This window comes from Chelonia mydas, chromosome 7 (assembly GCF_015237465.2).
Source record: "Chelonia mydas isolate rCheMyd1 chromosome 7, rCheMyd1.pri.v2, whole genome shotgun sequence".
Classification (NCBI taxonomy): Eukaryota; Metazoa; Chordata; order Testudines; family Cheloniidae; genus Chelonia; species Chelonia mydas.
The window spans coordinates 22,649,516-22,937,873 of NC_057853.1; the positions used below are offsets into that span (position 1 = coordinate 22,649,516).

The window sequence follows — 288,358 nt, forward strand, 5'->3', positions numbered from 1 at the left end:
ATGAATTTGCCCCTGAGTTTTAGTTTTGCAGAGGATAGTCTCGTGGCCCTGATTGCATGCTAAATTCCAGCGCTGCAAGGGTGATTGTGTCACAGACGCACCCTGGAGTTGGAGGTGGCCAAGTGTGAGGCTCAGCGGGTTCTGAGCTCAGCACTGACACCACAAGTTTATAGTGAAATGCTTCCCTTCTCTACCTGGATGTAGGAGCTCTGGCTGCACACACCCAAGAGAGTTAAAAACCTTCAAGTGAGTATTTCAGGCTGAATCTGGGAAAATGTGAATCATGTTCTGGATCCAAGCAACCCTGAGCTTCAGAGAGGATGTGAAATTTGGATCCATGTCTAGCTTCTAGTGCATGGGACTGGAGAAAGGAAGAAGGGATTGGGGAACTTTTCCCTGTGGGATCTCGGCAGGCTGGTGGTCCCAAGCTGCTCTTCTCCACCCCCTTATGTGTGGAATTCATTAATTTTCCCCCCGATGAAAAATTGTCTTGTGCTCCTGCTCTGGAAGGGGCTGACTCTGATTATTTCCTCTGCATGGAGAACACATGCAGTGGTGGCTTTGCCCTGCTCCCTTTTGTTGGCCCTCTGGCTCCTTCCTCTCATCTCTGTTCTCCCTTGCTCCACTGGACTCCTCTGTCATTTCTCATTTAAGCTCCTTTACATCTGTGCAGGCTTCAGGGTACAGCACGGTCCCAGTTGGACAGCTGTTGCTGAGACTCTCTCATCGTTGGTATGTGAATCAGGAAGATCAAGGCGTTCTCTGACAATGGGGACATTATGTCAAGGTTTCTGTATGTACTGTCCAGTCTACAGAGTAGAGAGACCACCCCTCCCCCGCATTGCCAACTAGTGAGAGAGTCCCTGTATCCCAGCAGGCTGGATTATGTGACTGATGTCACAGCCATGAATATAAAATGTAAAAGGCATTCAGAGTAACTGTCACAGTGTTTTCACCAGTTGGGATTATTGCAGGATACAAAGCAGCTGAAGCCAACTGTAAAATGATAGCAGAGAGTGCAGGGATTGGGGCCCTATATGCACGTTTCCGAAATGGGTTGGTAAGCGTGTGTGTGTGTGCAGATCTGTAAAATGAATGTAGATCTAATGCATAGCTCCACGAGCAGCCTCCATCTGCTCTCTCTCTTGATTGTCTCCTATTCAAACACTTCACTGTGTTTTACGGGCCTCGAACTTTCTAGGAAAGAATATCAGCTGTGTCTTCCTTAGCAATGTTGTTCCTTCTCTTGCCCTCTTCTCCATCCCATCCTTCCTCTCCTTTACCTCCTGTGTCTCTTCCCCTCTTGGATTTCCTGTAATATTCAATCATGTTTGAAATATTCCTGTTCTGTTTTCTCTCCACACTAGTTGCTTGCTCCTTTGTGGTATCATGTCCAATACACTGTCATTACTTCCCTTTGGTTCCCCCCCACCTTCCCTTTTGTTAACCTAGTTCCCTCCTCTCCCTCTTTCTTCTGTGTTCTCTAGATTTTCTTTCCCCTTTCCTGTATTCTCTCCTTCCATCTGAATGTCCTTCAACCCCTCCTTCTCCACCCCATCTCTCCCTTTTCTCATTAGCTACCTGCATTCTCGTAACTCTAACCCCTACAACTTAAATTCACTGTTCTCTCACTCTCTCCTTCCATTTACCTTCTTCCCAAGTGTCAAGGAATCCCCGGGTGATGCTCTGGAACTGCTTCCTACGAAGCCAGTCAGGACGCTGCGGAAGTCTCCTTTCAGTGAGCAGACTGTCTTCAGGACACACAGCTCACACAACTTCCACCTTCCTGGGTCTGACCTCGGAGCATTCAGCATCCTCTGCCCCTCTGTGTGCTTCCCACAGCGAGTGCACCCAGGCGGGCTCCTGGGGAAGCCATAGGGTCCTGCACCCCAACTTCGCAGTCAGACGTGACTCTCAGCCAGCCAGTAAAACAGAAGGTTTCTTAGACGACAGGAACATGGTCTAACACAGAGCTTGTAGGTGCAGAGAACAGGACCCCTCAGCTGGGTCCATTTTGGGGGGCAGTGAGCCAGACAACCACGTCTGCACTTCACTCCATATCCCCAGCCCTCCCCAAATTGACTCTCTTCAGCCCCTCCTCCTCTGGGCTTTGTCCCTTTCCTGGGCCAGGAGGGCACCTGATTCCTTTATTCTCCAACCCTTTAGCTCTCACCTTGCAGCGGGGAAGGGCCAGGCCATCAGTTGCCAGGAAACAGGGTGTTGGCCATTCTCTGTGTCCAGACCCCTGCACACACCTGCCCTCTAAGACTCTGCAACGATCATACACCCTTATCCTACCACCTAGATACTTAAGAACTGCATAGGGGAAACTGAGGCACCCCCACAATATTCAGAGGAAACGTTAAGAACAGTCCCGCTTCGTCACACCAAGCCCTCCATTCTCTCCCATATCTTCAGCACCATCGCAATGAAGTGAGGATAACTGAGGAAGACTATGGGTGAGCAAGCCCAGAATAACTTCCTTTTGTTTCTTCATTGTAGCTCTTCAATATGGGTGTGAAGGAGATAAAGCAGAGAAGACCAAGACCAACATGCTACTCACACAGTGCACAACAGCCTGAGAGAGGTATGATGACTGTCAGGATCTCAACAAGGGCAGTCGGGACCAAGGGTCAGAGCAGGGGCAAACCTGAGGCTTGGGAGTAGCAGAGGAGTTTGTAGTCAGGGTCCAGGCCAGAGGGTCAGAATCAGAAGGTGAAGTCCAAATCAAGCCAGGAATGGTCATGGCAGCTACAGGAGATCCATACTGTTGCCTGGACAGTTCCTGGAATGCCCCTTAGTTTTATAGAGGGTGGGGAGCCAATCAGGAGCCATGAGGCTGCTGCCTGTCAGACCCCTTGAGGTGTGACTTCTCATGGTCTGGTGGCCACAGCAAGGCATGGGCAGTGGAGTGCAGGCTGGTTACAGCTGCTGCTGGGTGGCAGCTCAGCAGGCCTGGGTTCTAGACACATGGAGCCTCACAATGACCTTCCCATTTTGAGAACCTCCGCACTCCTGCCAGACTGCCAAGTCCACTCTCTCGGATGGTGCTCTTTCCTGGCAGCATGTAGCCCCCAGGAACTGAGACGTGGAGCAGAATGTATGTTTGGCTTTGATGATTCTACAGGGCAAATCCTGTTGTGGGCAACTCCCCTGAAGTCGATGGGGCTGCATGAGTGGAAGAGACAACGGAATCTAGGCCTGTGAGATCTGCAAAGAGCAATGTCCAGCTCATCGGGCGGGAGGATTCCCTTGGGCTCAACTAGCAGAGCTGTTGCCTATGGCTGAGAAGAGATCCATTGGGGCCGTAGTAACACATGGAATACACATGAGTTGCGCCTAGCCAGAGATTGAGGGAGTGAGCTAATTCTTGGACAAGTCCACGCTGGCGTTTTGCCACCAGCTAGTAGATACAGCATAAAGCATTGTGTGACAGAGGCATTCTGTCTCCAGGACTATGCCAATACAGCAGATAGATTAGCGTGGTCCCTGACCCGGGCACCACTGGGAGCTGAACTGACAACTTGCTAGGTTCCTGAGAACCACCCTTAATTTTTTGGTTCTTTTATTATCCTTGACACTTGCACAGAAATAGCCTTTGACTGTGCTAGGTCACCAGCAATAAAATCTGTAATTGACCAGCTTTCTCCTCACTCTGGTTACTGGGAGAGGGTAGCCACTGGTCGCATTTGTTAGCTCTTCAGTCCATGTTTGACTATTCCTGGCCTAGGAGAAGCCCCTTTTAATGTTCTGAATACTGAGCGTTGGAGGGGATAGAGGAGGTGGTAGGTGGTTTGCAGTCATTCCACCTTTGAGTGTGATGCAGTCAGATCTCATAAGCTAAGCAGGTTTGGCTTGGTCAACACTTGGAAAGGAGACTTCCAACAAAGCTCTAGGTGCCTCAGTAAGTGGTTTAGTAGGGTTCACTCTTCCCTCTGTGTCAGAACTGAACCAAGGCCCCAGCATGTTGGTCAGGGGACTATATTGCTGGAGGTGCCATCTTCCACCTAAGATACAAAACCAGAGCCCTGATCACTTGTGGCTGTTAAAGCACCTATGTCACTTGTTCTAAGAGGGTGGGTCGCAGGAGCGTGGATATCCTGCTGAAATTCCAGTCTAGATAATTTCATTCTTCCTCTCTAAATCCCCCTGTGGTTTCAGATGGAGATAGGGTTCTTCACTTCCTTTTCTAAACTGTTGTGCAGCATTGCTGTGCCCTGTTAAACCGTTGCTCCGCTCCGCTCCAGACGTAGCTACATTTCAGTGGCTGGTGATATGATCCCTGTGTCTAGTGAAGCAATACTGGGATGGAAGACGCAGTATGGCTATAAAATATTATTAATTAAAAATAAATATTGCAAACGATGCTGAGATTCTTTTCATCGGCCCCTTTTTCAGTTCAGAACACTTTCACTATTTAATTAAATAATTCTGAATGTCTCTCTCTCCAGACTTTTTATTCTAGTCCCACTCCCTGTGATTTCTACAGGAGGGGTGGTGGTGTGAATGACAGAGTAATAACGTGCTCCAGCTCTTGCTCCGAGCCCAGTGGCAGGTGTCCCAGTGCCCCTATTGAATGCCACCATCCAAAAAAAAAATTATCAACAATCTTCCTTCAACAATGATTTATTATTGCCATAATTTGCCTTGGTACAATGAGCCGCAGCACGTATTTCTGCACCCGGGTGACAGCAATTTGATGGCTCCAGGTTCCTATTTTATTTAGTCTTGAGCCTAATATGATTTGGTTACACTTGCCCCCCTCCTCCCTACCCAACCGTTTCTCATTTTGTTTTGTTTTGTACGAGTGTGTGTTTCGCATAACCCTGGGCCGACTGACAGCGCTTGTAAAAACCAGAAGTCGATCTTGCAGTGGCTTTTCACCATTAATCAAGCTGCCTGGAATTGGAAAGTAACACTGACAGGCTTTTATCTTGGAGAGAAGGAGGATGGCAGATGTATTTTATGGTGGATGAGCCTTCACGGCTTCTATTAGGCTGGGACTTCAGTGGTACAAGGTGGTGGTTTGCAAAAGGGGGGAGTGGGGGTGGGAAGGAGGAGGCGGAGGTGTGGGGGGGAGGAGAAGCTGGGGAGCAGCCTATAGATAAATAGATCCGTCAGTCAGGCAATGTGGAGGTCTCTAGGCGGCCAGCCATTGTAGGTGACAGAAAAGGCAATCAAAGACAAAACAAATCAAAAGGTACATCTTATCAGCAGCAGGCCAGCTGGACTTCCACAGCACTCAGAGGCCCCGCAGAGGGCAGGAGAAATTAATCGTGCTGTCGAGGCCAGAGAAATTGTCGCCGCTGAAGGTCCAAGTTCAGGCAAGCAGAGGTGGCCAACGTTAAAGGAGAGAGAGAGAAAGCGAGAGAGTGGGGGTGAGGAGAGGAGGAAAAAAAAAAAAAGAGAGAGAAAGCGAGTGCTGGTGTCCCGCCACCTCCCTCCCTCTCTCCCCCGGCTGCCTCGGTCTCCTGACAAGTGCATTCATCGTGCGATGATAGCTCGGCACCTATGATTGGTACCTTTAATAATATAGCCCTCGCTCAGCTGTCACCCTGAAAGAACAATTTTTCCTCCCGCTTTCCTTGATGCAAAGATACATCCGTAATGAGAAGTGTGACAGAAAGTGGGAGCGCGGGGAGCCAAGGAAAGTTTGGAAGAACATTAATCAAAAAGTGAAGCTGGAGGTGATGCTGGCTGCTCGGAGTGACAGTGCCATCAATACACAGCCAGGAGAGGGGGCGCTTTGGCCTTAAATATCCTGTCATGTTCCTGACTCTTCAACATTTCCATGCACCCATGGTGGGGGCAGCTGGTCTCTCCTCCCACCCCCACCCCCAAGGAGTATCAACTTTGGAAACCTTCTTCCTTCTGCACCACTGAGAGAGGGTCACACCGGGAGCGACTGGGAAACATCCCAACAGGAAACGGGCCAGATTTGCTCTTACAGTAGTGTAAAACCAGAGCAGCTCCACTGCACTCAATGGATTCACACCAGTGTAACTGAAGGCGGAACCTGCACCCTTTTCCCACTGTCCCAGGAAACTCTGGGGCTGTGAGTCCACAGATGATTTCCTTGTGGTTGAGATACCCAGAGCAAGTTATGGTTAATAATTCTATCCTGCAGATGTAGCCAGAGTTAGTCTCACCACCCTCCCTTCTGAGAACGGCTGGGTGGTGGCTGCCATATTTCACCAAGGAAGTGGCTGCCTTCCAGTGGGGAGGTGAGTGATCCATACATCTCTGGTGTTGGATGTATCTGCGGCCTGGTCTGTAATGTAGTTGGGATCCTTCAGGAGAAAGGTATTGTGGATTAGGCTACATCTTGAAGCCCTTACTCCATCCATGCTCCCATTGAAGTGAACTGAATTAAGTCTGCAGGATTTGTCCTATTATTATTAACATCCATTTTATCTTCTTGTGCTTAGACACCAGACAGCACTGCTTAATCCTGGTTTTAGAGCTTTATGAGGCTCCTAGAGCATGTGTTGTTTAGACTCTCTAGCACATCTACCTTACATCCTAAAGCACCTATGCATCCTTATAAAACTGGTTCACAACTATCCAGCCTGCCGCAGTGTAGCTACATATATGACTGCTCCTCTGGAGGGGGCGCAGGAAAGGTAAACCAGGAAAGTTCAGATTCAGCATGTTCAAACTGAGGTCTAAAAGAAAAGCCAGAGTTCAGGTCTGCATGGGGACAGAGAAGGGACCAGGGGAGAAACATCTCTGCCTTATTTAAGAAGGTGAATAAGTGACAGTACCCTGGCAGAGAATTCTTTCCTGTGGTTTTAACAGCATTCCACTGTACCCAGATCTGCTCATGTGGTTAATGGTGCCCTCAGAAGAACCCCCCGGGCTGGATTTCTTTAGCCTTATTGTATGGCAGCCTAATCCCTTATTCTGTTCATTCTTGGTCTTGTACCTACTGCTGATTTGTTCAGCTGCATCTATTTTTGTTTTAATCCCAACAAAAGAGGGGATTGCAGGTGGATCTGGTTTAAGTGGGTTTGTCTATAAAGGCTGGAGAAGCCAGGCCCTTTAGCTCATTGTCTCAAATATTGTAGGCTCATGAGGACAGAAGGGGATGTGTGATGGGGTATACCAATGCCACACTGGGCAACACAGGGTTAACAAGCCCACATGAGCTCAAGTGGCCCTGCCTCATCACACCACAGGGTTAACAAGCTAACATGAGCTCAGGTGGCCCTGACCCATCACACCTTTGAGTGATGTTGGAATTGGAGGGAGGACCTTAAGAGGGAGAAACCCAGCTTTGTTCATAGCAAACCAGGAAGGAGAGCTGGCCTTCAGCACCTGAAGAGAGGGCTGCTCCTTGGTTCACTACTGCTTGATAGTTCCCTCCTTGAAGGAAGGAAGGGTCTGATCCTGACTCACTTTGAGAGGGGACTGTTCCTCTCTACTATGTGTGGATTCAATTTACATCCATAGACTGATGAGTGCTCTTCTGAGAGAGGAGAGCCTAACCCAACTTTGGGATGATTCATTTATGTTGATTTCCCTTTATCTATTCACTGACCTTCAGGGAAGGGGTGGACTACCTAGGGCCTAGCCAGAGGGCTGAGCCTCATAGGCCTGGAAGTGGAGTGGGAAAACCAAATGACCATCACAGTGCAGCAGCCTGGGTGAGTGCTGGGGCCCTGCCTAGAGCCTAGGGGATGCCCTAGGGAAGGAGCTCTAGTGACAGGGGGTTACGTGGAATATGCTTAGAAGCTGTTCTGTTGTGTGCTGTTTCCAAACATCAGAGGGGGATTACTTTCATCCACCTCCCATGAACATACATAACTTCTGAAGACAGTAATGGGAGTTACTTACACCATATATCAGGAATAAGGGTTGGTGGAGAAGATACTCCTTAAAGAGCCACAGATGCATATAGAAAAAGGAGAAACAGGGAAAATGGCAAAGGCAGAGAAATGAAGATCCTGTTTCCATGCAAATGTCTTTGGTAATAAAGCATAAGAGAAGGAGCTAATAATCCTGGGAAATTCTCCAGTGCTTTCCATCCAGGCATTTCATGAACATTAATGAATGAATATTTACACACCAGTGTGAAGGCACCCATTTTGTATATACCCATTTTGCTGGGTAGATAGACTGTCTCTACCCTAATTTTAAGAATAAAATGTGCAAGTGTCTAAGGGGTCAAACTCCCATTTTCAAAAGTGACTTAATCCTAGATCCTCAAAGGTATTTAGGCACCTAAGTCTCATTGAAACCAATGGGAGTTACTATGATGGGTGCATAAACCCCACATTGGTTAACAAAAGATTAACAGAAGCTTCAGAGCTCAATTAGTCTACTTGGTTGCACCTGGAGGATGTGTTAGGGCCAAGTAGTTATCAGAACCAGCTGGATGGTCTTCATAAAGGAGTGAGGTCAGAAAGATAAGAAGAGATTCAGAAGAAATTTAGGTCCCTCTTTTCTGTTGCTGGAAAAGGAACCATAAGGAAGCTCCAGAAGCACAGCTTGTCCTGTGGTGGCCCTGACATTAGGGGTGAGGCTCCTGGGAAGTAATTCTAAGGGCTAGTGTTCTGGAAGAGGAAAAGGGAGCTGGGGAGAACCCAGAAGGGCTAAAAGCTCAAGCCCAGGGTGGCTATAGTAGTTTGGGCTGGTTTGAGATTTTCTTGAGTTCTGCTGGGGAGAAGCCTGAGAACCAGTTACCCGGAAAGAAGAGCGGGGTGGAAGATGCTGTACTGATGACTAGTACTGTGGTGGACTTTGGGATACTAATCCTACTGACTACATGTGACTAGTCTGAAGGGCTGAATCACTAAAAGAACCTGACCACTACAGGGCCTGAATGGCCCTCAGAAGGCAGTGATTGAAGGGAAGGTCATGCAAGACTGTGCCCAGGCATGATGGGTCTCATCAGCTGGTGAGTCACTCTTTTACAAGCACTTAGATACCTTTTGAGGCTCTCTGGCCCTTAGGCTCCTAAGTTCCATTTAGTTTTTCAGGTTTCCATGACTTTCGGGTGCCTCAGCTTAGGGGTGTCCAACTTGTGACAGATGGGGCTTGATTTTTTTTTGGAGGTGCTGAGCACCTACAACTCTGAAGTCACAAAGAACCCAGTATTTCTGAAAATCCGACTGAATGCCCCAGTGTAGTGGATGCTCATAAAAACTTTGGCCTGAGTGACGTTCAAGACCACACTAAAAGTCAGTGGAAAAATTGAATCTAGCAGTTCTGTCCTGATTCCTGGTCACTGGCTGTTACCCCTAGACCACACTCTTTGTAGAAGTACAGAATATGTACAAGATAGGAACTCAAGTGCTTCCAGGCTAAACATTTTATGGAAGCTTTTTTCATGAAGAATCAGCTGATCTTTAGCATTAATATGTCCCAGGATGCCCCCTTGTATATAGAGACTCCCATGTGATATGGCAGCTCCTAGGGGAGGAGGAAATGACTAGCAACAGAGCTCCATCACATGAGTGTATTCCAGTTTGACTTTCCATTCAAACCAGGAGTTAGCCCAGAAAACAAGTACCTGACCCTCTCCAGCCCCCAAGCTGTTATAACAGATTTCCATCGTGTTTATCACAGTGGATCCTTCTGGTCTTGGCATCTACGAAAACTTCCATGCCATTGTACCAGACGGACAGGCTTAGAGGTGGTCTCATTGAGCCTTGCTGGCCTTCGACACAGTTCAGAGCATCCTCTTGGATGACCTGCATTGAAAGGAGGGTGCCTGGCAGCTATGGGGGATGTACAGGGAGGAAAGGAGGTTGCCCTTTTATAGTTGAATCATGTCTCTGGTATGGAAATGTGCACATCCCAGAAACCACTGTCATGTTTGATTGTCTCCTCAGTGACCTCAGAGGAATGATCGTGTAACCCACACACCTCCTGGGTGTGGTGGTCTGTCCCATCTAGCATGCGTTATTTTGGTGTAATGTGCATGCATTTTGTTCCAAGTATGTTAAATCTTCATTCAGAAGCCACCCTCATTTAGCAATCACACCTTTATCATGCCGTCGGAAGGGGAAAGGAGCGATAGCAATTTTCACTCCTCTAGCAATGTGAAGTAATTCTGTTCAGGAGAAGCGAGGTTGCTAAATGAAGATATATGGTCAGCAGGTCTACATTTAGCCTGAAGCACCATTGTCAACCTCCTAGTGCTGTGATTACTGGGCACGACATAATGTCTGTTACTACAGAATCACCATGGTCCTTTTAACATGGGGCTGGGGCTTACATGCACAGTGTCTGGTTTCCTTGGAAGAGGGAAACTCCTTTCCTCAGTGAACATTGTTTAAAAAGCGTGAGGATTTGAGTTGTGTGGGTTTGAACCTTTTAATAAAGGCAATGCTCTGGGGCTCCTGCAGTGCAAGACTCAATCTCAAAGTGCTTTGTAAATCCTGAATGAACTTCACACCAGGTGTGACCTAACTATAATCCCCATATCGTAAAAGTCTAAACTTAGACACAGAGGTTCTGTCTACACTGCAGCTGGGAGTGTGCTTCCCAGCCCAGGTAGACAGATTCATGCTGGCTTCCCTTGAGCTAGCACACTAAAAATAGCAGTGTAGCCACCCAAGCTTGGACCTGGGGGGCAGACTTAGACTGGGGCAGATAACCTGACCCGATGCCCCAACGTCCACACTACTATTTTTAGTGTGCTAGCCTGAGCAAAGCTAGTATGAGTCTGTCTATCCAGGCTGGGAGGCACAATTCCAGCTGCAGTGTAGACATACTGTTACACATCCTACCTTCCCTGGGTATGTCTTGCCCATGGTCACTTCTCATCTACCCTACAACAGTCTTGGGGCACAAGCATGCTATAATGCAGCTGGATATTTTTTTTTTTCCTGCATAGATGGGACCAAATCACACTGTACTCATGTTAAAAGATTTGTAATAGGGTGCTCTGCCCCCTTTAAGGAGTAGTGGGGACTGGGAACAGCCAACCCCTGTTCCCTGCTGTGGCCCTTTTAAGGAAACAGGCATTCAATGGAGCAGCAGAAAGGCCAGGGCCGGGGGTGGGGGGGGGGAGATGTTAATCAGGTAGCTACCTCCTGAACATGATTAAAACCAGCGATTAGGTGACTGCCCAGAGGGGAGAGGAGAATTTCAGGGGAGCATTGAATATGAAGGAAGGGTCCCTGGGAGGGGAACCCACAACTAGAAGAGAGATTGGTGGGCTACAGAAGCCTGCCTGAATTACAGCCCATTCCTCAGAAGGAGGGTTGTGGAACTCTGGAACTAAGGGGAAGACGTGTGCAAGCCAAAGGAGCAAGGGATGCTCTGTGGAGCAGGGCTGGAACCCAGATACTAGTGAGCAGGGGCAGCCTGCCTGAGTCATGGCACAGCCCCATGAAGGAATCTCTTAACCAAGGGGAAGAGTTGTGAGCCCAAGGATCAGGGCAGGAGGTGACCTGTGGGACAGGTTCTCCAGAGAGGCCAAGGGCTGCAGTGGTACTGACAAAGCTCCCTGGCTCAGAGGAAAATGGAGGGGAAGCAGGAAACTGAAGCCCTGGAACAAGGGTGAATTGGAAGCCACAAGAGGGAAGGGGTTGGGCCTGAAGGGACAAAGGAAATTATATAACAAAACATAATACATGAGACCCCAGGAAGGGGAATGTTATTGTAAGTATTCTGGCCTGTGACTAAGTTATTGGGAGAACCAGAAAGGAAATTAAGACATGGTGCCCACAGGACCACCCCAGGCCATGAGGGAGTTTGCTCTGGGATGACACCCTGCCACAGGAATTGTGTTGTAAGCCTGAAGGCTGGAGCACCATTCCATTAACATGGTATAACTAACTTGGTCTGATTTCCCAGAGATTGAAACCTGTTCTAAAACAGTGGGGGGACAAAGCAGCATGACAGAATTTGCAGTGTAAACAAAACCTATGGGGCATAGCTGGATATAGGACCCAGGAATCCTGATTCCAGTCCCCTGCTCTAATGGCCAGAGTATATTCTTAATATATAAGCTCCTATGACATTTTACAGAAAGCACCAAAGATGCAAAATGACATCCCATGCGAAAACAACCTGTTACATGATTCCTCCCCCTCAACCTGGACTTTTTTTGATTGCTGGAGCTGTCCACAAACACCGCAGCTAATGCACTGTGTGGCAGGGAGGGAGGGTGGGTGGAGGATGTAGATTGCATATAATCTATGGCTTTGAAAACCAGAAGTAGGAACTGTCCCAGGCTGCAGTTTAGGGACCTGAGGATATGCAGGATAACAGAGGTGGTTTCAAATGCTGGGAAAAGGTAACTCATAAGTCTTATACCGCACTCCGCACCAGGAACTATTCGGAGGCTAATGGATCCCTCTCTGGTCAACAGCACTGCTAGACTAACAAGCTTTCCGCTCTGCGCTCTCAGGATGGACTTTGGAAGCAAAAGAGGCTCAGTACTTCCCAAGGGGAAGCAGAGTTTTGGGTCTGAGCTATGGATTTGCATAATCTAATAAGATTTCCCTTCTTCTCCCACTTATCAACTTCCTTGCGGTTTGTATGGAGCATGGCAGCACTACAATAGGTAGGCAAGAAAAGAACTACTTCTCCTATTACTGTAGCACTGGTGCCTAAGAGCGTGCACATGCACAAATTGTGACCCAAAAAGTGGAGCAGCTGCATCCCCAGGACTGTTGTGGCTGTGAGCCACAGGCTGAAATTGCCATTAGCGGCTGAGTTGTGCAGTGGTGCCTGCCCTCCATAGTTTTCATGAGACTGAAAAGGAAGCAGCTATATTTGCTGCTTTCCTCCTACACTATAGATGTCTGAGCTACCTCTACTAACAAGAAATTTGTGCCCAACTTTTAGTGCAACTGTAGCAGTTTACCAGATTAAGAGCATAGCTGTACCTGTTCCCTGCGTGCCATTCCATGGGAGGTCAACTAACTTAGCATAGAGCTTAAACTGCTCCAGACCCCAAGGGTTCATGTCAGAAGAGCAGCCCAAATGCCATCCTGGGTTAGAGCAAATACATATAAATATAAAAAGAGTGAGTGACTGACTGACTTATTGGTAAGCTCCATTTAAAAAAGCCTGAAGTACCAGTTCCGGGACATGCAGCTGGAGTCAGGGGTGCTGGAACAATTTTTATGGTGGGGGTACTGAGATCCATTGACCCAAACTGTAAACCCTGGATATGCTGGAAACCACTTCAAGCTGGGGGTGCGGCAGCACCCCTAGTTCCAGCATCTAGGCCTGGCGTTGGGGAAACATTGCTCCGTCTGAAAACTTGAGACCTAGATGCTTCAGACAACGAAGCCCAAGTCAAAGATGGCTTTTCATTTTGAATCCCTCAGATTGTGAGTGCCCAACTTGGAACTGGAAGGTCAGGCCCAAGAAGTGCTAAGCACCCAGAACTCCAGCTGAAATCAGTAGGAACTGTCTTGGCTATTTAGACTGGAAATGTTTCAGGGGAGCAATTGTCTCCTGTTACGTATGTGTCCAGTGCCTACCATAATGGGGCCCTAATCTTGATTTGGGGGCTCAAGGTGCTAGTGTGATACAAACTAAAATATTAACGAGTGCTTGGCACATCTGAAAATCAGGCCCAAGCTAGTTACCCAAAAATTGAGTCATACAAAACTAGTGGACAGTTTTGAAAATGTTGGCTTAAACACGTGCTTTCCTGCAGTAGTTTGGAGGATTAAGTTCAATTATCTTTGTTCTTAAGCTTCTGGTTTTGTTTTGATCCAGGGGGAACTACAATGTCCACAGTTTCCCAAGTGGGTCTAGAATATTTTGTCCTCTACTAATGTTAGACACAATCTCAACCACTGTGTTGGATCCAGTCATGCTCCTGTGGAAGTCATTGATCTCGGTGGAAGCAGAAACACTTTTATTGCATGTATCCAACAGAATCAAAAGAGAACATGTTTATTGATAACTGACATTTGCCACCACTTTTAAAAAGATGGAACAATGAACACTGTAGAAAATGGGCCTGTCAGTCACGACTAAGGTGCATCATCAGAGCTGTGTGGGGGTGAAACCTGCATTATTCCAAAAGCTAGCTGATGCTATTTGGGGAGGGGAGCGTCTTGCTTAATAGCCTCATCCACTCCTGGAATGTTAGTGCTCCCCCTTTGCAAGGAGCTAGTCATTCGCTTGGACATGCATGATTAAAACACATAAAATAATGCATAGACTCCCAGGCTATCAATCAGCTAAGGCAATAGGGATGATGCACTGAGCCCAAAGTGTCTCTTTATAGCTGACTTCCAGAACCAACATGGAGCCAATCTCATCCATTTGTTCCACTTAAATATACAGAAATATTACACACAGACAGGAGAAAAGTTTGCTTGCTTGAAGCTCCCCCAGGCTAGATATGTGTGGTGTGCAAGAGGGTGTTTTGAATTGCCAGGAGTTACCAGGGCCAGGCAGAGGCCTGTGGTCTACACCAGCCTTCCCGCTAAGAGTAACTAACAAGTTTATTACAGCAGGAAATGGGAGAGGCATGGTTCTATATTTCTAAATGTTCCCCCTCCTATAAACTTCTCCAGTGACAAAATATAAACTGTACACACTGCCAACAGGCTTTGAAGTTAATTAGTTTAGCATCAGCTTTAATTATCTGGAGTTGGCTTGAAGACCTTGTTTCCAGTCTGTTTTTTCTGTAAACCTGGATTTATTTTTCCATTTTTGTGAAAAACCGAATAGAAAAATGTTTGGGATTTCTTGCCAAAGGGATGTAAATGCACCTGGAGATGTGGAAGCAGGGGGAATGTTTGAGAAATTCAACACAGAATGTGTGATTGTCAAACTGCTCACGGGGGCAGAGTCCTGCTTAAGTTTAAAATGAAGTTAGCCACGGCTAGTAATGGCTTTGAACTTAAGAAAAAATTTGTCAGCAGGTGGAATGAATAACATCACCATCTTAAGCCTTTTATAGAGTGGCTTTCAACCTGAAGGATCCCAATGAGTTTTGCACACTATAGGTAGGAGTAATTGTAGATGCATATTTTCCAAAAGAAAGCAGTCTATTTTGCCAGAGCCCGGTGAGGACACAGTAACCATAAGGTGGGATTGAAGTAACAATCCCATGTCATCATCAGCATAGCAGGTCCCTAAGGAAATGCTGTATACCTCATTATTTATATAGTGCCCTTCATGCAAATATAATATTCTTCACAGTGGACTGGTGTGTATGTGTATACAAGCAATGGGAACAGGTGTATTCCCCTCCCCCCACCTTCTTTTCTATAGAACTTTTTCTTCTGTGTTCTCTAATGCTGTTAAGGAAGGAATGGTTTGAGGTGGTATATTTATGGGCAGTGCTTTATTTTGTGATTTTTTTTAATGTTTGGAATAGATGCTCAGAGCAGAAGATATTTTAGAAAACTGAAATAAAACACATTTCATATGGGTCACATAAGAATAGTTACACTGGGTCAGGCCAATTGTCCATCTAGGCCAGTATCCTGCTGCCTGTTAATTTCATTGGGTGACCCCTGGTTCAAGTGTTATGTGAAGGGGTAAATAATACTCCCTTATTTGCTTTCTCCACACCAGTCCTGATTTTATAGACCTCGATCGTATCTCCCCTAAGTTGTCTCTTGTCTGAGATGAACGTTCCCAGTCTTTTTAATCTCTTCTCATCTGGAAGCTGTTCCATAGGCAACAAAATAGGATTAAGCATTTCTCTGCACTTTTTCCAGGTCTAATACGTCTTTTTGTGAGATGGGGTGACCAGAATTGCATGTGTGGGCGTACCATGAATTTCTGTAGGGGCATTATGATATTTTTTGTCTTATTATCTATCCCTTCCCTAATGGTTCCTAACGGTTCCTAACATTATCAGCTTTTTTGACCACCGCTGCACATTGAGCAGATGTTTTCAGAGAACTATCCACAATGACTCCACGATCTCTTTCCTGAGTGGTAACAGCGAATTTAGACACCATCATTTTATACGTACAGTTGGGATTGTTTTTCCAATGTGCACTACTTTGCATTTATCAGCATTATCACATCTGAGCCACAGGGCTGTGAGTCAGGAACTCCTGAGTTCTAATTCTGCTTCTGATCCTGATTTTGTGCATGGCTGTGCACAATTAATTTCACTTCTCTACTCCAAAGCTTTCCCCATCACATAAAACAGGGATGTTACTGATCTACCTTACCAGAGTGAAATGAAAATGAATTAATGTCCGTAAAGTGTTTTGAAGTGTGATATAAAATAATCCTGTAGAAAGGCTGGAATGAAATACTATTGTAATCTGTTCAGATTTTTATAACCTATTCTGTACCAAATAGGGAATATTGAGCAAAATTTGAGAGAAAATCTTTGTGTTGTCTTTTTAAGGCACAACAAATCTCCTTCGGAATGGCAAAGAGCACTTTTTAAAAGGCTTTTTTATTTAAAGTGGCTAATCATAGAATATCAAGGTTGGAAGGGACTTCAGGAGGTCATCTAGTCCAACCCCCTGCTCAAAGCAGGAATAATCCCCAACTAAATGATCCCAGACAGGGCTTTGTCAAGCCTGACCTTAAAAACCTCTAAGAAAGGAGATTCCACCACCTCCCTAGGTAATGCATTCCAGTGCTTCACCACCCTCCTAGTGAAAAAGTTTTTGTTCCTAATATCTAATCTAAACCTCCCCCACTACAACTTGAGACCATTGCTTCTTGTTCCATCATCTGCCACCACTGAGAAAAGTCTAGATCCATCCTCTTTGGAACTCCCTTTCAGGTAGTTGAAAGCAGCTATCAAATCCCCCTCATTCTTCTCTTCTGCAGACTAAACAATCCCAGTTCCCTCAGCCTCTCCTCATAAGTCATGTGTTCCAGTCCCCTAATCATTTTTGTTGTCCTTCACTGGACTCTTTCCAATTTTTCCACATCCTTCTTGTAGTGTGGGGCCCAAAACTGGACACAGTACTCCAGATGAGGCCTCACCAATATCGAATAGAGGGGAACAATCAAGTCCCTCGATTTGCTGGCAATGCCCCTATTTATACATCCCAAAATGCCATTGGCCTTCTTGGCAACAAGGGCACACTGTTGACTCATATTCAGCTTCTCATCCACTGTAACCCCTAGGTCCTTTTCTGCAGAACTGCTGCCTAGCCACTCGGTCCCTAGTCTGTAGTGGTGCATGGGATTCTTCCGTCCTAAGTGCAGGACTCTGCACTCGTCCTTGTTGAACCTCATCAGATTTCTTTTGGCCCAATCCTCTAATTTGTCTAGGTCCCTCTGTATCCTATCCCTACCCTCCAGCGTATCTACCACGCCTCCCAGTTTAGTGTCATCTGCAAACTTGCTGAGGGTGCAGTCCACACCATCCTCCAGATCATTAATGAGGATATTGACCAAAACTGGCCCCAGGACTGACCCTTGGGGCACTCCACTTGATACTGGCTGCCAACTAGACATGGAGCCATTGATCGCTACCCGTTGAGCCCGACAATCTAGGCAGCTTTCTATCCACCTTATAGTCCATTCATCCAGCCCATACTTCTTTAACTTACTGGCAAGAATACCGTGGGAGACAGTGTCAAAAGCCTCAAGGAACAACACGTCCAGTGCTTTCCCCTCATCCACAGAGCCAGTTATCTCGTCATAGAAGGCAATTAGATTAGTCAGGCATGACTTGCCCTTGGTGAATCCATGCTGACTGTACCTGATCACTTTCCTCTCCTCTAAGTGCTTCAGAATTGATTCCTTGAGGATCTGCTCCATGATTTTTCCAGGGACTGAGGTGAGGCTGACTGGCCTGTAGTTCCCTGGATCCTCCTCCTTCCCTTTTTTAAAGATGGGCACTACGTTAGCCTTTTTCCAGTCATCCGGGACCTCCCCCGATCGCCATGAGTTTTCAAAGATAATGGCCAATGGCTCTGCAATCATATCCGCCAACTCCTTTAGCACTCTCGGATGCAGCACATCCGGCCCCATGGACTTGTGCTCGTCCAGCTTTTCTAAATAGTCCCGAACCACTTCTTTCTCCACAGAGGGCTGGTCACCTCCTCCCCAAGCTGTGCTGCCCAGTGCAGTAGCTTGGGAGCTGACCTTGTTCGTGAAGACAGAGGCAAAAAAAGCATTGAGTACATTAGCTTTTTCCACATCCTCTGTCACTAGGTTGCCTTCCTCATTCAGTAAGGGGCCCACACTTTCCTTGACTTTCTTCTTGTTGCTCACATACCTGAAGAAACCCTTCTTGTTACTCTTAACATCTCTTGCTAGCTGCAACTCCAGGTGTGATTTGGCCTTCCTGATTTCACTCCTGCATGCCTGAGCAATATTTTTATACTCCTCCCTGGTCATTTGTCCAATTTTCCACTTCTTGTAAGCTTCTTTTTTGTGTTTAAGATCAGCAACGATTTCACTGTTAAGCCAAGCTGGTCGCCTGCCATATTTACTATTCTTTCTACACATCGGGATGGTTTGTCCCTGTAACCTCAATAAGGATTCTTTAAAATACAGTCAGCTCTCCTAGACTCCTTTCCCCCTCATGTTATTCTCCCAGGGGATCCTGCCCATCAGTTCCCTGAGGTTGTCAAAGTCTGCTTTTCTGAAGTCCAGGGTCCGTATTCTGCTGCTCTCCTTTCTTCCCTGTGTCAGGATCCTGAACTCGACCGTCTCATGGTCACTGACTCCCAGATTCCCATCCACTTTAGCTTCCCCTACTAATTCTTCCCGGTTTGTGAGCAGTAGGTCAAGAAGAGCTCTGCCCCTAATTGGTTCCTCCAGCACTTGCACCAGGAAATTGTCCCTACACTTTCCAAAAACTTCCTGGATTGTCTGTGCACCGCTGTATTGCTCTCCCAGCAGATATCAGGGTGATTGAAGTCTCCCATGAGAACCAGGGCCTGCGATCTAGTAACTTCCGTGAGTTGCCGGAAGAAAGCCTCGTCCACCTCATCCCCCTGGTCCAGTGGTCTATAGCAGACTCCCACCATGACATCACCCTTGTTGCTCACGCTTCTAAACTTAATCCAGAGACTCTCAGGTTTTTCTGCAGTTTCATACCGGAGCTCTGAGCAGTCATACTGCTCTCTTACACACAGTGCAACTCCCTCACCTTTTCTGCCCTGCCTGTCCTTCCTGAACAGTTTATATCCATCCATGACAGTACTCCAGTCATGTGAGTTATCCCACCAAGACTCTGTTGTTCCAATCACATCATAATTCCTTGACTGTGCGAGGACTTCCAGTTCTCCCTGCTTGTTTCCCAGGCTTCTTGTATTAGTGTATAGGCACTTGAGATAACTCGCTGTTTGTCCTGCTTTCTTAGTATGAGGCAGGAGCCCTCCCCTCTCGCACTCTTCTGCTCGTGCTTCCTCCTGGTATCCCACTTCCCCACTTACCTCAGGGCTTTGGTTTCCTTCCCCCGGTGAACCTAGTTTAAAGCCCTCCTCACTAGGTTAGCCAGCCTGCTTGCGAAGATGCTCTTCCCTCTCTTCATTAGGTGGAGCCCATCTCTGCCTAGCACTCCTTCTTGGAACACCATCCCATGGTCAAAGAATCCAAAACCTTCTCTCCGACACCACCTGCGTAGCCATTCGTTGACTTCCACAATTCGACGGTCTCTACCCAGGCCTTTTCCTTCCATGGGGAGGATGGACGAGAACACCACTTGTGCCTCAAACTCCTTTATCCTTCTTCCCAGAGCCACGAAGTCTACAGTGATCCGCTCAAGGTCATTCTTGGCAGTGTCATTGGTGCCAACGTGGAGAAGCAGGAAGGGGTAGCGATCCGAGGGCTTGATGAGTCTCGGCAGTCTCTCCGTCGCATCGTGAATCCTAGCTCCTGGCAAGCAGCAGACTTCTTGATTTTCCCGGTCAGGGCAGCAGATAGATGACTCAGTCCCCCTGAGGAGAGAGTTCCCGACCACCACCATCTGCCTCCTTCTCTTGGGAGTGGTGGTCATGGAACCCCCATCCTTAGGACAGTGCATCTCATGCCTTCCAATCGGCGGAGTCTCCTTCTGTTCCCTTCCCTCAGATGTATCATCTAGTCCACTCTCCGCATTAGTACCTGTGGAGAGAACATGAAAATGGTTGCTTACCTGTATCTGCATTGCTGGTACATGGTCGCTCCCCTTTCTTCTTCTGGAGGTCACATGCTGCCAAATTTCTTCACCGTCCTCCTGTCCCCGCTGCGCGGCCTGCTCTGAATCTTCAGAACATTGTGTCCGTAGAAGCATATCCTGACATCTGTCCAGGAAATCTTCAGTTTCTCTTATGCAATGCAGAGTTGATACTTGTTTCTCCAGACCTTGAACCTTCTCTTCCAGTATGGAGACCAGCTTGCACTTTGTACAGACAAAGTCGCTTCTGTCCTGTGGAAGAAAGACAAACATGGCACATCCAGTGCAGGTCACAACAGCTGAACCTTCACCATCCATATTACCTTCCTTCTACGAGCTTCCTCAGGAGTTGTAGTGACTACTCAGAGAGGTCGGCAAGATGTAAGCCTCAGTGGGCTCTCCCGAGGCGAACTCCCTCTGTTAGCCACTCTGCTGTTCGCCGCTCAGCTGGTTCTCAGCTGACTGGACTTTTATAACAGTCAGTCAGGCCCACTCAAGGCTCACCTGGAACAAAGCACTCCCAATTCACACTTTTCAAACAACTAATCAAGCACACGGTCAAACTGTCCTCACAACAGACACTCAGATACTCATCAACACAACCTCCCTAATGCAGCCCTTAGCGTACCTCCTCTCAGACAGATCCCAGGCAAACTCCCTCTGTTAGCCTCTCTGCTGTTCGCTGCTCAGATGCAGTTGACCTTGGGGTGGGGGGGAAGTAGGGGGAAGCAAGTAAATCTGAAGGAGGCTGACCTGACCTGGCCAGGGAAGCATTTACATTAAAGAAAATATAAGACATGGGAAGAAGGTAATTTCAAAACTCAGTATGTGCAAGGAGGGGATCATCTTTCAAGTTCCCTTCCCAGTGACATACACGTTGTGTCATTTGCAGAGGAGGCATGTATGCTGGATTTATGTGTATTCACTTGCTCAGAGCAGGATCCCATTGTGGCACTATTCTGTGTCTGAAAGGAAATCACAGCTGCAGAGCTTATAATATTCAACAGGTTACTATAACCACTCCACCCCCCCATCCTAGGTTTAATATAGAACTATTTTTCACATTGAAACCGAAATAGGACAAAATATGGGCCTGCTGTAATTGTTGTTAGATTATGTGTCACCCTGATAAGATGTAACAAATATTTTCCTACCCAGCAGGACCCGTTTCCCTGTGTGTAATGGATGGAGAAACTTCTCATAGTCTGCAGGCAATCAGTCGTAAAAACTTCGCTCGGAAGATTAATGCAGTAAGTGCAGCCCTTCTGGGAAATGGGAAGAATAGAATTAAAATAATGTTTTGTTTTTTTCCACATTTAATAACAAAACCCAACCTGCTGTGGGGAGAGTATTTTTTGCTAGATCATCCCTCCTCTCTAATACAAAACAATCTTGTTTTGATTATTGATTTTTTTATTTTGTTAAACTCTTCAACGTCTTTGTATCTGCTACAATTATTCTTTCAACAGAACTGTTTTATCAGTAATATGAAGACTATTTTCATGAGCAAAGCTTTGACACCAGTAAGTCTGGTGGACATCACTTAATAGGCCAGATAAACATTCACTTACCGTTTAGTGTGCAAAGATCTTCCCTTTTACCTCCGGCTTATGTCTTTCCCGAACACTTTCTGGCCATAAGAGAGATGCTACTGTATTGAGATAGTTTTCCAGAATTTGTGCATAATAAGAGAAAAGGTACAGGCTTATTTGATGTCATTCTACTGTTTTAATGTCATTATCAGATGCAGAATGTATCCAGGTTTTATTTGTAACTGAGGGACTTTACTGGCTATTTAGCAATTGGTAATAAGAGCTTTACTGAAAAGGTTTTGTAGGCAATCCCATAACTATCCATTACAAGGATTCTTGCATCTTCTTCCTCTGATGTACCTAGTCAGACAGGATACTGGACTACATAGATCACTTGTCAGGTCTGGTGATGATCTTCTGTGATACGGTAATGATTCCTATTTCTCCCAAAGCTGCTGCTTTCTTCTCCCACTTACATATTTAAGGACATTTGCAAGAAAACAAGATCTTAAAAAGCTTTATTTGTGCCAATTTTTTAAGGAGTCAATCACCAATGATGTACCACCAGCAGTAGAAATCAGCCGTGAAGCTAAATTCTTCTGCTAGTCCAACAGAGCATGAAGCTGTTGATTTTTAGGGTGTGGTACAAAGGTTTGTGTCTTCTCTTTTCAGGGTTTTTGCCTGATGTTTAAGGACTGGTGGACTATTAATTCAGGCTGAGAGAATGCCTGTTTTTAAAAGTTGTAGTAAACTATTTTTCTTCCCAGTTTTGCAGCTTGAATATTTTATAGAAAGGGGCATTTTATAAGTTAAAAATAATCAGTCTGCAAGACCAGGTGAATTCTTGAGCCGTTTCCTAGAAATATAACACGGGAGACGGCGTCAGTATTCCCATTAGGCATCAATCTCTGATACATCTGTAGGGCTCTTGATGCCATGTTGAGGGGACAGCAAAATTTATCAGTGACGGTTGCCTGCCATCAAGTTCTGATGTGAATTTAGAACATCCTTGAAGTTCAGGGTTATTCAGGACTGGTTTTAGCCAGTCCTTGACTTGTTCACACAAGGAAACATCATAAAGTTTTCAGAAATATCTGAACAAATAACACCTTTATTCCTACAAAATAGTTGTTTACCACTGCCATAAAGAGGGACTTCCAAATCGGGGCAAACGGTCAAGTGTACTTTTGACCACAAGGCAGTTTAATTTGCGGTTTAATTTGCTAGAACTTTCCATAGGGCCTATATTACAGGAAATTCATTAGTAACCTGCGCACCATTTGTTAGGGGTATTAAATCCAAACCATTCAGCGTCTCTTCACCCTGAGCAACTTGTCTTCAGTGAATGCTTGTCCACTCTTTGTAGCAGAGACAGAACAGAATTCTAAGTCCTAGGCTTGAGCTGCAAAGCCCCTTAATAGATGGGGACATGACTACGCCAAAGATCCTTCATCTTCCACAACAGTGCTTCACCACAGGGATGAGATTATAGAAGATGCATCTTCTATAATATCAGGTGCTGGCGGCAGAGGCTTCCCAGCGGCAGGAGTCTAGCTATGGAATTCCTTGCCAGAAGAGAGAAGAGTGAGGCAATGCCTTACCGTTTTAGATTTAAAGTGCAAAGTCACTTTACAAGGAAGCTTCTGACCCTGCCCTGGCAACTGTAAGCTGTGAACAAAATGCATACATGTGCATATAGGGGAAAAATGGAAAGAGGAACAATAATTTTGTCTCGACAAAACCAAAGTACATGACTTTGATAACGATGGTACCTTACTTTTTGTTTAGAAACTAGTTTAAATCTCTTCAGGAATTGGCAGTGCACAATACCAGACTGTCACCTATGGATTAAGTTCTAATCTATGTAAAAGTTCCTATTACCCACAGTGCTACTGAACTACTATATGTATTGTATTAGTCTGTATGGACTTGAACAGGAAACTCCAACTGTTCTAAAGGCACCACTAATCTTAGGTTCTCCTGCAAGACCTAGAACACTTAAAATAGAAGAAATTCTCAAGGAAGCTAGACTAATGAGTTGGTTTGTTTTTTGCATTTTGTTTTTTAAAAATAGGGCCTTGGGAATTGCCATATTCAGGAAGAATCCCACTGGTATTATATTTGACAATTGTACAGGGAAATCCTTTGACTTTCAGCCAAGGGTTAATATAGGATTTATTAGTGGGGTATTTGTTGGATGGTTGGAAGTAAAACAGTTTCTCACTTTCAGAACTGTGGGTTTAAGTTTGAATTAGGTGAAATCTAAGAAGTCTGGTTGACTTGGCCTATTTTTTCACTGTGAAACTATTACATGTATAGCACAACCAGTAATCTCTGCTTAAAGGCTCAAATGAGGTGCAGTAGCTGACATGTTCTGTGCTGAGCAAGCTTCCCTTGTGTCAGAGTAAACCACACATTTGAACAAATGCACATGAAGTGGCCAAATCCATTATTTTAAAGGGCAACTTGCAAAAAAATTACTGCTTTTTGCTTGCTTTTACAATTTTCTAATTTTTTTCCCCATTCTATTTATCTTAAGTACTTATCTGGCCTCCATTACCATAATACTTGAGAGCTTTGATCTTTACTGCATTTGCCCTCACAACACCCTTAAGTGTTATCTGCACTTAACACAGTGGCAGAGAGTCAGTGACTTGCCTATAATCAGTCAGGAAGTTTTAAGACAGAGCAGAGAATTAAACACAGGTCCACTGAGTTTCAAGTTAGCACCCGAACCATTGGATAATTCTTCCTCTTGTTAGAAATTTAGTGTCTTGTGTACCCTTATATTCCTGGGAGAAAACATGGTTGACTAGAGAACTAGTAGGATGACACATCAGAGTATTCCTTGGTAAGGGAAGTGATTTTTAATCAGGATGTTTTAAAACAATTGAGTTACAACCAAAAAAACCCTAACAACTAGAATAAGAGATCTTTGTTAAAGAGATTATACCCTACCTCTTCACAGGATCCAGGGTTTTGGACAGGACTGAGAGAGCTTCCACTCCACATCTCTGGTTTTTTCAAAGCAGTAACACCCCCATCCCCGCAAAGAGACATCAGATCCTGATAAACAATTATGTCATGAAGCAGCAAACAAGATATAAATTCTCTTTTATTTTTCTTTCACTCATCCTTACCTTAAAAGTTGTCATAGAATATCCGGGTTGGAAGGGACCTCAGGAGGTCCTCTAGTTCAGTGCTACTCAAAGTGGTTGTCCAAGGACCAGTGCTGGTCCACGAGCCACCAGCTGCTGGTCTGCGCACACATTTAGGGGGGGGAATTGCCGGTCCCCCACATCAGATAGCTTGAGAAGCACTGACCTAGTCCAACCCCCTGCTCAAAGCAAGACCAATCCCCAACTAAATCATCCCAGCCAGGGCTTTGTCAAGCCTGACCTTAAAAACCTCAAAGGAAGGAGATTCCACCACCTCCCTAGGTAACCCATTCCAGTGCTTCACCACCCTCCTAGTGAAAAAGTTTTTGTTCCTAATATCTAACCTAAACCTCCCCCACTACAACTTGAGACCATTGCTTCTTGTTCCATCATCTGCCACCACTGAGAAAAGTCTAGATCCATCCTCTTTGGAACCCCCTTTCAGGTAGTTGAAAGCAGCTATCAAATCCCCCTCATTCTTCTCTTCCGCAGACTAAACAATCCCAGTTCCCTCAGCCTCTCCTCATAAATCATGTGTTCCAGTCCCCTAATCATTTTTGTTGCCCTCCGCTGGACGCTTTCCAATTTTTCCATATCCTTCTTGTAGTGTGGGGCCCAAAACTGGACACAGTACTCCAGATGAGGCCTCACCAATGTCGAATAGAGAGGAATGATCACATCCGTTGATCTGCTGGCAATGCCCCTACTTATACAGCCCAAATTGCCATTAGCCTTCTTGGCAACAAGGGCACACTGTTGACTCATATCCAGCTTCTCGTCCACTGTATCCCCTAGGTCCTTTTCTGTAGAACTGCTGCCAAGCCACTCGGTCCCTAGTCTGTAGCGGTGCATGGGATTCTTCCGTCCTAAGTGCAGGACTCTGCACTCGTCCTTGTTGAACCTCATCAGATTTCTTTTGGCCCAATCCTCTAATTTGTCTAGGTCCCTCTGTATCCTATCCCTACCCTCCAGCGTATCTACCACGCCTCCCAGTTTAGTGTCATCTGCAAACTTGCTGAGGGTGCAGTCCACACCATCCTCCAGATCATTAATGAGGATCTTGACCAAAACTGGCCCCAGGACAGACCCTTGGGGCACTCCACTTGATACCGGCTGCCAACTAGACATGGAGCCATTGATCGCCACCCGTTGAGCCCGACAATCTAGGCAGCTTTCTATCCACCTTACAGTCCATTCATCCAGCCCATACTTCTTTAACTTACTGGCAAGAATACTGTGGGAGACAGTGCCAAAAGCCTCAAGGAATAACACGTCCAGTGCTTTCCCCTCATCCACAGAGCCAGTTATCTCGTCATAGAAGGCAATTAGATTAGTCAGGCATGACTTGCCCTTGGTGAATCCATGCTGACTGTACCTGATCACTTTCCTCTCCTCTAAGTGCTTCAGAATTGATTCCTTGAGGATCTGCTCCATGATTTTTCCAGGGACTGAGGTGAGGCTGACTGGCCTGTAGTTCCCTGGATCCTCCTCCTTCCCTTTTTTAAAGATGGGCACTACGTTAGCCTTTTTCCAGTCGTCCGGGACCTCCCCCGCGCGCCATGAGTTTTCAGAGATAATGGCCAATGGCTCTGCGGTCAGAAGAAACGAGAGGCCATTTCTTCAGGCAGATCAGCATGCAGAATGAAAGCAGCACAAAAGGCATTATTTGAAATATTTTATTAAAAAGCACTTCAGACAAACATCACTGCAAAATTTTTAGAAGGAAGAACTCTTGTTCAGACAAATTCAAACAAAGTTCATAAAGAAAACAGACTATTCTTAAGCATCAGCTTCAAAGAAATCAAGAGGCTTTTCCTGAGCCTAGAGCATTTTTGTAACCAAATCTAAAGGACAAGCAAAAATGATGGGTCCGTGTATCCATTTCATGTACACTCAATAGAAGGGACAATAAAATGTTACAGGCATCAGGAAGCATCTTATTGCTTGCCAGCAAAGTAGGAAGATTGGGCTGTTATGCTTCATGTCTTGAAGCATCTTACCATTTAAATACTTTTCAGTCCCAATGGCGATTAACCATTAACATTTCTCTTGCCTATTTCTCTTTCAATAATTAAGCCAACCCTTGGAAAGGTTAAAAGTTACTCCAAAGCACATGACGTGCAACAAGCTGCTTTACTTCATGTACTTTTCTTGTTGATCAGCCAAGATTTTTGCAGATGATTTGGCATCATAGAAAAGTTCATTTATTTCTTCAATGTGCTCCTTCTCAATGCTGTCTTTCCCATTAATCTTGGCTAGCAGGTTAGCTGGTGTCAGTAACTGCACAGCATACCTGCGATCAAAGAGAATAGGCTGAATTAACTGTTACAATCCAGCACGTCAGCACAAACTCCTAAAAGGGTACAAGTAACCTTGTCTGATTCCTACCAAACAGCTCTGTACCAGAAGCGCAAAAGAGCAGCAGGATTCCAGGGAGTGCCCAGTGTACCTCGAAATGGGAGGACTATCACTTTTGGATAGTGTTTAAAAGCCATTCCTAGGGGGCTAGAGGTCATTGTCCAGCAACTAAGGCTCACTCTTACCCTGGGAAGGGTGTTGTGTACTATCCCACAGCACCTCCAGATCCAATCCTTGCAGTATGTGAGAAAATTCCAATGAGCTCTACTTACCTTAAGGTTGTCTTGTTACCAATTTCCCCTAAATGGTTTAGGGCTTCCTCACTAATATTAATTCCCTCTATCTGGGCTCGAAGTTTTATGATCTGTGGGGATATAAGGTGGAGAAGTGAAGCTGCAGCAGTCATGTAACAGTCTGGACAGTAGCAGATACCGTGCTTGTTAATTTATTAAATAAATACACACACGCACACAATGGCAGACAGGATATCCTGTTTAGAGATAAGACATGAAACAAAAATGTGATTTTCATTTCAAACATCCACAGCATCCTTTAAAACAAAAGACACCCCCCTCCCACCCCCTGCAAAATCCTAAATCATCCTGAATACCTCTGGACTTCATTAATCATCATTGTGAAGGGCAGGGGAGGGACTCCATGGGTTGGTAAAGTTTCATGATGATGTTGCAAGGCTGGTTAAGCCTACTCAGTAATTAGAAGCCTAGTATAAAACTTACAGGGGAAAATCACTACAACCACATAGTTATTGACAACGGCAGTCTGAGTCCTGTGTACACAGAAGCACAGAGATGCCCCAGTCTCAATCATGCATACTCTAAGTCACTGCTATACAGCCCACTCCTACAAACCCTGCTTTCCCCTCAGCTGCTCACTCCACACCGTACAGTTTTTATTCGCTTGATAAGTAAGATGGTAAAATAAATCAAAAAGTTACTTTATAAGGGTTCAAACCTGCCCCTCCCTAAAAATCACTAAGAAAAATCTAATCTTTCAAGAACAGTGGCAAGCTCGTACCAGTTTGAAGATCTTTGTAAAGTTGGAGAGCAAGATATCACCAATAAGCCTGAGTGTATAAAGCTGTAACAAAAGTGGGACAAGTCTCCCAGCAGTCCGTATTACCAGCTGAGTGATAAGGGGCAGCCTGGATAATGATGTTGTGTTGTAGTGCTGAGATAACTCTGGAACTGCGAGCCTCATATAATACAGGTATTTTTCACTTTGGCAGCTTTGTAAACAAGATATCAAGAAGAACTCGTTTAAATTAAAGCCATAAAAATGCAGCAGGGGAGTCAGGAATGGGGGAAGAGAGAGTAAGAAAGAGAGAGGGGTTTGACACAGCAGGAAGTTGCTCTAAAAACATTACATTTTGAAGCAGCTTTTAGAATGTTACAAATTAATGTTAGATTTGAGATTTAAAAAAAAAAACTTGTAAAATCAACTTCACTTTTCCAAGCTTCCAGCTATTGCTACGCTCCAGAAATATACCTTGAGGTGTCAGTTAATGCCACATTAAAAAGCAACTTTTTATAACTTTTTAGCTTGTGAGAGGCACTGCTCAGTGACAAGAACATAAGATCAGGACACTAAACCCAGCAAATACATATAAAACTGCTGTAAAATGGAAGACGCGTTTGGGTGAGAGAGTTCAAAAACAGAAGTCCCAATTATGCAAGTACAGGTGTGACAATACATATGAGTTTAATATTAAATGAGGGCTGGTATTTTATTGTAAAGCAAGTTTCTTCCACATCATTGTAGGATTAAGATATTTGGGATTCCTTTGCTCTCAGACTAACGCTGGATAATGGAATTTGTATACAAGTTGCTAACTTACATCACTCAACAGAAATTTAAGAAGCATTTTACATATACTATAAACTACCCAGGCATAAGTGAAAGTTTTGCACAGACCATTTTTGAATCAGTCAAAAGTGAAGTTTCACTATTTTCAAAAAATGAGCTCAAAGTTCTCATGTGACCCCCTGCAAGGGCAAAAAGTTTTTTTTTTTTTTTTTAAATGCACATTGCCTCTGAAAACTGCTTTTTCCTAGCCAAAAAAAAAAAAAAAAAAGGGGAGAAAACCCATATAAAAATTAATTTAAAAACAAAGTGATTCCCTCCACCCCCAACCAAGGCTTGTGCGATTTTTTTTTAAACTTAAACAGCTCGATTTGGTCATGAATGAAACTCAGTTGCATCAGCTCCCAACCTCCTGAGGTGGAGGTCAGTCCTTAAGGTAGAATTGTCTAAGTATGGACACATTAAACACCGAGTGCCATGGTTTATTGGGCATAATCAGCAAGACTCTGTATATGGCTTTAGGAACAGCACTATTGTGGTCTTTCCCCCACACAAGCAGGTCATGGCAATCACACAGTTCCTGCTCTACACTTTTGAGAGTGGACAGTTCATATATTATATCTTTAATCATTTAATAGGTTACAGGGATTGGTTGAGAGTGTCCAATGTGATGGCACAGCACACACCAGTTTATATTTTATCAAAGTCAATTAACATTTTAATATAGTTCAACTCTACAAAAGGCAATTCAAAATACATGCTGCTGCTACCGTAACATATCCTAGGAAAATGTAAGTACAATAGGAAGAAATCCAGGACAGAGTGGCAACCCTCACTGAATCTCCAGGCTTTGAGAGCAAGTCAGAACTTTAAAACTGGCCTTATAGACAGACAAAACCCAATTGTATTACTGTACCCTCTGGCCACTTCCATTGTAATCTGCACTACAGTGCTTCAGCTGTCCTTTCAGGTGCACAAAAACCATCCTGAGCATGCCTCGAAACAGCAATTCACAAAAGCCTCCTCACACCAAATGAAATGAGGTTTTGCCTCTACATTTATGTTCGATAAATGCCTCAGCTTCACCTTGGCACTTATCCAGCAGCATGAGCCCATTATCTTGTGACAACGCTCCCTGCCATTGACACTATCTCCTAAATAATACAAAGAATTGACAGGATAAACTGTAATGGCTCCTGTATCATGTCAGTTCACGCTATTGAGACGCTAATGAGGAAGATCTTTGACACGATGCATCATAATGGCACCCAAGGATTATAATCGATACACAATACATTGTGCTGGCCCACATGAAAGTCTTGAGGCATTGAGTAATGTATCACTACAACTCTTCCTGAACTCCGCCTAGGAGTGTGGGGGGGGGAAAAAAGGTACTGTATGGTTTCGTGAAGTTCAGAGACAGAAGTAGGATAAAGATAGAGAAAGTACATCTAGGGCAGGAGTCGCAGAAGAGCAGTCTATAGAGTTCTACAACACAACCGCCCTCATCTTTAACATAGAGGTGCAGCCTGCAGAGACCAAAGGTCCCAACCCATAATGCCCCATTTCATATTAAGCAAAAAACACTGCACGTTGGAACCTACAGATTGTGTAAATGGCACCTCTATATTAGAGATAAGGGCAACAGCAATCCACTCCTTTTCTTGTGAGATAAGGTTTGCCTTTCAAGCCCCAGCCAATTTACCAATGCAGCCCTTTCGTGGGCAAAATTCAGACTCTACCACTCTAGTTCATCATACTGGTCAAACACACACACACACACACCAAAAAACCAACCCAGAAAGGCAAGTTAGTCACCATGTCCACAGGAGACTTCATGGCACAGAGATGGTTCTGGGAGTAAATCCTGCTGCCCAAGCAGAGATCAAATAGCTACAACGTAACATCACACGTAGGCAAGTACTAGCTCTTACCTCTCTATAGGCTGGAATTCCAGAGACTTTTAAAGTAGTATTTAATACAGCCCTTACCTGTTTCATTTCCTGAGGCGTATACAGCATGGTTCGAATAATCATCACCCGGTCCAGAAGATCCAGTGGTATTCCGTGAGGGGACACTATATCCTCTGTGCCTCTGAAAGAGATACACGAGAGGTCAGACTCCTCATTCAGAGTTCAACACATGGGCTTGGTTTAGATGATGGGTCAGCAACCTTTCAGAAGTGGTGTGTCAAGTCTTCATTTATTCACTTTAATTTAAGGTTTCGCGTACCAGTAATACATTTTGACGTTTTTTAGAAGCTCTCTCTCTATAAGTCTATATATTAAATAACTAAACTATTGTCATATGTAAAGTAAACAAGGTTTTCAAAATGTTTGAGAAGCTTCATTTAAAATTAAATGAAAATGCTGATCTTACACCGCCGGCCTGCTCAGCTCGCTGCCAGCCTAGGGTTCCATTCACCTAGGCCGGCAGCAGGCTGAGCGGGGCCTGTGGCCGGGACCCTGGCTGGCAAAGGGCTGGCAGCCAGAATCCCAGACCGGCAGCGGGCTGAGCAGGGCCGGCAGCTGGGACCCCAGACCGGCAGCGGGCTGAGCAGGGCCGGCAGCTGGGACCCCAGACCAGCAGTGGGCTGAGTGGCTCAGCCCGCTGCCGGTCTGGGGTTCCGTCCTCCGGCTCCTGCCAGCCAGGGCCCTGTTCAGCCCACTGCCAGTCTGGGATCCCAGCCCTGGCCGCATAGAGTGGGTACCTACCTTCTCCCTGGTTCTAGCCCATTCTCTTTCACTCTCTTTCTTTGCACTGAGCTGAGGGTGGGAGTGCACTGAGCACAGGGCTGGGGGTGAAGGAGCAGGCTGGGGGTTGGGGTAGGGTCTGGCCAGGAGCTAGAATGAGGGAGGGGGCTCAGGGTTGGGGCAGGAGGTTTGGGTGTGGAGTGCTTACCTGGGCAGCTCCTATTTGGTGCAGGTGGGAATGTGGGGTGGGGGTGCAGGAGCTCCCATTTGGTGCCCAGGGTGGAGGTGGGAATGGGGGGGGGGTGCAAGAGTCAGGGCATGGGGTGGGGGGGCTGGATATGTGTGTGGGGTGCAGGAGTCAGGGCTAGGGGTGTGTGAGGAGCGTGCAGGAGTCAGGGCATAGGGTGGGGGGGCTGGGTGTGTGTGTGGGGGTGTAAGGGTCAGGGCAGGAGGCTGGGGTGTGTGGGGGGTGTAAGGGTCAGGGCAGAAGGCTGGGGGTGTGGGCTAGGGTTGTGGGGTTGCTCCCAGCCCCCTGCCCAGAGAGGCTCATGGCAGGGGGCTGGAGGGGATATGCCATGATTCCACCCCCCTTCCCCAACTCTTCTCCGCCTCCTCCCCAGAGCAGCGAGCACGCTGCGGCTCCGCTTCTCCCCTCCCTCGCAAAAGCCATCTGCTGATCGGTGGCAGGGAGGGAAAGGAGGAGGGGCAGGAACCCAGCATGCTGGGGGAAGAGGTGGGGGAGGGGGGAACTTGCCTGCCCTGCAGCAGCAACTGGCAGGACCAAGATTCTTCACCCTGTGCCCGCCGGGGGGGGGGGGGGGGGGGGGGGCGCGGAGAAGAGTGGGCCAGGGTGGGCAGGATTTGTAATGGCACGCTCCTGCGTGCCGGGGTCCTGGCCTGGGTTCGGCAGCGGGCTAAGCAGGGCACGCGTGCCATAGGTTGCCGACCCCTGGTTTAGATGTTGGCAACCGAGTCAGGCTACGATAAAACAATCTGTGGACAGAAGGGTTTATTCTCCCACCAGGCACACTCACACAAGACATACTAACGGGAACTATGTCCATGACAAGGGAGAACAGACTTCGGAGTTTGTACGCTAAACCTGGAACAGCCTAAAATGAAAATATTCTTTCCCCTGCACTCTTAATCATTTCACACAGCAATACGGAAAGGTGGGAATTAGCTGGTGCCAGCTTCTTTACAGCTTGTTCTCATAGTGCTAGTCAGTCCCTAAAGAACATGCATACTACACCTGTCTGATATTCCCAAGTATATTGTACATGTTTCAGCAAGGAGTAAATTATTTTTGCTGTAGTGTTTAACCAATAAAGCAGAAATTATATGCAGTACTGAACATTGAGAGCATCTTCTTTGCTTAAACCAGCCATCACACTGCTCAGTTTTCCATACTATCTCCTTTATTCCCCTCACCTAGTATTGTAGTTGTTTATATTCCACGTTAGTGATCCAGCAGACTGAGAGGTGCAAGGGCAAGACTGTGCATTAAGCGTACAGTATAGTCCCTAGAACTCTTCTTTTACCAGGAAAAGTGACACCAAGGATTCTAGATCTATGAACTCCTTAGCTAACTATGACGACCTTTCAATTTCCAAACTCGGTACCACTATTTGAATGCTTCAGGCTCCGCTCACGACCCCCTAAAGGAAGCTATGCAAAGGGTCAGCAAGAAAGTAGATTTCTGAAAACATCTCTCACTATGTTCACCAGTAGATGGCACGCTACTTTCATATAATGCTATTCCTAGTCATATTAGGATACAGAGCCAATTGTATTATACAAATGTCTAGATACACCTCTTGATCCTGTTAAGGGCCATCTGCAGGCAGATATAAATGGGAAAGCAATTTAAAATACTTGGGTTAGTAGTATGATCTGTTAAACACTAAAGCCAATGGATTTTCAGGTATTGCCACAGTAATCTATGATCTGTTTTTAAGGCAAGAGGAAAGGCATTCACTTTGTGACTTCCCACATGACAGATACCGTCACTAACACACTCTACTACCAGGTCAATTATTTAACAATATCTGCAGTTGTATCCTGGTGCTTGGGAATTCAATCCTTTAAACAGGTCTTCCTTGTATTTTTCAGGGTCCAAAGGAGATGCAATACCAATCCTTACCTAATTCCTGGTGCGGGAAGCCATGCCTGAACCCGGTTAGTAACAACTGTTCAAACATAGGGTAAGAATCAGCTGTGTGATTCCAAAAGCCATATGGTGGTACCATTTCTCTAGGTCTCCCACTCCAGGGCTGCTGTTCTTTGCACAGTTTATTTTAATATTTGTTAAACAGTAGTGTCCAGAGGTTAAAGTGTGCTAGGTGCAGACCATCACACAGAAAGATATGGTCCCTCCTCAAAAGAGCTTTCCAGTTGAAGACCAGATGCATCAAGTGGGTGTACCAAACACAGGGGACTGGGGAAGGGAGGACAAGGGTGAGATTATCTGATTACACAGAGTAGCTGTTTGCAGGTTCAATCAATTAAAACAAAATCAGTATCAATCCCTACTGGCAATTTATCTAGAAATTATCCGCTAGCAATTTACCACAGGCAACATGGCAGAAGTGGATCTTGGAGAGATCTGAAGGAAAATAGAGTGATTTTATTGACTAGTTCAGAGTGTGAGTATGTGATAGAGTGAGTGCGCTTGTGAGAGAGATGGACTGGCTGGCATTGCTGGAGGAGCACAAGAGGCCTAGTCAATGCAATAGGACAGAAAAGTGGAAAGTGGGGGAGGGAGTAAGCTGAGAAGGGCTTTAAAGGGGAGAACAAGAAGCTGAAAGTTGTTGCAGTGCAGAAACGAGAGCCAGAGAAGACTCAAAGAGGACGGGTGAAACAAGGTCCAGGAAGATGATCTTAGCAGCAGTGTTTTGAATGTAGATGGGGGGCAGGCAGGAGATGTGTACATTAAAGGAAGCCAAAGAAGAGGGCAGTTATAGTAGAACAAGGAAACAAACTTGCCAGTGGCAGCTGCTGAAGGGATCGAAAGGTGGGTCCCTGGAAACACGAGATGAAGAAACGATACTTCCACCTAACTCTCTAACCCAGTCATCTTTCTTTCCCTGGGGTGCAGCCCTCGAGCATTCAATGTGGCTCATGATCCATCCAGATGATCATCAGAGGTGTGTCAGCACCAAAGATGAAAGCATTCAAAGATCATAGTTCTTGGTATGGAGACAGCTAATTCTAACTCTTATGCATAATTCAATTTTAAAAACTGTACCTGATGATGCAGTTTCCTCGGTTGGAAGCAAAGATGACGATGGGAGCAATAGAAGATTCTAGTGCGCGATGCAGATATGTGAAACATTCAATATCCAGCATGTGAACCTCATCTACAAAGAGCACACCTGGGACCAGCTCTGCAATGCCTTGATCAATGTATTTATTCACCACCTTGTTTATCTCCCCTCGAAGCTTGTCTAAGAGACAGGAAAGAAAACCATTTTAGTAGTTCTGTTAGTGCTCTCTGCAGCTATGTGAAGGACCCTAAGACACTAAAGTGGGGGATGCCACTTTCCTAGCATCTTGATTCTAAACTGATATCCTATCACGAATGGGTGAGTAACTGTGATGCAAAGTCTCTGTGGGATTTGAGTCAGATTGACCCAAGTTCCCATGTTTTCTCATATGCGTAAGAGAGAGATGAAAGTATGATATAGAGTCATGTTCTGGGGGAGTTACTGTTTCTCACTTTCAGTTCTTGGAACTTGTATACAAAGCTGGCCATTTTGTAAGCACAACCCCTCATCAATGGTGTAAAAAGCAACTTGAAAAACAAAATTAAAACACAACATGGATTCTGCAACAGAAAATCATGTCTCACTAGTCTTACACTTCTTTTTCTCTATTGATGGATTCTAGGCCAGAAGAGACTACTGTGCTCATCTAGTCTGCCCTCATGCATACCTCACACCACGGAACTTCCCCAAAATAATTCCTAAAGCAGATCTTTTAGAAAAATATTTGATTTGAAAATTGTCAGTGATGGAGAATCCACCACAACCCCAGGTAAGTTGCTCCAATGATAAACGACTCTCACTGTTTTAAAAATGCCTTATTTCTAGTCTCAATTTGTCTAGCTTCAACTTCCAGCTGTTGGATCTCGTTATATCTTTGTCTGCTACACTGAAGGACCCATTATCAAGTATTTGTCTCCATGTCAGTACTTATTGCCTATGCTCAAGTCACCACTCAATCTTCTCTTTGCTAAGCTAACCAGACTGAGCTCCTTGAGTCTATCATTATAAAGCATGTTTTCCAATCATTTGACTGTTCCTGTGACTCTTCTCTGAACCCTTTCCAATTTATCAATATTCTTCTTGATTTATAAAAACTAGGACTGGACACAATACTCCAGCAGCAGTCGTACCAGTGCCAAATACAGAGATAAAATAACCTCTCTACCCCTACTTGAGATTCCTGTTTATGCGTCCAAGGATCACATCAGCCCTTTTGCCCAGAGGGTCACACTGGGGTCTCAAGTTCAGCTGATTACCCACCAAAAAGCTTTTGACAAGATCCCACACAAGAGGCTACTAAAGAAGCCAATTAGCCATGGGGTGACAGGCAAAGTATTGTCAAGAATTAAAAACTGGCTAGGACACACAAACCAAAGAATAAGGTTAAATGGTCAAAGTTCATCATGGCAAAAGGTTAAACTTTTGTACTAGGTTCAGCATTTAAAATAATTAATGATCTGGAGAGGGGGTGGCGAGTAATGAGGTAGCAAAATTTGCAGATGACAAAGTCCAGAGAGGACTAGGAGGAACTTCTGAGGACCTAACCAAGCTAGGAGAATGGGCAACATAATGGTAAGAAAAGTTCAATGTCCATAAATGCAAAGCAATGGACATTGTAGGGAAAAATTTGAACTACTTTATGTTTTACAAAGTTTTTAAATTCACTTTTATCAACTCAGGAAAGGGACCTGGGTGTTGTCATGGACAGACCAAAGATCTCTGCCCAATCTTTAGTGGGGAAAAAAAAACTAAACAAGATGTAGAATGCACAAGGGATGGGATGGAGAATAATACAGAAAATATTAAGTCATTATATAAATCAATGCTGCAGCCTCATCTGAAATAATGTGGAGTATTGGTCATTCTGTCTCAAAAAGGATATTGCAAAATGAAGACGGGTCAAAGAAGTGTGATGAGAATGATTAAGGGCACAGAAATCTCATGTGAAGACAGATTAAAAGGACTAGTTGATTTACCTACAGAGATGAACAACAGGGGACATTAGACTGGGAACTTTTGTTTTATTTGTATTGTAATACAAGACAGTCAATGAAATTAAAGGTGGCAAATTCAAAAATAATATACCATATCTCCACACAACATGCAATTAGGCTATAGAACTCCTTGACACATGAAGTTCTTGAGGCTAAGAACTTAGCAAGATTCAAGAAGGGCAGGACACGTACATAGATATAAAAAATAGAGTTAAAATTAATGCTAAATTTTTAGAAGGAATACGAAATTTCATACTTCAGGGATTAAGCCAATCTCTAACTATAAGAGAACAGCAACGATAGGCTGGTCAGGACAGATTACCCCACATCTGCCTACTGCAGGATTCTTGCATTTTACTCTGAAGCATCTGGTACTGACCACTGTCAGACAGGATACTGGATAAGACTGACCTCAGGTCTGATCCAGTATAAAATTGCTCTCTTCCCAATTTCAATGTTTCCACAATACCCATTGTTTTCTATCTCACATTTATACATTCCACAGTTAAAACACGTGAAAATACACTGAGGCATCAGACTGTGAGAGTGCAAGAAGAATTCTGTTATTCATCTAAGTATAAGCATCATCATCTGCATGAAGGCCAAGTTCTTAGTACTTTCAACTAGGATAGTTCTCCTACTTGCATAGCTTGTGAGGAACTCTGACCATGTTTCCAAGCATGACTGGAAGGAAAACTAAATACTGCTGTTTTATTTTATGTTACATAGATATAGTCTGACTTTAGAATATGGAAGGTGATCTCTGCAAGAGGTGGAATACTTCAAAAGAGCATCATTCCATTTTAGTATTGAAACAGACTTTGACCTGAATTTAAGTAAGATACTTGTTGAAGCACCTTTTCTTTCAAAGCAAAAAGGACAAAAGATTTTTACTGTAGGTATTTTTCCTTCTGTGATTTGTAGGTAAGAAGAGAATCAGTTCCACTTATAACACCCATATTAAAGTCCATGGGCTGTTGCTATAGGTGAGTCAATGCCACACAGAACCACTCAACAGCGATCCTTTCACAGCCATTTTGCTACTTTGCAAAACTATTGTACAGTTGCATCATATGAGAAAGGTAGCACACTCCAAGGTGAAAGAAGAATTTAGTTCTAGAATTGTATTGGTTTGTTCCTTCATGGAATGTTTGGGTTCCCTACCATATCAAGTGGCACCATTTTGAAAGAACAGGGAGATAAATCCTAGTGTCCTGACTAACTTTCACTCTCAATAAAATGGGCTCCAATGTCTTAAGCAACGTATGGGATATTATTATTTGGATAATGGTGCTGCATTTGATTCCAGTCACTGCACTGCTGGCACCTAACTTGTGACTTTCTGAAGTATTCTGAAATAATTCACCATTAGAGTTGCTACATAAATTCAGTTCTTTCAACTCCTTATCTAGTAGGCATATGTATAGCTTATGCTGAGGGTTAAGATGTGGTGCAAGCAATTTTTATACCTGTAATTTCAGTTTTTTTAGGCTTCATCAATTGTCCCATCATGGAAAGGATGTCCTGCCCACCCTGGAAAAAGCAAAGTTAGAGATCAACAATTTCTCCTTCCTGTGCTGTTGCTCAATGCACCAGGTTTGATATGGACCAGGCTATTATAGACGGTAAGGTTTTACACCTTTAGGATACAAAGTTGAATAATTATTTATTTGGGGTCCTTTGTAATATTTTAGCTGTAACAATGGCTGATTCTGTTTCTAATCCAACTGTCCAACCCATTATCACGTCACTGCCTTGGGATTCCAAACTTATCCTTTTTTAGTTAAAAGAATGCTTCTTCACTCCTTTTTTAGGTCTGGACTTGAGAGAGAACAGTGAGAGAGCTCAAAGTTTAACACCCTTTCCTACAGCATTGTCAATTTCCCTCCTCACACAAATGGAACTGATCAGAGACCAGAAAGGCTGGAGCTGCCTGTTTGGACTGTGAGTGTTCAACTTTCCAATAGATGGATGGTTGTGTTGGGATTTTAAGACTTTTACATCCCTTATTTTTGTAGGGTGAGTCTAGTGGGGTTTTTTTTTGTTTATAAGGGAGATTATTTTGAAATAAGTAGATCAAGGGGCTGGAGTGTCAAATTGTGGGTATGTCAACCTTGGGAGTGTTGCTTCACATATAGAACCTATATGAATTTTTATTTTTATTTTTTTTAAAGTCACTGTCCATATACAGCACAGCTTGACAAAGTGGTGACCTCCCAATACTCGGGAAAAGAGGAAAAAACACTCCCTATACAAAAAGTTTGCTACTGTAGAAAGCTTAAGGTGCCACTGCAAGTAACTGGGGAGTATATTAAGTTACTAAACATTTCTAAAGGACACAGGGGGACTTACAGAAATTACACTGAAGTCAGACAAGCAAAGATCATTTATCAAAGTGTTCGCAGTTCCCATTTCATGGCCGATGAAACAATAAACAACAGAGCAAAGGAAGTTAATGTGTATCCACAACATTTTAATAAATAAAAACAATGCAGACCTGCTGGCTGCTGCCAGTTCATGTCTTTAAGTATTGAGGATGGAAAGTAACCTACTCTTCATGTGGTGATGGGAATAGCTCCATATAAAAACCTCGTATTAGCTTCAGCCCCCAGGTTTTTTGGTTAGTTAGGGTCTTTTTTGGCACAGATTATGCTTTAGCTTCTAGTGCAGTGGTTCCCCGACGTCTTTTGAGGAAGCCATCCTTGTGATGTATTGGGTTGGTACCCCCTTCTCCTGGCATTCTCTGGTACTATGCTCTGACACTTTTTTCTCCAATTGCTCATTCTTGCACCTCTTTTGCTTTGCCCCCTTTCTCACTTGCTGCTATTCTTTTTTCTTTCTGTCCGTTGTTCATGTTCTCATTTTTTATTGTTTTTTGTGGCCCCTTGGCTATTCCTTCACTCACCAGAAAGCTACTTGCTGGATGGGATGAAGAGCATCTACCAATGTGTCTGTGGGGCTGGGAAATGTACTCTTGCTGCCAAGAGTTTCAAGAGCAGATACACAAAGACTGAGCAAGCAAATTGCTCCCTGAACGTTTATGGAGCTGGTTCTGTGGCCAGGAACTGCAGGAAAAGGGAGAGAAGATGGGTTTCAAGGTGCTACCTACTGTTTTTTCAATAGTGGCATGTTTTCAGTGGAGTGAGCAGAACCCACAGCCTGCAGCATTCCCCATCCTCACTGCTTCTCACCCTTTCCCCACATGCCCTTGGGTTAGTCTGGTACCCATCCGCAGGCTAAAAACAGTTTTTTGCACAGATTTAGTCTCTAGAGTCAAGTACCTGAGGTCTAGCATTGGCCACATCCAGGTCATGAAGGGTGACATCCTGAATAATTTCTTTTTTCTTGTGTACATCGCCCTTTGGCAAGGGGACGTACTCTTCAGCTTCAAGGTCAAATTCTGTGGCATAAGTATCACATCTGCCTTGCCTCTGTGGAAAAGGGTGGGTGGAGGAGTGGAGGAGGAGAAGAGAGGTAGAGGGGGAAGAGAAATGTATGTATACAGTTAGTTTCATTGCCAAGACTTTGAGTGACATACAGTTGATAAAGGGCTTGGTTCACAATTCCAGTCCTGACAAGCTTTGGCTGACACTTCAGAATATGCCTTGTTCCCCGCTTAGCAACATGCATATCCTATCTACTGATCAAGGCTCAAAAACCCTGTTAAAAAAACACCTGATATTTTCCCACTGAATATTCCACCTCCCTCTGCTCTTCTTTTAACTGTATGCAATTTCTGCTAAAGGACAAATCCAGCAGATTAACTAGAGATTGGGAGAACTGTTCAAGACTTCTTTGTAGGTGGGTGATTTATTATACGATACGAAATATTATGCTCATCCATTAAACAGCAAGTATCACTGTACACTACATTTTAAATCAGATATAAAAAGAATGCTAACTAATGCAGTATTCCCCTCTACATGCATACATCTTGTGGAGAAAATATCAGAGATAAAAGAAAGATTAAATACACTGCATATTTCAGTTTGAGAATGACTAAAGTTGTCTGGGTTTTTTCCCTCCCTTTTGAAAAGATGTCTTGGTCTTAAAGGTTAAAGGAAAGAAAGCTCATCTCAGACAGCTGCAGGGACGGCTTCCTTGCCAAGATGACCTTAATTGTGAACTGGATGACCACCCTGTCTTGAGGCAGGAGGAATGTCTCCCTCCACAGCAGCGAAGTCCCGGGCCTTTCTTTTACACAGTCTTATCCAGCCTGTCCAAGCCAAATAAGGTTAATAGGTCACAGGGCCTTTGGCAGAGGGACACTGGAAGTTCTCTGAGTACACAAAGCAGGGTAACAGTCAAGGCATGTTTTGGCTTTACCTTGACAGCTCCACTGTTTGCTTCAATGTAAATCACATCCCCGGCTTCCACTCGCTCCTTCTGTAAACTTTCAAAGATGCTGGGGTCCAACTGGAGACAAACAACATGGGAGATTAGACAGTTCCATTGTATTGCAGAATGAGCATGAAACAAGAGATTTAAACCAAAGCTTGTTAGACGGTTGGACAAAATGAGTTAAGATTTCACAAAGCTGAAAATTCTGAGGTTCAATTCAATCTTTAGGGCAAGACCTAGAACAGGCTGCACAAAGGGTATTGTAAAATGTCCTTATTCACTTCCCCTGCTATTTGAGGAAGAGGCTTTGTGACTAAGCCATATTTACTATTTTACTTAACTTTTATTTACAGAGGGTATTTAAACTTTTCTTGCCTAATCTGTTTTTCTGATGAATTAATGTTATAATACAAATTGCATTATGCCAAGTTGTGAGGATGCTGGTATATATCAGGAAGAGGATGCCTTACATTTCATACTGATATACTCTTTGTTCTCAGGGTGCAGTGCTTTTCCTGGCTGCTAGTCAAACCCTATAAAGGGCTAGCTGTTAGTTCTGGAATAGACTGCACCTGTTGACCACTCAAAAGTCTTTTTATGTTTTTATGGAGTGATGTGACCCTTTTATTCATAGACTCAGACTTTAAGGTCAGAGGGGACCATCGTGATTATCTACTGACCTTTTGTTCTCTTTCCTACATGCAGTTACTAAATGAGCAAGGTGGAAGCCAGAACATGGCATGTGCTTTTGTTTTTTTTGGGTGGATGGTTCATTTACTTCCACTAAGGATTCTCTTACTTTGTGTCTTCAAAATGAACAAAGAGAAGACAATTCGTGCTAAACAGCAGAGATGCTGCTGTAAATTCTCTTATCGCCATTTTATATACTGTATAGGGAAGGAAAACTGAGGTACAGATTAAGTGACTTGTCTACAGAAACAAAGGGAGTCAGGGTCTGACTTAGGAACAGAACTGGGTTTTTGGCTCCCAGCCACATGTTCAGACCACTGGACCTTCCTCCTTAACATAAAAAGGAGGCAAGGAACATATGAAATAATATACACTAATACAGGCAAGATTTCAAGAAGCTATCTTCCAATATTCAGGTGGAGTACCAGTTTAAAAAAAAAAAAAGTGTTTTCTTGTGAATTTAATTGTTGTTATAAATATGGAGCTGTAGTTGGGGTCAAGCTCAGCATCACATACCAGCAAAATGTGCTGCCCTGGAGAGGCAGATCCATTTGGCTCCTGAGTTCAGTCCTTTATTCCATGGGGCTGGTAATGCTATCAAAGTGGCACACTCAGGCATTTCTTGCAGTCTGAGCTATCCTTTGAGCTGTCTGAAGGTGTGTGTTTGGTGGGGAAAGTTAGGGGGAAATGGCAATTTTCAGAGGACCCCTGGATCAACAAATCCCCCTGTAGCTGAACACAGAAGGTTATGTGAAGTTAAGTCTTTAAAGTACTAGTAAGAGACCCAAGAGTAATATTTCTATATAATATGAACAGGTCAACTTGTTCACTACCAGTACACAGGTGATAGGGGGGAGAAATGGGCTATTTTTAACTTTATTTGGTACTGGGCTAGAGATAACAAAATTAGGTAAGATGGGAACAAAAGGTGCAAGGATGCATATCTGGGACATGGAATGACATGCCGGAGAATTTATCATATATACCTTCAGCTGCTTTGTTCCTTTTGCTGTTTTGAGTCCTATAATTACATGGCTAATAGTTTTGCCATATCCACCCATCGGGTTCTCAGTCTCGCATGGAGTTAATTCTGTGACTTCACCTTCATAAACTTCCTTGGTCTCTTTTATCCTCAATCCTACAAGAAATAGTTTAGATGAATTGCAGTGTTTAAATGAGTGGCCATTTACATTTAATTATTCTTGACTCTCACCATCTAGAAGTCATTCTGGCCAATGTCTATAAACTTGAGAGCATTGAGGGTGTCTACATACTACAGTGTACTTCATGGTAATTCCCTACTTCGGAAACTAGAAAATAAAATTAATACCTTGGGTTTTTTGTTTTTTTTTTTAATATTAGTAGGAGAGAAAATTGATCCCCAGGTCACTTAATCCGAAAGCTAAGGACATTCATGCAGTTTAAGCCAAAATCCTGACCAACAGTGATGGTATTAGGGACACTGAGATTTTAAAAACCAATGCCTGCATGTAACTTTAGAGATTCTAGTAACAAAAAGAAAAGGAGTACTTGTGGCACCTTAGAGACTAACAAATTTATTTGAGCATAAGCTTTCGTGAGCTCACTTCATCAGATGTAACAAAGTTAAAGATAAAAATGCATGTTAACTATTTTATTTTAAAGAGATTCTGACAGAGGTTAACGTTTAATATTTAGTGTTTGTTTTTTAAATTAATATATTATAGCCAAAGATGGACCACATATATAATTAAGAGACCTCTGGTGGTGTGCAAAATTCAAACCACTCCTGGATTTCTGACAGTAGAGCCCCTTTAGAGATATGCAGACTTTTCTAGTCTGTGTACTTCTCTAGGACTCCCACTACCATAGTATCTATTACAGTAACTCCTCACTTAACGTTGTAGTTATGTTCCTGAAAAATGTGACTTTAAGCGAAACCATGTTAAGCAAATCCAATTTCCCCATAAGAATTAATGTAAATAGGTTAGGTTCCAGGGAAAATTTATTGCCAGACAAAAGGCATTATATACATTTTAAATAATCCATTTAATGCAGGTATTAAACAGGCTGGCAGCCCCCCTATCAGCTCCCCTACACACTGCTCCCAGTGCCTCCCACCCGCCGGTGGACCCCATGGGGGAAGGCGCTGATCCGCGGGGTCCGCCAGCGGAGGGGAGGGAGCCTGTTGCCAGCTCATTATAGGGGAGCATTGCACAACTTTCAATGGGCATGTTCTGTAATGGAGCAGGGATGTAACGTTGAAACAATGTTAAGCAAGAGGAGGTTAAGTGAGGGGTTACTGTACTCCCTCTATGGCCATCTATAATCAAATCTTTAATTTATATTTTAAATTTCTAAATATGGGGTGGAGAGAGTTTTATGGTCAGATTATCCTAAGAATAAACACCACCACCACTATTGTGCAAAGGTTCCAACTACATGAAAGTTCAAAGAATCCACTCCTCAACAGGCACTGTAAAATACATATGTTATGAGGTTCATACACCATCCCAAAAACAACAAGTGGACTGTATTGAGATACAAGGGAACTCATTCTGTACAGGACTGGAGGTCACCAGAACCCTATAAAAGTTCCCTTGTTTTGTAGCTTTACATTTTGCTTTGAAATAAATACATGGATCAGACACTTCACCAGTAATCTTGAGTTGCTGATGGCGGGGGCGGGGGATATAATTTTGACAAAAATAATATGGGTCTGTCTCCCCCTGCTGGTCTCGTATTAAGAATGGGATTTTTAAAGTAAGACATAAATGTGAATTAAAGAGTTTGATAATTTTCAGTGGAATTGTTAGTTTACCTTTGTTGTCAAATACCCTGCAATACACATCACATAGAATATAATTTCAGAAATTTAACATTTCTATATAGTGTCTTGGGTGTGCCTTAACAGAGAAATTAACAAGTCTCTGCTTTGAACACCTTATTATTTAAGTAACATGAAATGATGCAGGGAAGATAGCATATCACAGAAATTTACAGCTAATGGTGGTTGCTCTAGCCAATGGTATGAATTGTTTATTATTGCTCCTTAGTTGTTAGAGATTTTAATTGGTTGTAGTAGGAGCAAGGTTTATTTTAAGCAAGAGGCAAATTTGGAGTTTAGATATGAAGATGATCTAGGTCAAAGAGCTCTCTAATGGAGGTATTTCCTGTGGTTATATTCAGATGCATGATTTCAGAAATGGAACTTATGGGGTCCTGTATTTATTGGCTTAACAGTACTAAGAGGAGTAAAATTTTGTTTGCCACATAAGCAAGTATAGGTTGGAGACATAAGGAATAAATATACTGTTTAAGCAGTGGCTATTTTAAGAGAGACTTTTGACTGTAACTGTGCTTTAACATATTCTGTCAATATCTTTGCCAAATGCTAATAAGCTCTGTACAGGATTAACATCTGTGCTACTTTTTTTTTTTTTTTTTTTTAAATCAGAGGACAGAATTGACCTATAATCTTCTAGTTCCAGTACATCTTGTCTTTTTATGTCTTTTATGAATCATAAGCTCTCCACAGCAAAGACTGCCTGTCTTGAGTCCTGAACAGCACCAAGCACATGTCAGACCCTGATAATAACTCTAGTATTAAGGAATCCTGACAATAATAATTCTGACAGAGAGCACCTTCAATATGGCAAAGAAAACAATCTAAACGAGAGATGGGACCCACACTGGGTACATTGTTAGGAAGCATGTCAATGAGCAGGGCCCAGAACAATTGGAGAATCTGATGCACTAGTGGCTGTCCGTATGGGTACTGTCCCCAAACACAGCAGACACTTGCTGCATCCAAGAATAAGAAACCCCGTGAATGAGACTCGGGTATTTGACTGTTAGTCAGAATCATTTCAATAATACTGCAGTGGCTAAACCAACTGAAAGTGCTATGCATGAGATGTATAACAGGCCACACATGTTGTGACCTGTTATGTGAAGAATCACATGACATAGCACACTGTAAGTATCAGGATCACAGTGAGACTTGAGACAAGTTGCTCCTACACCTAAGAAGTGTTATCTTACAGTCATCACATGCCTTGCATTGGGGTTATTCCAATTAGAAAACAAAACTCTTTTCTGAAAACATGCACTAGAAATTCCTTTTTATGACAATGAAAGTAAAAAATTAGATCTGAGCATGACTGGAAAGTGTTTACTTCTTGTAAAACAGGGGCTTATTATTAGTCCTTTAAAATATGTTTGGATTTTTTGTAAGTGGTGTTAAAAGAAACAAATCTCCCCAAAGGAATGTTTTACAACAACTTGCATTAGGTAAATCTGACATGGAATTCAACAAAAGGGAATAGAAGAATCTCAGTCTTTCACTAGCACCACTCTTTGTTTAAAAGCATCCGTGTGCTGACCCGCAGGGAATGTGAAGCACCAACAATGTGGTCGGCTGTTAACTAGAGGGAGTTAAATTACTGCTATCTCTAGGAATGACAATATGGAGACAGGTTTCATCTGCTGGTTCAAGTTTCCAAAGCTCTGACAAGGAATTTCATCACATCAAGGAAATACTGTAGACTGCTCTCTCTCATCTCTGATCTCCCTCCTCGCAAGCTCTGCCAACCTAACGGTAACTTACAGATTAGACTACTGAAAATTGCTTTTTTATAGAAATCAATGGGACACTTTTGTTTGGTTGCAGGCTTGAGAGAGATTCTTCACCAAATACCTAGCTAAAGTCCATGGTGAATCACTACATAGAAGCCAGAGAAATTAACTGATGCTGTGTTCAGACTGAAAACAATTAGGCTACCTTTATGTAATCCAAATGCATCCAAGGGACATTTTTGACTGACTTTATCAGTTGTCAGTAGCAATCATATAAAAGTAATACAAGAAGATTAATTTAAAGACTCAATGATCTTTTGTTGCAAATTTAACTTTGTTCTTTCAGATAAAATGAAACCCAGACAATTCAAGTTAATTTCCTCTTTAATTCTAGAATGCATTTACCACTTAATAAGATACTCATCTTACTAGCATGGAACGTTTTCTTGTGCTCACTTAGAATAAAATGTCAGGCAAAGTACTGATATGTAGGAGACTTAGGTTTAAGTTTTTGGCTAGCAGGGATTGAGAATGTTGTCAAGAGAAAAAGAGGAGCATTTCCCTCTCTACAAAACGCTCCAGACCTAAGACTCATGTTGACAGATTCTAAAGAGAATTTTTTTCTAACTTTGTCCAGCAACAATATGCAGGAACAGGAGAACATCCTGGAGGACAAGGCAAGAGAATGGAAAAGTTTCCCCCGCCACAACCTTGGAAGGGAGATGAACTGGAATAACTGAGGTGACAAAGACATGAACACTGCATTAAGTTTCAAAGTGCAGAAAACCCATACTGACTCAGCTAAGGTGAGGAACAAGACCAAATGAAACATGGCTAAAAGAACATTGAAAACTGGAGCATGAAAACATGGCCCCTCAGCAGAACTACTGGAAAAACCTAGTGTTCTGTTGTTCAAATTTTTTTTTCTTTTTTTAAAAACCCAAACAAACACTTTACTCTTCTTCTATTTTAACACTTACCTATGGCTCTTCTGAAATTTTCCATCAGGACTTCTGTCTTCTTGATCTCGGTGGAGTATACCTCACTTCCAACCATAGGACAAAACGGAACCTTGCTTCCCAACTCTTGAGCAATAGCAAGAGCCAAAGCAGTCTATAAAAATTCAAGAGACTGAACTATTACACACTTAAAAATTCTCATGAGAAATAAATGTATAATGACTAAAAGATCTTGTGGAAAAGACGATTGCCACTCCAGAAGGTTAAAATACTTTGCTCATTAAATCACCTTTTGTCCAAGAATCTGTAAGTGCTTTAAAAATATTCTTTTAAGCCGCACAGTGCTCAATTTTATAAATAGAGCACTACAAGTGCCTCCAATGAGATGATGGAAGAATGAGAAGTGGAACCTAGGAATCCTGACTCCCAGGTCCTATGTTCTCCCACTCTACTTTCTCATATACAACTGTAGCATTTTCCCCTTACATCCACGGCTTTTATCCAAGGATTATAAAGCACTGCCAAGAAACACTTCAAGCTAGTCATAAAACAGTTTAGTAGTATTGGGCCGTGTCTTTTTAACATTCAGTATGAAAGGTGTTAAGACTTGTAAAGTGCAAAATACAAAAGTTAAAATGCTTTTAAAACCCCAAATTTATATGTTTAAGAAGACCTTTCTTTAAAAATCACACACTTCATATTACGTTTTCATTCACTCATGTACGCAAAGTGGTTTTTACAATGTTGGCACTAGAATGGGACACTGCCACCGCATGCTCATAACATGGCAAAATACAATTTGGAGCAAGGATCAATACTGGCTCAACTTTGGCTCAAGTTTATACTTAAAAAAAGCTCCAGTAACTGGAGAAGGTATCTGTTGAAATTATTACTAGGAAATATTTGACCCCACTATATTTAAGATAGAGTGGTAGAGAACAGCTTCAGCACTGAGAAGAAAGACAATACCTTGCCAGTTCCAGGAGGTCCTGCCAACAGCACAGCTCTACCAGCCATTTTCTTGCTTTTGATCAATTCCACTATAACACCACAAGCCTATAAATTAAAGAAATTAATTTAGATATTTATCAGAACACCTAAAGATTACCTTAAAGGAGCATTCTCAACCAGTTTAGACACAATAATACTTTTACACTGCCAGAGCATCTTTCATTCCAGAGAAACCCACCGGGCTTAATAAGAATTACCACTCATAACACCATTAAGATTAAGTGTGATCTCAATAATAAAAGGGGAAACTCAGGTAGAGACAGAAGTGATTTCCCCAGATCAATGAAAATCTGTGGCAGAAGTGCAAACAGAGCCCAGGAGTTCTGACATTTTACTGTAAACGCAAACTTCTTACATGTACTTATAAGCGTTTGAGACTGGAGTGGCTCTTAAAACATTTAGGGTATAAAGAAAGACACATGAGAGCGTGGTCCAGTGGATAAGACACGGGTCTCAGAGTTAGCAGATCTGGGTTCCACCCAAGTTATGCTAACGAGCTGCTGTGGGACTTTGGGCAAGTCACTGTGCCTCTCTGTGCCTCGGTTTCCCCACCAGAAGAAACAAATGACGACACCAATCTTCTGTTGTAAAGTGCTTTGACATCTGTGGATGCGTAGTGCTATACGGGTGAGCTGCCCCAGCGGAGGTTAGACTGAGGAGACCTGCAGGGAGCATGGGACTGGAGTTTTACCAGCGGGCCCACAGGAAAGACAAAGGTTTAAGCAGCTGGACTCTGGCCCCTCCAAGTGGCCGCGGGAGGGGGCCGAACAAGTAGCCCCGGCAGGGGCCCCACGAAGCAGCCGGGCCGGACATTTCAGCGCCCAGCTGGCTGTTTCGGCGCCAGCGCGGGTAAGGGATGGGGCCCTGCGTGAGGGGGCGGGATGTGCAAACGGGCAGCAGAGCCCCCCCCCTCCCCAACAACGGCCTCGCCGCTCAGCCACGGGGGCCCTTTCTGCCTTCTGGGCACCCCCGCTCCCATCCCGGCCGCCTGTGGGTCGGGGCCCCTCACCTCTCGGGCGTTCTCCTGCCCCACCAGCCCGGCCCCCGCCGGCTTGGCCGCGCCGCTCTCATCCAGCCCCAGCCCCTTCACGTGGCTGTGCGCGGCGATGCGCTGCGTCTTCGACGTGCTCTTCACCTCCTCGATCTTCATCCCGGCGGCAACGGGCTCGGGGCTGCGGGGCAGACACCGGGCGGCAGCTCCCTCAGACAGGCGCGGGTAACATGCGGCCCGCGCGTTACCAAGGCTCCCGGCGCCTGGCCAGCTAATCCCGCCCTCTACCTTGCCATTGGCCAGCGCCGCACGATCCTCGCTGCTTATTGGAGAGGGCATGTGTCTGTTACTGGGAAGGCTTGAGACAGCCCGCCCATCCACTTCCCCTTGCGCTCTTAGTAGAGGTTCCGGCTTCGCCCGCTTGCTCTGGAGCTACTGGGCCGGGATAAGGCAGCCTCTGTAGGGCCCAGCCAAGGCTTGCAGAGGAGGGTTACAGAGGCTAGGGAAAGGAATTACAGGATCCGCGTGGGGCATGGGAGGAGGTGTGATAGGGGGATTCCCAGGCTTAGGAGACTCTCCTCCCAGGTCAGGTGCCTGGGGAATCTTGGGCTGCTCAGGTTACAGCCTTAGTGCCTCTGGCAAATGGAGGGGAGCGAGGACTGCTTGCTTCTAACGAATAGAAATAACTAGATTTATTTTCTGTGACAGTGGCTGTGTCAAAATGACAAAGGGCACAAGCATTTGCTTGCTCTAGAGATCTTCTGAAGCATGCAGCCCTATCTCGTCCATGGGCTGCCTCTAATTGAGCCTGGTTGTTTTGCTGGAACTGACTGGTAAAGGACTCTCTGTGCAGGTATGGGAGAGGCATGGGGTCTCTTGCCCCTGCGCTCAGGTGGCCCATTGATTTTCCACTGGTTTGGAAGAGGGTATAACCATCAGTGAAACAGTGATAGCTTGAAGAAAACGCTTCTTAAAAATCTATACTTTGGTCCCACTAACATTTCCTTTTTAGCTAACGCTTCCCTTTTAAAGAAATAATGCTCTGAATACTTCTAATAGAGGTAGCAAAATTAACCTTTTATCTTCCAGCTGTCTTGTCTTGTAATTTCCTTCATTAACATTTTATAATGTTTTATATTAGCCGCAAAAAGAAAAGGAGGACTTGTGGCACCTTAGAGACTAACCAATTTATTTGAGCATAAGCTTTTGTGAGCTACAGCTCACTTCATCGGATGCTGTAGCTCACAAAAGCTTATGCTCAAATAAATTGGTTAGTCTCTAAGGTGCCACAAGTCCTCCTTTTCTTTTTGCGGATACAGACTAACACAGTTGCTACTCTGAAACCTGTATTAGCCGTGTATATGGAAAAGTAGTTTTTCCATACAAAGTGTTTGTGTAAGCAGCTGAGTTCTGATATGGCTCTGAACAATATACATGCTCTGTATATACATAAGCATACCCCCTTTATGGGGTTTGACATTATTTATAATCAAAATAAGATTCCCTCCATCCCGCATATGGCTGTTTTTGGAGTGTCCCTGGAATTTCCTCTACCTCACTTCTTTGCTGTGCAGAGCTATATTCTATACACGTCTTGTATTCTGGCTGTACCTAACAAGATGCACCTGTCACTCTAACTGTACAAAAACTACCCTGCATCTTTATGTAGGATGACTCAGCAAAAGAACTTTGCATTCCTATGCAGGGTCCTAAAATGTAACTATCCTGTTATAATCTGCTACTATTTATTGTAGCAGTTTTTGAGTATTTGGTGACTATTTAAACTACATTTAAAATACTAGAAAAATAGGAAAACTTTATAATATTAAACTACTTTGGTGTTCTGATATTTAAAATACCAAACACTAGAGAAATTTGTAATATTTTAAATAGCATGATGATGTGCAGGGGACATTACCTGGTAAATAAAGGGACATCTCCAGTTCAGCTTTCCCCTCCCCTTTTACTAGTAATGCAGGGGGGTCCAGGTGAAGATGGTTGGAGCTTAGTTGGGGGGAGGATCTGGATGTGGGGAGGGACAGAGCTCCACATGGGGGTCTGGGTGTTGGGGGTTCAGTGTGGGGGTCCAGATGCTAGGGGAGTGGGGCTTAGTGAGGTCGGAGATCCAGGTGCAGCTGGTTGGGTCTCGGTGGGCTGGGGATCTAGGTGACTTGTCAGGATGATCCAGGTGCAGGGGGAGCGGGGCTTGGCGGGGGGAGGTCTGAGTGTGGGGGGTGAGCTCGGCAGGAGGGTCTGGATATGAGGGGGTCTGGATGCATGCAGGTTGGGTGGATGGGGGAGCAGCTCCCCGTACAGTGATCCCTCCACTGCAGCTGAGGAGCAATGGGGGCGGGGCGGGGTGTGTGTGTGGGAGTTTGCAGAGTTTTCTGCAGCCTGGGGAGAAATCTGGGGGTTTGTCTGACCCAGCCCTAGATGCTGTGCAGGGGAAGAGGCAGTCCCATCCTCCCCAGCCCAACCAGACTAGCAGCTGAGCCTGGTGCAGGGTAGGAGCCACCAGCCGGGTCTTCCCCACTCCTGCCCCCGCCCCACAGTGATTTACCTCTCTGCCCACTGCCCCGGGCACCCAAAACATACTGCTGGGGAGGGTCGGATGGCCACTCTTGTGGCTTCCCCTTGCTTCCACCTCAGAAAATCATTTTTCTGCGGGGAAGCAAGGAAATCTGCGGGGGACATAAATTCTGCACATGCACAGTGGCACAGAATTCCCCCAGGAGTAAAATGTTATTAGCTGGTATAGTCCTGTTTCAAGCATCTTGCAGTTCTGGGAAAACAATCATCAAGTTCTCTAAGAGTTTTAAAGACAATGACATAACTAACAGGAAGTCAAGGCTACAGGTAAAATCTTATCAATGGAGAAACCAGAAAGAACCAGTGAGTGAACCATATATCAAATTTTAGCTTGTACTAAAATCTGCCCAATCAACATATAAAACCTGATATCCCTTCTGAAACTGCAGGGGATAGTTTGAGTAATCTATTGTATCACACCTGACAATCACTTATTTATTTCTCTGTGGTAGTGTGCAAACATTTTTTGGGGAAAATCAACATTAATTTTTTAATATGGAGCCAGAGAGTGGATAACAATATTCTACTTCTGTAGGATCTTGAGAAACTTTTTAAACAATACATAACAATCCCTGTGAGATAGACATTATTATCTCTCTTTTGTATATGGACACACAGAGAGGTTAAATTGTTTGCCTAAGGCAGTGGTTCCCAAACTGGGGTTCGCAAACCCCTGGGGGTTTGTAGAATGTTACAGGGGTTCGCCAGAAAAATTTCACTAATGGCGGCCAGAGGACCCTGGGCACTGGAGGCAGCAGGTGGGACCCGGTTGCGGGGCTGGCAGTCCGAGCGCCAGGGAGAGCGGGGCCAGGCAGTTGGGGCTGGCAGCCTGAACCCTGCTCCTGTCAGTGGGGGAGCCGACAGCTTGAATCCCAGCACTTCGTGTGGGGCTGGCAGCCCGAGCCCCAGGAAGAGCGGGGCCGGGCAGTGGGGGCTGGCAGCCTGAGCCCTGGTGGGCAGTGGGATCTGCAGCCCGAGCTCAGTTGACCGGGGTGGTCAACTGGGTCCAGCAGCAGGAGCCCCATGGAGTGCGGAGGAAATTTAAACTTAAATCCCTGGAAATATTCATTTTTAGGAGGGGGTTCATGAGATTGCACAATTTAGTGAAAGGGATTCATGGGCTGTTAAAGTTTGGGAACCACTGGCCTAAGGCAATACAGTGAGTCAATGGCAGATCTGAGACTAGAACACAGGAGTTTTGGTTGCTATGCTCTGCTCTGTTCAGTGGATAAAACTCCATCCCACGCTGAGGATTGAATTTCAGTGACTACCTGTAGAGAGTACATTAATTAAATTAAAGTCATCTTGGTTTTTGCCATATGCAGCAAAATTTAGGTCAAGCGACCACCACAATTTTTTACTTGGTGTAGCTAACTCTTCCACCTCTTGGTCATCTGAATAAACCTATAACTTCAACAGGATTACTCTCATCCACAAGATGAGAAGGGATTGGCCTGTTTTATTTAATTTTGTGTTGTCTTTGTTTTGAGTATTGCACTGTATTTGTTCTTTTTAAAATGGAGACAATTTATATGGGGGGAAAACCCAGCCAAAGAATCACAGCTCGTCAGACCACACAGGATTAATTGTATGTTCCCCAGAAAGGGCAGAGTAAAAGTGGTACTACAGTAAAGTCTTAAGGCTGAACTTAAACAGCTTAGGGGATCTGTTGTAACTGATGTCTGATGTGAATGAGCATGTGTTGTTATGATACATCAACATGAGAAATATTGAACTTAACACGAATTTCTTGACCTTGGCTGAACAAGGCATTTATTTTAGGAGAAAGTGGAGGAGGTTAAATTCACTCTAGATGTTAAGCATGAGTCATTCATCTCTTTCCTCTATATCAGTGGTATTTTTTAGCAGAATTTGAGACGGTTTTGAGACCTTGCTGTCCCTCTCACGTTATAAACGCTTTGAGCATAATCCAATATTTCACTAATCATTTAACCAGAAAAATAATACCTTCCGTTCACATAGTCTGATTTGTTATTCCCCAGGTTTAACAAACTGATTTCACTTCAGTTTCTCTTCTGCCCTCCACCCCCAGCCCTCCTATAGGTCTCCTCTTTGGTACAGACGTCATGTGATACCTGAGGTGGGAGCTGGAGACTTGAGAGCTGTTTTCTTAGACTAAATGTTTGAGGTTACAGGACATGGCCTAGTTTCACATAAGTTTTCAAATTTCAGTGGGACATGCCAAATCCGGAAACTGTCAAATAGTGTATTATTTTTGGAGAGAAAGAATGTGTGTGTATATGTGTATGTGTGTGAGAGAAGAGAATGACCTTTACACATTTAGCCCTTCCCAAAAGTCTGACTTCCTACCTTCTCTCCCATGAGTCTTGGAAAACTTCAGCAAACAAAGTGAACACTTCTGAAGCAAGAATTCAGCGTAGAAAAGGGGATATTATTTTCAGGGGAGCAAAAATGCGTTTATGCCATCATTTGTTTCTTTATATTGTATAGAGAAGGCTGGAAGTTTATTTTCTAACAAAATATCAGGAATATAAAGTCTTGTTTACCATATTGCTAGAGGTCTCTTTTGGAGAGAATTGGATTGGGAGTTTCCTCAACCCTTCATCAAAGGAGACTGTTGAATCTTTAACAAAGGTATCTTTTCTTCTAACTCTTTCTAAGGGATTTGAGGTAGTAAAACCAAAAGGGGGAAAAAAGATAGTTTTAAAAATAATATAAATAAAAATCATTCCTTTCTCAATTCACCAGGTTTCACATCCTTGGTATCTGTGACATCATAAATATAATAGTTTTCTAGGAAAAATAGGTTTTATTTTAGACCCTCATCCTGCAAAGGGACCTACCTCTTTGAGGCACTTTATGGTCGAAGGCCCCAGTTCTGCAGACTGTTTGAGGCAGGGACCTCATGCAATGTATAAGTACTTTGAGGCATCTAGCATAACTCTGAACATTGTAGCATAATATCCTGACAACTTAAATTTCTTATGTAAAAACAAATGGAAGAAAACACTGCCTCCCCTAACAAACAAACAAAAAAAACCCCTGGAAAGTTTCAAGCTGTAGTTATACATCTCAAGGAAGCAAAAGGGAGCACAAATCCATGTTTTATTCCTTTGCAGGTCACCTTTAAGATAATACAAGTTGAAGATGAAACAGAAATGCATGTCTCTTGCATAGTAATTCAAATAAAATTGTAAATCCACAGAAGTCTTATCATTAATACTAATATGAAGTATACAGTATATTTATAATATGAATGGTATGTAATGTGATCTAGTAATATATCTGTGTGAATTATACAGGCATTTTTCTTGTATCCTTATGTGGATAGATGTACATTTACAGTTAATTGTGTGTGTGTGTGTGTGTGTGTGTGTGTGTATGAATATATGTATTGATTGGTTGAGGAGTTCAGGGCAGTAAAGTGTATGTGAGCTTTGAAGAATGATGATTTGACATAAAACAATTCAACGCTTGGGCACTTGGTTAGAAATGTGACATATTATGCCTAATCCAGCTCCCTTGTCAAAACTCCCATTGATGGCAATGGGAGCAAGGGCAATTCCTTTGAGTATACTGAATAACCAGGCTCACTGCCTTTACTGGCCTGTGTGAGATTGTTTGTTTATTTTCTCTAGGGAGGCGATGGTCTCTCATAAATCGAGCAGGGGACTGGGACTGTCTTCGGCTCCTGACTCTGCCACTGAATCATTGTGTGACCTTGGCAAGTCACTTAAATTCTTTGTTCCCATAAAATAGAGCTGATTTTTACCTAATTTTCTAAAGCATCATAAGATCTTTGGATGAAAGGAAATATATAATATTAAAAATATGAGGCAATATGCTCTGGAAGAATAAGCATACAGTTGTGAGTCAAAATTCTAAATTCAAATCTCAGTCTTGCCATATATGACCTTGGGCAAGTCACTTCACATATTTTCCTCATTTTTCCCATTTGTAATATGGGCATAATGCTGTTGTAAGACTTAATCAATCAATTAATGTTTTACATCACTTTGAACTTATAAAGCACTATTAACTGCTAAGTATTATTATTAACAATGTGTATTATTGCATAAGGTAGTTTAAATGTAACTGATATTGCTTCTCTTGGAAAAAATGTGCAGAATATTGGAAAAATCCCGTAACACACAGGTAATAGCAGTATATCACGTAAGGCCAGTTTACTTAGAAACTTGTGAGATGAGATGTCTTTGACATATAGTCCTAAAGTTGACTGATTTATTCAATTTGTTGCCATCTTCCATCATTTCAGAACATTAACATACTTCTCATTTTCAGTCATTACATGATTCAGATACATTGTCATTTGGAAATACATTTGTGGATCTTTTATTATGTTAAACATACTGGTACCAACATACCTTCTGTAACTTCATTGAAGGCAAAGGACTTTTTGACAGTTCTCAGGATATCCAGTGCTGTGTGTCAGCTTGTTATCCCTTGTCTCCAGTGAGAGGGAGTTTTTTGTGTGGTAGCTGGATGTCAGATCCCTAACACCACCACCTGTTCAGCCATTCAGGCACTCTCCTGTGGGCTGTGCAAGCCCTAACTTGGCCTTGCATGTTAATAATAGGTGCATCCTAATCCTCAACTCCCTTTCTCCTGTGATATCCATCCCCTGACACTGGCTGTTCACAGAGGTTCCAGATCCTCTGTACCCAACAGTGCAGTGTACCCCAGGTTTTCCTTAAACCATTGCTCCCAGAAACCACACAGCATTTGTGAGCACTTCTAATAAAACAAAAAAGAAAATAAAGATTTAACTAGACATGAGAGGAAGTGGTGGAAACAACTGCTTATAAAACACCAATGTGGGTCCACACTTATCAAGTTACCTTTCCTATATACTAAGATAGGCTTTCTCCCCAAATTCAGTTTGTTGAACAGCTGACTGATTTCACAAGAATGAGGATCCACGCATTCATGAAAGCTCCTTGCTCCCTAATGGGTTTTCTCAGTGAATGGTACAGAATACCTTTCTCTACACTCTATTATAATGAAACAATCTTTTGTCTTTATTCATAGCTAGGGTGCTCTCCTACCTTGTGTAATGTTCCTTTTCACCTCCAAGCATTGTGAGTGTTTGCAATTCTTTGACGGTTTTCCATTGACCGTTCTGGGTTGTGGCAAGGGTAGACAATAGAACCGCACATTACCTCACCGCTGACTAGGGAGACAACTCCTTGCTCGAATGGGCATCCCCGAGACACATTACGTCCTGGTGACTAATTTCTACTCCAAGTCCATAAAGCACACTTTCAGTATCAATACAATATTCCTTAAATATTACCCATATACACATCTTGCAATGATTGAGTCTTGACAAGTTATGAGCTTTCTGTAGGTTCCTTACACCTACACTTACACTTACACTACTCGTTATGAATAAATATTCTGTACAATGTGTTTGGTGTAGGGCGTTTGTCAGGGCTGAGGTGAGAAATATTTGCAAAGAAAAACAGAGGACATCTTGCCAAGGGGTATCTCTGTCATGGACTTACACAAGGGATACATTGGTCTCTTTTCTTTGACATATTGTATTTTGGATGCTTATCCAGCCCTTTTCCTTCATGCGGGAAGTTTATTTTCTCTTGTGAAGTGCTGTATGGAGAACTTCTCATCACTGTTTACTCTTGACTGCTTACAGGTATGTTTCTAACCAGTTAAGTAAGATACATTCTATATAAATTATTTTCCACTAGGAACCTTTGTAAAAATCCACAAATGAGTAATACAGAATAAAAGGAGTCTGGTGAGATTGATTTGCTCAAAAATTGACTTGCTTTTTTTCAAAATATGGATTTTTTTCAAAACAAATCTATCCATATTTTATTTAAAAAAAAAAAGCATTAAATGTCATCAGCTTGAGACTCTTAGATACATCACAGTGAGAGGTTCTTTAAAAATAGTTTAGATAGCAAATCAATGTTTGCAGCTCAGTACCCGTCAACAGTCTTCTAGTAACACATTAGCACGGGTGTATGATGAAAGAAAATTTAAATTATGAAAGAATTTCAGCACCCAAGGGATTATTATAAATAATTCCCTGGAGGCATTGGTAGCTGATACTCTGAACTTCCCTTCTGTACCTTAATGATGAGTTTCTCTGGCCGGTCTTGGTGCACTAGCATGACTCACCTCCCATTCAGTTTTATACAATTATAAAACACAATAGAGCTTGCTCCAAACTTTATGAATGCAGCTCAGTCATCGCTGCAGGATAGAGCATGAACAATTGAATGGGAGGTAGTGGTACTATCTAACACAGAGAAGAAACAGTTGCTTGAAGAATTTGGGCAGCCCCTGGAGTAGAGGATGTTAATGCTGTTGTTATTAAAAAGCATTGATACAATGGTAGTGTCCAAAGAGTCCAGCACAGTGTGCTTGGTGCCGTAAAAACATGAGACAATTCCTGCCCTGGAGGGCTAATAATCCAAGAGACAAATATGAAAGGTTGATGTTGGGGATTTAACGTACAAACAAATGAATACAGAGAATATGGATGAGTCCTGGGCCTGTTATTTATTTATTTTTATTATCATAGATGTACGTTGTTTACACCACTAACCATGAGTCTGATTTTGTTTTTTGTGGCACCCTCCTAACAGCCTTTCAGATTTGTACTGTGTTGTGTGCATGTGTTCATGCTGCTGTATGCATTGTGTGGATTTGTGTATATACAGGTGTGTATTGTGTGCAGTGTATACTGTGTCTCTACATGTAGTGGGTATGTATTTTGCACGTAGGTGTAATACTTATAGTGTATCGGAGGTTCCCCATGAGTTCTTCTGGGAGTTGTTTGGTTTTGATTGCGAACTCTGTGGAGCAGCAGCCAGGTTTTCGAAGTCTGGTACAGAGCTCAGCCCACTGTCAGCTTTAGCAAAGAACAAACCCTGGGCTCCCTCTGCTCTCTGCGGGACATATCCTGAGCCAGCCCCGGACCCTGTCATATAGCTAATGTGGGTGACCCCAATTACCGCCCGGGTGCCAGACGTTCCCTTTCTCCCCAGAGAGGGCGGAACGCGGAGAGAGCCCGGAACGGTCGCCGCGGGATCCGTGTTGCCGCGGGGGCGCTATTGGGAACGGACCGGGGGTGTGCGAAGGGAACAGGGTAGCCATGGCCGGTTCCGCGGCTGTCGCTGCCCCGGGGCCCAGCGCCCCCCGGAGGCTGAATGTGAACGTGGGGGTCCTGGGGCACATCGACAGCGGCAAGACAGCGTTGGCCCGGGCGCTCAGCACGACCGGTTCCACCGCCGCCTTCGACCGGGCCCCGCAGAGCCGCGCTCGGGGCATCACCCTGGACCTGGGCTTCTCCTGCCTCCGCACCCCGCTGCCGCCGCACCTGGGCCCCGGCCCTGGCGAGCTCCAGCTCACCCTGGTGGACTGTCCGGGACACGCCTCCCTCATCCGGACCATCATTGGCGGTAAGCGGGGGGGCGCGACAGGCCCCTGAGCGAGATTGTGACTCTGGAGGGGCGGGGGCTTCTCCCCCGCCCGTGTCAGGGGATCTGCTCTGTAGGGAGAAGTGAATCCTGTATATGTGTGTGTGTGTGTTTGGGGGTCTCGCCTCCACTGTGTACATGTGGGTATCCTTTCCGAGGATGCAGAGAGCGGGTCGAGTGGGGGGAATTGGAAATGTAAAAAAGTAAAGTTTGTCTTGTGTGCGGTGGGAGGGTTTGAAGAGCTGGGAGTTGCCTCCTGCCAGGGGAGGGAAGCGTTAAAACTACCTAAACAGGTGCCAAATCCTTCTAGTGGAGACATGGTTTATACCAGCAAAATTACGTTTTTGTTGTTATAAATTCTATACTAGGGCTATTCTGATTCTATACTAGGGCTTTTGCCAGTATAACAATATCATGAAAAGTTACACCCCTAACCAATGTTACTATGCTAGCAAAAGTGTAGCCCTGCCTTATGTGGAGTCAAAAGAGCTTATTCCTGTAGTGGAAAAGGAATAAGCTATGCTAAAGACAACCTCACACTGATGTAACTACTCCACACCAGGGTTCATATTGGTATAACTTTCTGTAAAAATTCACACCCCTAACCAAAATATTTTTATTGATACAAAAACTGCATGTAAACCAGTCAGTTTTGTTTATAGTAATGTGTTTGTTTTTTAAACATTTCTTTATTGATGGAAAGGATGTGAGAATATTCATGGACATAGTTACAATTTCTCTTTCAAACTTCTTGAACTCTCCCTCATTTAAATTGTCAGAGGTTGGCAGTCCTGCAGCTGAAATGTTCATATATAACTTGCTAGAAATTCAGATGCAAAACTCCTACCTAGATTGAGATGTTCTTAACATTTGTCAGACTATAGTGTTAGAAGTACTGTGTACATTTCAGTTCTTTTAAAATGTTTTCCTTGAAAGCAAATTTGAGGTAAAGGAGCCTGACTTATTCCAGCAGCACATTTTAAAATAAACTCACATTGTTTTTGGGGGGATTTTGACTTCAGCTCAGTGTGTGAACTCTGAAGTAAAGGAATTTGAGATCACTGCATCTTCTAACCATTGTAGAACTTCAGTGATGTAAAAGCATATTGAAGAAAACCTGATTTGGAAGTTTGTGGCTGAAATTACTCAAAGATCCAGGTTTCAGAATAGCAGCCATGTTAGTCTGTATCCGCAAAAAGAAAAGGAGTACTTGTGGCACCTTAGAGACTAACAGATTTATTTGAGCATAAGCTTTCATGAGCTACAGCATCCGATGAAGTGAGCTGTAGCTCACGAAAGCTTATGCTCAAATAAATTTGTTAGTCTCTAAGAAGAAAAGGAGTACTTGTGGCACTAGGTGCCACAAGTACTCCTTTTCTTTTTACGAATACAGACTAACACGGCTGTTACTCTGAAATTAGTCTCTAAGGTGCCACAAGTACTCCTTTTCTTTTTTCAAAGATCCAGATTATTGTAAAACCCAAACACTTATCAGTAAGTGCTGGAGAGAAGTTCTTTTGAGGTTTAGATTAGTGTTAGGTTTATTTTTGCATGTATTGTTTAGCTGTTTCTATGTTTTCTTGTATATTGTTGTTCCTTTAATATTTGTAAATATTGGTGTGTTTTTTAATCTCTTGTTTCATGTTACCTAGTTATGCAGCTTAAGTTGATGCTCTTTGAGACACAAAGCTTTTAAAAGAAATTGGCACAGGAACGAAATATTCTGTCCTGAGGAATCACACAATTATATGGCAAGGTGATGCTAGCACATGAAAAAGGAACCCCCTAAAAACAAACATACACACTTTTAAAAAGTGATTTTAGTGCTCATGAAAGGTGCCAGCCCTGAAGACTGCTATTCTATGGATATAAGGTACAACATGAGCAGCCATAGTGCTAGCTTATCACACAGTGACCCAGTTGGTGATCCTTATTGCTAATCTATAGGGACCTTCTTTAGAGGGGAGATGAGTACATTTCTCATGCCTTTACTGTCCTTAGACTCTTTTCAAATCGCCAGACAGAGAACCAGTTAGTGGGGCAGTTTTACGATGTGGTCACCCGTTTCCTGGGAGCTGGATTGGGACCTACCAACTAATTTCATGTAGTCCACTGGAAAAACACTTTTTTGACAGATGTGCTACTTGCAAATGGTGCCAGTGATGCGCACAACCATAATACCGACTTGTATGTATATCATCCTGGATAGATGAATAGAAATTATTTATTGCTTGTGTTCATCAGCAGTAAAACCCTCTGCAGTTCAGTTCAGCTGTTTTGTTACTCTGCAGTTACAGGGGGAGGGCGACTATTGGCTGCATTTAGCCCACAGTTGTGCTTTGTTTCACAGCAAAGGTGCCTGATAATTTACAGAAATACTGATTATTTACTTTATAGGGAACTAAGTTGTTCTTGTGAACAGGACAGTTCTTGTTGAGGTCTCTGTGTAGAAACTTTCGTTTAGGCTTTGCTCTCTGTGGGGAAACTACTAAGATCTGAGAGAGCCAAACTTTCTCTGGAACTGTTATCTCTGGGAGGAATACTTAGGAGGGCACTAGAAAAAAATAGTTTTCATAATCTGTGCAGTGTTTAAAAATCACACTCCCTTACCTATTAATTAATAGCATGGAGTTGTCATTTGTTTCTTTTCTATTGGTTTTTAAAAGAAACTGTGATTGTTTGATCCCGACTGTCAATATTGGCCAAATATAACAATTACAATTTCTGTAATCTGACCTGTGCTAGTGGATCTGTGCGTAACCCTAGTGGATCAGGGCCCAAATAACACCTGATTTATTTCGTAATCCATGTTTAAAATGGTTCAGTCCATAGGTACCAGTATTGCCAATTCCATCTGTTCAGAAATCAGGCCACCAAATCCTGAGATTTTAAAAATAATACATTTTTGTTTGTTTTTATCTGCCTTTAGTGTTGTGCCTTTAGAGTTCAATCTTTCAATCTTTTCCCTCCAACCATGGAGCGTAGTGACTTATTTATTTTTTTTAAATTAAAGCTGAGATTCTCTTGTAAGTGTGGGACTCCATGCTTTAAGTAAAACATTGACTATTGTGAGACTTGTTATAAAATCATGATAGTTGGAAATACTAAGGTACTTTTGTGCGAGTGCTTTATAAAACATCATATACTTCAAAAATTGACCTCCCTGTAGGGTTAGGTAGGAGGAGAAAAGACCAGTTTAAACGCAAATATCTTTAAATACATCAGACATAGGACAGGTAAATAGATATAGATATTGTTATATCCGTTCTACAGACAATAATCTCACATGGAGGTTGCGAAGCTTACTGTTTGTAAACTACATAGAGATTCCTAGATGAAAGGTGTTATGTGGGCCCAAAATATTATTTGTTTTATTATTTAGTATATTCTATTTGAAAGTTTTCTCTGGGTGGCAGCTCCTCTTTAAAGGGATGATTGAAACAACCCATCCTTTAAAATCATGTTGTATCTTGCTAATTATTTGAAAGGGAGTTTTCATAGCTGAATCCTGTATTCTTGCCTATTCCTCCTGTTATGCAGGGTGGTGTTGACCTTGCAAATACTTTTCATGACAACATAAAAGAAGTGTCACTGGAGATGAAACCTTGGTTTAAATGAATGCAGAATATTTGAGCAGTAACCAAATAAGAAGAAAAATGGAAGATGGAAGTCATATTTCATTCTGTGTGGTTGCATCTTTCTTCTTATAAAGCTTGCCCTTGAGAGCAAAACATATCAAGTTTTAAATCAAAGAATATTTTACCTACATGCTAGGAATAGAAAACGTTAATTCCAGTCATCTTGCATTCTTAAGGTTTTAGCTGGAAGGTTATAGTCAAGGTTGGAATGAAATGGTGGGTATAACTTTTTCCAGTTAGACTTCTTAATTACTTTTTAGTCTTAATTTCACTTATGCCCCAACAATATCAGTTTGTTCTCAGACCATAGACACCAGCAGTGAAGGGGTAAGGCATTCTGAGTTACTGCATGCTGAGGAATATACCATGGATTTCACTTAGTTTCATTATTCTCCTGTACAGTGCAGCTGCAAGTGTTATAACTTATCTTCCAGTGCCCACTTGTGTGCTAGGTGCCTCACATTATAAATAAGAAATAATCTCTGCACTGAAAAAAAATTACTATCTAATTTCAGACAATGGTGGAACTAAAAGGCAACAAATACAATAGTTTGAGGATGCTGGGTGAGTTACAGCAATATGGTCATGTTATGACTCTGTGAAGACATGCACGGGATTCAGTATATATTAAAATGCACAGTTTAAATATATATTTTGAAAATGTCTTTGACATACTTCTTGTGGGTGTCATGGTAAAAGTGGAACTTCACATCTACATTACAACACACAGTTATATATGACAGAGAAGGGAGACAAATGATATGCTTGTCAGGGCTCCCCTACGACCAGTAAAGTCTTAGGCTGCCTTTGAGTTGTTGAGCACAGAATGGCTGCTACAATTACGTGCTCAGTCATTGTACAACCACTGCTTAGCCTTTACTTTTGAAAACAGTACATGAATATGGTTAAAACTGATTTTTGCTTGCAATAGGACTGATTTGTATAGTTCCACTTTTTTTTCTGTAGTGGGAAGGTTGCTTGTCATATAACCAAGACCATCACTGCTGTTTGGCCACTTAGTGGTAAAGATGCTTGATAATGGTCTCTTTTTTTATTCGTGTAGCACTGGAAAAGCATATAGGGTTATTTGCAGTAGATGAGGGTTACTAAACAAAGAATCAAAGCCCTGAAAAACTTAGCCTTGAGGTGCATTCTTTAGCTTGTATCACAAACAGCAAAAAGCTCATCACAATTACATGACTAAAATTCCATCTCACGTAAGTAATTGAGCAATTCTCTGCCATTTTACACATTGTCTGTTTTTCTCTATAATTGCAGCATCTATTTCCTTGCCAGTTTCACATACAGCAAAAGGGCCCTGTGACTGGAATGAGAGGGTAATTCCAGGAGTAATTCACTCTCTCCTTGACCAGCTCATGCTTGTTTTCAATACTGAGGCTATGCCATTTGACAGACGTGGTGGTGGGATATGGAGTGATTTTTTTAAAGGTTAATACACAGGTTTAGGCTGTTGCGGGATTTTACTCCATGTGGGCGAGTCTGTGTGATGCTGCTGCTTGTTTTGAGATTTTGTTTTGGTATTGACAATGAGCTTTATAGATTTTCATGAAGCTGTCATTATCTTCCTCAAAGGAGTGGGACTCGTACGTGTGTGTTGTACTCTAAAAGGCCTATGCATCCGGTAGGGTGCTGAATGGTTTTTCAAATGAGTTCAGCAGTAGGGGAAACCTGCAGAGAGGTTATAGAAGTTAATCTTCCAGAAGACATTCAATCCCCATATTTCATTTTAAGACCACTTTGTGTAGCAATGTAGTTTAACCAGTAGCAGATTTCTTACTTGCTGTTGGTTAATTTCATGCCCTACAAAGGGTCAGCACACTAACACAGAAGAACATGATTACCTCACCCTAGCTCCCCTTTAACCCTGCATGCATACAGTGAGGGATAGTGAATTGTTTATTTTAGGTAAGTAGTTTTCAGATGCCCTTTATCTACTTGATTTTGAATGAACTGAGATGACTTCTCAAGGAACATTTTAAAAATAGATTTTGTTGGTTTTTTTTCCTCTGAAGTTTAAAGGACAGAGTAGTCTTATAGAGTTTTAATCAGAAAGTTACTGCTTGACCCTGGTTGTCTAAACCTGCAGGGGAAATTTTAACAAACTTGTAGTTTCATAATCCTTATGCCTGTCTGAACCTTTGACCTGTTTACTTCATAACCAGAGGTTCATTGTCACCATTTGTCCCAGCAGTTCCTTTCAAAAAAGCCTGCCTTGCAAGTGTCTGTTTCCACTTTGCTGCTGTGTTCTCTTAAGGAAGGGTATTAATTCATACCTGATACATTGAAGGGGCCAGGACTTTTGAACTCTCACAAGAGCTTGGGGAGGGGGAAATGAGCATAGCAAAAGCATGTCTTGCAGATGCAAATGACTACAATGAAAACAGTCTAGGGAGATCAAGGGAAACATGGGCATGGTACCAAGGTTCAGATTTGGTCAGCTAGAGATTATTTGTAAGATTAATGTAGCAGTACTTTTGTTGTTGTTGTTACAAAATGTTTATTTTGATTAGTTTGTTGTAAGATATAATTAATATCTATGCACATAAGGTACACCAACCTTGCAAAATTGCAATGAAAATATGCTGACCTATTAGTACAAAATCTACTTGCCCATCTTTGATGATGATAAAATTGATACCTGTTTTACTGCAGATTAGTGGACAAGTAGAATTTTGCAAGACTGCTATCATCAAAGATTTGATCTCTGGTCCTACTGTTCTCACACATGCTCCATAGGGAGCGGAGACCATATGGGCTGCAAAGATAGCAAAAGATGCTCAGTCCCTATGGGGATGAAGACCAGGAAAGGAAGGCGAGCCTTTGCTGCTCTACGGCATCCCCTTTAGCAGACTGCTGTTTGGCAGAGTAAGGTGTGGCACTGATGCACCCTGAAAGAGCTATCCAGTAGTACTTCCTCAAGATGATAGAGGCTGGAACAATTGGCCTTCAGTGGGAGTATTTTAGGAGGGAAAATAGGGTGGATCTGCTACCCCCATCAGGGGAACTAGAGCCTGCTTGGGAGGGAAAGATGGTCCTTTTAAGAATACATACCCAATATTGTTTTTAGCTTTTTTTTTTAATAATAGTACAAATGTCCATGTAATAAGTTGTTATAGTTACTGAGCAGGTTGTCCTGAATCTACTTGCATGTGCTGCAATCCATCCACCATATTTTTTACCCCAGCCTATTGGGAACAGTACTTAATTGTAACTCTCCACCGACTGTTATAATGAGATTGGCTGTTTGAATACTGTTACATAAAAGTCCAGTTAGTGAACAGGGAAAGTAGTTCTGTGTAGCTGTCGTAAAAGCTTTCTCTTGTCTAAATGAGTATTTCTGATTACATTTGCACATATGCCAGAGGGTGTTACTCCGGTAGCCTAATGGCAGAGTTCTTCCCAAGCCATGTGAGAGACCTAAATTTGAAAGTAGGCCTTTTGCTCCTTGGACTTGTAGAGGTTAGGAATGCTATGGGAGCAGCATGTTCTTGTTGAAAAGAGTGCCTTTCATTGCTCAATAGCAACCATTCTGGTCAGTTAAACAAGCAGTGCAGTAAGCTCTGGGAGGACCCTTGGCCACCAGCTTGAGTTGAGGGTGGTGGTTGTAATGAGCCTTTTGGGTGGTGTGAAATTATAAAATGGAAGACCTAGGACTCTGGGTGAGGGAGGGGTAGTTTATTTTCTGAAGCTGCATAGTGGTTGGCACTTTTGAAATATTCTACTAGTCTGAAAGGGTTCAAACATTTCTCTTAGTTGCTAGTACTTTAAGCGTTTTCTGAAACGCACACTAAGGTTCTTATATCCAGCATGCGTATAAATGGCTTACATGTGCAATATAGTTGCACTCCAAAACTGTCTAATACAGTTTCAACTTTATTTTTTAAACTAAATCCCTTCTCTCTCAAAACTAAAATTTAGATTAAAAAAAATAATTTTACAGTATTCTTCTAGTGCCTAACATTTGTATGACAACTTGGAGGAGTAACTTTACTTAATTTTTAAATGAAACAAAGTGTATGGTTTGTTTCGTTTTTGAGTACAGATATGAATGTATAAAGAAGAGGTAAAGGAGGTTGCTGGTATAAAACAGTTGCTTGCTTTTAAAAAGAAACAAAATGCAGCCTTCTCTACTGGACATTATAGTGCACAAGAGGGCAGTGTTTGCTTGCAATGCAGGATCTTTATGATAAATGTATAGGGTCAGCCTAAATGTAGTGACCCCAATTTTAAAATGAGACAATGCATAGGGTCCATAGTCACTCAGAACTCAAACATAGCCTAACTCTTCTCCCCCCTCCCTCCAATGATTCATTCTTCTTTAGATGTCTTTGTAGACATTTTGATGTCTACGACCTTGATAGTGTTTGTACTTCTTAAACAGTAAGCAGTTTGGTCTGTTGTCTTGTACATTACATGGCAGAGGCTAAGTAGCATCTATAACTGAGGCAAAACAACTGCTTTTCAATTAAAAGCAATGTGATTGTGAGGATTCTTCCCCCCCCCCCCAAAGGGTCAAATGTTGTGTGTGGGTTTTTTATGTTTATGTAAATACTATCTGACTTGACTCGTAAATGAATTAAAGATGTGGAAACCCTGGTACTGGGTATTAACACGCGCACACCTGCATTTTTACCTTAAGGTCATATAACAAATAAGCAAAAGCAAGGAAATTGCATGTTGTTACTCCTAAGTCCATTCCAAACTCCTCCTGTGTTGCCTAGGAATTGCAACATGAGGGTTGGGATAATCACGAGGCCTCTCTGTTACACTGGTATAGTGGGAGATTTTAAAAATAGAGCAGTGGCCTTGACATGGAATTTGCCTGGTGTTTTCAATTGTATCATAATTTCAGTGTTCGAACATAAAATTTTGTTGTGCATTAGTTTCATTTTCATTTTAATGTATGTATATAAAATACCTTGGTTTGACTATCTGACCAGTTTTGTGTGCATGCAGGTCTTATGGTCTGAAGTCTGTTGCTGCCAGTTTATAGACTTGGAGTTTATGGTTTTCCTATGAGGAGCTACAGATCCAACAAAATCCTAAACTCTGTGCTTTAACTTGGAAATAATAGTAGAGAGTAAATCCAGAAGATTCTTCCTTATTTTTTAAGGGTTTATGGATATGACAAAGGATAAGACCAGCAACTCTTTGGAGTTATACTGTGTAATCACATGCTTTTCTGGGTATAGATGGAACACTATCAGAAATATGATTATATATATATAAAATGAGCATTGCACAATTAATCTCAATATACTGCACATCTTGATTTTGAAGTTGTGGTTTCTGTTATGATTTAATGTACATCTTAAATGTAAATTCTAAACAAGAGTGGTTTTATTAAATTACTTGCTCTGGTTTACATGTCAGATGTGCTACTACTAATCAAGAGCTGTTTTGTGTGTGTGTACATACTTGCTGATGTACAGCAAAACCACACTTTGCTATTTGCCACAAAAATACAAAACTTCTCAGGAAACATTTAATAACCAAGCACTGTAGACTTGCCAACTAAGACTGCTACTTGTTCATTCATTCTGTTGAGTTAAAAAACAAAATTTCTTTGTTCCATCATGCTGTGTACTAGCATTCACAGAATAACTACATAATCTGTCACCCCTGCCCCTTTTTGCTGCTCGTCTGAAATTAGTTTGTAGGCAGTTTGGGGCAGTGATCAAGATTTTTATCTATTAGGTGCTGTTAAGATAAACAACAATATAGTGATGTCTTATGTTAAGAGCTCGTTATTTTCTTAAAATCTAGTACATTTTATTTACAATATAAAATATTTTAATAATTAAAATTACAGTTATCAAAACAAATTAACAAATACATTTTTCAATGTTGCATTTTTGGTGGTGGTGAATGTGTTCATTTGCTAAATGGCACAGTTTAGTAATTCACAATAGTCTCCCAGTCATCACTGTGAATTAGCAAGTTTCTGCTGTATTCATGCACAGACATCCTGTAGCTTGGTTTGGAGACTGCCCTCAATTAGAAGCTGCTAGATATAGTTATAGTCTATATGATACAGTACTTTTATTAGAAAACAAGTTGGGATTTTATATACAAGTGTGACTAGTTTCACTTGGAGAAGGCATGGGCCTACTTTCCTGAGTGTGTTTCTCCTTTCCTCCTGTGTGGTGGGTTTTTTTTTTTTTTAGCCTTACAAATAATCATGTCTGCTCATGGTATCCTTTGTTAGAAGTGCTTATTTTTTAAACAAGATCATGGATGGTAAAATAAGAGAGCATAGTTTTAAATAAGATGTGCAACATGTCTTCCAAAAATGTCATCTAATAAAGAAAACAAACCCAAACTCCCAAATTTCCATTGGAGTTAAAGCCCATAAATAGAATAAAAAGTTGTTTTTGTGTGTGGCAGCTAGTTGTTTTCTATCTTGGATCCCTGAGGCAGGCCTGGCAAGCTGAAGAGCAAGGACAGATGTTCTTCAGTGGTAATTTCCAGCTGGATTCTTGAATGCATTATGTACTGTGGGTCACAGCTCATAATGGAGCAAAACTGAGTGAGAATTCCTGCAAAGAAAGATTTGAACAACCCATAGGATAGATATGATGAGAAAGATACTGTGCATTCTGTTAGAAAATGTTTTCAGTGCTTTCTGTAAAATTCAGATTAAATAGCCATTTTGAAGTGCTCCCTTTAAACAGTTAGCTTCCATAAGCATTGCAGGCAGAGTAAATACCAATAATTCTTATTTCCCATCTTCTTATCAGTACTTCTACCAAAATGTTCTTGCACAGCCTATCTAATCTCGTCAAGTGAACATCAAATGATTAGTGTCAGCTCCCAATTTGAATTATGATCTCTGTTTCAAAACCAACCTGACTAGTTCTGCATTAGATTATAATTATCAGCATTACCAGCATCGGGGTGGTTGTGACCAGACAAACTCCTATATATGTGTGAATGTGACAACACAAGAAGAGTAGGTGAATAGTGAAGGAAAAGGAATAGATGAAAGAGGAAAGTTTTAAAAACAGTGGTGTTGAGCATGCTTTTGTATTTGGGGAGAGGGGTTTCTCAGGGGTATAAGCATCAGATTTGAAATACTTGCATTTGAATCCTAGTAGGGTCAACTTCCCATCAAATTTTTTCTGAAAGAGATGAGTTTCCATCAGCTAACTGTTTGTTGAGGTGTGTTTTGTTTTGGTACAAAACTTGAATTTTTTTTGTCTTTTTATCCCCTTCTTGGCATTGTGGAAAAAGTGAATCTTGACACTTCTTCACCCACCCCTGAAGTCCCAAGTTATTCCTTCCTATAGACTTCCTGGCATGTTCAGGCTTCTTTTTCTTCGATGGTATGCTTTTCAGCCTTCCTGTTATGTGCTGTGCAGTACCCAGCACATCTTTGGCAATCAAGAAATAAAAGCTGAGATTGTGTCTGCTCTGTGTGGATCTTGTGGCACTTTTTTCGTAAGAGCAGGCGTTTACCTTGATTTGTTTGCTTAAAGTTTCTCCTTCTCCCAGTGCTGTGCAATGTGTTGTGTACCAGGTGGCCATATTTCAATAGTGAAGTGATTCCTGCATGTATAAAATTTGAAAAGTGCTTTGAGAACTTCTGAGATGAAAAAAGCTAGGGAAATGTAAGAGATTGATGTTTTTCATAACACCGTCCAATTTAAATTGAGCTGGGTGGGCAGGGGAGAAATGACTTTTTGTCCCAGATACGTATTCATTCTTAAAGTCTACTTTTGTTATAAAAAGCCCCCCCCCCCCTTCCCTTCCTGCTACTGCAGTCAGCATTATCGCACTGGAAAGAAAGTTTCCAGAATATGCAAAAGCTGCTTTGCAAAGAAAGAAACAAAATTATTGTATTTTTTTGTGATTAAGAAGAGGGGGCAGGGAAAATAGATTCCTTGTACTTTGCTGTTACGCTGGACAGAAGACAAAGCACAGTCTCTCTTGCTGACTAATGTCATCATTGGTGGGGTTTTTTCCCCTACAGAGCAATTTTGTCTCCATTGAGACCCCCACAGCCATTGGCAAGTCCATGCCCCGAGATTAAATCTCATGCTTGGGTGAAATTCTAATGACTGTAATTGTTTCCTCTTTTCAAGTCTGTGGTCCCGTCATCAAAGACCGGTACGGAAATTATGCATTTATGTTGTAAAAATGAGGTCACGATTACCTGAACCTGCGGTTGACTTTAGGGGATTCTATGTGGTGTTCTGGCAGTGGTTATCCACCTTCACATTCTAGTATGCTGAAATGATTTAAAGCGTGGCTTAAAAAAATCGTATGTATAAAATAATAGAGGCATGCCTCAGTCTGCTTTGGGTTTACATGCTGTTATAAGATATAAATCATTACTGGATTATTGATTCCATTCAGTGGAAGGGCAGTGATAGAGGTGATGACAGTAAACGATCAGAGCACAGTCTGAGCAAAAGTGGAGGAAGAAGCAAGTGGATGTGGAATAGGATAGGTTTGTTGTGAATGGAGTGGGGAAAGAGTAATGTCCCAAGGTGGTACAATTATGTAATGGGGTATTTAACAGGAATCAGTGTGGTATTACAAGAAAGTTTGCTGGGTGCTGTGCCCATAGCAAAGGCCTGATAACTGCAAAATGCTAAGTGCTTCTTGTGAAATGTGAGTGCTGTCAGCTCTTTGTTTTCAGTATTCACTGGAGTTACTCAGTATCTTGCAAGATTGCACCAGAGTAACAGTGCCTCTGTTGGAGGCAGCAGTTGTGGAGTAGAGAAAATACTGTACTGTTTTGAATGCGTAAATTAATGTAAACCATAATTGATACAGAAATCTCTGATGCATTGTTACAGTGAAGAATTTAAACAGTTGTCAAAAATTGTTTTGCTTCCTACAACAACTATAATTTGGTCTTCTTAAGCACATGTAGTATAGTATTTTGTAGAGTTAATTAGCCGAACCCTGCAAAGTCAGTGCGAATTGAAGATTCTCATCTCCTTGTGGGATAAGATCCTGAATTATACTACATTTCTGCCTTAATGTATGTATACAGTGTGGTTAAGTAACAGTTACTCTGGGAACTTTATCTTTGAATTTTCTGACTTTTTTTTGTTTGTTTTTAAACTACAAATAAGATTAACTTTTTGCATTGATTTCCTTGTTTTTATGGCAGTATGGGGGAAAAATCTGTGATTACACATTGAACAGTGTAACACTTATTTCATTTTGTGAATTGCGATTCAGATAAACACTGCATTTTTTTTAAACTAACTTTATCACATTCAACATATTGATAATGCATAGCTAACTATGGCTCTCTTGATATATGCATACTCTGAAAATTTACTGGGAAATCATATAGTATGCATGAATACTATATGATTTTTAAATTATTTCTAGATCATGTCAAAGGATTTTGACTCACAGATTTCACTAGGGATTAAGGGAAAAACATCCAAACTTTGGATACTTCAAATTAGGACCCAAGTCTGTATTTAGACACTTAAGTGACTTGATATTTTTTCCCCAAAGGCACTGAGCTTCAGTATCTTCCACTGATTTCAGTGGGAGTGACAAGTGCTTAACATTTCTGAAAATAATACTGCTTATTTAGGTGACTAACTTTGGGCATACAAGTTTGGCCTATGTCTGACAATATTGTAGTTTTTGGATTTATTAGACTGTCTCCTCCTCCACTTCCACCAAGTAGCTGAAGTTTTTTTAGAGCATGAAAAAAAACCTCCCCCCATAATACAACGTACATCTTTGTGTTTTCACTAAGAAAATAAACACTTAAAATGATCATGATATACGTATACATGCCTGAGTATCTGCATAACTGTGATATTGCCAGTGCCAAACATTCAATAATCATGAGTCAGACCCCACAAAATTAGAAGTTTAAAAAAAATGTTTTGGATTTTTTGTCTGCCTTTTGGTTTTTGAGTCTTTACAGTATGCTGGGATCAAATTTTCATGCTTTTCTCTGCAACCATGGGGACTAGAAACTTGTTTTTAAATAAAAGCTGAGATTTGCTTATATTCACCTCTCCAGGAACTGGGGCATTATTACAAGACCTATAGTAAAATCATGAGTTATCAACACTTTAACTGTATATCTGTAATTGTGCTTACTCTTTCCTTTACCTGGTCCACTCGTAACTCTGAGGTTTTACCGTATTTTCAAAAGTGTAAGCTCTTGACTCTTTAAAAAAAACCCAAGCAAACTGTTGTTCCTGAGTAAAAGTTAGAATATGGAGATTCAGCTTTAATTTTCCTTTGAAATTAGATATCCACTCCCAAATTAGATACCTCCCAACAAAATAAAATACAACCCTTACTTGCGTTTAAAGGAGCACTGTTCTCTTGAACTCTAGTCAACTTAAAAAAATAGTTGTTTTGGCTACTGCACCTGTCCCCTTCTGTTCCTAATTTTGTTATTTTTCAGTCACATTAAGACCCACACAAACCAGGGAAGCTGGCTGACTGTATGGGGGAAACTGTGAGATAATGTAAAAAGTTCTGTGAAATGAATGAAATAAATTGAACAAACAGAACTATTTTTCTCTAATTTTTCAATGTGTAATCTTAGGATTGTTACAGTTAACGTTTAGGTTAAAAAAAATTCAGACACTGATTTTTAAAAAGTGAACAATATCCTTTTAAAGTTTGCAAATATAGCAATAAGTCTTTTTGCGGACCCCTTTTGGATTTATGCAGTGGCATTTTGAAAAATGAAATTTAAAGGAAATGATTGTCATTAGTCTATAAAATAGTGTTGCTGATTTTTATTATTTATTTATATTATTGTAGTGCCTAAGGTGTACTGAACTTAAAAAAAAAATGCAAAACACCTCCCCCTTTATTTGAAAACAGTTTCATAGAATGTGTGCTGCCAATGTATGTGTTCACACAGTGGGCTATAACAGTTCCCAGGATTCCTAAGCAGATGGAATTGACAGTCCTTAACTCTTATATGTCTTGGATTTGATTTTTTGAGGGGGTGGGTACTGAGGGAGACTTTGTGCTATTTATAAAAAAAAACAACTGACTAGAATTTATTTCTTATCCAGTCCCTGCTAAACTTTCCATATGCCTAGTTGCCACTTCCAAAGAAGACAAAATGCCTTCAGTGAATGAGAAATGTGAGATGCTGTGTTGGGGGAGGAGGTAAGAGTAGGGGTGGTGTTTGCAAAACTACTTAAACTAAATTTTAGGGGTCAAATGCAGAGCACTGCATGTGCGCACGTGCACACACACAAAGCAGCCAAGGTAATTCAGCTGAAATAGCACAACCATAAGAATTTGTCATATGATATAGAACATTATATGTAAACCATCCTGGTGAAATCTCAGGAGCTAATATAGTAAAAGATAGGTGGCAAACATTACTTTGCCTCACAGCAGATAAAATAATCAACCGACTAATTTTCCAAAAGTAAATTAAATTCAGAAACTTGTCTGTTTTGCTGCTGTATGGAGATAGTGTATTTATTTTGAAATAGTTTAAATGTCTGAGCTGTAACATCTCTCTCTCCTCTGCAACCCACTAACTCCCAGCAACCAAAAAACTGAACTTAAACCACTGCTTGGTCTTTCATCTTCAAGGTCGTGTGCTCACTTTGTTGCTTCAGCATTTCATTAAAAAGTGATCAGTACTCTTCAATTATACATAAGTTTATCTCAGTGAAGAATTTGCAGTTCGGGAATGTTGTTGGTTTATTGAATTTGGCCCATGCTTAGCAATTTCAGCAGATCTCTTTGTCTGAAATCTATTATTATGCAAGAATATTCAAGTAAATGGGGCATTGCCTTGTTAGTGGTTTTTTAATCAAAATCTCACCTGTTTCTTTGGAGAGAATCTAAAATGTACCAGACTTATTCTAGAAGGAGCTTTTGAAAAACCTTGAGATCCATATCTTGAATTTTTTATTTTGGTCAGCTAAACGTAATGGACATACAATACACCTTCCTCCACCAGTGCAAGAAAACTGTATGGCAGGCAGGTGTTGAAGTTTACAAGTTGTTGGAATTTTGTGGTCAATCCAGTGTATTCCCATGTTCACAAAGCGAGTAGTTTCATGGTCTTGAATAATGATCCTTTTTTTGTGGGGGGGATGGGACATACTTTTGCTTCCTTAAATTTTAAATAGCCAAGCTGTTTACAAGTTTAACCGCACAAAAACTTGTCTTCTGGGCCTCTGGTTTATTCTATTTCAGTGATGTTAGTAGGTTCTTTGCCTGCCTGATGCTGGCACAGAGGGGATAGATTTCTTTTACTATCTTTTGTGAGAAGTGGACATTCTTATGCTGTCATTTTGCTGGTAAAACTCTTGCTAAAGTCTCCCTTCTCAGACTTCCTATGGGGTGCTGTGATTCAGTTTCACTTGGCCCAGCAGAATCGCTAATGCCAGTCCTTGTGGAGAAAAATGAATCTTCCTGTTGTACATATAACTTTCTTTGTGGTTATTTTTCTCAGCTTCAAAGTGTATTATTTTTAAAAAACAAATCAGTTACCAACTGAACAGGCTTGTGACAGAGTGGGTTTTTTCTTTTTTGGTTAGCATTTTTCTTTTGCTTAACAAATCTGTCAGATAAAAATAAATATATTTTAAAAAATCCTAACCTTTTGTTGACACCACTCTATTAAATGTGGAAAAAATAGAAATCTAATTTAGATAATACCTGTCTAATTTTTGTACATCCACTTAGCTTTGGGCTTCTTAACTAGACTGGCCAGTAATGTCAGTTTCACTTTCAGTTTCTGGACTATTTAATTGTCTTCTTTTTATACAGTACAGTCTAGTGGTGTTCTGTTTAATACTATATGGGAATTTTTGTCTATTCTCTCTAAACCTAAACAAACCTGCCTCAACTGAAATGTTGGGTTTTCTCCCCGCCGCCCCTCTTCCCCCCCGGCTCTCCTGCTGGTAATAGCTCATCTTAAGTGATCACTCTCCTTACAGTGTGTATGATAACACCCATTTTTTTATGTTCTGTGTGTATATAAATCTCCTCACTGTATTTTCCGCTGAATGCATCCGATGAAGTGAGCTGTAGCTCACGAAAGCTTATGCTCAAATAAATTTGTTAGTCTCTAAGGTGCCACTAGTACTCCTTTTCTTTTTGCGAATACAGACTAACACGGCTGCTACTCTGAAACCATTCATGAAAACAGTTACATAAAAGTTTTTGAAAGCTTCTATTTTAACAAAAAAATGATTTCGGAGCCTAAAATAAGTTGCCTGTCTGTCTTCAATTTCAGAATTTCCCCAGTGTAGTTCTGTTGCTTTATTACTGTTACATGGCTTATTCTTTAACTCATTACCAGTGGACTCCATCACTTGGTGGCCTGACTAGAGCTTTTAGGTATTAAAACAAAAAGAATGTGTTCATTTTAAATTAAATTTATATTCTGTGAAAAAATCCTTCCATCTGTTGGTCTAGAATTTTATCTGTTTAGCCTCAAAACTTGTTTAATTTAGAATCTCATTGTTCTTTGTAAATCTGAGTTTTTGTAAAAGGGGAAAATAATGAAATATGAAAAGTGACAGTTAAAGATATGCAAATATATTGCAGAAGTAAAGTATCTGTGAGTGGGTTCTTATAAAGAGTGAAGTATGTATCCTCTGGGAATTCTTGGTGTAGTTTTGATTCTTATTTATATCTGTCTTCTTTTCTGGGACACTTTTTCTCTTCAAATTCACCTGAGGAATAACGTCTTGGGGGTCACTTTAGCCTGTGAAGTGTGTCTTCTGGGTAACTGGTTGGGTTTTGGGTGCTTTACTTCCAGTTGTGATGTTTAAGATTCATAGACTAGGGAGGCTGAATGTGTCCACTGGTGGTGTATTCTCCAAGCCTTGAAACATCCTGGTGTTTCAGTGTTACTCAGTTGTAAACACTGAAGTTCTAAATTTGAAGTATAAAATACTTTGCCTAATGAGTATTGTTTGTTTACACTCCATATTATTTCCCTGCTTATCTAGGACTCTTCGGTTTGTCTATTTACTGTGTTTTCCCATCAAATAACTTGAGCAATGCCAGCATTCCTCAGAGTCAAACACTTGTACTTGGCAAAACAATGTGTATCTTGAGTAGACTTTGTCTTCTGTGCAGTTTTTCAGTTTTCTGAGGATGTTGCCAACCCCTGTTTTAGTGCCCAAATTTAAATTTGGGGGAGGAGAAGTATCCTTGATTATAAACTAAAAGTAGAACTCGTAGAAGACAGTAGGCGGGGAGAGAGATGAAAGTCCCGAAGTACTTTCACCTTTCAAAGATCTTCCTTAGTCAAAGCCACAATTTTGACCTTGCTGAGGATTTTGATCTTGATTGATATTTTATATAACCAATAGATATTGCTAGTCACAAACAGACTGGCATACATAAATTAGGCCTGGGACCAGAACCATGTAAAACACCCCCCCCCCCCCCCCCCCCCCCGCAGACCCTTTAGTATTGCTCTTAAGTAACTTCCTCTAAATTTGTTCAAAGTTGTTCATACACATATTATGGAAAAATGTTATAAAATTTAACCAGCATAAAACAGAATTCTATAGAAATTATTCTAAAAACCTTTAGAATTTAGTAGTGAACGAGAGAGTTTCTATGGGGTTTTTGAACTATGCTACAGAATTGTGGAGTAGGGATTTAATCAACAATCAAATTTTATAGGTCAAGTCACCACCTCACATTATTTTCTGTTTAATTTTTTTTTTTAGGGATATGTATGAAAAATGTTCTTTTATGATTCTTGTATGTTGACCTTGAGTGGTCTGTGTTTCCCAACATGTATAACTTGAAGCAATAAGTTCATTTGACAGTTCTGGGATGAAAGTCTTTTCATTATCATAGGAGATACTCAGTCTAAATTTAGCCTGTGGGTAGGGCCCTTGTTTCACATTTGTCTGTGAGGTGCTGTTCACAATTACGACACTGTAGAAATAAAGAATCTAGCACCCAGGGTTGCAACCCTTACATATTCAGTTTCACTTGGATTAGTCATGTGAGTAAAGAGCTGCAGGATTAGGGCCTAAATTGTAAGGATGTTGGAGCAAGAGTTTATTTTTCCCCTTAGTTTTCTGTGAAACCTCATTCAAAGAGCCCTGCAAATCTGTGGAGATCTGCAGACCACGTTTGTGGATCGTGGATGGATGTGGATCCAAATGTTATATGTAGAGCCCTGCAAATCTGCGGATATCTGCTTTATCTGCGGATATCCACCTTCACAGCTGTGGATATCTGCAGACTGTGTTTGCAGATCGCGGATTGGATGTGGATACAAATTTTGTATCCATGCAGGGCTTTACCCATTCACGCTAGTGGCACTATAATAATAATAATTAATAATAGTAATAAAAAGTCCATGGGTGAATAATTGTCACCCCCTTGCATTTGAGCATGGATCCCATTAGCATTTTTTTTCTGAAAATTACTACTTATGGCAACACAACTGTCTTATTAGACTGCGGATCCCACTGCCAAATTGTCCTTAATAAGACTTTACTTTTTTAGCTTTTAGATAATTATGCTTTTTTCAGCCCCTCCTGCCACTAGAGAAAGCTGCTGCTTCCTCTCTCCTATTAATGTCTTTTAAATATTTATTCACTGTTACAGCTAACTGTCCCTTATCACCTTTTTTCTATACTATATATCATTAAATTTAAATTCCAACCCTTCTAATGTTGGCAAGTATTGTAATGTAGCTTTATTCAGTAATCAGCTCTGCATCGATTTCCTCCTTTACAATGAACCTCGCCCTTTCTGTTACATTCGGGCTTTTATTAATTATGAGGACACTATATTGTGAAACACAAATACTGTACAGCTTACGATACCGGGATGTTGGCAATTTAGATAGCGTGTGCAGCATTATATAGTTTCTTTTGTCGTGAAATACTGGAATATGAAATTTACATGACTGTTGACCCCTTGGAACTGTTCTGAAATGAGATGTGTATCTCAGGAGGCAATCCTAGTCAGCAAAAATTTAAATAAAAATAAATACACTGTCAAACCTTTATATTTGTCCTTGCAGAAAGCCTGAAATAGTGCCATATGGTGGTTAATGATTTCTTTGGAGAAGATTCTATGACACAGTGTAATGTCTTAGTGGAGTGATAAAATATGTAGGATGATGATTATTTTATGGTTTACTACTAAATACTGTAAGTAGGACCTGGTGTCTGCCATGACCCTAAGGCTTTAGAAGTGACTATGAAATTCAGGTCTTGCTATAGAATTTTGGTGGTGAATGTAGTCTTTCTTTTCAATTAAATCAAATTTCTAGCCTTCCCAGGTGCAAAGAAAACCTTATAAAAGTGAAGAGTGTAAATCTGTATGTTGACGTCCCTTTAAGTTTGCAAACTGAGAACTTGAAAGAATGGTTTTGAGAGCTGTAAACTGTCTGTGGGGGTGGAGATGTTAATTCTAAAACGCTGCAATTTCAATTTACAGAAACTTGCAGCTAGTGTGTGTATCTGTTTTTTGATGCAGTGGTTGATATGGGGCATGGGGGAGTAGGGACGGCAAGTAAGGTGATGGGGCAAGGCAATAAAAATTCAAGCCCTCAAAAACTGTCGCCTTGGCCCAGACCCCCATCTACACAATCTAGGGAGTGAGAGAAGATGTATCCTCTCCCAAGTGCCAGTAGTCTCAGTGTTCCGAGATCTATATGAGATACCGCCTCTTTTCCCAAGCCATACTGCTGCAGTGGTATGACAGGAAAGGTGCTTGGATTGGACTTTAAAAGAAGAGAGGACTGCTTGCAAAGCATCTTCCCAGAGGGCAACGTAATGTTGTAACTTGTTTCCTCCTTGGTCCAAAACAACCTGAATCTGTTGATGCTTCAAGCATGTTGTAAGGCGCTTCTCTTCTCCTTGGCATTTGGAGAGGGGGAAGGTTTGTGAGTCCTGTGTAGCTATAGTGGTGGAAATCTGGGTGGTTAAAACTATTGATGGTTGCTTTCTATTGTTGGGCTGTTGTATGAGGTGAGAATTGCAGAAGTTTATTTTATAACTGTCTTCTCATATAATTGTCAGGGCATCTGGAGTTAGGGATAGAAGCTCCTTTTTACTGGTTATGCATAAATCTAAAGGAAAAAAATCCACGTACTGGGTGTCAAAAATCCAAACCATCCTCCATGCTTTTTGAGTGCCGAGAGATCCAACTGCCTTTTACACAGCTGCCACAACTTCAGGCTTCTTCTGTCCCCTTTTCCTGCTCCTGAAACAACTTCTGCAATGTATTTATATGATATCCGTGCTAAATTCTACAGCATGCTGATAATTTGTGGGCCACATGAAATTGAAAAAAATCCCGAGTTAAAGTGAATTGAACATCAAAATAGAGAACAAGGAATAACATAGCTATTTTAGTTTTCACATTTAATTAATAAACTCTTATGTATTTGAAACTGCTGCAAAAACATCAATGTGCTGCAGAATTCTGCAGCACTCTGCCACAGGAATTAGAAGGGCTTTCATCAAAATGTAGGTTGATCATGCTGCAGAGTATTTGAGATTGTGTACAACATGGAACATATTTAACTTGCTATAATTGCTTTTCTTCTGGTCTAGCTGTCTCTTAGCTGAACTTGTTGTTCTTGCTTAGTTGTTCTCCTAGGTTGTCGTTGCACATGGCAAAGAGTAGAAGTGAAGTTGTAACCAAGTATACAACAAGTTTAATTCTACCATAGCAGGAATGCTTTATTCACCAATATTTCTTGTAAATATCTCCTTCCTTGTTTGTGATTCTTCAGCTCAGTCAGGTTGTGTTCTCCCTTGGCTGAGAGAGATTTGATCAGTACCATCTTTAGCCAGAACATCCCATGCACACAGATAAAGACTGAGCATATTGTATTTGGATCTGTAGTCTTCATATGCTGCTCCTCCATATTCAAGAAGTGGGTGGCTCAATCTGCAGATTAGATTTGGTGTTCAGCATCCTGGCAAGTTGCCAATGTGGCTCTTGGGTGAAGATGGGGTTGCCCATGTAGGAGAAGCTGTTGATCGTGTGTACTGGAAGTTGACAGACTCTGTCTTGAAGAATAATTCTTGTATCCATTATTTGGAATGCGTATCTAATGTGTTCTACTCGGACCTCGAGTCTCATTCCATAATGTTACATTTAATTGACCGTTTCTGAATTTTCATATACAATTTGGTTGTACAAAGTAAATTTTCACATTTTCTCAGAGTAAGAAACAACAGAGTCCAGACTTTGTGCTTCCCTGTCTTTTGCTGTGTTGCTCTTGAGCTCTTTTTAAAGACAGCAGAGTTAGCTACGGTTTCTGTCTTAGGGAGTGACTTTTCTACTAGCTTTTTTACCTCTTGAAGACTGTCTGTTTTGATCTTGACATTAATTTGGAGCTTCAGTCCTGACTTGTGAATTCCAGATTTGTTAGAAAGAATTTGTATTTTTGGCTCATGAGATCTCTCCAACTTCTCATAACCATTGGCTCCCTCTACTGGCTGTGGTTAGATCTTCTACCCCATCCTCCAAACATAATTGAAAGTTTTTTTATGTTTAGTTTGTGCAGGATTGTTAAACTCTGACTAATATATTGGTAAGTATGCTTGGGGTTATGTATGTCCACATGATCCTTGACTAGGAAGGTTTATCCCCAGGCTTACTGATATTCTTGGTTACATTTATAATGATATATACTTTAGCTTAAAAATATAAACATTTAAGTGCTTCCCACCTAGAAATATTAATCACCCCACACAGCCACTGACTTCATTAAATTATGCACACATAAGACCTGCAGTATGGAGACCATAGTAGCTGCAGGATTTATTCTCTCTACACAAGAATGTTTTCACATTTGCTTCTGTGATGGCTAATTGATAATTAGGAATATGTTCATTGCTGAATTCCGATAATCTCTAGCTAAGACAAAGTGATCTCTGTCACCATATAGATTTCACTTTAATATTAGATTTCAGAGTCAGCAAATACTATTTTTGGGAAAGGGGGCATAGTATATTTATGTAAGTAAGAGCCGTTTGTTGTAGTGCATAGAGAATCGATTTTGGAGACCAACTGCAATACAGGGATGAGTCTTATTCATACTTAGTTTGAACAAAATAAAACAAAGCCTGTATTTATCCTCTGTACCAGGCTCACAAGCTCATGTTTCGGTTTTTCCTTCCTCCTCTGTTCTGCTATGGACTATTTTTCCTTCATCAAACAGACGGGACCTCTACAGAGTATTTTTAATCTAAGCAAGAGGTCCAGTGGCCCATGATGTGCCAGTGTTGCACCAACAGAGGAAGGGGGAAAAGGCTTTCCTCATAGCCAGAGGATTTCCAGACCTGACATTCTTGGCCAAAATACCCTATATTGTGGCCACTGGTTCTTCCCCCGCACAGCATGCTTGCCTAGGAGACTACATTCCATAGCCTCCTGGTGTGTCTTCTCTGTTCCCCGACACTCTCCATTGCAGGCATTCTCAAGAAGTTATGACTGAGCGTCTCATGGTTTTAGATGAAAGAGCTTGTTGTCTCATTAAATTATCTCCTTCCCTAGCCATACTGTTTCTTAAGTGACACTGGTAATTAAAAAATATATATGTATTTTTAAAAACCTTGTTTTACTAGCACTTTAATAAAACGGAAGGAATTATAAGAATCTAATTTACTGTTTGTTTACCTGTTGCAAGTATAGTTGCTTAGTTGGACAACGGAATCACCTCCTGGTTCTCAAATGCTATTTAATCTAGACAAACAAACAAAATAAAAATATTTTCATTGAAAGAAATCACAAAAACATCTGTATTCTTAGATTTTGCAAAACTTTTTTTAAATACAAAATATGTGTTTTGGTCTTTTATAATAGTTTTAAGTAATATGGACATAGTTCAATAGTTGAATGTTGTGAAAATCAGTTTTTATAAAATCTAAGACATAGAAATGACCAGTTTTCTTTATACTCCATTGAAACCAATTACATTTCAAAACCAAGTGTGTGCTCCACAGCAGTGCTTAAAATCCAGATATCCCAGTGCTAAAAATTCAAATTGAAAATGACTTTAAACAAAAGTGACATGGAGTTCATTGTCATTGTCCACACTGAGAACATAAATATTAAGTAAATTGGATTTTTAAAATGTTTTCACTTCTAAAAATTTAAGATGTCATTAGTAAACTAGGTTGACATTTATTTACAACATGTAACTTAAGTTGTTAGTGTCCTCTAGTTGAGTTGTGTGTATAGTAAAATATAATTAATTTTTATTGATTAAAATGTGCTTGTACAAATATAAAAAAAATCATTCAGGTATGTGTGTTCATATATGCGTATGTACTAGTATTATATGCAAGTAGATAGATGGGAATGTATATACAGCATGTGTGATATTTAAAATGTTATGCATGTTTGTGTATGAATATACTAATATTACATTCTCCATAACATACAGTCTTGAAAGCCTTCTTCATTTGTGTGTTACGCTGTCAAAATCAGGAATAGCTCTTCTATAACAGGTTTCCTCAACTTAATGAAAGGGGAGGTGGGGTAACTTGTTGATAACTACCTGACTGCACCATTAAACATTACAAGAGGGGAAATTAGGGTATTGGGCTGATGTCTTTTTCTTTTAATAAATCTTATTTTTGATGGAAAGGCAGCTCTGTCGCCAGCCAGTCCTGCATGCGTAGACTCTCCCTCCCGCCATAAAACAATGAGCACATTCAGGCACAACTCGTGTTTTCAGTTATTAAAAAACGGAGCCGTCTGTCTCTGCCTGTGACTTTAATCTTTAAGCCTTTATTCCCTGTATCCCACCCCCTCATTCTTCCCCCAACCTTTTGTTTGTGAAGTGCAGAGCTACAGGATACGTGGGCCTGGAGTTTCTGAAAGTATTGTACATTCCCCCGGCAATTACAGATGTTTATAACCCTGACTGATGTTTTTTCAGTGTTCTGGATGGTGGGGAGAAAACTAGAGAATGCTTTTCTCTTTGCCTCTAGCAATCATTTTGGTTTTTAAAAAAATCTTTATTTTTACATAAACTCCTAATTATTTTGGGTCTTTTAAAATCCATTTCAACTGCCCTCTGATCAAAAAGATCTGTGAGCACTAGTGTGGATCTTCCAGTGGCCTCTCATGACTGTTCCTTGGGGACAACATATTTTTTGTGGTTTTAAAAAGATGCAAAGCAGTGGGGTTTAATACAAAGCAGGGCTTCCCAATCTGGGGACCATGGCCCTGGGGCTGGTCTGTTCCAAAGACAGATACTAGGTGGCCCATGAATTCTGTGCTGATGCTTAAGAGGTGAATTGAACAAATGTTTGATATTTCCCATGTTTACATAGAAACTGAGTCCTCAGTTGAGGAAATGTTGTGAATGATTAGGAATCCCTTGTATAGAAGATGTTTGCCTCTGATGACTAGGTTGTAAAGTTCTCTAGGAGAATTCATTTTTGACAGCCCAGTGAAAATACTCTACATTACCCTGTATGAAATCTGAATTCAGTTCCTTCTCCATGTTTCCTCTTCCCTGAGCTATTAAGGGCTGGAAATGATGTGCAGTCAATGTGCTTGAACCCATGTGAGGCTAGACAGGAGAGGGCTCAACAATGACTCCTTTGGATTAGCGAGTTATGTTCACATTTTTCCATAAGAGTCCCATACATTCCTCAATTGGAATTCCTCAAGGTTGGCCCTGAGTATGGTGGTATAAAGTGTATGCAAGAGGAGAAAAAATAAGGGTCCAATAGAGACGTGGAGACGGATTTCAAGTCTGTTAAACAGATTCCTTAAGATACTTTTAAAAGTGTATACCTGTTTATCTTTTCATATTGTATGCAAAGTACTATTTATAAGTAGCATTGTGAGATTTGTGCTTTTAAATGCATCGTAATACAGTGTCTTTCATTCATGTAGCTAATACTGTCACTAACGTTAAGTCCATATGTTGACTCTCTGAAACTTATTTATGGGGTGAACTTTGCGGGGGGTGGGGGCCGAATGAGCCAAAAGCCACTTTCAGTTTCTACTGCCAGTTTGGTGGCCATCCTTTCGGTGATGCGGAACTTTGCACCATTTAGCATGTGCTGAGAACTTGAGGAGGTGCTAACTGGAAAGCTATGAAGAGTCTACTTGTCATACAAGTCACTTTCATTTTACTGAGCTGGAATTAATATGCAAACTAAATACCATTAACTTGGGTTTGAATAGAGACTGGGAGTGGCTGAGTCATTACACATATTGAATGTATTTCCATATCTTAAGTATCCTCATACCTTCTTGTCAACTGTCTAAATGGGCCATCTTGATTATCACTACAAAAGTTTTTTTTCTCCTTCTGATAATAGCTCATCTTAATTAATTAGCCTCTTACAGTTTGTATGGCAACTTCCACCTTCTCTGTATGTATATATATATCTTCTTACTATATGTTCCATTCTATGCATCCGATGAAGTGGGCTGTCACCCACGAAAGCTTATGCTCTAATAAATTTGTTAGTCTCTAAGGTGCAACAAGTACTCCTGTTCTTTTTGTAAAAATAGAGACAAAACATATGAAATACGTTGGTAGAGGATGCCATGTCCTGAACCTCTTTACATGGGTAAAGCAGGTGCCTGTCCCTTTCCCTCCCAGAGTCCACATAGTGGAATTATATGGATTCATAATAGTTGGTTTAAATAAATATAGAAGTATGCACATTTTAAAAAAAAAATCTTAGATTGAGGAAAGCCTCTTTTGCACTTATGCTGGTCATGAAAAACATACAATGTTAACTAGAAACAGCCAAAATTACAAATCACTAGCAGAGACAACTAACTGCTGATTTGAGAGAAGATGTGTGCATGCACACACAAGCTGTCCAGTTCACATACCACTCCCTTCTTTCCCTAAAATGACCTTAGAAACAATATCAATAGTGATGGGCCCATTATTTCACTTACCTTAAAAGCTCCTCTTTTCTCTCCCTTTTTTAATGGTTATAGTTCTTTATGAAGTACAAGTTATTCTTTGGGTTGCAGCCCTGAGATCCTAGCTTCTCAGCAAGGTAACTTACCAACAGCAAAACCAAGACCTTGCTGGAGGGGGTTGGGGTTGGGTTATGGTTGTAGCTGTATGCAGGGGCTTTTTATTGTCTACATATATAGACTTTTCTGTGGTGCTGCTGATATTATTAGCAGAGCACCTCAGAAACCTTAACTTAATTTATTCTTATAACATTTCTGTGAGGTAGGGGGAAGTATTATCTCCATTTTACAGATGATGAACTGAGTCTCGGAGATCAAGCAGTTAGCCCGAGGTTACATATGAAGTCTGTGGAAGAGCTAGGAAAAGAACCCTGGTCTCATGCATGCCAGTACAGTGCCTTAAATTCAAGACCATTGTTTCTCAAATCTCTTTTGGATGCTAGATCTTTTTTCTATTGTTGGCAACTCTTGTGTCCTCCCTGTTTCTTAGGCATAGCGCCTTGGTGTCATTGGTTACTCTTTTTCCCCACCTCCCACATTAATGCCATTATGAAATCCCTCTGGATTGTCTTCTAAAATCCATCCATCCATGCTTATCCATTTTCACCATGAAAACACATGCCTAGGTCCTGATTGTCTCTGGCCTGCCTATTTATATAGTCTGTCTACACTGTAATCAATTTAGGTCACGGACCTTATTTTTGTATCTCTCTGTAAAGCATCTTAGTACTCTTGATGGTATACATATAATAACTTACCTTTTTTGCCCTGTGCAAACTTATGCAGAAAGCTGATACAATTCAAGACCATAAAATTTCTTAAATCTAGTCTTTCCAACCTATTTCATTTCAGAATTTATTATTAAAACTTTACTGAGTTGCAGGGACCATTTATGCTCAGCCGTGTAAGGCCCAAGTTTAAATACTGCATTACATTTAATTCTCCAATGCAAGGCACAAGCGGCCTTGATACCAAAGCAAAATATTTCCCAACAAAAAGATCAACACTTGAACTAATCACACTGCATTTTGAATATTCAATACCAATTCAACAGGTCACAGGAAAACTCCTGGGGATGCTGGATATGGAATATCTTCTATGGGAGAAGGCAAAATCGGAGTATATGTTCATTCTTTGCACCTTCAATCCAGCTGCAATGGGAATAAACAGCTCTTGAGTACACTGCAGCTGATCACTATATACTTCATAAAACCAGGCTTCTGGGCTTAAAAAACCCTATTGTTCAAGGGAAAGGGGAGGCAAATCTATTGCAAATCCCCACTTCCCCACAGGTGGTTTGTCTCAGGTCAAACTGCACAAAGAATTGTTGACAATTTTTCATGCCCTGAATGTGAATCTAGACGTCAGAGATGGATACAAGCTTGTTAATTATTTACTATTTGTATTGCACTAGCGCCTAGGAGCCCCTTGGAGTATCTCACTGGAATTGGAATACTAGATCAAAGTAATGATTTATTTAGTTCAGTATCCTGTCTCTGGCAGGGGCCGAAATCACATGCCTCCGAGGAAGGTACAAGAAACCCAATAATGGACAACTGTAGAATAACTAACCATAGTGTCGGTTTCTTCTTAAGCCCCACCAGTTAGTGTTTAGTTTATGCCCTGAAGTATGAGTGGTTTTATCTTGTCTAAAATGTTTTATCCTGCTTCATTTAACTGTGAATGTTTCTATTATTCATATAAATATCTAACCCATTTCACTAAATTATTGGCCTCGATGTCGAGTGGGAATGAGTTCCACAGTTGAGGATGTACCATTTATTGAATACTTTCAGTATTTTCTGTCTCACCACTCATACATTCTAACATTTTGTTTGATTTTTGGACTGCGGCTGAACATTGTGCCGCGGTTTTCATTGAACTGCCCACAAGTCTCTTTCCCTAGCGATTACGGTTAATTTAGAAACCAGTGTGCACAAATAGTAGACGGAAAAAATAAAGTAAACATTACCTTGACAATACTGAATTTCATTTGCCATCACGTTGCCCAGTCACTCAGCTCTCCAAGGTCCTTGTGAAGTTCCTCATAATCCTCTCTTGTCTTTACTAATCTAAATATTTTATATTCTTTGCAAATTTTGCCATCTGACTGTTAACTACCTTTTCTGGATAATTGATTAATATGCAACTATTATACAACAGCAAAAATTTAGGACTTAAAAATATCTAGGTGGAAATGTCTTTGAGTCTAAGTATGCAGTGTTTTTGTCGGCATGTCGGTCCCAGGATATTAAAGAGATAAGTTGGGCAAAGTAATATCATTTGTTGGACCAACTTCTGTTAGCGAGAGAGACAAGTTTTCAAGCTACACAGAGCCTAAAAATCTTTTTTTAATAAATCCCCCATTCCAACAATTGGAGTGGAGGAAAAAAAAGTAACTACATCGGTCTGAGACACTTAAAAAAAAAAAATTCCCTTTGCTCTAATAAGCAGCAAAACATTAACTAAGGAATGTTATTTTCTTAGCTTTGCATATTGCTGTTCCCCTCATTAGTGTTGCTCTTGCACAAGCAGAAGTAAACAAAAAGCAGTTGCACTTAGCTTTTATCCCAGTAGAAAAACAAGATGGAGGAAGAAAATCTTTAAATAGAAAAGACAAAGCCAATAAAGAGAAATAATTTCTTGATCTTCTAAGTGGGTATTGCAAATAATCTAATGCAGACAAATTAGCAATTTGAACAGATAGTTTTAGAAAATCTAGTGGTTCCTGACTTAATTCATGTGCACAAGAACATTTTAAACTAAAAGTTATTCACATTATAATCATCCTGAGTAGTGATATGGGGATAGGGCCTGAGTGTGCAGTGCTTACTGTGGTGAGTTTTTCCTGATAAGGCAGTGAGCATTTCTCCTGATAAGGACTGCGGGATTTGACCCATAGACAGAATACAATTCCACTGGAAATGAGAAATATTATGCCATGTATTATTTTTGACAGTGTTGAGAAAGAAACAATAGGTTATATATCGTTTCTGATAAATCTACGGAGACACCAGACATAACTTGGAAACACTGAGATTTAATTGCTTTTAGGATGCATGCAAGGTTGGTTTCAAGGGCCACCAAATGTGTCTTTGTAATAATCTCTGAGCATCCTATTTGTAATATTCAATGTTTGATTTGTTCCTGTAAATTTGGCCCCTCCTTTTCATCATGAGCTCAGTTCATCAGAATTCCAGCTGTGCTTTATAGTTTTATGGTGGCTTGTTTTGTTTTCTAAAACGATTTCTGTTGTAACTTTAAATTTTTGTTTTGAAAAACACTTCTTCCCTACTTCACCTTCAAGAAATCAAAACAGATTTCCTATGTGACTCATGATACACAGACTGAGGCACTATGAACAGAGATTTGTGCATGGAATTGGAGTGGGGTGAGGATGGGAAGGAAAGTCCACTACAGCCAACAAGTACAAGTGTACTTTGGCTTATCTTTAACCTCCAAACTTACCTCCTTGCTTTTTTCAAAACAGAACTAGAACTGCTACTGTATCACATTTAGTGAAGTTCAGAGTTTCTTGGCATGCTGGTTTTGGGGCAGCTGTTTTCAGTGCCACTACATAGTGGAATTATTTCCTGTTGCTTCTGAACTGAAATGTGACCTGCTCTATATCCTTCAACCTCTTTCTCTCTCTACCCAGAAAAACGTCTGATTGTATCCTGAGGTCATTTTCATGACTTGCCTCAATGGCCTTAGTTGGCAGCTTATTCAATATGCTAATTTTACTCTTTTCATGAAAGAATTCTGCTGAGTTTACTTTTAGTTTTCTTTCATTTTTTAGATGGTGACTTCTTTTTGGGAGCCTTTCATGAGCGTGAATAGCTTTCCTGGTTCTCCTTCCCTTCATAATTTTTAACACATTTGTGATCTGTGAGTCTCTTCAGATTATCATAATGCCATCTTCCTGAACCTTGCCAGGTAGCTTTAGAATTTGGACTCGTCTACAATACATTGCATCCTCTTTACCGCAAGACTCCCTTCTCTATAAGAAGGAGATGAAATAACACTAAGCATTATGATAAAAAGTAAGATAAAGCACTAACTTGCAGGATCAAAATAAAATAGATGGCAGCCTCTCTGATTACAGAAACCTTTTTTTCTCTTACTAGACGGTGTTTTGCATTTTTGTTGGAGCCCTGACTATGGTCCTGTTCCTTCCTTTATTCTTCCTCACAGGCTATAGAACCTGGACTGTGAAACTCACTCCTATAGGACTTAAAATTGACGGTGGACCTTACTTACAAATGCAAAATTCTGTTCTCCAATTTACCTTCCCTTCATAAGTTCTTCACATGCAAACAGACATAAACAAGAAAATCCTATAAAATAAATAAGCTATTGCCCATACAGGTTGAGAAGGAAGATATACATTATATATTTTTTTAATACTTAGAGGGTACTTGGATACTTTGGTGTTAGAGGCCCTGTAAGTATCTAAATAGGCTTGCATGCGCAATTGTTTTTGCTGATCAAAAGATATCAGGATTGGGAATCCTAACAGCTTTGCTAACCGCCATCACTGGGTTACCTATCTGGGCTCTGAATGCTTTTTTGACTGCTGTTCATCACTGAGACGTCTAAAGCAGGGGTTCTCAAACTTCATTGTATTGCAACCCCCTTCTGATAACAAAAATTACTATAAAAAGAAAAGGAGTACTTGTGGCACCTTAGAGACTAACCAGTTTATTTGAGCATGAGCTTTCGTGAGCTACAGCTCACTTCATCGGATGCATAGCATATCGTGGAAACTGCAGAAGACATTATATACACACAGAGACCATGAAACAAAACTTCCTCCCACCCCAAGTTTTGTTTCATGGTCTCTGTGTGTATATAATGTCTTCTGCAGTTTCCACGATATGCTATGCATCCGATGAAGTGAGCTGTAGCTCACGAAAGCTCATGCTCAAATAAACTGGTTAGTCTCTAAGGTGCCACAAGTACTCCTTTTCTTTTTACGAATACAGACTAACACGGCTGTTACTCTGAAAAAAATTACTATGCAACCCCAGAAGGGGGGACCGAAGCCTAAGCCGGCCAAAGCCGAATCCCAAGAGTTTCAGCCCCAGGCAGGGGGCCTGAAGCCCTCAGGCGTCGACCCTGGGCAGTGGGGCTTGGGCTTCAGCTTCATCCTCAGCCCCAGGCATCAGCAAGGCTAACGCCAGCCCTTGCGACCCTGTTGTAACGGGGTCCCGACCCAGAGTTTGAGAACTGCTGTTCTAAAGTAATGTGAATAGAGAGTTCAAGTCTAAGGTTTAATTTTAAAGCTTCATATCATGGTTACAGGACTAGCTTCATGTCTCTCCCCCTTCTTGTCTCTGAATGCACTTTCTCAGCTGTCAGGCCTCATGCCTTTAGCTATCTCATGGTGAACTCCACAATTCTCTCCCCGTCTTAGGGCAGGTCTACACGACTGCTTATGCTGATATAATTTATGTTGCTTGGGGTGTGAAAAAGCCACCCCCCCCCCCGAGAGACACAAGGTACAGCAACCTAGGTGCTATCTACACCGGTGCTATGTTGATGGGAGATGCTCTCCCGCCGACATAGCTTCTGCCTCTCTGATGCAGCTGTGCAGATGTAGCACTTCTAGTGCAGACTAGCTCTTAGAATGGGCCCTGGGCTACAGCACCCTGTGTATCAAGCATTTGTACCCAACAGGTCAATCTGAGTTCAAGCACCTGCAATTCTTCCCTTTGGGACTTGGTGACCAGTAGTATCCTGGGACAAGACAGCTTTCTTAAAACCAAAGTGGTGTTTATTTTGCAGTAGGAGCAAAGCATTTAAAGAAAGAATTTGAAAACAACTAACTGTCTGCATATGTGTCTATTACCTAAAGGCCTACCATTCCCTGGTGGTATCCTACGCAAGCCTAAGTTCTTTAGTCAACCCCAGCAGGTGCCTTTGTCTATCTGGTTCCATCAAAAAACTACCCCCTCTCTTGAGAGAGAGTCCCTTTTAAAACCAAACTATACAGTTCCTTTGCTCTCTTGTGTTCCTGGGCCTTTTCCTTTCCTGGCATTAAGTGCTTATCATGAGCCATTCTTTCCTTTCCTGCTTGTTTTTCCAAACAGCCCCTCCTGTTAAACTAAACTAATGTATTCATATAGCAAACGTGCTAATAACCAGGTCAGCATACAGTGTTAGTGAATTATTAAAGGATAACTTCAAATCCATCACACCTTGGCGCTTTTGGAGTTCCCATTAGAGTGCTGTTCATGCTGCTTCTGACTGGCCAATTGGTGTCACATTGAGCAGTGTAACATTAATCCTCCTCTGTGGATCTAAACACATGACCTTTTGTAGTTTGTGCTGACCATGCTGGCTTAGAAAGTTCTGTGGTTCATACCTATAATTTTTGATTGGTTGTGGATGGTATAGCTTTTGTGCCCCTGAAATGACCCTTCAGGCCTGAACTCTTTAAAAAATAATTTCTCTCTCTTATAAGGTTAGTTACTATGACAAGACCACTGTAGGCTTGAACAAGCTTCAGAGTAGCAGCTGTGTTAGTCTGTATTCACAGAAATAATAATAGCTGGTAATAGCTCACCTTAAGTGATCACTCTCGTTACAGTATGTATGGTAACACCCATTGTTTCATGTTCTGTGTGTATATAAATCTCCCCACTGTATTTTCCACTGAATGCATCCGATGAAGTGAGCTGTAGCTCACGAAAGCTTATGCTCAAATAAATTTGTTAGTCTCTAAGGTGCCACAAGTACTCCTTTTCTTTTTGTAGGCTTGAAGTCAGCCATCAAAACTGAAAAATGATTTTATAAAAACTGTATACAGTTTTTTAAGAATTCCTGCAGGTGCTTTTGCAAAAGCAATAGCAAGCCCTCAGGAGATCTGTTCTGTTCCTTACATGCATCTGTACAAAGCCCAGAACCTACCCAGTGCCATTTGCTTTCAGCTGCTGACGTTTACTATGTGCATGTTTAAACAAGAAGGGCTTTGGATAACTTTATAGTAAGAGAGAACGCATTCACAAAGGGTCCCACATTAGTCTCTATTTTTGTCTTTAGAGCAGAGGTGCACATTGTACAGCCCGCGAAGCCCTCAAATATGTGCCAGGTTTTGGTCTTGTTTTGTGAAGCCTTCTGCAAAATAATATATGAAGAGCTCTGGCTAGCGCTCTCACCACCTATGAACAGATTCTCCCATCTCCGGCCACCAGCTCCTTTCTTGAAATTCCCTTTGGTTGTAGCAACTACACCCTTTGTTACACCTATTTCTGATGTGCATTGGCTTCTGGAAACCTCTCTACGTAGATCAGGAGGATGGGAACCGGTGCCAGAGTAATCCAGGAACATGGATGGGTAACCGAAGGACAGAACTCTGTTTGGTGGATCAGATGTGGATTCCCTGGAAGTGCGGGGGCTTAAGACACTACTGCCGTCTCTTTATAGTTGTAGGGTTAGGAAAGAGCTTATCCAACCACAAGTTTTTATTGGTGGTAAATTCAGGCAACAAGGAATCTCTGTTGATCAAGGATGATTGTATTATATTTTGTAAGTTTTAATACATCTTTAGAGAAATTTGGAGCATCCTTCGGTGTATTGGCAATGTGACCGTACGTTTTGCAAAGTTGAGCTGTCCCTGGGTACCTAGAAACATCATATAAATCAATTTCTGAGTGCAAGGCTCTCATGCAGTTCCCTGTTCATGACTTCCAGCTGGTAAACCATCTGGACTGGCATCCCTGGAAAACAGTGGTGGGATCCTTGAACTTTAGTGAGAGTTCCTGTACTTTTCAAAGTGTTGTCTAACCAAAGCTCTGGTATCCGTTTTGGTACATGATTTGAATTGCTTTACAGAGGGTTTCTTCACGGGTAATTCATGCACTCCAGTCCCCCCTCCCTTTAACATTGGCTTCTGAAAGATTCCATATCCTGCAAAACATCTTCCTCACCAACCCCACTACCTCCCCCCAAGGTACCTACCAAAATCCTGTATAACTCATAGCATCTCCCCAGGTGTTACTGTATATGAAAACAGAGAATCATTGAGTGTTTTTTTGAATAAGGATTCTTAACAAAGAAAAATGAGGGTTGGTTGGTGAGAGGGGGAAGTTTCATACTCGCTGCATGAAATAGACAATATTTCCTGAAACAGGAGATACTAACCTCAAAGAATTTAAAATAAAACATTCATTTTATTATTTTTTGAAAAAGGGAGAAAATATAGTAGAATAGTCAGTCTTTTTATTCTAAGTGCAGATGAAATTGATTAAACCTTAAAAACTCGCCTCAGTCCACCCGGTTTATTAATTGAAGAATTTCCTCTTCCACAGAATGGGAAGTGCACATTAAAACAGAGCTTTGCCCCTGAGTAGCAATGATACTTGAGAACGGCACATTTTCTGCAATCCCATTTTCTCTTCTGTGCTAGAGGAAATCCTAACATGGTAAAAAGCATATTTAAAAAAATATGTTTAAGGAAGTCCGCTTTCATTTCCTTGTAAGCATGAAATCAAATTATAGCCCATGGCCTACAATTATTTTATTTTGGCATTTCTGCTTCCTTTCGCTGCCTGTTAACAGGAGTTGTACTGTTTGCGCAAAGTCAGCTAAAAAGATTACCACAAACAGAAAAAAGGACACAGTAGCTTAGGAAGCAAGGAGTCAGAATCCATACTTATGCTCTGTGCTCAAGTGGCATGCAAAATCTCTTCACTGGTTCATACTTGGACCCAGGCCTTTTTCCTTTTTCCTCCCTCCCCAGGAGATTAGTGCAGATTAGTGACATTTTTACTATGTTTGGGGCCAAGTGATCTGCAGCTTTACATTGGTAGTGATTGTAGCAAAAATCTGATTTGGCGCCATATTAAGTTGCTGCCTGCCAAAACAAAATAAATTAAACCTCTAATTTTCTTGTTTTTCACCCATTTGAAAAAAAGTAGCTCAGATTCTCCCAATTAGTAGCTGGAAATACTTTTTGGTTCACCCTTTTCACCCATACTAAAATTGCAAGTCAGATTAGTGTGTAGAGTTTATAATCCAGTTGTTCTAAAAATGTGTACTGTGTATGTAATAAAATGGTAATCAACTCTTGGAATTGAGACGTTAAAAAGAGAGGCCTAAATCAGTGGTTCTCAAACTTTTGTACTGGTGACTCCTTTCACATAGCAGGTCTCCGAGTGTGACCCCCTTATAAATTAAAAACACTTTAAAATATATTTAACACCATTTCAATGGTGGCGGTAAAGCGGGGTTTGGGGTGGAGGCTGACAACTCATGACCCTCCATGTAGTAACCTCGCGACCCCCTGAGGGGTCCCAACCCCCAGTTTGAAAACCCCTGGCCTAAATGATTTTTCTAGACGTAACCCTGTCCTTGATACCCTATTTAGAATGACATACAACTTACGTGCAGTGGAGAGAATTGACTTTCTTAGGTCCTGATCCCACAATTAGTTGTGCATGGGTGAACAGCTGCGTCTTTACAGAACCCCATTGAGTTCACTGAGGTCTTTGAGCATGGACCATCAACATGCAACAAACTGTATGAGCAGAGCCTTAATCTGTAAGTTTGTTTATATCCGTGGTTCTCAAACTATTGTACTGGTGACCCCTTTCACATAGCAAGCCTCTGAGTGCGACCCCCCCCTTTAAAAATTAAAAACACTTGTTTATATATTTAACACCATTATAAATGCTGGAGGCAAAGCAGGGTTTGGGGTGGAGGCTGACTGCTTGCGACCCTCCATGTAATAACCTCGCGACCCCCTGAGGGGTCCCAACCCCCAGTTTGAGTACCCGTGGTTTATATGGAGATCCATAACAGCATACGTGATCGAGACCTGGATGGATTTGCTTCTTGTGAGAGATGGGCTGTTCCCTCTGTACTTCAATAGAAGTCATAAAGACTGATCCATGTGTTGTGTGCACATAACAGAGTACTTTTATGATAGACTGGATCTTAGCAGCATTCTACAACAAATGTGTATTTAAGAAGTTTAGTTTTATTTCTGCTCTAGCACCTTTGCCTAGGAATGCAAGGCACCAGCATATAGCAGTTGTAGGGACTAGCCTTCAGCCTTCCACTTTCTTTAAACTACAGTACAAAAAATCAACAACACATTATTTTGTTATAGTAGGGTTGGAATCAAGTCCCGTTTATTATTTTAAAACTTACTGTTTTGAAAAAGTGTTTTATTGGGGGTGGATTCTCCTGGCTGCTGGGTTAAATTACTATTTAATTCTATTTCTTTTCTGGTCTCTTGTGCTTAGAACCCTAAATGGGATTTCCTTTTTATTCATACTGTACATCCAAAGAAATGACAATAAACAAAATAAATTAATAGAGGAACTGGAAGAGAGAAATTCAATTTGGTTTTTAAGATCACTAATTTTTTAAAAAAAATCTAAAAAAACACAATGAGGTTTTTTTGGAGACAATGTCATTTTTAAAGTAGGTCATATATTTGGCTTACTAATCTTGACATTGTCCCGTTAAGAGACATACGTGACACAGAGTTGCTTCTGTCCTATATGGGCTAAGCACATCTCCTACCAGCTCAGCTAGTGGAAATTTTATTGTGGTTTACCAAGTAATGCTGCTGCCTATAGGTCATCGTGAGGATGTCTTTCTGGTGAGGCACTGAAATACTATCATGATGGGCAAGATATAAGAACTAGACAGATAAGAGTCTTAGCTTGGGTAATGTGTGGGATGCACAAATAAATCAAGTTATTAGATAAAGGTCTCTGCTGACTTGTGGAGTCCACTCTAATATCTGGTCGCTAGTTGACTGGACACACACTGCTGGCTTCAGGGTCTCCCTGGCTGATATCTTTGGCTAAGTGCTCATTCTACAAGCTCCAAGTAAAGGCAATAATAAATTATTACTTTTTTTGCCAGCTATTCAGGTTTCCCCAAAGTTCTAAAGTAACTTTACTTTGCTAGGGATGTCTTGGATTTGGGCTTTTAAAGTAGGGATCAGATAATTTGTATCCCTAACTAAAGTCCTCATTTTAAGAGCATCTTTAAATAGCTGATCTCCTGTCAGTCTGCTGATTATGGATGAGTGCTGCTGCCTCCAAATTTAGCTTACACCGTTTTACTATTTTTTTCTTCTCTGATACTTTGTTGCTAGCTTAGTTGCTTTTTCTTATCTCTGGCTGTCATCACAGAGACTTTTTTCACTAGTTATCTTCATTGTCAGTTATTTTTTCTGACTTAGTAAATGTCTGTTGCTTTATTTTATTGTTCTCGTTTTTTCAGTTTCTTATCTTGCAACATAATTCCCATCTTTCAACAACCCTCCCCTCCCCCCCCGCCCCTGTATGTCTTTAGGTGACAACTAGCTTCTATTTAATTTTTCTTATTAGAGGGCCATGTCTTTGAGCAGTGTGTCATCACCAAAAGGATACACTCTAATGGTTGACTTACCATTTTCAGGCTAAGTGGGAAATTACTTCAGGAAGCCTTTTTGATATTTTTTCTGAATGTGCTTCAACATTTCTTTTAGAAAGTAATGGATGAAACAGTAAATGGAAGGCTACATACTTGTTCTGGAGGGGATCTCTTGATTTCCTTGGCTTAATTTTATAATTGATACCCTCAGTATGGATGTAATAGTCACTGCTGCTTCCATATATATGTCTTGGTCTTCTGCATGTATCAGCTTCATTCAGATTAATTTCAAGTACCATTTGCCTTCATATGTGGTTCTGAAGAACTCTCCTCTCTTTTAGATCACTTCTCTATGTATGACAATATCCTCTGAAAAACGAAAACAGTTCAGCTACTCTTTATTCCTTTTCCCCACAGAGCCTGTGGAAGATGTTCTCTCAAAAAATGATGCAGGTTTTGGGCAGGTCGGATTTGGTTTAAATCAAATTGAATTAAGGAAGACTCATTTAATCAAGGATTTCTACATAAAAGTGCATTCTTGTTGGTTGTTATAGCCTTAATACATATTCTTCACAACTCAGAGATAGATGTAGGTTTCATTTTTAGAAGGTACACACTATTCATTTTTAAAGTGATTTATTTTGAAAACTTTTCAGATTAGTTTTACAGCTATATCAGAAAATGAATGATTGTTTGGTTATTTCATTGACCAAAGGTAATTGAAGCAGATATTTATGAAGTCACTGGGTGGTGAACTATCTCCAGTTCAACATGTTAATCATAAATATTTGGAGGATATTCTTGCCATGCTGTATTAGGAGGAGAACATCACCAGACAGACATTTAAATTGTTTTATTTAACTAAAACAACAACGTTATGTATTCTGGATTTTTTTTCTTCAAGAGCAAACATATAATATTTTAACAAAACAAGCATATGAATTTTTGAATTTAAACATTCAAGATTTTTAAAATCAGGTTGTTTTTGTTAAAATTGTTTTTAATTAAAATAGTTAAATGAAATATATTTTTTTAAAAAACAACAATTAAATTGACTATGTCACCAGGTCAACATGAGAAATTTAAAATACTGGCTTCTGCAGCTAACTCAGTCATCTTCACCTTCATATTCCTGTTTGTTCATAATCTGGAAAGGAAAAAGAAGCTTTCCTGCTTTTTCAGGTCCCAAACAATTTCTCAATTTGTAATGAATTAGTCCAAAGGAAGAAAATATTCTTTCTACGCTCGCGGAAGAAGTTACTGCTGTTAAAAGTGAGATTATCAAGTGAATAATGTGAATCCAAGTGCTTAATTGATTTCCAGCAGTTCACTGGTATGACTTTCTTTAAAACATCATCAGCAAACATATATTTCTTGAATGGTTCTTATTCCCAAACTGGGTCTCTTTTACTGCCTGCTGCCATTATAGGTTTTCCCTTCCGGTGAGAGAATGGTATGGTAGATCTCAAATCAATGAAGGCTACACTCAGAAAGACCTCAAGACTTCTGGAATATGCTACTCAAACAGTTTCACTTTTGTTTCTGCTGCCTGTCCCTCCCTTCTCATGTTTATCTCCAGACTTCTTCTCCTTGTCCAGATCTATTCCACCCCCAGCAATCTTCTATTCATTGAACTTTTTGAAACTTTACACTTTTAGAGAGAGGTAAGGGATTGACTCTGCGTTCACAAATTTGCAGAGGGGGACAGTAGGGTTGAGGTCTGTTATTTCTCACCTCTATATATTATTTATTTATTTTAAAACATTTTTGCTGTTAAGAAGCATGTTGTCTCTGGAGACCCAAATCCGCAGTTTGAGAACTGCAAAACTAAGCATCTCTGATGGTATCTTCTAGACTGAGCACTGAGTCCCATTGGGTAAATAGAAAGATTAACCTAAATAATCTATACAGAAGCCCCTGGGACCCCACAAAATGGGGTCCCTAATCCATGAACTACTGGAACTCATTTACAAAACTTTTCTTAAACTGTACATGACTATATTGTCTCATACTATAGAGTTAGAATTTATAATCCCTATTCCATGATGAGATATCTTTGAGCTATAATGTATCTTAATGAAAACTATCTTTAGATAGGTTTTTCCTCAAAAAGCATTTTATAAAAAAAATCCGATTTAAATAAAAAAAAAAATCCTAAAATTTTTTGTCCACCCTGGTTTTGGGTGAGATATCGTCACCTTGTTTATTCCTGTAATTGTTTTTGATGTCCATACTGCTGTATCATAGAATATCAGGGGTGGAAGGGACCTCAGGAGGTCATCTAGTCCAACCCCCTGCTCAAAGCAAGACCAATCCCCAATTTTTGCCCCAGATCCCTAAATGGCCCCCTCAAGGATTGAACTCACAACCCTGGGTTTAACAGGCCAATGCTCAAACCTCTGAGCTATTGCAGTGATAATGTTCTCAATACCTGAATTAAAAGCTTTCTTCAAGTGAGGTTCTATACATAGTAGTACATTTATATAGCTTCATCCTTACTTGTGCTTTCCCTATTCCTTAAGTCCTGAGATACAGAGGAAAATAACACAGACATGTTTCAGTTCTTTTTTTTGACTGAAATACAACATTGTGGTGAGTTGGTTGCTTGGTGTTTTGAAGACCATTTAACCTGTAAACATGAGGCTGTTAGTTTCTAACATCTCCTTTCTTACCTGTAAGATATTTTTAAAGCAATACTGAAATTCAGTGAGATTGCCTCTTTCCAGTATATGCAGCTTTGCCATTTTTGCTCCAAGTGAGCTTCTGATTTTCATGAGAAGTCTGGCTATTATATTCACCTCCTGTGCATCTTAGCTGACTTTTTTTCCAGATTACTCTACTCCAGTAGCTCTACAATTATGATCCACGGATTGCAAGTGGTCTAAGTAGCCCTTCCACAGAATGAAACCAAATTTGAGAATTAAGCAGAGGAGGACTAGGGAATAGAGAAGAGAGGTGGGTCAGTGAGAAGATCTGTCCCTTTTGAAGTCATCCAAAGGGTGGGGAAAATTGGAAAACTACTGTTGTTGTTGTTGTTTGTTTATTATTTCATTAGTTATAATATGATAGTGCCCAATGGGCCCATCAGCCTCAGGAACCATGTTGTATTAAGGACTGTACAAAGACATGTGAAGACATGGTCAATGCCTTGAGGAGTCTGCAGTCTAAATAAGTATGTTGGAGTGGTGTTCATCTTCACCTTTGTTCCATGATTGCAGTGAAGATGTTGATGCTTGCCATTCTATCTAGGTACTCTGCCAAAATGTGTGAACTGTTCTTTGTTCACGGGATACCTTCTGTTATACATTATTACTATTATTATATAACATTATTTTATTAATTGAGCCCAGTCAGCATGCTAAGCACTGTATAGAACATAGAGGAGGCAAGGTCCCTGTTCCAGAGAGCTTACAGTATAATGAGACTAACACATTTTTACCGTGTGTGTATAATTATATTTTTGTCAGGAAGTCTTGGATCAATATATCATTTCTTGGATGCCCTATATGAGCTGTCTCCTTGGGTTATTCACTTGTCCCTCTTCTCTCTCTCTCTCTGTCTTCTCTTTGCCTTTAAGTTGTTCCTGGTAGACATTCTGCACCTGCTTCCCTAATCTGGACTGCTCTTGTCAATCATTTCATTATTATTAATGTTTCGTTATTTGTATTGTTGTAGTGTCTAGGCATCCCAATCAGGGCTGCATTGTGCTAGGTGCTGCTCATGTATGCAATGAAAAGACAGTTCCTGTCCCAAAGAGCTTTATTGTGGCCACCTCCAGGATAAAGCCAGATATCAAGAGGTTAAAGTGCTGTTTATACTTACAGCATTCTCTAAACAAACAGAAAAAAAATTGTGTGCATTTATCTCTGATTAAAATCTTATATAAAAATATTGTATACAGTTTTGGCCTTTGGACCTTCTGTGATGCAAAGATTGTGCAACAGGGACCTAATGAATTTAATCATTTTGGTTTTTCCCAATAGTCAGCCGAAACAATTCTTCTTGTACCTTGGTGTTTACACCCTTCAGCTATCATCTGGCCAACCTTTACATATTTAGTGTTCTTACTCGTTCCCATGAAAGTTGTTGGTTTATATTTGATGCAATTATTTTTATTTCATAATTTCATATTTTGACTATGGTGCTGCTTTTGGTTTCTTAAATAAACCTCAGCAGAAACCCTAGTGAGTCTTACATTTTAAGGGTTTCATATGTTAAAAAAAATTGTCTGGAAGTGCTAATAGATTAATTTTATTAATATTAATAATTAGCTAATAGATAAATATCACAATTAGTGGCATATGTAATGTTTACTTAAAATAAAGTTATTGAAATAAACTGCAATAAAATGCCATTAAGGCTACAATATAAATTAGCATTTCTATATACACTGCATGTGAAGGCTGCAGTGCAATCTTTATCTTTTGTCAGTGGCCTTAGATATTGTAGAACATATGGTGTCAAATTAGCCGCCGTTCTCAAAGGCAAGATTCTGATCTCAGTTACCCTGGTTTAAATCTGGACTAACTGAGATCAAAATTTGGCCTAGAGTGTCTCTAGAGACCCATATTTACCTTGTCATTGTAATTAGTTGGAAGAGGGTGAGCTAAAGCATACAGTGCAACCATCATTACTTTAATGGTTATATGTCTTAAATATAATGATAGCTAATAATGTTAAAATCAGCCAAGAAGTTAAGGTTAATGGTTCATTCACATTCATTCGAACAGGTATCAGCAATGTAGGAAGAGTGTGTGCAATAAAGCTTCGTACAAAACATCCTTTCATTACAGTTGTAAAAACAAACCAACCTCCCCCTGCTGTGTGTGCTTAGAACTAGTGTTTTTAATTGTCAAATATTAACTAATTTAAAGTATTTTTACCTCGCTTAAAGTACTGACACTTGTTCACATTCAGAACTATCTGCACACTTTTTCTTATTATTAGATTTAAGCCATTTTGATATGGAGTTTAGTGCCTCCAAACCGCCTCCTGTTCCCTCAAAAATGCAGTTTAATGCTATTTTATACTGTAATTAAAAACTGCTTAAAGCAGTAAAACAATTTCTGCAATAACAAAACCAGAAAATGCATTTGGAGGGATAACATACGCTAAGCTTGCCTTACGCCATTTTTTAAATGATTAAGATACTGCATGAGAAAATGCTGTGCTAACTACACTGCTATGATAATGATCCTGCTGTAGTTTAAAAGGGGTCTTCATGCAGTATTACAAGATGAAAAGCTTTGATAGGTTGAAAGTAGTAATTTATAACTGTTAATTTTTGCTGCTGCAATTCCCACCCACTCACTCACCCATGAAATCCACTCTCAGAATGATTTCCTATCCTGAGTTCATGGGAATTATAAACAAGGCTGTCTGTTTCCATGTGATGGCTTATGATGAAAATTAAGCAAAAAAGTGTGGGTGGGAGGAGGAGAGAGAAAAGGAACAATTTTGTCAATTTCTTATTCTTAACAAAGGTTTCAGGAAAATATTAGAAGCACTAGAAACCGGAATCCTGGGTACTGTAAATCATGATGCTAGATTTGTCACATTAGTTTCTTTTAGCATTTTGTTATTCTTGAAAGACGTTTTGTAGATCACTGCAACTCTCTGCTAGTTCAGCTTTAGACCTTTACCTTTTTAGATTGAGCTTTGCTATATTAAGGTCTGTTGCACATGGCTTTCTAGTGCTTCATTTACAACATGCTCCTCTGAAACAGCTTCTGAGTATGTGAGTGGCATTGATGCACATCTTTGTCTGCTTGACGATCAGTTATGTTTATCGATATCCTAGCAGGAAAGAGATAGAAGGGTCCTGAATGTGTGCGTAGTATGGTCCAGAGCAGGCCAGCTGTCAGAACCTTATCTGAAAACCAGTTTAGTCAATAATGGGAATCTTCACTTAATGATATTTAGAACTTGTGATACTACTACTAATAAAAATTGGAGGAAAAATGGGGCCACGAGAACTCTAGATAAATTTAGACTCAAAGTGAATTATATTCCTCTCAGTGAAGGAGTGGGGATGTGGGAAATCTGCCTGTATTTGTTCAGCTGTTGCAGAGATCTGAAGTACACATACTGTACATGCTTTAATTCAAGGCAGAATGACAATATACTGTGGTGTTTAGTCAATTCCCTCAACATCAGAAAAGTATATAAATCAAGTGACTTGAAAAACTTGTTTTAATATATTTAGAATTGATTAAAATGACCATTTGGCGGTTTGAATGTTAGTATTCTTGGAAAAGCACTTCCTTCTATGCCAAGTTTTGGACGCCGGCAAAAGAGGACAGAGCTCAGCTCGCTAATTAAAGGGCAGAATGTTTCCTAAATCTCCCTCTTGTTCTGAAGTATCCTGTTAATGCAGATATTCCTGCACACCAGTCAAAAACTATTAGCCAGTCTTACCATAGAGCACCGAAAACTATGTAACCATAATCTTTGTCAAATCGTGTAACTCTTTCAGCTTCCCCTCCTCTGCTTTTTTGCTGCTTAATATCCAAACACAAAACTGTTAATGTCAGCACGTGGAAGAGGGAACGAACAAGATTACTGTTCCAGCAGGGGTTATTTCTTCACCTTAGTAGTAAGGTAGATGCAATTCTTCATCATCTTTTCATTCTCTTCTGTTCTTACAGTGAATCCTGCACATCCCTCTTTTGGCTGATGCTTCCCAGAATGTTGCTCCATAAAGTTCCAAAGGAGATCTTGAAAAGGGAAAATTAACCTATTTGAAGGATCCCAGTTTATCCTTGTTATAGTTGTAATAGTTTTTGGCCATCACTGATAGAATATTTTCACTGGTTTATTTGCTGGTGTTCTCCCTTCACACTTGCATTGAACCTTTTACTCATTTTATAGATTTTGACCAAAATTTCAAACCTTGGTACTTAAAGTTAGGCTTCTAAATCCATACTTAAATAAAAGTGGTTTGATTTTCAAAGGTTCTGAGCACACATGCAGCTCCTTTGATATCACTGTTTAAATGTCCCAAGCCAGTATTTTTATTTCAAACCTTTAAAGATGTCATGAGGGGAAGGTGGCAGATATATTTTTCTGCAATTTTAAATGAGTACTGTCAAGTATTTCTGAACTTTCCATTTGTTTGAGCACACTTAGGAGCATGAAACATTTCTTTCCTCAGTGGTTTTGTTCTGTGACGTTTAAACTTCATTTTACTACTTTGTTTTTACTGTGATTCTTATGGAGTCTAGACCATTGTGACTTCATTTTCTTCTTTATGTAACAGCATCCTTAAAAATGTTAATATAGCTCTGCAAAGAGAGTTTCAGCTCTTTGGTTTTGTCTTCAAACAAATAATGAAACATAGATTACAATCAAAAGAGGATACTGAGAAATAATCATGTTAGTAATTATGGAAAGATCTAATAAAGACTCAGTATTATACTCCTGCAGTAAAATGTGTTTACCTTTGCAGCAGCATGAAATGTCTAACCCTGTTGCCCTCACTGTGGTGTGTGACCCAGTGTAAACAGTGTATATATGATCTCATTGTAGCATATTAATCTCTGTTTACAGTGTGTTACTGAATTAGTTGAGATGTGTGTCTTATGTTTGTGCTACAGTAAAGATCAGTTCTATAACAAATATATTGCCCAAGTCCTTAATGTGAGACTGTCACTATTGTACAAAAGGTAACTTTTTATTCTAACAACCTTGGCTTTCTTTGTGTAGCTATTTCTTTGTGTAATTCTACTGTATCTTGCAATTCCTTGAGTTTTCAAATGGCATTGACCATAAACATGCTTTGGCTTTTCACCTTGGCTTCATGTTTTATTTGTGTGAGTGTATGTATTGATACATTATGGACAGTGTTTGCAGAACCACACTTTAGAAAGAGGGTCTCTAACTCTTTCATACAGGTATGATACCGACATTGACTTTTCTTCCAGGTGCCCAGATTATTGATTTGATGATGCTCGTAATAGATGTGACAAAAGGGATGCAGACTCAGTCAGCAGAGTGCTTGGTGATTGGGCAAATCGCCTGCCAGAAGATGGTGGTAGTTCTGAACAAAATAGACCTTCTTCCAGAGGGAAAGAGACAAGCTGCCATTGAGAAGATGACGAAGAAAATGCAGAAGACTCTGGAAAATACAAAGTAAGTTACCAAAGATGTTCTTCTAATGTAACAAAGCTTTTTGTACACCTACCTACCTCTCAGAGATGCTTTCACATACACCTTGGTTAGACCAGACACTGGCATAAAGAGATCTATGTACGGATGCATAGAAAGGGATAAAGGTGCCCCCCCTCTCCCCCGGCCCCAAGAAGTTCAAACCCTGTCTTAAATTTTGTATCTGACCCCTGAGCAAGATTTTTAAAAGTGACTTTTGGTTGCTGTGATTTTTGGTGCCCAGTTTGAGACAACTCCAGAGGGTAGTTGCGCAAGTGCCTAGCACTGATCATAACTAGTTGACATATTTTTAAATACAACTGTTTCTATCTACACTAGGTGCTAAGTGGTGTTTTAAAATGTGCCATTTGACATATGTTAGTTGACACACCTCAGTTTCTCGGTGTAGACAAGAACTTTGTGAGTTCTGTGCTATTCTTCTGTGTTAATTTGCTGCACTCCCCTGCTGTGTGCTCCAGCTGCTCACTGTAGTCATTAAAGGTCTCATGGTGGCTGCTTTGTTACTAAGGCCATGTCAACAATAAGGGGACTATAGAAGCATAGCTAAGGTGCTGTAGTTATGCTGGCCTAACCCCATAGTGACAGGTTTCAGAGTAACAGCCGTGTTAGTCTGTATTCGCAAAAAGAAAAGGAGTACTTGTGGCACCTTAGAGGCTAACCAATTTATTTGAGCAGAGCTTTCGTGAGCTACAGCTCACTTCATCAGATGCATCCGATGAAGTGAGCTGTAGCTCACGAAAGCTCTGCTCAAATAAATTGGTTAGTCTCTAAGGTGCCACAAGTACTCCTTTTCTTTTTGCTAACACCATAGTGTAGATTTAGGCTGAGTCTACATTGCCACTTTCAGTGCTAAAACTTTAGTTGTTCAAGGGTGTGAAAAAACATCTCCCTGAGCGGCAAAAGTTTTAGCGCTGAAAAGCGCCTGTATAGACAGTGCTTTATCTCTGGGAGCTGTGCCCATTTGGGGTGGTTATTTTTTTTTTATCACCGGGAGAGCTCTCCCCCGGCAATAAAGCATGACTACACTGCCCACGTCACAGTGCTGTTGCGTCCGCGCTGTAACGTGGGCAATGTAGACATACCCTCAGCCTACCATGACAAAAAGGATTTTTCTGTTGCTGTAGGAACACAACTTTTGAGCAGACATGCCAAACCCGGAAAAAAAGCACAGAAATTGGGCTTGTTTTTGGCTTAATTGGCTTGCATGTTGCTTGTTGGCTAGTTTTTGCCTTGTAGCTTGTTGCTGGTTGTAGCTTGTTGCATCTTTTTTTTTATCGGCTCCCGGCAAGCCAGAGGTAAGGTGGGGAGAGAGCCAGGGGTGCACAGCGGGCCCACCCACAGTCCCAGACTGCACGCCGGGGGAATCTAGTCACATAGAGTGTTGGGGTTCTTAGGGATTGGCTTGTTTTGGCCTTATTTTGAAATGGGATTAGCTTTATTTTTGGCTTGTTGTTAAAGTCAGGGTGCTTATTTACCGCGTGAAGGTTGGCAACGGTGCCTTTGAGTGATGATAGATACTTTGATGGACACATTCATCTGTTGACCTAGCTGCATCTACAATGGGGTCAGGTCGGCATAACTACATTGCTCAGATGTGTGGATTTTTCACACCCCTGGGCACTATAAGCTACCTTGCTCTAAATTTTAATTGTAGAGTCAGCTTCAGTGTAGTGCTGTGAGAAACAAACCAGAATTAAGATGCTTAATCAATTTAAAGGCTCCCTTCGAATTCAGCTCAGATGAAACAACAGAAGTGAAATCTCCTGTTTTAAAAAAAAAAAAAAAAAAAAAATCTGCCCTTTGGTTTATGGGGTTGTAACACTTCCTGCAACTTGTCAGCTGCAGAGAGAGGGAGGAGAAATTAGGGTTTTTCCTGAATGGTCTTAATGGGAAAAGAACAGTGTGATGGATGGCTTAATTGAGAATATGGAAGATGCATTTGAGATTGGGATTGTCAGTTTGGTACAATAAAAATAGTACTTTTGAATTAAGTAACGTGTGTTGAGTGTTTTGAGATCCTCGAATACAAGTGCAGCCTCTCAACTCCCCTAGGGGTAAGGCTGCAAGGTACTATCTCCTTTTTATAGATTAGGAAATTGAAGTACAGATGGGTGAAGTGTTTTGTCCAGGGTCATGCTGTGGAAAGAATTCTGACTCATACTTACCTAGCTGCTAAATCACATTTGTTCCCAACGGCAGGCCTAAGAGCAGAAGTAGGGTGGGCATTTGAAGGTGAGGATTTTACCAGTGCTAGAGGAGCCAGTGGAGCTTCGCTGTGTAAGTCACCTCATATTTAAGTCATTTTTGATGGCAGGATAGTGTCCCCGTGCAGCTGAACAATCTGAAAATCTTACTTTTTATCAACTTCTCTGTTCTTTAGTCTGTTTCCTTTTGATCAGTACAGCATAGAGTTCACTAGAGTGAAGTTTCCTCTTGTGTACATAGTACAGAGACAAAATTCTGCAACTTGTGACTCTCCTTCATAGTTGTTGATGGAGAGCCAACGAATATAAAGCAACTTGTTTTCCCCTGTCATGTAGATTGAGAAACTCTCCATTTTTATTACTTTTTATGAGTGCAGATACCGGTAACTTGGTCTGAGATTGTTTAAACTTTTTAAATCCCCATCTCTGATCACACCAAATATATATATGAGGTTTTTTTTCAGCTGTGCCTTTTTGTTAATAAAATTCATTCATCAGATAAAATGATCACACTTACATGGCTGTTGCATAAGAATTCAGATTTGTTATTCACAGCTGAAGTGGCCATCAGACTGCAAAAATGAACAACTTAAACATAAAGGTTTAATTTTATCTCATAGTTTTTCTACAATTTTATTTACTTGCTGGAAAGGTTGACCCACTGCACATCTCTTATCTTGAAACAGAAATGAAAATAATATTTCAATTTTTACATATTTCTTATCGGAGAAACTGTTCTATTTGGTACAAATAAGTTAAATTTTGAGAAAGTAATGATTTATAATCGTTGATCTTTGCAAACTAGTCAAAGGCTAGCAAAATGGCAAAATAGAGGTTCATTTTATTTTGCCTGAATGGAGATCATTACTCCTGCATGGCACTCTGGTCATAGGTTAAAGTTTGAGAACATACTGCAAATAAAGAGGAAAAAATACTTTTATAGTGGCCTATTGTATGAGGATCAACACCTAATTGTCTGTGGAGTTTGGATGTGGTCATACCTATATTCAGAAAACTAAAATTATAAATATATTGGAAGGAAACTAGAGTGTCTTCTCATGGGTACTTCTCTGCACTGAACGCACATATACCCTCTTAACCCAATCCTTTCTTAAGAGCTGGGGAACACAAATAGGCCTTGCAGAGCATACCCTGAAAGTTGGCTGATATTATCAAACTAAGGGGGAACTGAGTTCTAGAGTGAAACCTCTTACCTGCAGATGCTCTGTCTCCACCCCCTTGCTATTTAAGAAAAGGTCCTCTCAGCTGATCTGAACTGCTCTGGTTCCCCATGGAGATAGATGGTCTTTCATAATGTTTTAGTTGAAGTCATTTGAACTTCAGATCCCAGGGATGCTCATATATCAGATGTCTGTTGTCTTTCCCACCCATGCACAAAAAGATTCAGTATTCGGACATCAGATCTGTTGTTTGTGAATTTTTAAAAGCATTGCTGACCTGGGCTTGTCCTAAAGTGCCAGCCCCACTGTGCAGCAGACATACTTTATTTCCTGACAGCCTCTTTCCCATCATCAACTCTGTGCTATCAAACACAGGCAATTTAAGCTGGTTTTGCATTTCCAAATGACTCTTACTTATGGGACACCACTGAGACTATTTGGCAGCCTGCCTTCTACCTCACGTACTCATCTATAGTTCCTGGGGGAAACCTCAGTTACTAAAATAGTGGTTCTGTCCATGCTATGGGTAAAGCCCTGTATCAACAACCAAATATAAAGTGTGGTTGCTAGTAGCTACAGTTGCAGCTGTAGAGGGGACAGTGCTATAGACCCTGACAACAACATATTACAGCTGCTGCCATATGACTTCAGTGCAATGGAGAAAGAGAAGAGGGATGGTGAGAATAGCTCTGTCATCCTTCTGCAGGTTTGGTGCTTTCAGAATTTGGCCTCATTTACAGTTGACCGTTCTGCAGATTGGCACCTAAAATCAATCAAAGCAAAAATATTTCACACCAGAAATCAAAATTAGTGTTGTTTTTTTGTCTGGGTTCCTTGTCCGCACTAGCTTTTCTCTTTGGTGGAGACTAAGACACCACTTGCAATACGTTATTTGTGGTGGAGTAAAGTGGTTCTAATAGGGTCTCCTTATATTTGAATGTATTTCTAAAAGCAGCATGTGACGCCTCTAGCTTATGTTACATGGGGTTCTTGTGGAAAGACTGAGACACCTGGTTCAGCATTAATTTGTTTATTGCCCAAAAGTGTTTGGATAAAAATAACTGAATTTCCAAAAGCTTTATGGTTAATGGCTGGAATTCTCGGTGCATAATTTGATCATCCTTTGTCCCTGGGAGCCTCAGGCGTATGGCACATAAACAGAGAAAGTACCTTGTATACTGGATTAGTGTTTGATGACTTCTGCAGAGGGAGCACATTTAGTGATCGTTCTCTCTTCATCAGTGAGCTGTCTTTTCCCCCCTAGTTCTTGCCTTTTGAGATGAAAATCTAAAAGTTTAAGTTGGGAGAGGAGGAGAGCAAAAGGGATCCCATTCACTCTGATTTTGTGACCTGTCTCAATTGTACAGTAATTGAGTATTTATAAGAACTGAACACTTCCAGTATGTGAAGGTTTTTTCCTGCTCTTCTGCTTTTGTCATATTTTACTGGCCATTGTGACTGTATGGGGGTTGTTTTGGCTTTTTAAAAAGACTCTGGCCTATTTAAGGCCCTAGTCCTTAGACAGGCAGGTTTTAATTTTGTTTCCTTTCAGAAGTTTTAAAAAAAATTAATTGTCAAAATGAGTTATTAGATGATATAAACCAATAGTTTGCATCTCACAAAAGGTATAATATTACAGATTCTTTCAGCTGTTAAGAAGACCTCTATACCTTACAGGGTCAAAGAATAAAATTGGTTACAAAAGGAAGTCTTAAACTCCAGGATTGAACTGGATGACTTAGTGGTCTTCTTTTAAGCTTTTCTCACTTGAGATGGCAAAACAAGGTGCGTGTTAAACAACCACTCACCTCTTCTTTCTAAAAAGAAAAGGAGTACTTGTGGCACCTTAGATACTAACAAATTTATTTGAGCATAAGCTTTTGTGAGCTAAAGTTTACTTCATCGGATGCATTCAGTGGAAAATACAGTGGGAAGATTTATATACATAGAGAACATGAAACAATGGGTATTACCATACACACTGTAACGAGAGTTTTAGAGTAGCAGCTGTGTTAGTCTGTATTTGCAAAAAGAAAAGGAGTACTTGTGGCACCTTAGAGACTAACAAATTTATTTGAGCACAAGCTTTCGTGAGCTACAGCTCACTTCATCGGATGCATAGATATGTGGACACAGTTGGCAACAGGCTTTGTTGCAAGGATAGGTTCCTGGGTTAGTGGTTCTGTTGTATGGTTGCTGGTGAGTATTTGCAAATACATATCTATTCAGGGGACACCATCATAGGGCCTAATCACATAAGCCACACTATCAGAGGCTCGTTCACCTGCACATCTACCAATGTGATATATGTCATCATGTGCCAGCAATGCCCCTCTGCCATGTACATTGGTCAAACTGGACAGTCTCTACGTAAAAGAATAAATGGACACAAATCAGACGTCAAGAATTATAACATTCAAAAACCAGTCGGAGAACACTTCAGTCTCTTTGCTCACTCAATTACAGACCTAAAAGTTGCAATTCTTCAACAAAAAGACTTCAAAAACAGACTCCAACGAGAGACTGCTGAATTGGAATTAATTTGCAAACTGGATACAATTAACTTGGGCTTGAATAAAGACTGGGAGGGGATGGGTCATTACACAAAGTAAAACTATTTCCCCTTGTTTATTCCCCACTCCCGTTTCTAAGACGTTCTTGTCAACTGCTGGAAATGGTCCACCTTGATTATCACTTCAAAAAGTTTTTCTCTCTCCTCCCCCGTCCCCCGGCTCTCCTGCTGGTAATAGCTCACCTTAAGTGATCACTCTTGTTACAGTGTATATGGTAACACCCATTGTTTCATGTTCTCTGTGTATATAAATTTCCCCACTGTATTTTCCACTGAATGCATCTGATGAAGTGAGCTGTAGCTCACGAAAGCGTATGCTCAAATAAATTTGTTAGTCTCTAAGGTGCCACAAGTACTCCTTTTCTTTTTGCAAATACAGACTAACACGGCTGCTACTCTGAAACTCTTTCTAGTATGCTTTGATCACCAGTTAAATAGTTAACACTGTTGACATTTCCATTATAATCATTAAGCTTCAGAGTTCACATCCCCATATATGAGTAGAGACAAATCTCAACACTATGGTTTCGGGGTGTCTGTAGACTCAGTCAGACATCACTGCACTGTGTTACATTTGATTCACATTTTGAAGGTTGTCCTTGCAGTTATGACAGCTAGAGGATTTTTTTTTTTAATGAAAGTTTAGAATCTGGAGCACAAATGGGAACCCTCCAGGAAAAAAGGTCCAGCTTACTGAGCCCTCCACAAGCTGGCCCAGTTTGACTCCTGCTTAAACTATAGCCTTCTGAGGCAAGCTGTAATCTTATTATTTATTCCTTAGGGAAGTCAGACCAGAAACTACAATGAAGTAAAATTAACTGTTAAAGGTTCAGTAGTAAATTCAGAGGCACAAATAGTACATTCTCAGAAGCTGTCAATAATTCATTATTGCAGGACTAGGTAAATCAATATCAAAGGCAGTTTCCTCATATGGATTGTCAGATGAGCTTTTATTACCATGTTCTGCTTGCAAGTGCAGGGGACTTGTGGTCTTATGGTGGGAAGCTCTTTTTCTCTTTTAGGTTCCAAGGGTGTCCTATTGCTGCTGTTGCAGCTAAGCCTGGTGGACCAGAAGCCCCAGAGACTGTGAATCCACTAGGTGTTTCTGAACTAATTGAGGTAAATGTAATGAAAAAGGAAAACACTGTAAAATATGGCCCAGTTTCTTAAGTTCTTTGGTGTTTCTGTAATAATGTTTAATTCTAATGAATTCATGTGATATTAATGTGGGGCGTTCTAAGCACTTCTTTACGAATCCATTCTAATTGAACAAACAAGTCAAGGTTGCTTGTCCCAAAAGGTGAATTGTTGTATCAGATTTTTTCAGCAGCCCAGTGCCCATGAGTGAAGAACTGCCGAAAAGAACTAACATGCTCAGCCCCAGTGGCAGTAACCAGCCACTAAGAAACTAGTACATGTTCAGTGGTGGAAGATTTTTGTTATGGTTAAGCAAAGAAGTTTCTTGTAAAATTGTGAGGGATTGTTAGGAGTAGTGAGTAAAATTAGTTTTAAAATTCTGCCATATCCCCGGAGAGTATTATATTTTATTATATTATAATTACAGAAACAACTAAGTTTAACCCCCCCCCCCAACATTAAGGTTGTAAACTCAATCACTCAAAAGTTAGGAAATTTAGACAATCTTAGTTTGGCTCTCTTTGGTGTATCCATTATGATACAGTCATTAATTACATGATCAATTTTTTTTTCCACATGAGCACTGCCTCGTTCAGTGTGCAGGATGGATGGTACTCAGTTAACGAGCAGCATTTGAATATTTTATTTTCTCATCATTGTTCCATGTTCCTTATTTACTGGGCATTATTCAAACTTTGTTCTGACTACAGAATTATTCATTTCCTCATGGATTTTTCAAGGCACTTATCACTCTAGCATTTGCATGCTTGACAGACATTAATGAATTTATTTTCACAACACCTTTGTGAGATGAGGGGGTAGTATTATTCCCATTTTATATATGGGGAGCTGAGGTTTAGAGAGATTAACTGTCTGCTGATTTTGGGTGCCCAATTTGAGATGTCTATAACCTGATTTTTCAGAGTACTTAGCATTATATAGCATTTCATATGTTCATATCATTCGATCTCTCTCTCTCTCTCTCGTGCGCGCACACCCCCCCCAGCTGCGGAAAGTTTGGTTAAAGAGACTTGCCTAGTATTACATAGGAACTCTATGTCAGAGGCAGGGATAGAATCCAGTTGTCCAGGGCAACATAAAACTGCCTTAACCATGAGACCATCCTTTCTCTTCCTGCACTTCCCTGCCTCCTTTACTACACACTTTCCAACTTCTTCAACAAATGAGATTGGGGTCATACAGACAACAGCCTCCTTCGCTACGCCATGCTAATTTATTCCCACAGCACGGTCCTTCGTAAGTCACTGAATGAGGCAGGGATTCTGTTATAAAAATATTTGATCATGCAGTTAAAGACTGTATATAATGGATATGCAGAAGGGGGCTGAATTTAAGGCTGCACAGGAAACCTTAGTTTTGTCATTTTCTAACTTTTGAGTGCTTGACTTTGCAATCTTAATAATGTTTTTTAACATTACTTTTTGTGAACTTTCCCAGGTTTTTAAAAAAGCAGACTAAAAAACCCAAATTCCATTATATGGAATCATATTGTCATCTACATGGGTCATCAGCAGTGTTTGGAGCCCTTTGATCCATCTCACAGATTTCTGCCACTTGAGCTAATGGAGTAACTGGTAGCAATAATAGGTTGTCATCTTCTTATGTGGACCAGCCCTGTGGAAATAAGGCACCCACTTTGCCAGTGGGTTTCCCAGCTATTTGCTGACAGCAGAGGAATGGTGAGCCTTGGGAATCTTGAGTTCCTCCATCCCCTTTAACTTGTTGCCTGTTTCCATCCTAGTCCCGTCTCTTCCTTTCCCCTTGCTCCTCATTCCAGTCCTGTTCTCTTTGTGTTCCCAGTCTTAAGTCCTCAGGCTTTTCATCCTAGTTCTGGTCTCCTTGAGCAGCTAGTCTTAGTTTCCCTCTCCAGGCTCTTTACAGCCAAGTCCCAATCTCACCCTTCCCCCGGTTTCTCTCTGTCTGTTTCCCATCCCTCGTTCCAGTCTTCTTCTCACCCAAGCCCTCTTGCTTCTTGTCATATCTGGGTCCTCATCCTTTCTCTTCTGCCCCATTCCCTCCTTCACTGGTTCACAATCCCAGTCTCTTTAGCCAGTATGTCCTAGTGCTCCCTAACCCTTCCAGTTCTAGTCTCACTAGGTTCCGTGTCCCAATCTGTTTTTCCCTCTCCCCACCCCAGTTTTTGTTCCCTCTGTATTTGGATCAGGTGGTTTTCTCCTCCATGCTGGCTGGGTGCCAGGGGGGGCATTATTAATAGTACAGAAGAGTCAGGCTTCTTTCTGGCAGTCCTGGTGCCTGCCTATACCCTAGCAGGGAGTTGCAATTACAGGAGGGTCCAGCTTTGCCCCTGTAGGCCTAGGCTTGAGCCTGCTCATTTACTCTGGGGGGATGACACATGCGCAGTCCAGGCACATGTAGGAGCTGTGAGGGGAATTTTAGCTGCTAAACTCTAAAGTCTTCTCAGCATATTTTTGAAGCTTATAATGTGACCAAATATGAATGGATTTTCACATGGACAATAAAAGGCACATCCCTGGCATATAGGCTACCCCCTGCCAAATTTCACATCCCTGCTCCCAAGTGCGAGATGTTAAAACTTTTCAAAGAAAATGTTGCCAGGATTTTTTTAAATGGCAAAACAATATAGTTTTTCCTAACCTAATTCTTGGAAATGGCTGAACTGTTTTAGCTGAAACTTTCCAAAGAAATTCAGCCTGAGGCAGACACCCAGCATGTAAAATTTCAGCCCAAACAGTTAAGTTGGAAGCAACTGAACACATCATATTGTAATGGTAAGTGTCGGACAACCTTTATAGGTGGTTCTACCACCCATCTACAATAAACTGGACTGTTATTTTAGTGTGTTACTAGATTCTTGTCATGTCAGAGTGTGGGGTGTGCAGTACATTAGGTTGCTCACTGTGGATATCTGATTCAAATACTGGGTAACAAGAGACAGTGGGTTTGATGTTAAATCCTTGTTGCTAGGACACATATCTACACGTCAAAACAACTCTGTAATTTAGCACAACTTTCAGTTTCTGCTCAAGGGAATCCCAGTACTGTAAGAGTACACAAGTTCTGTGCAAACACTGCCATTGTTCCTCAGTATTTCATCCCTACTATTCTAGTTCTGGACCTATCTCCCATTCTTCTACCATAGCATCTCAGTCTTGACCCGCTGTTCCTGTCTTATGCCTTTTTATGAGCAGAAACTGACAGTTGTACCAAATTGAAAGGGTATTTTTGTAATTCTCGCAACTGGGGACTAGGATTGAGATGTGAACCAGGTCCCTGACCCACTGCTGGCCACACTACTGCAGCCCATGATAATTAAGGTTTTTTCATCTTGCTGTCGTATTTTAACAGACAAAATGCAATGAAATCCTAGCCTGGGTAAGCTTGTCCTAAGCTTAATAAAGATGGTGCTTTTGAGAGAGAGAGAGAGAGAGCGATGAAAATAGTTTATTCCTTCAAGAAATGTCAACATAAATCCTAAATCAGTCTCATTTAAATTCTCTTGTCTTATTCCAATACAGTATTTCTTATGAGATAGAGGCAGGGATGAGTTTTCTGAGGCATTTTGAGATTACATATATAGCGAACTCTCCTCCTTCAAATCTGAGAAGCTGTAGTGGTAAAATGTGCTTTAAAATGGCACTGGCATTTATTTTTAATCTAAGGAGTGCAGGGTTTTTCATTCTCTTTTGCCACAGTGTTTATGTTTAGTTTCACAGGAGTTTTATCTCTAGCACAGTTTTGCTAGCCAAGCTGAATGTGCAGTACCAAATCTTTCTATGGCAGAAAATCAATCCCCTCTTGCTGCTGCTAAGTGTACATCTCCTCTGTAACATTTACAGTTTATTTGACATTGGTCTATTTCAAGCTTGTTGTGGGACTCTTGAAGTCAGTAAAACTACAAGTTTATTGAATCAATCATCTCTTTTTGCATCACGCCTGTCATGACATTTCACCAAGACACGGTACTTCTTTTGTCTATCTTTCAGGTCCTGAAGTCTCAGGCTTACCTGCCAACAAGAGACCCCACGGGACCCTTCCTTATGGCCATCGACCACTGTTTCTCCATCAAGGGTCAAGGCACAGTGATGACAGGGACTGTTCTTTCTGGCTCCGTGAGCCTAGGTGATAATGTGGAGATTCCTGCCCTGAAGGTGAGTTTTCTCTGTCACCCAGTCCCACGAGACTGAGAGAGACTCAACAAGGAACAGCATATTCTTCTCTGTTTCTTAGTTTGTTGATTTATTTGTTTATTTTCCTGTTGTGCTGCTTTAGCCCAAGCTGAGCAGGCAAGGATGATAAAAACTGTCATTTGGGATAGAGTGTAACTTGTAACATGGCATTATCCAGTGGCTTATAGAATGTCATTAGCAAGGGAAATGGAAGCCTGAAGGTGAGACTTAAAGAGAGGAGGCCCTGGAAAGAGAAGTTATAAATAGACTGGGCAGCCAAAAAGAGTAGAAACCTCTTCCCCCCCCAACCTCTTCCAAGTTCCAATTCACAGATGTTGGTTAGAATGCTCTGCCTCTGGTCTTATAGTTAACTAAGAGAAGTGAGCCAGGACTTAAGCATTCTGCAGCTGCTGATTTAAATGGACCTATCTAGTTGCACACTAACAACAGCCTTCCTTTGGCTGAAGAAACCTGGAATGGGACTCCTTTTGGAGGTCATCAACACAACTCCTAGGTTAGAGGATGTCACTGCAGAAGTGCTAGGAGGAGCTCACACCCACACAGATGGAGCATGCTGCTTTCTCAGTTCTCCCCAGGCATTCTGGTCCAGTGAGGGACTGGGCAAGGAGTTCTGATCTTTAGTGGTAGACCAGAATACTATTTTAAATAGTATCTTTCCTATAAACTGTCTCTGCTAACAGAGTTATGCAATAGAGTTATAGGGATATAATAAATAACACAGAGAGAGTGAGCTATTCAGAGGGGGAGCTGAGTGAATAGTAGGAGGAAATAATTCCACAAATTATTTCTTCATGTTCAGAAATGAAACTTAATTTGTTAGTGACCCTTTCACATTTACTTTGCATATTTTACTGCACAATCTTTTTCTAGTCCAAATGCTTGCTAAGAATTTATACATAGTTTGGCTATTTGTCAAAAATGAATGTTGAATTGTATATTTTTCCTTAAATTTGCAATTTGTGCTGTGCTGATTGAAGAACAGTTCAAATTACAAATTTTACAATTGAATATACACATTGATATATTTGATTGTAAGATTTGCAATTTGGATGAACTACAGGCCAAGAATTATTGGCTCAAGAATCTTGAGAATAATTTTGGATGAATGCATTTGAGAATTATGTGCTCTGTTTGTGACAATATGTAAACAAAAAAGGCAAAGTGTATTAAATAATTTACGTATTGCAGATTATTTTCCTCATATTTATTAGGTGAAATAGGTAAGAGATAATTTAAAATGAGATTTGGAAAGAGATGAAGTCTGTTCTGCAGCGATGTAAGGGGAAGGAATCTTTTCCACACATAAGGAGCTGCAGAGGAGGTGGCTTTTGCACCAACTATGGTGAGATTGTGGGGAGAAAATGAAGTTAGGGAAGGAGAAGACAAAACAGTTTGCATATACAGCATATAGCAACGTACATATTAGGCTTAGCACTTTACAAACACTGATGAATTAATCCTCTTACTAGCTTGCTTAGGTAAAGCTTCATGAAGGCAGAACCTGTCTCTTCTTATTCTGTAAAGTAATGGGCAGTGTTGGAACTCATATTGTACCATCGACAGGTCATGAGGTAAGTCAGTGACGTTATTCGCATTTTACAGAGAGGGGAACTGAGGCACAGAAAAGAGAGGCGAGTCATCCTATGCCTTGCTTGTCCCACACAGAGTTGGGGTAGTATCCCTACTAAAGGTGAAAACTTTCGCAGGCCTACAAGGTAATGGAGGAAGCACATTTCACAGCACACTGTGGTTTACTGACCTTTCTTTGCCCCGACCCTATGATAACTGAGATTGACAGTTGATGCCCACTGGGCATTTGGGGACATTGCAAACCAGCTGCTTTTTTAAATTTGAGGAACCCTCTCACCAAAAAAAGTGGCATCACTTTCTAATTCTACTAATGGACTTCGACATCTCTGACCGCTTGAACCTGCACAAAGGAGGGACACAGCAATTAAAAATAAACAGTGACATTCTCCAACGCCCATGCTTTCTCTGATTGAGGCTGAGAATGCCAACAGCGTATGGATTCCTTTACCTACTAAAGTGCCTATGTAAATTGCCATCTGGGGTTGATTATACCGCAAAGAGAAAAATTATATATATGTGTTTGGCAAAAAGCTTTGACACAGCAAACTATTCTCTATCCAGGCAATTTAGTACCATTTGTTTGATAGCATTTGATTCACTTTGAAGAGCATGAACCTAGGATTTCTGCTGTGAAAACATAATATTGGCAGAATTCTGATTCTGAATCCTTTGGGATTACTCCAGTGGTCTCTAAAATCCACCTCCTCCCAGTTTACAAACTGCATTTGTTTATATAATGTGACATTTCTGCTACTACCTTTATAAAAACAGGTTCTGGGGCTGGGTAGTGAGGTTCTTATTTGTAATTATCCATTCACTTTAGGACTGATGTTAGTTAGTAAAACATATGTTTTGACATATTGTTGTAAGTATACTTTACTATGAGAATTTAGGTTAAAGCGAAGAGATGGTTACAAATTCAAGATTTCAATATTACTAATACTTAGGCTTGTGTACAGCAGTGGTTTTCAAACTGCAGGTCACAACCCAGTACCGTGTCACGGAATGTAAGGCACTGGGTCGCGGCGGCTCTGGTCAGCACCGCTGACTGGGCTGTTAAAAGTCCTGTCGGTGGTGCTGCCCGGCTAAAGCAGGCTAGTACCTCCCTGTTCCGACACTGCACTGTGCCCCGGAAGCAGCAGCAGCAGGTCTGGCTCCTAGGCGGGGGCGCCATGAGGCTCTGTGTGCTGCCTTCGCCCCGAGCACTGGCTCCGCACTCCCGGCCAGTGGGAGCTGGGCGAGAGAGGCACGGTGCCTGTGAGCGAGTCTCATGGAACCATTTGCGCACCTCTGCCTAGGAGCCGGACCTGCTGCTGACTGCGTCCGGGGCACAGCCCATCCCAGAGCCCTGACCCCCTCCCACACCCTAACCCCCTTCCCCAGCCCAAAGCTCCCTCCCACACCCTGAACCACTCATTCCCGGCCCCACCCTGCAGCCCTCACCCCTGCACCTCAACTCTCTGCCTCAGCCCTGAGCCCTACCCACACCCCAAAACCCTCACCCCCAGCTCAGTTGGGTCATGGGCATCAACAATTTTCTTCAACTGGGTCTTCAGAAAGAAAAGTTTGAAAACTGGTGTACAGAACCATTTCATTTAGTTCGCAGCAAGCTGGTGTGTGACTCTACCCTTCAGTAGCCTGCCATGTGCAACCTAAATGTTGATATAGACAAGTCCTTAGTCTTTGTTTAGCATATTCTAGTTAATAAATTGTGAAGTACTTTTATAAAGGTGGGTGAGTATCCTTAGCCTCACTGCACTGATAGGAAAACTGAGGCATGCTGCTGTTTTTACGTGCCCAGGGTCAAACGTGAGGAAGAGCAGACCCAGGAAAAGAACTCACGTCTCTTGTTTTCCATCTCTGGGCCTTGGACCTCAGCTGTCTTCAGCAGTCTTTTGAAAGAACACTGTCAAATAGTTTAGGCCCAACTTTTAGCTTTGTATTTCATAATTATTTAAATTTAATAGAAATATTTTTCTTTTTTTGGAGGGTGTTGAAACTTCCCCATGTAGCAGTGGGTTAGTTCAGGAGAATTAGAAAGTGAAAATTACTATGAGCTGTCTAAACTGTAAGCACTGATGAGTCTAATTTCAATGTCTAAGCTAAACTAAAGGCAAAAAGAAAACAGAAAAATTTTGCAAATTATATTGGTTTTTAATTTTTTTCAGTGTTGTTAATCTTAAGGCTTTTGCTTAGATTCAACAATTACAGGCTCAATGGAAATCCTGCTGAGAAAGTAACATAGATAAGGTAATTTGTCAAGATAAGGAAGATACTATTTTAATATCCCTTTTAAAGTGAAGTTGGTTGGAGGCAGGAAGGTGTTCCAGTAAAGGCATTATGAACCACCTTCTCTCCCTTTGCCCCTAAATTGTGAAGAGCCCCCACAAAGGGCCAGAGAGGAGGACAAGTCAGGAGTGCAGTGGGTAGACAAGGGAGTGTACAGGAAGTGGATACAAGGTCAAAGAGATAAGATGAGGTGAATTCATGGAGAGTGTTAGTCCCAAGCAAAGTGGGTTTGGTCTCAATCAATCAGTAACATTTATGCTCCTTGTGAAACCACAGCATGCATCATCTTAGTCCTGCTAAATGTCTGCTTTGCTAAACCACTGCCATTTTATGGGGTTATTGATGACTATCAATGCAAACTGAATACCTGAGACCTTAGTACCTCCATTAGAGTGTATGTATTAAATTTATAATACTTTGCCATTCTGTGGTGTTTTTCATCTCTGCATCTTGAAATGCTTTGAAATGTTAATTAACTGATCAATTTAATTATTTACCAATGCTTGTACACCAGTATGAGAACATTTTATTTTCTGTTTGTGAAACCTCAGCAATGTGCCTGGTATGAAGTACTAGAAAGTCTGGAGTCTTAAAAAAAAAAAAGAAAAGAAAAGAAAAAAAGGGTATCCAAAAGGGCACAATGAGTAAACCAGAGGCCGTGGGGGTAACCATGTAAAAAAGTATGTTATGGGTTTAAATAGTGAGAGCTGCTTTTACGAGAAATGCAAGTGAGGGAGAAATGTCCCAGACTTCTCTCTTAATAGAGCTGCGCACTCAGCAAGACATTACATATTCTGCTGACAGTAGACTGGTGCTTTTCTTTTCTTCTTTTTTCTTTATTACTTTTCTTATTCCTTGTCTAACTCTTCTTATAAGCATTGAGTAGACCCTTGCTACCGGAGTAGTTCCATTTGATGAGAAGGCTCTTGGACCAACAGCAACGAGGTAATGCAGAGGGACACAGATGAGGCCAGAACTAGGACCTTGATTCAGAAAAGCATTTAAGCATGTACTTAATTTTAAGCATGTTCTTGAGTCCCCTTGACAGCCTTTGGGAGAGATTGGGACAAGGAGTCTGGATGGGTGGGGTGTGGGACGTGGGCAAGTTGGCAGAGATTGGAACTGGCTGTGCAAAATCACTGGGACTGGGATGGGAGATGAGAAGCTGGGGGGAATGGTGTGTTAGAGACAGCACTGGGACAGACTGAAGGTGACAGGGGCAGAAGGATCTGTGATCACTAGAACACATTCCCTTTCAGAACCTAGGATGGAAACCAAGGTTCTTGAGTCTCACCATTCCTCTGCTGTTAGCAAATAGCCGTGAAATCCACTAGCAGAGTGTGTGTCTCATCTCCCTCTCATGGCTTGTCCACATGAAGGTTGACTATTGCTGTTATTTACTACTTTAGTTCAAGTGGCAGAGATCTTTGTAATGGATCTAAAGGCCATAAGTCTTGTTTTACTGGACACTATTCAGACCCTTCTCTGAAATGATGAATTTCCTCAGGGGCTTTTCTGTGGCGCTCATCAGTATAGTATCTGAGTGCTTCACAAACATTAATCACAGAATCATAGAAATGTAGGTCTGGAAGGGACCTTGATAGGTCATCTAGTCCACTCCACTGCACTGAGGCAGGAATAAGTATTATCTCGACCATCCCTGACAGGTATCTGTCTAACTTGTTCTTTAAAACCTCCCATAATGGAGAGTCCACAACCTCCATAGGCAGTTTGTTCCAGTGCTTAACTATCCTTACAGTTAGGAAGTTTTTCCTAATGTCTGACCTAAATCTCTCTTGCTGCAATTTAAGCCCCTTACTTCTTGTCCTGTCCTCAGTGGTTAAGAAGAACAAATTATCACCCTCCTCTCTTATAACAATCTTTTATGTACTGGCCTTTCCACATCGGTCTTGTTTTCTAGACCTTTTAATTGTTTTTGTTGCTCTCCTCCAGACTTTCCCTAGTTTGTCCACATCTTTCCCAGAACTGGACACACTACTCCAGTTGAGGCCTTAAAAGTGCTGATTAGAGTACTCCTTGTGTCTTGCTAACAACACTATTGCTAATACATACCAGAATGATTTTCATTTTTTTGAAACAGTATTACATTGATGATTCATATTTAGTTTGTGATCCACTATAACTCCCAAATCCTTGCTGCAATATTCCTTCCTAGGCAGTCATTTCCCATTTTGTATTTGTGCAGTTGATTTGTTCTTTCCTAAGTGGAGTACTTTGCATTTGTCCTTATTGAATTTCATCCTGTTTAGTTACAGACCATTTTTCTAGTTTGTCAAGATCATTTTGAATTTTAATCCTTTCTCCCAAAGCGCAACCTTAATTCTGGCATTTCCGATCTTTTTGAGTGCTTGACTTTGCAACCTTGATGTTCTCTTAGCCTAGCTTTTATAATTGTATGTTTATATTATAATAGTTGCTAGAGAGCCTGATCAGAATAATCACTGTGATAGGTGCGTCAAAACTAGACGTGTTCCCTGCCCCAAAGAGCTTACAGTCATAAGAAAAGCTATTTACCTGCTTTAAAAATGAAACTATTAATAAAAAAAATAAAAGTATAATTAGTCTGAGATGTCCTATTCAGAGGGCAAATGATGTTTTCTTGATGTGCCTTGTTTGTAGAGCCTGCTGGGGTTCTTTTTTCTTTGAAGTTTTGCTAGAACTCCTCATTACAACATTTTAATGTAGATTTCAGGCAACCTTCTTTTTTTAATTGAAATGCTATAAACAGAAATAGGATAATTCAGAAAATCTAAAAAAAAACCCACAACATTTTAGTGAGGTGAATTTAGTAGATGACTATAATTGTGTCTTGGTGACCATCCTATGGGTAGCTTATATAATTTTTTTTTTTTAATCTTTAAATCCCAAGTCAGTAACTCAAACATATTCTTTAAAATTACAAATACACTTAAGCTTAAATATTTGTATTGGTCACTTACTGAGGTAGGGTTTCTAAGAGTTTTTTCCTTCACTCCCTTTCCAAAAAGAATTGCTCACATCAGGTCATATCCTGCTTGCTTTTATATAAGTAAAATGTGTATGGTTTGGCCTATGATGGTAAATATTCTACTTCAGTGGCTTAGGATACCATCAGTTGTTGAATGTGAAAAGGGCTTATGAGCTCTATTTTTGTGTGGTTAAGTAGTGGAGTAAGGGCTTGACCTTAAGACTTTCTGTCATAAATATAAAGGGAAGGGTAACCACATTTCTGTATACAGTGCTATAAAATCCCTCCTGGCCAGAGGCAAAATCCTTTCACCTGTAAAGGGTTAAGAAGCTACGGTAACCTCGCTGGCACCTGACCCAAAATGACCAATGAGGGGACAAGATACTTTCAAATCTGGAGAGGGGGGAAAAAGGCTTTGGTCTGTCTGTGTGATATCTTTGCTGGGAACAGATCAAGGATGCAAGCTCTCCAACTCCTGTAAAGTTAGTAAGTAATCTAGCTAGAGAATGTGTTAGGTTTTCTTTGTTTTGGTTTGTAAATTCGCTGTGCTGGAGGAAATGTGTATTCTTGTTTTTGTGTCGTTTTGTAACTTAAGGTTTTGCCTGGAGGGATTCTCTATGTTTTGAATCTGACTGCCTGTGAGATGATCTTCCATTCTAATCTTATAGAGTGTTTCTTTTATCTTTGTTTTGTTCTTCTAATAAAGTTCTCAAAAAAAGAAAAGTAGTACTTGTGGCACCTTAGAGACTAACAAATGTATTTGAGCATAAGCTTTCGTGAGCTACAGCTCACTTCATCGGATCCATTCAGTGGAGCTTATGCTCAAATACATTTGTTAGTCTCTAAGGTGCCACAAGTACTCCTTTTCTTTTTGCGAATACAGGCTAACACAGCTGCTACTCTGAAACCTGTCATAAAGTTCTGTTTTTTATGAATCTGACTGGGTTTTTTGGGTCTTAAAAATCCAACACTAGTTTGTGCTCATCTTGTTTATTCTCAAGCCTCCCCAGGAAAGAGGGTGTAGGGCTTGGGGGGATATTTTGGGGGAAGACGTCTCCAAGTGGTCTCTTCCCGGATTCGTTGTTAAATCGCTTGGTGGTGGCAGTGTACCAGGTTTTTAACCTAAGCTGGTTCCCAAGACAAGAAAGAAATCTGTGCCTTGGGGAAGTTTTAATCTAAGCTGGTAAGAATAAGCTTAGTGGGTCTTTCATGTGGGTCCACACATCTGTACCCTAGAGTTCAGAGTGGGGAAGGACCCTTGACACCTTCAGATGGCCTTTCAAATATATTTGGCCTGATCTTTTAAAAGGGCTGAGCACCCACAAATCACATTCATATTAGTAGGAACAGCAGGTGCTCAGCTTCTTTAGAAATCAGTTCCACTATTTTTTTACGTGTATTTAATGTTACTGATTCTGAATCTTAATATCTCAGATGTTTCAGTTCATTTTTTTTTTCAAGCTTAACGTAGTTGCCATTCCTATAGTCTCTCTTTAATTTTTGAAAAAACAATTTTAAATTAATGCCTTCGACTTCGAATTGGCACTGGAAAACCTCTATATTTTTTCCTGTTCTCTGCAACATCTGTACCTAATAACTAATATACAGCATTTCTGTTCCTATTGGCAGTTGTTTGTATGAAGTGTTCTTACAGAACAGGTGCGATTTGGGTGAGTTAGGGCTCAGAATTTTAGGGTTCATTTTATTCAGGACCAGGGAAAAGACACAGAAGAGAGGGAGCTAGATGTATATAGGGATGTTCATTCCCCCACCCCCGCTCCCACCCCACCCCTTGGTAGAGGGGAAGGGAAGAAAGCCAGAGGGAGAGCAGCCAACCTGAACATCGCTAATACAAACCATACGTTACATAGCTGGAGCTTATATGTGTTTAATGTGATCCTTTATGAGGGGAAAGTGGCTTGCCTAGTGCCATTTAATTAACTCTTCAAATGCTAAATTTGAAAACTCATTTGCAATTTTTTGAGGTGATACATATTCTGGGTACCCAGTTCCAGCCAAGGAAGACTGGACATAAACTCCTTCAAAGCCCCTTGGCCAGAAAGGGTTATTCAGAAGATGTGAATTCCTTCCTTTCCCCCAGTTTAGGGATAAGTGCCTCATTTCTGCAATGCTTCTGTCCACTTAGAGTATAATAAAAGAATTATGCAGGAGATCTGGTGCATGGATAGGTGCTTTCTGGCTGGAGAGAGGACAGTTCTCCGGGATTGGTTTTAACGTCAATAGTACTTCCATGCCCCATCTGCTTTCTTCCAGTTTATCTGATGGGTTAACACTCTGAGATTAATTCATTTGACATCGTGAAGTACTTCTGTGGTGCAGTTGACCCAAAATAGGTCTTTGGAGCTAGGTGGTGCAAAGCATTACCATAGCTTTGGACTTTTGGAGATCTGGGATCAAATTTCAATTGGGTTTCAGTTGAAAGTGAAACATGGGATCATCTAAACTTAATCTCTAGTGAACATTTTTCCATGTTGGTGAGACCAATTTGCAACTTGAAACAATTTGGTAGTATGTTGGTCTCTGCTTGGGAGAGGCATGAGAGACCTGGTATATTAGGAGATATCAAAGTGACCATGGAATAAAAACTCTGGGTAGGCAATGTTTCAGATCAGAATGGAGTTACTTTAGTTGAGTTGTTTGTATATGTGTGTGAGGGACGAAGGGCCAAGGATGGTGGTACAGCATCTTGCCTGAAATATGCCTGGCTGTGCTAGCATTGTGAAACTTGTTCTGACGTAGTCTGCAGCTGGAATTGTTGGTAAGTGATTGATATATAGGATTTTCTGGTCAGGTAGTTAATAGACCTTCTGTCTCCAGTTATCTAGAATCTGTTTTCAGAGGATTCAAAAAGTCCTTTCTGTGGGACTGTTCTCCATTTCCATGTATGTATAACTGTGTGTTGAACCATCTAGCACGCCCTCTGTCCCTTGGCAAATGTATAGATTGGGCCCACTCTGCTGCTGCTCCTAGGCCATCAAGGAAGGAACCTAACTGATTTTGTTTAATGAATTTTTTCCCCACTCAAGGGGGAGATTGAACCTGTTGTCTGGGGAAATGACTAAGTGTCATTTTCTTGGGACTGGGGAAACCACAATCCAACGTTAGATTGAAACCATGTTAGTTATCAACTGCTGGGCACTGTTACAAGAGCTACAAGCTTCTATCAAAGTGCCTTCAGTTTAAACTTCATGGTAACTAGAAAGCAAAAGATAGCTGTTTTCTGTTCGCAGAGCTTGTTTGCTTAAGTATTACTGCTGCCAGTTCATTAGCTTTTAAAAAAAGAATTTGCTTTCCAAATGTTATTTTTGATCTGCTTTTTATTTATCAGGTAGAATTGTTCTCAGTATAATTCGATTGAGAGCAGACCCACATGCACGTACACATAACATTTGAGCAGAAATCCTATTTAAATGGTTGAATGGTAATTGGAAAGGTAACCTATATGGTAAATGTATCTTTCACAGTACATTCTTGCTGTGGCTGTAACATTAATACAAATGGGTTTGGTAGGGCAATGAGCTACTATCACATTTTTAATATGTAAAGCTCAACTGCTGAAGGCATTGGCAAGATTTCAGTAACCAGGATAAGGGAAGGGAATGTCACTTTTTGTTCTTCCTTGGTCATCCATGTAGAAACCTTCATTTGATCACGCTTTTAAAAATCAAAACAATACAAACTGCATTTTGCTTGGTTGACCCTTGACCCTACATAGTGTAAAACTCCTCTCACATCTGTGAATTGGTGAAAAGTCTATGATCCAAATGCTGAGGCTCCTACTCAGTCCTTGCTCAGACAGAGCTATTAAGATGAATTTTAGTATTTGACAATAATAGGCGATCAAATATATTTTATTTGTATATTTTATTCTTTCTTGTTATTGCTAGGTAAATTTGCATGAAAACTAGCTTTGTTTCCTAAGTCTCCTCCAGCTCATCACATGAATCTGTCATCTTCTGTCTGTGACAGTAACATGTATTGTCAGAATAATATGCAAGATTCATTTCTTCACCTTAGCATTCCTGTAATAATACTGTATTAATAATGATTAGTACCTCCTTATGATGTAAGGAAAGAAATAGCAGTACTAGAGTGCCTGTGTTTAGAATACCCATTGGCATAATATGCAAGCTCGCCCAGATAGCACAGTGATAACCATTATATAAAATGCCTAGATAGAGATTTTCCATTACAACTGACTAAATTGAAACTACAAACTCCCAAGCTCTTCATAGTCACAAAAATTAGCATAGAAACATATACCACAAAAGAAAGTTGGATTTTCTTTCTTACCCTAATGAAGGGATGTCACAGGAATAAATGTCTAACACTTTATTTGGCCAACCAGCCTTTATCCAGGACAAACATGTAAGTTACTTTATTTTGTAATATAAATTTAGTGAATTTTTCAGACTTGGTAGTAGCCCTGCCTTTGATCTTATATTTACTGATGGAACAAAGTGGGCCCATTTTTAGAACCTGAGTCCACCTGGTTTTTAATATCTTCTGAATACAGGATATGCAATAGACAATGCAAAAGAACGGTATAAGAGATGACCTTTCTGCTTGCTGTGCTCACATGGTAAAAATCAACAACAGGAGAAAATTTTCTCTTTGAAAACGAAGATCCTGTTTACAAGCAGATGACAGGAGTAATTATTTTTCAATGGGGAAGACAGATACAGAAAAATGAGATAGAAATGGGATGGTCTCTAAACAAATTTTTCATGAGGCATTGGGATCTCTAATTTTTTTACTCTGGTGCCTGATATTTGTTTAACTATGTCTAGGCCCCACCAAATTCACGGTCCATTTTGGTCAATTTCACGGTCATAGGATTTTAAAAGTTGTTAATTTCATGATTTCAGCTATTTAAACATGAAATTTTATGGTGTTGTAATTGTAGGGGTCATGACTCAAAAAGGAGTTGTGAGCGGGTCGCGAGGCTATTGTAGGAGGGGTTGCGGTACTGCTATCCTTACATCTGCACTACTGCTGGTGACAGCACTCCCTGGAGAGTGGCAGCTGCTGGTTGGGAGCCCAGCTCTGAAGGCATAGCCACTGCCTGCAGCAGCACAGAAGTAAAGATGGCATGGTATGGTACTGCCACCCTTACTTCTGCGTTGCTGTCTGCAGAGCTGGGCCCTCAGTCAGCAGCCACCACTCTCTGGCCACTCAGCTCTGAAGGCAGCAAAGCAGAAGTAAGGGGTGGCATGGTATGATATTGCCACTCTTACTTCTGTGCTGCTGCTGGCGGGGCAACGCCTTCAGAGATGGGTGCCTGGCCAACAGCCGCCATTCTCCGGCCATTCAGCTTCTGAGGGCAGTGCAGAAGTAAGGGTGGCAATGCTGTGAACCCTCTAAAATAACCTTGTGACTGCCCTGCAACTCCCTTTTGGGTCAGGACCCCCAATTTGACAAATGCTGGTCTTCCCTGTGAAATCTGTAAGGATAAAAGCACACAAAAGACCAGATTTCACGGTCCATGATGTGTTTTTCATGGCTGTGAATTTGGTAGGGCCCTAACTATGTCCCTGCTGGCTCTTCACTCTAGTAGTTGTGTTTTTTTTATGTTCTTTTTAGAGCCCAGTGAGTTCTCTGTGTGACATGTCTGGTGTAATGAGCAACACTGGAGGTGGGTTTTTGTCCTGATGTACAATATGTAGTTAGTACATGAGACAACAGCAGATTACTTAAATAGTGAATGGGGAAAGAAAATATACTCTTACAAATCAAGCCAATTTTATTCTATGAAGCTCTCAGGAGACAGTAAGGGGAGTGTTTTTTCCAGCTGAGATTGGTCCTTCTTGTAGAGAGTAGCAGTCAATAAATTAAAGTCTTTAGAACACAGGGAATCTGCAAATATACCACAGCCACTCAAAATGAAAGCATTGGAATGAGGAGTAGGGAAAATAGAAGATTGTATTTTACCAGGACCAGAAGAAATGACCAATTGTGCCTGTGAAACAACAGTCCTGTCACAAGGCAACACTGGAGACTTTAATGTAAATGGATTGGAGTCCATAAGTTTTGTAAAATAAAAATTTCCCGTGAATATCCTGGAGTATAACATAGAACAGTATGCCAGGGAGAAGGAACCTTAAAGAGAACCATGTGCCTTCAGATATGTTGGAATGTGTATCTCATGTCTTTTCTCTCTTTAGTGCTATGTTCTTCTCTGAGGAGGTGCCAGGAATTTTGTACATATACAAAAATTTAGGTTGGCTTGGGGTCTCAGACTAACATGCCACTAGAGTTGTCAAAGACTGCTCAGTATCAGAAACTCTGTTGACGGGATTCCAGCTATCCCATTATACCCTATTCTATTTTAGGTATTAAGTTACTTTTAGAAGGAAATGAATTTGCTGAGGAGATGATGACTTCTGATCGTGTTGAAGTAGCAGCAGATAAACACAGACAAATAAATTGGATATAAAATACTTTCCTGATGCCAGACCACTGACTTGTTAGTAATATACTGTGCTAAATACCAGGGTGTTAGATGCCAGTAGAAACACTAAGAGAAGACCAAAGTATATGTTGGTTTTTAATTCATTTTTTTTAAAAGAAGAGGAGACAAGCCCATTCAGAAGTGAGTAGAAAGGAAAGAGAAAAGGAAAAGTGAGGTTTTTTGGAGGGGATTCAAGTTGTGTTGCTACTAACAAGAGGAAGTCTTGGGCCACTTAATACGCATGCACGCTCTCTCTGTCTTGGTCTCTCTCTTCCAGCCCATACCATAAAACATCCAGGATGTGCATTATGTCTGACATAACATTGCTTTTAGAACCACAGTTTAAAATTCTGTGGCATTTTGTGTATTTAACTGCTCTGTCTTAAGATTGGGTTATTGCTTTTTGTATTTTTTTCAAAATCTTTCTCCCTTACAGCGTAGATTCTTTCTGCTCCAATCTGCAGTGAAGTTTTACCCCCCTATGTGATGTCACTCCAGTGGCTGGGATGTCATGAACATCGGCTTTTTAGCTTCACTGCAGGGCTAGATAGGCTCTGACAGAGAATGCATTTGTGCCCTAGAAATAATAATTGTCATAAGTGTGCATGATACATTAAATCATGCATGTTTGTTTTTGTGAAGTTTTTTGTATTTATGAAAATTACATGAAAGATTATTAAATTTGTATGTGATTATATTTTGAGGTTTTCCCTGATGTAAAAGTTTGTTTAAATCCAAAACCAGATTACAGTGGAAATTTTCTCCAAGTGAAACTTTGCACAAATGTATTTCTGTACCCACTTGATCTGAGAACATTTTCACTCATAGATATTTTAGGGATATGTCCCATTTAAGAGACATAACGCAGATCAGTTATTTCTTTGGATTTTATGCACAACTAGCAACATCTTGTGAACCTCTTTGCTGAATTTATATTATTTCATATTTTATTTCAGTTGTTTCAGCTGTTTATAAAAAACACAAGCAATTCCCTATCATGACGAGTGGATTATAAAATTTTGATGGATTTTTGTAAGAAATTTGTAGAAAATTACAATCCAGTGCCTTTGTATATGTGCCAGAAAGTAAAATATACATTTCATGTAATGTTACTTATAAGAGGTTTTATGTATTTTACTTTCAAAAGAGCTTTACTCTCAAATCTGTAATGAGTTTTATGCTTATTTTGTGATAAGAAAGGGTGAACTTTCAAATCTGGATCAGATGCTGTTTAATCTTGGTTCCCGCCGAACCCCAACAAAAAACAACTCCTCTTGGTCCCTGGGGGGGACCTGTGCCAAGGAAACCACTCTTTTAAGACTTTTGCAGCCCGATGTAGAAGTCATTCATGATGTTTGTTGAATAAGGATCCCTCATATCTTAACAATTCCTGCATAGGTGATTCAGTATAAGTGTGTTCTTGTGTGCGCCTGTGTCCTCAAAGATGATCATGGGAATGTGTTTTCAGAGTGCACAGATATAAAATGCAGAAAGGGTTAAAATGTGTGGTCAACATTTACCAACTTGGGTGCATAAAATTAGGCTCCTAAATGAAAGTGGCCTGATTTTAAGAGCTGCTGATTGCCCCAGTTCCCATTCAAGTCACTGGCAGTCATGAGCGCTCAGCACCTTGACAATCAAGCCACTTCTGTTTAATAATAGTTTCAGTTGCCTAACTTCAGGCATCAAAGTTAGAAAATGTTCGTCTGTATTATACTGAAGTTCTGTTTCTCACTTGTACTGTAAAAATAGTTCACAACCTTCCCTTTCAGGTTTGTGAAAGCACCTAAAGTAAAGTTTGGGTCAGAGGCTTCTCCCTTATTATATTTATGGGCTCATGAAATGTATTTCTCATGTGTACTTTTTCTTTGGAAATACTATCTAGTTTGAGTTCCTAGCACTCTGATAATGATCAGAAATCTGTGGGAATGAAAAATATATTGCACTGCTGGAGAGGACAAATATTAGGGTTTCTGAGCCCCCAAAGCAATTTGTACGACTTTGTCTTCAATAAATATAGTTAAGTTGTAGTTTTTATGAAGCAGAGAGCTTGAGAAAAATGGCAAAAGCTGAACCCAGCGTTGTCAGGTGTTGAGTAAAGTACCCTCCATCAAGCCCTGCCAATGCACTACAGTACGGATTTGTGGCTCCTATTATTGTTCCAGTCGTGTTGCCATTTGTACTCAATTGTGGGGTGACTCTGTGAATTAAATTGAGCCAGTAAAATAAACCAGATTTCAACCAGCTTTCCAAGTGTGATCCATGTACCCACTATTCTTCCCTAAACTTCCTCAAATACCTCCCTTTTAGAACTGTTTGTTCCACTGTTGCTTCAACCCTTTTTTGGAAGTTATTAGACAACACACTCGGTGTTTTAAGTGAATTTCACAAAGTAAAACAACTTATAAAAATGTGGAAGATTTAAAAAAAAAAAAAAAAGTTGACATGTTCCAAAAACTATTAATGTTTTGAGCCCTTGTCAATTATTTCTAATGCTAAAAGTCAGCAGATGGAGCCAAAGACTTGTAGAAACATGGCTTGTGCTGAATGTGTACTGTAGCACAAAAATCATTAGGTTAGCTAAGAGTTTGTACTGAAATTCTTAAGAGCCAGGCAATTCAAATATAATGCTAAGCTCCTTTATGGCATTCTTAATCCAAAGGTGTGCACATGCAGAATGACTGTTTCACCCTGGATGTTTTGAAGACCCCCAGCAAAACTGGGAGTAAAAGAGCTTGAGCTTAAACTCTGAATTTTCTTACCTTATGGGTTCAAGTTAGAACATCAAATCTGTGGCTGGATTTATATCTGTCTGGTTCATTTTTTTTTTGTAGTGCCGATCACCATGATATCAGAAAAGAATGTTATTTTATGACCAGTAACGTCTATAGTTATGCTAAGGTAAGAGCAATCGGAATCCATTCTTCAGGGATGCGATTTGACTATCACAGCTACCACCCCATTTACATTGTTGTACAATTGGTCAAGTATATTAGTGGTGTGTTACATCTTCCTCTGAAGCAACAGGTATTGGCCTTTGCCATAGGCAGCATACCAGATGTAATGATTTAATTGAGTTTGGCAAATCCTAAGTTTTGGCTACATGTGTTAACATCTTTTGGGTTATTTGACAGTAATAAATGTTTTTTAAAAGGCGAAAATATAAAGGGTTTGTTTCCGAACTGTATATTGTTTATGCCAGTTTAATAAAATAAAATAGAAAACCCTGAAGGCAATAAGTGGTATCTACGTTTTTCAGGAAGAAAAACAGGTGTCACTCTTGTTTGCATCCCCTTTGGATGTAATATTTGATGATGGTATGAACAGAACAGGGAACATTGCAGTTGCGCACAACTCTCTTTTGCCTTTGAGTAAGGCTGGAGAATAACTTGAAAGGTGACTAACAGCAGCTGTTTTAGTTAATTAAAACTCTGACAAAGTTGTATTCATTCTCCCTCCCCAGTTCAACTCATGAAGTCCTGTGAGGAAAACAGTATACACACTAGTTCCTTTCCTTCCATATTTTTATCTGTCTTTTAATCCTGATGAGGCTTGAAGTTAGATCTCCTTATTTTTATGAGCAGCTGACTACCTGGGCAGGCTTTGGAGACATGGGTTTCTGGCCAAATGAAAAGCCATTCTTAATTGTCTGTTTATCTAATGCCTACTCTGCACTTACAATTTTTGCCAGCGTAGCTGTGCCAGCAAAACCCTTCTAGTTTAGATGCAACCGTACTGCAAAAAAGTGCTTTCAACAGTATAGTTTATACTGGTTTGGTGAGTAAAATAAGCTATACTGGCAAAAGCATTTCTGTGCTTGTATGACTTTGTCTACACTATGGCTTTTGCTGGTATAGAAATTTCACCAGAAATCACTTCTCTAATCAACTGTGCTATGCGAGCAAAAGTTCCTAGTGTAGACCTGGCCTACGTCTTGATTTAAAAAAAAAATAAATTTTTTTTGAATGAACCACATTAACTCTTGACTTCCTTGCGAGTGTCTCCAATAATGTAATACATTTTCCCAAATGACATTGCCAAGTTCCCTGTATTAAAACTGTTCCTCATTTCAAGCCATGCAAGTGCATTCAGACACCACTGTGATGGGTACTTATATAAATGCCTGTAATAGTAATACTTCTCAAAATCTAGCTGGGATATGCCGTGGTCTTGCTACTGCATGTAAAGGCTACTTTTGGATGGTGAGTCTGTCTTCAGCATTGGTTTGCACTGAGATAAGCCCCACTATCAAAGACTAGATCAAATGCTATTTTGGTTGTTGAGAAGAGGACTGTTTTCAACTAATGAGGAAAAGTTCAGAGATATGATGGCTGCTGCAGTGGTGTCTGTTATATGTAGCTACCGTAAGAGAGAGGTACTAATAATTCATTAGTTCTGTAGTGTTGCAAGCTTTCAATTGCTTGCTGTTGCCTTTTGTCATTGCTGTCTTTATTTTTTTTAAAGGCACTTTCTGATATTATGTTTCCTTCGGTGTAATTGTCAGAGTGAGCAAAGCTAGTTGAGTATCTTTAGTTTTGTACCTCATCTCACATAGATATGCCTGCCTTTGTAGAATGTTTGTGGTGCTAGACATTTTTTTGAATAATTTTCTTATAAAAATGGTACATAAAATTATAACACATGTAATGTACCAAAAGACAAACGTTGATGCGTTTTGCATCATTTTTCAAGTACGTAAACCAGATCAATGTATAAGCAAAGGGAGAAGAGCTGTTTAGGATTGTAATAGCTATTGACAATGGGATAAAACTGAAAAACTTCTTGGCAATTAGTTCTTTTTGATCATGGAGTGGTACCTTAAAAGGTATGGTGGAAGCTCCATCACTTTTGTCCAGGGTAGTTTTAAACATCCAAAGGAATAGAAAATGTGCTGAGTAAGGAACAGTTCTGCATTGGTTAGGTAATGGCTTAGATCAGAAATGTCCCGAGGACTGGATTCAGCCTACCTGATATATTTTAGTGGCCTACATGGCATATTTGGATTCTGCATAATCTTGGCTTTCATTGAAAAAAGAGAAGTCACTGGCCCTCTAGATTGTGAAGATATAACTGATGCGATGTTGTAGGTCTGAATCTGCAAAGGGTCTGAATCTGCAAAGAGCCTGAAGCAATGTTGCTGGGAGATGTCAGCTCTCCCACCCACAATCTCTTTGGAATGTTAACATAGAAGCCTAATTATGATTCTTGAAATGTCAGTGTTAGCAATTTCAATGCTGATCATTGGATGCTGGAATAGGGAATGGTTGTGAAGTCTACTGGATGGGGAGAGTTGGGAATTGCTGCAAGGAAGGAAATACAAAGGGAAGAATAGAGAAGACACAGGTAGGGAAGGGAGAGAAACAAATGGCAGAAAAATTATTCATGTTATAACAAGGGACGGAATGTTCGAATCTACATAAACTAACTTTAAAGCTCTACCTAATACTGCCACTCCTACCTATTGTTCCTTGTCATGCTTTGTGTTGCTCTTCCCAGCCTTCCCGTTATCTCCACACTGTCAGTGCTCTCAACTTCATCCACGCATTGTCATACTTTCACACACTGACCTTCATGACTTCTTCAAGGTAGCCCCCGAACAATGGTATGAGCTCCCTGAGTCTATTTGCACACCCCTAGCCTGCCTGCCTTTAAGTCCCTCTTAAAGACCCACTTCTGTTATGCTACTTATAATGAATCAAGTTGATTTATATGCAGATTTTATCTAAATTGCCAACTGTTTCTCCCCCCTTTTCCCAGGTCTCTTTCTACTTCTTCGTCCTCAGAACTTATTGTAGTAGGGACCAACCTTAAGCATTTGGAAAGTGCTTAGCACATAGTGGGTGCTATTGTGTATAACCCCTCCCCAATATTTTGGCCATATTCCACTCTTGATCTTTTTGTAAATCTCTCTCTGCCATCAGTGAGAGTTCTGCTGTAGAGTATGGAGTCCTAAATGAATACCTTGGTTCACCAACCATAATTCAAAATGGAATTTGACTCCCTCTTCAGAATGAGGCAGTGTAATAGGTGTTTTCCATCTCTGATTTGTTTTGCTTCTATGATACATTGTATTCTCTGATCAGTTTAATCCTAAATACCCTCTGTCCATCATCGTAACATGAAAAAGCGGGAAGAAGTATTTTATTTCAATTTAAAACATTTAGTTTATATTGGAAAACAGGACAGATTTTGTTTTAAATAAGAAAGCAACTTGCTGTCTTGCACAGAACATGGAGTATACTGAAGCAGGTTGGCCACAGCTCTGATTTGTTTGAATCTTGGTCAGATTGAGACTTAAAAAATTAAATCAACAGGATTACGAAAAAGGTGGGGATGGAAGAATTTGTTCTTCTGATGACTGTTTAGAGATTTAAGCAAGTAGAGGATGTGTTAAGATATTAGTGTAGAGCTGCACATATAGCATTTGTATGTTGCTCCTATAATGGGCAGAATGTACATGCTGTGCAACATAGCATGAACTATTTATTTTATACTCTAGTTTTTAAGGACCCCTCCCTCCCCATCATATGATATAACTTTGGATGCAATGAAGTCACAACTCACTGTCTTGGGGGTCGGGGGCGACAGGGAGAGGGATGACCATTTTAGTGAATTAATCAAAAAAGCCTATGCAAACAACTGAGAGGATTTTTTCTTCATAGCAAGTCAATACAGTTACACAGCCTGACACTTGTTAGGTGAACCTTTATGATCTCCTAGGTTACTGTACGTTTTTGTGTGTTAGACCTCTCTCAGTAAAAGTGTGGGCACTGTCTATACAAATTCATAGCAGCTGTCACTGTTTAGCTGTGGTGCAGTTTGGTCAAGACCCCCTGAACTTTTTATTTTGGGCTAATCCAGTCTAATATGATCAGTGTATGCATCTCCAGCTTTTAGGTCTGTTAATTACGTGGCAAGTGTTGGGTCGGTTGGTGTCAGGCTGTAAAACACAAACACAGAAGAGACAAAACTGGGGAAGTGAAGTCTGTATTGTTTGGTATATGAAAGCCATCATTTTAAACAGTTCCCTTCCTGTCTTTAGAAGTCCATGGGAGAACTCTAGTGGCTTTCTTTTTGTCTGTCATGTAAACCTGGCAGAATAAAAACGTTTCACAAAAATAATTCAGTTTAAAAATGTCTGGTTCAGCGTTGCTATATTTTGTAAAAAGGGCCAACTGTATTAATGAACTTAATGCATGCATATCTCCTTGTCCATCTGTTTGTAGAGTAATTAAAATAAAAATACTTATTGATAGGGACGATAACTACGTCCCATGGGTTGTTTAAGAGGACAGAAAACCTGTCTAGTTTTTTTCTAATCCTTTAGTGTAAAAAGAAATAGTTTTCTCCCGGGACTTTTCCATAGCTTCATTCATTCTGACTCGTGTTTGTAATGACATTTTGAGAGATTGTCAGTTTGGGGGATGCGGAACCAAAGCAAACGGTCTTTGAGTCAGGGGAAGAAATCTTGGGAGTTTATGAATTTTCCCCTCTTCAGTTCTCTATCATCAATGGGAAAGGTAAAAATGTAGAATTATGTTCCAGCTTTCTTACATTTTGGTGCCTCTATTTTAGTCTTCCAGTGACAGAAAGTGCTGGGGAGTTGTGAGTAGTTTGTTTCATCTCCTTTGAAGAAAAAGTTAAATTTATAATCCCAGATCAGACCTTTCCTATAACTCATGCAACTCATCCTGTTAACTGTTTTAATATATGGCACCACTATTTCATTAAACAACATCCAGGAATAATTAGTTCAGCAACGATGCCTCGGAACAAAAGCCTATGATTTTGTTTAACTTTATAAGTTGGTCTCTTTTGATCTGCAAGAGCACATCTGGGGCCTTTAAGAAAGCAGAAAGAAAAATATTAAATGTTTACTAAGGCTGCTGTTGAGGGTTTTCAAAGCACAGTAACCCTTTGGTACCAGGATGTAACTCGCAGGCAAAAAAGTGTGAATTTGTTGTATTTCGTAAGACATCACATCCTGCCTCCCCATGGTAAATGCTGTTTTTTGTTAGCAGATGTATATTACATTTTGGCTTTCAACTATTTCCAGCTTCTTTATAGGTTGTAGCTTATTATTTCTTCTTTACCCAGAATATGTTGCTTTCTTTTTCCCCCCATGTGCGTGCAATCATGAAAAATTACTACTGTAAGCCTGACTGTTTTTTCCACCAGGTATGTGTGCATTTGTAAATTGTTTTTGTTGCTATGTCAAACTTTGTTCCGGTGCTTCTGTGCACTTCCTACAGTTTAGTATTTGCAGTGGTGGTAGGGGATAAATTCGTTTGTTCTTTACTCCAGGCTCTGCTGCCTGTATTTTAAAAATGGCTAGTTTACACCATCTGCATTATATGATCTCCTAATCGTGAAAATTTTACTTTCCAATCTCATTCTTCAGAGTTTGCCACTTAAAAAAAAAAATCACTCAGAAGCAAAGACTATGAAGGAAGATTTTGTATACCAATTGTTTTTACTTCCATAAACTAGCAGTGATTATTGCAGAAAGTATACATTTCCATAAATGGTGCTTGATGCCTTTTTCCAGTACTTTAAGTTAGCAAAGACCTAGCATTTGGTTTAGCTGGAATTAGCAGAAAGAACATCGTATAATTTGATATGTATTGATGTCCACCTGTGTGCATAGTAATGTATATTGTATTTGATGCTGCATCGTACTATAATGCTGTGTAGTACAGTATTTATATGTTCAGTATTTTGTTAAATTGCAAACAAATTGCCGCTGATAAATGTTAACATTTGTCAGAGCTGATGAAGCCAATGTGATTGCTCTGTAATTATTCAGAATTTTTATCTTTTTAGGTATATAAAGCTTTTAATAGCAAGTTTATTTTAAAGACGGAATAGAGGAATTTGGCCCATGAAGAAAAAATGAGTACAAGAACCCTGACCTGTCAAAATAGGAGTGAAAAGACCTGAAAATATTATTTTTCATTAGAGGTTTTATTTTTAAATGCAGCTTTATGTTCACTCTGTGTTTGTTTTTCCTTGGTGAGCCTTTAACTCCAAGGTTATGACCTAATAATGACCTCCTCTCTCCACTCTCAATTGGTTCTGACCTACTCCATTAAGTAAAAAGAAATAACCTAACAGAAGGGTAACCAGATCACTGCTACCACACCAAGGAAACAGGCAGGCTTTGGGATGCTCTTCTTTAATCTCTCTATCCACACAGCCCTCATTTTAATTTGCAAAATTGAACCCAGATCGAGAGCAGTAAAGCCTGAATATGGTAAATATTCATGCCTCAGTGATCTAGAGTGGCTCCATTACATTTCAGAGATTGGGAGAATTACCTTTTGGATTATGTATATTCATGGGCTGATTTTTATTTGAGATATAATATTACTCACGTTGGGCTACATGTCACATATTCTACCTAAACCATCCTTCTTACAAAGCTCCAAATGTTGCTTACACATAAAAGTTTTACTTCTTTAGCTTGTAGTTTCTCCCTTTTGATTCTTTTCAAAAACTGGTAGTAAACAAAAATCTCCTTTAAAGAGGAAGGAGGAAAAAATCCATGTTGAAGAGTTCTTCTTTATAAACCTTTCAACCCTGTGTTTGCTGTGATATATTCTTTTGTATATCACTTTGAAGTCTTCAGATGAAAGTCTTGTTATTGTTCCAAAACTAAGTCCAGTTGAAAAAGAGGAATTCTGTTTATTTCATTGGAAGAACAAAATTCCACAGTCATTGTTTTCTACCCATCATTCTGCATTGGCTTTGTGTTGTTTTGGGGGGACTTTCTGAAATATGTGCTTGAAAACCAATTTTGATAAATTGAGGTTTAATTGGTATTAAATGTTAAGCTTATTTATAATACAGCTCTAATAAATACAGAGTACGAGGAACTCTCCATGCTGATCACTGATTAAATACAATGGCTTTATATACATTACTTTAAAAAATACTAATCTCAGCTGCTTTTACTGACATTGTAGATTATCAAAACAAAGCATTCTATTACAAAGAAATTATAGGTGGTGAAAGTAGCACTGCTTATAGTTAAGGTTGCCTGACATTTTCTATTAGAAGACTCCAGGCTGAAATTTTCCATGCTGGGTGTGTGCCTCAGAGTGAATTTTTTTCACCTGAAATGGTTTAGCTGTTCGAGAACAAGTTAAAGGAAAAAGTTTAATCCATTTAAAAAAGCATTCTTATAATCATTTAGTTGAGAAAGTCTAGTGCTTTTATGCTTTAGAACAGAGATGAGGAATTTGACAGATGGGGAGGATCTTATTGTCAGGAATGTGCCTTTTGCTGTCCCCATGAAAATCTGCCCAAATTTGGCCAAGCCACAAGGCTCTGAAAAATCTCACTTTGCACGTGATCAGTAGAGAGTTAAAGTCTGAGAGAAAAATTCTCCAAAGATTGTCTGCACTGAGTATGCACCATCCCCTCCCAACTTCTATGTACTGATCAGACTGTGCATGCCCTGTCCCAATGGAACAGGCTTCAGCATGGGTCTGCTAGGCATTGCTTTGTCACCAGGCACCAGAACTGAGATCAGGGACACTTACTCTCCTACATTCTCAGTGCTTCCCCTGCAGATGCCCAGGCAGCATGGAGAAGGAAGAGGAGGAAATATAGAACGTGAGGAAAAGAGAAGGCAGGGGATGAGGAGGAACTGGGGAGGGAAGAGGGTAGAGGAGAAGGATTTAGAAGATGGGGACATGGATAGGAGCAAGAGAGGGGTGAGAGGCAGGAGCGGTGGGAGAGGGCAGAAGCCAGGTTGGGGAGCAGAGGAGCAGGAGCTGGGGAGGGGAACATAGGAGCAGAACGGGGCAAGGGAATAAGAGTCTGTAACCATTAGAACACGCTTACCTACAGAACTTGGAATGGAATCCATTATTCCTGAGTGTCAGCGTTTAGTTGCTGACTACCAAATAGTTGTGACACCCACTGGCAAAGTATTTGTTTCCATCACGCTTTAGTGGCAGGTCCACTAACAGTTACTCTTAGCTCAAGTGGTAAAGTAGTGTGCTGTTGGATCTAAAGATCCAAACCCTGCTGATGACCTATGTGGGTGTTCAATATAATTCCATAGGTTGGCTTTTTTTTCCAATTGATTAAAAAAAAAAAACCATAGGAAATTACATTAAAAACACGCCACCATACGTTAAAGAATGCTAAAGATGCAAAGTGAAGCACTCAGAATTATGAAATGGCAGAATTAATGGCAACTTTAATTCGCTTCTTGTGTGCATGCGTTATCATACAGTCCTTAATGATATCGTCATATAAGACTTTTTTCCACAGGACAAGTGCTTCCGTGAGTGCACGGGGTGAGCTGTGCTCTGGGAATAAATTAGGATTGTATAGTGAAGGAGGCTGTTGTGTTTTGGATCCCAGCCTCATTTGTTGCAGGAGTTGGAATGTATATAGTGAATGAGGGGATTGGTGGAAGAGAAAGGATGACCTCAGGACTGAGGCAGTTGAATACTTGTCTGGAGAACTGGAGTCTCCAGTTAGGCAAGTCAGTTAAAACAAACTGTATGTTCCTCATTTTCTGGATATACATCCTGAGACATCTAGGATCTCATTTGCAGAAATGTTGAGCATTCTCAACTGCAGCTGAGGTCAGTTGGAGCTCTGCTGTGAACATGTAAAATGGTATGTACTCTGAAAATCAGGCTTTAGGCTTCTCAAATGCGGAACCCAGTATTAATTGATACTTTTGACAATTTTGCCTGTAACCTCTGTGCCTCAGTTCCCCATGTATAAAATGGGGATAATGTCACCTCACTTCACAGGGGTGTTGGGAACGCTAATTCATTAGCGTTTGTAAAGAACTAAGATACTATGATAGGAGCATTCTAGAAAAGCCCATGAGGAAATTAATAATTCAGTATAGGGTTTTGAATGATGTGCGGTAAATAATGAATGGGTCCACACTTTGAATACTGAGGATAAAAAGAAATACTGAGTAGCTGCCCATTCAGTGAGCACCATCCATCCTGTGTACTGAACAAGGCAGGGGTTCTGCTGGAAAGAAACAGTATGTGATTGTGTAATTTAAAGACTATATCATAATATCATATGTTTCTGCACACAATGGGTGAATTAAAGTTGCCTGGGCAACTGTAATTCCGGCATTTCCTAATTCTTGAGTGTTTGACTTTGCAACCTGAATGTTTTTTATGAAATATGTATTTATACTTGTGTAGCACTGTATGTACAAAGATGCGGTGTGTATGAATACAGAATATACAGACATTAAACAGAAACTACACCTTTAAAGCGGAGCAGCATTAAAGTGAGATCAGGAACATGCCATTAGCTTATTGGACAGCCAGCGCTTTTTTTATTCTGTGCTCGTGATAAGGGAATTTTAACTAACTCCTTTAACGGTGTGTGGTGTATCAGCTGTTTTATCCCACTGTTACAACGTGGGCTGTCAGGATCTGAAACATCTGATCAAAAGAGGGGAATTTCCTAAAAGATTTTATGGTATAGGATTACACTGACAGCACTGCAATCATAATGTGACTTTATTGAACACTAGAAACTCTTCCCTCCTTATTTCTGCTCATTTACCTGTAATTCAGGAGGGGCAGACAACATTTTATCCACAATTATATTCTCCACCCCATACATGGTAGCTGGAGACAAAGTAAGCGTTATTGAGGCACAGCAGCACAATCATAACCTCTCCAATCTGTAGTAGGTCCCACCTGCCATTTTGCCCTTGATTATCTGAGAAGAGATGGCCTTCTCTGATCTAGGTTTTGGGGCAAGAGGTTATATCACATGGTGGTTGTATTATAAATAGTGTTACCAACTCTTGTGATTTTATTGCAAGTTGTGTGCTTTTCTTAAGTTGCTAATCAGGTGAATTGTGTGGTTGTAAGAATCTCAGCTTTTGGGAGGGGGCGTTTGTTTTGGTTTTTTTTGAAAACGTGAACCTGAAAAGCTCAAAAATGGAATGTAAATAAGAATCCAATTTTAATTTTTTAAAAAATATCTCATGTTTTTAAGCTAACCTAATGATTTTTTGGATGGCCTGACTGACTCACCCATGAATTCATGCTCCAGTTGTCCCTTGATGCCTTCAACCAGGAACTGTTTGTCTTTGTTGCTAAATGGCATCATCATTTGTGGATCTGTAGAAATTTTCTCTGATATCCATAAATTTTCACCTCTAGTCCCAAAGGAGAGAAACTCACATATTTTAGGTTTAGAGAAGAATTTAGGAAATGATCTGGTTAAAGGTAGGTACAGTTCTGGATTTGGTTAAGTGATCAGAGTTTAAATTAGATGCAGTATTTGAGATTAGACAGGAGTTCATAGGAAAATAGAAATTACCAGATCACACAAGTGGTTCATCTAGACTGGCAACCTGTGTCAACCAGTGACCCATTCCACGTGCTTTAGAGGAAGGCTGTAGAGACTGCACATTGGAAAGTTATGAAATAACCTGCCCATAGGAGAAATTTTATTCTAATTCCTGTCAGTTAGTGGCTGGCTTATGCCAGTGGTTCTCACACTATTGTACTGGTGACCCCTTTCACATAGCAAGCATCTTAGTGCGACCCCCCCGCCTTATAAATTAAAAAGACTTGTTTATATATTTAACACCATTATAAATGCTGGAGGCAAAGCGGGGTTTGGGGTGGAGGCTGACCGCTTGCAACCCTCCATGTAATAACCTCGCGATCCCCTGAGGGGTCCCGACCCTCAGTTTGAGAACCCCTGGCTTATTCCCTAATGCAGGAGCATTTGTATTAGTTATAAAATGTTAAATCCATAATGGTGGATGTTTTCTCTATCTTTTAATTGTCAAATCATTTTTTAACCTTCTAAACTCTTGTCAGTAAGTTCAACAGGTTAAGTATGCATTGTGTGGGTTTTTTTTAATTTCCCTTTTCACATTACTTTTGAGGAAGTTATCTACATTTAGTCTAGTTTTTGCTATTTATGTTGAATATACAGCATGTACAGTGGGGTCATGAATGCTGCTCCTGCTACAGAGCTTTTAATGAGGTCTGACATCAGGTTGATGGCAGAAGCTTTTCATGGCCTCCTCCCTACTTGGAATGGTGGTGGCAGAGGGCCGCTCCTCTTTCAAAGAGGCAATGGTAGTGGGATCCTCCGGGACTTACCCCAACAACTGGAGTGGATGTGCTTGGATGCAAGGGCTGGGTCTTCATGCATTCCTCTCCTCCATCCACACACGCAGTCCTCTGCTGGGATGGTGTTGTCAGTGTCCCCCACAGCAGGGATTCTTGGATTAAATACCCCATTGAGATGCGTAGCACAGTTTTCACTTCTCAAAGTTATTGTTTCAGGTTGTCCGCAGATTCAAGCAGACATTATTTCTTGTCACATTTTCAAGCTTTTCTTCACTGCCATGAGGCCTATGAATTTAGGGCCAGATTTTTAAAGGTATCTAGAAACCTAACTCCCATGGAGTTAGGTGCCTAAATATCTTCAAAAATCTCCCGTTCCCCTCATTTAAAAAAAAGAAAAAAAACTCAAATTTGCATGTAATCCTATAGCTCCAGGAGCTGCTGCTGCTGTAGGCATGGGTCTTTAGTGCCTGTTCCTTACTTCACCCTTGGCTGGAGCCCAGGGCATTAAATTGGTATCTTCTTTTTGTAGTTTTTAACCCTTTTATACATAGGAACTTTAGGTATGTTTATAACCCATTGATTTTTATCTGATGAATTAGTATTTATTATTTACTGTGTCTTCTGTGGTTCCACCTGTGTTACAGGAGGGCTGGGTTGCTATATCTGTAGTATCAGTAAGATGCAGTCACAGCTCTGGGGGAGGTAGCAGGATGCTGTGGTTCTTATCTAGAGAAGCTAAGAGCTATGACATATGGAACACTGATAACTTAATGAAAGTTGGATAAATAAAGGAAAAGAAGCTCTGACATATCAGGGGAAAAAGTCATTAGTGGATTTTTTTTATCCTGTTTCCTATTAGTCTCTAGTTAAACTGCTTTGAAAATCTTAGTGGATTTTTCCTTTGGTCTTCAAATAACAGGTTCTTTTCTTATATTGAACACATTTTTTATCTTAAGGGCTGAACAGTTTGGGTGCTTTTAATGTCTCTCTGCCTTGCATTTTTTATTTATATGTGAATGCATGGGTTTCCTCCAGTTCCCTTTTAACCCCTTTTATAAACTTCTACATAACACTTTAGGAATGTTAATGGGATAATCTAAATTAAAAAAATAATAAAAATCCTTTCTTTGTAAGGGATGTAAGATTTCAATACATGCCTGTTAATTTACAAAGTGAGAGATACAATCAGTCCCTCTGTGCCACCATTTAGAAACATTATGAGCTAAGTTTGTAGTAACAATTATAATGGTATCCGAGTTAGCCATGTTTACAGATATTGTTTGCATACAGCAAAGGCTAACTTTAAAGTTACACCCAATACTGTTCCCTTTTTTTTTCATGTTTCTACAGATCTAGAATTCCAGGGGAGACGATTAAAATAACTTTCCACTTATTGGACCTATTGAACTGTCCTTTCCCCCCCTCACTTCTCTTCTCTCTGCTACTGTCATGAAGATCATGAGGCTGACATTGCTTAAAAACATATCATGCTTTTTGTAAAGGTTCAAAGTTGGGAATAGGAAAACAAATAAAATCCCAAACAAATTCCATTGATTTTGCCAAAAATTGGCTGCAATTTATGATTCAAAGTTCTATTGCTCAGGGCTTTCAAACCATTGGGGGCTGGACAAAATGCTCCAAAATGTACGATGCAATCTCCTTTGTAAAAGATGGACAGGATGATCTAATAGATCTTTTCCTTTCGTAATTTCTGTGGTAATAAAGCCCAGCACAATATGTAAAAGTCTAGAGCTATATTATAATTTCTGGAGATCCCTTATGTAGGGAAACTGAATATGTGTTAGGAAAACAAAATCCCAATCTTAAGTGCCTATCAGGTCCTTTTCAGTGTTTTCCAGGTTTGTATTTTAAGGGCCAGACAAAACAGAGAGATGAGATTTAGCCATTCATTGCAGTCCCTGAACAAAACAATGTTGGTGTATTTTTAAGCTACAGAAGACTGTTTCTATCAGTCCAGGTCAGAGTGAGATGCTGCCTCTTGGCAGCAATGACTGGGGACCACTGCTTTAAGGTACACCTTAATGGCCAGATCAGTAGACCAAGAACTCTTAACTTGGGCATCCCTCAGGGCTCTGTCCTGGCCCTAGTACTTTTTAATCTACACGCTGTGGATATACCAGTGACGGAGTCAAGGAAATTCATGTATGCGAATGATATTGTCCTAGCTGTTCAGCATACAAGCCTCCATACCATCAGCTGCACCCTAACCCGAGATCTAGCACAATGGCTGATTATTTCCAATGTTGGAAACTTAGGCCTAATCCAAAAAAACCCCATGCTAACAGCTTTCCATCTGAACAGTAAAATGGCTAATGCCAAACTTGATGTGCAGTTCTGTGGTGAGAGTGTTAGCCCTGAAGCTAATTCAGAGTATCTTGGCCTTAACCCTGGACCACAGTTTGAGCTTTCGACAACACCTCAAGAACACCCGCGATAAGGTCAGGTCTTGTGTTGCGCTTATTAGAAGATTGGTCGGAGCATCATGGGGCTCCAGTCCACAGACCTTACAAATCACATCTTGCTTTCTTAATCATGTCAATGCAAATACGAGGATCCCACTGCACCATGACCTGCAGAACCCACCAAACACAAGATTAAAATCCCGCAACCCTCTATGGAACCATATTAAGATCCTTACACCCAACTTTGATGCTGAGGCTCAATGGAGAGTCACATGGAGCACTTCGACTGCTCAAAACAAACAGCTGGTTGTTGATCCTATTGAGGAACCACCGGGTTTTGGTTTATGTCGGAAAGACAGGTGCAGATTGAATCTCATTAGGACATCTCATGGGAGATGTGGACAAACCCTCTTTAAATCGAAAATGAGGCAAACGCCTGTATGTGACTGTGATCACCAGGCACTAACAATAGAGCACACCATATTTGAATGTCCCCTTCGTTCTTTTGCTGGGGGCTTGAAGGACATTCACCAGCTCACTGCTGCAGCAATGTGCTGGATATCAAACTTAGATATAAATTTGTAGCTGTTGCTACCTACCCAAGCTATATGGAAGAAGAAGAAGAGTGCGATGGAACAAAATACTTTATTGATATTTGTGCTCTGCCCAGGCAACAGAAAAAGAATGATTTAAAGCTTCTGACCTTTAGAATGAGATGTAATTCTAGTTCTCCTCATCACCAAACTTTTTTTTTTTTTGGGCGAGAAACCAATCCCCATGTGCTGTATCCTTGCACTGTTGGAGCCCAGCTGACAGGCAGAGATGCTATGCTCAGTTAAGTTCCTCCCCTTTGTGATCCATTTACCATGTAGCCCCATACCAAGAAGAAGAGAACTTTAGGAGGTAAAGTTATGGACACAGTTTATCATTGACTTAACTGTTGCCCTCAGGTACACAAATAAGAACCTAGTATTTGGGAGTGTATACCCAGTATAAATGGAGAAAATATATGGGTAAGTACCAGGTACATGGAGGGGTGGGGTGGCTTAAACCACCTACCAGACTACCCTATATTCCTGGTCTATCAATGTGAGATGCTAACTTTCCAATAAAATATTATTTCCATTATAGCACAGAAACCGGAGAAGAGGACAAGCAGCAAATGGATTAATGGGAGCCATACTGTTAAAACTTCCTGGAACAGTTTGAAAATTACTCCATTGTATATAGTCTAATGCAGGGATTCTCAAACATAGTTGTAGCAATTGCTTAAGTTGAAAAGTACCAGTAAGTATTTAATGTATTTTTAGCTTTTTAATCTAATGTAACATTTGGAAATAGAGAGGAGAAGCCAGTGCTATATGACTAGCCAGTTCACTGCAGACCAGAATTTGGGAACTGCTGATCTAATGGAAAATAATTTGAAAATATTAAATACATTGCATAAAACAAAAATTACAAAAACCTCTTTCTTCTACTTCTTGTAATGAAATACTTAGTTTTCTGAGTGTCAGACATTTTAAGCCTAACCATTTAAGTTTATTTGGGGTGTATGTATAATATATAGAGCATGTGGGTCAGTGTGTGTGTGTGTGTGTGTATATATATATACACATATATACACACACACACACACACACACACACACACATATACTGACACTCACACTCATATATATATATAGTGTGATGATCTCAAGTTAATATAGTTTATGTACACAAAGGCAAATAGTAATCTTTTCCCACTCCTGCAATTTTTATTCTGTATTATTTGGAATCCCCTGCAAGATGCTTCCGATGATGAACTTGTAAGAGACTTTTACAAAGACTGAAAAAAAAAAATTAAAAAAGTCCTTGTCAGTGTCCTTTTAAATGCTTAGTTTTTTTTTTAAAGTGGGATATTTAAAATCTGAATGTTCAACAATGAAGAATATTCTAATATGTCGTGGCTTCATTCAGTGCATAAATTTGTGTAGTTATATGATTCTCTTTACAAGCTTCAGTTGCTATTTTTGTGTCGAGGAACATAGGAAATGATAGGGATAAAAGAATACCAGGTTAGCTCTTTTAAGTCCATTCGCTCTGTCCACTGCTGTAGAAGTCAGTAAGCCTTCTGGCTGCGCTGCCACATGAGAGATTGAAGGACTTTTCCTTTCCAAGGTAATATAAATTGGTAACATGAGGTGCCATTTTCAAATTCTGTTCTGTGGACTCATTGGTCTGAACTTACATCTTCAAAAACTGTTCTGTTTTTTAACTGACAGTAACTGTATACATTTCTGCTCATCTTTCCCACAATTACTTGTCCTCAGCATTTGTGCTGTAAATATGATTGTGATGGGAACAAGAGGGAGATGGTGGGTAAGGGGAAAAGGAGGGTACAGATAGCAGCCAGGAATGATGTGGGATAGGTGAAAACATATCAAATGCTTGCTTAAGTGAAGGATGTAGAAGGTAATTGCTAGGTCTTCTCCTGTCAGCCCAGCTAGATAGATAACACTGTCTGGGATGCTTGGCTGAAAGGATACTATGCACATGACTTGTGCACAAAAATGCTTGAAAGCAAATAGTAGGTAGAGTTTAGCATGGGCTTTGATATCACTACTTACAGTGTTTCCAGCAGACAGCAGTTAAGGTCATTAGCCTTTTTAATGAAGGGGTTTCTCGCTTATATTTATACTCTCTGGTCTCTCTTCCCTGTCACATCCTATGTAGTACAGTGAAACACACAGGCATAGATGTGACATTTGATTTGAAAAGGGCTGCAACAATAACTTTTCCTACTCTGAAAAGGGCTGTTTCTTTTGTTTTTGATTAGAAGCCCGGCATCCAGTGCACCCAAACAATATTAATCTTTGTGCAGCTTGCAAATGGCCTTTCTGTGTATGAATATGACTCCAACCAAGGGTGAGAGGATACATAATTTATGTGGTTCCCAATAGCTTGTGTGTCTGCTATATTTTTTTCTGTTTTTGCTTTGTTTAAAAAGGAATAGAATCCTAATATTTCTTTTTTGTTCACTCACTGACCTATTTTAAGAGGGTTCTTATTTCCCAGCAGCTGAAGATTTTGGCCAAACAAAATTAGGGCTGTAGGACTTACATCTTTTCCATTATTTTGGTCTGAGTTTCCACAGTTCCGCTTTTACTCTATGTGAGTCATTCTTCCTTCTCCTCTGCAATACCCCCAGCCCTCTTTACTTTACTCAGCACTTTCCAGTGGAAGTAAACAATTAATAAGGACTCCAGACAAGATTAGCAGCCAGTCTAAGGTTGAGACTGAAACCCTACCTATGGAATGGGACTTAGATGGATTGAGTTGCTCCGTTCACTTTAGTAACTGATGAGGCCTTGGGGTTGATGGGGAATTCATAGAATATCAGGGTTGGAAGGGACCTCAGGAGATCATCTAGTCCAAACCTCTGCTCAAAGCAGGACAAATCCCCAATTTTTGCCGCAGATCCCTAAATGGCCCCCTCAAGGATTGAACTCACAACACTGGGTTTAGCAGGCCAGTGCTCAAACCACTGAGCTATCCCTCCCCCCTGAATTGTTTCTATTTTCCTTTTGGTTTTGAAAAATCTCCTCACTGTTAGCATTGCCTGTTTACTCAACTGAAAAAAAAAAAACTTTTTTTTTTTTGTATGGAGCAGTATAGATGACCCATCAGAATGATTGATTCTGATAGTGGCTAGACAGATACTTTGTATAGATTTCAAATGTAGGAATGGATTCTCGGTGTCACTGCACAGTCTGGAACGCTGTCTGGAAGATTTTTGCTCTTTGAGTGGTTGTCTGGAAGTAGCTTTCACCTGTTGCACTCTTGCAATACAGACTGTTAGCCACATTTGCAGACCTGACCTCTCTTTTAGGCACTCAGCAACTGATTTATGTGTACACAGTCTGCACTTGTGCACCCAGAGCAGGCACCATAACTATGCCTATCTACCTGGTCTACTTTTGTGGTGTTAAGATTGTTTTGGAATATCCAGAAACTTAAGTGTGTGATATTAGGTAGCTGAAATAAAGAGGACACATGGAGGCAACTGAAGAATTCTCTCTCTCCATTTGAAAAAAACACCTACAGATCCTAGTCAGGTGGGTTTCTTACTTTTGTACCATAGAAATAATACAGACCACTATACTGCTTAGGTGGGTATACTACTGGTATTTTGCAGGGGTGGAATTATTATTAAGTATATAACCAAGGTTGATACCCCATTGTGCTAGGTGCTGTACATACTCATAGACAGTCCCTGTCCCAAAGAACTTGAAATCTAAGTAGATAGGACAAAGAATGAAAAATGGAAATGGTATCCCTGTTGTAGAGATGGGAGCTGAGGCAGAGATTCAAGCTCAATTTTCAAAGGCATTTATGGAATTTAGACACCTCTTCCATTAAAGTTAATGAAGATGACTTCACGAGGCTACTTTGAACATCTCAGCCGAAGTGACTTGCCCAAACAAGGTCACGCAGTAAGTATGTGACAGAGCTGGAAATAGAACCCAGATCTGCTGAGTACCGTCAGAGAAAAGACAGTGGGATGGGCAGGTGGAAGATGATGCAGCTTATTGATGTGCTTGCCACAGTTGAGCAGTGAACAGGAACATAAATATGACAGAGTATGATAGATGAGTGCTAATAGTATGTATGCTGTGAATAGCAAAGTAGCATTTGGTACAAAGCAAGAAAATGCTGACATCTCTGTTGCAGCTCTACAGAGAGGAGGAGAACGGGGAGAAAAGCAGTAATAGATCATGAGAATGGAGGCCTGTTGTACTGATTTTGGTTGCCACATTAATTATACAATCCATTATATACCGAGGAAAGATAATCTACTTTTCAGAGCACAGACTTTGGAAGCGTCAAAATTTAGAGCTGTGTTCTGATGTACTGGGTAGGTAACCCCCCTACAAAGGGTAAAATGACTAATAACTTGTAAGTACTTTGAGTTCTAAGGACAAAGAGTGGTATCTAAGAGAGAAATATTATTTATTTTATTATACTGTATATGTGTTCCAGCATCTAAATCTGTGTCAAAACCAGAGAGTTACTTGCAAAGAATTAATTGATATTCCAGATCTGTTGTTGTCTGTTTGTGTAAGTGTGTGAAGCAGATACATACTGGGTTAATGCATAAACTGGAAAAATATATTCTTAAACAATGGTTTAGAGAACACACAGAGTAGGCCAAAATGAAACATTATTAAATTAAACTGGTTTGGCCTGATCAGGCTGAATCAAGACTGATCTTAAAAAGCTTATTTCATTCTTTTCTTCTGTTTGAGAACTCGCTGAATTGAAATTACTGATACAACCATAAGCTTATGAACGTCAAACTTCCGATAGTGATTTTTTTTTCTATTTACATTTTTTAAACAGCTAATGAGATGGTAAATAAACTGTATCTATAAATGATGGGCACCATCATGAGCTCCCCAAGATCAGCAATATCAAGGAAATGAAATGTAACAGGCACCATGCCTAATTTGTAAATTATTGGGCCAATATCCGCAAGCTCACTTTAAATAAACACAAGTCTGTGCTGGATTATTTTGTGCAGGGTTGTTTTCTTTTTTTTCTTTCTTTCTTTGTCTTTCTGTCTTTCTTTCTACATTTGAAGTTTCCTAAATTGTGGATTATTTGATATTTCAGACAATTTGATCCCATAAACTTGAGTCACAAATGATACTCTTGTTTACATGATCCATTAGTAATCTGGAGTTTGGGCTAAATACTAGACATTAAATGGAATCTGCTGAACATCGTCTGGGTGTCCACTGCTGCTAGTCAGTCATAGAACCGGAAAAAAAATGCTACCTCTGAGACATAGGTGGCAGTGGTTTAATGGCTCGTTAGCAGTGAAGGACATCAATAAAGACTAACTAAAACATAAAGGGATATGGTGTCCTCTATCAATTTCAGGGAAAACCCTCAGTGAGTGGGATAGCCCCTTTGTGTGTGAATGTCAGTGAGTAAGATGGTGTTATTAGCTGAGTAGAGGGGAACACCCCGAACGGTAGATGACTTGAAATATGTTTTTAATAAAACTAACTCCACCATTTATTTCTCAGAAATGTTTCCAGGGGTGTCTTCTTTAATATGGGGGCTAAAGCTGTAGACTCAAGAAAGTCTTAGCTGCAGAGTCTAATCTGGGACTTCCAGCATCTTCTTGCATTAAACTCTTGAAGTGAGCATCTTCATATATTTGTTGAAGAAGCATTTCTTTCCAAATATAGTCAAATCACTACCTTCTTTTGTAGCTTTTCATTGTGGATTTGGGGAAAATTTGAACAATGTTAAAAATACTAAATATTATATTAATATGCATATACATGTGTATGTTAATATGAAAGTAAAACATACCAGAATCAAGTATGGGAATTTGAGGACATTAGAGAGAGAGTATTGTGTAGTGCTTGGTGCATGGGATGGCGCCAGAACAAGTGAATAGTTTTCTAAACTCTAATAAGGTCCATAGTAGCTTGTGTTCCATTTTGGATTCTGCCACTGGCATGTCATGACCTTCTGCAAATCATGTAACCTCTCTGTGCTTCAGTTTCCCCAGCTATCAAATGGATGTAATAATACTTCACGCAGGCTGTGAAGAATGATGAATCTTTACTAAAGTAGGCACATGCATGAGCACACATGCAGAAAAACTTGGATAGAAGAGAATATGATTGCTGCTATTATAATTTATTTATCATATGACTAAACCTGGTTAGAGAGTTTGGATGTGGATATACTATAATTGAGAGTGATTCCAGTTAAACTTCAGAGGTTATTTAAAGGGGTCTGTCTTCAAGTGCTACTCATGTGTGTTAATATAAGATTCTCATGCAAATTTCCTTACCTGCACAGGGTTCTAGAGCAGTCCATGTGCATGTCAGAATAAATGTTAATATTTAAAAATAGAGCTATGGCTTATTTGAATTGTTTGGCAGTTAGTCCAGTTGAATGTATATTTTTATTTCAAACTGATGTGGGGTTTTGTACACTGTTATGCATGAATGTGGGGATTAATATTTATTATTAGATAAATGCAGACAATATGCCTGGCACTGTGCTTTTATTGTTTGTATTGTGGTGGCACCTTCTAAGACCTCACTGTGTTCGACTCGGTGCAAATACATAGTAAGAGAGGGCCCCTACCCCTGGATAGCTTACAATCTGATTTAATACTATACAATAAACGAGTGTGAGAAACAAGAGGTGGGTAAGGGAAAAAGAGGGTAATGAAAATAAAATTATGTAGTTACATAGGTGGCTGTTACACATCTTGATGATATCTTAGGGTACTACTTTTTTATAATAAATAGAAAGATGAAAAATCAGCTATTCCATGACATATGCATAACCACATTTTCACTGGTTTGCTGATTTCTGGTAGGCACATCCGCAGAGTTGACACACACATCAAGATTGTCCGAGCATTGATGATTTTACATTCTAGAAGACGAAAATAAAACTCTTTGGGAGAATCATATCAGGGTTCATTTTAGGTAATTTTGTGAATATATTCTTAATCTGATTACTTTCCATTTTTAAAATTTCAGTCTCTTCTGGATGATGTGAATCTTCAGCAGAGAGCCAGGGCTTGATACACGGTGATTTGATGCTCATTCCATGCAGGTAAATATAAATACGGTTAATTTTCTTATTCTTGTTTCCTCCTAAACAGGTGACAAAGAAAGTCAAGTCTATGCAGATGTTCCATACTCCTGTAACGTATGCCATGCAGGGTGACAGAGTTGGCGTCTGTGTGACCCAGTTTGATCCCAAGCTGCTAGAACGAGGTCTAATCTGTACTCCAGAATCTCTCCAGACCATACATGCTGCTGTCATCTCCTTGAAGAAAATCCAGTATTTCCGTGGTGCTCTTCAGACCAAGGCCAAGTTTCACATCACAGTTGGTCATGAAACAGTCATGGGAAGAGTGATGTTCTTCAGCACAGCTCCTGCTGACTTCAGCGAAGAACCCCTGGAGAATGCTTTTGATTTTGCAAAGGAATATCTTTATCAAGAGGAATACTTATCTAAGGGGTCAAAATCTTCAGAGGAAAACAAGGAAAATGACCAAACAGGAGAAGAGCAGCTTCCGAGGCAACAATGGGCTTTACTGGAGTTTGAAAAACCTGTGACTTGTCCTAAATTATGCCTTGTGATTGGCTCCAAGCTGGATACTGATATTCATGCAAACACCTGCAGGTTGGCGTTCCATGGGGTACTGCTTCAAGGGATGGAAGACAAGAACTATGTTGAGACTTTTCTTCCAAAGCTGAAAGTGTACAAATTGAAGCATAAGGAAGGACAAGTGGAGAGGGTAAGCTATATTTCTTAGTACTTTATGCAGGCAAAAAAAAAAAAAATTAGTCCATGTTTTGATCTGGATCCCAAGTATACCAACGTGCTACGGAGTTTTTCACCAAATTATGCTCCAGAATTCCTGCTTCCGATTTTTAAAAATTTAGTTTTGTACTCCTTTTGTTTGCAAAGAAAATCTGTGAAAGATTTGTACGTAGCTGATGCAGTATTTCCTGACTCAGCTTGAAGTCATTCAGAAACTATATCGCTTTTGAGAAGGGTGTGAACAGCACCATCCCTTTTGGGGAAGAGGGGATGTAAGTTAGAAATTTAATGATCTCAATTTCATTGTCAGCATTAACTGTTTCACAATTTATCATTTTAACAGTTTAGCTGGTGTGTTTGTCCGCAAACTCAAACAACCTCCCATGCTTTCCCAGGAGCCCCAACTCTCCTCTACCCAGCTGCCAAAACCTCTGCTTCCTCTGGCATCTATAGTACAGTTATTCTGTAGTTTCAGACCAAAATTGTACAGTACATTGAATATTAAAAATGTAGAGGCAGCATAAAATAAATAGAAATTAATATCAGGTTAAAGAACACTATTGATTGTGTTATTAATTTTCATATTAAATTAAATAAGAACCTCAGTGATTAAAATTTATCTCAACATACCACAGAATCTCCTGTTGCCTGCACTGGAGTGCTACAGCATACAGAAATATTGCCACAGGACTTAGATCACGCCTGTCACTGAGTACATGGGGCCTTGAATATTATATATTATGCACATGTCACACACACCATATGGTAAGCCATGTCACAGTGCATACACAACCCATCATTAAAGATACATGGGACTTTTTGCAAGAGTAAAGAAATTTGTTCTGACTGAGATTTAATTTGGGTAATTAGATTGTGACTATTTTACAGGCCCTTCATTTTCCTGTGTGTTGTTTTTCTTTACTTTCTGTATTAAACTATTGGTGTATTGCTTTGGGGTCCACCTAAGTTGTGGCTGCATTTCAGTAATGGGTGGATAACCATTTGTATATAGTGCCTGTAATACACTTTGGAATTCTTTGTAGTGAAAGGAGCTCTAGAAATGTAATTATATACATTTTTAAGCAGTTACCGTTTTATTAACAATGTTAATGTAAATGTTAACCAGTAGTGTTTACATGGTGCTTTGAAAATGTAAAATGTGATATAATTGCTAAGCATTATTATATTGTTAACTTATACTATAGAAGAGAATTGTTAATTTTATTCTCGTAATACAAAAACCTAATCATTCTAACAAAACAATCTGCAGCAGTCTCAGCCCCGTTTCTTAGCACACTGCTATAGTGAGGTGTTGTACAATACATTTTCCATATTTTTATATGAAGAACTAAACACTAATGAAAATAGATGTCACAGTACATTTTGTGGTACCGAATTTTTGATTTTTTTGTTATTTACTTTGTAATCTGCAACAGATGCATATTAATGAGGTTCTTTCTCTAAAGCACTGACTATTAATTACATCCAGACAAGCAATTACTGTTACTCATCTGTAATTCTCTCCTCCCCTTTTCTCTGTGAGGTCTAGTCTACAGTACCATGCTACATCAGCACAGCTGGGTGCCACTGTAGTGCGTCTGGTGAAGACGTGTTATGCCGGCGGGAGATTGCTCTCCTGTAGGCACAATTACTCCAACTCAGCCAAGAGGCAGAAGCTATGCTCTCCTGCCGATTTAGCGCTGGTGTGGACAGCACTTAGGTCGATGTAACTTGCATCGCTTTTCAAACCCTTGAGTGATGTAAATTACATCAGCTTAGGCAGTAGTGTAGACAAGCCCTGAGACATCAAATATCACTGTAAAAGTAAGTATTTTGTAGTATTTTCCTTGTTGTAGCTTCTGTTTTCCAGGGACACTTTGCTTCTCCCCCATGCTTTCGCTATTAAATCTGGAGGTCAAGATTTTCAAAAATGGCTAGTGATTTTTGGATGCCTCAGTTTTTGAGTGCCCAACTTGATATTCCTTGAAGAAGTGTAGTTTTCAGAGAATGTAGTTTTCAGCACTTTCTGAAAATCAGTCCTTTTTGAGCCATCTTAAGTTGGGAACCCAAAATCACTAGTCAGTATTCAAAATCTTGACCTGGAGGTTTATATGCATTTCATTCCTCTCAAATAGCTAGTCTTCCTTTCCAGTAGATAGTGGCAGTCCCAAACTAGAGCACCCTACCTTCTGACATTTGGATTTGATAGATCATGTTTCTGTTTCATCTGTATATTTTAATACCAGTTTTTCTGTTCTGTCTTGTTCCATTTATACTCTATTGACGTTCTGGCACCTTTTCTCAACTTTAAAAATTACTTCCTTCACCTCTACTAGAACTTTTAATTTATGCAAAGCTCCTACTGCTGGTAGCATTGGTAACTGCCAGAGAAACCTGGCTTGTCTATGACTTTTCTGCTTGAATGTGGATATTAGCAAGACTAATGAGAACAAGAGTTGGTGCAAACTAGAGGGGCCCACACTGTGTTGTTTTTTTAAACTGAAATGATCTGGATTCAGATTAACTTTCTTTGCTCAGTATTTATTATTATTTCCCCTTACATTACAAAGGGAATTTTGAATACTTTGGTAAATAGTTTGAACAATTATATAATAATCACAGAAGCTACAGTGAATATCTGTGGTACGCGTTGATTAACTGATATCTTGCCATTTTTAGCGCTGGTCATTCAATTTTTATGAATAACTTTTTTGAATTTTGTCCATCAGTTGTAAAATTATTACCATATATTGCACTATCCAGACAGCTCTGTAAATAAATAGAATAATATTAATCAAATTATTCATTTTTTTTCTCTTGCCTGGCAAATAACAGACAAGTGACTACTTTTTTAAAATCAGTTGACCAGCGTAGTAATCTCTGAAACGGATATCCTTCGTGAATTGTAGCTGATATCCCTGTAACTTTTAAAACAGCACTACTGTGGGCTAGGATGGGTGGCAGATGTCGTACCTTTTTCCAGTCATGGAACTGTCACAAAAGCTTTAGAAAGTGGGGGCATTAATCATTCTCTTTACTAACACCAGTTGGTTCTACAAGTGAGGATCTACTGTCAAGGCATCAGCTTGTCATCTGTGTTAGGTCTGTATGTACTAAATGGCATATATATAAAAAATTCATTCTGATCCCTGGTTATCAGGGAACTGTGGTTCGTTCAGAGTTAGTATTTTCCCCCAGTACATGCCAAAAAGGTACGGCAGAGCATGTAACTCTAGTATAGGCTGAGTATAAAGATAGAGGAGTACATCGTGTCTTAAGAGGGTTGATGGGAAGAGGACGGTGCCAATTATCATGGGTCTGCTGGGGAAGTACTTACGACTTCACATTGAAGGAGTAGAATGAAATGGATGATTTTGGTGAGTGGAGAGCAGCATGAACCAATTGGTGGTGCAGTGCCTTTTTGTTTTGTTTCTTTTTAGTATACAAAGTCTCTAGTTAATAGAAATTCTGAATCAGTTGGTCCCACCCTGCTGCTGTTGGATAGCTAGAGATTAGGATAATTGAATTTAGGGTGTCTATTCTTGGCATTGATGCAGGAAAATCTCATTCTCTCTGCTAAAGCAAGGAAGTTGGTGCCCCCCCCCCCCCTCACCTTTTCTGGGGAGGCACAAAAATAATAATTTTACCTTTATGGGAAGTTAACTTTCCCTCCTGAGAATACTGTTAGGGAAAATTGGCTTCATAACTTCCTGAAGGGCTGGGAATGAGAGAGGAAGGCTGGGGTATGTAGTGTTTGGCTTTCCTGCTTTAGTAGTGGGGGGAACCTATTACTGTAACCAGACTGTTACAGGAATTCAGTGGTATCCATTTGTAAAATGTTGTACTCATTTAATCTAATGTGGATGCTCCCTAGCCCCCTGCTTGCTGTTGGAATTAAAATAAATCCCCCAACAGTTTAATGACCATTTAACCCAGGAGAAATCAGGTGTTTATTCTTTTGCTCTTTGTTTCTACTCTGATTAATTTCAGAGCACTTATGAAATAGTAAGAACTGTAAATTAATTAAGTCTCCAGCACCCTCAGACTCATTTTTTAATGGATTTAGCTTGGTGTTTCTTTGAATGATATAGTGATACTTCCTCATAGCTTGTAAGCTATCTGACAGCAGAGGAGAGACATTCTGGCCACTTCAAAAAGGGTGAAATCATCAAATGAGAGAACACTGTGTTAAAACAAAAAACCTCACACAACCCCTCCCCGCTTCCCCCAAAGTGCCCTTTGAATTAGCTTGTGTACTGTTTCTTTAAATCCCTGCATAAAGTTACTGGCTCTGCTTAAGTGCTTCAGAGTTGTGAATATTGCATACGCATCTAGGTATTGAATGCTGCTGTTGTGCTGCTCAGTGTGCTGGTTACATTATCTATCCTTTGGTATCGTGTCAATTTAATGCCACAAGCAGGAGGAACATAGCAAGTACAGTAGAGCTCTTGAAGTGAAAGGGTTAAAGATTTTCTACTGTGATCAGTGAGTGAATTGTAAATGTTACATAGCTGAGGACACATTTCAGACATAACCCCCCCCCCACCCACTCTTGGTAATTTATTTACTTATAGGGTCTGTACTCTATGCATCCGATGAAGTGAGCTGTAGCTCACGAAAGCTCATGCTCAAATAAACTGGTTAGTCTCTAAGGTGCCACAAGTACTCCTTTTCTTTTCACCACAGTAGTATCTTATTGCTAGTTCAGAGGAACATTTTGGTAACTTCTTTTCTAAAAGGCCACCTCCTGTCTGAGTCAGTCAGTGGTGTTTTGATGTTCAGATGCATGGGCGATGGGTGTCCAAGAGACTTCTGGCCATAGAGGAGAATTTTCAGTTCATCAGTATTAAGATAGTAGCTTCTCCCAGACCTTTTCTACATGAGAAAATCACACCATGTTAACTTTATGGTGTAGTTTTAATCTAATTTGCTTAAATTGGTGGACACTCTTGGTTTAAACCAGGTTTTTTTTGGCTTACTTTAAATTGATTAGGAATTTGTTTAAGATAAAACAAACTAAACCACTCCTAATCTGAAATAAGTGTGTCTAGACTTCGGGCTGGTTGTACCTGTTGAACTTAATCAGTTTAAAAATTATTTAAATTTATCGGTGCAACTTTCTCATGTAGATAAGGCCTAAGAGACAGGAGAAATGCTGTGAAAAGATGTCTTCGGTTTCTGGGATCAGTGTCTTTTTCTGCATACATATATATATATACACACATATAAGGAGGGACAATGACCCTTCTTCTGGAGGATCTACTGATGCTATACATGTTAAGCTGTCTGACTGTTCTTTTAGACAAAGGCACCTTTAGCAGGCAAAAGAGCTGGGCTGGCAACAACAAAGTGAATTATACAAACAAAAAGGTAGGAGGAGGAGCTGAAAATCTTGCCACGGTTACTGCCAGGGTCATTTGGTATGAAGAAAGATGCAGGAACCTGTAATGAAACAACTGGGAATGAAACTATGGCTTTAGTGCTAGGTCGGGGAGAGATTGGTCCCTCTCTATTGGATTCCTTATTTTCATAAGTCTGTGATGACCAATGCCTAATGAAATATTTTGGATGAACATGAATTTACTATGCTGGATCAGATAATTTGTCCATCAAGTCTGATATATTTGAGGCATCAAGATTGGCAGTGACTGTCCTCAGTTATCTAGTACTTTAGGTGACATCCCCTCTCCTAATGCCAGCTGTGCAGGTCAAGGTGTGAGGAAACTGGCATTCATTTTTGCAACCTTCCTGTGAGGTAGGAAAGTAGTAATCCCTTTTTACAAATGTGGAAACTGAAGGACAGAGAGGTAATTTGCTCAGTGTCCCACAGTGACAGTGATAGAGCCAGGCCCAGAGTCCAACAGATTTCCAATTCAGTCATATAACTACGAGTCATACTTGCTATAATTTTGTCAGTTTTGTCCATGGCATCTGCTTGCTTTAATAGGGCTTACTTGGAGAAACTGGCAAACTGTACAGAGACCCTGTACCGGAATGCCTTTCTATTGGGATTTCCCCCTGTAAACGTCATTCTAGCCAATTCCAATTTGATGCATGAAACAGTTAGCCCTGGAGATAAAACTCTCACATTCTTTGCTTTGTGGGTTTCCATGGACATAGGCGCTCATTGCAATGAGTTTTGAGTGAAAGGTGAACTGTAGAAGCAAGTTATGATTTCCTGCATGACTCAGATATGCTGTCTGTTCTGAAAATGTTTGCACAAACAGGATTTATCCCGTGGTGGTGGTTGCTGGGTCCATTGTGGAGGATGCTCGTAAATCAGTAACTCAGTGGAAGAAACAAAAGGGGAAAACCCTCCACCTTGTTTGCAAAGCACAAGCTGCACCTCTTGCTGTTTCAGACTTGTTTAGTGAAAATAAACACACATCTCAACTGGGATAGTTTCCTGATGTAACCATAATATAAAGTCCTTTGTATGAGAAGGTACTCACTCTGCCTACACAGCCCCAAAGGTGCTAGGTAGTCATTACTTATCTGTAGTCCTCTAAAATCAAAAGGAGAATTCATTCTCTAGTGTGCATTTTCTGTTCTTATCCTTATATTTCATCTTGATGATTTGTGTCGGTTTTAGACTTGGTTTGTTTGGTGGTAAGCATTGAGTGGCATTTGCTTCCTGCAGCTTTTTATGTAACATTATAGTCATGGAAGATTCCAATTTTATTCACTGTGTGCGCTGCTCCTGAGTTAGGCTGGTTGCTGGCTGGCTAATGCTTTGTACTTGCATATTGCTGGGGGCTTGAGGGGATATCGTGTAGGTAACATGCTCAGTCCCTGGAAGAAGGAGAAAGCAGCGCTTTTTTTTTTTTTTTGGAGGTTTGAGCATTGTTGACATGATTTGAAACAGTCCACAGCCAGAAAAAATATGATCTTTGAGGATGGATGAAGGCATTCTTAGGACTTCTTCAGAAATGCAGTGCACTTCGTTGGGGTTTGGATGGAGCAGGAAACGATGATTTTTAATTACTTCTCTCCCCCCAATGGTACAGCAGCAACTCAAACTGCTGCTGTGCCAGCACCCAAACAATGGAGTCTCACTCGCTGAATAGACATGTCCTCAAAATGACATTTGGGTCCCTGGAAGGCTTCTGTGTGCATCCCTTATTTAACAGCTCCTGAGGACCTTTCTAAAGAGGTGGTGCTCATATAATATGGTGATTGATAGGATCCAGTGTAAAGTCTTAAGAAGCAAAGATAGAAATGGGGAAATAGTATAATTTATTGTTAATTTGATGAATACCAATAGTGTATAATATAGGAAGGGATAGTTCCTCTTGTAAGAAGTCTATTCTTGACCAGGTATTTTGAAATGCAAAAATCATGCATATGGCAGTTTGTGCTTTCTGATTGAAACTTAATTCGTGTGTATTAATTTTCAAACAAAGTATCCCATGTAAGTGTTTATATTTTTAAATTGATAAAAATAGCAACATTTAATTGACAGTGAATGTTTCAAATTTTACAGTATTTAAGCCATATGCTTCAGCAGGTAGCCTGTTGGAAATATGAAGAACTGGACCTGAGCAAAGGGAAATGAATTTACCCATGAATGACAGGGTAACATCCAGTGTTGCCTAACCAGCTCTGATGCCCAGCATGCTGAAGTACTTGACTTAATTTGAAGGCACCGTTGGTCAGTATGGAAAGAAGGTAGCTGAGCTGTCTGGGTTGAATGGACAATCATGAGAGAACAGCTTGACATAGCACCGTTTTCTGCATTGGGTGTACAGAGTGTTTCCTACAGGGGTGGTGGTTCCAAAATTGTCTTTTGCAGGAAGCGATTCAAGGAAGTGGTGCCCCCAAGAATCGTGGGAAATATGCTTTGGAGGTGCCCTCTGATATTCCCACGTCTTGCTTATTCCTAATTAAGGATTTTTTATGGTCTTATTAAGGCTAATGCCCAGGATGCCCTATTCCTTTTGGAGATCAACTAGACTACAGTTGAGCAATAGATTATTAGTCAATCGGCAAATGGGGGCATCAGTCTGGTAGTGATGCTCTTTGGAGCATAAATCCAGATGACTAATATGGCATAAAAGGCTGGGTATACACAGAGTAAGTAATGAGAACAAACTGTATGGTGATGCATAATTGGTGTGTGATGTCTACAAGCACAGCAGTGACCTGAGCTGTCTGTAGAACCTTCTGTGACTCTTGCTGGGAGAACTGGGAGACGTCACTCCATCTACTGTAAACATGCAGACGCCACAATTAATGTTTCACCTGCTTTGAAGTCTGAACATGGGGTTGTTTGGTTCTGCTTGGCTGCTGATGGTATGCTAAATACAGTAATAACACAGAGATGAAGGCAATCAGGTGAATAAAAAATGCATAGTGCATTCAGTGGTAAAAATGCACCGTAAAATATAAATATAAAAGATGTTTATTTGTTAGCTCTTTTTCTGTTTTTGAGCAAGAGGAGTTTTGTGAAGGTTGGGCTAGTGGGGGTAATAAACCTCTAAATTGAAAAGCCATCTTTGTTAAATAATGCCAGAGAGGAAGTGGTGGTGATCACTGATAAAGGGGAAGAATGATGTTTTACACTATATGGATTAACACAGCCTTAGTAAATTTTTGAGACAAATTTACCATCAGAGGCACAAAATCAACTCACTGGCTCTTATGAAAAAACTGATAATTCACTCATGCAACAAAAATTACTTGCTCCATATGACTGGGCAGTAGAATCTTACAAGGTTTGTGTAGCACCTATGGTTATTTTTTATAATAAATTTAAAATACAGACATGTTTTGGGGTCTTACAAGAGTATAGACAGCTGCACTTGATTTTTGAGGTTGTGTCAGAGTTACGTGTGGGGAGGAATTAATTTGAGAGTAAAGCATTCGATAAGGCATTTTATTCATTGAATACAAAAGCATAGTACAAAAACATTATTTAGGTTGCAAATTAAAGCCCTTGAAAGTTAGGAAATGCCAGAATTACAGTGGCCCATGAAATCTTAAATGTCCATGCAACCTTGGGCTTCCATCTTCTGCGCTTAATAAGACAGGCAACCTGTGGAGAAAATAGTATGTGATCATGTAATTAAAGAATGTATCATAGGGTGTATCCAGCAGGGGGTTAAAATTAAGGTTGCATGGATACCTGACATTTCTTAACTTTTGAGTGTCAGATTTGCAACCTAAATAACATACTTTTAACGTATTTTTAAATGTAATTTCCTAGGTCTTTTTTAAAGTAAAACAGACACATTCTATTGTTGAGGTGTAACTGCTACAGCCACCTGTATCCTATAGCATCAGCAGGATTTGAACCTTAAATCCTCAGCATTGTAGCACAAGACTGCTACCACTTGAGGTACAGGACAAATTACATTAGCTAACAGGAGAAATTTGTTATCCCAGAGAGGTGATAGAACATTGGGTTTGGAGTGGTCATTATGAGGGGGCCCAGCCAAGCCTAGCTCTCTTCCCCTCTCCACTCCCCGCCCCCCCATAGTTGGAGGAGCTCCAGTCCCATCAGATGGTGCAGGTACAGGCAGTTGGCCCCAGGTGCTGGGGCCAAGAAGGCTTAAGGGAAGGGATAAATCTGGCTTGGTTCCTGATCCACATGGTGCTCCCAGAGGGGAGCATGGGCCAGTGGTGCCAAGTGTTAGATTAAGGGAGCCCAGCTCTCTTTTTGTCCCCAGTCCCAATGATAGCTGCTTTGGCAGCTTCTTAGTGTTCAGTTCACTACCAGCTCTCCCTATAATAATAAGAATGAAAAGTGTGATAGGGATTCTCTTTTAACTAAATGGGGTTAAGACAAGCTGCTGATCAGATTTGAAGGCAGAACCAGGAAGAGTTGATATGGCACTCTTGAGTTGAGTACATCATAGCACCAGAGATAATAGTACATGGCAAAGACCTATTATAGTAAATTGAATGTACAAGATGTTCTGTGTGTATAAAATGAGCATAGAATCCATAGCTGTATGAAACATTTTAAATCTTTGTGTTAGAGAATCCTATTGTCTAAGATTACTGATGTGGTCAGTGGTACCTGTATGTATGGTAGTTAATATGCAGTGGCTCTAAATGATGCAGAGAGGCCAGAGGAGTTTTAGGAATAACTATAAAATGCTTTAAAAGCATCCTGTATTTAGAAATATCTTTCTAGAGCAGCATGTGATGTGCTGTACAAACAAACCCATCCCTCAATGCGGCAGTGCTAGGGGCTGATGGAAATTGACTTGGATAGTGCCCTCTTCTTGCCTTGGAAACAGAGATTGTCACCTCATGTTCCCTTTCACAACTGACCCAGAAAGCAAGTGAAAAGTTGCCAATGTCAGTGCAGAAATCAGGTTTCTTTTATGATGACCATAAGCTGCCAGCCAACCCACTGAGACAGTTAGCAGGGGTTGCTTTTGGGGGTGGCCTTGCCTATGATAGGGAGCCCTTCCGAGCCAGCTTGGTCTCAACACTGGGGCCAGGAACTGCACATACCATTATCTCAGTCTGATCCCATCCCCTTACCACCACTGGGGACTGCTGTTGGTGAGGCCCCATTTATGATGGGGCAATGTCTTCCCAGCCAGCTCAGCCTTAGGGCCAGAAACATACCTTTAGAACTTTTGTGGGGTGGGGCGGGGTTGGTAATCTTGTCCATCTGCTGCTTATCCGTGGCTCTTACACATCTCTCTTCTGCATCAAAGCATCTCTTCTGTTCCTCCTCCCTTCTCCCCACTGGCTCCATTTACCTTTCCTGGTTATCCTAATCCCTGTGCATTTCCCTCCACCTCTGCATACTCCTCTTCTCCTCTTCTTCCCAATCTCCCCCACCCTCCAGCACAAATCTAGGTCCCTCGTGCACATCCCCCTTAATTCTGGTGATATTTGCCCCACCCTGGCCTTCTTTCTATTTCCTGCCTTCTCCTCCTCTTACACCTGTCCCTGCCACTACCCCTGTGTACCACCACCCATTCCTTTCCCTCCCAGTGGCCATACTGGGATCCGTGGGCAGTCTACAGGCCCCACATTTCTCGGACATCGAGTACCTCCCATAGGGGATCCACTAGACATTCCCTTATTGCTTTGGTGTCCAGGGCCCCAGAACCAGAGGAAGAAACTTTCAAGGAGCAGGAGGCCAGACTAGAGGTGCAAACTACCCCATGGCAAACTTCTCCTCCTCCTCACCAGACGAAGTGGTGGTGTCCCCTCCTCCATCACTGGCTGATGACTTCAAGCTATTCCAAGACCTTAGTAAGAGCATGTTGGATGTGCTACCAGTTCTCCCGAAGGAGGTGAAAGACTCGCATCATTACACACTTCATCGTCTTCTAGACTCGCCTTCCCAATCTACGAGGCTTTTCTGGACACAGCTAAGGTCATATGGCAGACACCAGCCTCTGTTGCACCAACACAGAAAAGGGCCAATAAAAAGTATTACGTGCCTCCTAAGGAGACGGACTTCCTCTTTACCCAGCCTCCGCCTATTTCTATAGTGGTGGATGTGGTTAACGCATGGGGAAGGCAACATCATTCCAGATCCACCCCTTATGATAGAGACTGCAAGAGGCTAGACTTCTTTGGGAAGAAGGAATCCTCGTCTGTGACACTACAGGGTCTCAAACTTCTAGGCCCTAGTGGCCAAATACGTTTATATGAATTATGGCAAATTCATTGCTTTTATTGACCACTTGCTGGAAGCACAAAGGCCTGGTCTATACTAGGAATTTACATCAGCATAGCTTCATCTCTCAGGAAAAATCCACATCTCTTGGGGAGGTGGATTGCCTGTGCCAATGGGAGAATCCCTCGTCGGCATAGGTAGCGTCTACGCTGACGCACTATAGTGGTGCTGTGGCTCTGCTGTAGTGGTTTAAGTGTAGACATGCCCCAAGGTCTCATGGCTGCAACATCCTGTTCTCTGGCCTTGACAAATGTAATCTTTGCCATTTCATGTGCATTCAAAATGCTACTGCAAAGAACACTCTTAACCCATCACTTTAACTGTCATCCCCATCTTTGCATCCCTGCACTGGCTCCCCCTTCTCTCTCACGTCAAACATCATCTACTAGTCTTCACTTTCAAGACCCTTCATGGCCTATTCCCACCCTACTTATCACTATCGAATTGTCAATTCCTGCCTCTGATAGGCCCAGGATGCCAACTTCCATCGCCCATTTGTTAAATTTTCAAATAAGCATCTTCATGCTTTCTCTCCTGCTGCTCCTCATACTTGAGAGGAGCTCCGGTGAGCATCCAGAAAGCTACCTTCTTATTTTTCTCCAAATCCCTCCTAACAACTCTCCTTTGCTGTGATGGCTACAAAAAAACTTAACAGTTAGGCTGCTGATGCACTGATACCACTGACTATCATGCTGATCAATATTGTCTCAGGTTCCTTGTACTCTCCCCACCCCATTTCATCCATCTGTTGTCTCTTCTTTTATACATAGATTGTAAGCTTTTTGTAGTAGGGACCATCTTTTTTTCTGTGTTCATTGGGCACATAGGACAATGGGTTCTTGGTCCATGGTAATACAGAAAATAATAGTCCATATCCCCTTCTGATCTCCTACCATATCTTTTTATGTCATTTTTTCTTTTAGCAGAAGAGGAACAGCAAAAGATTAATAAAGTTGTGCCCTCGGCCACTTTCTTTGCAAAGAGTGAAAAATATCTTTCTTAACCAGGATATGTCAGGAACTTAATACCTGTAGCTTTCTGTGACTTTTCAAGACTTGAGTTTAAGTAGAGATGAACAAATCCTGCGTTACAAATGAGTATAAATGGTCCAGTGTGCTGTAGGGCTCTTTATGTGCCATGGAGATTCCAATTTGTTTGTTGGTTTTTAAAATTCAAAGCAATTTGAATAATTATCATGTTATTTCTCTTATTTATTTGATTCCCCGTCTTCATTGTTTCTCACTGGGTCAGGGCTCTGAGTTACTACAGAGAATTCTTTCTCAGATGTGTGTCTGGTGAGTGTTGTTCACAGGCCCAGGGTCTTAACTGATTGTCATATTTGGGGTCAGGAAGGAATTTTCTCCCATGTCAAATTGCCAGAGACCTTGGGGGCAGGGTGGGGCATGAGTCACTTGTTGGTTTGAATTAGAATAAATGGTGAATTTCCTGTAACTTGAAGTCTTTAAATCAAAATTTGAGGAGTTCCATAACTCAGCCAGAGGTTCTGGGCCTATTCCAGGAGTGGGTGGGTTCTGTGGCCTGTGATGTTCAGGAGGTCAGACTAGATGATGGTGGTGGTGGTCTCTTCTGGCCTTGAAGTTTATGAGCTCAGACTACTGTCATGGCAAGGTGCTTGTCTTAGGATGAAGTGCCCAGTAGCACTCAACCCTCAGGCTGGTTTAGGTAACAAATGGAATCCTGTCCAACTTTACTTGGACAGAGTCAGGAGGATGGGTGTCATGATGCTAGTCCTCTGTAGGATGTGGAATGCAAAGAATGGGATGTGAAAAATATGCATCAGGGTGAAGATCTTCTCAGAGTTACAGGGGAGACACCTGAAAACACAATTTCAGACTTTTATGTGTTCATCTCTTTACTAAAACAACTGTGGCAGGGTGCAAGGGGACTGGCGAGGTTAAATTGTCTGTCTGCTTGGGAGACAGAGTGGGGAGAATACTTTTGCAAAGGTTGGTCTTCAAACAAATTGCTCAGAGAACAGGTGAGAATCCTTAAGCTGTGAGTTTTGTTTCCTTTTCTGCCTATGTTAACTTATTTTTGGTTCCTTGATATAGACATTAACTCATGAGGAAAAGACCTTGCTGACTGAAATTACCTTTTTTCTGCTGAGTAATTCCTCTGGTTCACAATAATAAAACCAAAACCATACATTGGGAATAAAAAAAATTAGACTCTATAATCTGGAAATCCATGTCAATTCTCATCTCCTCCATCCTCTCAAGGGCCAGTATAGGATTATTTCCTCCAATACATATGTGTCAACTTTTAAAAAAAGAAAACGATGAGGATCTGTAGCATCCATAGAGGGTCACTTGCTGTGGGGAGCATCTTCCCTGTCCTCTTTCCGCTCCAGAGCTGGGAACATGTTCTGAAACTTTTTGCAAGAAACAGCCAAACTGCCATTGACTTCAAGATTACAATGTTGTCTAAAGTGAACTTTCTGTAAAATAACAAATGTACTCTAATCATAAATCTTTCCATTTTTAGTACCTCATTTAGTTTTTTTCCCCCTTTCATTTCTCATTCTCCATTTTTCCTAACTTGTCAATGTATCCCTTCTTCAGTCTTTTCCAGGATCTGTGAAACCCTCAGACTAATTTTCTATCACATTTTCAATCATGTTAGGCTAAATCAGAAAAGAAAAATGTCTCTTTCCTTCTAGCTATCTGAACCTTCAATGTTTTCACTCTCTCACTCTTTCTCTTGGTCCCAACTTTTCTCTCATTATTTCCCTCCCCTCATTCCAACAGCCCCCTTTGTTTTTTCTTCCATCCATTTCTGTCCTGCTCCCCTTGGTTCTTTAGGGATGCGGGATAAGAGCATGGGCTGTGTTTGACCTCCAAATGTTCATGATGAGTTGTTTCAGAGGATGCTCAGCTGACAGTGAATTTGTTTGTGTCACCCTATAAATGAGGATGATTTGGCAGATTTGACAGTGTAGTTACCAGATTCCCCTCTTGAGAGGAACTAGCAGTTATTTTTCCTGGAGTTAAATTATGTGTTTGCACTGAATGCCTGCACACACAACCCTAACTACAGAGTTGAAGACATAATACTGTAGCGTTTATATCAAAGAGTGTGTGTGGTGTGTATTTGGTATTAGAGAGAGAGTGTGTGTGACACACACACTTCACCTATGATGATAAAGTACTATTTACTTTTTTCTGCAAACACAAAAGCCAAGAGGAAGGAGGGGATATTTCATAAAAATCAATGCTATTGTGTCCTCTTGACTAAGCCGTAAAAACAAGAGTAACAGAGACGTTCCCTTTGAACTTGAAATCCCTTTCTAAGCTGCTGATCTAACCGAAGTAAGAGAGGGAGAATATAGCAACCAGAAACACTTCTGCGCGCGCTCTCTCTCTCTCCCCCCCTCCCTTTTTTTTTAAAAGTCCTTAAGTGAGTTTGATGCTGTACCTCTGCCCATAAGTTTAAAAAAAATATTATCGTAATGTAGGTCAGTGAACTGAAACGCCACTGTACACTATGGGGGATTAAAGTCAGAGAGGCAGCCCTCTCCCACTCCCACTAGGTCATATGACAACATAAACAAGAAATGCAAGGAGCCTTCAGCTTTTTCTTGCCCTAATCCTTTGTTTATGCAGCACTTAAACTGACTTTTGGGGTCGTCTCTGTCTGGCATTAAAGCCCTAAAGCTTTTTGAAGTTTCCCTGAAGTTAATAAAATTAGTCTGCCCTCATTGCTAGGCCCCTTGCTGCTGCTTCAGAACAGACTACATATCCCTTACTGTCTTTGCAGCGTTCAGCTTTTTAAGTTAATAATATTTCATAAAAAAAAGAGAGCGAGATCTCTCAAAAGGCTATTCAGCTAATCGGCAAAGTGATTGCCATAGTAGATGTTCTGAGAACTCAAAGGGGATTACTGTGAAATCCAGTGATTGGAGCTAAATTGCTGTTAAAGTAATTGGAAGTGTTGAGTTTCAGTGGGAGAGAACATGCATTTCTGTAGCTTTTTAAAGAGAAAAAGTCTGTAAAATAGTCTTACTTTTTTTTTAATACAATAATTGATCCAGGGCTTGAAAAATGATTGTTCATTTTTAAGAAAATCTCTTTCAAAAGCTGATGTTATTTTACACATCTATTTTATTTTATTGTGTGATCAGCATTCTTTTCACCTTGTTACTTGAGGCTGGTTATCCTCTCAGAAGTTTGTCTGTCTTCAAGGATAAATCAGTGAGAAGTTAATTTCTTCTAATCTCAGTCGAATGGTCAATGTGGAGGACTGAGAGTCAGGACCTTAGGGGACACTATTCCAAATTTTGCGACTGATGTGATTCTAAGATACTTGCTGACCCACTCTGTGCCGCATTTCTCCTGTTTGTAAAATGAGAGTATTGCTTTCCCATCTCAAAGAGATGTTGTGGTATTTAGTTTTTTGTAAAATGCTTTAGGGACGTCTCATAAAAGGTGTTTTGCTATCTGCAGAATATTTGTAATAACTAGAAGAAGAGGAGGAGTATTAAATATCGTTGCTCAGCACGGTAAATGTCTGGAGGACTGAGTCCTTGCCCCAGTGCTTACAATTTCAAGTTGCTATCTTGGAAACTTATCACTCAAGTGAGTGCGAGAGTAGGACTTGTTTTAAAAGGGTAAATGTACTTCAGGACAATTGTAATAAGTGAATGCTACACTTTCAGAATTGTTAGTGTTTTTTCCAATAAACCTATAATTAATATATGAAATCACTCCATTCCCTTTAACAGAATTATATTATAGTGCTCTAACAGTGTTCACAAAGAGAAATTACTCTGAGCTGTTCCGACAGCCCTGCCAGACTGAATGAGTCAAAACGAAACCACGCTAGCAGGATGTGCACCCTATAATTCAATTTATGTCAATAATTAAATGAAATATAACTTTGGAACATTCTTAAAATGCATTAAAATCATCATTTTACATTTTTTAAAAAGCTGATCTCCCTTCCCCTTTATGGGCAATTACAATGAAACAGTTGGTATATGGAAGCCTCTACACTGGCATGAGAGACCCTCTGTATTCAAAATGAAAGGGTGAGAAGGACCCAGGTAGCATAGTGGTGGTCACCTTTTGAAACGCCTACTTCAGAAATTTCATTCACTCCACTGAAGTGATTCTAAAGTACTTCACATAGCATTTAAAAGCTAGGACTACAGGACTGAAGAACTCTAGATTTTTTTCCCATTGGTCTATTGATCTTTCTCATTTTTGTGTTTAAACATTTAAAAATTTAGAACTGGGGTGTTAGATTGCTTAACTAGACACCTGAGAAATGTCAGGAATTAGAATAGAGTGGTGTTTTTTTTTTTTTTAAGTATCTTAATTTAAAAACATGAAAAAGAACACTGGTGGCTTGTAATTCCTCAGGCTCTGCAGATGTTTGCCTATGGAAGAGAAGTTTCTAAGAAATCAGAGTAGCTTGTAACTGATGGGTCATAATGCCGTGGAGTATCAAACTGTGGACTGAGGGAATATTCAGACTAATTTGTGGCTCTCAAAACGTTTTTCTTAATAGCTTGGCTAAAATGACCACTCAGGTGCAATGAAGAAACCGTTGCTGAAGCCAGCTGCATCTTCCACTGTAATAAAGGAACAAATTCCTTCCCACAAATAAAGACTCTTGTTACTGCAGTGAGGGAGGTACAGTAACTCCAGGAGTTAGTAGCATCCAAAGATATTCACACCTTGGGGATTAGGCTCAGTTGACTACACCTTATGCTTCATAATGCGGTAGGGAGGGTTGTTTATCTCACCCTACCCACGAAGCTTGCTGGTTCTTGTGCCTGATCACTTAATTAAGAATCCAAACTTGGAATGGTTCCTCCCATTTGGTTACAAACCTTGAAATTAAAATTCAATACAACTGTTGTTCGAGTTTTGATTTAACAAATCAACATGATTAAAAATTTACTTCTACATACAGTATTTAAAGGGTTGTATTGAGGAATTCTAAGTAATCACCTGCTTGGCTGAAACCAAGGGGGCATGAGTACAGAACTGATGTTGAAGGAAGTGGAGTATCTATGGAAATGATGTTGGGGTAAGTGATGGAATAAACTGCTTTGTGGTGAGGGTCATTAATAACAATTGCACTTCTCCATTGCCTTTCATGGAAAGATTTCAGAGCACTTAATAGATGCTAACTAATTAATCTTCCCATCACTTATATGAGGCAGGTGAGTATTATTCCCCCTATGTTTACAGTAGGTGAGTCTGAGGCACAGAAAATGACTTACAGAAGTTCCCTTGCAGTTTTGGAAAAGAGTTGGGATTAGAACTCAGTAGTTCCTGGCTATCAGTCCTGTGCTCACTTAGAATAAGTATTTATGTACATACTATGCCATTTGAGAGTTGTGGCCATCCCAGATTCATGCTGATGAAAGCTTTAAAGCACACCAAATTATAATGTGTTCCATGTATGTATAATTGTTCTTGTTATTCTATGATTTAGGCTCATATATGTGTGTGTGTGTATATATATATATTTTTTTTCTTTTCTTTTGCAGGTGCTGGATGATTATAGTGTGATCGGTCGTTCATTGTTTAAGAAGGAGACCAACATCCAGATTTTTGTGGGGTTAAAAGTCAAACTATCTACAGGAGAGGATGGAGTAATAGAGGGCGGCTTTGGGCAGAGTGGCAAATTTAAAATCCGAATTCCAAGTAAGTGCTTATCCCTTCGGCTAACAGAAATCTCAAGTGTAGAAGACATCGAAACTTTGTCCAAATGCGGGCTGATCCTAATTTTCACAAAAGGGAGCCAGTTGCAGCATCAGTTCAGATCCAGATGTATCAACAGTTAGTGGGTCCTTTATTCTCAGTGGGCTGCTCCTCCTATTATTAAGTGGCAGAGGCCATGATGTTATGTTATCAAACTCTGTGGGATGCAGCCACCCCTGCTGTCTGTCAACAAACTTAGGGCTTGAAGTCCCTTCCCCTTTAGTGCTCAGCAACCTGGAACGTACTTTTGGGGTGTGTGGATTTCATTGTAAAGTTTCCGGCAGCATCACAGTGAGCAAAAGATTAGTGATGTGGCATTAAAACAAGTTAGCAAGAAAGAGTGTCTCCTCATTCATTTTTACTTGTAGTTATTTATCAGATACAACAAATTCAGTATATAGTTTCCTTAACCATACTCCATATTATACATATTATTATCTAACCTGCCTTGAAATACAAACTGCAATCTCTTTGATAAGTGGATTGTAGAGTTTTTGAGTGTATCCGTACCTTCTGTAACTGCTTTTGCATCTTCTACTTTTATAACATTTTATGCTACAGTAGTTTTAATCCTTGGTGAATCACAACAAAGGGTTTTTTTTGCCTTTAATGTCACAGAACTTTGGATGGTGGGCATTATGGCTTATTATGATTTATTTGTGTTGTCACTGTGATTTTTGCTTCCTTCATTTGGAAGCATACTACTATGACAACTGTTGTTCTGGGTCATGACACCAATAAGTGCTGCATTTAAAATTCAAATAATAAAATAAGAATAAAAATAAAATAATAATAGTAATACTTTGCATTTCTCTAGTGTCTTCAATCCAAAGATCTATGAGTATTTTGCAAATGTTAACTAGTTAATTCTTACTACCCCCAATGAGGTAAGTGTTGCTTACTTCTGTTATACAAATGGGGAAACTAACATGAAGTTAAGTGACATTGCACAAGGACACAGCAACTCACTGACAGATCTGGGAAAAGACTTGAAGTCTCCTGATTTCCAGTCCCTCTTTCAAGACTGACCACTCTCTCCCTGAACTTACAGCTAACGCCAGTTTAGTGCAGCTCTTACCTATCTGGTTAAACTGTGGGAGGCTCTGTCCTTTTGGCTTACCTGGTGAATGTGATGACTAGACTAAAAAGCTCCCCATTTCTGTCTTGAGTGAGGTAATGTGTTGGACACTCACAATTCCAGTTTAGCCACAAGTTGGGAAACTCTGCTGATGGGTCTGAGACCCTAGTTGGCAGACACAATGGAGACCTTAAAAATGATTTGCCACGGAGGTAGATGAATTTACTTTGCCCTTTTTTGAATTTGAAACCCTGCTAAAGAACAGCATTGGGTTGTTGGCAAAAATAGTACTGCAAGCATAGGTTTGCTTAAGGTAGGAGGTGAAAAAAATGTGTGAATAGGTCTTTCCAAAGAGAAAACCGAGGCAAAGTATTCGTAAATAACACTGCCCTGGTGCCTTCTTTCAGTAGCCTTTTTTTTTTTTTTTTGGATCAAAGGGTAGCCTGAGTGGTGGATAGATCAGCTGCTCACGTGGGAATGAGTCCAATACTCGACCTCTTAGATAAAAGTGCTGATGCAGATGGAAACTTAGAGATGAATTCAGGCATTAAAACTTAGTGAGCATTGTTAAGTGTTGTCAGTGGTGATTACGTTTATCAGATAACAGAAAAATTGTGTCTATAATTTGATCAAACTCTTGATGGAAAAAACGAGTCCCATATGGGACAGGATGGAGCCTGCTAGGTTCCCTTTGCCAAATGAGCCTTTGCCATCCTTTAGGAAGTAAGAGTGTGAGAAATGAGTACCTCCCTGGGTTCTCCATTTCTGCAAACATTATAATTATTCATTCTGTATTAACAGAGTGCTGAGTTCTGAACAAAAGTAGGAAGAAATAGTCTCTGCTCCAAGGTGCTTACAATCTACTCATGCTTATATTTTCTGAAGTTGAACAGTAGATCAGATCATAGAACAGAGAATCCTCTCAATTCCTGTTCTTCTTCTGATGAGTCTTTGTGTTCTGGTCATGTTAGAATTTAATATTTTTACAAGACAAGGGCGAATATTATAGCTATTTTTTTCTTTATCTTGAAGCAAGTTTGGGGGCTTTGCTAACCTGAAAGAAGGGGCAGTGGCCAAAGCAAGACAGTATCATAGGTGAAAAGTGAGTGTAGTGAAAAGTAAATGGAAGGTTTGAAAAATTTTAAATAACTTGGTTCCTTTAAGAGTTTCCAAGATTTGTGTGTGTAGGGAGGGGTAATGGATATGATGCTGTTTAAGTCAACTACAGTTCACATTCCTTTGTTAGGTCAGTGTTGCTTTTTTAATGTGTCTGCATCCTGTTTATGGGTTTTCCAAGTTTTTTTTTTTTTTTTTTTTTTTTTAAATTAAATTTAACTGGTCAGATTCTTCTCCCCCTCAGCCTTTAGCCTGGCTTTCCCTTACAGACTTCCCCTATAGATTCCTTCCATAAAGAATTATTTTCAACCTTTCTGAAGTTCTTTAGTTAGTTTACTGAGGATTCCTTAACAAAGACATCTGAACCAAAAACAAACAAACAAACCTTACAAGATGAAAACTGCTTCAACCTAACATGCACAACAGTTAGTTTTGTATCACTTAAAACCAGTCTTGACTGCTTGAATGTAGTTTGTGGAAATGGGCAGATTGGTTGGATAGTTAACCTATGATAGTTTTGGGTTGGTTTTGTTGTGCAGGGATTTGTTGTTATACCTCAGATATAGCTAGCAGAGGTTGGTAGCTCAACTAGCTGGGAGAAGAGTGAGGGAGATAAGGGCAGATGTTCTCTGTTGGATTGACTAGGTCATTGGGAATCAGGACACCTGTTCTTCTGATTCTGCCACTGACTTTATATGCAACACTGGGCAAGATGCTTCCTTTCTCTGTACCTCAGTTTCCCCCTTTGTAAAATGGAGATAGTAATTATCTACTGAGGTAAATCGTTTTGGGGTCTGTGGATTAATGTCACTATATAAGTACAAAGAGAATTTATTTCCTTCCTCTAGATAAGACCACACCTAGAATACTGCATGCAATTGTGAGTGTCTCAGTCCTGGAAAGATGTCATCAAATTGGATGGAATTCACAAAAGAGCAACAAAAACGATTAAGGGGCTGGAGGGATTGATTTACGAGGGAAAGAAGATGAAAAGAAATATGTATAACTTGGCTAAATGATGACTAAGTGGGAGAGATGATTAGCTACAAATATTTGAAGAGCATAAACACTGAAGATGGAGAGGAATCTTTTCGGGTGGTCCAAGTAGGTAGGACTAAAAATAATAGTATGAAGTAAAGCAAAGGAAAATGAAGCTTGACTATCAATAAAAGTTTCTTAACATAGATTTATGGGACCGTAGAATCATCCCTGCAGATGAGGTGGTGGATGTTCGATCACTCGAGTTAATTCAAATATAGATTAGACCAAATGTTTGTGTATGCTCTTTAAGGAAAAACCAGGGTGGTGGGAGGTATAAGAACAAGACACTCGTAAAAAATATTTTGCATCGCTGATTTCTGTGATGATATCAGGACAAAATTTATTCCGAATGGCAAGATATGGCATTCCTGCTTGGTGGTAATGGCATTTCAAGCAAAAATAGATATGCACTTGCTGACAGATTTTTTTTTTATTCTGTGCGGATGGATTTTGCAGCAAGTAAATGTAATGGTTTAACTGTGGAAGAAATGATAGGAGATGCTAATCTATGGGGTGGCACTTATATTTTTCACAACTATCGTGCTGTGTCCTTCAAATGCTTAAAATGTGTACTATGTACAGTACTTTTCTATAAGATACATTTAGTGGGCTTCTGAAAAATAAGCAATGTTATAAATGCAAAGTTATCCCAGAGTGCTTTGCAAACTATACACTGTGTGTGGTGAGAATTGCCACTGAACTGTATCTCATTAAGGGAGTGACACATGGCAACTATTCTAATAGTGCACAGTAACACTACACTTCAGTTAGGGTAAAGGAAGTGCAGAATTTTGTATTTGTTGAAACTTCTGAACAAATTTAGGAGAAAGCATTTAACCAGTTGCCCTACTCTAGCTAAGTACCACTGAATCTTTAATGACCTTGTGTTCATCTCCTCTGGAAGACTGTAATTCCAACAGTACAGATCTCGGTGGGTTATGGAATCAATAAGCAACTCAAAGGAATGTGAATCACCTGCCCTTTGGGGTTTGTTTTTTGTTTTGTTTTTTTTAGAGGTTTCTCATCCACATACAGTTTGTGATACCATGATGTGGGTTGGTGTGGCTCAGGTCACCAGTCAGTAGATTAGCTATAGATATGCCCATTCCATTCTTTCTGGCTTGGTATAAAGTTATTGTCACATGTATTGGCCTTAAAACTTGGTGGCTTTTTTAATCTAATTTGGGCACACTTGATGTCACAGGCATAGTTCATTCTCATTTCTGACTCAGCCTTAATTAGCTGATTGTTAGGAAAGGATTTATCCTTTCTCTTGCTCTGTGGCACATTTGACTGCAGTTCTTCTTTTCCCTCTTCTCATTACAATAGAAATTACTATTCATATTTGTTGTTAAAAAGCTACATTGTTTCTTAATGCAAAAGAAGCAGTGCGTATCCAATAAATTCACAAGAGTTTATTATGTGAGTCAAGTGGATTTAAATATATAAATGCATACTTTTCATAGGAAGACACAAACAAGCAAGAGTTTTTTCTTTGATATTACTTGTACCAATTCAGGGTGATTGTGCTCCTCTTTTCTGACAGCTGATGAAGACAAAACCAAATTTATTTGTGGGCATGCCTTACGTTTTTTTTCTTTTATCTTCCAGTTCCGAGTATTGGCACATATGAAAGAGCTAATATATTCCACATCTGCAGCCATACCTTTAGTAGAAGGGTTAAACCACCTATAAGTTAGCATAAAAAGTTAAAGATTTAACTTATCCCCACCCTATTGACTGATGCTGTGTACTTGCTCTTTGGCGAAGAGGACAGAATGTGTGTTTTCCTAGAATGCTGTCTGTCATACTGTTGTTTTGATAGAGAATGATGTGAGTGATAAGAACTAGCAGATGTTCTTTGTCCTAGAGATCTTACATTCTGGTGTGCAAAGCTAGATATTGCAGGTTTCCTGGTCTAATTCTGCCCTGGTGTCTTGCATACCAAAAATATGTTATCTTCCCATTGTGACACTTCTGTAGCCATCTGTGACAGCAGAGGGTGCCACACATTTATTGAATAGACCTCCCACACTGATTCATAAAATTGCCTACCATGTAGAGAGAAGTCGTTGATGTGACTAAGAACTAAGGATGGGCACAACCATGTTTTGTCTAATTTCAGTCCCATATGAACATTGTGTGTCTGAAAGTTGGACACCTGTCGTTGTTTGGTTGACATTCTTCTTAGGAGACAGGGGAATCAGAGTGGGCAGAGTTTAAATAATAATAATAGAGACTAGAATAATGTAAAGTGAGAAAAATTTTAATGGAAAAATAGTCTATATACCATACAGATTCACCCAGGATCCTTATTGAAGATCTAGACTACTCTATGCTATGCCTACTTAAAATATCAGGAGGTTTCTTTACAGATCTCCCAGACACCCATACACTATTAATAGTTGGTACTTTTGGATTACTTGCGTTTCGTTACTTTGGCAATTGTAGCCTGATTGTTGATTGCAATTATAAAATTATTTGTTGGCGTGCACCATGCACGAGTTACAAGTGACAGGTTCTTTATTCAGGTGGATACTTAGTTAATTAAGATGATATTGGTGAAACACACACAAACTTTATGAGCTTTAATTAAATAGAGACAAATATAATTGAAATAATAGAAAAATCAATATACATTAGTATAAGAAAAAGATAAATACAGTAAAGTGGTTTCCTGCATTGTTTATACTTAATCTTACATTGTGCATATTTACAACCTTATGAAGACCATTAGAAACAAAGATGGGAAAAAAAGTAAGTGGAGAGCACCCCAAGGTGCTGGGCCAGGCTGCCTTCCATGTTGTCCAATGTTATCATCCCGGTATCCCAACAACAGGTTAGATATCCACATCTTGTATACACCTTTTCATGTTCCACCCCAGATGGAATGATACTAAAATGCTCTTGCAGATGATACTAAACTGCTCAAGATAATTAAGACCAAAGCAGACTGTGAAAAACTTCAAAAAGATCTCACAAAACTAAGTGATTGGGCAGCAAAATGGCAAATTAAATTTAATGTGGATAAATGTAAAGTAATGCATATTGGAAAAAAATAACCCCAACTGTACATACAATATGATTGGGGCTAATTTAGTTACAACTAATCAGGAGAAAGATCTTGGAGTCATCGTGGCTAGTTCTCTGAAGATGTCCACGCAGTGTGCAGCGGCAGTCAAAAAAGCAAACGGGATGTTAGGAATCATTAAAAAAGGGATAGAGAATAAGACGGAGAATATCTTATTGCCCTTATATAAATCCATGGTACGCCCACATCTTGAATACTGCGTACAGATGTGGTTCCCTCATCTCAAAAAAGATATACTGATATTAGAAAAGGTTCAGGAAAGGGCAACTAAAATGATTAGGGGTTTGGAATGGGTCCCATATGAGGAGAGATTAAAGAGGCTAGGACTCTTCAGCTTGGAAAGAGGAGACAAAGGGGGGATATGATAGAGGTATATAAAATTATGAGTTGTGTGGAGAAAGTGAATAAGGAAAAGTTATTTACTTGTTCCCATAATATAAGAATTAGGGGCCACCAAATGAAATTAATGGGTAGCAGGTTTAAAACAAATAAAAGGAAGTTCTTCTTCATTCAGCGTTCAGTCAACCTGTGGAACTCCTTGCCTGAGAAGGTTGTGAAGGCTAGGACTATAACAGGATTTAAAAGAGAACTGGATAAATTCATGGAGGTTAAGTCCATTAATGGCTATTAGCCAGGATGGGTAAGGAATGTTGTCCCTAGCCTCTGTTTGTCAGAGGGCGGAGATGGATGGCAGGAGAGAGAGCACCTGATCATTACCTGTAAGGTTCACTCCCTCTGGGGCACCTGGCATTGATCACTCTCGGTAGACAGGGTACTGGGCTGGATGGACCTTTGGTCTGACCCAGTATGGCCATTCTTATGTTTTTATATTTACCCCCACAAATCTAACACCATGAGAACATGGAAGTATAGCTTTAGAGAGCCTTTAACTAGCCAGGATGCTTACTTTTTGGGAGGGCTCCCACCCTTTGGAATCCTTTTCTTGTGGTGTTATATGAAAATAGGATAATCTTTCTCTCTAAGCCAAATGGAATTGAAGCACTTTTTATGTCCATGCCTGCCGAATCTGGGTCCCTTTTTATTAAAATAAAATAAAAAATTGCAAGTCACTAAGCCTCGTGGGTTGCCTTTACTGTCAGCATCAGGTGCGGCTGAGTAGCTTTTCAGTTGAGAGGAGAACACAAAACCCAAGGGCAAGAAATCTGTGTAAGTTGCATTTTATTTAAAAGCTGAAGATTAGTTCTGCTTGTTCTTTCAAAGTCCTCCTTCCCCTACCCTCTAAAACAAACAAAACCTAAAATCCTTAAGGGATACTTCAAGCATAAATCTCCTTTCCTCTTTGTGAAAGTTGGCTTGTGTAGTATGGACAGAGGCTGAGAGAGGATTGTTGCCAGGGAAGCATCACTTCCCTTTATGATCCTCTCTTGAGCGGATTAAACTGTGGCAATGTAAAAGTCCTGTTGACCACAAAGGAGCTAGAAGTCTGGATTGCATTTACATGGAGAAGCTGGCCAGAAAGAGTCTAGTCTACCTTGTAAGCACACATTGACCTTTGAAGAGCTGAATATCCAGATTTATTGACCTTGGAGAGTATTGTTGGCTGAGACAAAGCAAGGATTTATACACTTTCCTCTTGATTGAAAACAGAAGTCAAATATGTATAATTTTTTATCTGGTGCTCCTCCTCTTCTGTGCTAGTATCTGGAAGATCTTACCTCTTGACAGTAATGAGTGAAGTGCAGTAGGTTCTCTCTAAACTTGGAGCACTGAAGAGTGATGCATTGATTTTACAGATTGGCTTGACAGGCAGCTGGTCATTGCGGGCTAGAGTTAATATTGTTTGTGCGGATTCTAGGACCATTATTCAAGTATTGGATCGTAATTAGAACATTTGTTTAGCAGTCTGCTGTTCTAGGACTGAGCGAATACTGAGGGTGGAAATATAAAGCACCAGGAGACATATAGTATGCATTGAGTGCATACCCGTGCTTCTGAAAAATGTGCCCAACATCCGAACTCCTAGGTAGGCCCACAAGCTGGGTACTGTGTAGACTACTGTAGTGTGTGCGACAGAATGCCTGCTGCTGCTTTTTCTGCAGGTGAACAGACATTTCTTTGAACGGTTGCACAGAATTAGATAAAGCCACCTTCCCTTCTCCCCTTATACTCCTTTTTGTGGGAAAGGAACCCCAGACATCATAGTGTTATCCACCTCCAGCAAAAACATATAAATCATCCCCATAAAGATAATCCCCTTCCTACAAGGAAGAGTTAGCCAGTCTAACTGGAGGCTCTATAGATTTCCTCTCGCTACTGGTCCTGGGTCATCTTGTACAATTCTAACGCTTCTCCCCTACTCTCCCCCGTATATCCGTGGTAGTCGGTGCACTCCGCTTGGACTTATGAATCTGGGTGGTCTCTGGGGAAAAAATGCTGCTCCGTCAGCAGCTGTTAGGTGGTGCTAAAGAGCAAAACATGCTGAACCCTTTCCCCCCCCCCCCCCCCCCCCCCGAGAGAGTGAAAGCATCCTATTGGTGCAAGCTAAAATATGCATGTACTCATTCTCCAACCAAATTTTAAGATTCATAGCACAGAATTCTGCTATTTGAACTAACAGACTAACTTCCAAGGAGGCTTCTTGTCCAGTCTAAGTCGTCTTCCCCCCTTTGGCTCCCTGCCTCTGTCCAATGAGTCCCAATTTGTCTTCCTGACTCAGGCCAGCTTCCAGTCCCCTTCTGCTCCCTAGTTCCCCAGGGCTCCTTGTCCCAATGTACTCCCTCTGTGGCTGCCATCTCTCCTCTTTCTCTCAGGCCTGGCACCAGCAGGGGGAGTACAGAGGGCACAGATAGATAATATCCTTGCTCTTAGTTCCGATGCCCAGCACCACAGCAGCCTGCAACAGTTTGGAGCATCAATTACAGGAAAAGTCCACTCGGCCCAAGGCTAGAGCATACCCAGAGCAGATGTAATCTTCAGGGAATCTAGCTTCCAAAATCTTAACAAGTCTCTACTGAAAATATGTGAACTGCTATTATTCAAAGGCTTGTAACTTGGCCAAATTTTGTGGATTTTCACTGGGACAGCAAAGGACATATCCCTGACACAAAGGCCACCCCCCTTGCTGTATCTGAAGTGCTTTCTCCAAAGCAGTAGAGCTTCCCCACAAAATGGTTGTAAGATCTTTTTAATATGGGCAAAACAATATATTTTCCCCTAATCTCATTTTCAGAAACAGCTGAACCGTTTTTACTGTGCATCAGGGTGTGAGGAGGCCCAGAGCTGGGGTCTGATGCACTGAGGTGTGCAACCCTTTTTAGGTTCTTCCCCTCACTTACACAGAGCAACCTCGCTGATTTTGCTCCAAGAGGTTCCTCTGTGCTCGTGGAGGCTATGCGGGACTGGGTTGTCCCCAAGAAGCTATTTCTCAATGCCATTCCAAACTGCATTTTCTCTAACAGCAAAGCCTTCCTGAAAAAATACCAGATGGTGGAATAAACTCATTAATAGAGTAAAAATGGTATATGACAATTTTATTCATTTAGCAAGTTTCTGCAGGTAACAGTTTAGTGAACTGCTTTCACAATGCAGGATGGTTGCATTAAACTGGGCAAGGCTGGAAGAGAGAGTGAAACGCTTAAGACAGTAAAGATCAGCTGAATTTAGAAATAGGAAGTGGGGCAGCAGCCTTTTTTAGACATGTTGCAGTTTGAGTCTAGCTTTGGCTTTCCAGCTACACTTATTTGATGTGGTGATGAACTATAAAGGTTAGAGCAGGACACTAAGTAAAGATTCCTGGGGTTTTTAATCTACCTATTTAGGCACTTATAACCCCCATCATCATAGTACCATAGCACCTCTGAAAAGCAAAAATGGCACCAATTAATTCTTTCCTCCCTCTTGGTTGGCAAAGGGCAGGGTTGGGGCGGCGGTATTTAGATATGAAAATGAGAGTGTGATCGTGAGAGTAAGGCACAATCAAAGGAAAGCTTGGGAGAAGAAGTGATTTTCCATTTAGCTCAAAAAGGTAAGGTAAGTGGGCATTCTTATTTCACCTATATATCCTGTGCACTAAAGGACAAATTCTGCACATTATTATTGGCTTCAGTGGTTTTATTTTGGATTTATACTGCTGTATTTGCAAATGGGGTTTGGACTAGAACGTGACAGGGATCTACAGAACCTCTCTTTAATTCACTACATCATCATTATCATTATTATTATTATTATTATTATTTATTATTATTATTTTATTCATAGAAATAATGTTATGTAATTAAAACCATATGATAACACATATGCAAAAGAGCAGACGAAGGTTGCACATGCAACCTTGCTTTTGGCATTTCCTGACTTTCAGGTGTTTCACTTGGAAAATTTAACAGTCTTCTGTAGTTTCTTGTGTGGAATTTACTATTTTAGAGAAAAAAAGTAAACAGCGATGTCTTCATTATTTGCCTAGGCAGTTTGGCTAAATTGTATGAAAACACCGAAATAGTTTCTGTGCCTCTTACAATATCCAATTGAAAGAAAAGGGATTTTCATACTTTTGATACTGTCTCAGAGAAGTGTCTCATAAACAAACTAGGGAAATACAACCTCGATGGAGCTACTATAAGGTGGGTGTGTAATTGGTTGGAAAACCGTTCCCAGAGAGTAGTTATCAGTGGTTCTCAGTCAAGCTGGAAGGGCATATCGAGTGGGGTCCTGCAGGGATCAGTTCTGGGTCCAGTTCTGTTCAATGTCTTCATCAGTGATTTAGATAATGGCATAGAGAGTAGACTTATAAAGTTTGCGAACAATACCAAGCTGGGAGAGGCTGCAAGTGCTTTGGAGGACAGGATTAAAATTCAAAACGATCTGGATAAACTGGAGACATAGTCTGAAGTAAATCAGATGAAATTCAATAAGGACAAATGCAAAGTACTTCACTTAGGAAGGAACAATCAGTTACACACATACAAAATGGGAAATGAGTACCTAGGAAGGAGTACTGCAGAAGGGGATCCAGGTGTCATCGTGGATCACAAGGTAAATATGAGTCAACAGTGTAACGCTATTACAAAAAAAGAAAAAAAAGGCAAACATTCTGGGATGTATTACCAGGAGTGTTGTAAGCAAGACACAAGAAGTAATTCTTCCGCTCTACTCAGCGCTGATAACAGTTTTCAAGTACATGAAAGGTTGTTACAAGGAGGAGGGAGAAAACTTGTTCTCCTTAACCTCTGAGGATAGGACAAGAAGCACTAGGCTTAAATTGCAGCAAGGACAGTTTAGGTTGGACATTAGGAAAAACTTCCTAACTGTCAGGGTGGTTAAGCATGTGAAAAATTGCCTAGGGAGGTTGTGGAATCTCCATCATTTGAGATTTTTAAGAGCAAGTTAGACAAATGACTGTCAGGGATGGTGTAGATAATACTTAGTCCTGCCATGAGTGCAGGGGACTGGCTGGATGACCTCTCAAGGTCCCTTCCAGTCCTACAGTTCTATGGTATTCTGTGATATTCAGTATAATTCAGCATGAGATCCTATATAATTTATACTATATGTAACTCATTCAGTGCTCCTTAAAAGATCATGATAGGGCAAAGAAGGATTCTACAGAAATATAACAACATGTATTTTTCTCATAAAACTAGTCTTAAGTTATAATTTTTATAATAATCTTAAACAGCCTTGAAAATCTTCAGCATCTCTCATTTGTATAAATGCCGCATAGTTGGGAAGGAAGGACCCTTGTGGCTGCACAGGGCCTCATTGGCTTCAGTGGGGCTACACGTGTGTGCAAGGATCTACTTATGTGGATCAAATTGCTGGACTGGGGCCTAGGTCAGATGATGGCCAAGAGGGAACTTTCTTTAGTAATGTTCAATAATTTTTTTAAAAAATTACCTGTGACTTACACATATGCACAAGTAGAAGTGATTGTAAAATATTTAAATAGAAGCTTAGCAATGCAGATAGTGCATTCAGAATTTAAATGCCATAAGGATAGGCCTGGTGAGCAATGGAAATTAAATATTTCTATTTCCCGTAAAGAAGTCTTTTATGCTCCCTTGATTTTGATTGTTCCCCCATTTCACCTTCCCTTTCCACTAACATTTATTCTGATGTCTTTTTAAAGTCTGGGCACATTTTAGAGGTGTATGTCATTAGGACTTCCTTGGGGCACATTTCTTTGTGGTTTTAATTGTAAGCTGTTTGGAACATTGATTGTAACAGTAATCGCTGCTTCATGGGCATTAACCCCTGTCATGTGACAGGGATACTTACCTTTGGAACCTTGACCCAGGCTATGTGTATAGGACCACGAAATAGTTTGTTTCCTAACAGTACTCTTGTGTGTCAGGCCTATATTACGTAGATTGCATCTTATACAGAACTCATCATAGTTTCAATGCTTAGCAAAGAATAGATCATAAACAGAGCTTCTATAGACGTGTAATGATGGCTCTCTGTTACAGTATATCTTCTGTTGCAATATTGTACGTAAGTAACTAAAGCATTTCCTGTATATAAATACAGTATAACAGCTGTGATTAATAGCCATACTTCATAAAAATGGCCTTAGGAAGCATAGCCCATATTTCTATGAAATAACGATTATTGTCAAAAAGGAGAAAACAAACAAACCATCCTGATAATTAAATTATTTTCTTAATATAATGGTTGAGTTTATAATCTTGGCCATAGGATCTCTAGTCCCAGGCGAGTACTTTTTGCACATAGTCATGTGCTGTGGATTTTAACATAATGTGTTTTTTTTTGCCTCTCTTGAGTTTATAATCCCCCTTTTTAATTTGTTCTGGAATTGGTTGTCAAGAAGCGCTGCTGGACAGTAACATTTTAAATAATTTCAGGAATCTGCTTTCACTCTTTGCCACCTTTCAGTTCCTCAACTTCATTCCCCCTGTGCTTTACACTTCCCTCCCTTTTCACCTCTCACCTTCACACTTCCCTCTCCCTTTGGTCATTCACTTTTCTTACTCCCATAGTCCCTTTCTCTGCCAATTACTCTTGCTTGCTTCAAATCCTGTCCTCTTCCCCAAACAATTGCTTTTAATAAAGTAAATAAAACTGATATTAAATACTGAACAAACGAGCTGGATGCCTACCATCCCCTTCATCACTTTGCCTGTTGCTGCATCTTTCATCTGCTTTGGTCTTTTTAGAATGTAAATGAGGAGGAATGGTCTTGTGGTTGAGGTCGATATTGTGAAGGCCAAGACTATAACAGGGTTCAAGAAAGAACTAGATAAATTCATGGGAGGATAGGTCCGTCAATAGCTATTAGCCAGGATGGGCATGGTGTCCCCAGCCTCTGTTTGCCAGAAGCTAGGAATGGGCGACAGGATGGATCGCCTGATGATTACCTGTTCTGTTCATTCCCTCTAGGGCACCTGGCATTGGCCACTGTTGGAAGACAGGATACTGGGCTAAATGGACTTTGGTCTGAGCCAGTATGGCCATTCTTATGTTCTTATGCTGGGCATTCAGGGATTTTCATTTAATTCCTGGCTCCACCACAGATTTCTTATACATTTTGAGTAAATCAATTAATCTCTCATTGTCTCAGTTCTCCATCTATAAATTAAAGAAAAGAATACTCCCTTTGTCTTGTCTATTTAGAGCGTAAACTCTTTGCGGTATGGATTCTCTTCCTGTTTATCAGTACAACACCCAGCACGTTATGGTTGCTACCATAATAAAAATATTACCAGAAAATATACAGATTTGGTCTTTGTAGTTGTAAAGCCTTGATCCTGTTCCTCCAGTCATAATCACTATGATTAGGAATAATTATTTCTCTCTTAACCTAGCATAATGGTGATACAGCCTATGCAAAGAGAGATATAAATGAGGAGAAGTTAGAATGGATGCAGGATACCCCTATTAGTGCAGGGGCGAGGACATTTTTAAAGAACTGGAAATGTGCCAAAGCACAAAAGTTTCTGCTGACAGAAGAGAGCTGGGTATCATGAAGTATGGATTTTCTTTTTCATATCTCATTGCTATTAACAAGCAATTGTTCTAACAAGTTTCTCCTCTGAAGATGTACATAGATTATAGTTCCTCTGGAGTTCAAATGGGAACTGGCTCTTTTTTTTTAGGTCAGTAATTCCTCAATTTGGGACTTTTTCCCCACAAGAAAAACTTGTTTGCTTGATACATGGTTTTCTCCCGTGGCTTAACAAATCACTTGCAGAAACATTTCTGCAAAGGCAGAATTAAATTCTGTTGAAATGCTTTGTTTCTTTAGCTGCTATACTACGGGATTATACCAACATAGCTAAGCTGTTATAGTCTCCATACTGTAGATGTAGCCTCCATCTCTCTGTATTAAAAATGTATGCTCGCAGGTTATGTAGGCAAGTTTCTGTTTTTTGAATACAGCTCTACTATATTTATACTGCTGATGGAGGGAAGTTTTGGGTTCCATGCTAGTTTCATTTTACCAGGTAGTTAGAGCTGACTTGGAATGGAAAAGGGAAAAAACCCACTAAGTGAACTTATATAGGGCACTTCAATCCACTCTCCACCTGTGGCTTCTAACTGGAGCTGTCTCAGCCTGTCTTAATACAAATTTAGCTATCGCAAGCCAGAAGGATTTTATTTATGGGACAGGGCTCGTCAGAACTTCCTTCAACCCCTGAGAAGCTGTGAATATGAGAGAGCTGCTCGAGCAGGCATGCCAAACTAGTGTATGCATTTCTTTAATAAGGCAGGGATTAATGTCTTTTGCAGTTCAGGGGTTAGGTAAACAGCAGTCCCTCAGTTCAAGGCTCTCCATGTTCAGTTGTTTGTTTATATGGATCTCACAAGGTTAGGTTAGCCTTCTTGACATCTCAAGGGAGCTTTTCTGACCATAGTGTAACCTCATCTCCTCCAAAGTTGTGCAGGACACGTAGCATCCCTTTTCAGAAAAGGTACCACAAGAATGGGGATGCCCGGAACTCTCTGACCAGTCTTCAGTCTCTAAAGAATATGGATGTAGCTTAAGTGGACACTTCCAATTACTTTAAGGGACTAACTTTAATAATGCATAGCAAATATTTGGGCAGAGGATATTGGTCTGTTTATGTGTATGGTGGTTTTGGTTTTGTTTTGTAATGGAGTGGATGCTAACAATGCTCTAATTGATTACCTCCATATTCATAAACCAATGTACTTGATGTCAGCACACCTCTGGGAATAAATCTGATTAATTTGCACTCCCTCTGCAGACTTGGTGTAGAACAGCAATAAACATAATACAATAGGTCCTACAAAAATAGGTGGCAGTGTTAATAACGCTCTCAAAAAGTGGTGATTGTCATGTATTTAAACAGACAATATCAAAAATCCAAAGACAATGTACCACAGCAGATAATTCTTAAAGGTTTGTCACATTTTTCACATACTATTCAACAGAGTTTTCAAAGAAAGAACTGAGTAAAAAGAATGGGACCACAGTGAAGGATGTAATATAAAATACCACAGTGAAGGATGTAATATAAAAACCAGAATAGAATAAGTTGTGTGTGAAGTTTAAGTATTACTTTTTTCCTTCCTCAACCACCTGCTTGGCTGCTAGTTTTCACAGGCAGCTGTAACAGAAGAGACACATTATTCTATTAATTTGTTAATTTATCTTTGAATAGTGAATTTCCTCCACAACTGTCCTCTCCCACCCTGTTCCCCTCCGAACAGGTGTAGGATGGTACACTTGACATATTAACTCATTGATGATTTCTTGAAAATTTCTCCTGATTTTTCCTTGCAGTAGGGCATGTGTCATTGTTTTTTGGAATTTGAAGGTGGATTTTTTTCCTTTCAGTGTTATGATAAAATCTTATTCTTCTCATAAGATATGACTGGAGCCCTTCCCCTCTCCTTAAAAAATGTGGCCCATTTTAAAAAATAGCTTGAATCCTAAAACTTGTAGAATGAGTTTTGCTTATTTGATGATTATATTTCAGTTGTCTTTAGAGCTCCAATCTGAAGATACAATGTGAAGCACCTTACAGTCATTAATGAATTGGCCTCATGACCCCACTTTGACATAGCTATTGTCTTTGTTTGCAGATAGGGAAACTGAGTGAAACATTGTGATTTGCCCAAGTGCCCACAGGAAGTTCCTGACAGAGCCAGGGATTGACCTTAAACTTCCCTGCTACTTGGATTATAATGATATGACAACAGGACCACTCTCCTAATGTAGGGCTGTTTCAACCCCACAGCTATTTCAGGAAACCTCTGATGTCCTGTGATCCCATATAGGACAGCTCCAATAAAGCAGGACTGTCCTGTGAAAATCAATATGGGTGGCATCCAAACATGAAGGAGAGTCTTTCCAGTGGGGACCACATTCCATGTAGATTAGCATGTGCAAGTCCAAATTCATGGGTTTTTTGTCCCTTTTAAATAATGCGTGGGGTCTGTCTTAAGTGTTGGGTTTCATATTTAATCAGTATTAATATGATAACAGGAGTGAGACAACTGAAGCGAACACAAAGAGATTATCTCTTCTTAGCCAAGTGCATCCATTAGCTAGGAAATATAGGTTTCTATTAAATGAAATAGACAGATGGGCCTTTGGAGGTGGCTGGGAATGGGAGGGGGAAGAGAGAGGGGGGTGAAGGGTGAAAGTTGAGGTTTAGAAAATCTCTATAAAAATAAAAACAAACCATCCATCTTGATGGTTGGCGTTTTAGCCTCCCAGTGCACTTTAGGGATGCTGCTCTGATTCCTATCGAGAACATTATGCTGAAACTTAATCCAGCAAAGCACTTACTCCTGCCAAACTCTGCTCAGAGGTTGCTCTGCTCCCCCAGAAGTAAGTGGCTGGCGGAGCTTCAGGCCCAGGACGGAGCTGTGCCATCCTCCGGAAGATTGATTCTTTGAGATCCCCAATGAAAAAATAAACTTGATCTGCTCAATATTACCTTAAAATTTTCCTTTTGGGAGGGGTGTGTGTGAGAGCAAGAAAGCCGTCGAAACATTTCAAATAATTATTTTATTCTTGTGCCCACGCGCACACACACAGAGACAAATAAATAAACCCCCCAGTTAGGAACTGTTGCAACAATGTTTATAACTAGTGTTTGAAACCAAGACAATAATACTATAAATAATTGTAGATGATGAAGATAGTGGAGAGAAAATAACATAATTAAAAGAATTTTACAAGACGGGCAATTCACTAAGATGGATGGAGTAACACAATATGTTAAAAATATCTGTTATTTAACACAAACATGACATGGCTGATGGGAAACATCTGTCTTTCCAGCAGTTCACTGGAATGGCTCCGCAATACTTCTTCACCAGGGGCGAGGGAGGAGTCATGTGTAAGCTGTGTTACATCATTGAATGTCAGTTACTCAGTCACAAGAGTGGGTGGTGCTTTTCCACTATGATGATCTTTTAAAAGAAATCCAGCATCCATTTTGCTTGTTGCAGCACGAGAAGAATCATTTAGGGTGGCCATACCTAGGAGTAATAGGATGATCTTAAATTAAAATTTGGATTAATTTTCTGGAAATGTTTCCTAGTGGTCAGACCTGATAGACCATGGAAAAGAATCCAAAGGGAATTGATGGAAGCCTGATTGGTTAGGTCATTTAAAAATGATGGATGAAGTAGTGCAGACATCACTATAGCAAACAATCTCACACTGACTGGGGGCTGATAAAGTGCTGGGTCTTTTCCATCCCTGACTAGTTTGATTTCACCATATTGTGATTATTCCCCATTCAGAAGGGGTTCCCCTTCCTTTGCTCTGTTGTTTTGGGGTGAGATTTGAGAGTCGGGGAGGAGATTGATGGGGAAGACACAGTGGCATGGATGGAGAATGAAGTAGCGGCCATCTTACCTTTTTGAATTTCCAGATTTCTCTCCGTGTGTAATGAAAGGAATAAATATCCTTTAATGTAACTGAAACGTACAGTGTTTGTCTGTATTGCTTTGAATTTTTTAAAGCAGAAGGTCCTAAAATGTTACTAGAGATGAGAATCATGAAAATTAAAGATGAAATAGTGTAACTCCTTAGGTCACATTGTCCACCGCTAAACTATGCAGGATTGTTTTGGGTGGGTTTGTCCTTAGAAGGCGAAAAGTAATGAATGAGCTATTAAATCGGTAAAATGAGGATAATGTCCTTATCGTCGTCGTCATCTTCTTAGGCATCTCCATTACTGGAGGTTTGCAACCCAGGTAGCCCATTCTGTATGATCCTTTGCTAATCTCATAGTGGATGAATAGTCCTTATGATCCACCCAGGACACCATGTCGTCCATCCAAAAGCTTCTTTTTCTGCTTTGTGTTCTCCTGCCATCAACTTTCCCTTCCAGTGCCCACAAGCATCAGTGCTGAACTTCTTAAAATGTAGCCTGCAGATCAAATATTTCTTTTTATAAGATCTGACTATCTTTTGCTGAGTTCCAGTCATCTCTAGTACTTGTGCATATAAATCTTCCCCCAAACAGGTAGGAGAGCTTAGTGGGCAGGAGAAGGAACCCTGGCAAAAAAAAAAAAAATAGTGGAGGCAGGTGATAGCTTATAGAGATTCCCATTTCCTTTTTTTGAGGCTGAAAGCTGCGGCCATTGCCCTCACTCCCTGCCTATACATAACACACAGTGGGAGTGGGAGCAAAGGAATGCAAATTCTGCTAGCTTTTACAAGAGGGAGAGAAGTAGTTCCATTTTTCAAACAGCCTTGTCATTCCCACTTTGGAACCTGACACAATGGGGAAGGTTTTTTGCACGTGTTGTTTTTTAGAAGGGGAGGGAGGTGACTGAGCGGCCAGCCTCTTGACAGGGCAGTTGTAAAACATTCATAAAACTTTTATTGGGCTACCACCCTTCCAGATAAATATTTTCTGACTTTATGGGCTTGTTTTAGGGTTTGGATCTTAATAGCAGCTTTGTAGCTTTTTTATAGTCTTTTGGCATATCCACTTCTGGAGGCTGCCATGCTTTCTAGGTCCTTGGAGTTTCTTCATTACTAAACTATTGCCCTTTAACCCCCTTTCACTCTTGAAACAATAATGGAACCAACTGTTAAATAATCCTCTCTCCACCCCAGCTCTTGTTCAGGGTTGTAAGTTGACCCAGTGTTGCATGTCTGGTCATCATGATGGGGAAAAAAAGATTAAGATGAGTATAATTTTATTCCAGTTTCCATTATCATATGAGACAGTCTAATTTATTAGCATCTTAATTGTGTGTGTTTACATATTTTTACTGTTAACATATTTAGTTAAAAATCCTGCTATAGATTGGTGCCACTTTGGGCTTGTCCTGGGGCAGTTTCCATGCTGTGTCTCAGTGTATTCCTACAAACATAAAATCATGATAGTGTGTCTCTGCAATCAGTGGTGAGACCAGTGGCTTGCAGCCAGGATGATTCAAAGGAATGCTGTATGTAAAACTCAGAGAGGAATGGGAACAATGGTTCGAATGTCCACACTTTTTCATCTCATCATTTTGCAACTGAAGTGGTTTCATGAATTTCATCATCAGCTTTCTCTCCCCTGGCTATCCCCTGGGCCAAGAAGGTGAGTGCACCCTGTCTGTCCTCAGGGAGCAACTTGGGGTATTTAGTGGGTCCAAGAGTTGGATGTAGAGTTTTTTCCCCCACCAGTCAATGGTTTGTGCCACTTATTCCCCATATCCTAGTTTCCACACATTCTCCTGCTTCTTGTCAGGGTGATTTTAGGGGCTAGAAGGAATGTATAGTGTTACTCACTCACACACACACACACACACACACTCTCTCACTCTCACTCACACACACACACACACACACACACATGATTATTTTTGATCACACATTTCCCCAGCAGTAATCTATTGTCACATTGGAGTGTCTGCAGAAACCATTGTCATTCCTAAATCTTTTTGGGAAGGGGAGGATTTTTCTGCAGAATCAATAGAGCAGTTGTTTCCAACCAGGAAGTGAAACTGGTGACTTGGTACTCTGCAGTTCTGAGCTTCTGCCTAGTGCAGAGTCACTGAGCTACTCGTGGTATTTTATAGGCTGAGGCGTAGCTGGAGTGAGCCAATTCCTGGACTCCTGTGTTGCTTCAGACTTTTCCAGTTGAATGGAACCTGTGGCAGATAGAGGATTATTTTGTGTCAACTAGGGGTCACTCTTGCCAGCACATATTAGAATATCCACAGGTTCAACCTTGTCCCACAAGACACTTTTGTCCACTTCATCTGTGCAGCTAATAGTGGGACAATGTGCATCATTCAGCCCCTTTTCAATACAGCATGGCATACTCAACTCTGCTGACCTTGTCTATGCTAGTGGACCATGTTTGATGTGGCTGAAAATTCTAGTGTAGATACCACTTTGGAGGGACAACATATTGTTTCCTAGGTGAGTCAATCCTTGCCCTCTTTCCTAATTACCAGCAAATAGGCCAAATTTAGTGTTAATTCCAGTCACTTTTGTGGGTACCCTGGTGTTATGGCATCTCCCTACCTGGAGCTGAATTATAATGCTTGACTCACTTCATATAGGCTACCGAACAGCTCTATCGGAAAGACTTGGTCATTACTGATTTGGTTAAATCTGAACCTATGACGTAGTTCTTAGGTTCTGGATCTGTGGAGATGGAGCCTGAAGTTCTGTCTTATGCACAGAACAGAAATAACAAAAGTAGCAGTAGATATTATGAAACCCATTGCCAAAGGTGGAGTTTTGTCACAATCATCGTAAGTCCTGGATTTCTTTTATGACTTTCACATTTTTAAAGAATAGCCAGGATTTTTGACCTAGTGGTATTTCTGTGAGCATGTGGATGTGTGATGGGAAACTATTCAACAAACTTCATAGAGAGCTCCAAAGTGAAAACAAACCTAGACTGCATGGGTGGCTAATGCAGAACAGGAGCTTTAGGACAACACAAAGAACCTGAACAGACAGTAGAAGCTTTAATTCCCCAAAGGGTCATGGGGGTCCACCTCTGTTTTTAAAAAACAAAACAAACAAGCAACCCATCTTTTTAAAAAACATTTGGGTGAGATTGGCAAGTCAGCTGCAGTCTGGGACCTCTTCTTTTAAACCACTCACCGTTCAATAGCACATGCGCTGTTCTTCTTGTTTGTGCTAAACAGAGAAAAATTGTGGTTACTTTGGGTACAAAATATTGCCAGAGACTTGTTTTCTGTACTTCCAAGACTTCTACCTTGTATGCCAGCACCTTAGGGACTTGACCTAAAAATGGATGACACATAATTGTAGCCCTACCCATTCCCAATCCTTAGTCATTTAGTTCCCCAGGTATAATTGTATTATTCTATTACAGTTTAGATGAGGAAGTTATTTTCTTTTGGAAAAGCTGTTTTTCTGTAAATGTTTAATGGTGATAAAATTATATTGCACATGATACATTGGCATGAATTAGAAGTAGATTTAAGTGTAGTTTTAAAAATTGTAAATAATTTAGGCTAGTCTTTGACCATGCCACTATAGAGATCTGAGTAGTTGAGAGGCTGGGCTTATCATGCTCAGTGCCTCTTGAATTCTGTATATTATGTAATGGATATTTGGTGTTATATACGTTTTTTCTTAGTAATTTGTTTAAATTAAGATTAAAATAAACAAAAACAAAGCTAATGGCAAGATTTCAGCCTCTTCTTTAAAATCTCTGGGGGGAAATACAAAATTTTACAGCAATGCACATAGCAGAGTTTCTTTCAGCATGTTTCCCAAAATAGCAAACCTGAAACAGGCTGGTAAATTTCTCTCAGAATGTGGCACAGGGAGGTTGAATAACTTGCCCAAGGCTGCAGAAAGAGTCAGTGTCTAAGCCAGGTTTAGAACTCAGGAGAAAAAGTTGATAAAGAATTTTCATTTTGCTTGATAATATCAAGAATATAGAAAATTAAGTAAGCTGGTGAAACAGTTCTGAATTACTTTTAGGGAACTTTGGAAGACAGAGGTCAGGTAAATTGAGAAAGTTGTACAAACCCCAAACACTAATGAATACAGTAGACCTTTGAACTCTGTATGTCTAAACTTGCTTTAATATGTAGACTGAATTTGGCCTTGACCATAGGCTAAAGCATCTGAAGCATCATAAGCCTTTCAACGTGGGGAAAAAAAAAGTGGTAGTGATGGGGATGCTGACCAAGCACCGTTTTCCGTTGGGAAGATGGGAACTGCAGACATGAACTCATATTGTGGAAGCATAAATGGAAATGAAACAATGAACAAATATTGCTCTAGGGGAGAGAATGTACTTCTCACATTTTGTTCTAAAATAATTGGCCTTCTGTGGTAGACGTGGAGGTTGTGGAAAGAGGACAGGAGCTCCTTAGTTGCCTGTGATTTGACTTAAAAGTTTGTTGTGACCTTAAGCAATGTTCCTGTTCAACAGCACTTAACAAAAGCATATTTGATGAAACATTAAACTCCCAAATCCCATTCTCCTCCAAGAAAAAGCTAAGTATTTTTTAAATTAGCAAAATCAGAAATTAATCCAGATCACTCTACTTATGTTTGCTGTTGATGTATTTAAATATAAAAATAAAAAATGCACTGCAGAGACGCATGTTCCTGCCCTAGCCATGACACTTTACACATTTTTTAAAAATGGATTTGTAATAGTAATATAGTATACTCCTATTTATCTGAAACCCTATTATCTGAGCTACAGAAATCCCTTCCTGATCGGAATCCCTTCCTTTTCCCCCGTGTCTCTCGTGCTGGGGGACAAGGAAGAGATTTGGATAATGTGAAGGTTCAGATAATAGAGCAGAGACCCCCAGCCAGGACTGGGAGGAGGAGGAACTCCCTGTTGCAGGGAGGCTGCTCTGCTGGTGAATGGTTCGTGCCAGTACAGGAAGCCCTCTGTAGCCTTGCTGTTATGGGAGTGAGTGAGCAGGGCAGAGCAGATTTCCCCAGCCAGGACTGGAAGGAGGATTGGGAGGATGAGCCCCTGATTGCGGGGTAGGCCACCTTGTTGCTGAATGGCTCCTGCCGTCTCGATTATTGAAGCTCCCAATTATCCAAATAAAATCTGTGTACCCCATGCTATTCAGATAATTGGGAGTATACTGTAATACCTAACTTAGGGCTTGTCTATATGGTGGAGTGATGCATCCTTGGAGGGTGATTTCTAAAACACACTAATGTGTTGGGTATTAATTGGTCCATGTGGACCCTGCTGGTGTACACTTTAAAGATGACAGTAACCTTTAATGCACACCAGAAGCATCTGCACAGGCCAGTTAATGCACACCACATTAGTGCATTTCAGAAATCACACTCCTGTAGAGTGCACGATGCCACTGTGTGGATAAGCCCTTATATAATACTTTTTATCCATCAATCTCAAAGCATTTTACAAAGGAGGTCAATATCATCCCCATTTTGCAGATGGGGAAACCAAGGACCAGGGAGCTGTGAATTCCTCAAGGGCACCCAGCAAACCAGTGGCAGAGTCAGGAATTGAACCCAGGTCTTCTGCGTCCCAGTCCATTCCTTTAGTGAGAGCAAATTGGACTACCGAGGAAGAGATGCTAAACGCTAGCACCCATTCCCTCTCGTAATGATAAAAAATTAGTTATGTCCCTGCAGTTAATGGGTCAGATTCATTGAAAATCTGAAGTTACTTCATTGAAGGTAGTGGAGTTACTCCAGTTTTACATTAGTATAATGAGTACAGAATCTGGCTCACTGTTGAGTGTAAATGCAGTGTTCCCACTTCCTGCTAACCCTCGACAGAAACTGATGGAATCACCTGCACACTGCTTTCAGCCCAGTGGCCTCCCTGAAGTGTGAAGACTCAGTGTTATCTGCTTGTCTGGGTACCACCCAAAAAGCAACATGACCATCTCTTTTCCTCACCATTAGGCCAGCATCATCTTTGTTCTTCAGAGAAGGCTTAAAAGTGCTGTTCCCCATACTACCACTGGGTAGCATTGAAACTGCTTGTTGGCTGACATTATGCTAGAAATGCTTCCTCCGGCTATAGTATTGGGCGTTGCAATTATTACATTACCACCAAGCCACATAATTCTGTTTTGTGGATTACTCTGATGCCCCCATTCCAAAGCTCTACCATTTGTTTTCAGCTTTCAGAAAAGGCATAAACACTATCCTGTGTTTTTTGTTTTTTTTAAAGTGTTGCAACTCTTGAGAGTTCAGATTGGAAGTTAATGCAAAAGTAAAACATTTCCTCTGGGAAACTCTTGCACTTAGCTAGGACTTTTGGGTTTAAAATATACAATGGCTATGACTGATAACTTCACTTTGTATCCCTGAGACTTTCGAAGGAGTGAGACTCTCATATTTTGGCATCAGTCAAGTAGTCTGGTCTTCATAGATTTGCCTTCTGTAATGTCTTTGTGCAGAATGTTCCCCCAGGGCATTGAGTTGTGTTTCAACTCCCATTTTCAGTAGCTAATGTATGGGCTGTTCTGTTAACTTTTCTACACCATTATATCTGTGCAACATCTACATATGTTGTTTGATTTGCCTTGTGTTCTTAGTGTTTCCCCCCTTTCTTGTTATATTTGAAACCCCTGAATAATAATGCATTTCTGTGTAACTGAAGTGGTACAAATTTACCAATGACAGAATGTGCTTGTTTCATTTACACGTTTTTCTTTTTCCAGTCACAATGAGATTTGAGTCCTAGTTCCCTTTCTCCATTATTCATCACCCTCTGTTTATACATTATACATTATATGTGCTGTGTGTTTTTACTACAACACTATTTATACTTACTGCATGTTACAAATTATTAAAAGTTCAATGTTAGTTAGAACCTTCAGTGTTACAAATGGAAAATGGAAAGCTTTTGTAATCAAACTGCTTCAGATTCCAAAATAACACAATTGTTATACAAGTCAAAGAAAGAAAGAAAGAAAGAACAAACTAATTGGAAATTGGTTCGTCCTTTGCTTACTTTCCAAGACCTGAATTCATGATACTAGGCTTCCTGTCCAAGAGCTTAAGATATCACTAATACCTTAAAGCAGTACAAGAAAATGGTTTGCTGGGGATGTTGATGGTAACATCAACACTTATAAAGGAGTTGCAAGATCTGACTCTTTCGTCAGGTCTGTGACTGCTAACTTTCTCACTCCTGCTGTAAGTAAAACTACTGTTCTCTGAGCCTCTGAGATTCTGTGATCCCTACCTAGTGCTCCCTGAACCATGCCCTACTTAATACCTTACATCACCCAGCCTCACTGCATCTACAATGCTACATTAATTAGCTGTTATATAGAGAGTACTTGCATTTGCATCTCTCTGCATCTGTCAAAGGTGCTCAGATACTGTGCATGTTGTAAATAACTTGATAGATTGATAGATCTGTTGCTAATTCATATATCATTATGGTATATTTAAAGTAGACATGGATATGATGCTAGTTTAGTCAGTTACAGAAGTTGTGCTGGCATGCTTTCCAGGAAATATGCTATTTCCAAATATGTGGTATTGTAATTAGCAGCATATGCTGACTATTATGGGTTTTCTTTTGAAAAAAGTAACTGCAAATAAATGCAGACTCTAGTGACTTACTGAACTCTAAAATGCAACCTTTTCTTGGCTGGCTGTATGTTGAATGCCTACACAATGCGTGGTATGTGCCTGATGTATATTGGACAATATATATATACAGCATTTGTAAATATACAAAGTGTCCTGCATGTACATATGCACACACAGTGTATCTTGTGGCTGCCCATCCTCAGCTTGTGTGGTATGATGTATACACTCGTGTGCACTCCCACACACTAAACCCTTGCAGGTCAAAAAGTGAGGATAAACTTTTGAACCCAGCTGTTTCCAAATTAAGTGCATGTGCAGAGACCACCAGTGCTGGGGTTACCGTACTCCAGAAAAGTGCAGACATTGACACCCACATATTGTACTGCAGAAGACTTCTTGTTCTTCCTTTAGTTCTTGAGGGATGGTGCTTTGAAAATATTCTGTCCTCTTTGTCCTTTCTTTGTCATCAGAAAGGACAGGCGGCAGTTCAGTGACCTCCCTTCGTTATGGAAGTGGGACTGATACAGTAATCAGGATGCTACATATGGAGCTTTTTAAATTACTGCTCTTCAGTCTTTTGTTAGCCTTCATTATTCTTGAAGTTTTTTTCTCAACTCGTAAAAATGGCATTTTTAATATGCAGAATTAAAAAAGGCAATATGAAGAATACCGTTTTTTGTCAATAAGCTTTTACCTTTTAAACCAGTTATCTTAGTTTCTGCTCTAGGTATTTTAATTGAAGATTAACTACTGTTAAAGAGTATACAAATTTAGGTAGTATATATTTGGAATATTAAAATAGGACTCATTAAAAGGTGGGAATTTTGCTGTCTGACCATTATAATTTTAGATTTCAGAGCACAAATTAACCTTCATTAAAAGTCAGCAAAGGTGACCTATAGGTTCTTCTAATGTTAAGGGGTTTTTTTGTACTGATGAAATTAACAGAAAGAATACTTTGTGATTCACAAGTTCAGCATGAATCTTACAAGTATTTCTCATATGAGATCTGTTGCCTGTTTTGTAAAATATATACAGTGGTTCAAAGAATAGTTGCTCTAAACATAAAACTCACATTTGCTACATGCCTCTTGCTTGAGTTACTCATTACAGAAACGATTTTAGATATTTATTATGTGCCAAATACAGTAATTAAAAGACCCATTCATTGCTGTCTATGAACTCATTTGTATTCTTACACCCATTGAAGAAGTCAAATTATCGTATTTATTGTGTTAGGAGATGGGGACCAATTTTTTTTTTTTTTTTGAGGCAAGGAATTGAAGGCAATCTTTTTTCATTTCCCCCCTCTCCTTTTGATAGTTAAACTAACCTCTCGCTTGCCTTCTTCATTTCCCACAGCTCAGCCCCACCCTTACACACATTCTTTCCTCAAGAAAATGTTCTCAGACAATATTGTTTAGGCCTGTTTCTCCAGATCTTTTCAGCTTATAGGCAACGGAGTGTATTTTTTGGTTTCCATATCTTTTAACAATCCAAGCACTCGTTGCTATTCTTAGTGTCATGTTTTTCTAGAAATACAATTTTAACAATGTAGATTTTAATAAAATAATTGAAAGTAGTCTGTCCGGGACCAATAGCTTTGCAGAATTCCACTCACCCAAAGTGACAAATATATATTTTTTAATGAACAAAAATTTATGTATATTTTCTCGTCTTCATTGTGGTATGGAGCATTGTGTGCATCTTGTTCCTTCATGATAATCTTGGACGGCTAAAATAGGGTTCTTTTCATGATTTAGATAAACTAAGGCTCAGACCTTCCATGATGATGGGTTGTGAGTATAAGTTACCCCTGGAATTTTTTGTTAAAGTCTCAGAGTCCACCGTTTTCTCTGGCTTTATGGCTACTCAAGTCACCTGCCACTTTTCTGCTAAGGAAAGATGATTGGCGCTCTACTTTAGAGCCATTTCCTCTTCACCAGCTGCAGGAGTCACTGATGAGTGCCATGAAGCAGTACCTTCTCCCAGGGTCTAAGTGCACTCCTGCAGTTTCTTGCAGTTTAGGGAAGAAGAAGCTGGGGGGCAACAGTTGAGTTCAGGTGCCTTTCCATGGCAGTGTAGTAGGCTGTTGATGTTCTGCCATATTGCTCCACCAATGCAACTAAACTTTGGCTCTCTCACCTCTTGTTGCCAAATGTCAGCTAAGGAAGATTTTTTGGGCTGGGATTGGATGTATTCCACTGGATTAAAGGTTGTTTCAAAAAGAATATCAGGAATATCCAGGAGTATCATAATTAATGACTATAGCAATTTTGGAAGGGATAGTAAAAACCTCATGCTTCAGGGCTTAAGCGAATCTCCTATACATCAAGATCAGACCTAATGTGAGGGGTAGATTATTTCACATCTGTCTAGCGCAGGGTTCTTACACCTTCCTTTCAAAACATTTGGTACTGGCCACTGCGAACGCCAGTATACAAGAGTAGATGAACCTCAAGTCTGATCAAGTATAGCAGTTCCTTTGTTGTTACATCTGCCGGGGGAAAGCTCTTATCACTTGGGGCTGTGTCAGTAGCCACTCTCCTCCGTTTCACTTTCCTCTACAGAAGAGTGGATGGAGGGAGAGTGGACCTCAAATGCACAAAACTCCCAGGGTTCTGCTATAAAATCAGCAACAGCTGTTGGAATTGTAAGTCACTCCTTGGTTGAGTTGGGAGGCAGAGGAGCCTGCAGTTGGTCAGCCCTGCTCTCAATAATAAGTGGAGACGACAGGACAACTAAGCCAAACTGGGGGTGAGGAAATTACAACCCTATGGCAGGGATCTAAATAGTGGACACAGCCACAAGCTGATATTTGAAGGGACGTTGTGTTTTTTATTGGAAGTGTTTTAGGTGATTTTATGGAGTATAAAGGTGACTGAAGCGCTATCATTCAGTGAATGAGAGAAGCCAAAAAAGAATGTGAACATTGCTTAAGCCAGGAAACTTCGCTTTTCCCCTTCATTTCCTTCCCTTTCTCAGAGGTCTTATATCCTGGCAAAACTTAACCAAGAATATGTGGGAACAGGTGTGCACCATTCCTTTCTTGGGCCAGTTGAAGGAAAATGCTTATAAGTGATGTAACTCCTCTCTCAACCTCTGCCACTGTGAACACATTCCCTCTGCAGCATTCCCAATGAAAGATAAATGACCAAGTAGGAAGATATTTGTTACTTTGCTGAGGTGTCTAATTCTGTTGCAATGGAAACTGTTTTCATCCTGTTGATGATTCTCCTCTCCCGAAAGTGCAAGACCCCAGTTTTTTTCACTGAATTAAGAACAGGTTTCTAGATTTTGTTTGGAACTTTCTTTTCTTTCCAAAAGGTAGAAACTCAGCCGCTGCCAAATAGTTTCACTACACTTAATGACGCTTAATGGCAGGGGCTAATTGTCAGATGAGGTGTGTGTGGTGTCAGGAATGACTGACGGATAGGTTGGGCGTTTCTGGGTGAAATATTGGACTGTATTCATCTGTTGACTTTTTGAATAGGCTAAGGTGCCACAAACATTGAAGTGCTAGCACAAGATAAATGTTAGAGAATTATCCAGCAAGAAAATAAATCTTAAGACATTGGAACCCTTGCTCTTGAAGTGGATCATACTAGGACCCAAACTTAATCAAATAAACAAAGATTTAAATGATTTGAGTGAGAGCCATACGAGATGCTGCCCTTGTGGTTTTGGTAATGAGACTAATTTATTTTTAACATGTTTGTATATTTTGGCTGGTCATGTTACATCCCCCATAATCTAATTTTCTCTCTCCTTCAGTGCTACCTTCAGCTGAGCTCACTCAAAATACCAGTCTAATTTGTGTCTTTTGCAATGCCATTCTGACTGGGCTTGTTGTTTGGAACTGCCCAGAGACACTCTCAATACAAGTGAGGTTCAGAAGGTCACTGGTTCATTCATTAGAACTTGACGGTACCAGCATGCCAGTGCATTAGCCTTTACATTGTTCATCTAATTAACAAACGTAGGTCTAAATCCACAGGCCTCCCATTCAGGGAACTTTCTTTGACATCAATTATGGAAATCTTGCAGGAGTGGGTTCTTTATTGTGCATAGACCTCTCATACCAGGCACCATAATGCTAGAATAATTTTGAATAGTTTTGAATAGTTTACAGTCAGTTAGTGCTCCCAAGTTATGCACACTACAGACCTTGTGTTTCTTAAAGTATTTTGGAACTTGGAAACTTCAGGAAGTGAAAGATGCTTTGGGAACAATGCTTAGTGGAAGTTATCCTTGGAGAACATGACCAATCTTCTGCAAATGCAGTATCAGATAAAGAAGATAGTACTGTATTCTCTGATGTTGTACTCAACTAATTGTAGAACCATCAGTGCCTCCAGGAACCAGGAACAATGTGGTAAGGGAAGGAAGCACAACCTTTAGTGTTGCTGTCTCTTGAGATTTTATCAAGAGTTTCACAATATAAGGTGATTTTTCCTTAAAGCCCCAACTATTGGAGTCATGTTACTCTGTGAGAATCTCACCTTTGATTAAAAGAAAGAGAGAGAGAGAGAGAGAGAGAAAAGGAAACTTCTACCCTGATGTGAAGAAAAGATTGAAAAAGTGAACTCTGGGGCTCCAAAATGTAGAAGACAAAAAGAACGCAACGTTTTTTATTTCTTTTAAGTTTCGTGATTTTTGGACATTTGAAATTGGCAATACTGAACCAGCATTGTGGGAAAGGTTTTCAAATAATCAAGGGGCCAATTTTGCAGATTCCCATTGTCTTTTGCAGATTCTTTCTTATTAGAACACTATTTATAATATTGATTGAACTTATATTTGCTGGGTACACAAAGAGAATTAAGCAAGAATGAAGAAAGGATTCTTGGATAGTTGGTGAGTGCTGGAAGGGTGAAGCAGAGTGGCTGACTTTTCGAAAACACAATGCAGGAAAATTAGCTATTGAAAAATACCACACAGCCATGGTAAAATCTGTGGACCATCATGATACCTGTGGACTTCTGGGTTTTAAATTATTTGAGATGCAAATAGAGCAAATTCCTTGATCTTTCAATGACTTATTGAATCAGTTTCCTTGAATGGGTTTTTTAAACAAAATGCCTTTAATAAAAATTCATGCATCACTGATACTTATAAGCCCAAACTTTTGTAATTGCATGCGACCAGTTAAGATTTTTAACTAGTTGATTACATGCACACTTACTATGATTGTGCATGCAAATTATGTGCTTACTCAATAATGAAAATTTGGGCAGATACGTACTGTAGGCGTCATTGGTTCAAAACTGATTGTTGTGCTTGAACATCTTTTTGCTTTAATAGTGCACTCTCTTTCTCTCTCCTTTCTAGTGTCTCCTGAAAAAAACAGAGATTAGAATTGCCAGACAAATATGGAGCAGACAGGATACCAGGGTAGGGAGTTGGCCTGTGGCACCTTCTCTGACTGAAAAGCTATTTTGTGCCTTCTCATAAACACTCACTCTGACTTCAGTAGTACCATTCAGGGAAGGCTGTAAGTTTTGGTGCAATGGACCACATGTAGCCTTGGGCCATGAGTTTGATGCTACTGTACTTGCATGTGTCTGATTCAGTTTAGGAAGGGGTGATGTGTCATTTCACTCCAGACAGTACACAGATTGCATGGCACAATCCCACTTTATTGGATTAAGGTCAGTATTGTTTAACTTTAAAATTGCAAAAACATACAGTGTACAGATTTTTAAATCTACCCAGTCTTGTTTTCATTACTGTGACCAGTTGACTGCTGTAGCAGCTCAGTGAGCTTTTTCACAAGCACTCAATAAGTGGGGGAAGCTTTGTCATAAGGTTTTAATTTTAGCTTTCCTGGAAGCTAAAATAAAAGTGTAACTCACGCAAGGGAGGTGAGCTATCAGTGAATGTTCACAGAAAATAACAAATCCATGCTCCTTTTCAAGCATACTTCTTTCAGAGGGATTTCTAGGGTGATTTGATGTACTTCAGGGGTAGGGAGTATTTGGAAGTTTGTCTCTCCTACTGTATTTCTAATGCACCAAATCAGTGTAGTGCATTATCTGGGTATTGTTTTGACTTATAATAGGACAATACCATGAAATGTTTGCTTGCTTGTTTGTTTTGGGGGGTTTCTTTGTGGAGTGGGAGCAATGAATAGGCTGGTCTGTGTATGTGTGTGTATTTTTATTTTTATTATATATATATATATATGCACACACATACAAATATATATATTTGTAGTTCTCAATAAATACTGAAAAAACTAAGTGCAAACCAGTAGACAGATTGTGGAAAAAGAGCTAAATTGAGATTATGCCAACCTAATGGTTTCTTGCTAGGAACATATGGACTATGATGGATTGCTGCTGTAAAGATTTTTTTAAAAGATTATTGCAGTCCTGTGGGGTAAGACTAACAACGTGGGGCAAATAATCAGTGTTGCAGGCTAAGAAATTTTAGAATGTTTCTTTAACTATGATTGGAAAATATACAGTACATGCAAGAACAAATACATTGAGTCTTGTCCTTTGGGTGGCCTGTTTTAATACCATGTTTATTACATTATCCTTGCTTTTCTCATAAACTCGGTCTTGCATCTGACTGAGATCCACCTGTGAATGACAACTCAGTCTGGGAAACTTTACCCAGGCAGCCGCAAAACTCTTGCGTATGTTGGCATTTTGAGACATTATTAAGAAGTCCACCAATTAAATGTGCATTGTTAGTTTTGGCCCTCTGTAAAAGATAGAAATAAATGGAAATATATTGTGGAAGCTTAAACTTTAAAAGCCATTTTAGGAAATAAGATTACGAATAATAGTAATGTGGGGGTGGGGGAGGGTGAGGGCGAGGGAGGCATGGCAAACATTCAGATTTACTCTGTGTAAAACAAAAATGCAGATTTCCACAGTCCTTTTTTATAGAAAGTGATAGAGAAGGACTTTATAGGATATTAAAAGACTGAAAACTTTATAGTAACAAAACATTCTGTAATAGTTTTCTCCATTAGAACCCCCCCTCCCCTCCACAACCATTTTCTTTTCCTTGTAATAATTAGTTTGAACTTTCATCTAGTTCTATGGATCAAGTCATTTTCATACAACTTTAAGGATTTTTGTGTGTATGCTTTAAATCTTTCTTCTAAATATTTTTTTTGGAACAAAAAAAGCCGTGAATACATTATAATTTCAATTTTCATGGTGTGTGAAAGATTTCTATACTAGGTCTTTATTGTTTTTGAAGAATTCATCACCCTAGTTAAGAAGCTTAATATAAATTAAAGAAGGTATTAAGGAACATTAAGACATCAAAATGTGGAGCGTTCTTTTCCTTTCGATTGCTCCAAATGCAAACAAGTTGAATAAAATGCAATCAAAGGGCCTGTTTAGAGAACATTGAGTGGCTTTTCAGCTGTGCTGTGGAGAACCTCTGGTAAGAGCATAATTCAAATAAAAAGGCCTTTCTTTCCTCTTCCTAATTCTCTTTGTTGTGGTGACAACAGAGTACAAACCTGATAAAAATTTAATCACCTTATCTTTTTAAAGCAAATTGCATATTTGTTTACACACAATATACATAACATAAAAAAGAAAAAGCTGCAACCCTATCCTCCTCCCCTTACTAATAGCATTAAAGTCCTTTGCCTACAAGTTTTTTTAAAAATAACTGTTTTAGTCTTTTTTCTGAAGTCCCATTGTTCAGGATTGCTTTAAAAAGGCAGCCCATGGGAAGATGAATATCGCCCAACTTAGACTCTGGGCCAGCACTAAGTAGCAGATGCCCGGTATAAGTCAGTTGAGTTAGGTCAGCTTAACTGGCTTCTGTGGTGCCTACTCCACATCAAGAGTTGCAAGCAAGATGGGAGGATTATGGGTCCACGGATCTAGCACTTTGATTTGAAGCGGCTTTGTAATGAATTGCCTTTGGTTCTGTGTCAGATCTGCTAACCAGAACTTTTTCTGCCTCTTATGCATTTCTGAAAGGCTGGTGTAAGATTGTGTATTTGTACTTTTTTGCTTTTCATTAGGCTTCCCTGATGAAATTTTAGCCCCTTGTGTTGAATTCAAACCAGATTTCCTGTTGTACTGCTGCTCATCCTAGTGCAGAGCAGAGATACTGATTTCTTTATGGTATTGGGGTTGACCTTATGTCAACTGAGGCATCTGTTGGCCCATACCAGTGTGTGCTTTAGCTTCAAAACACCAGCATAGGAGATAAAGATGGTCCCAACTCAGTGCAACCAGGGATTTAGAATTATGAACTCTCACAGATAAAGTCCCCATTCACTGGGTTGGAATTATACTGTATCCCTTAATCAGCACGGAAATTTAAGTTATGCTATTCAGAACATGGGAGGCAACTGCTTCCCTACAGATATGAGAGTTTAAACATTATGGACCCTACTATAGTGAAACCTGGGCAAGAGTCCATCCTTATTAAGTAAACCTCCTGTTTTAAGAGACTGTCCCAAATATCCCTGTCCGTACTGAATTCAATTTGCCTACACACTCATAAGAAAGTAGATTTTAGTTTATGCAAGACAGGCTCTTAGATACGGTTTGAGGTCCAGTGGCAAAGATGTGCCTATCCCAGGGCTAGGAATAGTAGTGGGACTTAAGGGACAAGAAAGAGGACGTTGACAGAGCTGTGTGCACAGAATAGAACTGGGGGAGTGTTGCTAGTCAGGATTGAAGTGTATTGGCAAAGTTGGAATTGTGTGATAAGCTTGCCCTCCTGCCTAAACTGTGCTTGGTGTTCTGGCCAGAAGTTGCTCTTCCTTGTATTCATAAGAACAGTTCAACCAGAAAGAACGTTTTCTGGCTCTTGTTCACTTTTCATTTTCTTGAACGAAGATAAGTAATGGGATTGTGACAATATGGGAGGCAGAACTTGTGCAAGGGGTGGGGATGGGGTGAAGGGGAGACTTTTAGCTCCATGACTGACGCATGGTCCTTAAGTAGCATGGATTTTTCAAGTTTCAAAACCAGTTCCAGTACCAGAGCCATCACAAGAGTGCACAAAATCTGTTAAATTGCAGAAAGACTATGCTGGATAGTTAAGCAAACAGCAAAGTTCAAGTTGTGGCTCATTGTCATTGTTTTACTATCAATATTTATCTTGCTAATTAAATCCTTTTGGCTAGAGCTATATGAGACCGCAATGATCTTTGATTAAAGGAAACCAACACAAGGTCAGCCTTACTTTAGCAGGAGTGCTCTGATCACCAGGCAGGTCCATGGAGAGTGGGAACAAATGCACATCAGCAGTTGAAATAATAGTGACCAATTGCTTCTGAAAAATAATTCTTTTAAAATACTGTGTTCCCAGGCTGGCTGTTTTGAATAACTTGGGATGTTTCCCAGTATGATGGTGAAGCTAGAGCTGGTCAGCCAATAATTTCTCTGCTGCCAAACTCTATCAAGAGTCCCTGTAGACATCAAGCTGCAGCTTCACCCTTCAAAATAGTAGTATTGTCCTTGTTGTTTTTTTTATTTTATTTTATTTTATTCCAGTAATTCTCAACATATGCAAACATTCAAGATGGATGGCTCTTGCTCTGAGGAGCTTACAGTACAAGAATAGACAAGTAAATAGTGCACGGTCAATGGGCCAGGCATAAACCACCATAAACTCTCTTCTTTGCCTCTCCATGTTCCCAAAAGTTAACCTGGCCTAATTCTGGAACAAGAGGATCCAAGCTCTGTCCCACTATCAACAAATAGGCACAGTGTGCGGCACATGGAGAGTTGTGAAGTAAGAGATGGCCATGGATTTTTTAGTGTATAAAAAACATGACCCTGTTTTGTATTCTAAAAGTGTGTACTAACCTGTATGACTGTCCGAGAAATACAGAAGAGCTCTGACTTGTTGCTTCAGATCAGGGGTGTGGGCTGGAGAAGAGGCTGGGTGGGCGCTGAGGATAAGGCTGTCCTTTGGAATATCATTTTGGCAGCCACAGATGGCCTTGTAGAGAGCGTTTAGATTGTCTCACTGGCTGTGGATAACACGTGGCTTGTTCAAGTGGTTTATGTAGGGTTTAAGGAGCAAAATTACAATGCACAATGGAGCGGATAAATGGAAAAATCTGTCCCATCTCAGTGCTTCGGGCAGCAGAGACTCCACGTGCTTACACGGGTCACCAGAATGTAAACATCCTTCCAGACAAATCACATTTTGATGCTGGATCTTGGCATTTATATTATATTTTGATGATCGGCATCATGATGATGCTACACTGATTTTGGAAGTTTGAGTTGCACACTTGGACCATCCTGCACGTTCAGCTTGCTGGCTATGGGGTGGACCAGTAAACCTGTGGATGAGTGGCACACTGAATGCACGCTTGATACACTCTGCTTGATCTAGGTGGTAAACTAAGGACTCTGTTGGGGGGAAGGGGGGAAGAGAAGCCAGAAATCATGGACTTATTAGTAAATATTGTAAATGTTTCTGGTCTGGGGCTTGCAGTACTAGGGCCTGAGCTCCATTTATCAGTATGAATCAAAATGCTGACTTTATGCAGAGGGGACGCTGAGCTAATTAAAGAAATAGTCCTACTTTGTACAGTTGATCCCATAAAACTCTTCCTGACCTTGAGAAGACCCCCAGCAAGCTGTGGGAACCTTCAAATTGTTCCCTCTGAACTTTTTTGTGTTGTCATTTAAATATAGTAACTGCTTTTTAATTAAAAAAGAAAAATTAGATGGCATTTCAAATTGTGTCCATGGTGCCTTAGGGACCTATTACAGTACAAATTACCCTATACTATTTAGTGAGGCCTTGTTACCACTGTGTGAACCACGAGTTACCTCTGTAGGGGTGTAGGACAAGAAGGGCCCTTCTTTGAAAGTCTGGTTCTGAACATAAAAGTGACGCCAGCAATTGGAAGCAATTTGTGGAATTGTTTGATTATATTAATTATGGCACCAGCAAACAGTGCTTGGGAAACAGTTTTGTTTTCTTGAATTCTTTCTTGATTGCTAGCAGTGAAAGCCAAGATACAGAATGTGCCTTTAAGGACCGCCGGAGAGTGCAGTTCAAGCCATTGTGTAGAATTGGCACCGTGCATGAAAGGGTTGTGTCCAGCTTTATGTGAAAGTTTTCCAAATACAGCTTTGGCCTGAACTTCACCTATGTCATTCTCCAGAATTAAAACAGCTTCTTTCTTCCTCACCAAGAAAGAGCAGCTCTTTCCTAATAATCAGAAGACCATAATGAAATCCACTTGATAATTCCAGTTCCAGTATAACAACTCTTATAATAATGCCTTTCATTCCAGAAGCCTGCACAGAAGCGCTCAGTTCACTCACCACTGAAATGCAGCATGCTCAGGGGTGGAACACAACAGCTGTTCAGCAGTGCCTAGCAAAACTATATAGTAGTTGGGGACATGTCGTGGTACTGTATCTAGTTGGAACTTCAGGAGTTATTTAGCTGCTGTAGGCAGAATATAATTACGCAAGTCATGATTTGGTGAGGACACTGAGGCAGCCTATTCTTGTGAAAAGTGCTGTGAGATTTTTCATCACCATAGGCAGTTAGGACCTTGGTTTTATGTTTCCAAAAGACAGGTCCTGCCTAGCAGCATGTAGACCCTACTACTATGTTGTGGCATTCATTCAATATTGATTCCGAGGGAAGATTGCCACTCACTAAATTACCAGGATGCCTTTCTGCAGCTCCTGTGCTTTCCTTGGAGGTCTCCCATCCAGGGACTTTTCTTGCCCTATCTTGTTTAGTTTGTGAGATCTATGGGGCCACAGCACAAGGTGATATTGGCAGATCTGCTAAACAGAAAAAGCTGTGTCTCATCCTCCTGAATCTCTTCACAAGTGATGCTGTGAATTCCAGAAGGGAGTCACATAATGTGTTTGCAGATGCCAGCAACAAATCAAGGATAGGCTCTAGCACTGATAAATGCACCTGCACCAGAGTAAGTACTACCCATATTCCAGTAACAGCCAGTCATGATGCAGATGCACTAGTATTAAGCCACTAGTGCAGACAGGGCTCTGGCTTAGAGCAGGCTTCTATGACATGGTGATAAAAACACCTGAGGCATATCTACAGTATCGCTTCTGCAGTTGCAGCATTGGTTGTAGTTCCGATAATATGGTAACTGATTTTTCTAAAGTAGACACTTCTAATGTGTGCAGGTATTTGATTAGATTTAAAATTCCCACAAAACATAAATGTAAAAGTTTGCCCATGTCTCTTTGGTTCAAATTTCACACTCTTCAACCCCACCCAGTAGTAGAGCCTGCTGGCTGTCCACCTTGTTGCACATTAGTCCGGAGGCAGCTATGTTCCAGTTCCAGCAGAGATTAGTGACACTGAAATATTTATGGGTCCCCAGTAACTGTACTAGGTAGTATACAGTATATAAAGCATGTTGGGATCTTTAAGTATGAAAAGAGCTATTGAAATTTGTGATATCAGGTCTAGGTGTCATTGTAATTGTCATTGCAGTAAAGAATTGGAACAGTTACTTGATGCAGGGAGCACCCAGGCCTCTTTCAGGGAGGTGGGTTTGAAGTTCAGCCGTATACATGTTCCTCTCTTTTGGCTGGGTTAGAGGGCATGCCCCATATGTATATCATTCCTCCTGTTCACAATATTGTGATTAGTCAGTGCCTTGGCTGTTACTCCCTTCTCTGGCTAGGCACAAAGGAGTTATTCCATTGTTTTACTTCTTTCCGCAAAGTATGTAGCATTAAGCCTTTTACAGTTTTCCAGGCACTCAGCATTTCATTAGTCTTCGAAAGGAGACGAGCCATTCCTGGAAGTAAAGGAGACCTCTGAGATCGGAGTAGGAATGAGGAGGCAGAGGAAACTTGGAAAAGAAGGAGGGAAAGCTGGAGCAGGGAATGAGGTAGAGAGAAATGGCCAGGGGGAAAGAGAAAAGGAAGAGAGGAGAGCTGGAGGGGGAAGAGGTTCTCAACCTTTTTTCATTTGTGGACCCCTAAAAATTTCAAATGGACGTGCAGACCCCTTTGGAAGTCTTAGACCACAGGTTGAGAACCATCGGGTTAGACTTCAGGGGAAATAGCCAAGTCCATCTTAGGAGACCTTTTCAGGGTCAGAGAAAATGGTGAGTAGTGGAAGACAGTAAAACAAAAGGACAGAAAACACAGGAGGACAATAGACTATGTAGATAGGAGGAATGGAGTAATGAATGGGATAAAGGATTATTTGAAGGTGTGGACTGGGATCCACAAGAACAAGAAGAAGCAAGGCTTCTTCTTCGAGTGCTTGCTCATGTCCATTCCATATTAGGAGTGTGTGCTCCCCACATTCACCAGTGCTGGAAGTTTTTCCCTTAGTGGTATCTGTAGGGGACCGGCTCTGGCGCCCTCTAGAGTGGTGTACGCATGTCACGGTATAAGGGGCGCTGCTGGCTCCCCCCACCCTCAGTTCATTGTTGCCACCAGTGACGGTGCTGGAGCATCTGCTGCTTCGGCTAGCCTTTTTTTGCTTTGTTCAGTATTTTGAACTTTTCTTGTAAAACAGTTGTTCATAGTTAACAGTTTCCCTTAGTATGTTAGTCTTTTTTTACTTGGTTGGTCCCAAACGGGACTTAGCCTAGGGATGGGGCATGCCCCGGTCCCCAGGCTTTAAGCCATATGATCGCTGCAAGAAACCAATGCCCATTAGCGATCTGCATAATAGTTGTTTAAGGTGTCTTGGCGAGTCGCATATAAGCGACAAGTGCCATATTTGCAAGTCTGTCAAACCTCGGACTAAGAAAGAGAGGGACTTTCATCTCAAGGTGGTCCTAAGGAGTTGGTGCTAACTTCGGCACCGGAGCAGTCAAGGTCTGAATCTGTCCCAAGCACCGCAGCATCGGTGTGCAGCACCCCACCGGCGCCGATCCCCCTCCCTGGCACCTGCCAAGGGGCTAAAGAAGATGGGGAGAGAAAGATCTCCTACGTCCTGCAAGGGGAAGGAGAGGGCAGGAGGGAAGCCAAGGTCCCAGGAGGACATCTCAATACCTCCTTCTAGGAGTCAGGCAGCAGCTCAGGTCGAGCGGTCCAGCCCACCCCAACCCATACCTGCCACGCCGGACAGTGATGGGAGCCTTTGCCAGCTAGAGGCCCCATCAACACCCCAGGCCCTGCAAGCAGTTCAGGATATCCTGGCGCTACCAGTGCCGCCCACACCTGCTATGGCAATACCCCGATCTAGGGGTAAACCCTCCTTTCTGTAGGTCCGCATCTCAGCAGCACTGCTCCCCATCATGGGGGATGTCCCGCCAGCGCTCACCCACATGGAGCTACCAGTCCTCGAAGGCAGAGAGGCAGACTTGGCGAAGCCCTCGCTGGTCTCTGGACTTGGGGCACCACCCGCAGGGCTCGAGGCATGCCACGCCGGTGACCTGGTACAGGCCTGCAGAGTTCCACCCTTCCTAGCATTAACAGCACCAGACCCAGCCCAGTGCTTCACCCATGGCTCGTCACCGGTCACAGGCCCAGGACAGTCTGTCTCAGGAGTGGAGTCATTGGTCCACAGCTCCTCGGTATGTGTCACTGATCCCCTAGATCAGAGAGAAAGTCTTCCTGGAAACCGACCCACTCCAGCTCCAGCTCCCGCTCCACATCCCGGTACCAGTCGAGCAGCGTGAGGTGTGGATCATTGGAACACCATCGCTGAATGCCGCCAGTTTCCGAGGACCCGCAGAAGGGACTCATCCTGAGTGGAGAGCTCCCCATCCAGGCACAGCAATTGGCACTGCAGTGACCGGGATCGCCGATCTACTCACTCATGGTCGCCTGAGAGCAACCACTTGGCCTTGAGCTCTGGCGCTGGACAGGAGTCGTAGCTGGCTGGCCAAAACCTGGCACCGGTAGTACCCTCAGTGTCGGCAGTACCGCCATCTAACCCATGGCCCCAGGGCCACTGGCCAGCTGCCTTGTACCCATGGAGCTTTACTCAGCCTTCTCAAGGGCTCAGGTCAGTGGTGGGGGCCTCAGACAAGCCATTGGCCTCAGTATCCTCCCCAGCCCCCAGAGCAACCTATCTGGCCAAGTGGATGAGGTTCTCCCACTGGGTGTCTGAGTGTAGCATCTCTCCGTCACACTCCTCCTTACAATCTATCTTAGATTACCTGCTTCATTTTAAGAACCAAGGGCTGGCCCTCTCTTCCATCAGGGTGCACCTTGCAGCCGTCTCCACTTTCCACCCACCGATCCAAGGTCAGACAGTGTTTTCACACGACATGTTGAACAGATTCCTGAGAGGCCTTGGGAGGCTTTTCCCACTGGTCTGGGCTTCTGTCCCATAGTGGGACCTTAACTTGGTTCTTTCTTGGCTCATGGGCCTGCCCTTTGAGCCTATGGGCTCCTGCTCCCTTTCCCACCTGTCATGGAAGGTTGCTTTCTTTGTGGCGATAACATTGGCGAGATGAGTGTCGGAGATTAAAGCCTTGACATCGGAGTCACCGTATACCGTGTTCTACAAGGACAAAGTTCAACTGCGACCCTATCTGGCCTTTCTGCCGGAAGTGATGTCTTCCTTCCATGTCAACCAGGACATCTTCCTCCCAGTGTTTTGTCCCAAGCTGCACACCACTAGCAAGGAAAGGAGGCTGCATGCCTTGGACGTCAGACGTGCCCTGGCGTTTTACCTGGAGTGTACCAAGCCCTTCTGCAGGTCGACCCAGCTCTTCATCATGACAGCAGACAAGATGAAAGGCCTTCCGGTGTCCTCACAGAGGATTTCCAACTGGATCACCTCCTGCATCCAGACCTGTTACGAGCTGGCACAGGTCCCACTGCCGCCAAACGTGAAGGCCCATTTGACCAGAGCCCAGGCATCCTCGGCGGCCTTCTTGGCGCACATTCCTATCCAGGACATTTGCAGATCCGTGACGTGGTCTTCGGTTCACACGTTCACGGCACATTATGCCATCACTCAGGAGGCCAAAGATGACTCTGGGTTCGGCAGAGCTGTGTTGCAATCTACACATCCATGAGCTCCTACCCACCTTCGTTGGTACTGCTTGGGAGTCACCTAATATGGAATGGACATGAGCAAGCACTCAAAGAAGAAAAGACAGTTACCTGTCCGTAACTGGTGCTCTTCAAGATGTGTTGCCCATGTCCATTCCATGACGCACCCTCCTTCCCCACTGTCGGAGTTTCTGGAAGAAGGAACTGAGGGTGCGGGGAGCCGGTGGTCCCCCTTATACTGCAGCATGTGCGTGCCACTCAGGAGGGCGCAAGAACCGGTCCCCTACGGATACCACTGAGAGAAAAACTTCCGGCATCGGTGCATGTGGCATGCACACACACCTAATATGGAATAGACATGAGCAACACCTCTCGAACAACACCAGTTATGGAACAGGTAACTGTCTTTTACAGGTAGTAGGTTAAAAATATACAACAGTGGGGATAGGAGATGGAGGAGTGAATACAATCAAGTGGAAGTGAAGCAACTGATTTGAGTTAGGCAGTGGGTCAAGCTGGAAAGAGGATCTGATGAGGCAGAGGGAGGATCACTTGCATGGAGGAATTGGCATTGATTCCTCACGTATCTTCTCAGCACGTGAGTTCTGGAAGGAGTCTGCCACCTGTTTGACCTGTATTAGCCAGCACCTAAATCATAAATGAACATATGAAGAATCATTCATAAACTTTTGTATGCAGCAGAGGATTACTTTTGTTTTGTTTTTACTTAATGGTATTTCTATTTGAATTTTCCAGCACCTCTTAATTGGTCCACTTGCAGAGCAGTATTGTGGGAAAATGCTCATCTGCTATCCTGGCTACTGGCTAGGAGCAGTGAAGTCATCTCTTCCCTATAGGCCTGATCCAAAGACCATTGAAGATAATGGGAAAAGGTCCATTGATGTGACTGGGCTTTGGATCAGACCCTATTAGAGGGATCAGGTAGGTATTGTGATCGACCCAGGCCAGTTGGGTACAGCAGAGTCATCACGGTTGGAAGGGACTTCAGGAGGTCATCTAGTCCAACCCCCTGCCGCAGGACCAATCCCCAATTTTTGCCCCAGTTCCCTAAATGGCCCCCTCAAGGATTGAACTCACAACTCTGGGTTTAGCAGGCCAATGCTCAAACCACTGAGCTATCCCTCCCCCCTGGTACAGCAGAGTCATAGAAGGCAGATATACTGGACACTGGGTAAGCAGTTTTCTGTTCCCTGACTGACCAGAGCAGGGGCTTTTCCAGGCTAAGGTGGACACATGACTCCAATTAGCCTGCAAAGAGTCAGTTGAAGCTGTTAGGCTAATGAGAACACCTGACTCCAATTAACCTGCAAAGAGTCAGGTGAGGCTGTTAAGCTAATGTGAACACCTGACTCTAATTAAGGCCCCTCTGATACTATAAAAGGGCTCAGTCCAGTCAGGCTGAGGAGAGCCAGAGGAGAGGAAGTGCGGCTGAAGAGCTGGGTAATGAAGACACCTTCAAGCCACTGGAAAGGGAGCCCTAAGGTAAGGTTTGAGAGAAGAAGGCGTTGAGAGAGAGAAGCGGGAGAGCTGTGGGGAAGTGGCCCAGGGAACTGTAGCAACTCTGGCAGTGAAAGGTCAGCTGCCAACAGCTGCTGCCATTAGGGTCCTTGGGCTGGAACCCAGAGTAGAGGGTGGGTCTGGGTTCCCCCCAACTCGCCACTACAGAAACACCTCCTGGGAGGGGAAGACAGGCCCCTATCAGGACAGGAGGCTAAACTGTTCTGGAATAAGCCCGTAGGGACAACAGAGACTGTGGGAGTTCTCTCACCAACCTCCTTGCTGGCTTATGATGAAAATGGCTCAGTAGGCTGTGACCCTTGCCTCGAGAGGGAGAAGGGCTATGTAGAGGGTCACAGTGAGCCTCTGAGGCTCGCGTAATCTGCCAGGAAGCACAGGACCCACTGAGACAAGGTCAGAGCTCTGCCACAGTATGAAGAAGAAAATGATCATGCCATGATGAAGCATCAGGGGAACCTTAAACTCCATCTGGCACAGCCTTTGAATTATGGCCAGATCTGACTGGGTAGATACTAAGTATCAGGAATTTGATAGGAGAAGAGGAAGAAGAAATACAAGCCCAGAATTTCGTTGCATGTTATCTGTGTACCAAATTGTTGTGATTAGCACGTTTGCTGAAAAATAGACAAGAATTTTTGCCTGTGCAATTGTAAAAATCTGGGTTATAATAATGTTTTATATACTAAAACTAATGTAATGCAAATTAGGGCAAAACCAAATTTTATTGTTGAAATATTAAATTGTTCCAAAAAATCTTTATCTTTCTGCTGTATAAAGCCATTCTGAGGCTTTGAAATTAATTTTCCTGGTGGGATTTTTTTCCTCATTTGTTTGCTTGCAAAGTTTCCATTTTCTGGAACTGTGAAATATACAATCTGGGATGAATCCTTTAGTCCTCACTAAAATAGAAGAATCGTATAGTTAGTATGTGAGTCCTGACATAGTATTTACAACAGAATAATAATAGGAGCTATTGTATATTTACATTTCCTTCTCTAACCTAGGTTAGTCTACAGTATAAATACATTTTAAATAAGGTCTGGCTGGGAGAGTTATGTTATAGACTCAGTGGTGAAGGCAGGTTGATGGGTGGGAATGAATTCGCTAAGCTTTCAGCTATCTATTATGCCTCTGAGGACTGCCCATTAATAATATTAATATGTAGGTATTTCCCAGCAATGTGGGCAAGGTGCTTGTTAGAACTTTGAAGCTAAAGTCTTTTTTAACACACAGACCTTTTAAATTTAATCCATTAGCAACTTGGCAAAATAAAGTAATGGTCCAACAGAGGAAGGAAAAAAATCTATTAACATTTGCTACAAATCCTAGTACAGGCAGCACTTAATTAATGGAACAGATTTCTCACTATGTATTCAAGCTAACATAGTCATTGTTCAGGAGAGATTAGACCCCTAATGTAAGTAAGTTAAACTAGAGTTTCATCTAAAAATATCCGTCATTTCAGCTATTAAAGGGCTGATGTCTTCTTCGGTGACAGATATATTTCCCTTCATTTCCTGGGTTTTGTAAAATGTAAAGTATGCATTGTGTGTAACGCGAGAAATCCACGGAGGTAGATGAAACCTAGATTGTGCCTCTCTGCCTGTCTCCCTCTGCTTGCTCCTTTGTGCTGCTCTGTATCATAGAGCCTCTTCAGCCATAGACCTCCTGGCACCAGAGTGAAAAAAACAGCAACTGCCATTTGTCAGGGTATGATGCCAGCCACCTAATCTGTTTGCAAAATGAGGGCCATGGGATCTGATTAAGTAATTTAGATACCTTGCAAGTTTAATAATACCTGAGCTGCATTTGGCTGGCAGCCCATGATTTCACTTGTAGGAACTGCCACATTCTTCCATCTCTCCTGCTAACTCTTCTTGCATATAATGCCTTGTTTGAATCTGAATGGGTGTGGAGACTACAGAGGAGGTAAAGTTTTGCCTCTCTCTTTCTTTTTCAGTTTTTCTGGATGGATAGGAGAGGAGGTTGCTTTAAAAAAAAAAAAAAAAAAAAAAAAAGGCTTCCCCCCCCCCATAGTTCTTTACACTTTGTGCTGTTCCATTTTCCTTTTTTCATCATTTTTACTTGAAATCAAAATTTTCAAATATAGGTGCTTAAATTTAGGCAGTGGCCTGTATGAATGGCCTGACTTTCAAAGGTGCTGAGCACCCCAGGCTCTCAGCGGCTTCTATGGGAGTTATGGATGCTCTGCCCATTTGGAACTGTGATTGTACTGCACCTTTGAAACTCAAGCCAGTTACCTATTCCTGTTGTTTAATGTTAAATATTGTGATTGCACCCAGAGGCCACGATCAGGATTGGGGGCATTATTGTGGTAAACTCTGTTTCAACCAAGAGGAAGGGTTCCTGAGTATGGAATTAGGTAGCTAGCTTCTGACACCCAAGATAGAAAATGTTGGCCACTGTTGTCAAGTTTTAACCTCCCAAATTAAATATTTTTTTAAACTAAAATGCTTCTTGCACAACCTAGTAATATGACTTGAAATATTTCATGATCTTTTGTAATTAATGAAAATGGGTCTTTCTGAGAAGATTGGGATTTAAACATCTTCCTAAGACGGGTAGCAGCAATGTTCCAGCTGCAGCAACATAATACTCATGATGAGACCAAGAAAGAGAAACTGACTAGTAACCGAAGTGAAACTAAACAGCATAGCTTCCTTGTCTAAACTGAGTGAAGTCTGAAAAGTAAATAGGCTCCCTGGGAGAAGTACAGGAAGCCTTGTAAGTTAGGGACATTTGCAATGAGATTGGTCAAAAGAATGGAAATGTACAATAGGGAACAAATCCTGCAAAGGCAGGGAGCTACACTGGATCAGCTAATAGTTTTTTTCCATCTCTGTTGTTGTTGCTGCTGTTTCCAGCATTCAAAATGTGCTAGGTACTTTCCAAATGTAAAAGAAGATATTTTCTATGAAATGATGAAATTTTCATTTTTAATGATGAAAGGTGGTCATAATGCAAGTAAAAACTTTTTAAAATAGGTTTTACGTGGACAGCACTTGGGTTTGGGTTTTATAAAAATCAGCAACAACAAAAACAATTATACAGTGTAGTACGAGTTTGAGGTCGGGTTTTACTGTATTATCTAACTTGATTAATTGTATCTCACACATGCAAGGATAATTATCATCAAACTTCTCAGCCACTGGGGAGAAACTAACCTAGTCACTTTCACATGAAATAAGTGTTGCTTTTTTTATTCCAATATCTGAAGATAGAAGAAGAAAACTCTTTACTGGTCATTCATGTATATTTTAGGAGGTCTTGTAGAATGTATGAAAAGTTAATGCTCCCTGACATTTGACTTCCCCTACGCTAGGCCATGTATTTTTTAAATTATGTACCTATATAATGTGCTCCTTTTCTCCCATACTCCCACATCCCTTTGTGTTTGGAGAGAGCGCCTGACTCTCCTCACTTCCCCACAACTTGGAGCGTTTGGGTGGTCTGCATGTTATAGCACCACGTATCAAGGATTTGGCAGTGTATTCAGAACCCCAGTTACAGGAATTGAAGGGGGATAGTTGACGGTGTCATGGTTTTGCTGCAGCACCTGCTTATTTCCTATTCTCTTACTGCTGTGATTTCCCCTCACACCCACCCACCCACCCACCCCCCCGCTTTTGCAGCACATTGTGAATGCCTCTTGGAGCAATTTACTCTCTGACATAGCAAGAAGAGAAGGTGGCTCTGGTGCTGAGTCCCCACAATTAGCTGTAAATGCTCACTAGATGTGTCTGTAACGGAGCAAATCACATGTGCTTGTAGACCTTCTGTCTCCAGTAAATCATAAGCATCTCAATCTTTTTGTCAGGCCATGATATGAGACTCCGTCTCTGAATTTCAGAATGAGGTGGGAGAAGCTGATTAAGTGTTTGAGATAAGGTTACGTGACACCACAGGTTAAAAACACCTGAACTGAAACTGGCCAAATGCCAGAGAGCTACATTTTGGAGCATGCAGATAGGTCACATTGAGTATGCTTCTCAGAGGTTCTCTGTCATCTGCTTTAAGAAAGAAAAGGCTTCAAGACTCCAAGGAGCAGTATCTCCCCTGTCTTGCAGCATTTATTTGGACTTGACTTCTTTGTATCTCTTATCTGAAATGTCACCAATGTGACACATTAAAATAGTAAATAAAATCCCTGCTGTTTAGGTAGAAAAGGGCAGATATTCCTGTTAGAACACAGACGGTTTAAATCGTTTTCAAGCATAGTATTTAAACTTCCAGACATGCTCTTCTGCTCCCCCAAATTCTGATCTTCTTAAGGATTGACCGTGTTTAAAAAAAAAATAAAATTGTAACTCGTTAACATATATGGTGCTTTGGCCAGAAACAACACTGCTTTACTTGTGGTGTATTGAGCAGTGTACTTTTGGCCAGTCTAGGTAATGGACCAAAGGTATTCAAGACCTCTGGTGCCTATGGAGCTACACTTTTTCAGGATTTTAATTTTTTGATTTGTCACTTATGTTCTTGGGAGCTTTCTGTATGAATTTTTTTTGACAAGTTGGTTTTGAATCTCAGAAATAGAGCAAGGTTAAATGTGACTCTTTTTGATTTTTAAAAAATGCTAGGCCCCAAATCCACTCACAAGAAAGAGGCGGCTGCTGGAAAGCATCCATGCAGGATAAAGAGGGAAGTCTGCAGAGTTTTAAAGGCCTAGATCAGGCAATTTGATCTGATTTGTTAAAAATCCACCACGGTTTATCCCCTCAGAACTTCGGAAGGAGATGGTTAGGGGGTAACTGTATTAGGGCTTGCAAAGAACATGGATCTGGGAATGAGGATGCAGGAGATTATTTTGGATTGTGGGGAATAACTATTCTGAACTGGACTTTTGAATGATTGTCATAATTTTAGTTTTAGCCAATAAATCCTTGAAATGAGGTATGTTGCAATGATGAACTCATGTATTCATTGTTTTCAGATGTACACTTGTAATATTGAAATGCTGCCAGAGTTTTTTGTCATGTATGTTCTTGATTTTTTCAGATGGACTCAAGCCAGATACAAAGGTGCTTCTCACTGTCACCTCCAAGAAGAAATCCAAGGCAGGGAAGGGAGATACAGCCAAAGAGGATGAGAGCAGCAAGGTTGACTCAGCCCAACCTGTTACTATCAACCTTCTCTTTAAAAGATATGTCTTTGATACACAGAAGAAAATGGTTCAGTCTTGAGAAGGCGGAAGAGGCCTTCTAGCTGATGTCTGAAGTGTCCTTAAAAGGCTTACACACCAGAATGAATTCAGGTGGAACGTATTTCTTGTCTGAAAACCTTGGACTTTGAAAGGTTTTTTATCTCAGTAACATCCGTTAAGGGTGCCTTCTCCCTGGATTGAAGCTGGAAAGTCCTCCTATCCCCATGACTGCGCTTGGCCTCCAAAATCTTTGTTCATTCTGATTTTGCTATTTGAATTTCCCTGCTGTCCCTCTTGGCGCGTATCACCTGCCAATTTGTACTGTTGTGTTTTACAGTTGATAGAAATGTTTTCGTGAAATGTTTTAAATTTCTTTTAATTTAAGCATTCTGCAGCAAGGTGGAAAATCCAAACCCAGTCGCATTTGGGAAATTTTATGGTAACTAGTAAATGAAATTAACCAGTCTACTGGTTAAATGGTAAAATTAAAATAGATGTTTTAGATTTTCAGATCTAATAATGTGTGATGCTGTCTAAGAGACAGGTATGGAAGTTTTGGAAAAATGATTTATATCTTGACAGTCTGCACTGTTAGAACATCCTCGTACGCACATAATTTCATGGCCTGTATTGTTATGTTTGCTAGTCTGGCAGTTCAGAACTGCTTTTCTACAATATTTCACACAGCTTTTGTGAGTCTGCTAGCTATTTATTTGATTCTTTAGGAAATTGGGAGGCTAAAATATTCTGGGTCCTTGCTAAGAAAATATGCCCTGGAACTGCTTTAATTTTTGTAACCAAAGTGCTTGTTTTGTGAGAATGAAACAGAAAGTTGCCTGTGGAAATAGTGACTGGCTTCATTTCATTAAAATTAAAATAGCAGATTACAGTTATAAGGCCTTTTAAACTAGAGATCTCTAAGGCGCTTTAGAAACTATTAGCTGTTTAGAAGGGCTCTCATAGGTGGTACTTCTGATTTCTTGCCCCAACCTCATAAAAGCTGGGGATAACAGTTCTCCAGTGTCCCTTATTTGTTTCTTGTAGAGCATAAGCCACCCTAACTCTGATACTAACAATGGCTGTACACATTCAGATGCTGCACTCTTGAGCAGGGCTTGAACTAAGGTTTTACAATGCCAAAACATTCACCCCTGCCATTTGATCAAAAGGAGTAACTGTATTTGCTGTCAGTAAGTGGTGTGGTTGCTGTGACCAGCCATGAGAATGAGATGGGGCCACATGCACCAAGCAAGTGTATTTCTTTGATGATAAATAAATAACCATAATAGATCATTTGCTCTCTTGTTTTCCAAAGCATTATTAATCAGCCATCCAGTAATGGGAATAGGGATTGTTGGTTAGCTTGTGCCCTTTCTGCTGGCTTGGTGGCTTTTTTTCAGCAGAGCAAAATATTGTAGGATTTATTTATTTGGTGACAGGGATGAACTGGAGGGAGCAAAAAACTTGATATCCAGAGGACATTTCCCGCTAAACATTCTTGCAGCAGGGCAAATTTGGTGCCTAAACTAGCTTGACACAGTGTCCCTTTAAATCAGATCAGAGGAAGTGCTTTGTGGAATAATCCCAAACAGTTTCTGCTGAGTGAGTGAGTCCCAGCCAAAGCTTTAGCACATCCTTTAAGATGATGGGGTACGCTTTCAGTGTGATCCATGAGGAATTAGGCAGGCAACTCCAGTTACGGCTTAATATGACTTGTGCTGCCAGCCCTGCTGGAAAATGTATCCTCCTATAAGGAAAATGTGTCCTCTCTCCCACCCTCCTCTCTCATATACACCCCACAAGACAATCTTCCATAAGAATATTTATTGCATTCTCTTTCTGTTAAGTCATTATCAAATCCTATATTGCATCCTTTACTCAATACTGCACTCCTGTTTAGCACTTAGATACTATGGTGATGCGTATTTTAGAAAACTGTAAAATAGATGACACAGAGGGAATGCCTATGTATTATATCAGCTTAATCTAAGAATTATTGGTATAATTTCAGGGAAACTCAAAAGTGAAGTTTTGATCACTTGCAATTACTAAAGAATTTTTAGTATGTTTAAGAAAGTTTTTGTTCGGGTTTTTTTGTTTTGTTTAGAAGTGCAGAGGTTTTGGCTCTGGTGTCCTCAACAAATACCGAACTGGGTTATTAACTGCCAATCCTAAAATACCCTTATGAGTTTCAATAAGACATGGTAGTCTGTGTGTGTTATCCTAAACTCTGCTATGTACTAATGTTGCTGGCCGCTGGGTTCCACACCAGAGGTAGTAGCATTTTGGTGATGGGTAAGTGATTCTTGACTGTACACTTTGTAAAGGACTTTTTGATACTTCTGGATGGAAGTCAGCCAGTCAGTGCAAGGTATGTATTGTTACATAGCATTTTCTATTTAGCTTTCTGAATTTCTTCTTGGTTTCCACCCAGTTCTTCTTGCATTCTTCAGGGCAGTCTGAATGGGCCAGTCAGTTGTTCTGGAACTTGATCCATCTGAAAACATACAGATTCGGAATACTTACTGAGTCAATAAAAAGAAAAGGAGGACTTGTGGCACCTTAGAGACTAACCAATTTATTTGAGCATGAGCTTTCGTGAGCTACAGCTCACTTCATCGGATGCATACTGTGGAAACTGCAGAAGACATTATATACACAGACACCATGAAACAATACCTCCTCCCACCCCACTCTCCTGCTGGTAATAGCTTATCTAAAGTGATCATCAAGTTGGGCCATTTCCAGCACAAATCCAGGTTTTCTCACCCTCCGCCCCCCCCCCCCCCCCCCCCCCCACACACACACAAACTCACTCTCCTGCTGGTAATAGCCCATCCAAAGTGACCACTCTCTTCACAATGTGTATGATAATCAAGGTTGGCCATTTCCTGCACAAATCCAGGTTCTCTCACCCCCCTCCAAAAACCACACACACAAACTCTTTCCTGCTGGTAATAGCCTATCCAAAGTGACCGCTCTCCTTACAACGTGCATGAAAATCAAGGTGGGGCATTTCCAGCACAAATACAGGTTTTCTCACCCCTCCCCTTTTTTTTCCAAAAAAAACCACACACACACACACACAAACTCACTCTCCTGCTGGTAATAGCTTATCCAAAGTGACCACTCACAGCGGTTACTCTGAAACCTGTGATTACTGAGTCAATATAACCCTCTCTTCAGCTGAACAGTATTCTAGTGCTTTATAATTCTGTATTATAAACCCCTTTTGAAGAGAGTGTTGTCCTTTCACTTTGCTCATCTAGCAGAGCACTGTATTTTATAGGACCAAGAGTTGGTAATATATGCTGAGAACTTGGTTTTTTCCCCCTTGTAACTCTAAGAGAAAAACTTAAGTGTGCCCAGGAACTTTGATTATAATGTGCTATTACTGCAGATCTCTGGCTGCTGTCCTGAGGCTGTTGGATACACATTCAGAAAAGGGTGAAATGGTGGAACAAAATGATTATGGGAAAATCAAAGCATTTAAAGGCATTTGTAGGATGAACAGATGTTCAAACGTTCTTTTATTTGGTCTCCAGACATACGCCGAGACTTTGCTTTCATCCTGGTAATCGGTGCATTATGCTGTAATTTGTAAAAATGGCATTAAAATTTTTTTTAACAGGGTCATAGTGTGATCTTCTGACTGTGTCATTAAGCTGTGAAGCTAACGAATGACAACTGGGAAAAGGGGTTAAATGTTGCAGAATGTACCATACTAGTACATGTTATAGGAGACAATGTGCTATAATTAACCCAAAAATCAAATACAAATAAAGGGAGGTTTTAAGAAATTGCTGAGATTGTGATAGAGGCTGAGAAAATCCAGAAAATATTACATTCATGCTGGTGTTCAACGTTTAATGCAGCCTGCTTGGATTGTGGGAGTGGAGGAGGGGCGTAAAGTTGTGTTCAAGAGCGAACAGCCTTATTTTTTAAATGTATTCTGTCTATTTTTAGATTTTATTTTAGTGTCAAACTGTACCCGTCCCAGTCTGGGCTGTGATCCTATCAGTTCCCTTACTGTAATGGGGTCAAACACTGCAAGATGTGATATTAATGATTCAGTAGGTGGCATCCTTCACTCGGAGTTAAGATTAAACTCGTGTCCCAGCCCAGTGATGGGATGTGCTCTGGTATTGAATGTCCTGACTTTTAGATGAGACTTAACCCCAGGTCCTGACTAATTGTGTGACCATCGAAGATCCTGCTGTACTTTTCACTCGAGTAGAGATACGAACCCTGGAATCGTGGCCAAATTCCAACATAGATAATTATGTTCTGCCTACCTAAGTTCTCTGTAGAGTCTCTTTTGGGTATAGTTTTTTTCTTCACCCCTTGTTTGTGGTGTTAATTTAGTGGAGCTAGGTGACTTCAGGAAAAAAAGAAACATCCACATTGCTGCAGTATGGAGACGTTTGAGCAATGTGTGTGTTCATCTGTTAGCACTAAGCACGTTACATGTACATTAGTGTAGTAACATTGAGTAATCACAGGGTGGCAGACTAAAAATGAAAACATAACACTACAGGAATTTGTAAGGACGCTGCATTACCCTACAGTAGCCATGTTCCACTCCAGAGATGGCTGCATTTCAGTGCTGAGAGGTCAGTCCCTATATTTACATTATGTAAAGAAATGTGGGATCTTGTGAAATGAAGGATGAAAGACAGCAGAGAAACTGATTTTTATTAATAGTATTCTAAGCTATTTTTATCTTTGTTTTTAAATAAAAAGCCTTTCAGTTCCCTGTTAATGTAAAATGAGTTTAAGATCTGAAATCATTAAGACTATATAAGTAGACTCAAAATTTTCAAATACATATGAACACAATATTCTAAGCTACTGAACCTGGGAGAGGGAAAGAAGAGACTCCACTATGGGAAAAATCTATGTAAATATTAGTCTGTGTGGAGCCAAGACCCAGAATAAATTTTAAAGCAAAATATTGGAAAATCAGTTCTTCTTTGACTAGGGGCCACATGTATTCCACTTCTGGTGTGCATATACCCCATGTGCATGAGATTGGATTCTTTTGAATAGCAGTGTCCATCTGGGCTGCACCTCGAACCCTGATGCCCTGTGGAGTTTCAGGGCAGGGGGTTTAGTCTAATTATATCCTAATTCCAAAGAAGAAAAGGCGGTTGATACCCCATCCTGGACCTTTGACATCGCAACAAATTCTTCCATTGTTACAAGTTCACGATGGTGACCCTAGCTTTCATAATCCTCATATTAGATACTCAAGACTGATTTGTGGCTTTCAGTTTTCAGGATGCCTGTTTCCATATAGCAGTTCACTCAGCCCAAAGAAAATAGTTCAAATTCCTAGTGGGAAAGTGACTGCTTCCCTTAGGTCTCGCCACAGCTCCAAGGGTGTTCACCAAGTGTCTAGTAGTTTTGTCAGCTCACTTAAGGAAACAAAGGATACATATCAGCCTGTACCCTGATGACTGGCTAACTCAGAGACAATCACCTCAACAAATGAACAATTCCATCCAAGTAACTGGGACTCTTTCCTTCACTTAGTCTCAAAGTCAACAGAGAGAAATCCAGTCTCACTCCTATTCAAAGTTTGTAGGAACAGTGTTGGATTCCACAGCATCAAGAATTTACCTCCCCCAGGATAGGCCCCACACTATATTGACCCTTATCAGTCAACTCAAGTTTTACCCAAAAACACATCAGTCAGAGCCTCACTTAGGCTTCTGGGGCACAATCAATTCTACTCTTCCAGGAATCAATCCATCTCTTGGACTGGTGCATTCATCGTCACATCATACTAGTCATGTGCCTTTGCATCGTCCAAGCTTGTAGATCGACTAAATAGACAGTACTCAGACAATCACAAGTGGTCTGTCAAGTACTCAGTTCTGCAGAGCATCTTCTGGAAGAGGAAATATTCAAGAACAGAGCTGTTTGCTGTAGACCAGAACCTGCTGGTGGTTTTACTCTAGGGGGGATCAAGTCCAGGCTGCTGTCGGACACCTTCCTCATCCCTTGAATACCAGTATTTATGTATGTTTACCCATTTATTGCGCTGATGCCAATGGGCCTAAGGAAACTTTGGCAGAAGGCAGCCTCAGCATGACCCAGGCAGTTCTTGTATTCAGTTCTGATGAATCTGTCAATACTGACCTTCTGTCATGTTTCCAGGTCAGCACAACGTGATCACTCAGACTGGGCGAAAGATCCTGCTCCTGGGCCTGTTTTTATTGCACTTGACAGCCTAGAAACTGGCTGGCTAACCTGCACAGACAGATCCTGCTCTGCTGAAGTCTGTAACCTTTAGGCTTGTAGCAGGTAAAACTCCACTAGAGTGACTTGTGGAGTAAAATGGAAATAGTTCTTTATTTAGGCTCTACAAAAATACATACCTCTCTTAGAAACCTCTATAGCAGCTATGCTGGAATCCCTGTTAGCCCTAAAACACTCTGAGCTATCCATTAGCTTGATAAGAGTCCAATTATCTGCTCCTCACCCTCCTGTCACAGGGCAGAGTCTTCTCATACCCAACAGTTGCTAGATTTCTCAGGCACTCATTCATGACTTTCCTCCAGTCAGAAACACCTCACCCTTCTGCAACTTCAGTGCTGTGTTATCATGCTTATTGGGTCCCCCTTCGAACATCTAGCAACCTTTATACTGTGTTGTGACACTTTCTCTGGTGATCTTGTTGCCTTAGCAAAAGAGATTTGTTGGTATTAAACTGAGTGATAGCTCCCTGTCATCCCAGTTTGTTAGCCATCCAGACTCCCTAGGAATCTGCCAGCCCTCTTTTTGCCTTGCTGGTAATGCTTAATACTTCCTAGTCCCCGAACCTCCTTTAAGACCATTCTTCTGTAGTACTGAGTCCCTGTCGCTGGATGTTCACAGAAATTACCAAGCCTGCTGTCTCCAAAGAGAAAGTATACACACCAGCCTGTTAGCTCAGCAGTGAATTCACACTTTACATATCTCACTGGGATGAACTTAATAGTAAAACCAAGAATAAGTTTATTAATAAAGGACAGAGATGTAAGTGATACTAAGCAAAGATAATAGAAACAAATGATTATAAATACAACAAAAGTATAACATGCTTTCTGGTAACTAAAACTTAATTTAGGCTCAATCCTTATCTAAGGCAGTTTCTCACCTAAAGCTTCCGCTCAATGTCACAAGCCCTCTCCCCCGGGCCAGGATCCAGCTTTCATTCATGCAAAAACCTCTGTTGTTTGGTCCAGTGTCTTTTCCCCCTGTTATAGTCCAGTTAACCTTTGAACTGTTTTCTTTTGATGTGTACCCCAAGACAAAGTCCTTCACCCCTGCTGGTGTGCAAACGCTGTGCTGCTGATGCTGTTTTCTCATCCTTCTGCTAATTTGTGGATTTACTATGCAAATGAAGCTTGCTTTGACTTGCACAATTCTCAGTTTATGATAGAGGCCTAGGCAGACAAGTAAATCAACATTCCTTCATCTAGGAAAAACTTGTTTATCACCCCTGCCTGGATTAAATGTCTCTTCGGCATAAACATAGAACTTTTTAATTGTTACCCAAACATACATTACACAATGATTATGCTGACAATTATGACACAAGTTGTCCTTTGGTACCTTACACAGCATTCTTTATAGATAAATACCACAACAGCAATGTGTTAGGTGTAGTGAGTTTGTGGCCTGATAGAAGTTGCTGTTACATGACAGTGAACCCTTTGCCAGTAGGCACTGAGGGGATTTTAGGGTCACACACACGTCTTTGAAGATTGCCTTTTTAGTGGCTATAAATTCAGCTTGACAAGTAGGAGAGATCTAAGCCCTCATAGCGGAACCGCCTTATACAGTAGTCCATAAGGACGTGCCACTAAGACCTCAGCCAAAATTTTTGAACCAAGTGGTCCGTCTTATGGTTTTCTTTGCTGTGCCTCCATTATAATAAAGGAGAGGTTAAACTTCATGCTTTTGAGGTCATTAGAGCCCTCTCCTGCTACCTGAGCAGGACAAGATCTTTCGGAAATTCTTCCAGTCTGTTTCTAGTGTTTGCTGACAGGGTGAAAGGTCAACTTGTATCCACCCAAAGACTGTCCAAATGGCGCTCTCAGATCTGTTCTGCAGATTAAAGCCCATCTCACTGGGGTCCAGACAACCTCGGCAATGTCTCTAAAAGGAATTCCAGTTTCTTAGATATGTAGTGCAGTTATCTGGAGTTCAATCCCCACTTTCACCCAGCACTACTGTTCAGTGGAGCCTCCAAACCTGATCCTTGCTTTGGTAGAGCTGTCATAAGAACGGCCATACTGGGTCAGACCAAAGGTCCACCTAGCCCAGTATCCTGTCTTCCGACAGTGGCCAATGCCAGGTGCCCCAGAGGGAATGAACAGAACAGTCAGTCATCAAGTGATCCATCCCCTGTCGCCCATTCCCAGCTTCTGGCAAACAGAGGCTAGGGACACCATCCCTGCCCATCCTGGCTAATAGCCATTGGTGGACCTATCCTCCATGAATTTATCTAGTTCTTTTTTGAACCCTGTTATAGTCTTGGTCTTCACAACATCCTCTGGCATGGAGTTCCACAGGTTGACTGTGCGTTGTGTGGAAAAAAATACTTCCTTTTGTTTGTTTTAAACCTGTTGCCTATTAATTTCATTTGGTGGCCCCTAGTTCTTGTGTTATGAGAAGGAGTAAATAACACTTTCTTATTTACTGTCTCCACACCAGTCATGATTTTATAGACCTCTATCATATCCCCGCATAATCATCTCTTTTCCAAGCTGAAAAGTCCCAGTCTTATTAATCTCTCCTCATACGGCAGCCGTTCCATATCCCTAATCATTTTTGTTGCCCTTTTCTGAACTTTTTCCAATTCCAGTATATCTTTTTTGAGATGGGGGTGACCACATCTGCATGCAGTATTCAAGATGTGGGTGTACCATGGATTTATATAGAGGCATTATGATATTTTCTGTCTTATTATCTATCACTTTCTTAATGATTCCCAACGTTCTATTCGCTTTTTTGACTGCCGCTGCACATTGAGTGGATGTTTTCGGAGGACTATCCACAATGACTCCAAGATCTCTTTCTTGAGTGGTAACAGCTAATTTAGACCCCTCATTTTATATGTATAGTTGGGATTATGTTTTCCAATGTGCATTACTTTGCATTTATCAACATTGAATTTCATCTGCCATTTTGTTGCCCAGTCACCCAGTTTTGAGAGATCCTTTTGTAGCTCTTCGCAGCCTGCCTGGGACTTAACTATCTTGAGTAGTTTTGTATCATCTGCAAATTTTGCCACCTCACTGTTCACCCCTTTTTCCAGATCATTTATGAATAGGTTAAATAGGACTGGTCCCAGTACAGACGCCTGGGGGACACCACTATTTACCTCTCTCCATTCTAAAAACTGACCATTTATTCCTACCCTTTGTTTCCTATCTTTTAACCAGTTACCAATCCATGAGAGCACCTTCCCTCTTATCCTGTGGCAGCTTACTTTGTGTAAGAGCCTTTGAGGGACCTTGTCAAAGGCTTTCTGAAAATCTAAATACACTATGTCCACTGGATCCCCCTTGTCCACATGCTTGTTGACCCACTCAAAGAATTCTAGTAGATTGGTGAGGCATGATTTCCCTTTACAAAAACCATGTTGACTATTCCCCAACAAATTATGTTGATCTATGTGTCTGACAGTTTTGTTCTTTACTATAGTTTCAACCAGTTTGCCTGGTACTGAAGTCAGGCTTACAGGCCTGTAATTGCCAGGGTCACATCTCGAGCCCTTTTTAAAAATTGGCTTCACATTACCTATCCTCTAGTCATTTGGTACAGAAGATGATTTAAATTATAGACTACAGTAAGTAGTCCTGCAATTTCACATTTGAGTTCCTTCAGAACTCTTGGGGGAATACTACCTGGTCCTGATGACTTATTACTGTTTAGTTTATCAATTTGTTCTAAAACCTCCTCTAATGACACCTCAATCTGGGACAGTTCCTCAGATTTGTCACTTAAAAAGAATGGCTCAGGTTTGGGAATCTCCCTCACATCCTCAACCGTGAAGACCGATGCAAAGAATTCATTTAGTTTCTCTGTAATGGCCTTAATGGCCTTGAGTGCTTCTTTATCATCTCGATTGACCAGTGGCCCCACTGGTTGTTTAGCAGGCTTCCTGCTTCTGATGTACTTTAAAATGTTTTTGCTATTACTTTTTGAGTCTTTGGTTAGCTGTTCTTCAAATTATTTTTTGGCCTTACTAATTGTATTTTTACACTTCATTTGCCAGAGTTTATGCTCCTTTCTATTTTCCTCATTAGGATTTAACTTCCACTTTTTAAAGGATGCCTTTTTGACTCTCTCTGCTTCTTTTACCTGGTTGTTTAGCCACGGTGGTTCTTTTTTGGTTCTCTTACTATGTTTTTTAATTTGAGGTATACATTTAAGTTGAGCCTCTATTATGGTGTCTTTAAAAAGTTTTCATGCAGCTTTCAGGGATTTTACTTTTGGTACTGTACCTTTTAATTTCTGTAAAAGCGGCAGAGAGTCCTGTGGCACGTGATAGACTAACACGTATTGGAGCATAAGTTTTCGTGGGTGAATACCCACTTCGTCAGATGCATGTAGTGGAAATTTCCAGAGGCAGGTATAAATATACAAGCAAGATGCCTCTGGAAATTTCCACTACATGCATCTGACAAAGTGGGTATTCACCCACAAAAGCTTATTCTCCAATACGTCTGTTAGTCTATCAGGTGCCACAGGACTCTTTGCCGCTTTTACAGATCCAGACTAACACAGCTACCCCTCTGATACTTTAAATTTCTGTTTCACTAACCTCCCCATTTTTGTGTAGTTCCCCTTTCTGAAATCAAATGCGACAGGTTTGGGCTGCTGTGGCGTTTTCCCCGCCACAAGGATGTTAAATTTAATTATATTATGGTCATTATTACAAAGTGATCCAACTATATTCACCTCTTGGACCTGATTCTGTGCTCCACTTAAGACTAAATCTAGAATCGCCTTTCATCTTGTGGGTTCCAGGACTAGCTGCTCCAAGAAGCAGTCATTTAAGGAGTCAAGAAACTTTCTCTTTGCATCCCTTCCTGAGGTGATATGCACCCAGTCATATGGGGATAGTTGAAATCCCCCATTATTATTGAGTTTTTTATTTTAATAGCCTCTCTTATCTCCCTGAGCATTTCACAGTAACTATCCCCATCCTGGTCAGGTAGTCTGTAATATATCCCTATTGCTATATTCTTATTATCAGCATGGAATTACTATCCATAGAGATTCTATAGTACAGTTTGGTTCATTGAAGATTTTTACTTTATTTCAAGGGTTCTCAAACTGTGGGTTGGGACCTCTCAGGGGGTCAAGAGGTTATTACATGGGGGGGGGGGGGGTCGAAAGCTGTCTGCCTCCACCCCAAACCCTGCTTTGCATCCAGCATTTATAATGGTGTTAAATATATTTAAGTGTTTTTAATTTATGGGGGGGGGGGGCGGGTCGCACTCAAAGGCTTGCTATGTGAAAGGGGTCACCAGTCCAAAAGTTTGAGAACCACTGCTTTATTTGATTCTATGCTTTCTTTCACATTCTTTCTGTCCTGCAATCATTGTTTAAATAGACTCTGAGCACATACCTCCTGACTATGGGATCACTGCTTGTGAATCACCAGAAGTGGAATACATGTGGACAATCACTCAGAAAAGAAACAGCAGTGACTTACTCTACAGTAACTTCGAGATATGTTATCCATGTGTACTCTATGATCCCTACTACTGAGTCCCATAAACCCTGGCTTCTGAGGAACTAAGGGATAGTTGGGCCTGCTCTGCCCTTTATTCCCTGTCATAGGGGAGGCAGGGATCATCCAGGGCAGAGGCACTGCCCCAACAGACACTGCTGGCCAAAACAATCCCATTTTGCACTCGTGGGGTGAATACACGCCAGAAGTGGAATACATGTCAATATGAGTCAACAGTGTAAGTCACAAAATAAAAAGCAAACATCATTCTGGGGTGTATTAGCAGGAGTGTTGTAAGTAAGACATGAGAAGTAATTCTTCTGCTCTACTTCGCGTTGATTAGGCCTCAGTTGGAGTACTGTGTCCAGTTCTGGGCGCCACTGTGAGAGGGTCAGGCCAGATGGCTACAAGAGAGTGATCGAAGGTAGATACATTAGTTCCAGGTTAAGCAGGTCCCTTTTCCCTGGGTAAGATAACAGGGCCTATTCCAGAACACTCAGGAACTTTCTAGAACTAATTAAGGTAGGCAGGCTAATTAGGACACCTGTAGCCAACTGGGAAGCTGCTAGAATTAAGTAAGGCTAATCAGGACACCTGGTTTAAAAAGGCTGTCACTCCAGTTAGTGAGGTGTGCGCGTAAGGAGCTGGGAGTGAGAGGATATGCTGCTGGAGGACTGAGGAGTACAAGCGTTAACAGGTGTCAGGAGGAAGGTTCTGTGGTGAGGACAAAGAAGGTGTTGGGAGGAGGCCAAGGGGAAGTAGCCCAGGGAATCAGAGCTGTCGTGCAGCTGTTCCAGAAGTCACTCTAGACAGCTGCAGTCCACAGAGCCCTGGGCTGGAACCCGGGGTAGAGGTCAGGCCCAGGTTCCCCCCAAACCTCCCAACTCCTGACCCAACACAGGAGCTTCCACCAGAAGTGAAGGTCTCTGAACTGGTCTCCAACCCACATGGTGGATCAGTAGAAACTGCGGGGATTGTTCTTACTCTTTTTTCCCCATGCTGGCCAGTGATGAGGTTATCTGAGTGAACGGCAGATTTGAGCCATGAAAGTGGCCAAACTGAGGGCTGCTGTGAATCTCTGAGGTGAGCAAAATCCACCAATAAGCGCAGGACCCACCAAGGTAGAGGAGGAACTTTGTCACACCACGTTTCAGGAAAGACGTGGACAAATTGGAGAAAGTCCAGAGAAGAGAAACAAAAATGATTAAAGGTCTAGAAAACATGACCTATGAGGGAGGATTGAAAAAACTGGGTTTGTTTAGTGTGGAAAAGAGAAGATTGAGAGGGGACATAACAGTTTTCAAGTACATAAAAGGTTGTTACAAAGAGGGAGAAAAATTGTTCTTAACTTCTGAGGATAGGACAAGAAGCAATGGGATTAAATTGCAGCAAGGGAGGTTTAGGCTGGACATTAGGAAAAACTTCCTAATTGTCAGGCTGGTTAAGCCCTGGAATAAATTGTCTAGGCAGGTCGTGAAATCTCCATCATTGGAGGTTTTTAAGGGCAGGTTAGACAAACACCTGTCAGGAATGGTCTAGATAATACTTAGTCCTGCCATGAGTGCAGGGGACTGGACTAGATGACCTCTCAAGGTCCCTTCCAGTCCTATGATTCTATGTGGATGACATTTCTCTAGAAATCAGTTACTGTAGAGTAAGTAACCGTTCCTTCTTCATTTGCTCATCTGAGACCTGAGTTTGAGGTTTTGTTTCCTTGATCTGATATGAAGATATCACATGTATCCAAAGCAAAAGTGAGTATAAGAAACCTCAGCTCTGGTTTAACTATTTGTGAAGCCATTGTCTTTTGGAAAGGAAATAGATTTTAATCTTCAGATTTAAGTATAATGCCCCTGCAAAAAGGCAAACAGCTTATATCAGGACCCTGTTTAAGATGTGTATATTCTCTATCACCCAAAGCATAAAAATCCTCTTATAAAAGATGACGTAGTAATGGTTCAGTGGTGTGTAACCTTCTTTGAACCAGATGCTTGCTGTGCCTAGTAGGCCACTTCCTCTTGAGGCTGAGTTAGGTGTGTGAGAGACCTGAAAAAGTGTTCATCTGTGTGCAGTCTGCCTGTAAATTTCCCAGCAGTATCACATCTAAAAATATTGCATGTCCTGAATGTGTGTGTTCTTGGGTTTTTTTTTTTTTGGGGGGGGGGGGGGGGCGGGGGGATTGTTATATGCTGTCAGTTTTTGTGAAATTTCATCTTTAGCTCACCAATATTCAGGAACTTTGGTGTCAGTTTCACATGGCAGTGAGTCTGTAAGTGAATACTGAGTAATTTTGATTTTATCTTTTCTCCAGAGTGAGATGGTCCAACAGAGGTTATCAAGTTCAGATTTAACCAATAGGATGTTGTTGTGGTTATGTCTAATATTTTGGGATGGGGCTTTCCACAGTGAAATGAGAGTGGAAGGGCAGGGGGATCAAGTTGTATGCTGATGTCTCTTACTGCTCTGGCGCTTTTGAACTAAACATTTCCAAAGCCCAAATGCCGGGATGATCAGTACCACAGTGATAGGGGAGTGGTATCCCAATGAACGTGGTTCTAGCATATAACTGTTTTTGGTCTCACAGAGACCCTCTGTCCAAATTTTACATTCCAGCCCTTATTGCCTATTATTAACAAACAGGAATGGATCATTGAGTTGTAATTTGTCCTTATGTTTCCAAGTTATAGCTGTACTGTGCTGTCAAAATCTTCTCCGACATCCCCATTGGGATGATGGAGAAGTTCCGATCAGGTGACATGTCCATTCCCTGAGCTTGTGTACATCTGTGGGTACTGTATATTGAGCTGAGCTAATGTTTGTCTAATTAGATCAGAAGCCACGTCCTGGGGATTATTCTGTATAATGCACCTATCCATCTCCGAGGCAAATGGAGCCCACGTTGCCATCTCGTCATTTCTCTATTCAGTTTCTTCTTTATCTCTCTAACACGATTAGAAAACAGTGAAGAGTTTATTTAAAAAGAATGGGAAAATAATTAAACTCCCTAGACAATAATAACTCATTGCAATGGGACCTGCACCACTTACATCCCATACCTGGATGCTCTCTGAAGAAGCTACTTATGCAGTTTTGTGGTGTCCTCATGAGAGGCTTGTGAATACTGGACTGAAGGGGAGATCTGAATGGAAAGCTTTTCCCACCATCCTTTGCTTTGTATCTAAATGTAGGTGATGGGGGTGGGGGCGTGTCTGTTAATTACAATGATTATTGTATCCTGCTGCAACTTCCTGTAAGGGTAATGTATCAAAGTTAAAGCAATGACTCATCAGATTTCTAATATTGGAGTGATGTGATGTTGAATTAACAATGCTGTTTGTTGTTCGTAATTTATATAGCGCTGGAAGTGTGTATGATACCTCATAACAAATTAAGACTACCAGTCTCACAGAAATCAATCGGAGCTGAAAGTATTCAGCAATTCATAAAAATGAGGCCTAAATTAGCCAAAGGAAAGTGAAGGGTGAGAAACACAAGGGCTGGCTGTATGGGAAGGATGGAAGTTACAGTGATGGATCACAAGACACACATTTTGTCATACAAGCATCTCGGCTCCTTTTTAAATATGTTTGTATGAATTAAGATTAGTTTAAGCTGTTGATAAACGTGCAAGGGAGAAACTAGACAGCAGAGAGTCCATGTTGTGTTAGAGGACAGGAAAGGTGGAGGTTGGCTTTGGGAGGTGGAGCAAAAGAGTTAAGTATTCAGGATGGATTTGAAGGGATGTTTATTTGGGAGAGCTCCAGTGTGTTTCATGTGTTTGTTATTATGCAAAAGAGAATTATTCTGTTAAAAATGTTCTCTCTCTTCAAAGGTATTTTAAGTGGTTTTGAGCTGCTATTAAGATGATTTCTGCCTTCCCTAAAATGTTGCAGTCCAGAAGCTCTGTCAAGGGAAAGCAACCTTTGTGGGAGGAGGGAACCCCAGGGTGCTACATATCTCAGTTGTTGCAGTAGCCTTTTAAACTCCAGAGATCTGATCTCTATTATAGCCTATCTGAACAAGTGAATTATTTGGACACAGTCTAGTTCCATCCCCTGGAACTACCACACCGACTGCCAAAGCACAGCATGACTGGCAGTCTGAGGCAGAAGTGTAGGACTAGAATAATGACTGGGTAAGTGGTCTTACAGGTCAGGGATGAGGTGCATTAGCAGAGCTGATAAATGAGGATGGTGCAGGCCTAGCCTGAGATGCATTTGTAGACCTGCTGCAGCCCAAGATTGAAATAACAGAGGTAGCTGCAGTGTAGGATTGAAATACATTGGCTGAGCTGCGTAGAAGAATCTTTAAGAGCATCTGACTTTGCTCTGCCTGGTTCTAGCCAGGGCTATGAATCCTTTGGTTTTATGAGCATCAGAAATTTTGAAAGTTGAAGAAAATTACCCAGCCTTCACACATGCATACACACAAGCTCATATATATATCTAATAAAGTAATGCTATTTTAATAACAAACACATATTAGACACAAACATTTAAGCAGCAGAATAGTCTTTTAATGTGAAAAATGCCTTTAAACACAATGTGTTATGTGATTAGACTTGAACGACCTTCCAGCAGGCGTGCACTTTCTATCCAAGAAACTCAAAAGTATTTTACAAAACGTATATGAATTTAACTTCACAAAATCCATGTTCTACAGGTGAGTCTATTCTCATTGTAGAAATGGGGAAATGAAGGCAAAGACCAGTGTTAGCTGAGTGAGTTGCCCAAAGTTACTCAATGGTCAGGTGGGAATTTGGGAATGAGTCTTCTGACCTCAAGTCTCATCCTCCCTCCTTTGTGCAGGGGTCCCTTCATTTACCTGTCACACTCAAGCCCAGGTTCGTGTTCACTGTTACCGAATTTAAGGGTTGTACCTACAGATTCCGTCAAAGGTTTTTTTTCTTTCTTTCCTGGGATGAAAGTAGAAGCAAGTCTGAAGTGGCATCCCCTTTTGCTGGGACAATGCATAAAGAATCTGTCCATTTATGCTCGGTTCTTGTTTGATTTCATAGGCAGATGATGAGACGAGTTCTTTATTGGAGGCCATGCTCCCTAACAAAGCAGACTTGTTGGGAGAACATTACTTGTATCACATTACTAAAATGGGTACAAGGGATGTCACAATAGCTTTGTCCAGAATCATTTACTTCAAATGCTAACATAACATGCTCTTTTAAGGAGCAACAAAAACCTTCTTCAATTTGTACATAAAGCTTGCTAATTTACAACATTCGTTTTGCTGGTTAGTTTTCTTCTTAATTGGAAATTTTAATTACTACATGCTGTGTATTAAGATGTTGAAGCTGTGACTGGCAGTTCAGAATTGCAGAAGGATCAACTGTCTCTGCAGGGCAGCCACACAGCAGGGATTAGCTCGCACCCTTCTGCCTGCAGCTATCTTTTGCTTGTTGTGCCAGGTCATCAGAAACATTCTGCTAAATAACGTGCATCTTCCTGGTTGGCCCTTGTCACTTCCAAGGTGCGTGGGTTTCTCTTTCCATTTTAAATGAAACCTATGGAAATCTACAGATTGGAAAGACCAGGGTTCAGAATTGAATGGCAGATGGGGGAAGTGTTGATTTCACTCTGGCCCTGGATCAGCGTTCCCTTTGGCTGATTAATGCTGTTGTGTTTTACTTCCAGGTAGGACAGGAATCCCTTCCTATCTTTGCAGTCAGTTGCTATATTTGCAGTTTACATCAGTTCCAGTTTTCAATCCTGCCTAGCAATATAGAAGAGAGTTGCGTGGGGAGTTCTTGTTCTCTTTTATCTGCTGATGTCAGCCATCTATTACACACTGTGCAAAGCACATGACGTGCATGTTGGGTGTGAACATCCCTTGAGGGTAGATGTGCTTTACATATTCCTCAGGCTCCCTTCTTTCTTCATTTGCCTTCCTTCCTGCTGCTTCAATGCAGATTCACAGGAAGATAAGAACTGCCAGAGAGGATCAGATCAGTGGTCCATCTAGTCCAGTATCTGGTCTCTGTCAGGGGACAGTGTCAGGTGCTTCCATGAAAGGTACAAAAAAACCCATAGTGGAAAATTATGGAATAAACCTTCTCATTGGGGAAGTTTCTGCCAAACTCCAGTCAATTGTTGGTTGACTTATGTCCTGAAGCTTGAGGATTCATATCGCCTCTAATGTAACTGTGGATGTTCTCATTACCCACACAAATATCCAATCCTTTAAAAAATCCTGCTAAACACAGAGACTCAAAGATATTTGGTAACATGGAATATTACAGGTTAATTATGCAACTATGTAAAATGCATCAGTTTTTTACATTTTCTGCCTTTCAGTTTCATAATTCTTGCATTATGAGAGGGTAAACAGGAACATCTGATTTGCCTTCTTTATACTATTCATTATTTTGTTTACCTTTACCACATCCCCTCTTTCTCATCTCCTTTCTGAACATGGCAAATCTTTTAACTTGTTCTTCATAGGCAAGTTTTTCTGTGCTTCTAATAATTTTCAATCAAAATATCTCTTTAAAAATAGGATGGCCAGACCAGATCACAATACTTCGAGTAAAGGGATGTACCACTAATTATATAATAGCACTATAATACTTGGCTATTATCTAACCATTCCGTATGCATCATAATATTTTGTTTACCTTTTCTGACTCCTGCTGTGGATTGATCACATTTTGTTGAGCTGCCCACAGTGCTGCCCAGATCTTTTATCCTGAGTCATTACAGTTAATTTAGAACTCAACAATTTGTTTGACCATTTAAATTATTCTTTCTATATGATTTATCTTGCTTTTGTCAACGGTGAATTTTGTTTTCCTTACCCTAGCCCACTCACCTTGCTTTGTTGGGTCTCTCTGAAGTTCCTCCTCATCTTCTGAGCCTCAATGAACTTAATTTTGTGTCCTCTGCAAATTTTACCACATCACTGTTCCTCACTTCAGATCCTTAATACAGTAAGCAATACCAGTGCTAGTATGGACTCATGGAGCAACCCCAGTGTTAACCTTTCATCATGTTGAAACTGGACCATTTATTCCTACCCTTTGTTTTCTGACTCTTAGCCAATTTTTAATCCATGACATGACTATACAACTCACCCTGTGACTACTTATTTTGTTCCTTAGTCTCTTGTGAGGCACTTGAAAGCCCAAATTGTCAGCTGGTCCTCGGTTATCCATTATTTTGCAGCTTTGCTGGAAGAATTCAAGTAGACTAGAGAGACACAATTTTCCTTTGCAGAAACTTTGCCGGTTTGGCACTCCTCAGATCATGTTTATCTAGGTTTTCTATTTTTCTGGTTTTAATTATTGCTTCAACCAGTTTACCTGGCACTGAAATAAAGCTCGCTGGTCTGTAATTCCAAGGATCACTCATAGCCCTGTTTTTAAAGATAGGCACAACATTTGCTACCCTACTATCTGCCAGTATAGTAGCGGATTTTAATGAGAGTGCATATTTTTGTTAGCAGCTCATTCCTTTAGTCTCTTGGATATAGACCATTTGTGGTGACTTATTGCTCTTCTAATTCTTTAGTTTGGTTTGACACCTCAGTCGCTGACAGTATATTATCTTCTTACCTGAAACAAGAGGGCTTGGGTAGGTATCTCGCCAACATCCTCTGTGGTGAAGACTGCCTCAGCAAAATCTTTAAACTTCTCCATAATTTCCTTATTCTCTTTAATTGCTGCCTTTATTCCCTGGAGAACTGGAGATGGCAGTGTTCATTTGTTTGCAACAAATAGAAAATGAAGTGTGATGTAGAAAATAAACCACAATTGAAAAGTGGACTGATACTTAAATGTTCTTGTTGGGAATGCTCTAATGTAAATACCTCGTGGCTCCTGCCTGTAAATTCTGACAGTGCTCTGTCATATGTATGTATTTAGTGGTTTGGAGTGCCTCATCATCCTGAACTCATAAAAATAAAATCCAGGTAAAGCCATCTGGCGATGTGGAGCAACGGAATCCCCTCACTGATCACCGAAGTGCAGCTTCCCCCCCGCCCCTGCCCCCGGAGTAGAAAATGGCCATCGTGCTATGTTGCCCAGCAACACTGCACCACAGCTTTGCACGGAGATACCACATCCAGCTGAAATTGCAGGGGGAAATTCAAGTATGTAGACGGCAATGTAGCTGAATTGAACTGCAATTGTGTCTGTCTATCTAGATACTCTGGTGACACGGGCCACATGAGTATCTGAGTGCCTCAAAATCATTAATGGATATTATCCTTACAACACCCCCATGAAGGAGGGAAGTATTATCCCCATTTTACGAGCGGGAAATGAGTCACAGGTTGGAAGAAGTGACTTGCCCAAGGTCATGCAGGGAGTCTCTGGCTGCCATGGAACATGAACCTAGGTTTTCGAGTCCTATCCAGTGCCCTGTGCTCTGGACCATCCTCCTCCTTGAGGGATGGAATTTTGTCTGACGCAAGTGATAACTCCCACACTGTCTTGAAGGTATCCTGAGATTTTTAATGTTCCCAAGCAAAGCTCAGTTTAATGCTATATCTGGAAGATGACACTTGGTATCTTAGACCAAACATCATGCCTCATGATTACTGAATCAGATGGAAGAATGCCACCTATTGCACCCCCATTACCACTCCTGGCCACACTCTGGGTTTTCGATGGCCTACCATCCAAGAAGCACCCTTTGCCATTCCAGTGGGTTGTACCTCTCACTAACTACAACCCTAAACCCAAACATCCCCATATTCTGGAGTGACTGGAATCTGAACCCCATTCTGGACCCAAATTTCATCTCTGCTGTCTCTATTATCAAGCCTAAATCAAAACAACCCTGAACATTTTTTTTAAGTGGGGGAGAGGGGTTTACAGCTTGGATCTGGATCCACATTTTACATCTAAACTGCATGAAGTTTTGTTGATTTGGGCGATTGCCTCCTAGGGATTTATATGATTTTGAGGCATTCAGATACTCTGGTGACACGGGCCACATGAGTATTTAGATAGACAGATACAATTGCAGTTCAATTCAGCTACATTGCCATCCACATACTTAAATTTCCCCCTGCAATTTCAACTAGATGTGGTATCTCCATGCAAAGCTGTGGTGACGTGTTGCTGGGCATCATTTTCACATGAATTCTAAGCTGGGATTTGAAGTGAAGGTGAGTCTGACCCTTTTCCCTGATGTGATGCCTACAGCCCCAATTTAAATGGCTTCATTAATATTTTATATGCAAATAATGCCCTTACCAGTACCACTCATGCCTTCCTTTTTTACTGGCACGTTATTAAGCATATAAGAAATCCAACAGCTGATGCCACAAGAAGCTATTGGATTTAAGCCCATCTGAACATGTAGCTATTAAGACAGCTCCTGCCCCTTTGTGTAACAAATGGTTCTTGGTTATTATAGAGAGCTGCACAACTTCACCTTCGCATGGAGTGTTCCTCAGAGAATCCCCGGCGGAAGGTGTTTGCTGCTGCTTGAGCCCTGGGAAATGCTCTTACTCCATTAGCCCTCCTGCACTTGTTCTTTTTTTTTTTTTTTTTTTTTTTTTTTTTTTTAGTGAACCCAAAGAGCAGGAAAATGTATCTTTCCAGCCACGCAAGCAGGAATTAGCTTGACTGTACTTTACACATAAACTAACAAATGAGGGGAGAATCTGAGCAGCCCCCGGGGACCTGAATTTGTTTGCCACTGGGCCGCTCTATCTGCAGCTGGCATCGATGGAAACCTGAGTGCTCCATTAAAGCTCAGCAGCTTCTATTCGCTGGGGCGCAGGGCAAACAGAGCCAGCCTGTTCTGCAGACAGACTGACGGCCTTTATCTCTCCCCACCCGGCTTGCGATGGGAAATGATGAGACTGAAACAAAAAGCTTGAATCGAGGACTCCTGGCTCGTACCCTGCACCTGTTGTACTGGTGAGGAGTGGAGACACAAGGTTGCTTTTCAGGGGCCTAGCGGTGGGAAACTCGTTTGAGAGCACTGCATTAAGCCTGGGTCAGGGTAACCTTTGGGTACTGATGGGGATGAGCATGCATAGCTCTTTCCCCAGCCCTGGCTGATGATCAGAAATTAGGGAGCCATGAGTGTCTACATTGTAGAACCCTGGGAATTGCTGCTCTAGTTACAAACATGGAGGACATGGGGACAGCAACCTATGCTGCCCCCACCCCTTCAGCTATGTCCATGGATTAATTCCTTTCAAAGTCTTAAACAAAAGAAAAGGAATTAATCCTCTTCCTCTCCCCCCCGCCCCGCCACCAACCCCCATGCACCCTCTTGCAGTGACGATTGTCATTAAAATGAACAGACCTGTTCTGTCAGAAAGACAGGTGACTGTTCATTACCTTTTTTTTGATTCTTTAACCCTGTAGCTGCCAAACAGAAAGGAACTATATATGTTTCTAGTGGGGAGCTGTTAATTATTTGAATTGTTGAGAAGCCTGAATAATTCACATCAATGACTAAATTTTAGAAGTGAAAGGCTTTGAGTTTATCCTTATATATAAGTAATATTCCAGCAATTGGACAACTGTCATGTTTGTGTGTGTGTGTGTTATCTACATTAAGTTCATTAAGACCTTGTGATATCAGAGTGCTGAAGCCAAACCCAATACACTTATTATATTATTGTTGTTGTTGTTGTTTGTTATTATTATTACTATTATTGCAAATCCAGGGTAAGTGGCCTTTCAAATGTCCTTCAACCCCGAAGAGTCTAGGTCCAGGAGGAGTTTGCTGGCAAATATTCAGACTATCCAAATTATAGCTATGTTAGTTCTGATGAACCAAGGCGGGGCTTGTGAGTTTAAAATTCAAATATCAATCTTGGGGTGTGTGTGTGTGTGTGTGTGTGTCTCTGTCTGTCTGTCTGTTAATGTGAGGGAGGTGGCTGGCTGGGGAGACCCTGACCTAGCAAGAATTCAGCTGCAGTTACACCTCTGTTCTGCTCACTGCTACGCTATCCCTTTGTTCCACGTACTGGGTGTATAATCAATAGTTTAGCACGTGGGGTTGCCATGTCTCGGATACCTTGAGGCCATGCTTTGTACACTGACCCAGTGATATAATTTAATCGTAATTTGCCACTTTCTTTGAGAGTCTGGGACATCTCTTCTCTTTGATTGCCATACAGTACCGCAACTGTCTGGGTCACATGTGGGCTGTTTTAAAGCAACCCCAGGTTTTGGGGATATCCTTGGGACTTGTGCATAATCTTTTTTTCTTCCTCAATCACAGCTGATTTACCAAGGTACTCTGTGTGTAAATAGTGACTCCTTCCTAACCAACCTCCTCCTGCTTCTTGGTTCCTTTAATGGAGTTTCTAGTCACGGTGAGTGATCTCCCAATAGCAATCAGGACAGTGGTTTGTTATGTCACAAAGGCTTGAGAGTAGAACTGAGCAGCACAAAGATACTGTAACTTTTTTCTTTTGCACCCTACGTTGGGTACCAATCAAATGTCAGGCCTGTTTCTGGTCCTCCTAAGCCCTGAATGGATCAGGACCGAGCTGTTTCAATAGCTGTTCTCTATCCACTCCTGTCCTGGTCGGCTACATGCAACAGAGGCACTTAAACTGTTGGAGCCCAAGTTTGAACTTGTGACAGTTGGGGGGCTGGACAGTCTCAGTGTAGCCCCCGGGATTATGGAGCTCTCTCCCACAACAGATCACGCTGACTAAATCTCTTGACCTATAGTGAGTGCCATAAGAGACATGCTTTAAGACGGTTGACACCCATGGAATTCCCCACAAGCCCCCAATCAACTTAATGGAAGCAGGGCAGGAATGTCCTACCTTTTTGGCAGTAACTTATATCTTTAGGATGGGTTTTCACAAGTGCTCAGTGTAGCCCTAACTTTGCTTCCACTGAGGTCAATGGGAGTTTTAACACTGACTTCGATTAAACAGAATTTAGGGCAATGCTGAGCACTTTTGGGAATCCCAGCTCAAATCCATAGGGCATCTAGCGACTAGCATTGCTAAATAACAGTGGTGTCCCTGTGGGAGTGAACAGAAAGGGGAGCAGGCTGAGTGAGGATGATGATAAATGTTGCCCAATCCTTTCACACACCCCCACCCTTTGCATGGGGCTGTTTCTATTGCCCGTTAATTACAATTACATGAGAAACAGAAAGGAGGAGGAGGAATCCACAAGAAATGCTAATGGATTGTAGCCTAAGCCCCAGTGTTCATGGCACCTTTGTCATGGTGTTATGTTGTGTCCCAGATCTCTGGATAATCCGCAGCGAGAGGCTTTCAAATTGAGCAGTAGTGTGCATCTCTTCAGTGGGAGGACCTGTGGCGTTATGAATGAGTTGTATGGCAAAATATAACCCAAAGAAGAAGACTTGACTACTCCCAAATCCTGTCCTCAGCTGCAGTGGGTGCTGTGCAGGCTGGGAGAGGACTTGGCACCTAAAAAGAATTCTTTGGGGACTGGTCTTTCCTTTGGTGGTTCTAGTGGGCAAACTTTTTGGCCCGAGGGCCACATCTGGGTATGGAAATTGTATAGCGGGCCATGAATGCTCACAAAATTGGTGGTTGGGGTGTGGGAGGGGGTGCGGGCTCCGGCTGGGGATGTGGGCTCTGGGGTGGGGCCAAAAATGAATTTGGGGTGCAGGAGGGGGCTCCGGGCTGGGGAAGGAGGTTGGGGTGGGGCGGAGGGGAGGGGAGGGCTCCAGGCTGGGATACGGGCTCTGGGATGGGGCTGAGGATGAGGGATTGGGGGTGCAGGAGAGTGCTCTGGGTTAGGACCGAGGGTGGAAGAGTGCTCCAGGCTGGGGCAGGGGGTTGGGGTGCAGGAGGGGGCCAGGGGTGCAGGCTCTGGGAAGCGCTTACCTCAAGCAGCTCCCAGAAGCAGCCAATGGGAGCTGTGGGGGTGGCGCTTAGGGCGGCGGCAGTGTGTGGAGCCCCCTGGCTGCCCCACATGCTGCTGCTTCTGGGAGCCATTGTACACACGGAGTGGGACAAGCTCCGGACCCTGCTCCCCAGCCAGAGCTCGAGGGCCAGATTAAAACGTAGGGCTGTAGTTTGCCCACCCCTGTTCTAGAGTCCTGGCCAAGAATCTAAGGGAGGGGCACATTACAGGTGCTTTTTGCTTGATTGACTTCAGAATGTTTGTTATTGCTTGCATCCACCTTTCTGCTTGTAAACCCCTCTCCCTGCATTGTGTGCTTGGCCCATGGCTACCACCTGGCACTGTGGCTTCAGAGTTTTCCAAGGTGTCTGAGTGGTGAAGAAGTCCAGTGATGTGAACATTAGGAAGGATTTGGCAGACCGGCAATCCCTTTAAGATTCTCTGGCACGCATGCTGCATGATAGGTAAGTGGCTCATCTCTTCCCTTTTGGCTTGAGCAGCTTCAGTTACTTTGTATGCTTGTCGTTTTCAGACTACAAGAAATTGCCTTAATTCTTCCACAGTCTCAAGAGTGCCCATCTCCAAGCATCTTGGGGCTGCTTCTGAATCACTCTGTTCTGCACCTTCTGTTGTGTGTTTGAATCTGTCTATCTGTCTCTCTCCCCTGATGGTGAGGTCAATGGATTTTGTTTCTTAAGGCATCAATAACAGAATGAGGAGGAAGTGATGTCAAACTCAGATACCTCCCCATCTCCCTTCAATCTATTTATCTTCCACTAGGGTCTTATAGTGAATGACATTAATATAAGCAGCGAGTAAAGACCTGATGTGCACAGTTCAAACATCCTGTCGTTATCTGGACATGTGCACTTGATTGAAAAATAAACACCCAACATGCACAAACATCTATAGTGTTTTACTGGTTAATTTCACATCCCTACGGTATATTTTTTCAAGTGCTACAGTTTATTTCTACATTCTCCCCCCAGCCATAAAACTCAGCCTATTTTGAATTCTGCTTCCGGCTGGTGGCTGGGTCTTGTTGTCAACTGAAAATGAATTTACCTTAAACTGAGGTGGTCTGATGTTAACAAAGTGTGATCATCCAGGGTAACGATTTTTTCCTTCTCTAGCAGCTCCTGCTTTTGAAGCATATTACAGACTTTAAGCTTGGCAGCAGCACCTGAGAGAGCTGAGTGTTTACCCCCATTTTACAGATGGTTTGAGCTATAAAGCCCTACATGCTTTGCATCTGCCTACTTCAGAGACACTCCCCCGCACCCTACCCCTCTTTCTCCTTGCAGTGCTGCCATAGCTGAGCTCAGAGATGCTTAAGCTGAAGCCCCCAGTGGCACACATGAGAAGGGGTTGTTTCCAGGGTATCCTCTGGAGGCCCTTCAGCTTTGGAATTCACTCCCCATGGTGGTCCAAACCAGCCAGAGTCTGAGGTCCTTCAGGGTATGCCAGGGTGGATTTGATTTAAATCACTAGTCAGGAAGACTCAATTTAACCATGGATTTCTACATAAAAGTGTGTTCTTGTTGGTTGTTATAACCTTAATACATATTCTTCACAACTCAGAGATAGATGTAGGTTTCATTTTTAGAAGGTACACACTATTCATTTTTAAAGTGATTTATTTTGAAAACTTTTCAGATTAGTTTTACAGCTATATCAGAAAATGAATGATTGTTTGATTATTTCATTGACCAAAGATAATTGAATCAGATATTTATGAAGTCACTGGGAGGTAAACTATCTCCAAGTCAACACGTTAATCATTAATATTTGGAGGATTTTCTTGCCATGCTGTATTAGGAGGAGAACATCATCAGACAGACATTTAAATTGTTTTATTTAACTAAAACAACAACGTTATGTATTCTGGATTTTTTCTTCAACAGCAAACATAATATTTTAACAAAACAAGCATATGAATTTTTGAATTTAAATATTCAAGATTTTTAAAATCAGGTTTGTTTTTGTTAAAATTGTTTTTAATTAAAATAGTTAAATGAAATATATTTTAAAAAAAAAACAACAATTAAATTGACTATGTCACTAGGTCAACATGAGAAATTTACAATACTGGCTTCTGCAGCTAACTCAGTCATCTTCACCTTCATATTCCTGTTTGTTCATAATCTGGAAAAGAAAAAGAAGCTTTCTTGCTTTTTCAGGTCCCAAACGATTTCTCAATTTGTAATGAATTAGTCCAAAGGAAGAAAATATTCTTTCTACGCTGGCAGAAGAAGTTACTGCTGTTAAAAGTGAGATTATCACTTCAATAGTCTCTGAATCCAAGTGCTTAATTGATTTCCAGCAGTTCACTGGTATGACTTTCTTTAAAACATCATCAGCAAACATATATTTCTTGAATGGTTCTTATTCCCAAACTGGGTCTCTTTTACGGCCTGCTGCCATTATAGGTTTTCCCTTCTGGTGAGAGAATGGTATGGTAAATCTCAAATCAATGAAGGCTACGCTCAGAAAGACCTCAAGACTTCTGGAATATGCTGCTCAAACTGTTTTACTTTTGTTTCTGCTGCCTGTCCGTCCCTTCTTACATTTATCTCCAGACTTCTTCTCCTTGTCCAGATCTATTCCACCCCCAACAATCTTCTATTCATTGAACTTTTTGAAACTTTTCACTTTTAGAGAGAGGTAAGGGATTGACTCTGTGTACACAAATTTGCAGAGGGACAGTAGGGTTGAGGTCTGTTATTTCTCACCTCTATATATTATTTATTTATTTAAAAACATTTTTGCTGTTAACAAGCATGTTGTCTCTGGAGACCCAAATCCACAGTTTGAGAACTGCAAAACTAAGCATCTCTGATGGTATTTTCTAGACTGAGCACTGAGTCCCATTGGGTAGATAGAAAGATTAACCTAAATAATCTATACAGAAGCCCATGGAACTCCATAAGATTGGGTCCCTAATCCATGAACTATTGGAACTCATTTACAAAACTTTTCTTAAACATTACATGACTATATTGTCTCATACTATAGAATTAGAATTTATAATCCCTATTCCATGATGAGATATCTTTGAGCTATAATGTATCTTAATTAAAACTATCTTTAGATAGGCTTTTTCCTCAAAAAGCATTTTATCCAAAAAAATCCAATTTTTTTTTATTTATTTTTTTAAATCATTGATTTTTATCCACCCTGGTGTATGCTGCACAGCTCATCTCCTTTCACAGGCATCTGCAAATGTGGAATTGTGGGAGGGGGGAATGGGGTTTGAACTTTGAGTTGTCTTGTTTGCTGGTAGTGGGTTATGCTTATTTGTGCTGCTGCAGTTTAGTCCTGTTTTGGGGATTAATGGTTGTTGATTTTTTTAAGGCATGTGTGGCTAGATGCCCTTTTTATCATCTGTAAAAATTCAGTTGGACATAGGCTGTGATTGCTCTGCCTTCCACTTACTCAGTAATGGGTTCCAACCAATGTGCTCTCAGACTGTGGAAGAGAGAGAGGTGGTGGAAGCACTGGTCATTTGGGAGGTTATGATCAGACTGCACTAACTATTTAAATGTACACAATGGGGAACAAGCTTGCATTGGCCAGAGGTGCGAAAAGACAAGATTGCCTAGTGTATTATATCTGTTCTATTTCTAGCATCTCTGTGACAGGCTCTCCTGCATTAAGATTATGACTTGAAGACCAGAGCATCTCAGGAAATCAGGGAAGAACAAGCAATAAGAGATGCTGAGTAAGGTGTAGCAGTGTCTCCAAAAGATGTCGTAGGTTGGAAGGTTTCGTTTTAGTTTTGGGCTTGATCCAAAACTCCTGAACCATCCCTGATGTTCGCAATGGCATGCAGGGCAGGAAAGAGGCAAGCGTGAAGCCCTGTGTGGCCTCTTTGCTACCTCCTTAAAAATAAAGCAGATATATAGTATTGGGAGGTCTGGTTGGCCACATGATAGCCACCGTTGTGAAGATTGCCTTGTTTCATCTCGGTGCAATGTTGTGACGTTGCATTGTAATGCCGCCATGTCCAGGCACAACACAGTCTTGTTATAGGATGACGTGTGCTGGCCTAAATTAAATAGGCACTTCAAGCTTCCGCAATCCTGGAGCTATCCAGATAGGTGGCAAACAACCTAACTCAGGAGACGCTGAGATTAGAGAAAGTACAGAAAAGGTCAGCTTCTGGGCCTTGTGTTCTCTGATGGTGACCATTTCACAATACATTAGTAGAGGTATCCAGTAACGTGTCCAGCAGAAACTTCTGTGTGCAGAGTCCAGCCCTGTCCATGAGCCGCTGTTTGTTTGTTTTGTTTTGATATGGGCTGCATCATGCCTTTTGTTCATCCGTAGCCTTGACTCCTTGCACTCCAGGTGCACTCGACTCTTTTCAGAAGGCCTAGGTTTATCACTCTTGGATCAGCTGTTTGCTCTGTTTTTTATATAAAAGCTTTTCAAAGGGCCTTTGGAACTGTCTGTGTTATTTTTGGCTTGGGTTCCCAGTGACACTCCTTGCAGAATTAAAACTTCTAATTAAACAGCAAAAGCCACATCGCTGCAAAGTTAAGGTGGATAATTTAATTGTGAACAAAGCAGAGAGTTCAGATTTAAGGATTCCCACCACAATCTTAGCTCTGCCCATTAAGACTCCTGCATTACAGCAAGGACTTTCCTTACAATATCTAGATTTTTTAAAAAACTCAACCAAACATCCCTGCCAAACACTTGGATGGTGCACAACTTTAGACAATCATTCTACTAAAAAAAATCCTCTTATCATTTAAACAGAAGACATGGAAGGGGTTGGGTACAGGGGAAAAGAAGAAATATGGGCAGTGAGGAAAAGGTAGTAATAGAAGATAGATGCAATGAAAGCAGATTAGGGTTATATTTCCCACTCTCAGCCCCTGATCAACTGCGTGAACTTGGAGGAGCTACTTACTCTCCCTGTGGCTGCCTCCTCATCTTTCCCTTTTGAAACGTGCTTTGAGATCATCTGTTAAAAGACCATACCCTATAGAATTAGGGTGTGTGTATATGTGAATTCCTGTGAGGTGCCAGCTGCCCTTTGGGTGCCTGTAGGGGAATGTGTGCCCAGTCCTGCCTGTGTCCCTCTGGGGTTCCAGCCAAGCGCTCTCTGTCTCTTTGGGCATGCCTGCCTGGCACTGCCTAAATCCCTGTAAGCTCTCTTAGCTTCTCTGTGCCTTTGGGGGAGTTATGGGGGTGTGTGCCAGGCCCTGCCTGAATCCCCATGAGGTTGCCACCATGTATTTTGTGCCTTTAGGGTTTCTTGGCGTGTGTGTGTGTGTGTGTGTCTGGCGCTGCCTGAATTCCTGTGAGGTTCCAGCCAAGCTGTCTGCAAAGCGGCTTCTGAGAAGAAGAAGAAGAAGAAGAAAAGAGAAAAGCAGATGATTGGCAGTAGCCCTTTAGATTTCTGTTGTTAATGCACCAGTAATAAGATAAGGCTTATCTTTAAATGTTCATGGAATCGAGACTTTGATGGAAACAGGCTTTTGGGTTAATATATTTTTGATAGATAAAGCAGAATAAAAATGAGAGGCCGGGGGAACCTACAGTATCTGGGGAGAGAGACATTTTTTCTTTTTAAATCTCTCTCCCTGCATGTGGCGTGCGGTTGGTTTATATATGTTCTATATATACATTGTGTGTTTGTAAACAGGCACACAATGTGTGTAGCCTATGTAAGAGACAGCCAGTTGAAATGAAATCTGCTGTTGTCTGCCAGTTGGGATGAAAAAATCTAACTCTTTCTCCCTCCCGTTCTGCTCAAGTCCAGTCAGCGTCAAGGTGGGTAAATGCGAACCAAGGTTGCAATGCAGCATAGATTCCCACCCCCCTGCCCTGACTGGAGATGAGTTGTGTGCCAGCTGCTGGAGGAGTTTGGGCAGCAAAGTCTCGCTGTTTGTTTAGCCTAGAGGGGGAGTTTTGGACGTCGCTTTACCGACTGCGTTTCAGCTTGAGCCCGTTGCGTGATCTGTTTTGCATATTTGCACATTTGGATGAAATTATCTCACTACGGTGCGTAGTACAGTATCTGTGCAGCCCAAGAAAACTGCTGAGCTACGGCACCATTTTCCTGGGTCGCTGATGGTTTTCTGGTTGTTTTTAAGCAGTACCTCTAAATTACAATTGTCACATCTTACTCCCCCTTGAGTCTCCTCTCATCCCCCCTCAAGCCCCAGGCATATTCCCCTGCGTTATCCTCCCTACCTGTGAGCTTCTGCGCCACAGCTTCTGCCATCTAAGCTACGCAGCATGTCATGGCAGGGAGGTGGGGAAGCCTTGTAATTCTGCATTGCTGGTCGAGGGGATAGCACAGAAGGGGGTAGTCGTCTAATACTGCAGCACAGACCCAAGATTGGGTATGGAGCCCCTCCAGGCTGTAAGGTAGGGGAGGCAAATATAACAGTGTAGGGCAGGTCTGTGCTATGGAGAAAAGCATAGGGAGGGAAGGGAAAAGCTGTGAGGCTTCTGTAATGTTGCAAGGCAGGCATGGGGTGAAGGAGGAAGAAATACCTTAGCACAGCAGGGGAGCTTGTGCAGTGCTGCAGTATCTGTAATATCTGGCTGGTGAATCTTGCCCATATGCTCAGGGTTTAGCTGATTGCCATATTTGGGGTCGGGAAGGAATTTTCCTCCAGGGAAGATTGGAAGAGGCCCTGGAGGTTTTTCTCCTTCCTCTGTAGCATGGGGCACGGGTCACTTGCTGGAGGATTCTCTGCTCCTTGAAGTCTTTAAACCACGATTTGAGGACTTCAATAGCTCAGACATAGGTGAGAGGTTTTTCGCAGGAGTGGTGGGTGAAATTCTGTGGCCTGCGTTGTGCAGGAGGTCAGACTAGATGATCATAATGGTCCCTTCTGACCTAAATATCTATGAATCTATGAAAGTATGAGCCTGACCTAGGGAGCACAGTGCAGGGGAGCTCGTGTAGGTGCAGCAAATCTTGCCAACGGCCGGAGATGAGACACTACACGGGGAGGGCTCTGAGTTACTACAGTGAGTTCTTTCCCAGGTCCCTGGGTGGTGCTAACATGCTCAGGGTCTAACTGATCACCATATTTGGGGTTGGGAAGGAATTTTCCCCCAGGTCAGATTGGCGGAGACTGGGGGGGTTCGCCTTCCTCTGTCGCATGGGGAAGGGTCACTTGCTGGTCTGAACTAGAGTAAATGGTGCAGTCTCTGTAACTTGAAGTCTTTAAATCATGATTTGAGGACTTCAGTAACTCAGCCAGAGGCCCTGGGTCTAGTGCAGGAGTGGGTGGGTTCTGTGGCTTGCGATGTGCAGGAGGTCAGACTAGATGATGGTGATAGTCCCTTCTGGCCTGAACGCCTCTGAGCAGGACAGGGCTAAGGTGATAAGGAGTAAGTGCTGCAGAACAGGTCTCACCCAACCCTCTAACTCTCATCTTCTTTCATTTTGCTTTCTCCCTTCCCCCCAAATATTACTTCCTTTAACCTTCTGTTTCAACCTTGGCATGATGTTTTCTTTTTTCTGGTGAAACTGCACAACTGTTTTGTTTCAGGAGGGAAGGGCTGAGACCCAGATCTCCCAAAAAACTCATAAACTCATTTAGAACTGCCATGTCTATCACGAAGAAGGATGAAGCCTAGAAAAGCAGGTTGTCATCCATCTAAGCATGAATATAGACCCAAACTGAATAGTTTTGCAAACTAGACTGGATCAGGACTATTGAGACCAGAAACACCATCTCTTGCAGACATCCAGCTACTTCCCCTTCAGTTGCAACCCTGTGACTCCTATAGTCAGATACATTTGCAGTATCCTTATTGGACATTATATAAAACACCTGTATAAATTGGTGCTAGGGTGCCAATTTGTTAATGTCATGTTGGTTACAGTTGCCTGGAAAGGGCTATGAGTGGTGTCAACTTTGAAGTCAAGTTCCTGGTTCTTCGAGGATATACGTGTTTTGTGACAGGATACACAAAAGGGTTTGCAGGTCTGAGAAACTCTGATTCAAACCAACCCACTGTCGTGTGAGAAAACACCTCTAGAAAGGGAAAGTTGAGAGGTCAGCAAGTCCAACCACCTGCGCTGTGACAGGGCCAACTAAACCTAGACCATCCCTGACAGGTGTTTGCCCAACTTGTTTTTTAAAGCTTCCAATTAAGCTTTTGTTGCTCTCTCCAGTATGTCCAAATCTTTCCTGAAGTGTGGTGCCCAGAATTGGCTGGGGCCTCACCAGTGCCAAGTAGAGCAGGACAATTACCTCCCGTGTCTTACGTACAACATTCCTGTTCATACAGCCCAGAATCATATTTGGCTTTTTTTGCAGCTGCAGCACTTTGACAGCTCATATTCTGTTTGTGATTTGCTGTAACTCACCAATCCTTTTCAGCAGTACTGCCAATTTGACAGTTATTCCCCATTTTGTAGTTACACATTGGATTTGTCCTTCCTAAGTGAAGTACTTTGCACTTGTCTTTATTGAATTTCATCTGGTTGAATTCAGACCAATTCTCCAATTTATCAAGGTCATTTTGAATTTTAAACCTGTCCTCCAAAGTGCTTGCAACCCCTCCCAACTTGTATGTATCTGTTGTTTGTATTTATATGATGAATCTCTTGTTGAAGCTCAGGCTCCCTGAGTTGACTTCTTGAGTTTTGAATATTCTTAGTTGTGATTAGTCAGAAAAGTCACAGCAGGTCCTTTCTGTTCCTACACTGGATGAGTGTGGAAGCACTTGAGTGTGCAAATTACAAATCCAGTTCCTGCAATTACTTGCTACTCTGAAACATGCTTTGAGTGGGTTTGTGTTGGGGGGGGGGGTGAGAAAACCTGAATTTGTGCTGGAAATGGCCCAACTTGATTATCATACACATTGTAAGGAGAGTGATCACTTTAGATAAGCTATTACCAGCAGGAGAGTGGGGTGGGAGGAGGTATTTTTTCATGCTTTGTGTGTATAAAAAGATCTTCTACACTTTCCACGGTATGCATCCGATGAAGTGAGCTGTAGCTCACGAAAGCTTATGCTCAAATAAATTGGTTAGTCTCTAAGGTGCCACAAGTACTCCTTTTCTTTTTGCGAATACAGACTAACACGGCTGTTACTCTGAAACTTTCACCAGTGAGTCTCAGTCACTGGAATGTTTGCAGAAAGTGAACTCGAAGCTGAAACAAAATACATTTAAAAATCTGAATGTGTTTGGTGAGAAGTTGTGTAATTCAGACTTCTGTATTTAATATAGCTTTTGAGATTTCTTCAGACAGTTATCTAGCTGCAATTATTTATTAATTAATTACCAATGAATGATTAAGGGCTCATTTACTAAAGTTTAGCAGCTATTATGGACACACTTCTAATGCTCAGGGGATTTATTGTGCAGTAACTGGATTGTTCAATTACATTCTTATGTGAGACCTTTAATCTGTGACCTAAGAATGCTGCTGTGCAACCAGAATACCCCTAAGAGGATTCCCATGGTTGCCTGAAACACCTCACCTTGGTAACAGGTGTTTAGCCTAGTGGGAAAGGGTTAAATGGGTTCTGCTGACTCTCTGAGGTCGGAGGCTTATTATCTCACCCAAGTACAAGGGCTCTTTACTGAGAAAGGATCTAGGATGTGGGCTGAGCAGTCCTGAAGGATGAACCCTTGTTACCTTACTGTTGTTTTCTTTCTTAAATTAAACCAAACCCCAGGAAGAGGGCAACATTGGACTTTGCATGCTGTTATGGGTTTTGTTTGTAGAGCAGCTTGGTTTGTACCCTACTCCCCAAACCAGTTCTGTCCAATCTGTAATAATAACATTAGCTTCTACATAGCTTGGGCAGTTCTTTCCAGTCTGTCTCTTTCTCCTGACTAATGCTGTTCAAATTACTTGCTACAAATAATATCTGTCACGAACTGAGCCCTTTTTTCTATTGGTGATTATTTTGCAAATTGACATTGACTTCTGCATGTGGATTTGTTCTTCATTAGGACTTGCTTGGTGGTTTTGTTGAATCACTGAGAGTCTATGGGGCTGTCTGTGGATTGTTCAGTCCTTCTGTTCATTGTCTCCTTGGTCACCAAAGTCATTTGGTACATTTTTTGCTCCCCACTTGGTGAATGAGGACAGGATTTTCAGGAGTAATTATGATTTTGGGTGCCTAACATAAAGGGATCTAAGAAAGGGCTGGGTGCCCTCTTTCTGAAAATCAGGCCCCTTTAAGGTGTTTTCAGATGGGCATCCAAACTCACTCGTTTTTGACACTCTTGGCCTGAGCCTTTTAAACAGGGAAATGATAAACACTCATGTCCACGCACAGAAGCTCTTGTATGCATGTAAATCTGGATTTTCCTGGAAAGAGCAGCCATTCCCTAAACATTTGCTTCAACAGAAGCCCATTCATGCAAACGATAGTGAATAACAAGGGGCATAAACCTTGTCAACTAGAGCAGCAGTTTGGAATTCGAAGGGAAGTTCTCTCAAGCACTGTCCAGCAGCGTTTGCTGAGATCTGCTCCTGACAAAGGGTTTGGGCCTCTGCTTTCCAGGGGTGAACACTTCCCCTGCTCTCTCCCCCTACAGGCGACACTGTGCAATGTTTTCCCTGCATGCAGACAGCATATGGGGGTAGGGTCGAGGAGTCAGTTGAAGTCCTCAACCCTTGCAATGCCGTTACTGCTGAGACACATAGTGGGGAGAGATCTGATTGTGTTCAATGGGGCGCTTTCACTCTCTCTCTCCCTCTCACTGTCTTTCATTCTCTCTCTGTAGTTTTCTTATTTATAGGCCTGGAGCTTCAATTCCTTTTCCAGCAGCCCCTCATGCTAAGCAGAGCTGGATTAAAAAAAGAAAAGAGAGAGAGAGAGAGTGAGCAACTGTGGCAGAAAAGTGATTAAAAAGAATAATTAGCATTTGCCCCCGATAAATGAGCAAAGCCATTAATTAGACTGATTTACTCCTGGCTTTTTTCTCTCTCCCTTTCCTCTCTGTTCCCCCCCTCCCCTTTATCAAATGGCAGCTCCGTGACTGCCCCTTTGGTACGTTTTCATCAGCTTTTCACCGGTTGTCAGAGCTAACACTCTCCTTTCCCGAAACCCAAGCAGCCTCCTGTAGCTAATGGATATGGAATGCAGCCAGAGCTGATAGCTGCTAGATCTCCACTGGCTTACAGGTGTTTCCATCCTTAGTTGCACATTATCTGCCAGTGGGTCCCCTTCCTTGTCGTCCTCCTCTTTCTCTCTTTTCTCTCTGTTTTTTCCCTTCTTTGCAGTGTTTCAGAAATAATTACATTTTTTTAATTGCTGGCAGGTTTTTTTTTTTAAATTTATTTTCTATGCAACACGATGTCCTGGCGATCAAATCAAATTATTTTTTTTTTGGCACAGTGACAAGCGGCGATGCTGCTGTCGCCTGTTTGAATGTAATTACTGGGATGAAAGGGAGAATTTTAATTAAGACAATTTCCCCCACACACCTTCTTCCCTCCCCCTTTTTCAAATCAAGAGCTGAGGGCTGTTTTTTATTGAGAAATGTTAGCAGCATCAGACAATTGTATCTAAGGTGTCTCATATCACAAGCATGTCCTGACCCCCTCCCCAACCCAGAGTTGGCTGGAGGCAAAGATCTATGCAGACAGAGAAAATATTTAGATAGTCCCAAATGAGGGCTAGGTAGTTTACAGGTGAATATGAGGATGACGGCCGTGCTCCAATCTAAGTGGTGCTAATGTAAACGTTGGCATATACCGAGAGCCTTTCATTATTAATGATCATATATATTACTGTAATGCTCAGAGGTCATATTCCTCTTGCAATTGGGGCATTTAAAGCAGAGACACGCCCAGTCCACTGAAATGTTGGGGAAGTCTGGATCGGAACTTCACAGTTCAGGCCGGTCTCTAGTTTTAAACGGGGTGGGCAGTGTGAATTAAGTGTGTATATGTGAGGTGGGGAGTGTCTGGCCCAAGGGGAAAGGGAGAGAGGTCCAGACTAAGGGAAGCATGAAGTTGAAAGCAGGGGAAGGGTAGGGAGCAGGCCAGGGAGGAATAAGAAATAGAAACTGAAGCCAGGAAGCTCAGAGGTAGCTGTGACGATGGGGGAATTTTGTTGTATTTAAACTGAGTAATTTTTGACCCTCAAATAAAAAAGTAATGGGTGAAGGTGCAGGTGAAGCTTTGGGGTGGGAGGAGGGTTAGTCAGAGTTTTGGGGTGAAGGCTGGGGGCCTGATTTGGGGGTGAAGTCTCAGGGATTCAGTTCAGGGTTCTGGGGGGCAGTTAACTGAACTGTTTTGATCATCAGATCCAGGTCAGTTGTGATTTTATCCCAAGGGGTTTGTACGCTAAGGAATAATTTAACTAGCACTCATCCAGTTTAGGCTTGTAAGGCTATAATTTGTGTGATCCTCCTTGGCTGCCATCTCACTGAGCAGATACCAAGGTCCTAATACCTTCAGCAGTAACCACTGCTCTGGTGTGTCACTCGCTGCCTCTGTAGACCTGCTGATGCCGAAACGGTGAGTAGGGAAAAAGCAGTGAATAAACATTCTCCCATACCTGGAGTGGAGGAGACCTCCATAGTCCAGCTGAGTATTTCCCATTCCCTTCTCCCACTTACCTCGCATCACACAGCTGCTATGCTTGCCGCTGAGGGTGGGGTCTCCTCTGGAGTCTGGCTGTGCAGGTCAGCTAACAGCACGAAGGGGACCAGTGCAGAGCTATCTGAGCTGCCCCTTATTTCCAGAGGTTGGACATGCTGCCAGCCTCCCCAGTACCCTTTTCTCCTGCTGACTCAGAAGCAAGTGACAGTTACTTCTGAGGATCAAAGTTGGGTCTCCACTAAGGCAGTTCTGGTCGCGACCACCTAGGGAGAAAATTGATTCTTGGCTGTTGTTAGCACGTGGCTCTTGGTTCACGTGACTGGTTAGACCCATCCAGCTGTCATGCTTCTCCCAACAAACACATTGTCATGCAAATAAGCAATTAGCCACAGAGAAGCCTTGGAAGGGCCTTTTAGCCCTTTTCAACCTGGGTGCACAGTTTCCTGCTATGGCTGATTTGCTGGCAGTGGCACCAGGCAAGAATAGCTCCCAGGCTCTCTGCCCTTTCCCCTGCCTTGCCCTGGAACACATCAGATGGGACTTCAAGAATGTAGGGCAAATAGAATTGAAGAACTAGCAGAGCAAGGTAGGCAACAGTTGCCTGAAATGATTTACTGTAGCCCCAGTAGAGGCAGAAGGAGGCAGGGCTGCAGGCAGCTTACCTGAATTTTGCTATGATGTTTTGCTGTGTTGTTCAGAGTTTGGCAGATGTGGACCCCTTTTAAATCTCTTCAGTCCCTCTCTCTCTGGTGCACGCTGGGCACCCTGGAGCAATAGGGAAGGTGCACATGAGTCAGGGTCAGCTCAGTCTGCCAAATCAAGGGACACAGAGTTCAAAGGGAGCCCCATCAAGCTGTGACTCTAAAAAGTTAATGGATGGACTGGCTGGGGAGGGCTCCAGCTGAATGGATTTTGTAGGGAGGAACCCTTGGATTAGCTTGTAAAGTTTGCCTGGCACCAATTCAGGTCACAGGCCAGAGCTGCAGAAGGGGATGATAAGATGACCACCTGGTTATTCAGTAAGGTGTGCGCACATCTTGGTGATTCTATTAGCTTTAATTACCCACCCACCTTCCCTCCCCTTCTGGGCAGCCAAATGGCAGAAGTGAGTTTTTTAGGAGGGATTTGAATGTGAGACGGGAGAGAGTTTGGAGAACAGATTCAGGGCAGCGTGCACCAAATACAAGGGACACAGAGACCCCCTCTTCTGTGAGAGGAAGAGATGTAGGGGATCAAAGCTGGTATCACTGCCAGAGAAGGGAAGGTGAGCAGGGGGTAATGCAAAGAAACCAAATCTGAGGTGCAGGCAGGAGCTGCATGATGAAGGGCCTGGGAAACACAAAGAAGGTGTTTGATTTGAACTTGATGTGCAGGACAATGTGAACCCAGTGGATTGACTCCAAAGTTAGGAGCAAGGGCTGGGAGAGGGAGGGTGACTTGAGTACATGGTGACATACAAGGAGGAGAAAGTTGCAGTGGTCTAGGTGAGATATGAGGCCATGAACAAGCTGTTTCACTGCTGGGACAGAAAAGAAGTGGGAGGCCTACAGAAATGTTGTGAAGGCCACAGCACTGCACTTTAAAATCCCTGGATTCTGCTAGGCCATCAAGGGAAGCAAATTCCATAAGTGACTGGCCTTTTGTGAGATTTCTAGCAGTTAAATCAATGGATTATTCCCTATAGTGTCCTAGCAGACATCATCCATCTTGATGGACCATGAGTGGAGAAAGGCAATCTCTTGGGACCCAAGCCATGTAAGGTTGGTTGAGCTGAGATGGAGCTGGCTGGCTGGCATATTTGCCCCAACCATAAAGAGAGAGGCAGCCATGTGAATGACTCGTGTGCAACCCAAACCTCTTGGCTACTCAAATCCTGGAGTGGAAGTTCACCCAAGGTTACCGCTCTGCAAAGAATTTATGGGAAATGTTTCACATAAAAAAACAACTGATTTTTGAAATGCTCGCTGTCCATCTCTTCACATCCTGTTAAGCTAAATATTTGCACAGTAGTACTGGTGCAAAGGGAGCTGAGCTAGTGTATTTCATTTGGGTGTCTGTATATTGTGATCAGCTGCTCCTTCTCCTTCTGTCTGTTTTTCTTAGCAGGGTCAGGACGAGTTTTGCAGTCTGAATGGTTCACTGCAATTCTCTACAGGATATCCTCGTTTTACTTTAATGGGGAGGAAATTAATGAAACATACAGGCCCTGGGGCTTCGAATACTATACATTAATATTATCCCAACTCATTGTGGTATGCGCGCTTTCTCAGACTAAACTTTACACTGGACGGAGGAAGCCATGATCAGATTCAGGTGCCTGTGAAATTTAAGTGGGGGGAGGGGGTAAAAAAATAAAGGCAAAGAACTGCTTGAAGCAGTTTCCTTCCTTTTCAGCCTCTCATCAGTGTGAGAACCACTGATGGCCAAATGGGATCAGGTCAATACATACCAAACTGAAACAGGCCCTATAAATATCTGCATGTACTCTGTGACTTTCCTCCTGGCGAAAGACACTGGAGTGACAGCCCTGGAAACAGAATGTTTCTAGATGGCCACAGAACAGGTACAGCATGGGCAGTGGCAGCGCAAACTTTGACCATCCCTCAACAACCAGGAAGGGGGTCGTCTTTGCGGGATAAGAGAGTGTTTCAGTCTTCATGGCCCACTTGAGCCCCACCTCACTCCTCTCACGAGCCACCAAACAGCCACTGATGGTAGCAACAACTCTCATTTGCTCTGAACCTGTGATATATAGCTAGAAGGCTCTGTAGCCAGGTACCAATCCCCTGAGCCATCCAGCCCCACCTCTTTATAGAAACAAATGAGCAAAGAAAAAGAACCCAGCTTCTAATCACAGTCCCTTGTATCTATCATGCTTGCTCTTCAGCAGAGGATCTCAAACTGTTTTAGGGTCAGTCCCGATGAGGTGGGGTAAGCATTATCCCGAGTTTATAAATGGGGCCAGTGTGGTACAAAGAGTTGACATGGACTTTCCCAAAGTCACGCAGCAAGTTAATGACAGGACGGGGACCGAGACCTAGGTGTTCTGACTAGGAGTCTTTCTTTTCTAACTATTAAAGTGTGCTGCCTCTGCCTCAGCTGTCCCTTCCTAAACAGGGGCCCTCGGCATATGACTGTCTTTGTCCCACTGCCCAGTCCTAGCAATGCTGCTTTCAATAATTCTATTTTCTTTCCTTTGTTTGTCGTCCCCCGCCCCCCCCCCCCCCCGACTTGTAGCGCAGATTGACTCAAGTTACAGCAATTGGCACTATCCTTGCATCACAAGGGAACTGAATCTTTCACATTTTTGGTGGGAATGGAGGGAAAGAGAACTTGCTTGGAGAAACAGACTGCACTGAGGCTTTGGGTGGGGGGGGGAGAAAAGTTCATAACAGTTTCATTCTCTCAGGGGTTAACGGGGCATTTGTCTTTCTTTCTTAGAAATATGTTCAAATACCAGAAATTTTCTATGGGCTGAAGAAGGGGGGAAGTAAACCCCCAAACCCTGAATCACAAGGCTGTGTTCATTTGATTTTAAATGTTGCTGAACTGTTCGCCTGGTGGAGAAAACCACAACTTGAATATTACCACATTTTGCAAACTGAAGGCTCTGCCTTGGGATACAGGGACAATTTATTAGTGGAAATATCTTTAATTAATTTGTGCACAAGTTCGTGTTTTTCTTTAATTCTTCTCCCCAGGCTCTTGACCCACAGTAATGAAATCCGAGAGCCCTTTTCAGAAAATGACTTTCTCAGCATTTTTGTTCCTTTTAAAGTTAAGTGTATCGCATAATGACCATGAAATGTTATCCTTTATTAGGAACACACTTTTCACTGAGAGTCTTCAAATAGACTTTATTACCAAGAGCTCTGTGCTAAGCTGCCGTCCACTGCCTTCCAGTCAGACAGGCCTGGCTTTGAACTCCACGCGCTGGTGCCTTGGAGGGCACGAGTTCTTCTCTGGTGGCTCTGTGTGGACTGTCTCTCTGTGAAGGAGGTGGGTCACCATTTCACTGGTCTGGCTCGATCTCGAGAGGCTAAGCAGAAAATGAGGACTTGAGCAACAGTGGCCAAAAGTAGCCTGACAAACATCCACAATCCACCCTCAGCTACAGCCCACTCATGTCACAAGCCTTTTCTTTTGAGCACATACTGTAGAAGAGAGGTGAGGGTTTACCTGTGATTTAGGCAGCAACCTTCCTTGGTCTGGGGACTCTCGCAGACAATGCACTCACACTGTGTTGCCCCTGTGAGTGAGCTGATCCCCCTCCTTCCCCAGTAGTGAGGTTGAGGATTCCCAGTGTGTGCTGTTTTTTGGCCATGGAAGTACAGGCCTCAGTTCTAGCCCCCATAATCCTCTATGCTAAATTTCAGTGGGGGCTGCCACAGGCCAGAGAGCTGCCCTGGGCCAAGGCCAGAGCAGTGAAGGAGAAGCTTGGGGTGAGCAGGATTTCATCCCCCTGTTTTACAAACCGTTGCTGGAGAAGGGCACCCCGGTGAGATTTCCGCATTGTTCTAAAGACTGGATTTACGTGGTGCCTTTCAGCAGAAAGGATCCCAAAATGCTGTACAATGGCCTGGGATATATAGAGATCACTCGTGCAGCCAGCTCTGGGGTGGCATATGGGAGCGTTAGCAACAGCGGCCCGACACAGTGAGGTGGTCTGAGGGGAAGTGAGGACCATGAGGTAATTGTAGAGAGGTGGACTCTTGCTTACACAAGGCTGAATTTGACTAGGTTCTTGGGATTAGCACCCCTGCTCTTGAGAGAGATGTAATGAGATCTTTAATGACAACAGATGACCAAGACCTTGGATTTACATCTTGTCTGAAATCTCGTTCCCCCCTCACAAAAAGCCCAGCATTCTCTAACACAGTGTTTGGGGCACTGGTGCAGCGCTGGCTCTGAGGAAAGGGTACTTCCTGTGGCATAGCCGGTTTTCCTTGAGAGTTTCCCATCCAAATACTGATCACGCTTGATCCTGATTAGTTTATGAAAGCTGAGGCGATTGCAGGCCACGGTGGCACACACTACTGGGTATGGTATAATATGGCCACATAGAAATTATACATGTAGTGGGCATTAATGAACGGCTCAACTGGAGCACCAAGCTGAATCCACTGCTCCCACGATCCCAGATCTGAGCTTCCCAGTTCAGGCCTGCCTCTGTGTAAGAGGCAGAGAGATCATCATTCACCTCCCGCTTCTTCTTAGTTTGATGTCTTATCCAAATCAACTAAACCCATAATGGAGTCTCCCTGCCTCCCTGCCACCAAATCCACCCCCTCACCTAATTTGATATTGCTTATCTCATAGAAATGATTTTTGTTTAAAAAAATAAAATAAAATAAAATAAAGGACAGGTTCACAAAAGGGCTAGCCCATTGTTGTGAGGTGGAATGTCACCTTATCCTTGTCCAGTTTTTGCTCTAATTTGGTTAGGCCGCGGCCCAGGCATGTGAACAATTTGCCTTGTTTTTGTTATTGACGATTGACCACAAGAACATTGGCTGCATGTGCTTTTTGTTTGGTTGCAGTTTAACAGCTGTTCCCATCAAAATAACCCTGTTTCTGCTAGCTTGATTTCTGTTTTAGTTACTCTGACCCAACTTTCCAGACCAGAAACCTTCCTCCCCCCCCCCCCCCCCCCCCCCCAACCCTTCCCCACTTTTCTGGCCCCCTTCCTTGTCCACCCCACCACCACCTTCGTAACCCTTTTGGTTATTTCAACCTTCTTGATTAAACCGGCCCCCAATTATTATCAAGAAGATTCAGGAAGGAGGATGAAAAAAGGAAACATAATCTTATCTGAGAATAGAAACTATGATAAGGGCCCCCTATCTAGGCGCTGCAGTGTCCCTCGTGGTGGGGCCGCAGCAGTTCCTTTGAAAATAATCACCAACTCCATCTCTGCTAAATCACCTTTCACACAGCTCTGGCCTTTGATACAAAGGCCTCTGGCAAAATTAGAGCAGGATTGTGTAGACCCTAGAGAGAGAGCATTAAATGCTCGAGATCAGAATTAGGGGGCACCCAGCTATAATTGCATAGGAGGAACCTCTCTGTTATTTTTGCAGAGGGGAGGATGTGCGCGTGTGTGTAGTTGGCCTTGCTTGCTACCAGACAGGCAATGGGTTACGAAGAGAGACATGAGGGGCTAATTAACCAGCCTTTGTGACTTTTAACAATGCACACTGGAGGGGTAAATGATGGACAAAATGTGGTGATGTGCCTGGTGCACAAATACTATTATAGACTGATTTGGGTGAAGCACTGTGCAGGACAATCCTGTAACGGACAGGGGTGAACAAGACCAAATAGGTGTCCTTTAGTTCTAGTTTCTTTTCTTCTGATGACCTCTGTTTTCATGGTCAGGAGGCATGGCCCGGGGGTCAAAATCTTTATTTTGTTTAATCTCTGCTGAAGTGAGTTTCATGGTCTCATATGCTAATAGTCCCTGCTGGGCACGTCACAAAACCAGGGCACCGTTCAAGACAACTGGTGGCCTTTTTTTCATGACTCTACGTGGCCTGGAATAGTGTTGGTACAGCGGGGGAGAATCTGGGGGCTGGAAGAATAGAATGTGCCGTGGAGTCAGGACTGAGGTGCACTGGCTGAGCTGTGCAGGGATACCCCGAGCTGAAATAGCAGGGCTATGGAAATAGGAGTTATGATCAAATGTGTTCTGTAAGTGCGCTCTCTCTAGGCTGTGATTTTTGTGGGTCCTACTTGAGACATCGTAAAGAGGACTGATTTGCAAAAAAAAAAAAAAAAAAAATTGCTATATTATACCTGCCCTCTGAAAATGAGAGTTGGGGACCCAAAAACTGAAGTAGAAAAATGTTGGCCTCAGTCTTCAGCTTCCTACTCTCATACTGACCAGGGCTTTATCTCTTTTGGAATTTATCCAAATTGGAGAAATCTCAGCAGAACAGTCTATTGTGCAAGTGGTTTAGCTATTTCCACTCAGCCAGATTATCCTTCTGCATGATATTTCCTCTTCAACTCCCAGACAGAACCAAGAGACATGTTTTAAAAAAACAGCCAAACAAACCCTCTTCTTTCTGAATATAAAGTTTGGGAAATTGCTTGGGGCAGGCATGGCGGTGAAGCTGTTACATTTTTGTGAGTTAACTTAAGTGGAGAAACCAGGTTAAACTCCTTGCAGTCAGTGTAACAGGGCTTTTCTGAATGAAACCTTGTGATAATTAACTAGGTCACCCCCAGCTAGCTTCTCTCATGTGCTCTCATCATGACATTGTGATACAGAGATGGGGACATAACAGTCTTATGACATTGTTTCTGGTACCCAGTGACTGAGTGTGACGTTGAGATCAGACCTTTAAAGTAAAAAGTTTCCAAAGTGACAACCATATGGCTTGGAAGCAACTTGCAGTAATGGGAGACTGTCATAAGAAGCAGCAGATAAACATAAAAACCTTTGTCTTCCTGCTGATCTGGTTTCCAGGACTCTGGCATAAAGAGAGAGCTAGGAGCTAGTGTAAAGTCCATTGAGAGTGAGCATAGTGAGGTGTTGGTCTGTAACATTGCCAGAGTCCATGTGGGATAAGGTGGCCAGAGACTATGGCAAAAATTTTAGCATCACCCTTTCTGCCCCAATTTTTCCAAATACTTAGAATATGCCCTTTGGGTCTTTTCCTCCCATTCTCCCTCCATGACAGCGTGAATTATGGATGGAGGTGCCAGCCTCAACTTTAAATTTCCTGTCTCTTGTTGATTTGTGGGATATTCATACCAGAGAAAAACGCATTGATTCGTGGGGCATTCATACCAGGCTAAATGGTGAAAGTTAAACATAAATCCATTTTACCTTTAATTAGTTTTGATATCGTTTTCTTTATTTCTGTAGCTGGCTATAAGATGGATCCAAGCCGAAACCCCAAAATTAAACCTCTCTATATTTTGGAGAAGCTCAGATCTGGATCCCAAACTCTATAATGGGCTGAACCAAAACTCTGGATGGCTCAGAAGACCGTGCCTTTACTTTTGCTTTACATTTATAGTTAGACACATTTGCACCTCCAGAGATCTTACACTCGGACTTATACAGACAAAAGCAACCCCTTTCAGTTCTAATGGTCTGAGATATTGTTAGTCACCAGGGAAGGGAATTTTTCATGTGATATTTAACCCGATAGTGTCCCTTTAGTATTGCACATGCAGGACTGGAACATGTGCTCTGTTTTCAGATGCTTTCTCCAGTGCACCTTTTAAGGAGGGGTTCAAGGGGTGATTGCTCAATCTGTAACCTTCCTGCACTTCCTGCAGAGCTCTCTCTTAAATTATTTTTTATCAAAAAGGCCCAGAAATTTTGATAGGGGAGATGAGGAGATGGGCGCTATCAGGGAGGATAATAAAGAAGAACTGTCATTTCCCTGGCGGTCGCTTTGTTGGCCCTGCTGCTTTCCAAGATAAAGACACGGCGGCTATTTTGGGTTCTATATCAAAAGGCTGATTTGGCTGCTTGATTATATATAAAATATAGATTTAAAGCTTAACTTATGTTTCCGAAAGCGAATCAATAGCAGGGTAGAGCCTGACACATTTGTTATGATCACTAAAGAGCTTTGCTGGGCTTGTTAAAGCTCACAGGGGCTGGAGGGGCTTTAAAAATGCTGTTTGGATCCAGTATATTAAAATCTGACCTGCTCAGAATATATTATTTATGAATGATCATGTAATGATTGATAACTGCTTTGGGAGGAAATATTTTCACTCTTGATTATTCTTCTACCCCTAGGTTTCTGGAGTTACCTCCTGGGAAGGAATTACACCCCCTTTATCCCCAGAGGAACAGGCAAGGGACAATTGCAAACAGCTGTTGCCCACAAATGCCACAATCCAGCAAAGCACATGAGTAGTGCCACTGACATCAAGCACAGGGTTAAGTGCTTTGCTGGGTCAAACCTTAGTATTTGTTCCTAGGGGTTGGTGTGCGCAGAGTCACTGTTGACCACCTGGGAAACGGGCAGTTAGGAAGCTCAGGGACATCAGTCTTAAGCAAGTCTCTTTTAGGATCCAAACTTGCGGCACTTGAAGCAAGAAGGCCCACAGTGCTTTTCGGTGTGTTGAACCAGCAGACACGTGTCTGAAATCCGTAGTCCTTTAATGATGAGAGGCTGAAACCAAACCCCAGATTCAAAACTCCCCAAACACGGGGGATGGTCAAAGCCTGCACCATCATCTAGGTCTGAGTTGTGCAAGTGGGCCAAACCAAAAGCCCTCCTGTAACGTCCTCACACCTCCGTGCATTCAGAAATGATGATGATGAGCTTGAATGTCAGTGCTGGTCCTCTATGCATGCATTGCAACATCAGTTCCAGTGTCTGGCTTAAGAGATGTGGCAGGGGTAAAGGGAAATGGGTTTAATCCTTCCTCTGGGGCCATTCCCAGAAGGTTGCGATGAGGAACTTTTCTTCTGCTCTCACCTTTGGCGTTCTAGAGGGTTCAGTTTTCTCTCCTGTGTTGTTCAATATCTGCATGCAGCTGGTGGGGGAAAATGCGCAACCCATGGGCTCAAAGGCCAAAAATATGTAGACAGCACTCAGTTTATTCTTCATATCCAGCATAAACACCACTGTCACCCAGCTATGACAGTGTCTGGCTGAAACCAGCTCAGGAATAAAAGAGTTTTGGCTGAAGTAAGATCCAAGCAAGATGGAGGTTTTGTGTTTTAGGTAGAGGGGAAAGAGTTTGAAGGACTTGCCGTGCTGCTGAAATCTCCTTCAATCCAGGAGGTATGTGCCCATAGTTGTCAGGTTAGCCTGCAGTCAGTCTAGGAATCCTTGTGGACTCTCTTTGGAAAAGGATGCTCACCCAGCATCAGCTACAAAGCAGTCAGTCTGCCACTGACAGCAAGTATGGCAACTGTGGCCCGTCATATCCAGTGACAGTATGACCTCAGTCACACACACTTTCATTACCTCCAGCCTCGGTTAGTGTGAGGGAGAGGCTTTGGCTTGACAGCACACACCTCGGAAAGAATGCAGCAGTGCCCCGTCAGTAACACAAGTTACTAAGGGCACATCACTGCTGTTCTCTGCTCACTCCTCTGTCTCCTTGTTGAACACTGAGTCAGATTTAAGGTTTCTATCCTTATTTTTAAGGCCCCAGTGGTTTGGGTTCAGCATGTCTATAGGGCTGTCTTGCACTCCACAACCTCAACTGCCTGTGGCAGCTCTGTTACCTGGGAACAATGGGACCGTCCGCTTCCAAGATGGAGCTTTGTGAGCAGGACATGGGGCTCTCTTGAGGTTTTGTCATTTACTTGTATTGGAGCTCAGAACAATCACAGAGCTCTCCACCCTCAGGTTCAAACGTCAATCCCACGCCATTGACCTTGTTTTCCTACACAGCAGCTAATAGTCTGTTGTCACAATCTCACGTACCTCATTTCCCCCGTGGGGTGGAGTGGAGAGGAAATTTGACTGACGTAAGTCACCTTGAATGGCGTTTAACTATTGGGAGTTGCTCAGATATTTCAGTGGTGGACACACGACAAAAACTTGAGCAGAGTAGAATGGAAATAAGAGCTAATGGAATGTCTAGATTTGAGTTTTGTGAGTGGTCTCCATTTTTATGGAGCCAAAACCCCAGATCCAAACACTCACTAATGCTGGGGTCTTGGAAATCAAGGTCTGATCCAGAGTTTGCAGTCTGAGCCCCTCTGTAGTAAAGGCCACTCACTGGCTCCTCCTTCCCTGTCTACCCTATGCACGTGGTTTTCTGAGGGTGCCTTCATCTCCATTTGTTACACTTTGAATGTCAGACCATACAGAACCATGGGTACATTTCAGTGCCTCAGCACAGTGTGGTGATAAAGTTCCAGGTAGAGGAAGACAACACTTTGCAGGACCCACGGGGGGTCTCGCCGTAGCCACCTGCCATAAAAAAACTGACGAGAGCATAGCGATGAGGTCAGTGCAGCAATTTGAACTTGCCAGGAAGCGGGGGCTAGAGCCATCCGTGCCTTGGCTGATAGGTCTCTGGGGCTTGTCTTTCCACAAGTGACACACACACACACACACACCCAAAACCCTGCAATCGCTCTTTGCAAGAGCTTCACTGCTTCCAGGGGGAAAGAGTGCAAAGTAACTTGATGCCTTTATTGTCTTTATAACATGAACCAATTTGTCAACAAACTACTGTGCGGCCTGATGCGTGGTTGCACAGAGGGCCGGGCTAGGAGAAAGGAGGGGTATTTTGCCACTAGTTTAAGCATCGTTCTTTTTAAAAGAATATAAACATACTGTATAGAGCTGGCTCATTAGACACTTGCCCAGTGGCATTATTGTTTTAATTAAATAACTTCCCAGGAGGAGCTGAGTTTTCAGTAATAATAGTACTTTGCCCTCCTTATACCACCTTCCCTCTGAGGATCTCCATGTGCTTTACAAACATGAGCGAGCTAATCTCATCCCCCATATGAAACAGATCACTTATACGTTCTCCACATTTTACAGACAGGGAAACTGAGGCATAAAAAGCTTCAGTGACTAGCCCCAAGATACCTTGGCTACTGGTTCCTAGTCAGGTTAGGAGGGCTCCTAGTCATCTGTCTTAACCATAAGGCCATAAAGTCAGTGTGACGGAAATGATAGCTCTCACCTCTGAACCCAGCAGGTCCTGTGTAGATCTCCACGAAGCATGACTAGAGATCACGTCCACCTGCCTTCATATTCTGTTACTAAGCTCAGATTTCTAGTTGTCGTGAATCCTGGCCCACTTTTGGGGAAACCATGGTTGAGTTGTGGGCATAGGTGCTGGAACTAGAGGTGCTGGGGATACGGCAGCACCCCCTGGCTAGAAGTGGTTTCCATCATATACAGGGTTTACAGTTTGGTGCAATAGCTGTCTGCACCCCCACTGTACAAATTGTTCCAGCGCTCCTGGTTGTGGGTATTGGGGAGGGATTTACAGTTTGTCAGAATTCAGTTGTTGCGGGTCTACTTGAACCTGCAGAGGGGTTGGGGGGAGTTCGATTCTTGGGTGAGACCCCTCAAATAATCCCACCCACTGATCCACCATGACCTAACCTGCATGATGGTAGACAACTGTAGTTGTGGGGTCAAATTCCATACCAGGACTCAGGATCTTATATGGTATTGTTCATGAGACAGCTGGAGTACTGCATGGAAGGCATCAAGTCAAGACCCCTCTGTGACTGCCACAAATGCACCAATAAGACAGATCTGTCATGATGTACCATTTTGGGGTATGTGCACACAGCACTGCCCTCAACTGAATGGACTCAGACCTGCTTAACTCTCTAGTGTTCTTGCCCTCCAATAGTTGCAGTGTACAAAAGAGATAATATGATGTCTTACTCATGATAACTAAGGGACGAGTCAGTGATTTTAGAGCAGAAAGTTGAGAGTTCTGTTCCCCATGCTTTATGGGCCAAAGCAGATGTTTGTGTTCTAAGTATATGCATGGTTGTGTATCAAAGGGCTATGTGTTTGTGAGCGGAGCTTTCCATGTGCCTTGCTGGGTGCAGACACATTCTGACAGTTGTGTATATCCGCATCTTTACTTGTTTCACTAGCTCATCTTTGCAAGCTATGAATAAGGACAGGAGATTACTATGGTATGTAAAGTAAGTCTCTTGGCTACACTTCTTCAATAGGGAGCCTGGCTGCTGAGATGGGATTCACTTGCTGAGAACCCAACTGCAGTCTGACAGCTATGGGATGGCTGTGTTTTTCCTCCTCCCTGTATTGATTTGTTTGGCATTTTGTGTTTTACTCCATTCCATGTTTAATGTGCTGCCTAGCATTGCTCAGGCTCTGCTTGTTGAAATACTCCATTAAATCCAGGTACCCTCGTAGCCTGAAACATGAAATATATAGAGTTTTTCCTCTAAAGTATAGTTTATGCAAATAATTCCCTCTCTGCATTCCTATGCTAGTCAGGCTCTGCATATCTGATTGGGCTCTTAATGACTTTTGGGAATCATTTAAATAGCTAGCTGACTGGCCCAGTTAATAATCAAAGCTGCAGCTCCTGGTAGTAGAAGTGATGGATGGCACAACCAAACTACCTCTCTGCACCAGTCTCTGGTTATTCCCAAACCCACGTTTGTCCATGGACCAGTTTTGCACTTTGCAGAAAATTGGCATGATGTTGTCAGATGTTCCCCAGTAGTAACGAGACACGCACATTAATATACTGTGCAGACTGCTAGCCTGTTATCTCTGCATCTTGTCCTATCTCAGGCTGTGAGATTATTGGATCTTGTAAGTTAAGCAGTGCTGAGACCAGGTGCTGCATGAGGGAGTGTTCAGTAGGTCACACACTTTACACTGTCTGATAGCCCACTTATGGCGTTTTGGTGCTATGTTAGTGGAAGTGCCATTTTTAGATGAGTCATAAGACAGAAGCCCTACCCACTCGTGCTTACTAGTTGATCTCATGGCATCCTTTCACAAGTGTATGTGAACTGGGCGTAATTGGTGCACTGTCTGCCTGAGTTTACAGAGAACCCGAAACAATTACTCTGAGATATGTGAACTCCTCTAGGAACCTCCATAGGGTGTTAACTATGAACTCCTCCAGGGGCCAACTGCTCTGTGGGGTCCCAGGGACACCAATACTATCTGGGTCTTTGTGTGACCAGAGTCGAAGAGTGAAGTGAGCATCCCCCACCATCAACACTGGCTGCTGGGGTACGTAAAGAGAAGCCATGAGCTGCCATCCCTGCCTCTCTTGGGACTGCAGGGGACCTCTGCTGCCCCTGAGGGTTAGGAGGCCTTGTTGCCACTCCTGTGGGTTGGAGAAGACCCCATGTCACTCCCACTTCCTTTCTAAGAGGGGAGTGCTACAGTGATGAGTCTGTATGAGAACCTATATAGATAAGTCTATAATACACCATATATGGAGTTCAGCTACCCATTGCTGAAATGTAGCCACTTGTGGGCCAGAGTGGGGCAGCCGTTTTGCACAAGCATTATTGCTCATTCATTGGATTGAAACAGGGGATAGCATCTCCAACTGAAACAACAGGTGGAACTTAGGATGCTAGCTGATAACTACTCAAGTCAGAATTCGGCCACACAGAGAAACCTGGGCTGATGCTCTGGCTCATGCAAAAATTGCCATGCTGCCTTTCATCAGCTGCAGGTGGTTGGGGTTCTGTATCTCATCTAAAAGCCAGTGCTTCTTATCACAGTGGCTCCAGTGGAGCCTAAATCCACTGATGTGAGTATTCTCTCCCCTTCCATCAAACCTATGAACCTTCTAGGTCCAGCCAAAGCCCCTTTCTTTCACCTGTGTGACACTTCCTTGCTGCCAACATGAAGTTCAGTCAGTGCTGATGTCATTTCCTTTCACTTAGTTGGACGATTTGGGCAGAGTTGCCTAAAACCACGGAACACTGCTTTGAAGTTCCTTCTCTCTCCTATTTTTTTCCTGCGTGTGAAATACAGATTTTTGTGCATGTGAACAGATGGCTGCCCCAAGCCAAAGGCTTTTAATGGGAGGTATATGAGGAAGCAGCCCTGTCTGCCTTCCTCCAAAACTGCTCTTTACTCAACTTTAACAGTAATATTGTATGTGATGGTTTCACCAAGCCTTTGTTTTCCGTGTTTCTGAAACACCCTGCTTAATTCACACTCATTGCATTTGAATAGAAAACTTCCTTATCATTCTAGGGCAAGTGAAGAGAAGCAATACCCAAGGTGTAATTACCATGTTTGTTAAACAGGATCCATTTAAAGCTGTCGAAAGAGCCAACCTCGTCCTCCTTCCAAATTGGTTCTCTCCTTTTAAAGTGAAGGTTTATGCTGCTGAGAGCTGACTGGGAGGCCCTCGCTGACAGGGAGAGGGTGGTCTCTGGCAAATGTGGTGCTGCTTGTCAACAGCTCCTGTTTCCCTCAGCTCTGCTTTTAAGACCCAGGATGGGGCTTATCTCCACTCTTCTCATATCATCTGAGGGGTCAACGCTCCTCACTGTGGTCAAGACTTGAAGAGCTGCTGTAGTCACCGTGTGGTGCAAGCAACAAAAGTACCCTGAATTTCCCACCTGTCATCTTTGGATGTGGCCTTCACATCCAGCTCCTCTGGGAGTTTGAGGGAGAAGAGTCACCCCACACATGGAGCTCACCTGTGGTGGGAAAACTGTTACTTGGAGCTTGGGACAGGACTTGCTCCCAGACTACTGCTAGTTAAGCTGTAGCTCAAGGCAGGCTGGGAAATTCAGTCCTTGTAAAGATGGTCATTATACCAGGGGCCTCTTTCCCTGGCTGGGGCATGCTGAGAAATGGGAGGAGTCTGGGTTCCTCTATAAACAAGATCTCCCATGCCCATGAGAGCAGAGTGATATTAAGTGGGAGACAATGGAAAATTGCTTTCATCTGACATCCACAGAAACCTATAGTGGTAAAGCTGGGGGGAGGGTTTCAGAGTGGCCTCCATCTTGCCTGTCTGGATGGTTATTGCAGCGTTTGCTTCACTGGTTTTATTTTAATGATGTATTTTGCACCATTTACTGTTTTATGCAGGTTTGGGTACTGCCATCATTTGTAGTTACTCCATGTCTGGACTCGTGTTTGACCTTACGAGCCCAATTGTGATCCCAGCGTTCTTTTAGCCACCACAGCCCCAGGGACTGAAGTCCTCTGCCCATCCCAAGAACAGGTACAGCATGGGCAGCAGCAGCGTGAGCTCTGTCATCTCCCATTGTGACTCAGCATTGACCTAGGTTGCTCACCTGATGGAAGGAGGGGTAAGGTTGTGCCCATTCATTCCTTGTCCTCTCTACTGAGTCTGCTAACAAGGCTGTTGGTTAGCACTTGTACCTTGGAAAGAGGGCACCTGTTCACTAGGAAATGGACTGCGAGCCATCAACTCTCATTTCATGTAGACAATCAAACAGCCTCCTAATGGCTTATCTAATTCTCTTTCAGTACCACGGGACTGGACATCTCTACAAAGGAGAAGTTGCACATCTGAGATGAAAGCCCAGTGGAGGGGACAGGACCAAGTGATCTCTCTCCTCTCTGGTCACCACAGCAGCAGGTGACGTACTTGTGAAAGTGCAGGTGCAAGTTCAAATAAATGTCACGTCTGCTGGCCTGTCCAGTAGATCAATTTGGCAGGTCTGTCTCTTTGCATATTTGTGTGGTAGCATATTTGTATGTCTCTCTCTGATGCTATCATGTCCCAAGCTGTTTTGTAATTTGGTTGACAGATGCAGTCACTATTTATAATTACTTATTTAAGCAAGAGTAAAATCAAGTGACTTACTAACTGAATCCAAACTGCTGACCTTAATGTATTTTAAAAGTTCATCGGATACTGAACCTCAAATGACCCATGGATGGATCTGGAATAATAATTTTCCTAATCCTCAAGTCATTATCTTAAAAGGAATGCATTGTTCTCCTAATTAAGTCCGTCCACATGCTGTGCATCCTCCATGCAAATGCACTATGCATAAACTAATTAAAGGAAATATACAACCACAAGGACTCAAACTGTCTTTTATGCAGTTTTTTTGAATTATAGGGAATCTCCTCCCTCCCCCACGTAAACAGTCTGCAGTGAAGAATAACATCCCAACCTGCAACGAAAACCAGTGAGCAGTTGTGGATCAGTGTTTGGAATTGCCAGAACTTTATTATTAATTATTTGGGGTATGTTGTGCCTAGCAGCCCCAGCTGAGATCTGGATCCCTGTGTACACACACGTAGGCAGTGTACACACACGTAGTCCCTGCCCTGAAGAGCTTACAAACTGAATAGATAAGATGGACAAAAGAAGTTGTACTGTCCCTGTTCTACGGTTGAGGAAGTGAGGCACAGAGGGGTTCAGTGACTTTCTCCAGGTCACACAGGGAGGAAGTATGTGGCAGAGGTGGGAATGGAACTCGGGTATCTCGAGTCCCAGTCCAGTGCCATAACCCTCCTTCCTCTCAATTTTAATAACAGGCCCACAAGGCCTCACAAGTCTAGACATAGCAGCAGCTGTGCAGAAATTCCATTATGATACTCAGTGGCACCAAACATTGACTAGTTGGTGGGAGAGTGGATGGGCGTGGTGGGTTCCTGGTGTCTACTATATTTCGTATTCTGTTTGTGTCATGCACAGAGAGAAATGGGATTCCCATAAACTGACAATGCCACTGTGACACCCTGGCACCCCTTTATTCACCACTATTCTGTAATTAGGTTATGTTTTGCACAAAGTATGCCTTGTCAGGTCTCATTCTAAAAGTCTTGATCTGTTAGACATTAATAGCTCATTGGATTGTATGTGCTATCGTCGTATGTGAAGTTACAAAGTTTGGCTATGTATGTATTACTGAAACATGTGAAGTTGAAAACACCCACAGGCAGCCTTTCAGGTACAACAGCAGAAAGGCCAAACAATTCTAGTGGCTTATTGAGGAAATGCACAAAAGCACAAGGATTACCCCAGGAACTGTGTACAATAGAAACCTCTCAGAGATAGCACTACATAGTGGGAACTGTTTGACCCAGGTCACAGGAAAAGAGCTTTCCAGCAAGTGGGGAAAAGATATAAAAGGGAGCAATGATACCATGATGGCACATCACTCCCTGTACAACAACACACCTGGAAAACCCTGAGGAACAAAGACTGAACTGGGGGGTTATGATGGTCCCAGGCTAAAGGGATTTCTAGCCTGTGTATGAAAACCTGGGAAACCCAAGCTGCGAAGCAAAGGCAGCTTGTGCCTTAAGAATCTACCAGCCTGTTTATCACCAGGGTGAGAATTTGCTAATTTATCTCCTACTTATCTAGTACGTTAAGCTCAGTTTGCAGTTTTGTTTATTTACTGGGTAATCTGGCTTGATCTGTTTGCTACCTCTTATAATCACTTAGAATCTACCCTTTTGTAGTTAATAAACTTATTTTATGTTTTAATCCAAACCAGTATGCGTTTGACTAAGGTGTCTGGGGAAAACCTCAGCTTGGTTACTACAAGCGTGCATGGTCCTCTTCACATTGAGGGAGAGGCTGACCGGGTATTAAACCTATATACTGGCCAGATTTGACCAGGGCAGGACAGTACTGCTCTGGGGTCCTAGGCTGGGAGGCTGGTGGTTAGAGAGCCTGCATGTAAACTACAGCTAGGTGTGTCCCTACCTGTGGGAATGCTGGTGAAAGTGCAGGCTTGAAGGTCTTTTCAGCTTGTCGCAGCAGCACAGGGTAAGAGGGAGCCCAGGCTAATGGGTCAGAGGGCTCAGTGGTACCCCAGTTCCAAGTGGCACTCTGGGGGGAACCTGTCACAACTATGTTTTAAGGATAATCAAGCCCCCCTCTTATTCCCCATTAGGGTGAATTCTGCAAACACCCTCAGGGCAAATTTTCAGCCCTGGCCTCTTCCCCCGCCACCCCCACTCCCCCAGCATGGCATATAGGCATAGATTTTTAAGGCCAGAAGTTACCATTAGATCATCTGTTCTAACCTCTTCTATATCACAGGCCATTACATTTCATCCAGTTACCCCTTTATTGAACCCAGTAACCTGTACTTGACCAAAGCAGTAAAGGCTTGTGACTGTGCATATGAAAGTAGGCACCCAATTTGAATGCACAGAGGGTTTTATGTGCACAGAATGTGAGCTGTCAGGTGCATGTGCAAAATCTGGTGTACAGAAATGAGTAGAACATAGCCCAGTTCAGGTCCCTTGGAGACTGGTTCATCATCCACATGATCCACAGAGATGATACTGATACTGTGCACGAGACGTATTGAAGACTGACAAAGGAAAACATACTACAAAGGAAAGAGATGTTACACGTGCATGACCATCATCATAAAATACTCACCCATAGCATCTCTTCATACACCTGCCACACCAGCACCGGCACCCACATTTCCCCACCATAGAACCCAGAACACCCTCGCACATGCTATCCGCATGTATCACGCACACTGGGTCAAACGTTCAGTCAGCCTCAAGCTGACCTTCGTTCGTGTTTGGCTGTGGCTACTATGAATGATGCAATGTGAGGCACATTGGCATGGGAAGTTGGAGGGCAGCCTTCCCCCTTTAGCATGTAACTTCATTTTGTGCTATTGTTGCTATTAAGCTTGTGCTCTTTTCAGCAGCTGAGGCCATGGATATGTTTCTCCCCCCTATTTTTGCTCCTTTTGGAGCACAGAATCATTCTCTGTCTGAAGAATGGCATTCAGTAATTATTCTGTATGCTATCACCAGAGTGCTGTGGCATCAGCTGTTTCTTGGCCTTCTGGATGGAACCATGCATAATATCAGTTCAGTATCTGACATGTCCTCTGTCATAGTGTGGAATGGCCTATATTCTGTGACGGAGAGAGAGAGGAGACTGTGACAGGGTGTCAGGTGCTAGGATTTTGCACAGAGAGGCAGAGAGATTCTGCTGACTCACCCTGGCAACCAGATCAAGTGGGTCCTATTAGCTTTAAATCAGGAGTATTATGAGTTTGAGCCTTTTTTGCGGCTGAGCACACTATGGGGAGAGACAAGGGCAGAGAAGTCCTTCAGGGAGATACCCTGGCAACATATGTTAGGAGCGGGGTGGGAACACTGCCTGCTTACACAAACCTGTTAGATTGACAGGTTTCAGAGTAGCAGCCGTGTTAGTCTGTATCCACAAAAAGAAAAGGAGGACTTGTGGCACCTTAGAGACTAACAAATTTATTTGAGCATAAGCTTTCGTGAGCTACAGCTCACTTCATCATATGCATCCTTTTCTTTCTGTTAGTTTGAGTTTAGATACCCTGATCCAGTTGCTATTTCAGCCAGATAATGGGAAAATTTGGACAGCATCAAGACATAGGCTTATGCAGGTCTTCTCCCACTGCCGTCTAATTGTGTATGCCATAGTCATCTATGCTACATTGTGGGCTAAATTTTGGGTCCATTAGTTGGGCTCGCCATCTCATAGACTGAGTCAGCAGCAGCAGTCTCTGAGCACTGCCATTGGTTAGAACAATCCATGTGGGGTTCAGTGCAGGGGAGAGATGGGTGTGATTAATGGTGTAACCCCATGCAAATCCCAGTGGAAGAACATGATTAAGGCTCTGCAGAGAAACGGAGAATAGCAAAACTGAGTGAATTGGACACTCTGCAGAGGATTCTGGATGGTTCATGAGTAGATAGGGACTGGTGAAGTACAAAGAACAGACCAACAGTAGCTAATGTTAACATTCAGGTGAAGAACATACCACAGCTGCCTTCACCTTTGAGACAGCGAGCGAGAGAGAAAGCATGGCTATGCTCTCAACTTTTTCAAGCCCATGTGAGAAGACTTCAAGGCTACCTAGTAATTGGTTGAAATGTCTTGTAGTTGCCTGTCACCCCAGATCAGCACTTCAGAGTTCAGCCAAATATCCCATTAGCTGGTTTCAAGTGACTGATTTATTGAGGCAAATAGATAAACCCATTTCAGGAAAGGACTAGTCACAGTATATGACTATCATCTGCCATGATACTAGCTAGGATGGCAACCCCAATAGGGCTCCGAGGGCTTAAGCAGACCACTAGCCGGGGCAGGAAAATATTCTCCCCCCATCATATGCTACTGGTCTCTAGGGATTTGTACCTTCCTCTGAAGTACCCGTCATTGGCCATTGTCAGTGACAGGGTGTTGGACTACACGGACTGTTGATCTGTTCTGTATATAGGAATTCCCACATCCTTATGAAAATCTGGAGGGTTTCCTTCCCCACTCCCTAGGGGGCACTGGAGGCACACTGTGAAATATGAAACTCTTTACATTGGTCTGATTTTTTGGGTTACGACTAGTCCCTAGTCCTCTGAAGCAGCAGGTTTCCCTCCCACCACAACACTCACTTGCTCAGCTCTGCCAAAGCCAGCTAGGAAGGGAGGGTGAAGAAGAGGAGCCCGGGGGGCCCCTGCAGCAGAGTATTGAAACCAGAGTGAGTGAGTATGCTGTTCTCTGGCCTCTTATCTGATGTAGTCTAGAGAGCAGACAGATAGGACGCTAGCAGCCAGTATGATGGGAATGTGGGAGTGGACTGTACCAAGACAAAAAGAAACCCTCCCCTCCAGGATGAACCTTCATTTCTGAGATGCTGCCCCCACCCCAACCTTCATTCTGGTCAGTGGGAGGATCCTCTTTCCCCCACTCCACAGATGAGATGAAAGGGTGCCCCATGTCTGACACTTCAGGAGTTGGCTGAACCCTACAACATGATCTTCATAAAATCCTGATTCCGAAGCATCAAAGCCTTTTCCTGACTGGTGAAAACCCTAACAATTCCTGGAAGAACTGCCAAAGGCCAATGGAGCTGACTCCGTGAACTGCCTTTGGTTGGAACTGGGTTCAGTTATTTATGGAGGGCGGGGGAGGCGAGAACTTTCCAGATGGGCGGCTGAACCAAATATAGCAATGATAAAAATCAGTGCAGTCATGTGAAGGGAAAAGGAATGTCTGCACTGAAGGACTGCATCAGGCAAACAGTCCTTTGCCGCTAAAACGCCACTCATCGGGGCTATTAATAATGAGATCATACAGCGCCTTTCAGCCCAATGTACTTCGCAGCTTTGCTTACAGAAATCCCTTCATCTACTGCTGAAATGCAGCCACCACTGGGGAGGAACACAGCTAGTGCTCAACCATGCACAGCAACACCATACAACACTTTACCTCAGGAAGTGGGGAATAATACAATCTCCAGTTAAAACTGCCAGAGGAGATTTGTCACCAGGATATAACTAGTAAAGCCAAGTAAAGCCAAGTATCCCCAAGTAAAACTAGAATAACAGGAGCTAACATCTCAACTGGTGAAAAGCACCATGGGATCTTTTATGGTCACACGTGATTTGGAACTCCTTGCCTTGTCTGAAAGGTAGTAGAATAGTGGCCTCCCAAACCATGCAGGGACTTGGAAGAGAGAGTCCACTTAATGAAATACAAATGTAATTTCCTGCAGGAGGTGGGTCTCCCTTCAAATAGTGAGTGATCCAGATGTATTTAGTATGTGAGCTCAGACAAGGTCATTGCTTGAGGGGCTGGGGGGGGTCTGCACCTGGTGAGGTGACAAATGGGTCACATGGAATCTCTTGGATGAAATGCAAGGAGCCTGAAGAAATTCACTCCCAGAAAGCAAGGGAACTGCATTCGCAATGGATGGATTGCTATATGAGTGGAGGTGAAATATTTGGATGGTTAGTTCAACCTTGAACAGGTGGGATCAATAATGTATGTAGCACCGTTGATGAGCATGGTACCTCACATTGATGGGTCGGAGTCAAAAGAATGAGGTCCCTTCTCCAAAGCGAAGATAGTCTAAAAACACAAGGGAAAAGAGAGAGTACAAAAAAAAAAAGGGCAGCAGAGAGACAGAGTGGGATGTGGCTATGAGAGCTTTGCATGCATTCCAGAATAGAGAAAGTTTCAAGGAGGGGAGATGTTTGAAGTCTGGCATTTATCTTTGGAGGAGATCTGCTGGGCATATGGGCTGGGCTGGAAGATGGCATGGTGCCAGGATTAGGTGGAAGAGACAAAAGGAGTGGTGTGAAGAGACACTTGTGTGGGGAGGGCAGGAAGAGATGGCTGTAGAAAGGTTTTGGTTGAATGTGCAAGGTTTGATTCCTGTCTAATTATCATCGTTTGTATGGCTCCACCTGTTGTTTATGGCCAAACAATTACTCGGTCCAACTAAACTGATTCCAGCCTCCACTGTTGGTCTTTACCTTTACCTTAGGGATGAAATGTCAGTATTGCCATGGAAAGGACAAGTAAAAGCCAAATTCTAGCTCAGGCAATTACATTTTGTCAACAAAATTAATCCCAGCTATAAGGTATTCTTCACTTCCTGTCCTGAATTGTTGCTGTTGAAGAGATGCTGAGTTTGAGCCCACTGCATTGGCTGCATTTCATTGCTGGGTGAAAGGCACTTGTTAATAAAGGTTTGGGATACGGAAATTGGTGGAATGACTCAGCAGACAGACAAACAGACTGGAGTCCCATTCAATACTGTCTGTCTATTCAGATGCTTGTCCTACACTCATCACTGTGGTATTACAGTGCCTTCCAGCAGTGTAAGTTAGGGCATCTTCTGGCTGTTCAGCACAGTCCCCAGGGCACTGAACGTGGAGCCCGACCTTCCTTAAGCTGTTCGCTTCTCTCCCCCCATCCTGCCTCACAAGTAGACACTGTTCGCAGCTCTTTCCACGAACACATGTGCAAGGGGCAGGGGAAATCTGAGCTGAGGTGAACCTCGTGTTTTAGCAGCGTGAAGGATGCTCCTTTGTGCCTTGTTGCAGGATCCACTGAGAGGAGATGCAGTATATCCATTTTAAGTTCTTAAGTAGCTTTCTGCCTGTGGTGACATTACTCCTGCCTGCCTCCGAAGTCTATTGCGGTAAGAGGAGCGTTTTCTCCAGCCCCCGGAAAGTAACCTCAAACCCTGAGAATTTTTCAGACACATCATTTCCCTTTGTGAATCAAGCCCTCCGTCTTCAGTAAATAACTTGTTCCAGAGGGACCGTGTTGTACGTGATCCTAACTACACTTGCTTTATAATAATCATAAACACTCTTGTTTTCTAAAAACCAGCAAAACTAATTTCCAAATCATTTAATTTGAATGGTGTGTGTTTTGTGTTTGTCTAGACCCCTCCCTCCCAAAAGAAAAACAAACTCTCTCTCTCAAAATAAGAGTGGGGAAATCTTGGAGAACTTTAAAAGTCTCTGCACCTAAAAAGCGGGGAGAGGATGGGATCAGCTAATTTTTGTGCCTCTTTTGTGTGGTTTATTAAGCCTTTTGTTCTGGAACACATGGGTTCAGTGGGAAAGCGTTTTTGATATATAACGTATTTACTTTTGCTAATTAATTAAAGGAGTATTCATATGAAAATGCCGACTGATAATGGCTTTCACAGCAACAACTGTGTTTTTTAGAGTAGCAACTTTTAATTACAAATTGACTGGCAGAAATATATAAACCCAAATATTGTTCCACTGATTTCCTTTTAACTGTGTTACTCTTGCTTGATTTATCGGATTAGGGCTTTTCACACATGGTGCGTACAAGATATTGTTTTTAATGAGAAATTAAAAGATTACCAACAATACCCATAAACCATTAAAAAAAACAAACCCTAGATGAATGGTAATTAGACAGAATGATTTGAGACCGATAAATTGAAAGCAATTAATGTATTTGTTTGGGATTCAGAAGACAGCTCTGTGTGCTCCAGAATGCATCTGAAAGTTTCAGACTTGGAGACAGATGGCATGTTCAGATGCCCCCGCTGCTTCAAGTGTCCTTAGATACCACCAAAATAACTGGAGGTAAGATGGATTCTAAAAATGACAGAGCCAATGGGCTATATGAAGGAGTTTGGGTGTTAGGACCTCAGTGGATTACCCGAATAGGAGACTCTGGGGTTGAATCTGCTTTTATTTCATGGTTACCTATGACATAGCATGAAGGCATAGGAACCCCTGACAAAAACTTAATGAAATAAAAGGAGAGTGCAGAGAAGAAAAGACATCTTAGCTGTGTTGTGGCTTATCTATAATGCATTTTCCTCCTCATCCCATTCTGAGTCAAGTAATCTGCATGAGGCATGCTTTGTAGGGAGATCAGCAGGAGGCCTGTATACGCCTGTATTTGATTGGGTCAGCCTGTAAGGCCACTGTGAGTCTGTGGTTCTGCTCTATCTGTCATAATTGATGGTATACATGTTCAAAACTCCTACCCCCTTGCATTCCCTGTACTTGAAACAAGTTGGATGGGGAATGGTTTTCCTGTTCCATGAGAATTTTTGGGTTTTTGAACATTTTTCCTGTTCTGAACTGGGATGAAGACTCAAAATCTTGAAAATTTTCATGAACTGATAATGTGGCGGGGGAAAACATCTGGTCAGGTCAGTTGAAACATTTCATTTTGATTTCAACGTTTTAATTTTTTTAGTCTTTTTCTAGGATAAAATTAACTAAGATTTCAAAATAAAAAGTCCATTTCAGACTGAAAAATGAAAGTTTTGTCAACTTTTTCCCTCTCAAATCAGGACATTCATCGAAAATGATCCTTTCCTACAAACAGTTTTGGTTTTGACCAGTTGACGTTTTCTGGGGAAGGAATATTCCCAACCAGATCCATTTCGAGCTCCCTCCTTTTCCACCTAACAACCATCCTCTCTCTCTAGTCCAATAGTGCAATCCCTTCTTCAGATGTACTTCTCTCATAAAGCATTTCAGTGCTGACCCATCGTAGAAAGAAATTCATTATTTGACCGAGAGAGAGAGAGAATTCTGCATGCCCTTCAAATTTTAACTTTCACCTGTTGGTATTTAGTGCATGGACACCAGATTTTCCAAAATCATGTTTGGGCCTAGATTTTCAAAAGAGCTCAGCACCTTGGGTGCTGAACTCTTGTTAAAAGCTGATCATAAGTATCCCATGGGAACTGCTGCATGCTGAATGCTTTTGACAATCCAGCTCCAATGCTAGGGAGTGGGCACTTAAAAATCTGGCCTTATGTGTCTAAACTGTATTGTTTGTCTTATTTAGGGCACAATTCTCTGAGTTACTGAGTACATCCTGCAAGGGGCTCAACATCCTAATCTCCCTTCTACGATCCTTGGAGACGGAGCTATATTTTTCTCTGCTTTTGTGCAACGCTGGGCACACTTAGACACCCAGTAACTAATTGAACTGTGACAAATTACAATGGGGGATGTTCAATCCACCATCTTATTCATTAGCAATTGTATCAGGCCCACTGCAGGGTGGATATTTTCTCAGCTCTGCTCCTTTCCATGTATCTGGCTCAGCTCTCAATGGTAAAAAATTCTTTGTTATGGCTTCTGCCATAGGATTTGGTGAGAACCAAGGTCACTGTTAGTTGCAGAGGGAAGTAGTTCTGTTAGCTAAGAATATCTCTCCTCTTCATCATCCAGGATGAACTGGTCAGGTACTGCTTCAGCCAGAGGTCTCACTCAGGAGTCTTTCTCTAGCTTGTTGTCACTGACCGTGAAGTAATATCTTGGGCTTCTGATCAAAGATTTACTTCATTCCCGGTACACCATTTCAGCAATCAAATACATCACATTCCTTGGTAGCCACCTGGAGCCTAATGAAAAGCTGGGACACCAGCAAAATCCAGTTAGAGGCTGCAAAAGGGAAAAGACTAATAAGGCAAGAATAACAAAACAGCTCCATTAAAACGGGAAATGGATACAATGTTACCGGCCAAGTTGGAGAACCTGTTATATTCAATAGGGCAATAAAATCCAGAGTAATTGCAAATGAAACTTAATGCCTTGTAAAAGAGTTCAGCTCTTTTCCCTTCCAAGACTAGAGCATTTTGAAATGAAGGCATAATCCAATAGGAGGTGTAAGTGTGCTGCATAGATTGAATATTTAACACTTTCAAGTGTTCAGCTGCCAATCAGCTGTGGGGGACACTGATGTTGGTTTTAACGTTCACCCTATTTCCCCCCTAGCCCCCACCCACCCCCAAGCCTTCTGAAGTGGAATATCCTGCAGTGCAGAGCAAGGCTGATTTGACTGAGGCATGGCATTGTGTGCTTGGCATCCTGCCCACTCCTGTCTTCCCTGTGATTTTAAGCATCTACTCAGACTTTGCAGTGGTGGTGAAGAGTTCACAGAGGTAATAAAATTTCTCCTTCTCTGTAAGTTATCAAACAACGTGCACACCTCCAGCACACTGACTATCAAAGTGTTTTGTTTAACAGCTATGGAAGGGGAATCGTAAATGGAAAAGTTCTTTTAACCTGCCCACACTGCATATGCTCCATGGACTAAATCTTGAGGGCCTTACACCTGTGTAACTCAGACCGTCCTCAGACAAACTTTAGTGGGAGTTGGACCTGAGGGAAGGGCTGAATAAAAATGGAGTAAGAGTCTCAGGATTTGGCCCGATAAGCTTTGGCCTACAATTTGTAGTAACTGAAAATATTATTGAGGTGTAGTGTGTGTGGATAAATTGTTACTGTGAGAACTTTAACTTTCGGTTTGTTTCCTTACTCTTGTTTAGTTACATTCCTAACCCGGATGTTGCAGAAATGAAGTTTTTTGCATTAAATATGATAATACTAGATTCTCTTATAGCACTTTCCTCCAAAGCACATTACGTGGTGTTTAGGTATGATTAGATTAATCTTAATCTACAGGTGGGGAAACTCAGGCACAGAATGGTTGCGTGAATTGCTTAAGGCCACCTGGTGAGTCAGTATCGGAGCTGGGAATAGAAACCATGTCTCCTGACTCCCAGTCCAGTACCTGTCTGATGAAACATGCTGCTTCCATACAATGCCAACTATAATTAGGCATGTTTGTAAAAGATCACTCCTTGTTATGTCAAAAATCATAATGTGCTAATCTGACATCAGAATTATGGACTGTACCTCTCTCTATTTTGAGGACATTCGGACAGCTCTGGGAATTATAATGGCCTTTAGTTAAAAATAAGTGACATTGCAGAGTAATTATGAGAGCAGTTACAATGCTGAGGGAGGGGTCTGTAGTCGGAGAGAGGATTGGGGAGGAAGGAAGGGAGGGTGGAGCTTTGAGGGGGTGGTGAGATTATGCCAGGTTTGTGGGTGAGGAAATTGAATAAATGGAAATTAATGAAAGTGGCTGGGTGGGTGGGATTTGACCTGGTCAGAGTAGTGAGATAGCATGTGCTTCTTGCAGAGTCAGCTCACAGGGAACCTGGTGTTCAATGTATCTGCAAACTATCCCAGCGCAGACAAAAAGACTCATAAATGGCAAGGGTGTTTTCCTGTGAGCTTCTTGTCCATTCAGGGGCATCTCCTATTTTGGAGACCATCTGCTTGGAAGTATAAAATGAAATGAGGGCATAAGATTGGTTTTCTCTTTAAAAGATAGGCTGATATGCACTGACTTCACAGCACACGTGATGTTACATAGTCATTGTTCTGTTCTGGTTCTTACTATGGTGGTTGTGAGGGTGCGGTATTTGAGCACCTTCCAGTAGAGCAGTAAATGGCTTAACTAACACTTGTTACATGGGACTCGTTTTTTCCCCCATCTTTCCCCCAGGGGAAAAATTAGTATAATGCTTTATTTTGGTGAGCTTGTTTTAAAATTATATGTACACTGTGCGGTTCGTTTACCTATGTGAAGGCAAGATTGAAGAAATGTGCCTTGTATTTGGAACAAAAGGCGGTGAAGTTTGCAGTGTCTCCTTAGTTCCTGTGGGAGTACGTCTCCCAGCCCTATATCTGATGTATCCCTGTGTCTCTGTAGAGGGTCGAATGGGCTGGTGCTTAGAGGGTTCCATATTTGAAAAGTTTGACAGGTCTAAAATCAGTGTCCTCCAAGCAAGCCAACAATCTGATGCTAAAGTGACATTAAGAATGAAAGGAAGATATTGCAGATAAACACATTAGGCCAAATCCTGAGGTTGGTTTTCACTCTGTTCTTACCCCAGTCAAATTCCCACTAAATGAATATAAACTCATTTAGGACTTGAAGATTTGCAGTACTGCCAACTGTCATGATTTTATCGGCAGTCTAGTGATATTTGGAGTTTTTCTTAAGGCCCCACCTCCGAGAGGTAAGTGATTGCATGAGAATCTGAGTTGCATTAAAAATAAAAAGTAAGTTTCTAGCCCTCATGGTTGTGGAGTGAAGTGTGGAAATGTGTCCCGAGCACATCTGGAAGGTTCTGAAATCAGAAGGCAAAGGAAAAAAACCCAACATGTATCATTATTTAAAATCTCATGATTTTTAAGCCAATCTCTTGATTTTTGGGAGGTCCAACACAGGAGACTGGAATGCTTGGATTTGCAATACTGGGTTTGGGCTGGGATTTCCAGAGGAGCCTCAGGCAGCTAGCAATCCAGCTCCCTCTGGTTTTCCAACCTAACTCCTTTCGGCTCATTCTCAAAAAGGCCAAGGCCCATTAACTTCAGTGGGTGTCTGCCTATATAAGGACCAACAAGAGTGACATTATAGTCCCAAAGGAGAATATTCTTTTTTATTTAAACTGCAGCCTTTACACACAAGTCCTTCCTAGTCTAGGCGAGTAAAATTTCCCTTTGCTAGATGGGGATGTTTTGGTCTTGCAAAGGGTGATATTTTTTCCTCCATCCCCACTAATCAAGTTTGTATTTAATTTGTAATGCTTCATCTACCCACATAAATTAACTCTAGAACATTAAAATGGCCATACTGCGTCAGACTAATGGTCCATCTACCACAGTATCCTGTCTTCTGATAGTGACCAATGCCAGGTGTCCCAGAGGGAAAGAACAGGACAGATAATGATCATGTGATCCATCCCCTGTCGCCCATTCCCAGCATCTGACAAACAGAGGCTAGGAACACTTCAGAGCACAGTTTTACATCCCTGCCCATCCCTGCTAATAGCCATTGATGGACCTATCCTCCATGAACTTATTTGTTCTTTTTTTAATCCTGTTATAGTCTTGGCCTTCACAACATCCTCTGGCGAGGAGTTCCACAGGT

At 41.4% G+C, this 288,358-nt stretch overlaps 2 protein-coding genes and 2 long non-coding RNA genes across 5 annotated transcripts; 3 read left to right on the forward strand and 1 right to left on the reverse strand.

Annotated features, from left to right (window-relative positions):
* Positions 1-7,353: 7,353 nt before the first annotated feature.
* LOC122466735 lies at positions 7,354-34,833 on the forward strand. Of its 2 annotated transcripts, none has more exons than XR_006292489.1 (3): positions 7,354-8,899; positions 21,185-21,273; positions 33,698-34,833. It is a non-coding gene; the product is annotated as an uncharacterized LOC122466735 (long non-coding RNA). The 2 variants fall into 2 exon arrangements; XR_006292490.1 differs by having other exon boundaries at positions 7,354-7,646; positions 21,182-21,273.
* Positions 26,376-49,689, reverse strand: RUVBL1 (RuvB like AAA ATPase 1). Its single transcript, XM_037905915.2, has 11 exons — positions 49,413-49,689; positions 48,362-48,448; positions 47,414-47,546; positions 42,863-43,014; positions 41,172-41,261; positions 40,127-40,276; positions 38,315-38,378; positions 34,833-35,031; positions 30,884-30,986; positions 27,344-27,435; positions 26,376-27,006 (listed from the first exon to the last, which is right to left on the reverse strand). Exons 1-11 carry the CDS (start codon positions 49,551-49,553, stop codon positions 26,847-26,849), a joined length of 1,371 nt encoding a protein of 456 aa, XP_037761843.1. The 5' UTR covers positions 49,554-49,689; the 3' UTR covers positions 26,376-26,846.
* EEFSEC (eukaryotic elongation factor, selenocysteine-tRNA specific) lies at positions 38,434-225,414 on the forward strand. Its single transcript, XM_007059980.4, is given in 11 exon segments — positions 38,434-38,470; positions 38,660-38,736; positions 38,739-38,789; positions 59,000-59,069; positions 59,072-59,413; positions 105,276-105,483; positions 112,499-112,595; positions 116,600-116,764; positions 154,325-154,966; positions 173,163-173,319; positions 221,637-225,414. Coding segments are annotated over 11 exon segments (2,016 nt in total). The 5' UTR covers positions 38,434-38,448; the 3' UTR covers positions 221,822-225,414.
* Positions 225,415-264,697: 39,283 nt separating this feature from the next.
* Positions 264,698-276,266, forward strand: LOC122466734. The gene is made up of 2 exons (XR_006292488.1): positions 264,698-274,637; positions 274,819-276,266. It is a non-coding gene; the product is annotated as an uncharacterized LOC122466734 (long non-coding RNA).
* Positions 276,267-288,358: the final 12,092 nt, after the last annotated feature.

Coding starts and splice junctions, on each gene's coding strand:
- RUVBL1 (XM_037905915.2), bottom strand. CDS start 49,553: ATGAAGATCGAGGAGGTGAAGAGCACGTCGAAGACGCAGCGCATCGCC. Junction 40,277..41,171: donor CAAACAGTGGAGCTGTCAAG/GTAAAGCCAAAA, acceptor CCTTTTCCACAG/AGGCAAGGCAGATGTGATAC. Junction 38,379..40,126: donor TGGCCAATGCTAGACCTCAG/GTACTTGACTCT, acceptor TGCTTTTTCCAG/GGTGGGCAGGACATCCTTTC.